This window comes from Arvicanthis niloticus, chromosome 2, assembly GCF_011762505.2.
Source record: "Arvicanthis niloticus isolate mArvNil1 chromosome 2, mArvNil1.pat.X, whole genome shotgun sequence".
In the NCBI taxonomy this organism is placed as follows: Eukaryota; Metazoa; Chordata; class Mammalia; order Rodentia; family Muridae; genus Arvicanthis; species Arvicanthis niloticus.
Window position 1 is genome coordinate 114,449,410 of NC_047659.1, and position 288,358 is coordinate 114,737,767.

General features: G+C 42.7%; 5 protein-coding genes, 1 long non-coding RNA gene and 2 pseudogenes across 9 annotated transcripts; 4 read left to right on the top strand and 4 right to left on the bottom strand.

The window, feature by feature from the left end:
- Positions 1 to 239: 239 nt before the first annotated feature.
- Positions 240 to 8,966, bottom strand: Rbbp9 (RB binding protein 9, serine hydrolase). Its single transcript, XM_034494265.2, has 5 exons — positions 8,789 to 8,966; positions 7,425 to 7,467; positions 6,122 to 6,227; positions 2,186 to 2,271; positions 240 to 1,828 (listed from the first exon to the last, which is right to left on the bottom strand). Exons 1-5 carry the CDS (start codon positions 8,885 to 8,887, stop codon positions 1,602 to 1,604), a joined length of 561 nt encoding a protein of 186 aa, XP_034350156.1. The 5' UTR covers positions 8,888 to 8,966; the 3' UTR covers positions 240 to 1,601.
- A 4,499-nt stretch (positions 8,967 to 13,465) lies between these two features.
- On the top strand, positions 13,466 to 52,000 carry Sec23b (SEC23 homolog B, COPII component). The gene is made up of 20 exons (XM_034494628.2): positions 13,466 to 13,609; positions 16,379 to 16,613; positions 18,602 to 18,659; positions 20,741 to 20,827; positions 24,408 to 24,644; positions 24,746 to 24,831; positions 25,572 to 25,716; positions 26,129 to 26,287; positions 26,615 to 26,730; positions 29,393 to 29,516; positions 31,345 to 31,425; positions 34,709 to 34,798; positions 35,664 to 35,770; positions 38,433 to 38,586; positions 41,440 to 41,517; positions 45,882 to 46,043; positions 47,485 to 47,571; positions 47,989 to 48,144; positions 48,631 to 48,696; positions 51,543 to 52,000. Exons 2-20 carry the CDS (start codon positions 16,393 to 16,395, stop codon positions 51,630 to 51,632), a joined length of 2,304 nt encoding a protein of 767 aa, XP_034350519.1. The 5' UTR covers positions 13,466 to 13,609; positions 16,379 to 16,392; the 3' UTR covers positions 51,633 to 52,000.
- A 3,011-nt stretch (positions 52,001 to 55,011) lies between these two features.
- On the top strand, positions 55,012 to 56,322 carry Smim26 (small integral membrane protein 26). The gene is made up of 2 exons (XM_034495376.2): positions 55,012 to 55,185; positions 55,991 to 56,322. Exons 1-2 carry the CDS (start codon positions 55,071 to 55,073, stop codon positions 56,191 to 56,193), a joined length of 318 nt encoding a protein of 105 aa, XP_034351267.1. The 5' UTR covers positions 55,012 to 55,070; the 3' UTR covers positions 56,194 to 56,322.
- Positions 56,323 to 59,934: 3,612 nt separating this feature from the next.
- Positions 59,935 to 223,967, top strand: Dtd1 (D-aminoacyl-tRNA deacylase 1). 4 transcript variants are annotated; one of them, XM_076929898.1, is made up of 6 exons: positions 59,935 to 60,090; positions 64,030 to 64,120; positions 72,663 to 72,898; positions 87,299 to 87,444; positions 202,384 to 202,556; positions 222,314 to 222,451. In XM_076929898.1, the coding sequence occupies exons 1-5, from the start codon at positions 60,048 to 60,050 to the stop codon at positions 202,534 to 202,536; spliced, it is 669 nt and encodes a 222-aa protein (XP_076786013.1). In that variant the 5' UTR covers positions 59,935 to 60,047; the 3' UTR covers positions 202,537 to 202,556; positions 222,314 to 222,451. The 4 variants fall into 4 exon arrangements, with proteins under 4 accessions (XP_076786013.1, XP_034352678.1, XP_076786012.1 ...); XM_034496787.2 differs by lacking the exon at positions 222,314 to 222,451 and adding an exon at positions 223,451 to 223,967 and having other exon boundaries at positions 59,936 to 60,090; positions 87,299 to 87,405; XM_076929897.1 differs by lacking the exon at positions 222,314 to 222,451 and adding an exon at positions 223,451 to 223,606 and having other exon boundaries at positions 59,936 to 60,090.
- LOC117704584 (U1 small nuclear ribonucleoprotein C pseudogene) lies at positions 122,759 to 123,236 on the bottom strand (annotated as a pseudogene).
- On the bottom strand, positions 219,304 to 223,903 carry LOC117703222 (H/ACA ribonucleoprotein complex subunit DKC1 pseudogene; annotated as a pseudogene).
- LOC143441455 (uncharacterized) lies at positions 223,956 to 240,632 on the bottom strand. The gene is made up of 3 exons (XR_013108857.1): positions 240,383 to 240,632; positions 238,356 to 238,492; positions 223,956 to 224,310 (listed from the first exon to the last, which is right to left on the bottom strand). It is a non-coding gene; the product is annotated as an uncharacterized LOC143441455 (long non-coding RNA).
- A 32,748-nt stretch (positions 240,633 to 273,380) lies between these two features.
- On the top strand, positions 273,381 to 274,079 carry Scp2d1 (SCP2 sterol binding domain containing 1). Its single transcript, XM_034496933.2, has one exon. It carries the CDS (start codon positions 273,444 to 273,446, stop codon positions 273,912 to 273,914), a length of 471 nt encoding a protein of 156 aa, XP_034352824.1. The 5' UTR covers positions 273,381 to 273,443; the 3' UTR covers positions 273,915 to 274,079.
- The last annotated feature ends 14,279 nt before the right edge of the window (positions 274,080 to 288,358 follow it).

A 288,358-nucleotide genomic window follows, 5' to 3' on the forward strand; every position in this document is an offset into this window, starting at 1 on the left:
ATCAGGTGTAAGTGCACTAGAGATCTTTGGCACCACAACATTCAGAAGATACTGGGAAATAAACATTTTATTTTACTATGGTCAAAGTACTTTATAAACCAGCAAAAATGTAATTCTGAAACAATTTTATACATCAAATATATACAATATAAAAATAGTTTTAAAAAGTGGTTATTTTTGAGTGAGTGTAAGAAAAATTGGCAGTTTGCATGCTCTGTACGAGAACTCTATAAAATTCATTGCATTGTGGAAAAGGTTTTTTGTTTTTGTTTTTTTTTTTTAAATAAATATTTATTTATTTTATATATGTGAGTACACTGTCTCTTCAGACACACCAGAAGAGGGCATTGGAACCCATTACAGATAGTTGTGAGCCGCCATGTGGTTTCTGGGAATTGAACTCCAGACTTCTGGAAAAAGTCACTGCTCTTAATTGCTGAGCCATCTCTCGAGCCCCAGAAAAGTTCTTTTGAAGATACTTAAAACTTAATAACAAAGTACAGATTGTTCCCATGTTTTCCACCCTTTAGTATTATGTTCATTTTGGTTATCTTAGGCTTTTCTTCAACTTCAGAGAGAATCTAAAAATGTTTACAACCAACCTGGTCGTTGTCTTATAGCATTTGCAAATCTTTTAATTACAGTGCTGTTGTCAGCTACCATAATTCATGTAGGGATTGCATATACATACATATACCTTTCCCCAGTTTAAAAAAGGACATGAGTACTTGTCATGTTTCTATATTGCAGCACTCCCCACAACCTAATCCAGTCCAATACAGTTAACATCCAGGTGACAGGCTATGCAGGTATCTGTCCCCTGCAGCTCCCTTACTCAGCATCCATCTATGTTAGTCTCTCTCAATTTGTCAGAAGGACCTGGGGATGTGAGGTCAGGAATTTCAGTGATGAAGACCCAAGTTTACTCTCTTGAGCAAATGAGAAAGAGCAGCTAGAGCTTTGAGTTCTAAGATAACATTCTGGGTCTTGAATCATGCTTTCCCCAGGAAGAGAAAAAAGTTGTATCAAAAAGGAATAATCCCTCATATAATTTGAATGAAAACCTGTCTTTTGTTTTGAGACAGGGTTTTACTTCATTAGGCCTAGACAGGCCTCAAACTCAAGATCCACCTTCTTCCCCTTTCTAAGTACTGGGTCTCAGAAGTGGATCACATCTTGCTAAACCTATTGAATTATAATTTGGAATGAGACTCAGGAGACCTGGGTTGTCGTCTTGCTCTTTGTTTTCTGAGACAGGGTCAAGCTAGCCTTCTCCTCTTGATTCCCTGCTTTCTCTGAAGGGCTGTGATTACAGGGATACACCACCATGTCTATGTCAAGTTCTGGATTCTTCTGACTTAACTCTCTTTGCATCAACAGGACAGCTAAACAAACTCTGTGTCCCTTATCAAACAGGAAGCATACTGCTGGAGTTAGTAGCTTTTCAGGAAGATTTAAATTCTTAGTGTGAGTGTTCATGGGTTTGTTGTTCAGGCACTTTTGTAACCTAACTGTACATTTCATGTCTAGTGCTGTGTGAGAATAGTTGCTATTATTATTCTTCCCCATCCTGGCATGTTACAGAGCAGGAGTCATCCTGACTATTCTGGTATTTTCAGCATAGACTTCACCACACTAATCAGTTCATGGAACTCTGTGTTCTGAAAGTGACCACGGTCAGTGAATTTATACAGTTTGGCATCCAGCCTATCTGCCACTTCTTGTTGTTCCTTCCAGGGAAGGAAGGGGTCATCAGTAGAGCCAAACTGTACAATGTGAGGGCAGTTGGCCTTGATCTTCTCCCACTGCCAGGGGCGGCTGAAGTACCCTGTAGAAGGGAAAAGCCTATCAGTGTGCATGACTTGTCAGCCTTGACATCGGAAAATATCACAGAGAGATGCAAAGGACCAGAGACCCGAGTTCAGAGAAGTGCTTTGGTTTTTGTCTCTGTAGGGCTTGATACCATACTGACTTAACAAAGTAAAAGGCTAAAGTAAAGCCAGGTCCTGGGACTCATTCTAGACTTAAGGTTGGAAGGATCTACCTCATATCTAAAGGTAAGTAAAAAATCTCTCATTTGCTATTTACATTTTTAGGGTTGAGAGAGAATAATTATTTTGTATCTTGAACAGTCTGTGCTGTGTTTAGGGAGGGACTTCTCTAGAGGTTCTTCCTAAAGACTTACCACTTGCACGCTCATTTTCATCTCCCAAGTCTGATGTGTATGCAGACACCAATACGAGAGCATATACCTGATGTGTCTCTGCATACCTGGAATGAGAAAGATAGTGTCAATCATACATGGAATTATTAAATCTGAAAAAAAAAAAACAGTAACCCACCTGATGTAAGTTCACAGAAAGGTAGTTAGTGTATGCTACTGAGATTAACACAGAAAAACATTAAGAGAATTTCACAATCACTATCTCTGACGTGCATTTATCCACCTTTATATGTGTCAGCATTACTTGGGTGGTCAACATGCTGATTCTGGGCTCAGCCCCAGAGCATGTAATTGAGAGAAATGGGACTAAGGCCCAGGATCCTGCATTTTACAGCATGCAATCTCTAATTCATTTGATTAATGCAAGTAATCTGTGAACTGTAATTTAAGAAATGCCAGAAAAATACTTGTACTGTGCTTGCATATGCATTCTCATCGGTGCTGTAGTCCGTTTGGCCCCACTCCCAGACAAACTATCATTGCCCCTTAAGGGCAGGAAGAGCGTTTAGAACAGCACCCTACACACAGACCACCAGCTCACTATCTGCAGATGTCCTTGCTCAGCCAAGAGTAGGCTGAGGAACGATGTGAGACCTTTGAAGAAGCTTTTGTGCTATGAAATGTTTAGGACTTGATAAAACTTTTCTGCTGGGGACCGCATACCATGACCGGGGACTGCTTGCAGCAGGCTGGGATGGAGACATTTCAGTAGCCTGTGGCAGCTCTTTGTAAAAAGCAGTTGTTCCCCATTTCTCTTAACCTCAGCCCTGCACAATGGCTGTAGAGATCTCATTTGTGGTGACTGCTTTTCAGTTGGCCTCGGTGTGCACAATTATTCTATTATATCTGATTTTCCTATTTCTCCTTCTGCCCTGGTGAATTCTGTGAAACTAGATGTTCCTTGATATAAGGATTCTTAAACAGTTAAAACCCGAGGCCTAGTAGTAACTGCACAATGGTAGTTCCAGATTAATGCTTGACTTACAAAGAAAGTTTGAAGAAATGATTAGAAAATGAAATAGTAAGGAACTATTGAAGTTACGAAGTAAGTTTTATACATTTGAGTGGTTCCTGGATAAGCAAGTATAGAATACATAAAATTATATACGAGTAAAATTAAGTCAAAACACTGGCACTCCTAGGAGAGTCATTGTGTGCAATGTAAAGAAGCAGGAAGCTAGCGGAACTACTGAGTTAAGGGTTAAGTTGATTCTTTCTAGCCACTGCCCAGCAGTTTTGCCCATGCCATTAGCTTTACAGGAAAGTGCAAGTAGTTGACCTCGGAGTTCTGATCTCTGAAGTATAATAAGTCAAAAGTTAAAGTTTAAACAATGATAAGTTTGTAATTATTATTTTGGCAACAGGCCTGGAAATAGGGGAAGCTTGAAACTTTGGGGAATAATTGGAATTCTTAATTCTTTGTGGGATGTGGTTATTCTTTTGAATTTGACTTGGCAATGATTATAAATGTCTTTTTTTCCTACCTGCTTTTGGAATAACAATAAAAAAAGACTGGGGCAAGAGAATGGCGAGAGAGTGAGTGGATAGTGAGTGGGGTGTGCATGAGGTATGCTTGATGTAAGTGAGTGGAGAGTGGGTGGAGAGAATGTGAGAGTGTGAGTAGAAGAGTGTGTGTGTGTGAGAGAGAGAGAGAGAGAAAGAGAGAGAGAGAGTGTGTGTGTGTGAAGAGTGAGTTAAGAGAGAATGAGAGGTATGTGTGGAGTGAGTAGAGAGAGCATGGGGAGAATGTATGGAGTGTGTGTGAGTGAAAGGAAAGTGCATGTGGTGTGTGTGAGGTGTGTGTGAAGAGTGTGAGTGAGAGTGAAAGGGGAATGCAGAGGTGTGTAAGAGTGGGAGTTTGAGAAAAGAAAAGCGCACAGGAAAAAAAGCAGATTGCACAAGAGAATATAGTGTGTGTAGCCTCAAGCTACAAGAAAGAGAGAGAGAGAAAGAGAGAGAGAGAGAGAGAGAGAGAGAGAGAGAGAGAGAGAGAGATGTCAAGCACAATACCTTGAAAAATGCCTGTCAGTTTTACCTGAAAAGTTGTCTGTGTCTATTTATTATGCGCCTTCCAGATATCCCTGCTTCCAGCTGAGAACTCCAATCCTGTGTCGAGGCTGGACCCCAACACCTTTCCCCACAGCTGGTTACTCAGAAATAGCAAACCCACAGAAGATATGAAAAGCACCCAGATTCATTGTGGTAAAGGCTACCACACTTTACACTTAGTGTGTATCTCCCATGAATAACCTTAGTGGCATTATCACACCCAATACATTTAGCGCTGCCTCTATTCTCATACAGGAGTTTAGGTCAGTTCCCTAAACTGAACTAGTTTTATCACAATAAGACTGAGATTAAACATTTTCCCCAAGATAGTCTTGCGGTCACTTTGGGGACACATGAACTATCAGTGATACTAAGTTTGATTGCTTGTTAAGGTGTTTCTAGCACTTTCTATTGAAAAGGCTCAACTCAATATCCCTTAATAATAAGTCAGTTAGCTGGCCCCCATCAATTTCCTCTTTCTTCATACCCTTACACTGACAGTTCAGGTCTTTTCTTTTCTTTCTTTCTTTTTTTTTTTTTCCTCTCTTAACTTTAGGAGTCCATTCTTAGAAGGTTGTTGACAGTCCTAATGAATTCAGAAGACTTACACAAAAATATTACAGCTTCACCAATAGCTGGTAAACAAGGAAGAAATGGACAGATCATGTTTCCACTTTTGAGGTCAGCATCGTTCCCCCTGCACACTTGTAAACATCCCTTTTGCTATTACTGCACCATTATTTTCTGGATCTGTACTCAAACATATTATCCCCATTTCCTTGACCTGTGTAGCTACAAGGTTATAAAATCTGGCAAGATTCCATGACATACAATTCATATGGTATCTTGAGTGAGTGCTCGGAACAGCCTTTGTTACCAGGGTAGGAACTATGGAAAAAGCTCAACCTTAAACAGCAGGCAGCAAACTCCTTACTCAATAGGCTAATGGGGAAGACAAGAGATTTTGATAGAAGCATTATTTATGGGTGTACATGTGAACCCCAAGGATTAGAGGGCTGTGGGTCGGTAGGGAAAGCAGTGTTTCTAGCACTTTCTATTGAAAAGGCTCAACTCAATATCCCTTAATAATAAGTCAGTTAGCTGGCCCTCATCAATTTCCTCTTTCTTCATACCCTTACACTGACAGTTCAGGTTTTTTCTTTTCTTTTCTTTCTTTCTTTTTTTTTTTCTCTCTCTCTCTCTTAACTTTAGGAGTTATTTGTCCAAGAGGTATTTGTTGAGCATGTTGGGCTTTTTCCTAGGCACTGTGATGCCTTGTCACTAAACAAAGTCCCACCTTCATGGAGCTTCCCTTCTATTAATAGGGACAGAGAAGAAATCAATGTGTGTCGGATGATAAAATGATGTAGGTAAACAAATAAAAACCACAAAAAAACCCTGTAGGTAATAAAAGATAAAGGAGATTGGAGCCAGTAGGGCAAGGCTGCTCTTTTATATGGACAAATTATAGATCTCATCCAAAAAGGACATTCATGCAGAGAAAGCCAGGCAGCTTGTAAGATGATGTCCCTACTAGAAGGCTGAGCAGGATATTCCAGGAACTACAATGCCATCACTGTGCCTGGTTAGGAGGAGAGAAGAGGTGAGAGCTGAGAAACGGGAAGCTTCTTTGGGGCCACAGGAGCTTTTAAAGGATCACTGCACCTGGTAAAAGCAACCAGCTTCTTTCAATCCCTTAACAAACAAGGAAGAAATTAGGACAGATTATGTTACCACTTTTGAGGTCAGGACTGTTTCCTTCCACTGCAATGGAAACTTAAGAAACAACTATTTCCCAGGCAAGCATGCGGACAACCCACACAGGGCAGCAGTTCAACAGGATCATACCTCATGGCTGCGATGGCCCCGGAACTGTGGCCTATGATGACAGTCTTCTCATCACAGTGCAGCTCTGTCTCCATGAAGGGCAGCCAGATGCTCTCTCGAGCTGTAACTGTGGTCAGGGTAAAATAGTCTGGTACCTGGGGCAGTCTGTAAATCTGATGCTGTCCCACCTCTCTAAGTAAATAGCAGCTCACAGCTTTTAAATGGAGGCTGAAGTAAATGATGCTGAGTTAGCAGATTTGTCCTGTGAGTTAGTAGAGTTTCACTCTCCGCCCCTCCCTTCTATACCTACTATGTTCTTAAAAAAAGTTACATTACAACTGAAGTGAAGTCTCCCTCTCACCCATTTTTCTTTTGTGAGATAGAGCCTCCTCACTGTGCAGCATAAGCTAGTGTGGGATTTGCTGTGTAGCCCACACCAGAACCCTCTTGCCTTGAGCTCCCAAGTGTCAGGATTAAAGGCATCATCACTGGCCTCAACTCTGATATTTTAATGTGAAAATGTAAACTTGGCAAATACCCAGCTGGAGGTACAGCTCAGGGGCAGAGCACTTGTCTAGGATGTGTGAGATCCTGGGTTCAGTCCCAGCACCGAGAAAAACAAAATGCACAAAAGAAACTCGACAACAGGGGTGGAGAAATGGCTCAGTGGTTAAGAGCACTGACTGCTCTTCTAGATGGTCCTTAGTTCAATTCCCAGCAACCACATGGTGGCTCACAACCATCTGCAATGGGGTCTGACGCCTTCTTCTGGTGTGTCTAAAGACAGCAATGGTGTACTCATACATAAAATAAATAAATCTTAAAAAAAAAAGAAACTCAACAACATTCCAAAACCCATATATGATTTATATTACTTCTTTCCTGAACCAAGTCACAGATGGACCCCTCCCCACAAAACGGGCAATCTTATAATTTGAAATACATAAGAACTCAACTAGATACTGTAAAGCTTTATTTTGCCTGTTTCAAATAGAACACCTAAATTTTGCCTAAAAATGTCTATGGATACTTACACATAGAAAATACAGTTGCTAGCTTACAAAGTTAAAAGTTAAATTTTATCATTTCCCAGGTGTTTTTCTTGTTATTGAAGTTCTCCCTGTATGTGTGTGTGTGTGTGTTTGTGTGTGTGTTTGTGTGTGTGTAGGGACCCACCACCTCGAGCTCCTTGCTTTATTTGTTCTTATTGAATATGTATTTTTGTCCTTTTTTTTATGATATTCCTGCTCCCAAGCCCCACCCTACAAATCGTGAGCTCAAAATCTAACAGGTAAGGCTTTTCAAAAACAAATTCCAAACTTACTTGGGTCAGGCATGTTTTTAGCCAAACACTGGAAACCAGGAATCTGTGATATAAGGGAGAAGAAAAAGCTATGATAAAGAGCTTAAAAAATGTGACACCTGATATGACCTCACTTAGTTCAGTAAAATATTTGCTAGTATTCTGATGTGAAATAGATTAAGTAGTGTTACAGGGCTTCAGATGAATACATGGTCATATACAGTTCTCTATCCAGCTTTGTAGAACTCTGTGGAGACTGGTTTCTGCACTTGGAATCTATGCTCATCTCCAAGTAATGTATCTATAGAGAATACCTAAGTCAATATGCTAGAGACAGAATGTCCTGAGCCGAGCGCTGTGTCCCAGAAAGACAGTCAAAAGTTACAGAGACACCACTGAGAAAGCTGGGCATCCCGTCCCACTGGCCATTTCTAGCTTGCCCCGGGAGTTGGTAGGTAGCTTTGCCCATAGTTCTCAGCCACAACCCTGAAGTTTTATTTCAAGCAGATTTTTATTTTCTCCTGAAATTCTATTCTAGAGGCCAAAGTAGGAAACTAACTGCTGGGCTATGGAAGAGGGATTTTTTTTTTCTTTTATTAAAAGTTAAACACAAGACGACCTAGGGTGCAATGATGTTTCTATAAAGTTCACAAAGAAGCCAAAATAAACAATATGTTGTTTAGAGATTATACACGTGGTTGTAAAAAAAATACTTTTAAAGTTTTAAAAGGTGTAGCAAAAAGGCCTGAAAAGCAGCCCAGCTGGCAAAGGCACTTGCAGTACAAGTCCGGTGACCGGACTTCGATTCCCAGAGCCCATGTAAAGGTAGAAAGATCTGATTCCAAAAATGTCTTCTGATCTCCAGAGGACCCCTGCACAAAATAATTTAAAGAGAAGCAAAATAAACTTCAGAATGTCATACAGATGGGACAGGGGGCAGACTATTCAGAAGTCACTGGCAAGGTTCTAGAGTCTAGTTTGTGCAGCGAGTGTAGCTCAATTGTACAGGACACATAATCAAAGACACCTAGGGTTTAGACAGCACAGAAAAAAATCCAAGTTTGATAGTTTATTGTATGTTATACAATTCTTTGTATATATCAAATATCAATCAGTGAATTAAAAAAATTAAAGTAACGAGTATAAACAAAATATCTGGAAAGTCTGGAATCTGAACTGGCAGCAGGTGGGGGTGGGAAGAAGGCATTCTCTCCAGTTGTACAACAGGTTTTCCTTTTAGTCTCAAAAACTGAGCCCTCAGCTTTTTTAGCTGCTTCGCCAGGAAGGATACTGACCACATCTGCGGGGCTCGAGCCTCGCCCTTCATTCTTTCTCCCTTCACTCCGAGCTAAGCTGATCGAAGAGCACGGGCTACCATTCCTTACCTGCTCCAGCCCCTTTCTCACCCAACCGTACCAGCCGTGGGTGGCCACATCCCCGCCTCCGTTCCCGGGAACAATCACTGCCTTGTTAGGGGACGCCATGAATGTAGACGTGGGAGACCCTTGCCCAGCTTGGCCAAGCAAGTCTCAAACCAAGACTACATCCGGCCCAGAGCCCGCACTGAAGCCTTCTGGGAATTGTAGTTCTTGGATACTCGCAGGCCTACGCCTTCTCTGGCTAGAGCACAGGGAGCCAACACTCAAATCCTATGAGTTACTGTCAAATATTAATAACTTTTGATTTACCCTTTTCCAGTGTTCTTATACTCCACATCCTTTGTGAAGGACTTGCAACAGCGTGCTCAGAATGCGTTATCTTTTTATTAGTTGTACCAATAGTTCTTTAAGGAAGGACTATTATTTCAAATGAACTTTCATTAATTTGTTTATGACAATTTTATAATGCAGCCCTTACTGGCCTGGAGCTGTCTATGTAAACCAGACTATGTAAACCTAGAACTCACAAAGATCTGCTTGCCTTGTCTCCTGAGTGCTGCCATTAAAGGAGTGTCACCATATTCTGCAAGAATTATTTATGTGTATATTTGTAACATATGCGGGAGTCCCTGAGGAATCCAGAGGAGGGTGTTGCGTCTCCTGGAACTGGAGTTACAGGCGTTGGGCCAAATGCGAATGTTAGGAATTGAACTCCAGTCTTCTGAAAGAGCAGTCCCTATGTTTAATGGCTGAGCCATCGCTCCAGCTCCATTATTGCTTTAAATTTTCATGTGTGTGTACACATGATGTGTGTATATTTGATCATAGATGAGTGTATATGATATTGTATATCATGTGTGTGTACACATGATGCGTGTATATTTGATCATAGATGAGTGTATATGCAAAGGTCCCTGACATTGAACTCAGGTTGTCCAATCTGATTGTGGCTGGTTTCCTTCACTCTTATACACTTCAGGGCCTGCCTAGTTTCAGTGTCAAAGGCATGCAGAAGCCATGACGTCTGTGGCTCACTAGGATCTGCCTGCATCTGAGTGGCAGCAGAAGTTGGTGTTAATTGTTCATGTTGTGTTGGGGACCAATAGATGGCCTCTATTGAATTTTGTTCAGTTGAGTTTTCAGGACATAGTGAAAACACAGTCATAGCCTTTGCCAGACTGCCACACCAATGGTTCATTTCTCAGCAGTCTTTGCTCCCATCTGAAACGTCATGAGCAGACCTTTTGGTGTTCGTGTTTCTATTGGCATTCCAATCTTCCAAAATCTCATCGGGTGGTCCATTCATCTCTGCTTACAGCTCTCTAAATCTCCAGCCTACAGCTTCCCATCCGACAACATTGTTCTGTAAACACAGTTTAGAAAGGCCCAGGACATACACTGATCACGTTCCTCACAGAACCAGCTCAGTTCTCAGTACAGTACTGTTCTGTATAGACTTTTATTGTTGTTGTGACGAAACATCTGACAAAAAGCAACTTAGGGGAGAAAGGATATATTTTAGCTCTCAGTTTAGAGAAGCACAGTCTATTGTAGTGGGAAGGCATAAGGGCTCACAGTTCTGAATCTATTATGCTGGAAAGACATGGAGGCAGGATGGCTTAGACTATAGTGTCAATCACAGAGAAAGGGAAAACCAATACTCACCTGGCCATTTCCTTTTCCCACTTTATTCTGTCTGGGCCCCCACCATAGGAGATGGTGCCAGCTATTTTAGGGTGGATCTTCCTTCTTCAGTTAATCCTGTCTGGAAATGCTCTTTTACATACATCCAGAGTGATGTTTCCTAGGTGGTTCTAAAATCCAGTTAAGTTGAGAATATTAGCCATTACAATATGCTGGGAGTCTTGTAAAACATTTTGAAATAGACAAAGGAAATTACATTTCATGGACTAGCTGGCATTTTATGGGATGTACTGGTGTCATCTGAGAGATGTGTACTTTTATATCTTGACTGCATTACTATACAAGTTGATAGAGACAGAGATTAACTATAGAAAGTTGATAGGTACACACACACACACACACACACACACACACAAAACTGATGCCCATAACAATGCATATAATACTGTCTGGTAGAGAATATACATTTTTATAAATGAGATTTTCTTAAAAACCAATTTCAACATCCCTATTGGTCTCCTCATTAATAGGTGAGTTAAGTAAATTATTTGGAATATCTTGTTTGTATAATATTATTTATTTAAAAAACGTTATTGTATTATTATTATTATTTTATTATTATTATTAATTGTGTGGAGGGTGCATGGGTGTTGGGATCAGAGGACAACTTTGTGGAAATGGTTCTCTTCTTCAATAGTTATGTCGGTTCCAGGGATGGTCCTCAGGTCCACAGGCTTATAGGCAAGCATCTTCATCTGCTGAGCCTTTTAGCCACAGTCTACACTTAACATTTTCACTAAGATTCCAGATAGGACCTGGATTCACATCACTGAAGAGCTCATTGCAGGCTGTTGAAGCTACACCGTTTCTTTCTCCCCTGGGTCCTAGAAGGCAAATGCTAAGTAGAGGGGCTGCTCTTCTAGCTTTCTAATCATTTTCAGTTCTTCTTTCTGATTGACTCATGGCTGGTTAGTTTACTCTTCTCCCACTGATTGTAACAACAACCAGAAATTTCATTTTACCAGCCATTCGGTACTCCCTTTAAGGGAACTAAGGTTTACAGAGGTACTCTCCTAGGTAAGAGATGGCAGCAAATCTAGTTTATAGTGCTCTCTGACTCTGTCATTCTATAAGACTGCCACCAATGGGAAAGAACAGTGTCATCGCCTCTTGTGTGCCAAACTTTTATCTTTCTGAATTTCTTTTTGACCTGGGGCTGAGACTGTAGAACTAAAGCTGTATGTTCTTTATATGTTAATATGTCTGCCTGGGGTAGAATGAAAAAAAAAAAAAAGACATCCATTCCTGTGAGAGAACACGCCATCTTGCCACCCTTGTTGAGCCACATTAAGTTGTTATATTTCTCCAATTAAAAGACCTGTGTTACAGAAACAAGTACCTTTGTTTGTTTTGCTTTTCATGACAAGGTTTCTCTGTGTAACCCTGGCTGTGCTGGAACTAACTCTGTAGACCATACTGGCCTTGAACTCACAGACATCTCCTTGACTCTGCCTCCTGAGTGTTGTCATTAAAGGCATGCACTGCTACTGCCCTGCAAATATACTCTTATATAAATAAAATACTTCAAACATTCCAAGTAAGGACATTCAATCTTTTATACTTTGAACATTCAATTAAAAAAATTCTCTCTACAGAAATTACTAGTGCAGAAATAACCCAGGTTCAAAAATTGAAAGGGAAATCCTTGACAAATAAAATCACATTAATACTTGTTATTTAAAAAACTACTTCTTTTTCTCAGTGTTAGATATAACAAACATGTATATTTTATTTTACTTGGACATTTTTCCTTAGGAAGAGATAACTGCCTTTCCCAAACATATTTAAGGTTTTAAATATGCCATTAATGACATAACATTTAAATGATGAAAAATGTATTTATTTAAAAAAATGTTTTAATGCAAATAGTAATATTTCATCTATTCAAATTAAGTGTAACATCTATTCAAATTAAGTGCTATTACTTGTAGACTTCAAAAAGTTTAATTTATCTGGGTGTGATGGCCTGTGCTTTTAATCCCAGCATTCAGGAAGCATAGTAAGACAGAGGAAAGCACAACTCTGTGAGTTCCAGGCCAGCCAAACCTACAGAGTTAGGCTCTGTTTTAAAGAAAAGTTTGCATTAATAATAAATTGGGTTATTTAATGGATACCTTTTGAATGTCTAAACATGTCTTAGCATAAATGTAAGATTTTAGAGTTTGGGGGATGAAGAGTTGGTTGAGTGGTTGAACGTATACTACTAGAGCTCAGTCCCCAGCACCCACGTTAGGGGTTACACAACAGAGGGTAACTCTAGCTCCATGGGATCTCATGTCTTCTGGCTTCCGCAAGCACCACACACACGCTGAATTTGCTTATTTGTTTATTTGTTTGTTTTTGCCTCTTGTAAGAAAGTATAAAATGACTGCGGCGGTCACAAAAGTTGTGTTACCCATCAAAACGGACTCTGTTAGTTTCCTTAAATGCTTGACTAAGATCGTTCCCAATTACTCATTTCCTTGCTGGTGAATGGCAGGAGGATGCTCACCAGAAACAGTTTCTATTGAGCGCAAAAACCATAGCAGCAATGAGAAAGGAAAAGTTTTGTAACGCGAAGAGAGTAACTGCACCTGCTGAGCTCAAAAAGAACACCAACTAGCTGCAGAGACTCTGTCACCACCTAACCCCCTCCCGCAGGCTGAGGGCCTCTTCCGGACAACTTCGGGTTCCTCTGGGGCTACGCGTCACTCTTCTCGCTTCCCGGTAGCTAGGTGATGAGAGGGACTTCCATCTGAGGCAAACAGACACCGTGTTGTGTCGGGGTGGTCCCCTGAGGAGTTCTGGATGCGTTTGGATGACGGTTCCGTAGGAGCCGAGGTTCTGCGTAGGAGGAAATTTTAAGGATATATTCGAGAAAGTATGTATCCTAAGGAACTCCACATTCTAAAGTTTTTAAGGTGAGAAAGTACAGCCTTGCCCTATTCAAAGATGGAGGCGCAGCTTTCCTGACTGTTTCACTTTCTCATGTCAGCCAGAGTAGCGCTCTCTGATTGGCTAGAGCATGGCGCTGAGAAATGACGTTTTGGAGCACTGACCAATTGACTGTGAGCTGAGGTGGACTTGGCGGTGGAAGCTGGAGCCGAGCTCTGGTGTCCGTGGGGCGCGGAAGGCTCTGTCTAGGTGAGTGGCTCCGGACAGGTGAGCGGCTGGCTCTGCCGTGGTGAATGGGCGCTTAGGAGGAGGGCTGAAGCCGGAGATGCCAGGGCAAGGTGGGCTTGCTTGTGGGAGGAATCAGAGGGAATTTGATGACCCAGAAGCCGGCTGAGAGTGACTGGTCCGCGTCATGCCTGATAGCAGACAGCCGGTTTCTGACTCTTTAGCCCTCGGAATTGGAGTGTTGGTGGTGGCTTGAACATCCGGAAGGACTGAATCTTCTAGAAAATCTTGAGTTTTATTTTGTGATAAGTGAAACCAGAAACCAGATCTTCAGTACAGGATTAGATATTTAACTGTGCCTACAGATGGTTACTAAGTCCTGGAAAGTTATGTCCTGGAGAGATTATAATGGCTAAGTTATTTTACTGGATGGATGCCTTTCTAGGCCTTTTATTTATCCACTCATTCACTCACCCTCTCATCATTCTCTCATTTATTCATCCATTCGGCTATTTACCTTTTCAGATACCCTTACTCGTTGAGAATTTGATGGGAGCTGTGGAAAATGCACATTTTTCTCAGCACATAGAATTTAATAAAAATACATAGAACTTTAGAGGATTCATGAATTCACTGAAATCCTCTGTGGATTACGTGTCCAGCATTAAGAAACTGGTTTAGAAAGTCGAGGGAAGGAGGCAATGGGAAATAGGGAGTGGATGTTAATATGTAGATACTTGGGGACTTGTACATTTAAGTAAAGAACTTTATAGAGGGATACCGTTATAGAATGGGGTTTGCTGAAGTAACTGCTGTAGATGCTGATGTTAGAATGTGCTGTGATTTATTTACTAGTCCCCCACCCAGGTGCCTAAGTGCTTTCTGTGTAGTCAGGGTTTCATCTTCCTGTGATTGCCAGAACTAACTAGTACATGTGTTAAAGTTTCAGTAGGAACAGACATTTGGGACTTTGTTGTATAGATTCTGTATGGTAGAATAATTAATTTGCTTTTCTGGGTATGTAAAATTGCCCAATTGCCCTCATCCAAATTATTTGTAGGATATCTATCTATCTATCTATCTATCTATCTCTCTCCAAATATATATATATAAATTATTTTTGATAGGATCTCCCTATGTAACCCAGGAGGCTTTGAACTCTGTTGGTTCTTCTGCCTCAGCCTCCCAAATATGGAAATTACAAGACTATGCTTCCATTCTTATTTCATAGGTTCTGGGGTTTTTTTTGTTTTTTGTTTTTTGTTTTTTGTTTACTTGCTTGAACATGTGCTTTGTGTGTGTGTGCACCTGTCAAGCCACTCATCTTGGGGTCAGAGGCAACTTTTGTGATATTGGGCCCTTCCTTCCATCTTTTCATGGGATCTGAGGATCTCACTCAGGTTTCAGACTTACCTGGCAAGCACTTTACTCACTGGGCCATCTTGCTAGTTCTTTTTGTTTTCCTGATTGGCTTGTTCAGTTGACCTTTAGTCACTTGTGTATCAATGTATTTTAGATCACAAATAGGATGCATTTGCTTAACAACATTGGGTTATCTGAGTCTGAAAGCTTAGTCTGAAAGACTAACTGTTAAAGAGTCAGAGTCTTTCAAGGATGAGCATAAGCCGACATGGTAAGGAAGGAGAACACATTGCCACTTAATACAAAAGCAAACTTCCTTCCATAGTTTTGGTATGCCCATTAGAAATGCTTCAGTGCCAAGCTGCTTCCTGTTAATAACCAGATTCTCAGATCAGCATACAGTTCTCTTCTTCTCAGTAAGCGAAGTGGTGGGGGTGGCGGGGGGACGCAACACGATGACGGACATACAAAAATCAAGGTTACTTGGAATGTGACATTTCATACAATATTTACTTTGATTGATAAAGAAAGGGAATTAGGAAAATTGTTGGATCATGAAACAGAATTTGAGACTTACCTTTGGATACATGGTTAAAACTGGCTTGTCTGAGAAATTTAGCTCAGTGTTTGAGTGCTTGCCTAGCACAAGGTCCTGGATTTGACCCTTAGCATCACAAATAAATAATTACTAGTAATGTCCAACTACACACAGTTAACAAATGTTCAACCTCTAACCTTTTTGATTAATTTTTTTCAAGTACTACAGAGATGGTTTGAGAAAAGTAGCCTGATTATTTTATTTTTTGCCAACTTGACACAAGCCATGGTCATTTGAGAAGAGGGAACCTCAGGTGAGAAAATGTCCCTATCAGACAGGCCTGAGGGGCATTTTCTTGATTGATATATGAGGGTCCAGCCCACTTTGGGCAGTGCTACCCCAAGGCAGGTGGTCCTGAATTGTATAAGAGAGCAGGCTGAGCATGTCTTGAGGAATGAGCCAGTACACAGTGTTCTTCCATGGCCCCTGTGTTAGTTCCTGCTCTGCCTTTCCTGGAAGATGATGCACACTACACAGAAGCACTTGGGCACCATGGGGGTGGTGTGGTGTAAGTTAAAATAAACCCTTTTCTCCTCACGTTGCTCTTGGTCACGGTCTTTATCATATCGGTAGAAAACTAAGGCAGGAAGGAAGAGTAATCAACTTTGGGGGTCTGAGAGAAGGTAGCTACCTTTATCCTGTAGTGACAGGCTTTTCTAGACTGGGTATTTGTGAAGTAGCATGTTATAATACCATCTCTTTAGGACTGAGCACTGGGATTTCTGGTGTGAACCACTGCGCCTGGCTTGGAACCAACTTTTTTTTTTTTTTTTTTTTTTTTTTTTTTGAAGATGAGCTGAGAATTTTGCACATAATTAAAACTTTATCTTTAGTTTCCTTTTAGACCATGGCAACGTATCTGGAATTCATTCAGCAGAATGAAGAAAGAGATGGTGTGCGTTTCAGTTGGAACGTGTGGCCTTCTAGCCGCCTCGAAGCCACAAGAATGGTTGTTCCCTTGGCTTGTCTCCTCACTCCTTTAAAAGAGCGCCCAGACTTACCTCCTGTACAGTATGAGCCTGTGCTTTGCAGTAGGCCCACCTGCAAAGCTATTCTCAATCCACTTTGGTATGAATTCTTTTTAAAAACTGGTAAAAATGATGAATATAGTAAATTGTTGTCTTTATGCAAGTCTTATGAAAGTCACTTGAGGTTTGTTTTTTTTTTTTCCTTTTTTGTGTTTTGTTTTTTGAGACAGGTTTTGTGTGTGTGTGTGTGTGTGTGTGTGTGTGTGTAGCCCTGGCTGTTCTGGGACTCACCCTGTAGACCTCTTGAACTCATAGAGATCTGCCTACCTCTGTATCCCAAGTGCTGGGATTAAAGGCATGCGCCATTCCCTCCACCTCCATACCATCCCTTCCTGGTGAAAGTCACTTGCTTCCTACAGGAGAGTTTCCAGTTTGAGATGAGAAGTAAATGGTGAGATTCTTAGAGGATGAAACTTCCTTTGCAGATGCCCTGGTCAAAATTGGAATCTCTCTCTCTCTCTCTCTTTTTTTTTTTTTTTTTTTTTTTTTTTTTTTAATGAGGCATGTAGCCCTGTGTAGCCCTGGCTGTCCTGGAACTTACTATGGTGACCCAGCTGGTCCTTTTCTTTTCTCCTTCCTTTCTCCCCCCGTCTCAGACTATCAGTTTGCTTCTGGATTGATTGTAGACTTAAAGGGGTGTCCTTTGAAGCATTAAAAAGAATCTAAAAACTTTGCTATTTTTGTATGTACATTAATGCTGATATAGTATGTCTAGAAGAAGTACTAGGCAGAAGAATTTTTTTTTTTTTTTGGTAAAGATTATTTGTGTGTGTGTGTGTGTGTGTGTATACGTGTACATACGTGCTTGCACAAGTGCACATGCATATGTGCATATCATTTATTGTGGGTGCCTGTGGAGGCAGAAGAAAGAGAAGAACTTCTTGGCGCTAAAGTTACAGGTGCTGTGGGCTGCCTGGCATAGATGCCAGGAACTAAACTCTGTCCCTCTGGAAGAACTGCAAGTGCTGTTAGCCATGGAGGCATCTTTTTAGCCTTGGCAGAAGAAATTTTAACTTTTAACAGTTTTATTGTTGAGTGTAATTTTTTTTTATCTGAGACTCTATTAGTATATTTGGACACTATTAGAAATTACTTTTATCCATCGTTTTTGAGATAGAGTGTCTGTGCTGTGTAATTGGGTCTCACATTCCAGTTCTGTGTGACCCTCCAGCATCGTGGGGAGGATATAAGACGGCACCACCGTGCGTGGCTGAAGGAATTTTGAAACAAGTTGGAAGTGTTGAGATTTTAGTATGTTGGAGCACTTTCCTTTATTTCCCTTTTTTTTTTATTTATCAAGCCCATGTTAGGAATGTCTCAGCTCTGCTTGTAAAATGATAGCTGTTGGCTATTAATATCCTAGGTACAGAAAGGGAGAGGCAGCAATAGATGCTTTATCTTGGACCATTTCTTCCATGTTTACCAATGGCCCAAGTGTGAAATGTGCTTTCATTATTGAAATTAAGAGGTTTGACATAGGGGCTGGAAATTGGTGGTTCAGTGGTTAAGAGTACTTGTTGCTCCAGCTGAGACCCAGGGTCATGGTCCCAGCACCTAGGTGTTAGCTCAACTCCGGAACTAGAGGATTCTTTGCCCCCTTCTGACCTCTGTTAGGCATGTGTGTACATACTGGCAAAATTCACATGCACAGAAATAAAACTAAACATCTTTTAAAAAAAGTTTTACATTGTTGAACAATAAAAATGTTGGAGAAATCATTACAACCAGATTAAAATAGAAGGCAAAAGGAAAGAACTTAAGTTTATATGAGTGAAGAAATTTTAAAACAGGAACTTGGAATCGGAGAAGACAAAACAGAGTTTACTAAGTGCAAATATTTGTGGGAACCTCTTGATGTACTTGATAGCCAGTTTTCCCTGCAGTGCAGTTCCACGAATCCTTCTGTATGTGCACACTCAGAAACATACGACTGTTTAATTTATGGAACTTTAAGTCCACATTTGCTTGCTTTCTAGTTTGACAATACGTATGATATCTGTTTGTAATATTTATTTATCTATCTTGCAGTCAAGTGGATTACCGAGCAAAACTTTGGGCCTGCAATTTCTGTTTTCAAAGAAATCAGGTATGTAATTTAAAGTTATATTTGTTTTTGTTGACTGCTCTGGGAAGGATTACATGAATTTAAATTTCTATCTGTACTTGCAGTTAGCAGTCTTTGGTGCTCTCATGTCAATAGCTTTTGTGAGGCACGTTAGTGTTGAATAGTAGAGGATGCAGCATTGTCCTTTCTTCAGGTTTCGATAGGAAGTGAATATGTTACCTAAAGAAAATAGATCTGTTCTTATTTTACTGGACGACATTAAATTTTCATTTTCCAGTGTCAGTATTGAGCTTCTTCTGCTGTAAAAGTTTGTTGTTTTCTTTTGTGTCTCTCTGTGTAGCCCTGGCTGTCCTGGAACTCAGAGATCTGCCTGCCTCTGCCTTCCAAGTACTGGGATTAAAGGTGTGCGCTGCTATGCCCAACAGCTGAAGTGTTAACTACTAAACTAAAAGAAAGTTGAATGCCAATGGAGTGTTCTCTTTCTTTCTTTCTTTCTTTCTTTTCTTTTTTTTTTTTTTTTTTTTTTTTTTTTTTTTTTTTTTTTTTTTTTGGTGTTTAGATCAAATGTCTTACCTGTGCATACTAACTGAACAATACCCACAGCTAAGACCTCCTTTTAAAAGTAACTGCCGTAGGGTAAAATTGTTCTAAAACTGGATTGTAGTAATTACTGCATGACTTCTTAAAACTCATGGAACTATGCACTTAAAATGGGTGACTTTTATGATATATAAACTATGCATACCTAAATAAAGTTGATAACACTAATTATATTCAACAAGGTATAAAGAATTCAGACAGTTCCTAAGGTATTAAGAACACGTATTTACTAATCATAACTATGATTAATTTCATTTTCAGATATAGCACATACTAGGTCTAAGGATGACAGGCACAGTATAAACAATATACAGTCAGTAACTGTTTTCACTTTCCTGAGCTTGTGAGTTTTTCTTCATAGAGCATGTATATCTTAGTTAGGGTTCTACTGCTGTGAAGAGATACTAGGACCGTGCAACTCTTATAAAGGCAAGCATTTAATTGAAGCTGGCTTACAATTTTAGAGGTTTTGTCCACTATCATCATGGAAGGAAGCATGGCAGCCCACAGGCAGATGGTGTCGGAAGAGCCTAGAGTTGTATATCTCCATCTGAAGGTAGCCAGGAGGAGATTAGCATATATATAAGATCTCAAAGCACCCCCCATAGTGACACACTTCCTCTAACAAGAGCACACCTACTCTAACAAGGCCAGAGCTCCTAATAGTGCCACTCCCTATGGGCCAAGCATGCAGACATATGAGTCTATAGGGCTATAACTATTCAAACCACCACACTGTATTATTCTATTGATAACAAACCTAAATAAAGGCTTTATATCTATATATGCTTTTTTCCCCTCCTAGAGCTAAGAGCCTTGTGTGTGCTGGGGAAGTCCTGTACCACTGAAGTATGTCTTCAGCTTTTTACAGACTATTGAAGACACTTCACAATATAATTTGCAGGGCAAAGCTTAAGCAGTGTATCTTTCTTTTTTTTTTTTAATGATTTATTTATTTTTATTTCATGTGCATTGATGTTTTGCCTGCATGTCCCTATGAGGGTGTCAGATGCCCTAGAACTGGAGTTACAGACAATTGTAAGCTGCCATGTGGGTACTGGGAATTGAACCCAGGTCCTCTGGAAAAGCAGCCAGTGCTCTTAATCACTGAGCTATCTCTCCCGATTTTTTGAGTAGTATATTTTAAAGCATATGAACTTGCCTGTATGGATGGGTGAACAGGCCTTTTCTAAATACTAAATATTTTTTAAGGTTTTAAAATCATAGACATGTAAGAGAGAAGCTTTAAGTGCTTATATTTATGTTTTAGCAACATGTTTTATATTTTGTGCTTTCAAAATTAACACGGTCATGAACCAGTTTTATAAATGGAAAATAAGTGTACCATACGTGTCCACGTATAGCTGGAGCTGGAGCTCAGAGGTGGTGTACTTTCCTAACAAGGATATATATGCCTAGGCTTAATCCCCAGTCAGAGGAAACCGTAGAACTCCAGTCACTTTTAGCCCTAAGTAAATGTTGTTCTTCTTTCTTCTTGTCAGTTCCCCCCAGCATATACAGGCATATCTGAGGTGAATCAGCCTGCTGAATTGATGCCCCAGTTTTCCACAATTGAATATATGGTCCAGGTAATTTTGTCATGTATTTAATGAATATTGTTAAATTGAGTGTCCTTTGAAATACTTGGAGTTCTGAGTCTCTCACCTGCCCTCAAGAGGTAAAACTGGTGTCCATGGGAGCAGGATTCTAGATGGTATATTCTAGAATATTTGTGTTACTGACATTGTTTTCAGGTCTTGACCCAGGCTTCAAAAAGGATGGACCTGATCAGATTTAAAGCCTATCCTCCACAGCCTTCCACATCTCACCTGAAGATGCTTCATATTCTAGGTGGTCAGCTTAAAAAGTAGTGTCTCCCTCCCTTCCTGCCACTGGTCTGTGTATGCTAGAAGGAGAGATAGGTTTGCAATTAAATCCTGCAGTCTGTTTCCTTTCCTACCTACCTGCTCTTAGCTGCTACCTCTGTTTCTCCCTAAGCATTCTGGGATGTAGGTCCCTCACCCACCCTTCCTGTTGATCTTCCTTTCTTGAACATGATTTCAGTGAAATCAACAACTAAATGCAGCTGAAGAGATGAACAGTGGTGGGGACTAGCCTGGACTAGAAAGGTCAGACCCACCCCTTTCTCTTAAGAGTGACCTCTTTCTTCTATATCCCCTGTCTCACTTGGATAGAACATTCTTTGACATACTATTCAGAACATACCTAGTCTCCACCCACCACTCCTCTCCCAACCCTAGCCATCCTGGGCCATGAGCCTCCTCTCATGAGATACATTGATAGTCTTTTAGTTGATCTCCCTCAATTTTCTTTGTTTATGTTTTATTCTTAACCCAACAGCCAGTGTAACTCTGTAGAGACATATGTCCAGTCACTGATGGACTAAATTGGCCTCTCTCTACCCAAAGCAAAACATAGTCTTCAAGGCCCCGTGTCTTATCTCCCACTAGTGTCCTTGTTTAGTTCCATAGGCCTTCTTGACCCCTCAGGTGTCACACCTGCAGGAGGGTGTTTGATTTATCTTTCTCTCAGGTTGGGGCTCTTTTTGCTGTGCATTGCTCCGCATCCCTCCCTCCTCCCCACAACCATGATTTGTTTATGTGTTTGTGTGTATGTATGCATGCGTGTTTGCATACATGTATGTGCGCATGTGTATGTGAGTGTGCTTATGTGTTTTGTGCATGTATGTGAGCATGTGTATTTGTGTGTGTGTGCATGCATGCTCATGTGTGCATGTGCATGTATGTGTGTTTGAGTATCTATATGTGTTTGTGCATGGGTGCATGGGTGCATGCATGCATATACTTGTGTAAGAGTGTGTGTATGTGTGTGTGAGGTCAGAGGACAGTTTGTGGAGCCAATACTTATTTTTTGGGTCCTGGGGATTGAGTGTAGGTCATCAGGCTTGGTTTGGCCTTTATCTGCCGAGATATCTTGTCACCACAGCTTTTACCTTCTTAAGGAAGCTACCTTCATCTCTCTCTATTTTTTATTTATTGACTTTTTTGTTTGCTTGTTTTTTTTTTTTTTGCTTTTTGTTTTATGTTTTTTGTTTTTTGTTTTTTTTTTTCCCCGAGACAAAGTTCTCTGTATAGCCCTGGCTGTCCTGGAACTAACTCTATAGACCAGGCTAGCCTCGAACTCAGAGATCCGCCTGCCTTTGCCTCTCAAGTGCTGGGATTAAAGGCGTGTGTCACAACCACCTGGCATTTAATGACTTTCTGAGACATGGTCTCACTATATAGCTCTAGCTGTCCTAGGACTCAGTATATAGACCAGGCTGACCTCAAACTCACACAGATCCATCTGCCTCTTCCTCCAAAGTCATGGGCCAGCATCCCCAGCCATGATCTCTGTTTAACAAAGGGACCTGGCACCGTCCTCCATCTTAACTATTGCTGCTCCCTGGCTTCCTCCCCAGGTTTGTTCCTTTTGTTTGTTTGTTTATTTATTTATTTATTTTTGAATATTTTATTTACATTTCAGATGCCATCCCCTTTTTTCATTTCCTCTCCCTAGAAACCCCCTATCCCATCCCCCTCCTCTTTTTTGCTTTTATACAATTTTTTAAAATGTTGATAAAAGGCTTTGTAAGTTTGGTAATGCTCAATAACAAGATGCCCATACAATCAGAAGTGTGACCCAATACCAAACCTAGATATATTAACTATCTTTGACTGGTGGAGACAGAAGAACATCCCGCTCCATGCCCACCCCCCCTCTCTCATCTCCTAGCTCCTCCTCTCCTTCTCCTCCTCCTGTTCTTCCTCTTCTTCTTCCTCTCCTTAGCTCCTCCCACCTTAGCTCCTCCTACATATCACTCTTCCTGTTAAAATAAAACTTTTCTCTCAAAATACAATTAGAGCATAACTGTACCAATTTGTGTCAGTAAGGTACAAGATAGACCTAATACCCAGTCCATCATTTTGTTGACTAACCAGAACCTCTGTCATTTCTTCTAACTAAAATACTTAGTTCTGAACCTGGCTTTTTTCTTGGCTTTAGAATGAATGTCAGCTGAAAACCATCCTCTCAAATCTTTTCTCTCAAAGTAAATAGCCAGGATTGGCTATGAGACTATAAGTCTTCAACCCTGTCAGAAATCCAGAATGACTGAGTTAACTGAAATTATGGGAAGCACAAAGCATAGCTTCTAAAACTTAGCCAATTTATAGAGACTGCTGAACCCCTGGACAGTCCCTATACTACAAAACGTTGGAGCATCTGATCTTCAGTCTTCTGGCCCAGGATCATCTGACAGACCTAGTGATGCAGAATTAAGAGCTGATTACTCTGTCTTGGCCAATATAATCAGTCGACTATTCTGCAAGTGTGTCCTTTTCTGGACAGTAATTTGTCTGTAGATGGAAAGAGGCAATTCTTGCCTAGTGGCTGTCTCACCACAACTGGAGTAACTCCAAAGATGCTCAATTTCTTGAGATATTAGAAGAGGGATATTAGATATTATTGAGATATTAGAAGAGGGACTGGGGGAAGAGTAAATTGATAATCCTCTGATGCTGTGTCTTCACTGCATCCAGCTGGAATTCCAGGACATCAGAGGTTCGAGCAGGTCTGCTCAGCTTGCTTGATGAGTAGATACACCAAGGCTGTATATTCTGCAATATACAGTTCTCAAAACAAAATTTTAGTATCAAGATAATTTTTTGTTTGAATTCTGGAATCTAGTCTTCTGGCGGCCTGCCTCTGTCATGTCTAATTCCATGTAATTTGACTGGCAGGAATCTTTGTTCCTTCTGTTCAGTGATGCATCCCAGGGTTTTCAGTAACGTCTGGCACATAGTAGGTATTTAATATTGGATACATTTTTAGATTACTGTTTGTTTTGATAGACTTTGGGTCCTCATCATTTGATGATGTGATGATCAGTCAGTTGATGAGGTCACGCTGATGTAGATTCTTACATACATAGCCCTTATTCCCCTAGATATTTACAGGCATAGCGACTTAGTGTATTGTACCTGATTTGTCCTGTGGAATGCAGGCTTGTCCCTTGTGAAGATGTTTATTATTTACTTTTTGTGCTAATGAAAATTATGGAAATTGGATCTTTCTGTGCTCCCTGGTTATGTCTATGTGTATACTGATCATCACACTTTTTTTTTTTTTTTTTTTTTTATCTCAAAGAGAGGTGCTAGGTCCCCTCTGATCTTTCTCTATGTGGTTGACACATGTTTGGAGGAAGATGACCTTCAAGCCCTCAAAGAGTCCCTGCAGATGTCTCTGAGTCTCCTTCCTCCAGATGCCCTGGTTGGTCTTATCACTTTTGGGAGGATGGTGCAGGTTCACGAACTAAGCTGTGAAGGAATCTCCAAGAGCTATGTCTTCCGAGGGACCAAGGATTTAACTGCAAAGCAGATTCAGGTTAGTGCCTTATAAAGAAGCAGGAGCAAGGGTGGCTCTGCAATGCTATTATTTACTTTTAGTGTTAATGAAAATTGAATCTTTCTGTTTTTCCCTTTCAGGAGATGCTGGGCCTGACCAAGTCAGCTATGCCTGTGCAGCAAACCAGACCTGTTCAACCTCAGGAGCAGCCCTTTGTTTCCAGCAGGTGAGACACCAGTATACAGTGTCACGTGCTCTTCGGTGGCCATGTCTAACAGCCCAGACTAGGAAGAGCAAGCTTAGGGCTTCTGGGTCCATAGTTCTAAGAGAAAAAAAATTACAGACTAAGCCAGTAGATATTCAGTGTCTCAGAGAAACGTTTTGACACGATTTATCCCGTCTCCTCCTCATTGGCTGTTATCTTTGATCTTTAAGTAAAACTGACAAAACATAAAACACTTCTTTAGTTATTTTTAAATAAGCCTGTGAGGAGGCATTCACTTCCTTCAGTGTATTGAAAGCTTCTGGTGCTGGAGACAGCCTCTGCTGTCTTCAGAAACCAGAGTGTTGCTTTCTACGTAGCTTCTAAGTCTCAAGGGGCATGCAGGCAGAAACTTCAGCCTGACGAAGACTGTTCACATAAACGAGCCTCAAACAAACCGGAACCACACTAGGCTTATCATTAGGGTTTCCTTGCTGCTTAAAAGTTAATTAAACTTACTTTTTTTTTTCCCTTTTCAATTTTTTTTATGATACATGCTTAATGTATGAGTATTAGATTTTATGGCATATTTCACAGTAAAATTGCTTGGAATTGATTCTGTATTTATAGAGATAATTTTGAAGGAAAAAGTTTTGAGTTTTTCCTATTGGATAATTGTTTTAAAGAGTGGTTAATTGTGTGACCTAGGGCTGAAAGTATACTTTATTAAATCACAGCTGATATTCCCTTTTGAAATCATACAGATTTCTACAGCCCATTCACAAGATTGACATGAACCTCACAGATCTTCTTGGGGAGCTGCAGAGGGACCCATGGCCAGTAACTCAGGGGAAGAGACCACTGCGATCCACTGGTGTTGCTTTGTCCATTGCTGTTGGCTTGTTGGAGGTAATTCACATTTTTATAGAGACCTGTCCAGCCATACAAGCTGTTCTTGTTAGCTTTGTTGGAAAATTTCTTGTGCCTTAATTCAGCCCTTTGTTTATGTATCAGAAAATGTCTTGGTTATTATTATTTACATTGAGGAGGACCTCAGTATTTTACAAATACCAAGAAGTTTTTATGAAAAACTAAGGGAATTGGAGCAGTGGCGAGTGCTTTCACTGATGTAATACAAGTCCAAACCGTCTGGTTGGGAGAGGGTAAGAGCTGCTCCTCTCCCGTTATGTGTGTTACTCTGCAGCAGCACTAGGGTCAAGAAGCTGTGAAGCGGCCAGGACTTGGACTTGAATATAGAAACCGCAACCTGCTCAGAGGTGGAACTGTATGTTTCTGCCACAGTCTTTAACTCTAATTTTAGGGTACTTTCCCAAATACTGGAGCCAGGATCATGCTGTTCACTGGTGGGCCCCCGACCCAAGGACCTGGCATGGTGGTTGGAGATGAATTGAAGACTCCCATTCGTTCCTGGCACGATATTGAGAAAGATAATGCTCGGTTTATGAAAAAGGCAACCAAGGTAGGTGCCCTGGGATTCCAGCTTAATAAGTCAGACACCACATGTGGCCTGCGCCGGGTCAATGATGGCCACCTGCTGATGTCAGCTTGTGTAGTGACACTCTTCCAGACCTTGCCTCCTTTGAGCTTTCGGAGCCCACCTGGCTAGTTAGAGTGAATGGCTTTAGATTGTTTAAGGAGTTTTGACTCTAAAGCTGCATTTTGATTTTACACGGCTGTATTATAGGCAGTGAACTCCATGCTTCTGTTGTTGATTACATCCTTAGGTGTGGTAAGACGTGCCTTGGAAGCTATGCTTGTGTCTCCTAATAGTTTTCTTTCTTTACAGCATTATGAGATGCTTGCTAATCGAACTGCTACTAATGGTCACTGCATTGATATTTATGCTTGTGCCCTTGATCAAACTGGACTTCTGGAGATGAGGTGTTGTCCAAATCTTACAGGGTATGTTGACATTGAACACCTGGGAAATAAGAGAAGGAATGAATGATGGAGTTACAGGGGTGAGTGAGGCCAGCTTTGGAGTTTTCAGGTCGCTCCAAGGTTTGGATTCGTTGGCTGGAAAGGGACTGTAGGCCCTGTGGAGGAAGAAGCAGTACTTAGAAATGGTCTCAGGATTTCACTGGGAACAAGTGGCATCCGAGTAACTTTGTTTCTTCTTTGGAGTTGTTAGACTTGTCTGCAGACTGGGCCATCGAGCTAGTGTGGAGTACCTGGCCTTCAGTAGTAGACATTCTTGTGATAGTGAGTAAATGCCATCTGAGTGTCAGTGTCAAGTAATTAGAAGAAACTTGACCAGGCTAATGATTCTGCGACTAATGCCAGTCACACTGTCACCTTATGGGGTACACTTGCTACTAAGTCATGTTGTCCTCAAGTGAAAATGTAGACTGGATTCTCAGCTTGCAGTGATGGTTGGACCAGGAACCTTAGGGGGTTATGGGAACCGATTAGGAATGTTCTTTGGCTTTCCTCAGACCTTGTGCAACAGAAGCTCTTGGGGAGCAGCGGTCATGAAAGTGCAAGGGGCACTGAGGTGGAGCACTGAATCTGAAGCTCAGATGCACATCAGTGTCGCTTAGGGAACTTTAAAGACTCTAGTCAAAGGACAACAAAACAAGCTGCTTTGTCACCTTCCCCATCCCTAGTCCCCAACAGCCTAATATAAAGAACACAGGGCATGGCTTAGGTATCAGCATTCTTCAGGTTCCTTCCTGTGATTCTAAAATAGAACAAAGTTTGAGCACACACTGCCTTGGTTTCTCTGGGAGCTCATTAGAAGTGCAGCCTCAGACCTCATTCCCACTTGCTGCTGTGTCAGAACCTACCTATATTTGCCCGAGATCCCATTGAACACATGGCACATTCTGAGGAGCAGCATCTACAGAGAGCTGTGTGTGGGGCTGGAGGTCTGCATCTCTTTTCTCTTTAACTTAACATTTATTTATTTGTTTGTTTATTTGTTGGTATGTGTGTGTGCGTGTGCGTGTGCGTGTGCGTGTGCGCGTGCACGTGCGCGTGCGCGTTTCAGATGTTATCCCCTTTCCCCCATTTCCCTCCCCACCAAAACCCACTATCCATTCCCCCTCCTCCTGCTTCTATGAGGGTGTGTCCCCACCCATTCACCCACTCTCATTCCTCGAATTCCCCATACACTGGGGCATCCAGCCTTCATGGAACCAAGGACCTCCTTTACCACTTCCCACTGATGCCGGACAAGGCCATCCTTCCCTACATATAGAGCTGGAGCCATGGGTCTCTTCCTGTGTGCTCCCAGGCTGGCGGTTTAGACCCTGAGAGCTCTGGTTGGTTGGTATTGTTGCTCTCCTCATGAGGCAGCAAACCTCTTCAGCTTCTTCAGTCTTCTCTCTAACTTCTCCATTGGGAACCCAGTAATCAGTTCAATGGTTAGCTGTGAGCATCCACCTCTGAATATATCAGGCTGTGGCAGAGCCTCTCAGGAGACAGCTATATCAGGCTCCTGTCAGCATGCACTTTCTGACATCTACAACTGTGTCTGCCTTTGGTGACTGCACATGGGATGGATCCCCAGGTGGGGCAGTCTCTGCTCCACACTCCATATTTGCTCCTGTGAGTACTTTGTTACTCCTTCTAAGAAGGACTGAAGCACCCACACTTTGGTCTTTCTTCTTCATGAGCTTTATGTGGTCTCTGAGTTGTATCTTGGGTATTGCGAGCTTTTGGGCTAATATCCAGTTATCAGTGAGTGCATCCCATGTGTGTTCTTCTGTGATTGGGTTACCTCACTCAGGATATTTTCTAGTTCCATCCATTTGCCTAAGAATGTCATGATTTCATTGTTTGTAATAGCTGATAATACTCCATTGTGTAAATGTACCACATTTTCTGTATCCATTCCTCTGTAGAAGGACATCTGGGTTCTTTCCAGTTTCTGGCTATTATAAATAAGGCTGCTACAAATGTAGTGAAGTATATGTCCTTGTTATATGTTGGAGCATCTTTTGGGTGTATGCCCAGGAGTGGTATAGCTGAGTCCTCAGGTAATACTATGTCCAATTTTTTGAGGAACTGCCAGACTGATTTCCAGATTGGTTGTATCAGCTTGCAATCCCACCAACAATGGAGAAGTGTTCCTCTTTCTCCAAGAACACATCAAAACAACTGTCCATCATGATCAAGTAGTCTTTATCCCAGAAATGCAGGGATGGTTCAATATATAAAAACCCATCAATGTAATTCACTATATAAACAAACTAAAAGAAAAAACCCATATGATCATCTCACTAGATGCCGAGAAAGCATTTGACAAAATTCAACACCCCTTCATGGTAAAAGTCCTGGGAAGATCAGGAATTCAAGGCCCATAACTAAACATAGTAAAAGCAATATACAGCAAACCAGGAACCAACATCAAACTAAATGGAGAGAAACTTGAAGCAACCCACTAAAATCAGGGACTAGACAAGGCTGCCCACTCTCTCCCTACCTATTCAGTATAGTACTCGAAGTCCAAGCCAGAGCGATTAGACAACAAAAGGAGGTGTAAATTGTTTGTGAATCTTAAGGGAACAACCAAATGGCTTCCAATCTTTTTAAATGTATGCTTTCCTTCTTTCTTATCTAGAGGCCACATGGTGATGGGAGATTCTTTCAACACTTCTCTTTTCAAGCAGACATTCCAAAGAATTTTTAGTAAAGACTTCAATGGAGATTTCAGAATGGCGTTTGGTGCTACATTGGAAGTAAAGGTGCAGTAGGCTTTTAGAAAAGTTTTATTTTAAATTATCTTATATAATTAGCTTATAGAATTTTCATATGTACATGATAAATATTTAATTATTTATTATTTATCTGAGGCAGGGTCTCACTGTGTGTATCCCCAGCTGTCTTGGAACTCACTATATAGACCAGGCTTGCCTCTCCCTCCTGTGTGCGGCACTGTACTCAGCCATATTACAGACTTTTGAAACTTTACTGGGATTAGTGTGTTTCAGTTTAGACACTGCAGCCTCCGCCACTAGACATAAGCTTTAATGACCAGTTAAAAGGATCCAACAAGATGGTTATCACAAAGTATTTGCCCACCGTATTCCTTTGCTTCTTGAGGATTACCCATGTGTTTATTAGAGTTCTAAATGGGAAGTTTCTCTTTCCTCTCAGGCCCTGCTCTGTTGCACCCTGGTTTAGCATAGGCAGAGTCAGTGGGGTTTGGGGTGGGTGTTGGTTGCTATACTGAGGCTTGATAACAGGCAAGTCACACATGGTCAGTATCCATCCATCGATGTGAGTCACTGCTCAAAGTGGGGTTTATATTTAAGAAGAATCCAGGTGTTCTAATACTGTGTAGGAAATCAGAGTCCTAGACAGCTAACTCTTAAGTCATTTAGAAATCATTAAAAGGGGCTGTTAGAAACATCATTAGAGAATTAGAGAAAAGCATTAAATTATCTAGGATAGCTTTGAATAGCATTTTTACATGTTTACGGAGTTTGCTTGATTGCTTATTTAGCAGAGTTGGAGGTTGTTATAAAAGGGATAGGAAGCTGGCTCAGTGGATGTAGTGCCTGTGTGTAAGCATGCAGGCCTTGAGTTAGTACCCCAGCATTTGTGTAAAGCGGAAGAGGAATGGACTGAGCACACACCTTTAATCCTAGCACTATGGAGGCAGAGGCAGGTGGATATCTGAGTTTGAGATCAGCCTGATCTACACAGCAAGTTCTAGGACAGTTCGGGCTACACAAAGAAACCCTGTCTCAAACTACACCCGCCCCAAAAGAAAAAGAGGTATGGATTGAATTTATTCTATTGAAATGAACTCAGATTTCAAAATATTCATCTGTTTTTAAAAAAAAAAAAAAAAAAAAATCCAGAGGCAGAAGAATCTGTGAGTTCAAGGCCAGCCTGGTCTATGTAGGGAGTTCCAGAACAGCCAGGACTACATAGAGATAGATACCCTGCCTCAAAAGAAAAGGAAAAAAAAGAGAAAAGAAAAAAGATCTCCATTGATCTTATCATTATGTTACAGTTTGTGAGAGTTGTTGCCTTTCATATATATAATAGTTTCAGAGGTTGAAAATGAATAGAATTGAAAATGCCATCTGGCCAGGTATGGTGGTGCCAATCTGTATCCCAGCATTTAAGCAGAGGTAGGAGGATCGTGAGCACAAGTTCACTTGGGCTATCTATGGATTTCCAGGTTAGTCTCAGCTTCTTCTTGGGGATCCTGCTTCAAATCAAACAAATGAATTTTGTCTTTTTTGTTTTAATTTTGAGACAGTCTCATGAACTCGAGGTGGCCACAAATACGGTGAGGCTGGCTTGAACTCTTCAGCTTTTGCCTCAGCCTGCTAAGTATTACCGTTGTACCATTATACCTGGTCTTCTTGATGTATTTTCTAAGGTGGATTTTGTTGAAACTTTAATCAGCAACTAGTGTTCTTGGAAAAGCCTGAGAGGGTGTGTAGATAGTGCAATCCATTAGCGATTTTCTCTGTGGGAATTTTCCTCTGAGCTTTTATTGTCATTGTGGTGGCAGCAGGCTGGCTCCACTTTAACTTATTGTGTGATTTGTTTTAGACTTCTCGGGAGCTGAAGATCGCAGGAGCCATCGGTCCATGTGTGTCTCTGAATGTGAAAGGACCATGCGTGTCGGAGAATGTAAGGAAAAGCCACCTCCTCACTTGCCCTGAGTAAACTCATTAGCTAAGACAAACCCTGGTGATCTTGCTTTGTGTTCTCTGGGAGGTGCACTTGGATGAGAGGAGCTCTGACCCTCACTGATGACAACTCCAAGAGGTAGTATCATCTGTCCTTCTGCCCATTGATCTGTCTTTGTCCAGAGAAGGAAATGTGGAGTCAGGAAGGTAAAGTTAACCCTTGCTCAGGGTTGAAGCTGATCCAGAGGACCCAGATCTGATCCACCCACTACATCTGATACGTGGATGCTATCTCGCTGAGAGCAAAAAGCAATTCCGTACAGCAAAGGCAGACATTCAGGATTCTTCCAGAGTAACCTGTGTACTTCATAACTTAGAGTTGGTACCGTGTCTCACTCAGCTGATAATGAGCTTAGGACAAGGGACCACTTAGTTGGTCAGACAGTGGATGATACAGATACATATGTATTGTTAGTATATGAGAGCAAAGTGCAGGCATCCCTTTGGCATACTGGCTTTGCTGATGGCCCATATGCTGTGAGTATACTTTAGCTGCCAACAGACACAGCATCTGATTTATGAGGTCTCTTTTGCATTGGTTACACGCACTAAGTATAACAGAGTATGAAAAGTGAGTGTTGCATCAAGGGATGAAATCACAGACTTCCTCTTTGATTAATTTGACCCAGAGCCAACTAAAGTTTGAGTTCTTCACTTCTCTCTCTGTCTTCTGTCTGTCCATAGTTACTGGCCTATCTGTAATCTCCATGTCTGTGTCTGCCTGTCTGAATGCTATCTAGTGTCTCACTTTCCCTTTGTCTGTCTCTGTTCTGTATTTATTGAACAACACAGAAAGGATCCTGTGGAAAAGGAATGGGGTTTCTTTACAGAAATCACTAACAGTTTTACCAGGGGGAGAGATCATTTTACTGACCCCAAGTAACACAGAAGCACTCAGTACTGCAGACAAGCTATGTCTATATGTTGTTTCTAAGATGTATGGTGAATATTTGTTGTATAAAGTTGTTTCCAACATGCTGGCTGTTGTTAGCAACATGTATACATATGTATATATACACACACACACATACATACACACACACACATATATATATACATAGTAATACATATACATATATATATATACACACACACATATATAAATTACTCTGGGCCAGGGCATGGAAGAGTAGAGTATATAACTTAAGATTAAATCTATGCACTAACTAAAATGTTATCAGTTCTAAAAGCTGATTCATGGGCTAGCCAAGGCAAGTAAGGTTAATTGTTATATTGTTATTTTAAGGTTGTACTTCAACAGACTGATTACACAGTAGGATAGCCTGTGATCAAGAGGTTTATTTGGCTGTGAGGTCCAGTAAAAGTTCAGTCCTTTTACTGTAAGAGCTTTATTTTCCCCCATAAAATTGTATCAAGTGCAGCCTCTGAGGTATCCTGGGATGTAGTTACACAGTCATGCCCCTGCCTTCTTATCGTCCGGAAGGGTGGACATAGCTATTGTGGATTTAGGGTGCATAGCCACCACTTGCTAACTGAGTGGCCTGGGTACAATTCTTTTTGTTTTTGTTTTTGTTTTTGTTTTTGTTTTTGTTTTTCGAGACAGGGTTTCTCTGTATAGCTCTGGCTGTCCTGGAACTCGCTCTGTAGACCAGGCTGGCCTTGAACTCAAAAACCCACCTGCCTCTGCCTCCCAAGTGCTGGGATTAAAGGCGTGCGCCACCACCGCCCGACTCTGGGTACAATTCTTAATGTTCTGTAATTCAGTGCTTTTAGAAAATGGGAAAATAGCAGTACTTACTTCATAATATTAGGATTAAATGAGGTTGGTTAGGTGACACACTTAGGACAAGGACACACTGGAGCCCTATACAAGTTGTTCATTATCTCTTGTATGTCAGAGCAGACATTGACAGGGACTATATAAATAAAAGTTTTGCCTAGCTTGGCAGGGGGTTACTATTTGTATACATGCCTCTGTAGTCCTTGGATGGGGCAGTTTCTGCCCCAAAGCCCATCTGACAGTTAGCGGTCTCACTGTGCAGTGACTTGCACCACTACTCCTGTTTGCATGGGAGGGCTTTGGAAGGCTGCCCCATGTAGGATACTTTCTGTGAGCTTGAGAGTCTCTCTGACGAAGCTTCCTGCAGTAGTTTTACAAAGATACTTTAAAAAATTACACCACACTGATTAGTCTTCCATTTGAATTTAGCATTGAAAGTTTTGGTTGGAGGGTGAGGATGCTTTCAGGGTTAAGGAAAGCACAGTTTCAAACATACAATGGTCTTAGGAAGAGGACAGTGTGTTCCTGTGTACCCACCCTCTAGCACCACTGGGTGGAACTTGCAGCATTCCACAGCTGTAGTTAAGATCTCCTAGCATGTTTGCTTTACCAACATTATTTACAGAAACCTTTAGAAATAATTTTCAGATGTCATGACATTCGGCTCTTAAGTAATATAGTGTGTGTGTCCTAAAAATAAGGATGTTATACCATTTCCTCATTGTGAAACCTGAGAAAATATTACACTTAGCCTGCGTTTTCTCCCCAGTTGGTTCCTAACTGCTCTCTGTGGCTGTTGCCAATCCCACCAGCATCGCTTTGAGTTCCACAGCCTTCATTTCTCAAACCCTAGCCTTGCCCTCACCTTTTGGTCTCTTCTTTCTGTTTCTTTGCTTTTATGTTTCCAGACACTGATGTTGAAGGCAGTGCTGAATATCTTCTCTAGAGGAATCCACGGTCTTGGGGCATCTGCTTCTGCACAGTGGTATTTAAGCTGTTACTCTCCTCCCTGTGCTTGGTTGAATGGAAGTTAGGTTTAAAGATAAAACCAGAATCTGCTTAAAGCTTCGGTCTGTCCATATGGTTTCCAGTTGATCTGCGGCTCTCTGTTTTTTATTCTAATAGTGATGGAGAAAGCAAATGCAGCTTTCAAACCAATTCTTTCCCAGTATTCTTTCCCAACATTGACATAATTTTTTATTGATTTCAGTATTATATGCTGATATATGTTATATGTATGATGTATTAAAATGACTTAGAGTGTCAGTGTAAAAAGGTTAATTTTAAAAGTACTGTAAATGTAAACATTCAGATTCCTTCTGGTAATTACACATTTTTCTAGATGTTTTTATTAGAATTTAAAGTTTTAGCTTGGACCAAATGTTCAAATGTGACCTACCCTGCTTATTGGTGCTTTGAAATCCTGGTTTCCCTCAGGGTTTATTTTTATATGTGTCTTTTTAAAATCCCCGTCTCATCCTAGGAGCTTGGTGTTGGTGGCACAAGTCAGTGGAAGATCTGTGGCCTGGATCCCTCATCTACTCTTGGCATCTATTTTGAAGTTGTCAATCAGGTCCGTAGCAATTGTCTTCATGTTAGAATCTCTTCTGGTTTGTTAGGAGGTACTTTCTCCCCGTCCTGGTACACCTTTGCTGTCCTGTTAGGTGTTGTGTTCATTTGGTATGTATGCTCTTTTAAAATTCCCTCCAGCATTTAGTTAGAATCAAGCAGCAAATTACTGTGTTTCTTTATTGTTGATGTGACCAGGTCCTGAGATGACTACTGGCTTTTCTTAGCCATCATAACTCATGAATTTTTGAGGGAATCAGTCTTTTCCCAATATTTTGTTATGAAAAATTACAAATATACAGAATAGTTGATAGACTTGTACACTTAACACCTGTATAACTACTATTTAGATTCTATAATCTATTTTTCTATAGTCATGTTATTAAATATCTCCATTTTATTTTGTATGCTTTTGTGGGTGCAGGGGAGATGAGACAGGGTGTCTTGTAGACCAGGGTGGCTTTGAGCTTCTGATAGGATCACAGGTGTGCTTATTTTTGATGTTTTAGAGAAACTTGCAATCATCTGTAGTTTTCACCTCTAAATAGTTCAGCAGTTCAACTGGAGTATACTATTATTCCTTCTGATACTGGGACTGAACCCAAGGCCTCATATATTATATGCACATGATCTATCCCCGAGCTACATACCCAGCTCCATTTCATTTGAATGTGCTAATATTCCTTCTCCTCCCCCTCCCCTCTGCCTTTTAGATAAGAATTATTATATACAATGATACCATAGGACATTCAGGTCCTAAGTGTACCTTTGAAAATGTACCGAGAACCTTACCTCAGTGCTTTAGAAGGTAGACCATGTTTAAGTCATGCCTCAGACAGTAATCAGATGTGTGGCCTCTCACCCTGCAGCACAATGCCCCGATTCCCCAGGGAGGCAGAGGTGCCATCCAGTTTGTCACACAGTATCAGCATTCCAGCACTCAGAAGCGCATCCGGGTGACCACCATTGCCCGCAAGTGAGTATCTTGTCTCTTTCTTCTTGACCAAGGCTGATGGGTTTCTTGTGAGCATTTTGACTACTTTGAGGTTATCGGGTTCCTTAGATGGTTCTTCCAGTACCTCATTCACTCATTGATCAGCCATTCTTAGTTAACCCAAGTGAACCTTTACACACTTATCAAGAAGAATCAGCTTTCAGTAGGAATATAGTTCATTAAATATTATTTTTTATTTTATTTGCTATATAAATAAATCATGCATCTTGTTAAAGATGTAAACAGAACATAAGTGCAGTTGCCCCTCTGTGTCCATCTGTTTAGCCAAACTGGAATGGAAAATACTGTTTGACATTACATCTGTATTGAAAATGTAGGGACTTTTTAAAAAATTCCATAAACAATATGGTATAATAGCTATTTATAAAGCATTTACATTGTCAGTGGTAATGTAGAGATGAGTGAGTGTATGTAGGACAGTCTATTGAGATGTTTACAAATACCATGACATTATATCTATATTTATTTAATTTTGGAGATAGGATCTCACTATGTAACCCTGGCTGGCCTGGAACTTACTATGTAGACCAAGCTAGCCTTGAAATTACAGAAATCTGCCTGTCTCTGCCTCCTGAGTGGTGGGACTAAAGACATGCTCTACGATGCCCAGGTGAACTATGCCATTTTATATCAGTGACATTATATCTGAGGAAGGGTGGTCCTGGAATCTGTCCCCAGTAGATAGTGGGAAATAACTACTTACTTATGTGTGTCTTTACTTACTCTTCCCAGAGTTAAATTTATGTAAATTTAACTACACAACCCCATGTCTGTGTTGCTTCTACCATATATGTATGGCAGCTTATTTCTTATGTCTATGTACTTATATCTGTGTGTGTTTATCTCTGGTGTGTGTGCTTTATCTTGTTTATTTTAGGGGTCACATACTATTGCACAGTTTACAGGAGCTGCTGCTGTTGTTAAAGGGACTGCAGGTGCTTCTCCAGTAGTGCTGCTTTTTGTATGTTATTTTTAGGTATTTGTACATGCAAATCTACCCAGCCCCTTCTCTGGTGATATTATCTTCCACATTACTAGAGACTGAACCAGGGCCCATCTCTCATGCTCTCTCACTTTACCACAGAGCTATAGCTTCAGCCTCAAACATATTTCTTGTCAGTTGTTATATAGAGTTGAAATTTTAGATACTGCAAAACTGTTCTCCTAAGAGATTTGTTTTCTTCTCAGTATGGTAAGGAGAATACCTGCTACCTCATTAATAGTGGATGATATTAATATTTAAATACAAATAATAATATCTAATTTTCATTTAAATTTCCTCATTTATCAATGAGTTGATATTCCATGCTGTCACAGGATTGAGCCTGTTCTGGTTTATTTCTTGGACTGTGATAAAGTACCCCTACTAAAAGCAGTGTAGGGGAGAAAGGGTTTATTTTAGCTTACAAGTCCAGGTTATAGTTCATTATAGAGGGGCAGTCTTGGTGTTAGAAGCTTGAGAGAGCTGATCACATCTGCAGTCAATCCTAGAGTGAGAATAAATATGTGCCTACTATTCAACCATGTCTTTCACTCTTCCACAGTCTGGGACCAAAACCCAAGGAATGATATCACCCACAGTGGCCTGGGCCTTTCCACCCAGTGAAGACAAAAAAATGTAGCTTAGAGAGATGAGATAGCTGAGAGATACTCTGTAGTTTATCCCACTTGCCTCTTGCAGAGGGCGGGAGTTGGGTTCCTAACACCCATGCTGCATGCTTCACAACTGCCTGTTACAGTTTCAGACACCCAATTCCCTTTTCTGAATCTGAAAGGACACTTGCACACACACACATAAACATAATAAATCTTTAAGAAAAGAAAAAGGAGGAAAGATATTTTTAAAAATCCCTTATAGCATGGATGCCTTCAGCATGCCAGCCTGCTGTAAGCAGTTTCTGGATGATACTTTCTTCCTAGCTGATTCTAGTGTGTCAGGTTGACGGGGCTGATCTCAGAGTCTTTGCTGTTGTTTATAAAAACCCTTTCTTTCTTTTTCCTCCCTCCCTCCCTCCCTCCCTCCCTCTCTCTTCACCCTCTTCCCCTAAACCTCTCCTTAGGCTGACCTTGAACTCACTGTGTAGCTGGGTATGACCTGGAACTCCTTATCTTTCTGCCTCTACCTGGAAAGTTCTGGGTTTACATGCATGTGCCTCCATGTCTAGATATATAAAGTGACAGCACTTTTCTTCAATGGCTTGCAGAATAATTACATAGTTTGAATCTGCTTTTCTTCCCTGATGATCTTTTAGTTCTTTCCATTTTTATTCACCTGAAAAACTTCTATACATGGTCTTAATTCATTTTTTCCAAGGAGATGGATATTAGGAAGTAATTTTGTAAAGTTGTAAATGCTTAGCTTTTCATAAGGATTGGCCTGGAAGAAGGCTGTCTGATTTAAGACTTACCCTTTGGGTGTCTACTGTTGCATCTGGTGGATTATGGGAAAGTTCTTCTGTTGTGCTTTTAGCTTTCAGCCAGCACCTGTGGGTGAAATGACTTTCAGACTTCCTTAACAAAAATGCAGGGCAACCTTGTCCTGGACAGTGGAATGGGATCTCTGAGCGGAAGTCTCGCCTTGGTAGTTCCCAGTCAGAAGTGTGGTGCTAACTCTGGTTGTCAGTTGGGCAGATGCACAGAGTCAGCTGAGGCACATAGAAGCAGCATTTGACCAGGAGGCTGCAGCAGTCTTGATGGCACGGCTTGGAGTGTTTCGCGCAGAGTCAGAGGAGGGACCTGATGTGCTCCGGTGGCTGGACCGACAGCTCATCAGACTGGTAAGATGGGAACGATGCATTGAGTTTAGTCTGCATCTCTTCTACCTTTGAAAAGAAGACTCGCACTTAAACCTATTACAGTTTACATTTTACAAGTATTTATTTACTTACTTGTGTGTGTGCATGACAGAGTGTATGTGTGAGCGCCAAGTGTGTGTATGGACCTGTGGAAGTAAGAAGAGGGTTGGATCCCCTTGGAACTGAAGTTTTGGGAGGTTGTGACCTCTGTGTTGGTGCTGGGAAATGCACTCAGGCTTCTGCAAGTGCTCTTAACCACTGAGACCTCTTTCTAGTCCAAACCCTATTACTTTATGGAGCCAAACAGCAAGAATGTAACAATTGCTCACTTTAGGCCAAACAGTAGTTATGAAAGATGTGTGAGAGTATATTTTTATTTGAGGGCTGACTACAGCGTGTAAGAAACAATGTGGACGTTTGGGGAGTGACACAAATCTGTGTGCTAACAGCTAATAGAGGTTGCTGCTGGTTGCTATGTCCCTGTATTCTAGGAGATCGAGTCCAGGCACACGGAGGTCAGGGAAATACTTTATGTATTTGTCCAGGTCTGATTTGGAAAGAGAAAACAGACAGAAGAAGCCAGGTGTGGTTGTGTAGGGCTACAATCTCTGAACTGGGGAGGTAGAGGCAGGAACGGCTACTAGCTTGAGACCAGTATGAGCTACATATTGAGACCTTGTTGAGTCTGAAAAACAAAACAATAACCCAAGTAAGCACAAATAATAATTTAAAAGGGAAAACTTTATATTAAAACCCACAGGACTTGAGGGTCCAGATCAGTGGTGTGGGGCTTGTCTAGCAAATGTAAAGCCCTGGGTTCCAGGAAAGGCAGGCAGGCTGTTGGCTGAAGAAGGATTGATTGTCAAGTGAGGAGTACTGGCTGTGGTAGCGCATGCTGTTAGTCCCACCACTCAGGAGGCAGAGGCAGCCAGAGCTCTGTGAGTTCGAGGCTAGCCTGGTCTACAAAGCAAGTTCCAGGACAGCCAGAGCTACATAGATAACTAGCAAATAGAAGACATGGCTTCTACTTCTAGGGCTGAGACAGAGAACAAAAGGAAGAGGCCGTCTCCCACAGGGCTGATCAATCCTAGGTAGAAGAACATAGCTATAGCTCAGTGAGTCTTTGACAAATTGTAATGGTGTTGTACCCAAGGAACGTGCTAGAAACTCATTAGAATTAGATGAAATTTACCATCTTGGGAGTTCGGAAAGGCTGCTCCCAAGGAAAATTTTCACCTGAAGCATACAAGGGCTGGGATCTCAATAGCCTGGGTGTGCTCTAGCACCTCAGCCCCATGGAAGCCATGAGCACACTAGGACCCTGCAGCTCACCTTAACTCCATTGTCCTCTGTTGACAAAGCTTCGTATCACAGTAGCTGGCCAAGCAGTTTAAGGGCTATATCCATGTCATAGACAAAGGGCGAGTTAGAGCCATATGGGCAATAAATAGCTAACTGACACACCATGTAACCTTACCTTCTTGCATAGTCTCAGCCTGTGTTTGTTATCCAAAGCCTGGGAAGGAGGTGTGTGAAGTGTCTCAGTTCCACATTTGCCCTTATCTGCATCTTACAAACTTACTAATCTGGGAGTGTCAGTGTTTCAAACAGTGTATTCTCAGATGACCAGAGTTTTAAGGGCTGGCAAAGGCTTCATGTGGGAAGTTGGTCTTGAATCAGATCCTTTTATAAATGCTGTAATAGGAGAGAAGGCAGTCTGGTCAGTAGGGCCCAGCATGAGGCAGCTTGTGGAGGTGGCAGCAGCTCTGCCCTTCAGCCATGGTTGAGAGGAAGGTGCCATCACAGGAGAGCAGGCTGGGGGCTGGGAGCAGAGGCAGGGAGGAGAACCTTGATTATTTCTCCCTTAACTTTAAGGAGAGAGACTTATATGTAATTCTCTTTTCTTAAACCTTTTTCTTTTAGATTTGTATGTATGACTATTTCCACCACATGTGTGCCTGTGCCTGTGGACATCAGAAGGGTTGGATTTCACGAAACTAGATTTAGTGAATGATTGTCAGCCACCTTGTGCATACTAGGAACTGAACCCTGGTCGTCTGCAAGAGCAATGGGTGCCCTTAACTCCTGCACTGTCTCTTGAGCTCCTTGCATGTAATCCTTAAGAAGGGAATAAGATAGGCATGGCGCTTGAGTTTGCAAGTAGCATCACTGTGTAAGGAGAATTACAGGGGAAAGGTTTCTAGCATGATTGCAGTAGCTGAGACAGGGCAGTGCCAATAGGAATGGAGTGACCATTTTGGAAGAAGGAAAGAAAGAGCTGAAAGAACTGCTGAAACCCTATGAAACAAATATATAAAATCAAAATCAAAAAGTCTGATGGGAGAGATTGTGCAGTAGCTAGGAGTGTGTATTGGTCTTCCTGGGGACCTGAGTTCAGTTCCAGGTGGAATCCAGTGGATCCAGGTGGTAGGCACACCCAGAGAAGCACTTCCCCTTCATACTCTGGGGATAAGACCAGGGCCTTGAGCATGCAAAATCTGTTTTAACAAGACCTGGTGAGATGTCTACTCTGTGCTTGAGAGCTAGTCTAGAATTCATGAGACGTAGCATACTACATAACTCCTTTGTCTGGGACTTTTCTTTTCTTATAGTTTATTTATTTTATTTGCATCTGTGTTTTACCTGCATGTATGTTTGTGTGATGTTAGATCCCTTGGAACTGAAGTTACAGACAGTTGTGAGCTGCCATGTGGGTGCTGGGAATTGAACCTAGGTCTGCTGGAAGAGCAGTCAGTGCTCTTAACCTCTGAGCCATTTCTCCAGCCCTGGTCTGGGACTTTTCTAGGTGACTCTTTCTCTCTTTTCTTTCAACAGTGTCAGAAGTTTGGGCAGTATAACAAAGAAGACCCCACATCTTTCAGATTGTCAGACTCCTTTTCTCTGTATCCTCAGGTAAGAAATATGCTTTTAAAGATAATTACAGAAGAATGAAACATTGAAACTTAACTTTTCATGTTAGGTAGAAAAGGAAGACTTATGGTTTGAGGCTGAGTATAGAAACAGGCTATCCCATCTCTCTGAACCTCTGTTGATGCCAGCCAAGTGTAAGGCACTTGAATAATGCTTTGTATGTATAACCAGCCAATATCTGGATCCCGGGACTTTCAGATGCCTGTATCTGGGCAGTTGGTGATTAGTGTGGGAGAGCTCTGGAGAGTCAGGGTGGAGAGTCAGCATGGGCTTTGCTGCTTTGCTGCTGCTGCTGCTGCTCTTAGGTGACGTCTGAGACCTCTGTGAGTCTTTGTTACCTCATCTTTAGAAGGGAAGAGTTGGTCTAGAGTAGTGATTTGAAATTTCTTTAAAGCTGTGAAATCCTTTCCTTCTGTGGACTACTCTCCCTCAAAAGCCAATCTGAAAAGCAGGCAGATCTATCTGAAGCTTCTCTGGGTATTTCTACCACCTGGATCCACTGGATTCAACCAGAGCCTCCACCCTCCAGGGTCCTAGTGTTGGAAAGGTCCTGTACTCTCCAGGGACTTACTCAAGAGAAAGAATATCTGTTCCCAAAGAAAATAGGTCTGGGGAAAAAAAAAAGCACAGTTGAGGCTTTGAGGTTTGAGCCACAGCGTAAGGGAGTCCCACTGTGTTTGGGGAGGACAATGAAACTGTGAGGTTTGAGAGACAAGAGGACCACAGGAGAAGGAGAACAGGAGCAGCAGGCCTGTCTGTGAGAGAGCTCAGGATACAGCTTGCAGGGTAGAATAAGGGTCAGATCTGCAGAGAGGACAGCAGTGATGACCCTGATGGCAGGGCAGACAACTCTAAAATGTCTCTAGAAATAGACGCATCCTAAGATTCCAAATATTAAATTAAGGTTCTTAATAATAACTGTGACAGCCATTCCCATTTGCAGAATAAGCACTTGAGAATAAACCTAACTCTATAGTTTACAGGTAATGAAACTGAAGCACCAAAAAGTAGGTAGCTTCTCCAAAGTCATCTCCACTGCTGACTGACTGACCTAGGCTCTCTGGCTCCTGACTGCTACCTTAGACGAAGTTGTAAAAGCCTTCACAGCCAGCGTCTTCCAGACTGTGCTCCTTCGTGTGGGAGCTCTTTTAAAACCAAACCAAACACAAACAAAAGAATTTTAGCTGGGGTTGGGCAAATGGCTCAGACATAGAGTGGTTGCTGCTCTTTCAAGGACCTAAATTGGGTTCCCAGCACCTATATTTAGTGGCTCAAAACCACTTGTAGCTTTAGCTCTAAGACCCAACATCTTGCCGGGCGGTGGTGGTGCACACCTTTAATCCCAGCACTTGGGAGGCAGAGGCAGGTGGATTTCTGAGTTCAAGGCCAGCCAGCCTGGTCTACAGAGTGAGTTCCAGGACAGCCAGGAGTACACAGAGAAACCCTGTCTCGAAAAACCAAAAAAAAAAAGAAAAAAAAAAAAGAAAGAAAAAAAAAGAGAGACCCAACATCTTATTGTGGCCTAATTGTGTGCCCACATGTGACATACAATCACACAGGCACACACACATAAAATAAAATAAATAAATCTTAAAAATTCTATCTGGGCCAGGGGTTGGTGGTACGACTTTGATCCTTCTTGTTTCTGCTTTGGGAAGAAGAGGCAGGCAGATCTCTGTGAATTTGAAGCCAGCCTGGTCTATAGAGCTAGTTCTAGAACAGCCAAGACTACACACACAAAAAACTGTCTTAAAAAACAAAACAAAGAAAAAAACCCTTACCTGGAAGGGCTAGGGAGCTGGCTCAGCTGTTAAGAGTATATACTGTTATACTATTCTTTGCAGAGGATCTGAGTTCAGTTCTCAGGACTGTGCCAGGTTGCTCACAATTACAGGTAACTCCAGCTTCAGGAGACATGACACCTGGCCTCTGAGTGCACCTGTATTCTCATGATCATTCCCCTGCTCTCCTAGTCAAATCCATATCTTCAAGGGGTTGAAGAGATGGCTGAGCAGTTAAAAGTACTGACTGCTCTTTCAGAGGACCCAGATTCAGTTCCTAGCATCGACATGACACCCTGTCTGTATCTCCAGTTCCAGGAGATCTGACTCCCTGACAACAAACATGCAGGCAAAATACCAACCAGTGCACATGAAATAAAAAAAAAAAAAAAAAAAAAAAAAAAAAAATTAAAAACAAAAAGAAATCTCAGTGCTCCAGAGTCAGAGACAGGATCTCCAGGACAAGCTGGCTAACTAGGGTAGCCTGTTGGTAAGTTCTTGGTTCAAATGAGAGACCCTGCCTCAGTAAGTAAAAGCAGAGAGTGCCAACAGAGAAATACACAGGACATAACTTGAGATCTCCATATCTATATAACACAGGTACACATACACAATTGTTTGGCCATGAAAGAAAATTTTAAAATAGGCCCAAACTAGTAAAATAGCAGAGCCCTGTGATTCCTTTTCCTAACCTAAATAGTTAAAAATGCCTGTCAGCAGGTTTGGGCCCAGTTAATTAGCCACAGAAAGTGTGAAGTTACAAGACAGAGACCTATTAAATCATCCAAAGAAACTGACTGACCATGAAAGATAAAAAATATACAAGGACATTCTTAGAAGAACAGAGATATGTCCAAATGAGTAATGGGCCATCTGGTGTTCCTCCAAACCCTTTCCCCCTTCCCTTGAGGTCTTTTCAAGGTCCAAGAAACTGCAATTTAAGTTTAACTAGATACTATGCTAACTTAGACCAGTACAGTCTGCTGATGTAAAACAACCAATCATGTCTACCCACGTAAAAATCTCCCAATTCCCCCACCCCTTGGCTATAAAAGTCCTAATTTTTAGAGCCTCTGGGTCAGTCCCTCTATCCCCTATGTGAGATATGGAGATATGGACTGGCCCAGAGCTCTGATGTTACACTGCCTCATGTGTTTACAGCAAGCTGGTTTCTCGTGAGTTTTTTGGGTGGGCGCCATCCTGAGACTTGAATGAGAATCTCCCTCTGAGTTTTTTTAGCCACACATATGGGTATATATACCACCTGCAGGCCAAAACTTACTTAAAAAAAAAAAAAAAAAAAAGATTTAGGGACTGGAGAGTTGGCTCAGTAGTTAAGAGCACTGGCTTCTTTGCCAGAGGTCCTGGGTTCAATTCCTAGTAACCATGTGATGGTTCACAACCATCTATAATGGGACCTGATGCCCTCTTCTGGTGTGTCTGAAGACAGCTACAGTGTACTAATATATATAAAATTAAATAACAAATAACTAAAAATAAAGATTTAACTTGTGTGTGGAACTGTATGTGTAGTTATGGACATAAGAGTGCAGTGCTTTCAGGGAGGGCAGTGAATCTCCTGGAGCTGGAATTATGGGTAGTTATAAGCCCCCTGATTTGGGTGCTGGGAGCAGAATTTACATTCTTTGCAGGAGCAGCAACTCTGTAGCCTCAAATTTGTCATCTTAACCCATTTGAAAGATATAATTGTGTGGTATTAAGTACATCCACATTCTTGTGCACCAGATTTCTATAATTTTTTTTATCTAACTGACCTATAATGAGACTTTGTTGGGACTGTCAGCTCCCAAATGACATGGAGACTTATATTTATTTATGCATGTCTAGGCCTTGTAGCGAGGCTGGTTCCCAGCTAGCTCACATAACTTAGCCCCTCTATTCTAGTTTAAGGTCTGCCATGTGGCTCCTTAGTTAGCTCTCCTTAAGTCCAGGCCCACTTCTTCCTTATGTCTGCCTTGAATCCTCCCTTCCCAAGCCAGACTCTCCCAGAGTTCCTCTCTTACCTGAAGTCCCACCTTCTACTTCCTGCCTTTGTTATGGGCCATCAGCTTTTTATTAAATCAATCAGAAGGTGAGAGAGGGAGTGTTTACAAAATATGATCTAGCCATATGAATAACAGTAACAGAGTCCACTCTGTACTCAACTCTCTAAGGCACATAAGTCAGCATTTGGATAATACAAAGATAGTCTTTACACAGTGCACAGTATTATTATCCCAACACTGGGCCCAATGTGGTGACACACACTTTTAATTCCAACACTTGGACGGCTGAGGCAGGCGGGTCTCAGGTTTGAGGCCAGACACACAAGATCATTATGTCACAAAACAAGCAAAACCCACCTTGTATTGTGTGTCCAGTAAAAGGCACTCTCTATTTTCCTCTTCTGCCAGCTCTGCTGCACCTTCTTTGTGTCTCTGTGAAGCCACAGATTTTTTTCTGAGTTCAGGCTCATGTTTTAGAATTCCAGAATAGAATTGGTTCTGAGTGTCCAGCATCATAGATGTATTCATTTGACTCTTTCTTTTGTTTTTGCAAATGCAGTTCATGTTCCATCTGAGAAGATCTCCATTTCTTCAAGTGTTTAACAACAGTCCTGATGAGTCGTCCTATTATAGACACCATTTTGCCCGGCAGGATCTGACTCAGTCCCTTATCATGATCCAGCCCATTCTCTATTCTTACTCCTTCCATGGACCACCAGAGGTAAGGCCAGACATACATACTTTTCTCAGAATGTCATGACCTAATCATGAGGGGTTTTGGTTTTGTATTTTTCCTTTATCAAATATAGTCTTAGGGCAGAACGGTAAACAAAATGTTGAGTTTATAGTAACTTTATATTGTTTATGAAGATTTAAAAAAATAGGAAAGTCAAAAGATAAAGCTTTTTGTGTGGATGTGTGGAAAGTAAGAATAAACTCAAATAAACTCAAAACCAAACTCAATCAAAACAAAAAAAACCCTTAAAAACCACAGTTATGAATTTGCATACTTTGCCCAGTAATTCTAACCCATGTGAAGTATCTGAGAGAAATATGACTATGAATACAAAAAAAGTTTTATGGGAAGAAACAGAAAATGAACTACTACAAGAGAACTCAGGGTCGGCAGAGACCCGGCCTTGAATGCATGAGGCCCAGGTTCTAGCACTGGGAGAAAAAAAGAATCGGTGTCAATCCACGTCCTCAGTAGAAGGAACATAGTTAAGTATTCTAAGAAATAGTCACATAACTTAGATAAAACAGTAAAATGTTAAAATGTTACATGGTAAAAAAAATAAAAGAAACTTTAGTATAGTAAAGAATACTCTCTGACAAACAGTCACAGAGACAACAGCCTTAAAACCTAACAGAGCAGTGTTTGTGCAGAAGTAAAACCATGGGAGACATGTAGAGTGGAGTTCAATAACAGAGGAGGAGGTGAAAAGGTGCCTGAGGGGTGAGTGGCTGGCACACGGTGAGATGGACTGCTCGGGCTCTAGTGGGCTCCACTCGGAGCTGTGGGTGAGGCAGGTGGGCCACAGAAACACCTTAAACCTTATGGACTGCAATGTTGCCCAACTTGCAAATAAAGCCAATAAAGGTTTTAAACTGAAAAAGGGTAACATCAGTAAATTCTAAGCTATATATCCTAGAAGCCTATTAAAGTAAAGAATATGGAAATGAACCAAAAGATGACCATTTCTTGGTTTCAGCTACAGAATTTCTGAAATGAGTGCAAGTTACTTTTCATTATTGAAATAAAAATCATAATGAAATATGTTCTGTGGTAAACTTTAAAAAGTTGCATTAAATTCTGTGTTTCAAATAGGCATCTCTGTAGCTGCATGAAACTTGAGAGATGGTTAAGAGTAGTTCTTGCACAAAACAGAGAAAGCTCAGAATGATGTTCTAGTTTTTGGGCCACAGATAGCATCAGTTTCTATCCTCAGTTGATGGAGTGTAGGGCTTGTTTCTTTTACAAAACTGAGATTTAGAGCTACCAGTTACCAGTTTGGGGAGTGGAAGGTAGCAGTGTGTGAAGAGGGGAAACCTGTGCTGGACCATTTGCAAATGGCTTCCTAGCTGTTTGTAGGCTTGTGCACATGGGGTTGGAGGAACAGCTGTGTAGAGGGAAGACCAGTGCTGTTTGTCTTTTTCCATAGCCTGTACTCCTGGACAGCAGTAGTATTCTAGCTGACAGAATTCTGCTGATGGATACTTTCTTCCAAATTGTCATTTACCTTGGTGAGGTAAGATGATGTCATCAGTTTATTATTTTTTTCCTGTTATTTACTTCATTTTATTGTGTGTGTATGTTTGCGAATCTATATGACTATGGTACAACTTGGGGGAGTCATTTCTGTCTTTCCACAATCTTGGTCCTGGAGCAGTTACATTCCAATGTGAGTGTGGTCAGAGGACACCTTGTAGCAGGCCGTTTTCTTCATCCACCACTGAGTCCTGGGGTCCAACTTCAGTCATCAGGCTTGATGCCTAGAGGCCAGTCTTTAGACGATCCTAGAATTAGTCAGGTGGACAGTTAGCACCAGCTGTCATAGACTTTTTCACCTGCTTTGGATGGTGCTAGTGGAAAAAATGTCTCAAGTGTTAGTGAAGTCTGTTCTCAGTGCCTCAACAGCAATTTTGGTTGGTTTGTTTTGATGTAGACCATAGCCCAGTGGCGAAAAGCTGGCTACCAGGACATGCCTGAGTATGAAAACTTCAAGCACCTTCTGCAGGCACCACTGGATGATGCCCAGGAAATCCTGCAAGCTCGCTTCCCAATGCCACGTTATATCAACACAGAGCATGGTGGCAGTCAGGTGGGTGAGGCCTGTTCTAGTTCTAATGGATTTTTTTGTTGTTTCATGACCTATTTTATAGCTATTAATGTAAATAGGCTGGTTACAGTTTCATGTGTTGAGATATATTTTGATACAGGTTGTCTTTCAGCTATGAGTTTTGTTTTGTTTCAGCTGTTTATTTCACTTCCAGGCTGGCCCGAGGCTCCCTGTGAAGTACAGGCTGGTCTCAAACCCGCGATCCTCATACCTCTGCCTCTGACATGTGCCTTTCCATGCCTAGTGATGACTTGTTAAATTAATGTCCTAATAAAAAAGTTTAAGATTATCAATATCTCTGGATCATTTGTAGGTGGGGAGCCTGGGCTTAAGATAGAAGCAATAGATTTCTAAAAAGAAAAAAAAAAAAACCATAACAGCCAGACTTTAAATAAAGAAATGTTATAAAATCTTGACTTTTTTGAACACTAATATTATTTTTAATTAAAAAAAAATTTTTTTTTAAAGGCTCGATTCCTGTTGTCTAAAGTTAACCCATCTCAGACACACAATAACCTGTATGCTTGGGGACAGGTAAGACTTGTTGGGTATTTGGGGAGAGGGCCCATCTACTTTTCTTTAAGGCCTGTTTGAGTCTATAAATTGGACCTGTTTTGGTTCAGGGACAGAATGACTTGGGATTTTGTAGGGATTTGGGCTGCAAGTAACATACTTGTGTTGTGACTGGGGTACTACCAATGTGGGTATAAGCAGCTTACTGTGCCAGGGGTGGAATGCACCGCCATGGCCTCTGTGCAGCCCTCCTTGTGCACATGGAGCATGGCCTCACGTTCTATCTCCTGTCTGTGCGGCATCGCCTACTCCCTATGATCTATCTTCTGTTCACAGTCAGCCTGACTCCATTCCTTAATTACTCCCCAAATTTCTTTCGTTTTCAATGATCTTTAAAATGTTTTAAAATTAAACTTGGCTTTTGAGATAACTATAATTTTATCTGCAGTTACAAGAAATAATACAAAAACTTGAACATGGTTGGCACATGCTTTTAATCCCAGCACTCTGCAGGCAGGGGCAAGTAGATCTCTGAGTTCTAGGCCAGCCAAGGCTACAAACTGAGACTCTGTCTCAAAAAAAAAAAAAAAAAAAAAAAAAAAAAAAAAAAAAAAAAAAAAAAAAATCAAATCATAATTATACATAGAGACCCCCTGAAACTAATTTTTAAACTAATAGCTACATTCTGAAAAATAAGAATTCAATATCATGGTCAGGATATCATCAATGATGTAGACATTTTCGTCACTTTGGTGATCTCTCATATTGTCTTTCATAACCATTGCTACCTGCCACATCTTAACATTTGCCGCTGAGTAATCTGCTCAGTGTTCCTGTGGTTAAAGTCATGTGCCATCGTGCTAGGGCTAACTCCTGAGAAATCTACTAGAATTCTGCAGTAAAACCATCAAAACTTAGAGACGTCTTTTAGATTCCTAATTCACTTTCTGTAATAGTGACAGGGCCTTCAAATTATCTTGTCCATATTGAGTAATTTGGCAGTTGTGTGCTTTGAGGAATCATTCTTGTTAGTCTGTCAAACACACACACACACACACACACACACACACACACACACACTATTCTTTCGTTGTTCATAGACTCTGTGGTCACATCCAGCTTCATTCCTTATATTGGTCACTTTCGCCTCCTTCCCCTGGCCGGCTAGTGTTTGGAAGTTTGCTTTTCTTTAAAGGTACCAGTGCGTCATTTCCCTGACTTTCTCCGTCATCCCTGTTTTCGGCCTAGCTGACTTCTGTTCTGCTGCTTTCTTCTGTTTCCTTTAGAGTTCTTTCCCTCTGGTGATAGAGCTTAAATGGTTGGTGTGTGGGCCTGGAGAGACGGCTCAGTGGTGAAGAGCACTCACTGGCTGCTCTTCAGGAGAATCCCAGTTGGTTCCCAGCACCCATATGATGGTCACAACCATCCTTAACTCCAGTCCTATGGGATCCAGTGCCCTCTTCTGGCCTCCAAAGGCACTGCATGCACAAGGCACACAGACATGCATGCCGGTAAAACACCTATACACGGAAAATAAACAAACTAAGTAGGTGATTCGTGAATGAATAAATAGGCGGCTGTCAGTGTGCCGCTCTTCTCCCTTCTCGTTTCTGCTGCTCCCTGTCAGCACTGCGGCTGCTGTGTCTCGCTTACCGTGTTGCTTACTTTCCAACTATGCAGAATTTTTCCTTGTTGCTTGTTATTGATTTCTATGTAGATTCCATTTTGGTTGGAAACATACTTTGTTTGATTTAAGTTCTTTTAAGTTTGTTGAAGTTTGTTTTATGATCTGGGGACATGATCCATTTTGCTTTACATTCCAGAGTTACTTGAAAAGAATGTGTATTGTGCAGCTATTTAGCATGTTCTGTCAATGGTAATTCAGTCTGGTCACAGTTGGTGGCATCGCTGCATTCTCATATATCCTTTCCAGCTATTTGTCATTCTGCTAGTGTGTGGATGGGTTTTCCAGCCCCAGCTCTTCGTTTATGTCCTCCTCCGTTCTTTCATTAGTTCCTTCCTCACATGCCTTGCAGCCCTGTTTGCTGTATACATACTTAGAATTATATTTTCTTAGTGGGTTGTCCTTCTGTGTATCTAATAGTTTTCTCTGTAATAACATCTACCTTATCTGACATTAATAAAGCCATTGCTTTTTAGAAATATGTTCTGTGGCTCTTCTGTTCTGGGACTTTGGCTCTGTAATTGGTTTGGACCTTTGGAATTGTCCTATTTCTGTCACCATACTTTTGTGCTCATGATCACTGAATTTTAGGAACAAGATAAATTACCTGTACCACTACTTCTACTACCTTCTAGGTGGCACAAGCTAAATAGTTTAGGCATGTACATTTGTTAGTTCTTTACAAATTTGATATCTTGCTACAAACTGTGATTTCTCCCAGTCTTTTCCCTTGGAACATTAATTAATTCATAAACATGTTCTGATATTACAAATAACATCTGATGGTGTATCATTCAGTTGCCTGTGACACCTTTCTGTTAGAGCACTTCAGAGATAGGTGTGGTGCTGGCCTTGGTGTGCCCCATGAGGGGCTGGTGTACAGGCTTAGGGGGTTCACAACTGGAGAGGAGCTTCAGCTGATTTCAGACAGGTCTGTAGGACTCAGAGAAGGGATGAAATAGAGGGCTATATACTTAACCCTGTCAGCAGTGGCCAGGTCTCAGGAAAGGGTTTAAAGGAAAGCATGCTTCTGATGAATAGCGTTAGCTAGGCATAGCACAGGGTGGTGAAAGACAAAGGTGATACCTATGAGTGTTTCTGGGCAGAAGGCACTAAGCAGCTTTGGGAATCGTTAAGTGGCTGTTGAGTTCTTTGTCAGTAAGCCTTTCTGGTTATATTTTAGGAAACCGGAGCGCCCATCCTGACAGACGATGTCAGCCTGCAGGTGTTCATGGATCACTTGAAGAAGCTGGCTGTGACCAGTGCCTCTTAAGCTGGTAATACAGCCTGGAAGTGGAAGACAGTGCTGTCAGATTGTGCTCACATTGTTGATAACGTCCTAGCAACATTCACCTTTCTGGGAGATTCTAATAAATAACCCAAGGAATTTTTTTATATGTATGTCTTCAGGTTATACTATGTCTTCAGGTTATAATTTATTTGTATTTCTCTCTGCCTGTTTTCCTATACATGAAATTATATGTCATACATGTTCTGCTAATTGTAGATGTTTACTTACTTTTTGTACCTTAATGTTTTAGAGTCTATAAAATCAGAGTTTATGTAATTTTGGCTGCTTGTTTAAGTCTTAAAGATCATAAAGGAAATAAATCTGGGTGAGGATGCCATTGGCCAAAACAACACTCGTGCAGGCTTTGTCTCTGTGTGTGTGTGTGAGTGAGTGAGGTGGAGGGAGAAGGAGAGAGCATGCACATTCATGTCATGGAGGTCAGGGACAACATGCTGACGATTGTCCTCTCCTTCCATGTTGTGGGTCCCAGGAGTAAAACTCAGGTCATGAACACTTGGCATGTGTCTTCACCTACTGAGCAGTCTCACCAGCCCCAAGGGGAAGAAAAGGAGTTCTGAGTTAAGCCTGAAAGAGAATTATGAATTGGATGTCAGGCCGCCTGAACTGATGATAGTTGTCCACCTTTTGAGTTCATATTTGTTCTCCTGTAGAAACATTTACTGTGCAACAGTTAAATTTTAGATGTCAAGAATTTATAGAATATTTCCCTTTTCTGGAGGATTTTTTTAAATGTAATTTACAATTGGGAGACACACCTTATCGAGGAGTACATGAAACTGTAAATAGATTGGAACTAAAGTTTCCTCATTTGACCTATCTATCTGTTACAAATTAACAGAAGAAAGCATATGGTGTTCTCTCTTGTCTTGTCCAGGCATTCTCTCAGTAAAATGAGGTGAGAGCGCCTTCAAGTGACTGGTACAGCAGACAGTGGCCATACAGTCCCACTTCTGGGTTCCTGTGGGGGTGCAGAGTTAAATGCTTGCTAAGTGGGTGCCTTTGAGCCCAGTGTACCTCATGAAGACTCTGAGCTCTGTTTGAAATGAAGGCACGCTTCTCACTTACCTCAGGCAGGGTTTAAACTATCAGTTCTGGAGGGAAAAACTAGGACTTGAGTGGCGGGAAGGATGGGAGAGAAAAGTGAGTCTTAAACCAGAGCAGGGTGTTCAGAGGTGGTACGGAAATGACAAGTGAGGATGGGTCAGTATTTTGGGGGGTGGGGGGGGTAGTTTTGCAATCATTGTCTTAATTAGGGAACAGGAAGAGAAAGTTTTCTTGAGTGTAGCATTTATAAGTTCAATACTGTACGTTTTAAGGAACTTGGGTGATGCAAACACACTAAAAGTACTGAGCAAGCTGACAGTGGATTTGTATACAGCAGAGACTCCAGAGAGACTAAAAGGTTGTTAAAGGTAACGAGCAGTTGATGAGAGTAGAAGAGAGGCAAGTGTGAAATAATACAATTATTCTGCTCCTTACAGCTTCATTGAGATAGATTTTTACATGCAGTATCTTCGCCCAGTTAAGCATATAATCCAATCAGTTTTGCTAGACGAAACCTGTGTTGGCTGTAGACTACTGACCAGCTTTTTCCATATATATAATATATTCATTTATTTTTAGGGTTTTTGTCTTGTTTGTTTTTCATTCACCCTAATCCATCTGAGATTCATACATACTGCCAAGTGGTATGCTACTTTTAAATCTACTTTTTACTCAAATATTTGAGTGGTTTCTCCTTTTGTTACTGTGAATAAAATGTATCTGAACACTGTACACAGGTCTCCTGGATGCAGCTTTTCCTTTTTCTTGAGGAAGTAACTAGGAGTGGAGGAGAATGGAATAGATTGTAAGATTGTTCTATGTTCAACCTTAGGGGCTGGAGGAAGAGCTTAGAGGTTAAGAGTGCTTGCTGTTCTTCCAGAACCTGGGGTTCAGATCCCAGTACCCATGTCAGAATACTCATAGCCACCTGTAAGTCCAGCTCCAGGGGATCTGATGCCCTTTTCTGGTCTCCACATGCACCCACATATATGTGGCATACAGTCTCACACACCTATATACATAAAAAGAAAAATCTTGAAAAAAAAACCAAACAAAAAACCCTGCCACCTTTTAAAGAGGCTAGAACATATGATCTCAGCAGTAAGAATTCCAGCCGCAGCTGAGCTGCGGAGATGGCTCAGTAGATAAAGTGCTTGATGTACAAATAGGAGGCCCTGAGCTCTGATCCCCAGCACCCATGAAAACCAGGCACAGAGGTGAGTGCCTGTAATCCCAGTACTTGGGGGTGGAGACACGAGGACCCCTGGGGCTTGCTTGCTGGTCAGCGGGTCTCACTGAGTCAGTGAGACACAGGTGAGAGATCCTGTCATAAGATTAGGTGGCCTGTGAGGAAGGAGGACAACTGATGTCAACCTCTGACTTCAAACATTTTCATTTTCCTTAACTGTGACTCTTAGGTCCAGTTAATCAGCTTTCATTACATGGTTCATGCTTCTTGTATCCTAAGAAATCTTTGTCCATTCCAAGATGGTAAAGATTTTTATGAGTGTGTGTGTGGTTGCTTTTAGGTTTATAATTTTTGCTTTTATATTTAAACACATAGTCCCTTTTGAGTTATAGGGTAAATATAGATAATAGAGAATACACACACACAAACATATACATACATATATATATTTCTATAGGGTAAATATAGATAACAGAAAATGTTTTGAAGCCAGCAGAGAAGTATGCAGGGTCAGTAGTGTCAGTTGCTTTAGAAGTCAAGTTTGAGGAAGGCTGAAATAGTCAAAGTAGGTTACCCAGCCCGCTCCTAAAAAACACCTCAGGCTTGCTCTCAGATTGTTTAGTTTACTGATGTGTAGACAAATTATTCTTTGAGGAGTGTATGAATAAGACAAGCAGTCGATGGAATCTAAGGCTTTTAGTTTTTTAAAGATGCGTGCACCTTTGTATGAGGGATAATAAAAGCCAATGGAGTGATAAGCCGGAATGGTGGGCTACGAGGTGTAATTGGGAAAGGACCAAGGAAGCCTCAAAGAATTGGACCTAGAGTTCCAGATAGGTATACAGGAAAGAAGCGAGTTGTAAACACCATTTCAAATACTGTTTGACATTTGGAGGTCAGGCATTACAACTTCGCAAGTGAGGAAGTTTCAAGTCACCATCTGCCCTCCATCACACAGTACACAGTGCAGTTGCCAGCTGCTTGCTGAGAGCCTAACCTATGGTATCCTTGATTAAAATCTCCGCCCTAGCCAGGATTAACCGTGGACTACGAGTCCCAAAATGCATCGCGGCCCGAGCAGGAAGTGGTTTAGGACCAATTGGTGGCCGCTGCGGGCACCTGGAAAGACTTCCTCCTCGTGAACCCTGGGGCTTTCCTATGGAGCCATGCCTGCTGACCACGCTACGGTCTGGTATCGGCGGATGTCCATTCTCTACGCACTCGGCGCCTGGTCGACGCTGGGCTCGTTGTTTATCTTTACACGGAAACAGACGCTATCAGGTAGGGTTCTCGGGCAAGATCGGCCTCGTAGCCGAAGCTTCCCACCGGTTGCCCCAGTCACCGAAGCGACCTTCTGTACTTGAACCCCGGAGTACTAAACAAAACTGCTACAAGCGGGTACTTAGATAATTTGCGGTGATGGAATCTGCAAAGAACAAAACTCCAGGAGCTAATAATAAGTATTATCATCTGGACCTTATTTATTGATTAAGACTATCCCCGTGTGAATTCACCTGTGTAGTGCCAGGTGGATTCCAGAGGCTCGGACAATAGTCCGGGTGCTGCTCATTTCCTTGAGACTCTGTTGCATGCGGCGAGGAAGCAGTTTCAGGCCGTAACAGCAACCAAGGAGTATTGAAACCATCCCAGTTGTGTGAAGCTCCCTGATCCTTCAGATAACTTGGTGGAAATCGAAGGAACCGGAAAGTCAGTTGGTGTAATCGCTTGAGACCGGAGTGGTAGAGAGGACGGAAGGTAACTCCGAGTGGCTGAAAGTCCTCTTAAATCCGATGCGGTGCTAGTTGCCCAAACCAAATAGACTAAACACCATTGAATTGTGCCTTGTAATAGGAGTTTGAATGGTATGTTAGATGTATCTCAATAAAGCCATTGTGTAACAACTGCTGGAAATTCTTGATCATGAAGGTGGTTTGTGATTCGCACGGTTATCATGGTTGCCCTTTTTGTCTCTGCCTTTTCTTTTTGGAGACATATAATGACAATAGACATCTGATGGCAGAATCATACAAGGCTTTAATGACTGATGTCTAAGTTAATAATTTGAGGTTCCTTTCTTTTCTTTAAGACTTTGAAGACCATAATGGCTCAAGGAATGAAACACCTCTTTCTACAAGTGAAGACTCTGATTTAGCAACGGAAAGGGCCGAGCCTGCTAAAAGGTTTTATATGGAAACAGTTGTAAAGTATTCAGAAGGTCCTGTTTCAGTCACTCAAATGATCCTGGCCTATCTGAAGTCATGGACTGGTGGGCCTGGCCGTCAAGGATGAACAGCTGCTGAATTCTGGAAACAAGGATTTGGCTCAGTATTTGGAGAGGGGCCTTGATTTCCATTTGATGTTTGTGGAAAGATTGTATTTAATTTAATTTTATAAAATATAAGCATTAATAATGTGCAACAGTGTTTTCTTGAAGGTACTGAACACATAATTCAAGAGTAATACTCTATGTTTCCATGGCTGAAAGGTTGATCTAAAGCCATTAAATTTTTTTTAAAAAGTGTGTGAGCACACTCGTGTGCATGTCTATGCATGTTGTGTGTGCACGTGGAGGTCAGAGGACGATTTGCAGGAGTTGACTGTCTCCTTCCACTGTGTGGATCAAATTCAAGTCATCGGGCACCTGCTGAATCGTCTCACTGCCTCTGAAATTTCAGTTTTTAAAAATCTACTTATGGGGCTGGAAAAATAGCTCAGCAGTTCAGAGTACTTGCTGCTCTTCCAGAGGACCAGAGTTCAGCTCTCGGCACCCTCATCTAGCACATTCCTAGACTCTAGTTCCAGGGGATCTGATGCCATTGGCCCTGGTGGGCACCTGCACTCAAGTGCACGTTTCTGCTTGAAGATGTCTACACCTGAATATAATTTAAAACAATAAAAACAAATCTTAAAAAAAAAAATTACTATGGGCACATGTTTGTACCTGAGGGTAGGCACATGCCATGCTTGGGTGTTGAGGTCAGAGGACAACTTTAAATGTTAGTCCTGGTCTTAACCTTCCACCTTGTTTGAAAGAGGATCTCTCTTTGTTGCTGTCCTGTGTACCCCAGGCTAGTTGTACTGCAAGCTTTCAGGAGATTCCCTTTGTCTCTGCTGTAGGAATGCTGGGATTAATACATGCCTCTGCATCAGACTCTTTATGTGGGATCCAAACTCATGTTGTCAAACATCAAACACAGTGACTTACTGAATGATCTCTCTGGCCCTGATAGTGAAAATTATATTCAGCTTCTATAAGTTATATTTTTGGCAAATAGTTTATGTGACTTATTTTTCATGCTACTATTAGACAGTACTTATTTGTCCCACTAAGGTTAGATTGAGTACAGTCTCATGTGGCATTCAAATCCAAAGTAGCCCTCTACCGGACACCAGTAGGTACTGGATAACTTATAAATTAGAATACAACTTATAAGTTAGATAGACTTCACCTGTTCTTTGGGACTTTGGCCTGAACAAGTATGTATGTGCTCTCCATGATTGACTGGTGTCCAAAGAGGTCAGAAGTGGCTGTCAAATCCTCTGGAACTGGAATCAGACAGCTGTGAGCTGCCCTGTGAGTGCTGGGAATTGAACCTTTGAACCTCTGAACCACTGAACCATCTCTCTACCCTTGTGTAATGTTTTTGCTAGTTTGTTTTTTGTTATGTTTTGTTTTTTGGTGTCTTTGAGATAGAGTCTTCCCTATGTAGCCCTGGCTATCCTGGAACTTTATATGTATGTAAATCAGGCTGGCTTCAAATAGCTATGCTTGCCTCTCTTCTAAATGCTGGGATTAAAGGCATGTGCCACCACACCCGGGCTCCTGGGTAGTGGTTTTTACTCATAGCTATTTGAGACCCTGCAAGGCATAGGGGTGGATGGTAGGATAAGAATCACTGTTTTTCCCTGAATGTGAAATTCTGACTACTTGATAGAATGTTCCTAATTTAGATTTTTAAAAAAAAACAATTAGGCTGGGCAATGGTGGCACACGCCTTTAATCCCAGCACTTGGGAGGCAGAGGCAGACGGATTTCTGAGTTCGAGGCCAGCCTGGTCTGCAGAGTGAGTTCCAGGACAGCCAGGGCTACATAGAAAAACTCTGTCTCGAAAAACCAAAAAAAAAAAAAAAAAAAAAAAAAAAAAAAACAAAAAACCCAAAAAAACCAAAATCCCAAAAAACCAAAAACACCACCACCACCAAACAAACAAAACAAAAACAAAAACAGTTAGACACAGAGAGTCTCATGCAGTTCAGCCCGCATTTCAATTGTATAGTTCCAATGTTGAATTGATCCTCCTGCCTCTCTACCTCCTGAGTGCTGGGATTCCAGGTAAGCATTGCCATCCCTGGTTTATATGATACTGAGGATTGAACCTAGGGCTTCCTACATAGTAGGTAAGTACTATATCTACTGAACTATACTTCAGGTTAAGTTTTGTTGTTGCAGAATTACCACTGTGTCCTTCAATGACTGGAGGCATGTGAAGTCCATTAATTTTATTGCTGCTGCTGCTGCTGCTGGTATCTTGGACAATTTAACTCATGCAATTTTGCCATCACTATTTAAAGCTAATGTAAGAGGCTCCCAGACCTTAACCCAACTGACTCCATGGTAGAAGTACCATTCAGGCCATAAAACTCAACATGTAGATAGAACTGCTTGCCAAAATGAAAAGGAAGACCCAATCCATCAAATTCCATAGTTCTAGAAAAGTCCTTAAATGTACTAACCTTGGTTTTTGACTTCTGTAATTCTGGTATTGCCTAACTGCTAGATAACTGAAATATGTCAACTGAGGATGTGGTGGGTTGTTTTTTTTTTTTTTTTTTTTTTTTTTTTTTTTTTTTTTTTTTTTTTGCTTAAATGCTCACTCTGAAGAAGCATGGGTTATAATGGCATCCTGAACACCCAGTGTAGTTGCCAGCTGGCTAATAAAGACTTTGTACTGGCTTAAACGCCTCTCTGAGTAGTCTGCTGTGGTGGATACCCCACAACAACACACATTTCTAGCCCCCCCCTTTTTTTTTGAGATAAATGTCTTACTCTATCTCATGCTGGCCTTGAACTTCGGAGTGATCCTCATCCTGCAGCCTCCAGAATGCTTGGATCACAGATGTGAGACCACCATTCCTTGGAGTAGTCGGACCAAATAACAGCTCTGTCAAATTGTTTTCTATCAAATGCTTTTCTGAGTCTGCTAATCCTGGAACAGGCTTTCAAAGCAAAGACATTCTGTAATGGGTGAACTTTTTCTGATACTCTTTTTTTTTTTTTTTTTTTTTTTTTTAAAGGGAAAGTTTCATTACATTGCCCGAATTGGTGGTCTTGAACTCATGGACTTAAAACATCTTCCTGCTTCATCTCAAGTAGCTGGGTCAGTCTCCCCCACTCCCTCCTTCCTTTTCTTTATTGTTTTAATTATAAACACATGCACTACGCTACGAAGATGTTATTTTTTAGTGGTGAAAACTGGCTACAGTAGTAGCTATACAGTTCTTTGTAACCTTCTAAGCATTCTTGCAGCCCATTCAAAGTTCCCAACAACCCTATAATGGGGCTAAGTATCAGATTTGTATTAGGAAGGAATTAGAATCCTAGACTGATATACCTATTTACTATCGTGATATGTCTAAGGTAAATCAATAGTTATGTATTTCAAAGGCTATTTCAGCAGCAGGCCCTTTTGTGTTTAGCAACAGGCTTGCTGCTGATGCTATAGAACAAGGGACGATTTTGGAAAATCTGTGTCGGAGGATTGGAAAAGAGGGAGAAAAGCAGGAAAAAGACTAGGGGTAAAACTGAAAGAGAAAGAAACTGGAGCAGAAATTTATGTGTATCTGCACATAGTGGAGTCTAGGCTGGCAGTTTCAGACTATAGTGCTTAAGGAGGAGCTCGGGTGGATAGGGCAGGGCCTACCACGGATGGGCTAGGTTATGGATAGGTGACAGGTGAGCGTGATTGACATGGGCGGGGCCAATTGGTGGATAGGTGTGGCCGACGTGGGCGGGACGCAGCTCTGTGGAATGGGTCCTCGAGGAGCATTTCCGGTGTTGCCGGTAGAGGGCGCCGGCCGAGGAGCCACTGGCGGAGTCGCAAGGTCTGACCACACGGCGAGTCCCAGTCGCTACAGCCGCCGCCATGAAGGCCGTGGTGCAGCGCGTCACCCGGGCTAGCGTCACAGGTCAGTCGGGCGGGCCTGGGAGGAGCAGCCTCTGACCCCCGCGACCCGCTGTTCCATGTGAGGGTTCTCCGCAGCCCCGAGTTGGCCGGGGCAGCGCTGTGGCCGAGAAGATCCGGCACGTGCCTGGCCGCTCACGGGTTCAGGCTCCGCGCTTTCGTTGCTACATAAAACCTCATCTCCGTCGTCATCACCATTATAATCATCATCATCTTTGTGTGTGTGTGTGTGTGTGTGTGTGTGTGTGTGTGTGTGTGTGTGTGTTCTCTCCCCACAGACAAGGTGCCCGAACCTGTGAGCATCCCCAGGGCCCGTTGTTGAATGCACTGTTGCACAAACAACACATAGGGAGCATTTCCGGAGCGGACCCCCTCGTATTCCACCGCTCTGTCTGAAATGTTGCATTTTAACACCTTCCTTTTGCATATCTTTTCTTTTTTAAATGGAACTTGGCTCCTGATAGAATGCACAGATGAATGATTGCTAATTGTTTGAGTGCTGACAGCTGTGAGCAAATATGTGCAGGCATCCTAACTAGGTGCAGAACATCCCTTGCATCTGAATGTCGGTCTCTGAACCTTCTGCCACGGGTCAGAACCACGGGATTCAAGATGACATGTTTCTCTTTCCCATTAATTAAGACGAACCAGGATGTTCAGCCATTAGCCATCAGTTGAATGTGGGAGTCTAGCTGAAATATTCAGGATCCAGCTACTGTAATTATTTGAAAAGTGTTAAAAAATAGAAACAACGGGTGCCATTCTTTTATTTTTTTAAGTTAAAAAAATAAATACATTTATTTATTTGGTGTATGTGTGTGTGTTTCTGTGTGTAACAAGACACTGGTGTCCAGGCCAGAGACCAATTTAGATGTGTCACCAATTCAGATGGGTCCTTGGGATTCAACTCAGGGCATTAGGCCTGGCAGCAAGTGCCTTCACCTCCTGAGCCATCACCCATCTAGTCCATCTAGTGGATTTTTTGTTTTGTTTTGTTTCTTTGAGACAGGGTTTCTCTGTGTAGCCTTGTCTGGCCTGGAATTTACTCTGTAGACCAGGCTGGCCTTGGATTTACAGATCCACCTGCTTCTGCCTCCCAAGTGCTGGGATTAAGGTGTCTGCTACCACTGCCCAGCTGTGTTTTAAGTTTATATTGGGAGACCTGCATTTTTAGGTCAGATGCCATTGTGAGAACATGTGGTCATAGCCACTTTGGGGCCTGGGGAAAAAGATCTGTTGAGCCTAGGAATTCAAAGCAGATTGAACAACAAAAGAAGACCCTATGACACCCTCCCTGTCAAAGTTTCAGTTCAAGTAATATGGATATCTTTTTCTTCAAGCCATTTTAGACCAAATACATGTTTTTAAGTCTAGACCCAAGACGACTCCCCAACTTAGTAGCCAATTTAGACCCAAGAGTCCACCTTCTAATCCTGCTTAGTGATTTGCAAGCTGTTCAGTTAACTTTGGTTTTAGAAATCATCCTGGATTAATAAGGAGCAGAATTGGACTGGAGTTTATGGGACTCTAATCACATTTCAGTAAATATTGAGCACATGAAATCTGGGAAAACTCACTGATGAAAGATGGATTTGCTTTTTGTGGGGAGAATCTTGATGTGGTTATCACCAACAGAGTTAACTTTTGAGCTTCGGTTCTTTAAGCCCTGTATCCTGCTGATCTGGAGTTTGGAAAATGCACCTTTGGTTGTAGATGGTGGCCTATTCCTTTCATCCCAGCACCCTGGGGGCAGAAGTAGGAGTTCTCTAGTTTGAGTCCAGCATTGGGTACCTGGTGAGTTGAAGGGCAGACTGAAGCCACATAGTAAAACCCTGTCCTGCCAAACCAAGGCTTGGCATGTGCGCGGCCCTGGGCTGGTGCTTCCATGAAGTGTCTAACAGTCTTGGGATTTCCCTAGGGAGCCCTTTGATCATACTTGAGCTTAAGCTTATGGGGCAGATCAGGGTAAGAGTGAGGGAGTGACCTGAGTGACGGTCAAGTGTCTAGAGTGGATGGGCCATTGCCTGCAGTTTCCAGATGTGTGCCAGGATGTGTTTGAGTAATAGTGGGGCATTATCAAGAAGTTGCCAAGGGGAACAACTTATTTCCATTGATTGAAGCAATTATACAGGGCCTATGTGATGGCTTAGCCGGTTAAAAGCATTTGCCACCAAGCCTGAGGACCTGAAGAGAGAACCAGCTCCTACAAGTTGTCCTCTGACCTCCACATGTGGTGGCACAAGTATATGCACACATCCACGTCACATGAGTAGATGAACGGACATAAAAATTCAGTCAAGTGTGATAATGTAAATAAATAACCCTAATTAATGTAATGGCAAAGAATGTAAATGAGACCCAGGTGTACATGCAGTGTATGCAGGTGGGGCCCTAGGCTGCTAATGTAAATGAGAATGTAAATGAGACCCAGGTGTACATGCAGTGTATGCAGGTGGGGCCCTAGGCTGCTAGGAGGTTGCTAGGTCAACTCTCAATGCTCAGAGAAGAATGCAAAGTCCAAACCAAGTGGAGTCCCAGTTTGCTAAACTGTTCCCTATGCTTGCCTGCCTCATTACGTTGATACTTATGTGCTGAAGAATAATAGTAGGAAATATTAAAAGCCATTTTTTTTTATAAGCCATGATGTTTCTGAGCATAAAGAGCGTAAAACTTGGTGTGCGCTATGAAAACATTGCAATTGAGACATGGGAGAGTGTCAGATCTGAGTCGAGTTATTTCGGGCAGTGTTTGTTGGTGTTGTGTGGCATGTGTGTATGTTCTGTGTTCAGAACCAAGGCTACACTGAAGTGGCATTGTGAAGCATCCTGAGTGAGCACTGCCAGAGCACCTTGGACACATTATGTGTTTGGGTTTGCCTTAAGTTTTGGTGTTTGCATACTCAGACACCTTTTATTTTTGCCAATTTTTTTTTCTTGCAACCCTTGTCTTTGGTCATGTGATTCCATATATAATTACAATAGAAAGTTGAGGAAGCTGGGGCTTAGTGTGTGCTCCCTTGGTAGGAGTATTTGCAGATATCAGTGCACAGCAGAAGCACCCCCCCCCCCCAACACACACTCAATGACAGACCTTATTCTTTGGTTCCTGCCTGGAACATTAGGTCAATACAAAATGAAATAAAAAAAGAAAAACAACACTAGTAATATAATGAGACTGGGCAAAAGGGAGAAATTACCAAGGTTGCCACTTAAAATATGAGTTTAACTTCACCACCATAATGATGAATTTTAGTCTAAATACTGTGCCAAAAATTTGAGATACTGGCTAAAAGAAGAAGGGAGTACATTTGACTATAAATACATACACAGATATTAGCATGATGTTCTTAGAGATTTTTTGTTTTTTTATGGACACACTGCACGATTCAAAAAGATTTAGACGCTGTTGGCTTAGAATGTCACTTTAGAAATACGCTGGGAGATGCCAGCAGTTTCTGAGGTGAGGCTTATTACATAAGTCATAGTGTTTGTGGGTAATGAATTTGCCTTTGTAGTAAGCAGGAAAAACATATTTGTTTTTATGCCATCAACATTTTCCATTCTATGCCGTCTATGTTTTCAGTTACTAGATTTGCTGATTTACAAGAAAAGCAGGGATCTCCTTTCTGAGAATTAATCTTGCTGAGCTGGAGTCTCTGGTATTCAGATGCATATATGGGACTGTGGAAAGATCCAGGCAATGTACCCAAAGTTGCAAATAAGTTCTGGTGCTAATGTCCAGCTTAGTGACTATTCACCTTATAGCACCCATGGGTTTCACATAGGAAACCAGTGTGGATGGGTGTTATTGGCTCACACACTCACCAACTGTAGCCAAACCAGTGGTAAGAAGGAATGTGATGCTAAGGATGGTCATAGAGTGACTGAAAAGATACCTCATGATGCCTGATTCTAAGTCTTTCCTCTACTTTGGTTCCTTGTAGTTGGTGGAGAGCAGATAAGCGCCATCGGACGGGGCATCTGTGTCTTGCTGGGTATTTCCATGGAAGACTCACAGAAGGAACTGGAGCACATGTAAGATCTGGATTCTAAAGTCGCTGCTAAGTCATGGGCTATGTGCTGGCCGTTCTGTCAGCTTCTGTAATATTTTGTGCTTATAAACTGAGCCTGTGTCACCTTCAAGCGTTGTTCATGCAGATAAGACAAAACAAGAGCAATGTGCCCAGCCTCAGTTCCTGTCAGCAGTGGAGTAGGACCCCAGTTTACCTTATGCCCATGTGCCATCAGCTCTGTAAACAGTGTTGGGCATCTTCTGTCTGATTTCTCTTTAAAATGGGGCATTGTGACTTGAGTACTGTTTAAGCAAAATGCCAAGTTGTTCATCAGTCATGTGAGGATCTGGAGCTCAGAGAGGCCCATTTCCTTGCTCCAGGCTATGGATGTGCTCACTCAGTGAAAACCTGACCCTGAATTAGAATCTAGCAGGGTACCCTGGGCTGCTGCTTTTTTCCAGGCAGGCTGTCTTAATGGAATGAATCTTCACCTGCCCCTGCTTCTCCCGTAGTACTTGCTATATTCAGTTCAGACGTTGCCCCTTGATGCCCAGAGCCCCAGTATAGTTATTACATTCAAAGTCAAACCCAGAATCTAATTCTTGCTAAGGTGCTGATGACTAATCAAGGCAGTTTGATACCACTTTAGGGATGCTGGTATTGATGGAGTGAGTCCCTTAGGAGCTCAAATGGAGTCAAGTGGGAAAGTAGGTAGTACTTGGTTCTGGGTCTGGATCTCTTTAGTGCTGTGATGACTAATCTTGATCATCTATTTATTTGGATTGAGATGTTCATAGGAGATTAATAAGGCTCACTTCTGGGTATGTGTGTGAGGTCTTTTCCAGAGATGACTAAGTAAGGGAAAGGCCTCTTAGTAAATACAGATAGCAGCATCCCATAGGCTGGGGTGCAGATGGAATAAGAGAACACTCTAGCCATGTTAGGACCTACCATGCTCTGCCATGCTCTCCATGACATAGGAGACTGAAATGCCCGAAACTCTGAGCCTTCGGAAACTTTTCCTCTGTGCAGGTTTGTTCTGTTAGGCATTTGGTTGCAGCGGTGATCAAATTGACAATTTGACTGTGACCTACTGCTGATGATTAAGGGATAGAACTCATCATAAAACAAACCTTGTTCTTGAAGCAGGGGTAATGACCAGCATCCTTCACCGAAGACACCCATGTAATTAGTCACCGGATGACATTGTTTTTGCCTTCAGCATCAAAGGGTGACTCTTAGAATTGGAAATTTGAGTTTTCATACAGGTGGTTCTTTTGTGGCTCTTAAGTTGGGCTTACAACCATTACCTGGTCCACTTCCTTGCCAAAGTGTTGCCTTCTGTCATCTGTAAGTATGTAAGAACCTCTCTCTCTCTCTCTCTCTCTCTCTCTCTCTCTCTCTCTATATATATATATATATATATATATATATGTGCATGTGCGCATGTGTGTGTGTGCACATGCATGTGTGTGAATATGCCTATTTTGTATTGCCAACTACTTCCTGGAATGTAGTTGATATACCCAATTAGAGAAGATAAGATTTTTCCTTTCCCAGCAGATATCAATTGGAAATAGCCTCTTGAATAGGGGCGGGACCACTTGTTCACTTTCCCTTCTCCATGCTGGGACTTTGTTGTGTTTGAACCCATGCAGGCCCTGTGCATGCTGTCACAGTCTCTGAGTTCATATGTACATCAGTCCTGCTGTGTTTCTTGGAGGTAACTCTTAAAACCTTTCTGCCTTCTCTTCTGTAGCCTTGAGGGGAAGGGTTTGATAAAGACATCCATTTTAGGACTGAGTCCTGTAAAGTCTCTCACTTTCTGTACGTTGTCTAGGTGTGGGTCTGTACCTTGATAGATAGCTCTTTCTTTAGATGGGGGAAATTTCCTTCTATGATTAAAAAATTATTTTCTGTGATTTTGACCTATATTTCTTCTTTTTTCTCTATAAGTAGGTATAACATTAATAATGCCTCAGATTTCCTGGATGTTTTTTGCCTGGGTTATTTTAAGATTTAACATTTTCTTTGACTGAACTATCCATATCTTCTACCTTGTCTTCGAGATTTGAAATTCTTTTTTCTGTGTCTTTTAATCTGCTGGTGAGGCTTACCTCTGAGGCTTTTGTTTGATGTACTGAATCTTTCCTTTCCAGGTTTATTTCAGATTGTGTTTTCTTTAGTGATTTAATTTCTTTGTTGTCTTGAATTTTTTTCGGTATTTCCTGCAACTGTTTCTTTAGATCTGCACAGTCTTCATTAAGGCATTTATTCATAGCCCCCACGGTGTCTGAACATAGTCATCATTGCTATCTTGAGTCCTTGTGTTATGCCTCAACTAAAGTGCTTTCCTAATCGCTTGTTATAACAGGGTACTAGGTTTTGGCCTGGCTATTTGTGTCTTGGGATCGGGACAACTAGAGTTGACATTTGAAGAGTTAGAGTTATGAACTGCCTGATGTGGGTGCTTGGAACTGAACTCAGATTTTCTGGAAGAACAGCAAATACTCTTAACTGCTTGACCATCTCTCCAGCCCCTTAATTATATTTTTACTTGGCTTATAAAGTAATAGGCTTCCATAAGGCTTTTTCAGTTATCTTTAGTTTTGTTAATCAACTTCCCCTTGTCCTTCTCCTCTGCCCCCTTCACTTAACCTTTAACCTGTAGTATTTTCATCCTTTTTCTTTCACATCAAATGTGTTCTATTCCTTGCCCCATTAAGATCTTTTCCCTGTCACCTCTCATGGGCCATTTCTAGCTTCCTGACCTCTATAGACATGATGGAATTTTATTCAGCTATTAAGAAAAAGTGCAGAAAATGGATGGAACTGGGAAATACTAAGTGAGATGACCTAGGCTCGGAAATACAAATGTTGAATGTTGTTTCCTAATACTTGAATACTAGTTTCAAGTTTGTAGATCTGTATTTTAACTTTGGGTTGTCTGAAAGCGGCTGTGGAGCAGGGTTGGTTTGCGTAGGATTTCTTTGGCTGTCTGGGAATTTTGTTTTTTGTTTTCTTTGCTTCCACATGAATTTTAATGTATTTTATTTCTATTTCAGTGAAAAATATCTCTGCATTTTTGATTGAGATCGTATTGGTTCTGTAGATTGTTTTTGATATGATGGCCATTTTTACAACATTACTCCTACTAATCCATGAACCTAAGACACCTTTTCATCTTCTACCATCTTCATGAATTCTTCAGTGTTTTAAGTTTCATCACGGAGGTGTTCCATGTGCTTGGTATCTTAGTCAGTGTTCTGTTGCTGAGAAGAGATGCTATGACTATCTATCTATCTATCTATCTATCTATCATCTATCTATCTTTCAGGCTATTATGAATGAGATTATTTTGCTGATTTCTTTTTCAATATGCTTGTATAGGAAAGGCTGCTGATTTTTATATGCCAATTTTGTATCTTGTCACTTTGTTGAAAGTATCTATTCTAAATGTTTTCTGGTGAAATATTTAATGTCTCTTTTGTACAGAGTCATATCATCTGCAAGTAGATTCTTTGACATTGTTCTTTCCTACTTGTAAGCCTTCATTTCCTTCACTTGTCTTACTGCTCTAGACAAACCTTCCAGTGTTGTATTGACTAGGAGTGGAGACAGAGATGGTTGACTCCTTTGTCCTCTTTATGGTTTCAGTGGAAAGTTTTTCCTCACTTAATATAATGTTGACTGTAGCCTTTATGTTGACGTATGGTTCTTCTGAGTTACTTCAGGATTTTTTTTTTTTTTTTTTTTTTTCGAGACAAGGTTTCTCTACAGCTCTGGCTGTCCTGGAACTCACTCTGTAGACCAGACTGTCCTCAAACTCAGAGATTCTCCAGTATCTGCCTTCCAAGTGCTGGGATTAAAGGCGAGTGCCACATTGCCTGGCTTTTTTGGTTTTTTTTTTTTTTTTTTGGTTTTTTTTTTTTTTTTTTTGTAATTTTTATTGGTTCTTTGTGAGTTTCACATCATGCACCCCAATCCCTCTCATTTCCCTGTCTCTTTGTATCTGCCCTCTGCCCTGCAACCTCCCCACCAAAAACAACCAACCAACCAACCAACCAACCAACCAAAAATGAACAAAACAAAACAAAACAAACCAGAAAGCATTTGTGGAAGCTGTAGCATGTCGCAGTGTGTCCACAGCACACCCTTTTCCTCCACATGTTTACTTGCAAGTGTTCGTTGCAGTGAGTCACTGGTCTGGCTCGAGGCCTCCGGCTTCTGCTACACTGTCTACTGGATCCTCACCAGGACTCCTGTTGGATATTCTACTGTTGCCCTGTGTCATGGAGATCCTGCAGTTTTGGATTCTCAGGACCTGCGCCTTCGCACGCTTCAGAAGCTCATAGATGAGGTAGAGGTTGGGGTGGGCCAAATCAAACCCCAGGATCTGGTCCTGGTGATAGCTGAGTTGGTCAGCCTGCCAGCTCTCCTGCACTCCCCAGCTAACTCATCCAAGGCTGCAGCCAGCAAGGGTCAGGGCCAGCTGTCCTGCATTTACTCCTTCTGGGCCCAGGTGAAGTGCAGGTTTTGCTCTCTGGAGTGCTGCAGCCAGTGAGGGCAGGTTCAGCTCTCCTGTTCTCATGACCCCAGGGCTCTTCCACCAGCCTCAGGTGTAGGCTCCCTCATGGCGGATGAGTCAAAAGTCTTTTTAGTCTACCAAGAGGACCATGTGATTTCTGTTCTTGAGACGATTTATTTATAACATTTATTGATTTACATATATTGAACTATCCCTGCATATCTGAAATAAAGACACTTGATCAAGATGAATAATCTTTTTGATGTATTCTTGAATTTGTTTACAAATATTTTGTTGAGGATTTTTGAATCTGTGTTCACCAGGGAGTTTGGTCTATAATATTCTTTTTATGTGATATTCTTTTATGTTTTTATATAATATTTTTTATTTGATTTTGGTATCAGGTTAATACTAGCTTCATAGAAGGAGTTTGGTGATTATATTAGTTCTCTGTGACTATGATAAGATATCATGACCAAAAGTAACTTAAGGAAGAGAGGGTTTACCGGCTCACAGTCATAATGGTGGAACAGGCATAGTGGATGGAGAAGGAAGCTTGACCCAGGACGCAGAGAGACTGTACAGAGTGTGGGAAGACTGCAGGCTCTCAAACCCTGCTTCCTCCAGGGACACACTTCCTTCAGCAAGGCTCCTCCTCTTTGAGCTTCTGCCCTATACAACACTATCAACTGGAGACCAAGTGTTCTAATATATGTCCCGCATAGAGGGACAGTTCTCATTGAAATCACAACAGAAGTATTTCTTCCCTTATCTATTTTACAGAATAATTCGAGAAACATCGGTGTTAGTTCTTCTTTGATGGTCCTATAAATTCGTCACTGAATCTGTCTGGATGTGGATATTTTTTGGGATTTAAAATTTTCTGTTTCAACTTCACTGCTTATAGATCTGTTTAAATTGCTTATCTTATTTTAGTTTAATTTGGCAGGCCATATGCATCTATAAATTTATCCCCCCTTTTTTAGATTTTAAAATTTTATTACAGTACATGATTTTTAGGTAAGACCTAATGATTTTCTTTTCTTTTCTTTTCTTTTCTTTCTTTCTTTCTTTCTTTCTTTTGGTTTTTTTGAGACAGGGTTTCTCTGTGTAGCCCTGGCTGTCCTGGAACTCACTTTGTAGACCAGGCTGGCCTCGAACTCAGAAATCCTCCTGCCTCTGCCTCCCAAGCGCTGGAATTAAAGGTGTGCGCCACCACGGCCCGGCCCTAATGATTTTCTTAATTTTATTAGTATCTGTTGTAATGATGCCCTTTTATCTCTAAAATCATTAAGTTGTATCTTCTCTTTCTTTTGATTAGTTTAGATAAGCTTTGGTCTATTTTGTTTATTTTCTGGAAGAACTAACTCTTAGTTTTATTGATTCTATTTTCTTGTCATTATTTTAATTTTCATCCTGATCTTAATGATTTCCTCCACCTACATATTTAGAGTTTGATTTGTTTTTCTTTCCCCAGAGCTTTGTATACCATTAAGTTATGTATTCTTGTTTCTCAACTTTAAATGCAGGTGCTTAGAGCAACAAACACCCCTCTTAAGGCTGCTTTTACTGTATCCCATAGATTTTAGTATGTTCTATTTTAATTTTCATTAGATTTTAGTAATGTTTTTTTATTTCCTTCTTGATTCCTTCTTGGACACATTCATTGATCAAATAGAGTTCTGTTTGATCGCCATGAGCCTGTGTTCTAGAGCTTTTCTTGTCATTTTTAGCTGTACTTCATTGTGATCAGATAGGATACAAAGACTTTCTGAAATTTTCAGATTTTAATTGTATTTTTTGAGTCTAGCTTTGTTTCCTAATATATGATATGTTTTGGAGAAAATTCCATGGGCTGCTAAGAAAAAGAATGTGTGTTTTACAGTGCTTGATTGGCATATTCTGTAGAAGATGGCTGTCCATTTGAGCTATGATGCTGTTTGGTTCAGATTTTTTTTTTTTTATAATTTATCTATTTTTATTTTATGTGCATTGGTGTTTTGACTGCATGCATAGTTGTGTGAGGGTGTCAGATATCCTGGAACTGGAGTTACCAACAGTTGTGAGCTTCCATGTAGGTTCTGGGAATCAAACCAGGGTCCTCTAGAAGAGCAGCCAGTGCTCTTAACTGCTGAGCCATCTCTCCAGCCCCTAGTTAGATATTTTTGCTGTTGTTGAGATGGACTGTAATGTGGTACCTTGTTGTTATTTTTTTGTTGATTGTTCTAGTTCCCCTATCTAATCTTCAAACTCATGTTCTAGTCTCTCCTTGGGTCACTGGATTGCTGAGACTTCCCACAGAGTCTTTATTTCCAGAATTTCAGAGTGGCTTTTCTTCAGTATTTCTTTTTTTTTTTTCCTTTTTTTTTTTTTTTTTTTTTTTTTTTTATTTTGTTTTGTTTTGTTTTCGAGACAGGGTTTCTCTGTATAGCCTACTCACTCTGTAGACCAGGCTGGCCTTGAACTCAGAAATTAGCCTGCCTCTGCCTCCCAAGTGCTGGGATTAAAGGCGTGTGCCACCACCGCCTGGCTCTTCTTCAGTATTTCTGCCTTTCTGCTGACTCCCTCATTCGTGCCACCTTCCTTGTCTAGCTGTTTGGTCCCTGCACATACTCATCATCGTTACTTTGAGTTTGCCGTCTCAAATCTCATTTTACCAACTCACTAGATGGCATTATTGGAGAGTTAGTAATTTTTAGAGAGTTATGTTGTCTTGGCTCTTTGTCTTTCTTGTTATTGTATTGAGGTTTATGCATTTGGTCTTATTTCTTTGCTTTAAAAAACCAGCTATATTCTTTCAGTTGAAGTACTTGCAGTGTTCGGGTGGGACGTGGTTGGACAGGGCAGGGTTAAATGTAACTTAGGAGACAGTTCCTCAATCGAGGTGTTCAGGATGCTTGGTCCACAGTCTGTATCATTCCACCAGTAGAGCAGTAACTGTGAGAACAACCGCAGCTGCTGGGTATTACCACTGTGCTACTTGTACTAGCCAGTTAACAAGAGTGGCTCTTCTGAGTCCAGTAACTGTTGGAGGATAAACGACCAAGGACAGTCCAGAGTGCACTGGGGTTTAGTAAGCTTAGGGAAGCAGAGTAGGTAAGGATGGGGTGAGTATTAGACTGATTTTGAAATAAGAGAGAAATCAAGGCGCGCCAGGAGCTAAGAGAGGATTTAATTGGAGTGCTGTTGAAGCCCACAGGTTCTAGCGATCAGCCGTTAGAGTGGTGGAAGGTTGTAATTAAGGAATAGAGGAGAAGGAATAAGGATGAGGGAGAGAAGAGGCAGGAATCAGAGGGAAGAGAGTACATGAGGTGAGGGTGGAACGTATAGAAGACACTGCCATGCAGTCAGTGGGGTGGAGAAACATGCACACGACCCTAAAACCAGACCGAGCAATGTATAGAAACAAGCAAAGCCATCATGAGCCGTAAATGTAAGAGTGAAGACTAAATCCTAGAAAGTAAGGAATAAAAGATGCCTATAGAGTGAGTTGCTGGCATAGCTGTGTTGAGCTGTGTTGAAGGTGAAATTCTCAGATCTCTCTGGCTATATAGTAGGGTGTACCGTGTCAGGGAGGGATAAAGAAGAATGTTGTTGTCCGTAGTTTCTGTGTTCCATGTGCTTATGCGGTGTGTGTGTGTGTGTGTGTGTGTACATGGACACCTGTGTGTACCTCCTTTCCTGAGCCACATACTCTACCTTGACCTCTTCTGAGCCTGAAGGTCCAGTGTGTTCGAGGAGCAACACCTCTCTTGCAATTTCTACTGGTTCCTTAACAAGTTTGGTGGCTATAATCTTAAGTCCACCGATGATGGCTATGAATTAGAGGACTCAAAAGAGAATCACAGAACAGCTCTTTTGAGCAGGGCTGTAACGACCAAGAAGGTAAGGAAGTGAGGCATAGCTCACTGACGTGCCTGTGTCACAGCTTCTTTGAGTGCTGGAGCCAGCTGTGTGTCTGCCTTTGGAAATATGGCGTGTGTTGGGTGGGGCCCTTGTGATTCTTCAGGTAGCTCTTACTGCTCTTTCCCCACAGGGTTCGAAAGATTTTGAATCTGCGTGTGTTTGAGGACGAGAGTGGGAAGCACTGGTCCAAGAGCGTGATGGATAAGGAGTACGAGGTGCTGTGTGTCAGCCAGTTCACTCTCCAGTGCGCCCTCAAGGGGAACAAGCCTGACTTCCACCTGGCCATGCCCACAGAGCAGGCTGAGAGCTTCTACAACAGCTTCCTGGAGCAGCTTCGCAAGAGCTACAGGCCAGAGCTTATCAGAGGTAGGCGGGGCTCAGTCGGCCCAGTGGCAGGATACCTAATAAGCTATGTGAGGCCCAGGGCTCCCTGAAAGAAAGACAAGAGTAAACAAGGTCCTGGGTTCAGTGCTCCAGAACCAAACAGTACCCCCTCTTCAAATAAAAGAAACAAGCAAAATTAGTTATAAAAATGTTTTTAAAGGTTTGTTTTAAAATTATGCATGTTTGTGTGTGTCTATGTAGGTGTGTGCATGTGTGCACAGTTGTGCACACAGGTCAGAAGTGCGCCAGATCCCTTGAAGCAGGAGTTACAGCCAGTTGTGAGTTGCCTAACATGGATGCTGGGAGCTGAACTCCAGTTCTTTGCAAGAGCAGCGAGAGCTCTTAAGCACTGAGCTATTTCTCTACTCCTGTAGATATAATTTTTATTTGGTTTACTATATGTAAAATATTATTAGGAAGGTAATCAGTACAAAGAGTTTTGAGATAGGATCTAGTTACACACACACACACACACACACACACACACACACACACATGCGTGCACGAGCACGCACGTGCGTGTATATATATTTAATCTGTGTGTTTTGAGGAGGTGAGTGGGAAATACTGGTCCAAGAACATAACAGATACGTAGTACATGATGAAGAAAGTGAAAGTGTTGTGTGAGCCAGTTTACCCTCCAACATATATATAGGTTTTACATGTGTGTGTGCCCATGCACATGTATGTAAAAAGGCTTTTTTTTTTTTTTTTTTTTTTTAAGAGTAGCAGAATCCTGAGGCTTGGAGAAAGCTCAGTGGGTGAGAGTGCCTGCTGACATGAGAGCTGGGGGATCTAAGCTTTGTCTCAGCACCCACATAAAGAAGGTGAATATGGTCACGATACAGTCAGTTTAGGGCTCTTGATTCCGTTCATTTTCTCTGCCAATAAAAGAAGTAAAAGGCAGGAAAATCTGAAGTGCAACAGATAGCAACAGGGAAACCTTAAGCACCACAGACGGACTCAGCAGCTGGAGAAAGGTGTTTATTGGGGTGAGGAACCATGCACATTCAGCCGGCACATGGCGAAGAAGACCCTTTGCTCTGGGGTAGTGCTGATATTAAAGACTCTGAGGACTTTCCTCCCCTAATTTAGGGGTGGTCAATTGAAGAAAGCTAGGATAGATGATAGGCCTGGAACTGTTGCGTGTCATGTCCTGAGCGGGCCTTGAACTTGTCCCTCCAGTCCATCAGTAAGGGCTGCTGGTGGTAGTCAAAGCCTTCAAGCTGTTGTTTCGATCTGCCAGGCTTACGGCTCAGATCCGTCTCTCCTGAGTGCTGGGCCCCCTCTCTAGCCCTAGACCTTTATTTCTTTATCAACATGTCTGTGGATGTTTCTTTTAATTCTCTTCCTTATAAAATGTGTCTGTTTGCCATGAAGATGCCATGTGGCATCTTTCTGCTGTAAATTAAATACTAGCCTTTGCTTGGGTTCTGATAGAGGAACACAGCTCTGTCTCTTCTGGAAATGGCCTCATTTAGAACTCTGTTTTTTAGTTGGTTCATGGATACATCTCTCAGGACCTCTCACCCATCTTCGCTGGAAATACACTTCTTCATAGAGTGAGTGATTAAGTCAGGTCCTCTGAGCAATTGCTTCTTTGCAGAGCCAAGGATTGAGAACTGTCAGCATTATTGTCCCTGCTGCTGGATGTTCATGGAGTCATTCTATTTCCGAGAGATCTCTGATGTACTTCAGGGGGCATGCTCAACGGGGGAGCATTGACTCTTATCTATGAAATGCTTGACTGAATGTAGCACAGCTTTCATCCGAGTCCTCAGACAGGAGGGCTTCACATATTATTAGATGCTTTTAGTTTTGAAGCGGTATGCATTTTATCCCAAACGTTATATGAAGGGCCTGAAGTAGTGTCCTGTAAACAATATCATCTTATAATGGATTAGAATTTAAACTCAAGGGATATGATCCATCTAATTACTTTAATGAAACATGACATGAAGTCTTAACCAAAAACTACAGTGTTTTTACTGAAATCTATCTCTGCAACTTTTGGACTTTTTGTGAACAGAGCTGCACTCTCTTCTGGACTCAGTTCTTCTCCAGCCTTCGGGGGGAACAGAGTGCATGCACTGTGTCTTCCATGTTTACTGCCTTTAATTATTTTTGAGAATTTGGCTTCCAGCTTGTGGGAAGCCCTTGAGCTGAAGAGATGTGGGGATGCAGACGAACTGCCGAACCCATCCTCTGTGTCAGCGTTCCTCGTTCCTCGGGGCCGTTTCAGCAACTCTAAAATGGAAAGTAGTTCAGCTAGTTTTGACATTTCTTTAGCTTCTTTTCCCATGGTTTAATATTTATTTTACGTTTCTAATTAATTCCCAACAAGCGTCCTTTGAACCCCATACATTTTCTTGACAGTCGGTAGCCCCTCCCACTCAGACCAGCAGTGGTTCCCGTGCTAGGCAGTTGTCTGTTGTTTCATTTCCCATTGTTTGTGACCTTTTGGTGATGTGACCTCAAGCTCTTTTCCTGGATCTACTTAGAACAGGGCAACCACCCCTCCCACCCCCCACTGGCAAGCTAGTTGTTGCCTCTACTTTATTATTGTCAGTACATAGCATGCCCAAACCACATCTCTTATTAGGGGCTTTCGATCCTGTGTGGAATAAGAGCTTCCCGTTGATTATCTGCTTTTATTTCCACAGTGACCTTCTCAGGCAAGACATCACCTTCATTTTACAGATGAGGAAGCTGAGGTGTATCAGGGTAACCTATGAATGACAGAGCCTGGGATCAAGTGAGCCTCCATCCCTAGAGGCTGATGTCACTGATGTGATCAGTTCACTATGAAATGGACACCTGGCCTCCCTGGTCCTCTCTCCTATCCTTCTGCCTTCATTTATGGGGACCATTCTTCCCTCTGCTCAGGGAATTCAGTGACAGGTTTTGAACCCCATGAAGGTTTTGTAAGAGAGCAATGTGCCAGTTTAACTGACAGTGATGTTTACCCAGAGTTTTAAGTTTTTATGCTGCTTCCACTCAGGTAGCTGTGGTGATTTCTCTCTCAGTGAGGTGTGGTCCAGTGGGCCTGCTACTGGGCTGGCTGCAGAGCACAGCAGGAAGGAGACTGTGTTGCTAAAGGAGCTTATAGCCTGTGTGGAAGAGAGATGCCGAGTGACTGGGGCTAGTCCTCACCGTGGTACCTGTTCTAGAAGCCTCATGTTCTGCTGAGTTGCTGAAACTCCCAGTGCTCATGGGAAAAATGGGGTAAGAAGTAAACTCCTGAGGACCCATGACTCCTCTGGCATACAGGGGTTACTTTCTTGTCATTTTCATAAAATACACTGAGAACTTCTGTTGGAGCTGAGGGCTTTCTCCTTTCTGTTGGAGGTGTTATTTTGTTCTTGCTCTGTTGCCTCCTTGTCTAAGAAACTCACCTGCTCTGATGTAGCTGGTGTGGTAAACGTGTGTGTGTATGTGTGTGTGTGTGTGTGTGTGTGTATGTGTGTGTGTGTATGTATGTACTTATTTATAGATGTGGTTTTGCAGTGTAGCTTAGGCTGGCCTCAAACTTAAGATCTTACTTTCTCAGCCTCCTTTTCCCAAGTTCTGGAATTCTAGATGGGTGCCTCCACATCTGGCTTCTGTACTCTTATTATTTATCATTAAGTGTGAGGAAATTCTCACTCTAGAAACCATTGTCATGGGAGCCTCCTGTAATGACCAGTGCTCATGCCTTAATCACGTGTAGGTGTTAAAGAGGTCTGGCCATGTTCTTGTGGTTGATTCCTGATGCTCTCTGTGTTCAGCTCATTTGTTAGGCCTTCTTGACTCAGTGCGCTACATTACATGTTTGAACATGGGCATTCTGGGCTACTAGCTCACCATGTGCATAAATTGGAACTATATTCCCTGTCTCTTCTCCAAACTCGGTGGGTCTCTTCATGTGCTGTAATGATTCAGGGCACTGGACAGGTCAGCCTCAGAGCAGACTTAGGTTTTTCCAGGGCTCTCCAGGTCCCACATTTCTGGAATCACTAGGCTAACTGGGATGGTTGGTGACCCCTTGCTTGGTGGACCCTGGGCCAGGTGATACCCTTAGGGCAGCATGGGCGTATGCACTCACTCCTCTTGGAACTGAGGTAAGGGTTAGGAATGTAGAGCAGAGCAGGAAGAATGGTGGTGTAGCTCTGCTGAAGGAACCACAGAGCTCATGTTCATGTCTCCAGGAACAGTACAGGCAAGTCATGCTGGCACTTGTGTGACTGGCCTAAAGGGTAAAGAGGTTCAGAGACAGCTGTAGATAGAAGAGCAGAAGAGACTGCAGCGCTGAAACATGCTGTTGGGAATATGGCAACTTAGCTTCTGTATGTGTTAGCAGCCAGGACATTTAAGCTCAGACCAGAGGGTAAGGGAAAACGCAAACTATGCTCTCAGAGTGTGTGTTTGTGTGACCTGTTGAGAGGTTTCTGGTGTGTCTTTCTGTATGCATGCTTTTCTCCTCCCTCCCTGCTCCCTGCCAGACTTCTTGCTAAGATGGCATTGTGTACAGTTGTCTACTGTCTCTTCTCCTGTGGTCATGCTTGCCTCATTTCCTCCTCCTGGACATCCCTGACCCCATCCTCTTGGGATGTCCTGTATTACCAGAGCATCTCAGAAGCAGGTACTGCCAGTGGACTTGGGGTTCTAATGTGGTGCTGGTTTCCTTTGGAGCAAGGATTCTGAGATCAGGTGCCCTAAGACAGGAAAAAGAAATGGCAGGCCTGCAAAGTGGTACAGTCTCACTTTTGCCATGGACACTTGGTCCTGGCAGTCTCCCACTGGGGAGGGACATCTGAAGCGAAGCTAGACCTTGCTGCAGGAAGTAATGCCAGTATGTTTAGGACCACCTCTTTCCTTTCACAACTTATGACCCTTTATCACTGCTTGCCTCTTCTTTGGATGACTGCTTTAAGGGAGAATCCTAGTATACAAATTTGATGATCTTCCTCCTCTGTTTTAGAATGAGCTAGCATTGATGGTATTTTCCTGAAGCTCTAGACAAGTGGTTCTCAATCTGTGGCTCATGACCTCTTTGGAGGACGAATGACCCTTTCACAGATGTCACCAAAGACCATCAGAAAACATGCACTTTATATTTATAATTCATAACAGTAGCAAAATTACAGTTATGAAATAGCAACAAAGATAATGCTATGGCTGGGAGTCATCACAACATGAGGAGCTGTGTTAAGCATTAGAAGGTTGAGAACCACAGCTCCAGACTGACTGAGTGGCTCCTGGAACCAGAGACAGTGGTGGCTTCTGCTGTCAGCCAGGGACCTCCAGCTTGGGATGAATGTCGAAAGCACATTTGGCAGGGAGCATGGAACACTTTCAATGTTAAGAGTGCTAAACAGACATTGCTTTTACAGTCATGGAAAAATAAATGTTATACTAACATGAAGTGTTGAGAGGGTATCCACCCTTTCAAGCTTCTAGTTCCAGCACTGAGCTGTGTATAACAGGACCTAAGAAGGCTTACAGGCAGATCAGAGTTACTGTAGTATTAAGGAGAACTCCCTATGCATCCTCTGTAGGGTCTCATCTGTTGTGGGCAAAGAACTAGAGAAATGTGGACAAGCACCCAGGCAGGTTGCAGCTTATGATTGCCCAGCTCTGTGCCCTGCATGGAACGTCCCTTATGTCCAGTCTCCTGCAGCTTCATCAGGCCAGGAGACGTGCTGGGATCTGGAGGACCACATCTAGTTTTTGCTTTGTGGTTGATGCCTATGGATTCATTTAATTTCCTACTCTTTTTACTACTTAAATCATTTTTGTAGCATGAGTGAACATTTAGCAGATGCTGACTTCGGCAAGGACTGTGAGACGAAGTCATTGTTCTCAATATAAATTTAGGAAATTACAGTGTGGATCTGGCCTTTAATGTTCAGGTGTTCACACAAAACAAGACCAAGTTCTCAGCACAAAGGAGATTTATTTGCCTCAGAAGGACAAAGGGCAGTGAATATGAGACAAAGACAGGAAATAGAGGATGAGGGAGAAGAGAAAAGGATCAAGGGAGTGGGGAAGGGATGTTTGCTCCGAGGGACAAATGACTGCCTCTAGAATGGAGACAGATGTGGCCCATAGCAAATGATGGTTTATAAAGGAAAAGGGGGAGCCAGGCAGTGGTGACACACAACTTTAATCCCAGTAGTCAGGAGGCAGAGGCAGGTCAATTTCTGAGCTCGAGGCCAGCCTGCTCTACAGAACTAGTTCCAAAACCAGCCAACCAACCAGCCAGCCAGCCAACCAACCAAAAAACCCCAACAAAACAAAACTAAAAAAAAAAAAAAAAAAAAAAACAACAACAACAAAAAAAAAAAACCCAAAACAAAAAACAACCCCCAAAGCAAAACAAAAACAAAAACAAAAAACAAAAAAAAAAGAAAGAAAAGAAAAAAAAGGAAAAGGGGGTGAGCCTGTGTTAGGATGAGTTGGCTAATTTTGATTGGGTGGGTTAATTAGGTGAGCCAAAGCGGGGTTTTGATTGCTGGACTTCAATACTTTGATAAATGGACCTTTATAGTCAGCCTCAGGAGGAGAAAGTCGGCAAATAAGGGAATGGACCATGGGGACTAACTTTAGGGATGTAATCTAATGGTTTAATGAGGTAGAGGGAATGGCGGAGAAGGGTAAAAGGCAAACTTGTCAGCGTCATGTTTTCCCTGCTTGGGCCTGCTAGAGCTCTGCAATGCCTTTGAAGGGGATTCTGGAACTTAAGCTCTCTCCACCCTGTCTTCTGTTTCTCTCTTTTTAAAGAATATTTTATTTTAGGGGTGTGTGTGTGTGTGTGTGTGTGTGTGTGTGTGTGTGATTTGTATGTATGAGTGCCCTTGGAGGCCAAGAGAGGTGTTGGAGCCCCTGGAGCTGGGGTTACAGGTGATTTGATATTGGAAACCAAGCTCAAGTCCTCTGGGGAAAAAAACAAAAAAAACAAAAATGGGAAGTGCTACCATCTTTGCTTCCCTATGTCTCCCATCCCACGGCTTCCTGTTCTCTGTGGGGATAAACAGCTTTATTCTAGCATGTGCTCTCTATCCTGATGCTTTGTCTTGCCACAGGCTCAGAGTGATAGGAATTAGAGACCATGGGCGGGGAAAACTGAATCTAAGACTCAGAACAAACTGTTCTCCTTAGAAGGCGAATATCTCAGGTGTTTTGTTCCAGTAACAGATGCCCGAGGAACACACTGCCTCTCTTGGCTTCACTACCTGCCTGCCCTTATTTTCCTTCATTTTTTTCTTTTTCTTTTCTTTTGTATTTTTTAAAGTCTCATATCCTGAGCTCCCTCCACACTTCTGATCATGAATGGCTGGCCCAGCTTTTTCTTTGAAGAAGTAAGGACAGATTTTAAAAGATAAAGCATTCATAGGTGGGAAGAAACTCCTGTTTATCATTGCACTGTCCAACCAAGTACTGCATGGACTTGGGGTGAGAAAGAAGTCCCACTCTCTCAGCAGCAGTCAAAACCAGGGATCCAGGGCCCGGGAGTACAGAAATATTGATGAATTGGTTGACTTTGTATCTTCTTCACACCTATGCCTTACTGAGGAAATGAAGTACACTTTTTTTTTTTATCATCCTTCCCTTTGCTGTGTCTGAGGGAATACTTCCATTTATGGATCCCGTTGCCCATCCTCTGAGTTAAATGTCACATCATTTATTTCTATCTCAGTATGCCCACAAACAGCCTACTGAGTCTGTTCAGTGTTGCTTGTGTGTACATGTGTCTGGGGCTGACCGCTTGAGACTGGATAACCTGTAGGAGGCCTGTCTCTGGGCTAAACAGACTCCTGTCCTGTCAGTTGCCAATAGATTGTATCTAGGGGTGGGACCTTGTGTAATTTCCCTTTCCACACTGCCATGTCACCTGATGTTATCATTATGCAGGTCCTGTTTAGGTAGCTATAGTGTTGAGATTTCATGTGTAGAAGATACCATCTCACAAAATACATTATTTTTAAAGGTCATTACTTGTAGGCAATGATGTTAAGAACATTGTTTCCATTAAAATCAGTAACAATGAAAAATGGTTGTTTTGTGATAAAATGTTAACAATCCATTTAATCTTCAGTGAAGCAGCTCATTCAGACAAACAGTTCTTTTTACAATGGGTCTATGGAAAAGACACTGCTCACTGTTTCCTGGGGCTGAAGTGGGTAGAGTTTGGAGACTTTTTTAGGGTGCTGTCGGTTATTGAGAGCCCAGTCTCTGCATGAATAACAGAGAAGTAGAGATAAGGAATTGTAAAGTATTTACAAATGTAGTGAGTAGGCTTAAGTACCTCTTTTGCTTGAAGGGGCAATGCTCTCAGTTTTTGGTGGCAGTTAATTTGATATTATATAATCATTTTCAATTCTAGAATCTTGTCGATTGTTCTTTCTGAAGAAATAAAAGTCTTGGCACATTGTATTATGTAATAACTTTTTTTTTATTTGGTGCCCAATATTTCTGTCTCACAGTAGGCACCCTGGTCCTCTGGTGCTTACAATCTTCTGTGATTTTCCTGAGTCTGAGGTGTAGGGCTACATTATACATGTGTCAATTAGGAGTGGGCGCCCCACAGTCAATTATTTTCTGCATGTTGACAAATTTTGGCTTTCTCTAGTGGTCTTTATCTACTGCAAAAAGAACATACTTAACTTTAAACTTACACATAGGGGTTTTGTATTTGTTTTTGGCTTGGGCATTCATTTCTGGACTGCTAGTTTTATTTCACTGATGTGTCTTTAAGCCACTACCACACCATATTTCTTTTTTAGAATTTTAAAATTTATTTTATGTGCATTGGTATTTGCCTGCACTTATGTCTGTGTGAGGATGTTGGATGCTCTGGAACTGGAGTTACAGACAGTTGTGAACTGCCCTGTGGGTGCTGGGAATTGAACTTGGGTCCTCTGCAAGAGCAGCCAGTGCTCTTAACTGCTGAGCCATCTCTCCAGCCCCCAAGTTCCACACCATTTTGATTTGTAGTAAGATTTGAAATTAGGACATCTGAGTCCTCTTTGTTCTTTTTGTTTTTGTTATTTTTAAGACAGGGTTTCTCTGTGTATCCTGGCTGACCTGGAGTTCACTCTGTAGACCAGGCTGGCCTCAAGCTCAGAGAAACGTCCGTCAGTGCTGGGAATGCCATCACTGCCCAGCCTCTTTGGTTCCTCTGATTAGTGCTTGAATAGGTAGTTTGATGCTGAAGTTCAAACGTGCACAGTCCCATGATGCAACCTTTACTCCTCTTATCCCTGTCCAACCTTGTGTCCCCAGCTTTCTACATATAACTAACTTTTATTACTTTTTCTGTTTATCTCTTGTATATGTAAATGCAAGCAAATGTGAATGTTTGGCTTTTAGTGTACAAGGCATGATAAGGCATTTTCGTCCCCCATGTTGATGTGTCCTGGAGAGTCTTCCCACACAGGTTTAGCTGATGTCATCACATCTCTTAGGTGGCAGCCAGGTAGTGTTTATGGCTGGAATGTGGTGGGGCTCAGTGGTGCTTCTGCTGTTGGATCATTGGATTTTTAAAGTTTTGGGTCTTTCCCCCTTTATTCTTTGGCAGTGTCACATATGTATGCCACGTATCTTAATCACATCCATCCTCACCTTATAACAACTCCTCCCAGGGCCACACCCATCACACCACCTCCCAATTTTATGTCCTCACTCTCAAGTTACTTATCTTTACTTACCTATTAACCCCTGAATCCCTAGTGCTGCTCATGCTCATGGGGCCATCCACTGGGGCGCAAGCAACCCTCAGTGGCCACACTCCTAAAGAAGAGAGATTCTCCTCTCCGCAGCAGCCATCACTGCCAAAAGCTGATCAGCTAGGGCTAGGGTCTCAGGATCCTCTTCTCCCTCCTTGCCAGAACTTTGAACTGGCTTGATCTTGTACAGGTCTTGTGTAGATAGCCACTGCTGCTGTGGACTCCTGTGTCAGTGGGTGCCAGTGTTCTCTCCTGGTGACTTGAGTTTGATCCCCAGAACTCAACATGGTGAAAGAAAGAACTGACTCCTGAAAATTGTTCTTTGACCTCCATGCCATGCACTCATGCACCCCCCCCCCCCAGAATACAACCCACAGAGTGAAGCAAAGAATACATTTGTACATATACTACTCTTTGTAAAAGGCATAGACATGGGACAGGTTCTCAGAAATGGGATTGACAGACATGCCAGAAGGATGCTGTTCCCCCCTGTTGGTGACACCATCCTTTTGTCATTGCTTTGTCAACAGAGTATAATTTTAATTTCTAGAAAATTTTCTGTGTGGTAATCATTGTGGTTTTAATGTTCAGAGAGTAGTTGAACAGTTTTTAGATTATTTTTAGTCTTTTCTTTTTTTTAGAGAACTACCTCTTAATTGACCTAGTTCATTTTTATTTCATTGTTTTACATTAATCTTCAGTCTTTTAATTTCCTCTTTACTTTTTGTTGTGCGGTCTATTGTCTATTTTCTTGCTTCCTTATTTCATTTTTTTTTTTAGTTTTCCTAAATAATAAATTTATGGTCTAAAAATGTCAGAATTTGGTATGCTTCTTCTTTTACCACAGCTGATCCCTTAGGAAAATTTCCAAGCTACTCTGTTGACATTTGCATGAAACAGGATGCCACTTCTTGCACCAGCTACTCTATGTCCAAGACATCAGAGTCTACCATCTTAACATGGTAACCCTGACAACTTCTCCCTCTTGCCTCCAGCTGGGTCTCCTTTAGGTAGTATTTATGACAGTTTTAGCCTTTTCTTGTAGATGTTTAGGTTGGGAAAGCTTTTAAGGATCATGCTGACTTCTCAGCAATAATTACAAGTTTGTTTGTATGTGTGTCTGTGTGTTTGAGTTCATGTGCAGAGGCTAGGGGAGGAAAGAGCATTAGGCCTTCTTGAGGACTATTTTTCTCTTCTGGAGGGACAAGAACCAATGGAAGGTAATTTTGAGCAGAGATACTCTCTGATCATGGTGGCTCCCTGCTTGGCAGATGGTCATAGCTCTAGTCCTTTGGGTCCACCTTTGAGCCTCTGAGGCTCATCCTGTGGTGCATCCTTTGTCCCCTAAAGTTCTACCTGGATGAGAACCTTGCTGTGAAGCCCCTCTGAGGCCACCATGTTCCCAAGGGGAAAGATTTGTTCACGTTGTTTCGTATACTGCAGCCAACCATCTTCACCAGTCTGGCAGAAGTTCTGCTATGAGGTTAAAGGACTGTCTGACTAGAGTACATATCTATCATGTATTTAAGAATCAAGTGGGAATCAACGTCACTTTTAGCAATGTGGACATGCCCAGAATTTTAATGTAACCTCCTACCTTTCTCATAGCTCAGGAGAGACAAAGATTAAAAATATATCATATTCAAGTTCAAAGAAATAGAAGTCTAAGCTCAGAAGACCCTGGCTGGTTTCCTAGGCAGTTGCTCTCAGTAGAGGGGTGTCTTTGGCCAGTCTGACATCGGTCCACTTAGCAGCCATGTCCAACATATTTGCATACCTGTGTTACAAAGTTGTCCCTGTGGGTCCATCAGGGCCTAAAACATTGCAATCTTCTCACATAGGCTCCTGTGTGCCTCCTTTAGGAGATGAGGTGGATTTCTACTTCCTATAAAGTTATCTAGGCAGAATGTTTCTAGGTACTGCAGAACACAAAGATGTCTGAGCAAAGCCCTATGGTCTGAGACATTGCTTAGAATTTCTGTGTTAGACAAGATGAGCTTCCCTAATTGCTGTGAATCCATGATCCTAGCACCTAAGCTCAGTTAGAATATCTGCCGGCTGAGGTGAATTTTGGTTCTACATATTTACTATTACTAGTCAAATGGTTGTTTACTGTCAAGCCATGTTTTTGGCTCTATGATTTGTTTTTGAGGGTGGCCCCTTCCTATAACTAGACATTTTTGATCTTGGGCCATAGGTATATTGCCTTTTTTTAGTAACCCTTGTCTTGAAATCCTGGGTCTGGGCTACCTCAGTGCACAGACGTATTTTACTCAGAGAACACTTTCAGAAGAGGATTCTGGGCCTGGGAGAATCTCCAGTGGTCTAGGGCTTGCCCCTCTTGATCCCTTCATGGCTTCCAGTATAGAATAGCGTTCTATACTCAGGCTTGACTGTTCGTACTCTGAGAAGCTCAGTTACCCACACTGTCCCCATGTGCTGACAAGCAGCTGTCTTCCCAGGAAAGTCTGTGTAGGTGTCTTTCCTGGAGATCCTGGTTTCTACTGCATGCTCCTAGACCCCTTACCACTGGCAGGCAGTTTGCCTGGATCTAGGCATTCATTGCTATGTTTCAGTCATTGACCCAGTGTGGTGCACTGGTGTGGCCATGTCCTTGGAGGAGGTGGGCATGTTGAGAAACACTGCTGTCTCCATGGAAGCAGGCTCTGCACATGAGGCTAGAGCTGCAACAGATGCCAGTAGCTTGCCAGTGCTACCCCCATGAGCATCCTACACAGTCCTGGGGATTCAGATTAAAGCCCTGTCGCTTGGACAGTGGCCATGGCCTTTTCATGTCTCCGGCCTGTGCACCCAGTATTGGAGTTTCCAGGAGCGACTCCTCCTTCCCTGCCTGGGCTCTGAACCAGTCAAAAGTGGAACAGAAAAGAAGTCTGGGTGGTAAGAACACTTCCTGGGTGGAAGGGAACTGCCTGTAGGAGACGGGCTTGGCTTACGCTTGTCCATGGCGCTTGTCTAGTGCCATGTCCTCCGACAGTCTTCAGAGCGGCCACATCCCAGCGGATTGTGGCTGTGCTCTGGATGGTAGAGCTTTCATTTAACTAGGCCAAGAAACAATAGCACATGCCTCTTGGTCACTCCATTTTTCCTTCAATAACATTTGTTGTTGTGTTTCCTGGTCAACTGTCTGGGCTGTCCCTCAGATTGACCATATGCTATGATGGCCAATGATAGGCATGTTAGTAACAGGGGCCAAGGCCTTTTACACTTCCATTGCCTGCACGATGTCGGTATGTGGTGAGAGTCGGTTGAGCATTATCTAGGGAGGTGTGAACACCAGCCTCAGGTCATTAGTGAATCCTGATGTGTGGTTCACCTTCCAGCCTATTAGGAGGGGCCTCGAGCAGCTGCTGCCAGAGGCCACTGTGTAGATGCTGGGCCCCAGCTGGGAGTTTTCGTGTCTGAAACATGTGGCACAAACATGTTTGACACGTGCTTGTCCTGCAGCCCTGGGTGGAACCCTGAGACTTATATTTAAGAACAACTTGATTCTATCACCACATGAAACCAGATGTAATTCTGTAGATATGTTCTTGTCTTTTATTTTTAAAAGTGTATTTATTTTCCCTGGCCAGTATAATTTTTCTTGGGGACTTCACCCTTTGATCTGGACTGGAAAAAAATGTTACCATTTTAAGACCTCTTAAAACCTGTCTTTGGATTTATTATGTGTACAAATGGAAATTCAGATAATAGTTCTGTTCCCAACTGAAGAAAAACAGGAAAAGAAAAATAATTTCTCACTACTTGGAGTGAGAACCATGGCGAAGCATGTGCCGTATATCCTGCCAACAGAAATTTAAGGTTGAAAATAATTTTCTTCCTCCTGAGTCTGCCTGCAGCTTCCCTGAGGAGCGAAGATGGTGAAATTTGCTACTAATTGTAGCCATAATTTTAGCATGCAATTAAACACATGATTTCCTTCCCAGCTGATGTCTTTTTAGCTAGTATGACACAGATAAAACAAAGGATCTGTTGATTTGAATGGCCACTTTAATCATAAGAGATCACAGAAAGCCACCATTATTTGGGCACACTTGGTTCCCCACTGGGAACCAGATTATCTTGCCTATAAAGATGGTGGACAGCTTGGGTGCTTTTATTATGTCTCCAGTGTTACTGTCTGTGTACTGAGGAAAACTAATGCTAGTGTGTCTGTCTGTCTTTTTAAATCCTCGTGAGATCGAGGAGGAAGTAAACGGAGTGGGAAGAATCAGAGGGGAAAACTGATGTGGTGGAAGCCATGGCTCCTGGAGAAAGGTTCTGTACTGGAGTCACAAGGCTGGCTGCCTTAAGCCCAGAAGGCCAACCAATGGGGATTGATGTGAAGAGCCTTACTGGACATGGGACCAAAATGATGTCGCTCAGTGGCTGGGCTAGTGTGCCTTCCTGCCACCCACAGGGCATTCTATTCATGCTGTGTGCCCTACTTGGTGTTACCAGGTCTTTCTTGCCAGTTCTCTCAGTCAGCCTGTGACCTCTGTGCTGTTTAGTTGCCTCCTCTTCCTAAATCCTTCATGGGGCTGGCCATTTGTTCTGTGTTGGCTGGCAGGCCCCACTGCCCAGGGTGTTTTTCTATTACATTGTTGTCCAGTGGTCTTTGGGCAGGTGAACCTGAGGTCTCCAACTCCTGATTTTGTTTGAATTGTTCTTTCAGATGGCAAGTTTGGTGCCTACATGCAGGTGCACATTCAGAACGATGGGCCTGTGACTATAGAATTGGAGTCCCCTGCTCCTGGAGCTGCTAGCTCTGATCCAAAGCAGGTAAGCCTGGAGCCTGGAGACTGCATCAGTCTTAAGGGTGTAAGTATTGTGCCTTGGTCTAATCCCAGTCTCTGGAGTAGTCCTCATCCTGGGGTGGAGGAAACACTTCATGGCTGCAGCCTCACATTTATTTTACTTTCTCTCTTCTCAAGAATACATGTTTACCCTGTCATTCCTGAGCATGTTGCAGGCTCGACCATGCCCAGAAAGTGTTCTTAGAAGAGTCTGGTTCTTCCTACGAGTTGTTCTTGGACTAGGTGTCATGACACCCAATTGCCACTGGGTGGCAGCAGAGCAGCGGCCCTGGCCAGTGTACCCACTGAGTGGTTTACCTGGATTGGGTTTTGTCCAAGGTGTGGGTGGTAGATGAGCCACTCAGGATTCTTTATAAGTCTTCATTTTTCTAAAGCAACATCTGACCTGGATTTACTGCCAGCTCTACAAGCATTCAGGAAGAATGTAATTAAAATAGAGAAAGGAGATGTGTAATAGTCTTGCAAACTTATGCTGTCCCATTGTGTTTAGCATTTCTAAAAGCTTTAATTAATCCACTTGATAGAGACATGAGGCATGGCAGGCTGTGGAACTAGGTCTGTTCCCGCTCTTCCTTCCTAGCATCTTTCCCTTCCTAGGATGCTGCAAAGTGGGACAGTGAGCTCACATGGGGGATGTAGGATGGAAATGAGGCCAAGTGACTGGTGTGGAGCCATGGTTTTCTTCTGTCATTGACACTTTGCATTGGCTGAGAAGTAGGGCCATGTCTGCCATGGCATTAAGCTTCAAAAGTGGAACTGAGGTGTTGCTATTACCGACACATTTCTTTCATCCATCCATCCATCCATCCACCTATCCATCCATCCATCCCTGTCTGTCTGTCTGTCTGTCTGAGTACTCTGTCTACATGTACATCTGTACACCAGAAGAGGGCTTTGGATCCTACTATAGATGGCCATCATGTGGTTGCTGGGAATTGAACTCAGGATCTTTGGAAGATCAGCCTGTGCTCCAACCTTCTGAGCCACCTCTCCAACCCCTACTGATAACATTTTAAAAATCACAAACAAAAAAAAAATCTACAGGAAACTGTAAGCTTTGAGATAATTTGAGCCTTACAGGAAAGCCCAACAGAACCCTACTACAGTCTTTCCCTGGCTTCCCTAGTTTTGATATGTTAACCCTGATACAACACTATTAGCTACATTACAAGCCTTATTTGAACTCACTGGCACTCCTTCCTTCTTTCCTCCCTTCTTCCTCTCTCCCTTCTTCTATACCCCCTCCTATTTTCCTTTCCTTCCTTTTTCTTTTTTTTCCCAAGTGAAGGAAAACTTTTATTTCTTTTTATTGGATATTATATTTACATTTTAGATTTTATCCCCTTACCCCATTCTCCCCACCACCCAGGAATCTCCTATCCCATCTCCCCTTCTTCATGCTTCTATGAGGATGTGCTCCCCCCACCCCCCCCCACTCCCACCTCCCCAACCTCAAATCCCCCCTCTCCACTCGGTGTTTAGCCTTCATGGGACCAAGGATCTCCTCTCCCACCTATGCCCGACAAGCATGTACATGTACAGATGGAATCATGGGTCTCTTCCTGTGTGCTCCCAGGCTGGTGGTTTAGACCCTGGGAGCTCTGGTTGGTTGGTATTGTTACTATCCTCATGGGGCCACCAACCCTTTCAGCTCCTTCAGTCTTCTAACTTCTCCATTGGGAAACCCTTGATCAGATCAGTGGTTAGCTGTGAGCGTCTGCCTCTGAATATGTCAGACTCTAGCAGACCTCTAAGGAGACAGCTATATCAGGCTCTTGTCAGCATGCACTTCCTGACATCCACATCAGTGTCTACCTTTGGTGACTGTACATGGGATGGATACCCAGGTGGAATGGTCTCCAGACGGCACCTCCTCTGTCCCACACTTTGTCTCCATATTTGCTCCCTTGAGTATTTTGTTACTCCTTCTAAGTAGGACGGAGGCATCCACACTTGGTCTTCCTTCTTCATGAGCTTCATGTGGTCTGTGAGTTGAATCTTGGGTATTTCAAGCTTTTGGGCTAATATCCACTTATCAGTGAATAAATACCATGTGTGTTCTTTTGTGATTGGGTTACCTCACTCAGGATGATATTTTCTAGTTCCATCTATTTTTCGAAGAATTTCTCGAATTCATTATTTTTAATAGCTGAGTAATACTCCATTGTGTAAATGTACCACATTTTTTGTATCCATTCTTCTGTTGAAGGACATCTGGGTTCTTTCCAGCTTCTGGCTATTATAAATAAGGCTGTTATGAACATAGTGGAGCATATGTCCTTGTTATATGTTGAAGTATCTTCTGGGTATATGTCCAGGAGTGGTATAGCTGGATCCTCAGGTAATGCTATGTCCCATTTTTCTAAGGAACTGCCAGACTGATTTCCAGAGTGGTTGTACCAGCTTGCAATCCCACCAACAAAGGAGGAGTGTTCCTCTTTCTCCACATCCTCACCAGCATCTACTATCACCTGAGTTTTTGATCTTAGCCATTCTGACTGGTGTGAGGTACTATCTCAGGGTTGTTTTGATTTGCATTTCCCTGATGACTAAGGATGTTGAGCATTTCTTAAGGTGCTTCTCGGCCATTCGAATTTCCTCAGTTGAGAATGCTTTGTTTAGCTCCGTACCCCATTTTTAATAGGGTTATTTGGTTGTCTGGAATATTATTTCTTGAGTTCTTTGTATATATATTCGACATTAGCCCTCTAAAGGATGTAGGATTGGTAAAGATCTTTTCCCAATCTGTTGGTTGCTGTTTTCTCTTATTGACAGTGTCCTTTGCCTTACAGAAGCTTTGCAATTTTATGAGGTTCCATTTGTCAATTCTTGATCTTAGAACATAAGCTGTTGGTGTTCTGTTCAGGAACTTTCCCCCTGTGCCTAGGTATTCGAGGGTCTTCCCCACCTTCTTTTCTATTAGTTTCAGTGTATCTGGTTTTATGTGAAGGTCCTTTATCCACTTGGACTTGAGCTTTGTACAAGGAGGTAAGAATGGAGTGATTTGCATTCTTCTACATGCTGACCTCCAGTTGAACCAGCACCATTTGTTGAAAATGGTGTTTTTTCCACTGGATGGTTTTAGCTCCTTTGTCAAAGATCAAGTGACCATAGGTGTGTGGGTTCATTTCTGGATCTTTAATTCTATTGCATTGATCATCCTGCCTGTCTCTGTACCAATACCATGCAGTTGTTATCACTATTGCTCTGTAGTACAGTTTGAGGTGGGGATTCCCCCAGAAGTTCTTTTATTGTTGAGAATAGTTCTTGCTATCCTGGGCTTTTTTATTATTCAAAATGAATTTGCAAATTGCTCTTTCTATCTCTATGAAGAATTGATTTGGAATTTTGATGGGGATTGCGTTGAATCTGTAATTAATCCTGCCAATCCAGGAGCATGGGAGATCTTTCCATCTTCTGAGATCTTCTTTGATTTCCTTCTTCAGAGACTTGAAGTTCTTGTCTTACAGATCTTTTACTTGCTTGGTTAGATTCACTCCAAGATATTTTATATTATTTGTGACTATTGTGAAGGGTGTCATTTCCCTAATTTCTTTCTCAGCCTGTTTAGCCTTTGAGTAGAGGAAGGTTACTGATTTGTTTGAGTTGATTTTATATCCAGCCACATTGCTAAAGTTGTTTATCAGGTTTAGGAGTTCTCTGGCGGAAGTTTTAGGGTCACTTAAGTATACTATCATATCATCTGCAAATAGTGAAATTTTGACTTCTTCCTTTCCTATTTCTATCCCCTTGACTTCCTTTTGTTGTCTAATCACTCTGGCTAGGACTTCCAGTACTATACTGAATAGGTAGGGTGAGAGTGGGCAGCTTTGTCTAGTCCCTGATTTTAGTGGATAGCTTCAAGTTTCTCTCCATTTAACATGATGTTGGCTACTGGCTTGCTGCATATTGCTTTTACTATGTTTAGGTATGGGCCTTGAATTCCTGATCTTTCCAAGACTTTTAACATGAAGAGACGTTGAATTTTGTCAAATGCTTTCTCAGCATCTAGTGAGATGATCATGTGGTTTTTTTCCTTGAGTGTGTTTATGTAGTAGATTACATTGATGGATTTCTGAATATTGAACCATCCCTGCATTCCTGGGATAAAGCCTACTAGATCTTGATGGATAATTGTTTTGATGTATTCTTGGATTCAATTTGCGAGAATTTTATTGAGTATTTTTGCATAAATATTCATAAGACAGATTGGTCTGTAGTTCTCTTTTTTTGTTGGGTCTTTGTGAGGTTTAGGTATGAGCGTAATTGTAGCTTCATAAAACGAATTGGGTAGTGTTCCTTCTGTTTCTATTCTGTGGAATAGTTTGAAGAGAATTGGTATTAGGTCTTCCTTGAAGGTCTGGATAGAATTCTGCACTAAAACCATCTGGTCCCGGATTTTATTTTATTTTTTTTTTATTTTTATTTATTTATTTTTTTTTTGGTGGGGAGACTTTTAATGACTGCTTCTATTTTTTTAGGGGTTATGGGACTGTTTCGATGTTTTATCTGCTCCTGATTTAATTTTGGTATCTGATATGTCTAGAAAATTGTCCATTTAATCCAGATTTTCTAATTTGGTTGAGTATAGGCCTTTGTAGTAGGATCTGATGATTTTTTTAATTTCCTCAGTTTCTGTTGTTGTGTCTCCCTTTTCAGTTCTGATTTTATTAATTTGGATACTGTCTCTGTGTCCTTTGGTTAGTCTGGCTAAGGGTTTATCTATCTTGTTGATTTTCTCAAAGATCCAGCTCCTGGTTTTGTTTATATTTTGTATAGTTCTTTCTGTTTCTACTTGGTTGATTTCAGCCCCAAGTTTGATTATTTCCTACTGTCTACTCCTCTTGGGTGTATTTGCTTCTTTTTGCTCTGACGCTTTCAGGTGTGCTGTCAAGTTGTTAGTGTATGCTCTCTCCAGTTTCTTTCTGTAGACACTTAGAGCTATGAGTTTTCCTCTTAGTACTGCTTTCATGGAGTCCCACAAGGTTTGGTATGATGGATCCTCATTTTCATTAAATTCTAAAAAGTCTTTAATTTCTTTCTTTATTTCTTCCTTGACCAAGTCATCATTGAGTAGAGTGTTGTTCAGTTTCCATGTGTATGTGGGCTTTCCATTGTTTTTGTCATTATTAAAGACCAGCCTTAGTCCATGGTGGTCTGATAGGGTACAAGGGATTATGTCAATCTTTTTGTATCTGTTGAGGCCTGTTTTGTGACCTTATATGGTCTATTTTGGAGAAGGTGCCACAAGGTGCTGAGAAAAAGGTATATTCTTTTGTTTTCGGATGAAATATTCTATATATATATCAGTTAAATCCATTTGGTCATAACTTTTGTTAGTTTCATTGTGTCTCTGTTTAGTTTTTGTTTCCATGATTTGTCCATTGCTGAGAGTGGGCTGTTGAAATCCCCCACTATTATTGTGTGAGGTGCAATGTATGCTTTGACCTTTAGTAAAGTTTCTTTTATGTATGTGGGTGCCCTTGCATTTGGGGCATAGATGTTCAGAATTGAGAGTTCATCTTGGTAGATTTTTTTTTTTGATGAGTATGAAGTGTCCTTCCTTATCTTTTTTGAATACTTTTGGTTGAAAATCGATTTAGTTTGATATTAGAATCACTACTCCAACTTGTTTCTTGGGACCATTTGCTTGGAAGATTGTTTTGCATCCTTTTACTCTGAGGTAGTTAGTGTCTGTCTTTGTTACAGAGGTGCATTTCCTGTATGCAGCAAAATTCTGGGTCCTGTTTATGTATCTAGTCTGATAGTCTATGTCTTTTTATTGGAGAATTGAGTCCATTGATATTAAGAGATATTAGGGAAAATGATTGTTGCTTCCTGTTATTTTTGTTATTAGAGGTGGAATTATGTTTGTGTAGCTATCTTCTTTTGGGATTGTTGGAAGACTTCTTTCTTGCTGTTTCTTGGTTGTAGTTTCCCTCCTTGTGTTGGAGTTTTCCATTCACTATCCTTTGAAGTGCTGGATTTGTGGGAAGATATTGTATAAATTTGGTTTTGTCCTGGAATATCTTGGTTTCTCCATCAATAGTGATTGAGAGTTTTGCTGGGTATAGTAGTCTGGGCTGGCATTTGTGTTCTCTTAGGGTCTGTATGATATCAGTCCAGGATCTTCTGGCTTTTATAGTCTCTGGTGAGAAGTCTGGTGTAATTCTTATATGTCTGCCTTTATATGTTAATTTACCTTTTTCCCTTACTGCTTTTAGTACTTTTTCTTTGTTTTGTACATTTGATGTTTTGATTATTATGTGACAGGAGATATTTCTTTTCTGGTCTAGTCTATTTGGAGTTCTGTAGGCTTCTTGTATATTTATGGACATTTCTTTCTGTAGGTTAGGAACGTTTTCCTCTATAATTTTGTTGAATATATTTACTGGCCCTTTAAGTTCAGAGTCTTCACCCTCATCTATACCTATTATCCTTAGGTGTGGCCTTCTCATTGTGTCCTGGATTTCCTGGATGTTTTGGGTTAGGAGCTTTTTGCATTTTGCATTTTCTTTGACAGTTGTGTCAATGTTTTCCATGATATCTTCTGCACCTGAGATTCTCTCTTCTATCGCTTATATTCTGTTGGTGATGCTTACATTTATGACTCCTGATTTCCTTGGTTTTCTATCTCCAGGGTAGTCTCCCTTTGAGATTTCTTTATTGTTTTTACTTTCATTTTTAGATTCTGGACGGTTTTGTTTAATTCCTTCACCTGTTTGGTTGTGTTTTCTTGCAATTCTTTAAAGGATTTTTGTGTTTCCTCTTGAAGGGCTTCTACCTGTTTACCTGTGTTCTCAAATTCTTTGAGAGTGTTGTTTATGTCCTTCTTAAAGTCCTCTATCATCATCATGAGAAGTGATTTTAAATCTGAATCTTGCTTTTCTGGTGTGATGGGGTGTTCAGGGCTTGCTATGGTGGGAGAACTGGGTTCTGATGATGCCAAGTAACTTTGGTTTCTGTTGCTTATGTTCTTGCACTTGCCTTTTGCTATCTGGTTAACTCTAGTGCTACCTACACTCACTGTCTCTGACTGGAGCCTGCCTTTCCAGTTATCTTGCTTGTGTCAGAACTCCTCAGGGTCCAGATGTCTCTGTGATCCTGTGATCCTGTGTTCCAGCTGCTCTGAGTACAGTGGCTCCTCTAGGATGTCTCAGGATATGGTGTCTCCATGGTAGCAGACCAGCTAGGTGTCCGCTGCTCTGAGTGTAGTGGCTCCTCTAGGGTGTCTCAGGATATGGGTGCCTGCTGCTCTGAGTTCAGTGGCTCCTCTAGGATGTCTTGGGCTATAGTGTCTTCACGGGAGCAGACCAGCTGGGTGTCTGCTCCAGCCACAAGGCCCAGGCGATGGGCGTAAGGGGAGTGGTATTCCGTAGGGGCGGGGTTTGGGTGCCTGGTGGGTCCTGAGTGCCCCTTGCTCCCAGTTGTAGTTTTGGGGCATAGGGCAGTGGGCAACTTGTTCTTGCCTGCCTCTCTGAGTTCAGTGGCCTCTCTAGGATTTCTCGGGGATATGGTGTCTACACAGGAGCAGACTAGCTGGGTGTCTGCTCCAGCCATAAGGTCCAGGTGAGGGGCAGAAGGGCTCCTTCCTTTTTCTTACATAAGGTATTACCTTGTAGTCCAGGCTGGTCTTGAACTCTGTCAGTCTCTTTCCCTGGTCTTCTAAAAGCCAGGGTTATAGTTGCTGTGGCTGCTGCCTCTGCTGCTTGGCTACATCTTACAGGAAGGCACCATGCCATATAGTTTTACTTGTTTTTGTTTTAGCTGTGCAACATTCCAAATTCCGTTTAATTACAATTGTCATTTCTCCATTGTTTTGTCCAACCTGAGCAGTTCTTTAGTCTTTCCTGTGTTTCATGACCTTGACACTTTCCTCGTGTTCTGGAGTGCTGTTTTGTAGACCTTTTCTCAGTTTCATTTCTGTGGTTAGAGCAAGGCACTGTGTTGTGGTGGGAACAGCAGCTTGTTCAGAAGCACTCTTGTTCTCTTCTTAGTGCATCATTAGGCAGTATGTGACACCTATTTGTCTCACCATGGTCATGCTAACCTTGCCTCCTGGTTAAGGTAGAGTCTACCAGATTTCTTTATCCTTTGCAAGATCCTTATTCCTCCCCAACCTGTCTTTCTTCTAGACATGGCAGACAGTTCTCTTTTCAGAGAAAGAGGTCAGCAGATGGCATCAACCCTGCTGCTCCCTGCTCCCTACTTCCAGGCAATATGTTCAAAAAAGAAAACAAATTTCCAGGTGGTGACAGAGTAAAGGCTTCTTGAATATAGACCCTTTGTGGTAGTAGAGGTCACATCCTGCCCAGCCACTCTGGCCTGGCTTTGACTGCTCCCTTTCCAGGCTCTAAGCAGCCTTGCTTAGCTCTCCCTGCCACGTTTACTCATCATCTTCCTCTTCCTGGCCTTCCCCTCCTGATGCTAGGAATTGATCCCACCGTCTCATGCATGCTAGGCAAGTGTTGTACACTGAGTCATTCTTGGTCCTCCATGGGCTCCGAGATCTGTGCTCTGAGATCTACAGTGAGGGAATGCCTTAGCATCTTCCTTCTCTCTTCCCTCAGGGGCTCAAGGTCCCCAGTGACCTCTTGGTTGTCCCACTACATGACAGCTTTCATGTCCCCTTCCCTTGTCCTTCTGGCCATTGCTGCCATGGTAGTCTGCTTGGTCCCAGAAGCCACCAGAGCCATAGCTTGCAGGGTGGCAGTCTCTCTGGCTTTTCTTTCTGCTCCTGCTGTTCCCTTTTGTTTTATGTGATTGCTGTCCTGTAGTTTTGTGGAATTATTCTGCTTTAACTGTATTTTGGGAGAATTTTAGGTTGGCTTTTTTGTTCAGTCTAAACTGTTTTAAAATGGCATGTTTTACACCTGTAATATATCCCATAAAACCAAAGAACCCTGGTGAGCCTCAAACAGTGTTCTTTAAACATTGGAGGAAGTTATATATTAGTTTATTAGGTTAAAGAAGACTTTATGGAATCCTAAAGGTCTTTGCTGTTTAAATTCCTATGTTGTCCAGTTTTACATCTGTAGCTTTTCCTGACCCTGATATTCATGCAGGTGTCCATCTGCTGGCTCTCCAGCAGGTGGCAGCCAGTGGGCACAGGAGGGCCAAGGTGACCATGGCGCTTTCCTCTGCTGTGGCCTCTCTTTGCCTTTCGCTTTCAGCTAGAGGGGCTTCTCTTACAGCAGACAGAGTCTTGGCTTGCTTTTGTGTGGATAAGAAGAGCGCAGCCAAATTTGTTTTACTGATAGAAAAACATGTGTTTCTGTCAAGTAAGCTTTTAATTCTAAGTGTTTTATTTCCTTACTATATTCCAAATTCTACAGTTGTATTATGGAAAAACCATTCATTTGGCAAGTTTCTGCGTTACAGAAAAATGGTTCTTTTGGCTAGTTTTTTTTTTTTTTTTTTTTTTTTTTTTTTTTTTAAAGAAATATCAACCCAGCAAGCCATCTGCGCAGACGAACAAGGTGTGTTTGCATGCAAGCCTGTGAGTGCCTGTGTGTGTATGAGGGTGTGAGGAGGGATAGACGTGCTGCCTGCCACCCGATCCTTGCTCTCAGACATGGATCTAGAGCAATAGAAACCAGGAAGGTCAGAGACCAAGAAAGAGGTCCAGTCAGCATAGAACACAGGGAATGTGACAGCCACATGGCTTAGACCCTTTGGGGCCTTTCCAAGGCATGTAAGATTTTCTGTCACTAAGGCTAGAGGGCTATATCTCTATGGCAATCCCATCCACTTTGCACGCTCTTGCGAGATTCCTTGGTGCAGTACTCAGGCATGTTCTCTCTCCAACCCAAGAAGAAGCCAGCCAGACCTTCCTGGTTCTCAGAGGAGGGGCTTTTCTCTACCTTTCAGGGCAGTGGTGCCTTAGGCACTGTCACACTGTGCTATTTGTCACTGTCTTCTTGCTTCTCTGTTTAGCCCCCTTCTTCACCACTCCTAAGATGTACACTCTGTGTCGTCTTCACTGCTCTGCTGCTATAAGAAGTGTGCCCAGAGGTGTGTCATTTGAACAGGATTGGCACCTTGGAGGCTGTGGGCTATGCTGTCTGTGAGAATCATGAAGTCTTTATCTATTTATTTTCTAAATTAATAGAAACATTTATTACATTGAATACATAGCTCAAATATAAAGTTTTTAAAAAAATTCTTTGACAATTTTATATGCTCATATATTGAGTATTGGTTATTTTTTATCCTGTTATCTTCTTTTATCCATTTTCTTCCCCCAGTGAAGCCATTCCTTTTTCCAACAAGCTTCTTGCCTAATTTGATTATTGTTATTTGTCTGTGTACACATGCACGTGTGTGCGTGTGCATATGTATGTGTACTGAAATGTACTGAATTTCCTCAAGGCTGCTTGCACAGGCATGAGTGAGGCATTATTTACTAGAGCATGGACAACTTATTCTGACTAGAAATGACACGCACTCCTTTCTCAGAAATTGTCCACCTGTCCATTTTCCCTCAGTGGGGCATAGGGCCTTATGAACCCCTCCCCACCAGTTGTCCTGGTTCTAAAAAGGCTGCTGTTACTACTGCTGCTGAGCTGAGCCAGTCTCTCAGGGAACAGGAGGGCTCAGCTGATCTCCCTGATGGAGAGAGAAGGGATTCTTGGTTGTTTTCAAACTTGCTCTTCAAGTGCAGGCAGATTCTTGTCTTCAGAGGTTCTAGTGCTTCATTAACAAACATTGAATGGATGGAGACTGAGCTGGTAAAGGTAGCCAGTGGTTGACTTGCCTAAGCCAGAACTCTGCCTACTTCTGGGACTGGGCAGTGCAGCATCTGGGTCTTTCCTACAGTCCCATCAGCAGCTTGCCTGACTATTTCGTAGGCTGCAGTTGGGCACCTGATGCACTGAGACGAGAGAAGAGGCTGGAAGAAGAGCACCCATCCATCTTTCCTTTGTAGGGCATTTGCCAAGGTCTCAGGCTATGCAAGCTGGGTGGGAGCTGCTTCTCTCTTGTGGGAGAACATGCTTTCCTGTGTGTTGTGGCAGAACGGGATTCTGGAGCATCCTGATGGTTACCTGTGCATGATGCCTGTAGACGCCTAGATGATGGGAGAGCAGCACCCTAGCCCAGCATCCCTGAGGTAGAAACTTTTTCTACTTCCCTGACACATGGATGAAGTGACATTATGTAAGAGCAGATGGGCATTTCTCCTAGTGAGGCAAGGCATTGGGTAATTGAAGGGTTCTTCTCTGGGGTTCGGAGCCCCAGAATATGGCTATGAATTACTTATGTTTTCATTTATTTACTGTGATTGAAAGCCTGACTCAGTAGAAACACTAGAAGAAGCTAGAAAAATGAACCTCTAACACACATATTTGCACTAACGCATGTGTTTATTGACAGATCACTGGAAGGAACTGACTAGTGCAGAATGGTGCCTTTAACTTATGAAGCTTTTTAATTCTGTGCTTGAGTACTGCTGTTGCTTTAGCTATAACTTCCTCTCTGTACTCATCAACCAGTGTCTATCACTGTGCCTGGACCGTGGAGTGTGGAAACAGACACATTCATGGAATCAGGAGGATCTGGAGGGAATTTGTAGGGTGCATCAGAGAATGGAAAAGAAGTCCATTATCCTTTAATCAGTGCTATGGAATTCAGGTGATACAGAGGACAGACAGATATACACATATAGCTTCTGCCAGACACCCTGATACAGGTGTCCAGACAGACAGCCTGATGCAAATGCAGGTGTCCAGACAGACAGCCTGATGCAAATGCAGGTGTCCAGACAGACAGCCTGATGCAGGTACAGTTGTCCAGACAGCCTGATGCAGGTGTCCAGACAGACAGCCGGATGCAGGTGTCCAGTTGGCCTGCTATTTGTGGAGCTGCAGATGAGGGACCTATCCAGTGAGAAGCTCTATCAGAAGGAAGAGTCACCGTGGATGCTGTCCTTTTTACGGAAGAAATGCAGACGCTCTCCTTTCCACTACTTTTTATGCTTGGCCTCTAGATTAGAATCCCCTGACACCGGCCAGTTCTAGCAGGCTCTGGTACTTTGCTTGTCTCAGGAGGACATTTGCAGGTCTGGTTGCCAACATGGAACTTGGGTCTTATCACATACTCACACTGTAGTAGTCTGTTCTGTCACATTAATGTGCTGAAGAAATACTGGCTGAGTTTGTTTTATTTCTGCTTCAGTTGCTCCTCCAATACACAGTTTGTGCTGTTGTCATGGTCATTGTTCTGGTGACACTGGTTTCTGGTGACACTGGTCTCTGGGATCCAGCCTGTGTTGAAGGCTTCCCACCAGGTTGAGTCAGGGATTTGTCCAGATCTCTCTCCACATGTGGAATCCTGCCTGGTTTCTGGCTCTTTTTGTTTGGACATCTGCTTTTCTGAGTTATGAAATAATATCAGCCCTGTGGGGAGTGGCTCGAAGAGTGAGTGGGTGGGGCTTCTGACCTTCCTCAGCTCCTCCCATTACTAGCAGCAGTCAGGTGTGTCCCAGGTCTCTTCTGCACCTGGCAGAATGCGTAGCCCATGAATGGAAAGGCTGGAGCCCATTACATGTCTGCAAGCAGGCTCTCCCTTCTAGTGGGGACTTGCCAGGGACCCCTTTTCTTTCAGTCCTTTAAGTTATTTCCATGTGGACAGTTGTCATGAGTCAGTACATTGTAGTCTTAAGAAGTCATATTCTTAAGGCACAGACACATGTGACTGTGCCTCTCTGCTTGAGAACCCATTGATCGATGGTTGGATCAATTGACTTTCATCTTACTGTCTCGAATCTGTAGCCTGCATTAACAAAATTTTAGAAATTGAAGAGTTGTTCCTTGTGATGGGAATTGGGATGGCAGTTTGGAAACCATGATCCACAGTCCTGTTTCTGACACACACCATTTCTAATTGCACCAAGACAAAGCATCTATTTTAATCTAACCCAGTCTACCTGGGCACAAATGGATTAGTGACTTAAACTTGAAGCACTTCATTCATTTCTGACGCCTTTGTGGCGTCAGGAAGATCTGGAGGGAATTTTTACTTTGTACTTGGGCAGAGTTTTCATTATTTTAGCCACTGGTCTCATTTGTGGTGGATGAACAATGACCTCTCACCTTGCTTACATGACCTGTTAAAGATTACATCATCATTTTTGTTTCTAAGGTTTGGTCAAGTCTGTTTTCCCTTGGGCTTTTATTTTGGACATAGCAATAATTTCATCACAGAGGCTCAAGATTTTAGTTGTGAATCCTTAAGTTTTTAAGTGATTTATCAGGAATCCTAGGTAATTACAAAAAACGTTCATTCATTCAGTTGTGTTTTGTGGGAATGGTGTTAAATATCTCAGCATTGGAATGTGAAGAATGCTCTGGAAGTGATAGAAATGCAGTGTTAGCTGTGATTGCTTCAAGGATGTGCTTAATACACAAAACACCTAACTACATGAAGACTTTGCCAAGAGAATATGTTTTAGGGGGGCAGTGTAATGATTGAACAGGCATTTGCTAGTTTACTTTTGCTGTTATCTAACCAGTCTCTAAGAGAAGGTTAAATTGGACGAGTGGGGTCTTAATTGGCTCAGGTGGGCTTTTGCGGGTTCACAAACTGTTTTGAGCTCAGCCTTATGGGGTGTCTGTGTGTGTCTGTGTGTGTTTGTGTCTGTGTCTGTGACCGTGTCTGTGTCTGTGTCTGTGTCGTTTCTGGACTGGGGGCTGCTGTGTGTTTCTCCATTAAAATCATTGTGAGCTGGTGCTAGCATTCCTCCAGGGGTGGCCTTAGGACTCAGGCCATACACGTACTGGGATACTTGCTAAAATGCAGAGCTCTGGGTATGTCTGGGCGAGGGATGCAGAAGACAGGGAGATTTCCATTTCTAATCATGTTCTCCACAAGCACACGGACATTTGAGAGCAGCTGGACCACAGGAAATCTGACATTGCCCTTTCCATCTGGTTCAGGTGTTGGTTTCCTCCAGCCTAACCCCTCCTCCCTCCCAGCTGCATGGTATCTAACAGTACTCTGCAACCTGTGTCTGTGCAGCTGCTGGGGAGCAAGATGGCTGGTCTGGATTATTGAGGTCACACGTGAAGCTGGTTTTATTTATCAATACTCCCTCAGTCTCCTAACCCATTCCTATAGATGCAGTGATACAAATGTCCCCAAGTATGGTGCCTTCTTGACACCACTACAGATGTGTTAGGGAAAAGCCAGTAGAGCGTAGCAACCTAATACATTAGTGTTAGTGACTGATGACTGCCACTCTGCTGAGTGACACTGAGGCATGTTCTGGCAGCATCGCCTGTTCCTTGAAAGGGGTGAGCTCAACATGGGTACTGTTCAATGGCCATACACTTTCTGTTTTTCAAAAAGTGATCCATAGTTCTCTTCTTCCCTCTTTCCCTTCCTCCCTCCCTCCCTCCCTCCCTCCCTCCCTCCCTCTCTTTCTCTTTTGTATACTGCACATGGACAGCCTCACTCTCTGTTGACATATTAATGGGACTCAAATAAAACCCAGGATCATCCACATCTTAATTCTTGCATGGAAATTGCAATTTCTTGAAATCCATGAATGCTGATGTTCCCCTGGGCAGCTGGTGATCATTTACATTTAAACTCACACTAGGCATTGTTAAATGTTCCTGTTTTATAGTGTATTATTACCTATGAAATTCACAATAAAAGCTTCCTTTAGCCAATTGGAAACTGGGTTCCTGCAGTTATTTGATGGTTGACAAATAAGCATTGATTTTTTTTCTCCTGTGTATTTATTTCTATTTATCTATCTGAAATGAACTCCTTTTATGTATGCCTGTTGACATTTTTCTTTTTCTATCATCAGTATGTGTGTGTGAGTGTGTATATATGTGTGAGTGTGCATGTTTGTGTGTCATGTGTATGTGTGTTAGTGTGCATATGTGTTTGAGTGTGCATATGTGAGTGTGCATGTATGTGTAAGTGTGCATATGTGTATTTGCATATGTGTGTGAGTGTGCATATGTATGTGTGTGTATGTTGTTCATATGTGTGTGTGGGAGTGTGGAGCATACCACAGTGCATGTGTGGGGTCAGAGGACAACCTTTGAGAGTTCCCTCCTCCTACTGTGTCATGAGATAGTGTCAGTTGCCTCGATGTGCTTGTGCTCTAGGCACGTTGGCTCCTGAGCTGTGGGACCACTCCCCTCTGCTTCCCACCTTACTGTTGAAGTGCTTGGGTTATAGATGCGTTTGGCTTTTTACATAGGTTTTGGGGATCCAAATCAGGCAGTCCATCTTGCAGGCCCCAGTATTTCTGTCTTTTCGAATCCATTTCAGAGAGTGTTTCATTCATGGCGCTTACCCCAGTTTCTCCAGATGCACCCTTCTTGCTTTGCCTCTCTTGTATGTGGTGTGGACTGTATTCCCTAGTGGAATTGCACTTGGTTAAAAGCCTACCTGTATTCAGTCTTTAGTTTACTTGTTGACTTATCTACTTACTTGTCTGCCCATGTGTCCAACAAGCTGTCTGCTCATGTATCAGTGCATTGACTTATTTATCCACTTACTTAGATAGTCTTCCAACGGCTGAGGTTTGTACTCAGTGCTTGTCCCGAATGTAGGTTCAGCACTGAACCTCAAGCACGTTCTCATGGGACTCATGTACTAGCAGAGAAACATACAAAATAAGGACGACTTGAAACTGTAGCAATAGTAAGGGACAAAAATGGGATTAGATATAGAAAATGGTGCCATCTCAAGCACAGGTGCAGAGGAGGGATATTGAGCTAAGGGTGGGGGAGCTACATGAGAGGAAAAGCTGGGGGAAGGATGTGGAGAAGCAAATGCAGACTATAGGCCAGTGTAGGCAGAGCTTGGCTGTGCCATGGGGGCAGTAGGAAGTGAGGCAGCATGGGCAGTTTTAGTTGTGGTATGAGTGGGCTGGACAGTCACTAGAACAAGGGCTTGCACTTGTCCATGGATGGGTGATCTGTGGATTTAGGATGGATGGGTATATAGACAGGGTGCAGAGGAGAGTGCTGAAAGGTTGCAGTAGCAGGTGGGTGTGTGAATGAGATTCTGGGTGGAGGTGGATAGGTGCTCTGATGTCTACCTCCCACAGCAGAGGTTTGTTTTGTTTGTTTTGTTCTCCTCCAGTGTTTCATGTTAGATTTCTTTCATACTGTGGTCTGAACATCAGGACAAACTGTGAAGTCTAACCTTCCATAGCTCATTATAAGAAAGACCTTATTTTTCATGGCCAGGTTGGTGGAGGGAGTCCATTGTGCATCTATGATAAGCTCATACATTTGGAATCAAGGGTGTAATGTTTGCCCTTGGGCCTGGGCTGGGTACAAAGTCAGAACCCCATTTGATGCAGTGTAGCTGCAAAAAGAGAAGCAAGCAGTTCCTGGGACGTTCTCTTCCTTTAAGTTCAGCAGGAAGCCAGATGTTTCACTGTTGCCCAGCTTCCGCTAGAATGCAAACAAAGCCTTGAATTATACAGAGTATTATAAAGGCCCAAGAAACAACATTTATATTGAATTCGATTTATGTACACCATTTTGGCTGATATTGTCAAAATCTATTTTTTTTCTTTCAGAATATAAGATTTTAGAGCTTGTCAGAGAGGGAGAAAAAGATGTATTTTTGGAAAAGTGTGTTCCCTGGTGTTCATTGATCTTGGAAATTGCAAGAAATGATTGTCAGAGGGAGGTGACAGTTAGAGCTATAGTGCAGACGCCCAGGATGAAGGCGGTCACTCCTGCCGTGGACTCTAAGCCTTCCTGCCGGTGGTGGGTCCAGTGTCTCAGCTCCACAGCCTCTTCACACCCCACTGCCTCCGAGCCTCAGTGATTTTTTTTTTTGTCAGTGTGGAACACAAAAGCATTACACTTCTATGAAGGTTCTTCACATGAAATTTATTCCTTTGACTATTTTCCATAAAATGTGAAGTCAATTTCTTTTTCTATTTTTAATCATGAAAGTGAAGCCCGGAAGCATCAATTTCTGTGTAATGGAAAGATCTAACTTTGTGGCCTTGTTTCCATTTCCCAGCCCTCCTCCTCTGTGAGGAACACGATACCCACATCATATCCCCCGGGCAGTGGCTCCATTCAGAAATGGCATCGCTGTTAGACTGCAGAGGGAAGACAAAGGCTTTTATTAACTGTTGGTGTCATTGTTGGGTCACGAAACCTTCAGGGGATAAATACAATTTCTTTAGAATTTCATTCAAACTCCAGACTGGGTCCCTGTGTGAGTTTTCTGCCCCCCCCCCCCCCCCCCCAGTTTCATGTTGTCCCTTTGTCCCATTCATTTTTCCTGGGATGAGTCTCTTATTATTTTAATTATTATTATTTTAAAATTCGAAATAAGCAAGCATGTAATGAATGGAACATACCAATTTGGAAAAAGTTATTTTTAACAGTGAGCTTTTAATAGTATCCCCGGGTAGAAAGGTATTTTTATAGAAACAATTCTTTCCCTGTCATTTATTTTTCTTATGAGGCCAGAAGACAACATTTTATATCAGTTGTTTTGTTACATATAATACATAAAATCAATATTCTTTGAAAAATTAAGGAGTTTAAGATATACCAGAACCATTGATTCTCATCTTTTATTCTCTGAGGCAGCACTATTGATGAGTGAGTGCCATTGATTTCTTTCCAGTCTTAAGAAAACAGGTTTAGTTTTCTGTTCATGGAGACTAGGCAGCAGTTTTATGTGCTGTGGTGGCACACACATGACACAGAACTTACCATTTACCCATTTTGAGCACACAGTTCAGTGGCAGTAGCACACCCATGTTGTCTGCAGCTGTTATTACAGCTGTCCGTCACAGAGTGCTGGTATCTTCAGAACTGACACTAGACTCATTAACTAATAATTTTATCTCTCCCCTCTGGCCTTAGCCGTGATGATGTCTCTGAATTTGGCTGCTGTGTACATTTTCTAAGTGACAAAGAGTGCACATTATTTTGTATCTGGCTTGGTTTATCATGATGTCTTCAGGGTTCATCCATGTCAAACCTTGCTCATGGCTCAAAATTTAATAGCATCATAACAGTCCACTGTACATATATTTTGTATTTTGTTTAGCCATTATGGCCATTTGAGTTAACGTTCATATGTGTTGTAAGCTATTCATACTTTTCTACTTATAGACAAGAGACAAGTTGACAGAGCATTGCTGAGAGCTTCTTTTTTTTTTTTTTTTTTTTTTTTTTTTTTTTTGTGGAACCATTTAAGAGTAGGTTTGGAGGGCTGGAGAGTTGGCTCAGCAGTTTAAGAATGTTGGCTGCACTTCTGGAGGACCTGGGTTCAATTCCCAACACTCACATGACATCTTACAACCATCTGTAACTCCAATTCCAGGGGACCTGATACCCTCACACAGACATACATGTAGGTAAAACACCAATCAATGTTCATAAAATAAAAATAAACTATACAAAAAAGAATAAGTTATTGATCTGATGCTCCCCTACACTCATTAATATGTTTCTTGAAAATAAGGACATTCTCTCATAGAAACTCCAAACTCCCACAGAAATCAGAACATGACGGTTATTTTACTAGCATCCAACCCTCAGATGCCATTCATATTCTACTACCATTACCAGTAAAGTCTTTTATAGTGATGGGTCCAGTTCAGAACCATGCTTTGAGTTGTCAGGTAGTTTCAGTAGCCTTCATTCTAAGTTAGTGAAATCTTTGGTCCTGACCCTGATTTGGAATAGTACTGGCATTGATTTGAAGACTGTCTTTCAGTTTGGTTTGTATGATGCTCTTCTAGGGTTAGATGTAGTGTAGAAGCCCTTGGCCTAAGTGGCTCAGTACCATAAACAACATTGTTCTGAAACTTGCTCTCACCCATCCTGCAGTATCACGTGGGTTGTTTTCACACATGCTGGTTCACTCATCTTAACTGCAAAACAGGGTTTCATTTTATGAATAGACTGCGCTTTGTTTAGCTATTTTCCTTTTGATGGATTTATGGAGTCATTGGAAAGTTTCTGCTTTTATTAAAGTGATGCAAAAATTATTGTAGATATTTCCTTTCATAGATCTGGATTTTCAAGGTAATAGGAAATTGTTTCTTTGTAATATTTGTTACTTAAAAAATCAAGATATTCAAAACTTTCTAAAAGTACCTAGAATAATATGACAACACCTAGCTGTATAAAACGTTAGTATTGGTTCTGGAATCTTTAAGCTGTTAAATTATCATCCCATTCAATAAAGGATGAACCAAGGAGTTTTTCTGAGGCTTATTTTAAGTTAGTGTCTTACTGAGTGAGAATTGTTATTAGTCATAAGATTGCCTCAAAAGTATATGGCCTTTTCAAAAGAAAGATATTTTGGGGAAGTTAGAGTTTTTTTTTTTTTTTTTTAGCCAGAAATGTGGGCTTACCTCCCAGATATGACCTGTGAATATAATATCAGGTAGGCTCAGCCAACTTTTCTTTTATATTTCTTTCATGTCTATCTTAATAGGATTTAATAAAAAAGAGACAGGAGGAGGAATCATCAAAGGTTAAGAATAATAGGCCTGGGAGAATTGCTTGGAACCTGCCTGGTGTCATTCCACATGATGGACCCTTGCTGGGCTCAGGTGTTGGTGAGGTGAGACACACACAGGAAAGCATTCTGAACAGGCCCAGGACAGACTTGTGGTAAATCAGTGTTGTCACCATGAGTGACAACAGGCAAGCCAGGGGAAGGAGGGCAGGAGCCAGACTGACTTTCAGCTTACTTTGCCAAACCATGGGGAACGGAATCCTCTGGAGATAAGAAAATTAATGAATTGATCTGGGATTTAGAGAAATGGCAGTAGCAGTGTAAGGAGTTTTACTGAGCTGAAGGAAGGTCTTGCTTTCTAATTCACACGCCTGTGGGAAGAAGGGCCTGTGGCCACAGTTTCTGGATTCCTACAGCAAACACATGGCTCCAAGGGCATCATGCTCCCGAAGCTCTGGAAAAGGGTCACCATCATTTAGAGACCGGCTCTAGCCAGCTTTGGAGATGTGATCTCAATATCTAGAACAAAATCTCCATACCTGCTTTAGTAGAGGACTTTAAATTGCTAATTTTGAGATGTGGTGATCATACGTATCTATAAAGTACAATGTGACAGACAGACAGACAGACACACACACTCACAGAGGAATATGAAAGGACAGAGATGTGAGTGAATCCCAGGTTTGCCTTGAACTTGTAAACCTACTGCTTTAACCTCATGAATGCCACATACCCTCTATCCCATACACCGTGACATTTAAATGTATACTATATGTAATGATTAGATCAAGGTAACTGGCATAGCTATCTATTCCCTTCAGCATTTGTCATTTCTTTGTGTTGGGAGCATTCAGAACCCTTCCCACTGGCTGCTTAGGACTCTACAGTTAGCCATTGCCAATCATAGCTGCTGGACTGTGCTGTTGAACATTGAGGTTCTGTTGGCACCTAGCACCTGCTGACCTCTCCCCAGCATGTCTCTGAGACAATGGTAGCCACAGTTCTCTCTTCCTCTTACTGTCTTCTGCATGGAAGGAAGAACATGAAGTGTTTGCCTTCCTGTGCCTGATTCATTTAACTTCGCATAATGCCCTTCAGTTCCTTCCATGTTGCAACAAACCACAGTTCCTTCATTAATAGCTGAATGATATTCCCTTGTGTATATGTATTTATACCACATTTGTTAATCCATTTTCTGTTGAAGGACAGTGATGCTGATTTTTATTGTTATATAAGTAAACACAGGGCTATATTTGCCTCTTCTATGTACTGATTTCCCTTATAAAAGGCTAAAGTGTACTGTAAATAAAAAGTCATTTTGGACTTGAAACAAAGAACCTTTTCCATGCTGTAAAACACACTGGGATGCCCAGACCTTGTTTGTGGTCAGCATGTTGGTGCAGAATCCCTTCTTGTGGGTTGAGTACACCATTTATCCCATTTCCCTCTTTTTTTTTTTTTTTAAGCTGGGGGAATGCACACAGTGCCCAGTGTATCTTCTTCTTTTATCTGCTTTCATAAACATCATTGGGGAGCTGAGAGTAGACAACTAGATCAAAGCAAGGCTGGTGGCTAGCCTCCTGGGAATTTCAGGCCACATGGCCCTGTCATGGACCTGTTGGGTTCCTTGTCTTGGCATCAGGTTAGGAGTTTGCGTTTGTATTGTTTAGAGACCTGCCTGTCTATGGTGTTGATCCTTAGCCTCAGGGAACACGTCTCAGTTACTTAGCTGCCCTCTGTGGCTTTTGGCTGATGCTCTTTCCTTGGGCCTTTGTTCTCAAGAAGAAAACGGACAGCCCAGAATGGCTTGGAAACCTCCACTGGGGACTCTTGCAGCTTTGCAAGCTTTAGTCTCTATACCTTGATGGAAATCAGATGTCAGAAGAGAGGGGCATGCATGTTAACGAGCCATATGGGCCTGATTGCATTTCAGACTCATTAGCCCTGACCTTCGGAGATGAACCACTTACATTTGGCGTTACCTCGAGCTCAACAGAACAAAGTGAAAGTCTGACAGTGGTGTGGGGGGAATGGAATTCCCACTTTCTTTGCTCTTCTAATCAGTCAACCCAAAACTCTCAAAGGCCAAGTATTTCAGAAATAAAAAATGCAAATAACTTCATGTTTGTATTCTGAATACATGTTTTCCAGAATAGATCAGTGTTTTCATTGGCTTTGAGTGGGAGTCTAACTTCTATATTTGACCCACAACCATATATATAAAAATTGGCACAGTTGCCTGCATTTGGTTCCTTTTCATAAATACTTCTTGACAGCTCTTTATATGTCAGATTTGTTATCATGGAAAGAGGAATAAGGCAAAGCTTTTCTTCAAGAGACTCCCCCTTCAGTGGGACAGAAGTCATATTGCAGTGGTTCTTAGAGCATGCTCTTTGGGCTTAGGGAGCAAGTGGGGTATACAGAGCCTGCATCGAGGCATGGTTGTTAGGACAGATGAGCACCCAGTAGACATCTGGGTGAGAAGTAGCCAGGTGTGCTGGCTAGTCTTAGGTCAACTTGACACAAATACTAGAGTTATCTGAAAGGAACCCCAATTGAGAAGATGCCTCTATAAGATACAGCTATGCTGGGCAGTGGTGGTGTATGCCTTTAATCCTAGCACTTGGGAGGCAGAGGCAGGTGGATTTCTGAGTTTGAGGCCAGCCTGCTCTACAGAGTGAGTTCCAGGACAGTCAGGACTACACAGAGAAACCCTGTCTCGAAAAGCAAAAAAAAAAAAAGATACAGCTATAAGACATTTTCTTAATTAGTGGTTGATGTGGGAGAGCTAAGACTATTGTAGGTGTTTCCATCTTTGGCTAATGATCCTGGGTTCTATAAGAAAGCAAGCTGATTAAGCCAGGGGAAGCAAGCCGATAAGCAGCACCCCTCCATGGCCTCTGCATCAGCTTCTGTCTCCAAGTTCCTGACCTGATTTGAGTTTCTTTTTTTGACTAAATGTTGGCACATCACCTTGGGAGAGATAGTAAACAGTCATGCCACTAGGATCTCTATGTGGAAGTAGAACATTAAGGAGATATGGAGAGTGCACACTCACTCATCTGTGGGCCAACACTGGCTTCTCACACTACTTCAGAATTCAGTGTTCTGATTTTAGGAGTGTGGTGAACCAGCACAGGGTGCCAAGTAGGCTGGCCACTACATCATGCTGTATTTCAACTGCACCCTTTCTGTTTGCTTTGATAATTTCCTCCCTGAGGTCTGCTGGATAGAAAATGCCACCCCTCCATATGTTCAAGATTTGCTCCCTCGATACCTGTGGCATAAATGTTAGGTGGAGACCTTTAGGAGATGATGTTTGTTGGAGGGAAGTTGGTGGTATACTATTGCATGGGATATTGGGATTCCAGCCCTTTCCCATCTCTGTTTGCTTTCTGGCCACCAGAAGGTGAGCAAGCCATATACTCCTTGCCATGCTTTGCTGCCTCACAAGCTCAGCTCAAAGCAGTGGGACCAAATTACTTTGGCCTAAAACACCTGAGCCTGTGAGTCAACGTGATCCTTTCCTTCCTGTTAGCTGCCCACTGGGGCTTTGTCTCAGAGATAGAAGGCTGACTCACCGAGTGACCATTGGCCCTGGTTCCTTAGCTTTGTTTTGTTTTCCATTGTTATGATGAACACCATGACAAAAAAAAAAAAAAAAAAAAAAAAAAAAAAAAAAAAAAAAAAAAAAACAACAACTTTGGGAGGAAAGCGTTTGTTTGGTTTACAGCTTACAGTTGCTTATAGTTCATCATGGGCATTCAAGGCAGGGACTGGAGATAGGAACTGAAGCTTAGACCATGGAGGAATGCTTCTTATTGGCTGGCTTGCTAGCTCACATTCAGCTACCTTATACAATCAGGACTACCTGCCCAGGGCTGGCTCTACTCACAGTGGGCTGCTCCCTCCTACAGCAATCATTAAAAAAATGCACCAAAGAGTTACCTACAGTCTAATCTGATGGAGACATTTTCTCAGTTGAGGTTCCCTCTTCCCAGATGACTCCAGTTTGTGTCAAGTTGACAAAAACTAACCAGTACACCTTTGGTATGGTTAAAGGATCAGATTATGGCTGTAGGAAGCTGGTCATTTTCTCCTCTGATTGCTAGAAGGGCCACCTGTGAGCCCATATGCACGGTGCTTGGTGCTTGGTAGCTTCTGTTTAAGCTGCACATTTTAAAACTGAGTGTCTAGTCACCCATTGCCTGGACTGTACCCTAGACCAGTGTCAGCAAATCCTTTGGAGGAAAGGGGCCACAGGTGGTTCCACTCAGAAATAAAGTTGGCGATCACAGAGCTGGACTAGACAAGGAGGGATTGTGAGGACAGGTTGATATTCTAACTCTGTGCCTTGATAGGGTTGGATGGGTCTTTTTTGGGATTCAGTGAAGAATTAAAAAAACCAGATTCCTTGATTAGAAAGCATGGGGTTATGGTGGTAATAGTCCCCATAAGGGCGCTTAAATGCCAATATTTTTCTTCATGAACCCCTCACTATTTGTCATGATGCCTTTCCTATTAATGACATTCTAGCAAAGGAAGAATAAGACATAGATAATATTAGCATGGCTTTTACCATTTAGAGTATGCAGTGCCAGTTTCAAACACACTTGACTTGCATGTAAATTACCAAAATGATGCCATTTATATTTTGTAGTTCATGCATGTGGGTCTTATTTGTACAGTTCATCTCGACAAGAATGGTAGGGATTGACTTATCTGATTTTGTTCATTGTTCACACACATTCTGCCAGTACCTCCCTCCATTTACTGAGGACTAATGAAAGAAAAGGAGCCAGCAAAGGGGCTGGCGGCACCCTGTTTTCCTTCTATGTTATGGAGTCCAAGGTGGGTAGTAATTGAGACTGACAGGAGAGTGATGAGGCTTTTTTGGGGTTTGGGTGCCTTAGAGCCCTGTTGCCTTCTCTGTGTTCAAGGCGGTTGTGATTCAGAGGGGAACTGAGGCCCTGGGGCTCCCAGCCTTGCTCTCTCAGTCATGGACTTGACTCTTTTATACTATACTTGCTTTCGGTATCACTGGGCCCCCAGGTGTGTGAGCCCGTGGGAATCCTGTGCTTGTGAAGCACCCTGAGACTGTGTTGACTGGCAGCGGGGAAGACAGAAGATGCCCATACTGTGTATGTCTCCTTTGTGCATGAGCATATGTCATGGCTTCCATGAGACTTCACCAATGAAAAGCAGATTCCTGGGTAAACTTATTAAGAATTTCAGGATGGCAGTGGCAAAGCATTAAATAAATGCAGACCTTTATGAATGTGGGGGCTATGTGTTTGTTCAGTTCACACACCTGTAAACTCAGACCTGCCCCCTCTCTCCTAGCAGTCTCTCTCCCCATCCTCCTGGTCTTCCACTTTCTCGGTTTGTCACTCCATCCTGGGCTGCTTCATCCCCAGGGTCTCCTACTGCTCCCCTATTATTTTGTCAGATTTATTACCTGTAAAATTGTGTTTATTTTACCTTTGAAATTTGTTGTCTAGAATGTCTGTTCCCCGAGAGTGAGGATCTCAACCCATGGGTGTAGACAAGAGGCAGTTCAGAATGAAATGTATGCCCTTCACCACAGAAGTTTGCATTGTGTGACAAAATAGGCATCTTACATTTATGGCAGATGGCAGATTTCTCAGGAAGTGGTAACTGGGCAACTGGTTGGCAATTATGGAAAATTAATCATTTCAGATCCTTAGTTTATGTCACCCCTTAGAATACATTTCAATGGAGTTAAAGAGATAAATGTAATTTAAAAGAATCTCACAGAGGGTCCTGGCCTTCCTAAATATCAAAATGTATTATGCCACTGTAGTAATGAAAGCAGATGGTGCTGCCAGTGTGGAGGAGAAAGCTGTTAGAAACTAGATGAAAGACCTGAAAGAGAATCCCATTCCTTATGGAGATCTGGGCTCTCATAAGGGCAGTGATTCTTTCTGGTCAGTGGCCAGGGCTGGATTTTCAGAAAAGAACATATATTCAACTATTTTTAAAAGTTGAGTGAATAGTAGGGAAATGCAGTAGATATACCATTATATAAAGTAAGCATATCTCTAAAGGATGTATGTAGTGCAATGTTATTTATGTCAAAACTGAAACCATCTGTTGGTACATAATCAGTCTGGCTGTCTCCCACTATTGTGGATCCCTTGTGTCTAACACGTTCTGCTAAAGAGGGTGTTTATTCTACTCTCTTTTTTGAGATACAGTTTTAGTATGTGGCACAGGCTGCCCACAAACTAGGGATTCTACTGCCTATGTGTCTGAGTGCTAGGGTTACAAGTGTGTCGCACAATGCCCAGCAAGGAGAGGGTTCATCGTAAACCCTCATGCTCATCCCCTGAAGAGTTGCTGTACTGAAGTTTATGGCCTTCCTGTAGAGCTCTGTTGCTGTACTCCTGGTCAGTGTTAGAATTCCCAGGTCCTGTAAAGGGAAGCTGAACAGCACCCTGACAGGACAGTGTCATAGACTTTGCAGTGTGTACCTTGTGACTGCGTGCATAGCTAAAGCTGAGAACCATGGCTTTATTCATCTGGCATCTAAACCTCAAGATCTAGATGAAGAAAACCATTTAAGGGGCTTAAGGCATCAAACTACAGCCCCCACCCTTTAAATTTTGTACTGGGCTGCAGAGTGTCTGCCAGTTGTCTTCTAGAGGATTGGAGATGAAGCCTAGCCACTGATTCCTGTCCTCATGGTTTCCATGGCTTCTGAGAAAGTCTTGTGGCAAAAAGATGAGTGACCAGGGAGCATAGACATGGAGCTGTCTGAGGTGGCTGTGATACAGGGGACAGGCTGTAGGCTCCAAAGTACAAACATATCAATATTTACGTGCAATTTGCACCTAATTTTTAAAATTTGGTGCTCTTTTAGGCCCTTTGGAGGGTTCTCAGTAAATATCAACCGGAAAATACTGGTTGTATAAATAAATTTTAAAGTTGTGAGAGAAATGGCCCCTTTCTGTTTTCTGCCTGGTGGAGTAGCTCCTTGGAGCAGTAAGCTGTTAAATCCTTTTCTTTCTGCGTTCTTACCTGCTCCTGCTGAGGAACTATCAGGCTGTTCAGAGAAGCCCCTCTAGGTTTTGGTCCAAGCTGTGTATAGCCCAAGGTCCTCAGGACTGGAGCAGGAGTCCAGGGAAGCAAGCAACAGCTCTCTGGCTCCAGTTTATGAAGCTGGTTGGGCTGCTTTATCCTTTTCTCTTTTAGATAGGGAATCGTGTGTTTACTAGGCTGTCCTTAAAGTCCTAGGCTCAAATGAGCCTTCTGCTTCAGCCCCCGTGAGTAAGTACTGCTGATGTGGACCTCATTCCTCCTGAGTGAAGCTTTGAGGAGCAGGATGTGAGGGATGCTGTGTATTAGTTGTTTCTCAACACTGCCACCAACTACTTGACAAGAATAGCTTAAAGGAAGAAGGGTTTGTTTAGTTCTAGTTTAAGAAGCGATAATTGTCCATGATGGCAGAGAAGACATGGAGTCAAGAAACAGAGAAAGGACATGAGATGGGCAAGCTCAGAAAACTCCATGCTTACTCCAAGGGATCCACTTTTTCCAGATAGGTCCACCACAGGGATCCCCTCAGCTGGGGTTCAGATGTTCAAACCCATGGGCCTATGTGGAACGTTCACATTTCAAACCACAGCATTCTGGTTTCATGGAGTCTTGGTCATCTCCTATAACAAAGTATATTCATTACAAATTTAAAAGTCCTTGTAGTTTTTAAGACTTCTAAGAGAGTGCTTCAAAGTTTCTTTGGATACTCAAGGCAGCTTCTTCCTTGTAAGCCCCTGTTTGTTTGTTGGTTTTAAATAAAAACTTTTAGATGTTTATTTTGTTTTACAGTATATGAATGTTTTGTATGTATGTATGTATGTATGTATGTATGTGCACTGTGTGTGCCTGCTGGAGAGTTGCATGTCACCCTATGGGTGCTGAGAATCTAACTCAGGTCTTTTGCATTTTGTTTTAAACAAGTAGAAACTATACGTTCCAAACATATCATGTATAGGGTGTCAAAGGAGCTGTAGGAGGCAGACACCAAGTCTTGTCGCTCTGTGTCCATCTAGCATCTGGGGCTTGTGATGACACCTTCTGAGCTCCAAAGGGTTTGGGTAACTGCCACCCACCCTATCCCAGATCTGCTGCCTGCAGAACATATAGCATCTCTCTGGGGCTGACTCTGTTCTAAGCTTACAGTTTTTCTTCGTGGATAACTCCTGGTCCTGACATCTCCAGGATCATGGAGTCCTTATAGTGTACACTTTATCATCACAATTTCACGCAATGGCCCTTCTAGGCATCCTGGAAGGAAATTCAATGCTACTACATATTATTTGGCCTCATTGATGCAAGCCTCCTCAACCCACTCACTTACTCTTGGTTATTCCATGCATGTAAAAGTAGAGCTTCGTGAATATTATCAAGTACCACTATTACTGGCTACAATGGTGGTGGCTTTTGTATGCCTTTTGAGCGGCCAACCCCTTTGGCAATATTTCCAGTTTATACTCTTTCCTTTCAAATAGTTTGCATGTTTTACAGGATGGAACCTCAGTCCCAGTCAGAACACTGCTTTTCTATAAAGCCATCATCTTACTTTCTGTATCTACCCTGTAACTTCAAATTCACGCATAGTATTTTCCTCACCAAACCAGACCCTTCTTACATCTTTCTGCTTTGTTTGTTGTCTGTCTTTTTGTAGTTAATGAGCAGAGGCTGTTGATGCAGGTCATTTGCTAGAGTGTTTGACTTTCATACACAAAGCCCTAGGTTTGATTTCCAGTGTCACATAAAACTGGGTGCATAGAATCTCAGTACCTTGGAGGTAGTTGGCAGGAGGATGAGAAGTTCAAAGCCTTCTCTGGATACATAACAAGTTTGAGCAAGCCTGGGCTACATGAAACTTTGTCTTGAAAAAAAAAATTAATAAAAGAAGCAAAACCTAAAAAAAAAAAAAAAAAAAAAAAAAAAAAAAAAAAAAAAAAAAAAAAAACAAACCCAAATCAGTGTGTGGTATTCATGACAAAGTCTGGATGAAATCCTGTCTTGTAATTTCCTCTGGCAAACAGCCTATTACTTAAATTTTTAAAATTTTATTTTACATGTACTGGTGTCTTGGTGCATGCATATGTACCAAGTCTGAGCCTGGTACTTGCGGAAGATGGAAGAAGGCTTTGGGCCCCCTGGAGCTGGAGTTACAGATAGCTATAAGCCACTATGTAGGCTGGGGATTGCATTTGGGTCCACTGTGGATGAGCAGCCAGTGCTCTTTACTGCAGAGCTGTCTCTCCAGCCCTGAAGCCCTTTCTGTTTAGTCCATCTCACTTAACTTCTTAGGATGTAGGTAGAGCAAAGCCAGGTTCTTTGTCAGAATATGCCACGAATGCAAGTGGTCTTTAGCTCAGTTCCCAACAGATTCCTTGTTCCCCTTCAAAACACCACAAACCTTTCTAAAAGGCCTGTAAAGTCCATGCTTATGACAGCTGCAAACCCTCTTCTCGGGGCTGTGACCCAATACCTGCTGAGGAGCAGCTTCAGAAGCAAGGGTTTCTTTTGGTTACAGTTTAAGAAGAGGTGCAGTCTGTGGTGGTGAGGAAAGCCTGTCAGCAGCAGAGTGAGGCAGCTGGTTCCATTGTGTCTGCAAAGAGAGGACAGAGGATGGCCACAGGCAAAGACACTCAAGGCCTGCCCTCAGTGAACAAGTGCCCCAGTTTCTCAAGCAAGCCCTACTGCCAGCCCATCCCCAGCTGTGCAAATGTGTGAATCTATGGGAGATGTTTCACAGCAGACCATAATAGATGCCTACTCTGTTACCAGTGTTCTGTTACTGTGACAAAATTCCTGGGCAAATCACTTTATAAGGAGGAAAGGTTGACTAGGCTCACAGTCATTGTTAGTTGGTTTGTTGCTCTTGGACCTCTAATGAAGTAGCATAGCATGATGGGAGTGTGAGGCAGAGGAAACCAAGAAAGAGGAAGAAGGGGGGCTAGGGTAATATCTCTTTCATGGGCATTCTCCAGTGACCTAACTTCTTCCCATAGGTTCCATATCCTAAAAGCTCCATCAGCTTCAGGTAGCAACACACACTAGAGACCATGCTTTCAACACATGGACATTCATGATCCAAAATGCAACATCCACATAAAAGAGCCAGGCCTGATGTTTCCTGCTCGGTGGAGCCCTGAGCAAGGGGGACTGCACTTAACTTGAATTTGAGGATGTGAGGAGCTTTAGCTTTGGCTGTGAGGAACCACAGCAGAAGAAATGAGGACACAAAAGGAAAAAGCATTTTGTAGACTGCAGAAGTCTGTCACTATGCTGGATATCATTGAAACTGACAAGGGAGATGGTAGGCTTCTTTTCTAGAAGCAAATTATTACTATTGTTATGATAATGATGGTGTGTGCTCACATGCTCTGTGTGTGTGTGTGTGTGTGTGTGTGTGTGTGTGTCTGTGTGTCTGTGTGTGTTTCATGCATGTGGAGATCAGAGGACAACTTTGTGGAGTTGCTTCTTTCCTTTCACCTTCTCATGGTTCAGGGATGGAACTTAGACTTGAGTGGCAAACACCTCTCCCAGCTGAACCAACTCCTAGCCAACTTGGATGAAATTTAGAAAAGAGTTGTGAAGGCTGTCCCATGTGCCTTAGGACTAGCTGACCTCATGGTTTAGAACATGGAGGTGCTTGGGAACACAAATGGACTGGCATTCTTAAAGAAATACTGTGCTAGCATGTCTGAGACTTCTTTAAGCAAGAATGGTGCACCATCTATGTCTGGGGCTCTTACTAAGCAGACTGTAGCTAGAAATCACCCTACTTAATGAGTTGAAGAATAATTAGAAGATTCATAAATTAGCTTTCTTTGAACTTAATTGTTAATTTAAAGCATATTAATATATGAAAATAGTTGTTGAGTTTGACTTCAGAGTATGAAATAGGAATACTTCAAGAATTAAAGCAGCTTTTGAAATTCAAATAATTTTACTTATTAGTGGCTTATAATTACCGTAGGAGGAGCATAAGCTGCAAACAAATGGCTTGCTTTAAAACTGAGGGCTTACTCATAAAATGCTAATTAGCTTTCTCTCTCTGGATAATGGCTCTGGCGTTCCTCCCCAAATTTCCTTTCTGTTTTTAAGTCAAATGTTAGGGAGCTGTTTTGGAGAAATTTATAACTTTAAAATTAAGCTTTTTTTTTTTTTTTTAAATGAAGTAATTATGACCGAAGGAGGAGGGCATTGTTAAAGAGCATGGCTATTAATGAGTGGGATTGGAGAACTAACAACTTAAAGGATTCATAGCTTCATAGCCACACAGCAGACCTGCACAGGCACCATGAAAGGGAGGCTTTTGATTATCCTGGTCAATGACTAAGTCTAGGTCACACGGCATAGCTATTAGGTAAGAGAGATGGTCTGTAATGGAAGACATTGTTCATGCCGCATTGGCTCAGATTTCTTCAGCTTGTCCCTTTCACAGTTTGAAGCTGGTCTGTTTAAACACTAGCATCTTGTCATTGCTCAGGCCAGCAAGTGGCACTTGAACCCCCAGGGGTCAGCTGCTCCATGGTGTTTCCATGTGCTTGCTGTTTGGTTATGTGAATAGTTGACTTCCCTGCAAGGTGCAGAAGGTGGCCAGGACTCTGTGTGGCCTTTTTCTGCAAAGGCTGGGTGAAGCTAAGAGAGTCCCTCAGCATCTGCCTGCAGAACCGTCTTTAGCACTCACATCTTTGCTGTGGTCCTCTGGGCCAGAGTCCCAAGAGTCACACTGGCTGGCCCCTAGCACCCATACACCACACTGCTGACGATACTGCCTGCATTTGACAGGTTGGAGAAATGGTTAAGGGAAAGGTTAAATAAATTAAAGCCTTCAGCTTTATACATGTACAAACAAAAGCTTTTCCTGGTATTAAAAGAACCCCTTTTTTGAGCATTAATCAGTATTAACGTGATTCTTTTGGTGAGGTTACAGTATTATTTAAAAAAGTAACCATGACTTAAAAAATGAGTGTTTATGGCTGATATTTCTGCCTTTCATTTTAATGTGTAATTTAAAATAGCAACTTATTTTTAAGGGTGCTTTGGTTATAAGAATGTTTGCTATGCTATGATAAGCCTCTTTCAGCATAATTTCTGTAATGATAAAACAAGAATCCAGAATTTTAGGGTCGATAATAGTCCAAGGAATAAGCATCTAATGTGAATGTTTCCAATTTGGTGTGCCTGTTTTTCAAACAAGGTCATGAACTCTGGTAAATTAATCTAGATACAAATAGCTTGGATTACCACAGAGTTTATGTGAGTGGTGATAGTAGACTAATGAGCTAATCCATTAGCAGACTACTCCAACCTCTGATGCTTTAGCCCCATTGCTTTCTCTGTCTGAATTAGTTTTCTTGCTTCTTGTAGTGAGCGCAATAATTTCTGTTTATCACAGGGTTAGTCTGTTTTAATTATAGCAATTTTTCTGAGTACTTATCTTTCTAACTTTGTACTATAGAAGCCATGAAACGCACATAAGTAGAGAGAATAATGTAACAGATTGTCATCCTTGATTCAGTGATTATCAGTTGATCAAAAATGCACATTTTAGATGTTCTGTTTTCTGTGTGTGGCAGGGTTATAAACATTATGACTGAAGCCCAGTTAGAAGAAGCATGGTCAGAATCCATGGTAGGGGAGTGGGAGGGACCTTGAGATAGAATTTCAGTGACTATTTCCCATATTTGATGGCATTTAGTTTATCTCAGTGGATATTCTTGTCCGTAAATATTACTTATTTGTATGTTCTAGTCTAGAAAAGGAAACATCTACAAATTAGGGAGGCCTGGATACTTTCAGTCTCCCAGGAAGATTTTATTATAGTCTGGTAACTTGCCAAATAGAACTTTGTCTTAGAAGTTCAAAATTAATGGTTTGCTGAATGGATATACTTTTATTGGGATTATGTTAGAAATGTTAGCTGTTACAGCTGATAAACCTGGAGATCTCACTGATGTAACACAATGAAAGTTCATCTCACCAAGATACCACTTGCCTTACATTTTTACAAATTACTTTTATTTTTATTTATTTATTTTTTTTTACAGTTCAACTGTTGTTCCTCTTTTGGTCTGCCCTTCCACAGTTCCTCATTCTGTTCCTCCTGCCCCTGTCTCCAAGAGGAGGTTCCCCCCTTCCCCCCAGGTTTCCCCACTCCCTGAGGCCTCAAATCTCTAGAGGGTTAGGCACATCTCCCATTGAGACCAGACCAGGCAGAACCCCTCTGTGTGGTGAGGGGGCACTGGGAGGGGGTGGCTTGGACCAGCTCCTGTATGCTGCCTGGTTGGTGGCTCAGTGTCTGAGAGATCTCTGGGGTCAGATTAGTTGAGACTGCTGGTCCTCCTATAGGGTCGCTCTCCTTCTCAGCTTCTTCCAGCCTCTCCCTGATTCAACCACAGGGGTCAGCAGCTTCTGTCTCAGTCAGCTGCTTGTTGGGCCTCTCAGAGGACAGCCTGGCTAGGCTTCTGTCTGTAAACACAACATAGCATCAGTAATAGTGTCAGACATTGAAGCCTCCCCTTGAGATGGATCCCAAGTTGGGCTGGTCACTGGACAGCATTTCCCTCAGGCCCTTCTCTATTTTTGTTCCTGCAGTTCTTTTAAACAGGAACAATTCTGGGTCAGAATTTTTGACTGTGGGATTGCAATCCCATCCCTCCACTTGATGCCCCGTCTCCCTACTGGAGGTGGACTGTACAAGTTCTCTCTCCCCACTTTTGGGCATTTCGTCTAAGGGTCCCTCCATTTGAGTCCTGAGAGTCTATCGCACAACAGAAGAATGGATACAGAAAATGTGGTTCATTTACAGAATGGAATAATATTCAGCTATTAAGGACTAAGACATCATGAGTTTTGGAGGCAAATGGATGGAATGAGAAAATATCGTCCTGAGTGAGGTAACTCAGACCCAAAAGGGTCACTGATAAGTGGATATTAGCCAAACAAACAAACAAACAAACAAACAAAAAAACCCAGAATATCCAGGACATAATCCACAGAACTCAAGGTTAAGAAGCAGAAGAGCCAAAGTGAGGATGCTTCAGTCCCACCCGGGAGAGAGAAGAAAACAATCCTGAGAAGCAGAGGGAGGGGAGAGAGAGGGGAAAAGGGGAACATGATCAAGTATGGGGGATGGGGAGATAGGAGAGAAGAAGCCCTGAGGGCCAGCAGAATGAATGGAAATATGCAACCTCAGGGTGGGGGGATGGGAGGTAGGTGACCCTCTGGAAAGTACCAGGGACCTGCCTTACATTAAAAAAAAAAAAACTTGATTCTTTTGAGACTTTCATACATGAGTACTGTATTTCTAATTTAATTTGTGATTGGTTAATCTGTCAGGGGACTTGGAGAAAACAGATTCTTCCTCTCTTCTACAGCTGTGACTGCCTTTAGTTCTTAAGTTAAGGGTGGAACTTTGTGAAATTTCTCCCATTCATGTTGACATATGGTGGTGTTGTGATGCAGGTCTTACGTAGGCAGTCATGTTCTTGAGATTCCATGGGTGCAGCTTCCTTGCTATGTATAGAAGACACTATCTTGCAGCAGGTACCCTGGTCCTCTGGCTCTTCCAATTTCTCCTGCTCCGTCTGATGTGTTTATAAAAAGATAAAGAGAAAGTATGTTCTATGGAGGTGTGTGTGTGATAAGGTATGGGGGAAGGGGATGTCTCCGTGGGCCCATGCGGAGGCATCCTTCACCCCCCCCCCAGGGACCAGTCACACAACACACGGTATAGTATAGAATAGAGTTTATTCAGGGCGTGGGGAGGGGAGTTAAGAGGACAGTAGAGGCAGAGAGAGGCAGAGAGAGGGGGTGGAGGGGAGGAGACGGGAAGGGAAGGGGAGGAAAGTAGAGAAGAGAAGGGAAGGGAAGTAGAGACTGGCCATGGGGGGGGGGAGGGAGAAGGGGGGAGAGGACAGAGGGATCAAGAGAGTAAGAGCAAGAGAGGAGGGGGCAGGCAGCCCCTTTTATAGTGGGTCAGGCCTGCCTGGCTATTGCCAGGTAACTGTGGGGGTGGAGTTTAGACAGAATGCTAACACCATCTTCTGTGATTTTCCTGAGCCCTAGGTGTAGGGGCTGCGTTACAGCTGTGTCATCTGGGGTGAGTACCCCATGCTCACGTATTCTCTGCATTTTGACCAGTTGTAGATTTCTGTAATACTCTGCATCTGCTGCAGAAAGAAGCTTCTTTGACACTATCTGTGGGAATAAGGATAACTATTTATAGTGGTTAGACATTATATTGATTTAGGGAAGTAGAAGTAGTTGGTTCTCTTGGAGCAGTGACCTCTTCAGACCCAGATAGTTGGCAAACTTGCTAGTGCTAGGGACGATCTTTCCTGTTGAGTCAGTTTAATTAGATGGCTGATTGTTACCCCCAAGCTTAAAGTGCCACTGCTGCACCACTGGGCTGTGCCGTGCTGGTCATTGTGCTGCGTAGTCTTTAGGGCTGGGTAGGACCACTGATTGCTTTGCTCCCTTGGCAGCATGAACAGCTCCTTAGACACGGTGAGGGTTAGTCATCAGGAAGGAGGTTTCCAGGTCATTTATTTCCAGTTCAATTCCTCTAACTCTTTTTTTTTTTTTTTTTAAACTAAAACAGCTGACCATTTTATTTTCACATTTCACAATGTAGGTGAAAACGGCCCCTTTTGTATCACTTCTTCCTCCAAAAGTATTCTCTCTGTTAGAAAGGAAGTTCCTTGCCATGCATCTAGTAAACACTCAGGCTCAGCACCAAGATCTCCTGGTGAAACAGAACAAGAAATACAAAACAATAAAGAGTGCTTCTGCTCTTATCTGTCTGGCTGGCTCATGCCAGGCCAAGTGGGCACCATCGTAGGGCAGGTGGGAGGTCTCATCATTGGAGGCCCGGGCATCATGGGCATGTGGCCTCGCATGGGTGGTCTCATCCCAGGAGCTGGTCCCACAGGTATCATCCCAGGAGGAGGGGGGCCCATCATTGGCATCATGGGCCTCCCATGTGGGGTGCAGGCATCATGCCAGACAGAAGAGGACCTTGGAGACTTGGGGGGAGGTGGGATCATGGCCCCTGCAGGCAGAGGAGCAGAGAATGGAGCCTGAGGTATCTTTTCTTGTTGAAATGCAGCCACTGTTTTGTCAATCAGGCTCCGGGCCTGCTCTTCCATCCATTTCTGGTAATAGTCTTTCACATTCTCTTTGTGTTTCCGACAGACCGCAGTGTGTCTTCCTTACAGACGGAGAATTGTGGGTAAGATATGTATCACAATAGTCACAAAAAAACTTAGGCATGATGCTCACAGGACCTGGCTACCCAGGTCCAATTCCTCCAACTCTTGTGTCTCAAGTGCATGGTGTCTTCAGCAATAGGGTCTTACCTTCAAGTTCTGTGAGGCAATGACAATAAGCCATATTGTTTCAGGAATCTCTTGGTCTCCCATGACCCAACAACTGGAAGGGGAGTTGTTAAAACTCCCATGCTAGTTTTAATTTAAATGGCATTAATGCTGCTCTTGCAGGGCTCTGGTAGCAGTTTTCCAGGATGTACTTGTGGGAGTCTCCTTCATCTTCTCACTCAGGAATCCATCTTCCTTCTGAGTGCATTGCCAAGCTTTCCTGCCAGGGCACCAGGAGATTGGAAGCACCTCACCAGCTTTTATTGACATCTCTGCTCATGCCCCCCTGTGACTCTTTACTGAGTGAGAAGAGGTACTTGGCTGTTGGGTGGGGCTCTGTATCTGCTTTCTGCTCCAGTTGTCAGTGTTCTGAGCTGTGCAACTCCCATATATGACACAACACACACCTGGCCAGCAGAGATTGGGAGGTTTGAAATCAAGCCGAACCCCCACATCTCAGCACCTTCTTTAACTGTGGCTGTGTCAGAAAGGCCTTCCCAAGTACATTCTGGAAAACTGATACCACAGTCCTTCAAGGAAGAGTTTAGTGTCATTTAAATTTATGGCATTATTTTTGTTATTATTGCTTTAAGATGAATTTTGTTTTTAAAACTTTTCAGTTTCAAAATAACTAGTTATAAGCTGGGTGTGATGGCATACTCCTATAGTCCCAGCACTCAGGAGACAGAGGCAGGTGGTTCTATGTGAGTTCAAGGCTAGTCTGGTCTACCAAGTGATTTACAAGACAGCCAGGGCTAAACAGGGAAACCCTGTCTTAACAAACAAACAAAACAAAAAACCCAACCCTCCAAAATAAAAAACAAACAAAAAACCAAATAACTAGTACAAAAAATTATAAAACTAGCACATAGACTATTCACACACTGCAGTTTCTGCTGCTTGTCCGACAGTTGTAGTATAATGATCCAAAGTAGGGAATTAGCATGGCTCTGATAACCACAGAACTTTCAGAAATGTTGTCACAGCTAATCCTTTCATAACTAAGGTCATGGTTAGGTTCCTGTTTGTGTTCTGCATTACTCTTGAGTAAACGCACAGGCCACACTGAGATTCCCTCAGAGCATTGCCCTCTGGGACCTGTGCACCTTATAACTGCAGCCTAGTACTGAGCCTCTGTATAGGAGGCTACAGCAAAGCATGGCTGTTGGCAGAAACCACACCAAACAAAGTGAATGCAAAGTGGGAAGGAGGGGGACCAAAACCAGCCTTTCTTATTTGCTAGGAAATAGACATAGACTCCCCAGTAGATTTACAATTCTACTTTGACTTTTATTTATCCAAAATATTCTCAAAATGTATATGTCCACAGACAATACCTCTAACCTTACTGAGTTACATATATAGTGTCTTTGTCACAAAAAATAGATTAGAGTATCTAGATGAGTCAGAAGTTATTTTGCTATTGCCTCATTCAGATTAACAAGCACTGATTATCCACAGAGCTCTGGAAGACCTAGAAAGATAAGGGTATGCTTTGCCATCATTACTGTGTAACAAATTCTAAGTGTATTGACTTAGAACAATAAATATGTACTATCTCATACAGATTCTGTATGGAGAAATTCAGGAGAGGCTCTACTTGGGCTTTCTAGGACTGGGCCGCACAGGGTAGGTTTTGTGAGGATGCAGTGAAGCTCTCTGCTCTTAATGAGGCCACCATTCTCTGATGGTTTGATGGGGCTGGAGGCTTCATCTCTCAGGTACCTTGTTCCTGTGCTTCACAGTTTGTGGCTGGTCATTGACAGAAAGCTTCATGTCTCTGCACAGAGAGGCTTCACATGGCTCAAGAGACAAGGTGGAAGCCACAGTGCCTTCAGGCTGTACCTCACAAGTCACATATGTGTCTTATTGGTTGCATAGGTCAAGGTCATTCAGTATTGGATGGGACTACACAGGCCTGAATGTTAGAAAGTGATGGCACTTGGGAGCCATTTTGGAGGGAGGCTAGAGCAGTTGGGAGAAGGCCCTGGACACTGAACCTTCCATTTGTTGAAAAGATTAAAGGGATGGGGATGTTGCTTAGCAGTAGAGTGCTTGCCTAGGATGTGCAAAGTCCTGGCTTCCATGTCTGATGCTGTAAGGCGGAAAAGAAAAGAAACCACAGCATTAATTAAAATTCTATAGCAGAGGAGGTGTGTTTCTTGTGGGCATTGAGGTGGTTTGAGGCCTAGTAGGAAAACCAAACCAAGAACCATCAAAAGATGGTAGGATGGAGACAGTTTAGGAATAAGAAGGGACCTGTGGATGAGACATGGGGGACTGGAGAGGGTGATGGGGTGGTAATCAAAGCACACTCTATACACACATGCAAATGTCATGGAGTAACTCATTATCTAATGCAATTCAAATATACTAATAAAAATAAGTTGTCACCACTGTAGAGCCAGTGGGACTTGGGAGAATGGAGCCGGTAAATGAGGGGGACTGAAGTGTCATACAATAGCCAGCTTTATTCAGAGCCGCAGACACTTTATACTCTGAGGGTTAAGAAAAGTCACATGAGTGAAATTCTTATGAGTTCAAGCTGTATACAATCAGAAGGACAAACTGCATTCGACAAAGACATGTTTTTCCATAAAGCATATAAGCATAATTTAAATATTTAATTGAAGAACAGCAGCATGCACTAAGGAGTAATCTGGAGTAGACTCACCCCTATCCATTACACCTGTGAGGAGCATAAAACCACTCCAAGAACAATTCTGTGTTTTGAAGAAATGGAGGCAACAAGGCTCTTGTCTTCTTTTTTTGGCATGTTCTCACAAGCACTCAGAATTTTCCTCATGATTCCATTCCTGAGCCATGTCCCAACAACAACATGAAAATGTGATTCTTCTGTAGTGCAGTTGAGTTAGGGCTTGGTTCCAGTATCAACCTCTGCTTTTTACAGGTGAACATAAGGTGAACATAAAGGATCCTAAGGCTTCCTCTGTCTAGCTGGGGTGGTGATGCTGGCCGTGCAACCCTCACAGATGGATGGGAAGGAAAGGGTTTTTTTTTTTTTTTTTTTTTTTTTTTTTTTTTTTTTTTTTTTATCTTTTATAAGGTTATGGTTAGTTTAAAAGAATGGTAAAAGGATTTTTAAGACAGGGTGCTATTATTAATCACATGAACATAAGGCACATAAAAGTGAAAATAAATTTAAGTATATAAAAAATAAGCTCAGCTTTGTCATTAAAGAAACTTAGAGGAGAACAACTAGACTAATAGAAAATATTTTTAAAAATTGGATATTTAGAAATTTGAGACAGGGTCTTGTTGTGTAACTTTGTTCTCTAAGTTGAAACCTTCCATCTTGGAGGAGTGCTTAAGACTCAGGAAGTAAACAATTCACAAATCTCAGGAAGTCTCTGAGACTTTACCAGATGCACAGGGCCTTCCTCCTCTCCCAATATATAAGAAGTACAGGCTGCTGAGAAACCCTTTGACCTGCAAGTTGTGTAGAAACCTCCAGGACCCAGTTTTCAAGAGTCATCACCTGTGCTGGGTTGAGCTTTTGGTGATGCAGCTGCCTTTGAGTTGCCCAGCTTCTGTAAATAATGCCTGACCTACACTCTCTACATAGTCTTAGTAAACTCATTGCTTCACTGAGTTGGACGTTGGTGGCATCATTATTTTCATCTATTGTTGGTTTCCCATCCAGGGATAGTAGACTTTCTTTATGTTTCCCCAGGAACAGTGTCATACAACAGGTCTCATAGCCCAGGCTGACCTAGAACTCAGTGCATAGTTAAGGATGACCTTGAATTTCTGATCCTCTTGCCTCTGCAGTTCAGGTTTTAGGATTACAGATGTCTTCCACCATGATCAGCATTGCGATATTTTTAGTTTTTTTTTTTTTTTTTTATTGAAATAAGTATAGGGTTGTGTAAATTTTTATGAAACACTATGCTGAGGGCTGCGGTTTGACTCAGTGGTATAGCACTTGTCTTGCCTAGCATTCATGGACTGCTGGCTTCCATCTCCAACACTACATTAAAAAATGAAGAACTTTGTCCGTTTTCCCTTAATGGAAGCATCTTGCAAGCTGTAATACAGATAGTACTACAGTAAAGATCTTGGCATGGATCCATCCTTTAACCAGAACTCTGATATCCCCCTCCTTCCAGCCCTGCAGCATGTTAGACTTTCCAACTTCAGCCTCCGTGTTAGTGGACAGCATCATTGTCTTCTGATTGGGTTATATTCATTCTGTGATTGTGTCTTTTTTTTTTTTTCTGTGTATACCTGAAAAGGTTTTCCATGGTGTCTCAAAGTTAAAGGTTTTTTTTTTTTTTTTTTTTTTTTTTTTTTTTTTTTTGGTCGTTTGTTTTTTGAGACAAAGTTTCACTATGCAACCAACTCTGGCTGTCCTGGAACTCACTATGTAGATCAGGCTGGCCTTGAACTCACAGAGATCCATCTGCCTCTGCCTCCCAAATTCTAGGATTAAAGGCATATGGCACTATGCTTGACTCAAAGTAAAAGCTTTAAGGAAAAAAAAGATTTGAAAAGATGCTCAATTTTATTTAAGACCCAGAAAATGCTAGTTAGAAGTTCCCATAGTTTTGCTTGTTTATATTGGTGAAAACTGAGAACTATTAATATTCGTAAGATGCTTGGTTTAGAGGGATGGCTCAGTGGTTATGAGTACTTGCTGCTCAATTTGGTTCTAAACATTCATTTTAGGTGGCTCACAACTGTGTGTAACTCCAGCAACAGGGGGTCCTTGGGCATTGTACTTATGTGCACATACTCACATACAGACACACATATGTAATTTAAAATTAATTTAAAAATATTATTGACAAACATGCAAGGAAGTAGACTGTTTGGGATATTCTTGGTGAGGACAAGCAGTGAAGCCTTCTTTGGAAAGTAGTTGTTAATACTGGCTAATGTGATAAAGAGCACACTAGCTGATCTGTTTTATGTTTGCAAATCCCTCTAGAAGTATGTGCTATTGATATAAGGGTGCCCAGCCCAGCATTCCTGAAATAACCAGTAGAGGAGACATTAGACACCTCCTTTCTTTCTCTTCAGAAAGTGAGAGGCCTCCCATAGATATCCACAGGCCTTGGCATTCCAAGTTGCAGTAGACTAGACACATCTATTGAGCGAGGCAGCCCAGTTAGGGGAAAGGGTCCCAAAGGCAGGGAGCTGAGACGGAGATAGCTCTTGCTTCTTGCTGTTAGGAGTCCTACATGAAGACCAAGCTGCACAACTGCCACGTATGCCCGGCTTATGCATGCTCTCTAGTTGGTGGTTCAGTTTCTGTGGGCCCCGTTGGGCCCAGATTAGTTGATTCCATAGGTTTTCTTGAGGTGTCATTTGACCCCTCTGTCTCCTACAGTCCCTCCTTCCCCTCTTCTGCGGGATTCCCCAAGCTCTGCCTAAGTTTGGCCGTGGGACTCTGAGTCTGTTTTTATCAGTTGCTAGGTGAAGTCTCTCAGATGACAGTTATGCTAGGCACCTATCTGCAAGTATAGCAGAGTGTCAGGGCTGGGCTCCCTTTCATGGCATGAGTCTTAAGATAGACCAGTCATCGGTTGGCTAGTCCCCTAATTTCTGCTTCATCTTTGCCCTGCATGTCTTCTAGGCAGGAAGAATTGTAGGATGAAGGTTTTGTGGCTGGGTTGGTGTCCCATTCCCTCCACTGGGAATCTTTCCTGGTTACAGGAGATAGCCATCTCAGGCTCCATGTCCCCCATTGCTAGGAGTCTCAGCTAGAGTCACCCTTATAGATTCCTGATTGACAGAGATGCCCACCTCCTGATTCCAGTTGTCTCTCCCAATACTTTCTCCTCTCCTGCCCCTACCTAGTCCCTCCTATCCCCCACCCCATTCCTTCTCCTCTCCCATCTACCCATGATATCTTTTATTTCCCCTTTTCAGTGAAATTCAAACATCTTCCCTTGAACCTTCCTAGGTAATCCAGAAAGACAAATATGGCATGTACTTACTTATAAGTGGATATTAGCCATAAAGTAAAGGATAACCATGCTACACTCTACAGACCCTCTAGCTTGTTTTAAGCGTTCTCTCCCTCTCCCCCTCTCTCTCTCTCTCTCCTTCCCCCTCCCCCTCCCCCTCCCCCTATCCCTACCCCTCCCTGTGTGTTTGTTAGTAGTCTCCCATTTCTATGAGAGGGACATTCTAACATTCCTAGTAGATGCTTGAAAACAGACATAGCACTGAGCCCTAGCTGGGCAGAGTGCTACATGCCTGTAATCCTTGCACTTGGTAGGCAGAAGGAAGAGACAAAGGGCAGGAGAATTTGATTTCAAGCCAGCCTGAGCTACATAGCAAAATCCTATTCCCTAAAATAAAAAACCCTATGAGATCAAGCTCTATGTAGTGCATACTTTTCTTATATACAGTGTAATGTGAATATGATAGCTAGCAAAAGAATAATTCACACTCTGGGAAGTCTGGGATTTATTTCATCATATAACACTAGAATATCACACAATTTCAAACTTATGAACTGTTTACTTCTGGAATTTTCCATTTGCTATTTTTGGACTGCCGCTGACCATGAGTAACCAAATCAAGGGAACCAGAGCCATGGATAAGGAACTACTATGTGTGCATGTCTGTGTGTATAAACAAAGATATTCATATACACTGGGGAGAAGGAGGGAACATGTGTGTGTGTGGCCAAGGTGAGAACTTACTGTGCAACTAAAAAGGGCAACTACATTTTCTTCTCTACTGCTAGGCAACAAAATACCCCTAAGCTTATTGACTGCAGAGTGTGAAGAGCAAACTGGTGGGCATTTGTGGATCTGTGTCTCGGTGTGGCTACCATTAAGGTGTCAGTCAGGGCCCCAGTCACTGGAAGTCATAATTAGGGCTGCTGTGTCCTCTTCCATTCACTTGACTGACAGATGGACACTGTTAGCAGAAGCCTTCCCATGGCTGCCTGAGCATCCCAGGACAAACTTCCAGGACTTCCCCATGGCGAGAATGAGGAGAAAGCTGCACTGCCTCTTGTGATGTAGCCTCAGAAGTGACTAGGCTGTCATTTCTGTAGTGTCTTGTGACTGTCTAGGCCATTACTGTGAATAGTGGTCAGGCAGGGTGACTGTGCGAACACACAGATACTAGGAGTAAAAGGCCCACTCAGAAGCCACTATATAGAGTGGTCCTGAGTCTGCAAGCAGATCTGGATGACTGGGGCATTGATCTGGCTGATGACCCTGGGACAGGCAACATATAACCTGTTCCTCTTTATAGTCTTGGGGAGCCCTGGAAGGATTTTAAACAGGAAAATGGCACACTCACTTTGCATTTTCAACACAAAAAAGTGGGAGGCAGGTGTGTGACTACAAGGTTGTGGGTAGGGTCTGTTTAGAAGCTTGCAGCCCCACTTAGCCTGAGCAACTGGAGTGAGCTAGAGTCTCCTAGTGCTTCAAATACCCCCTTACCACCCTTCATTTCCCTCAAAGGAAACCCAAGGTACAGTGAATGGTGCTAAGGACTTAATAAGCTAGCAGTCATGGGACTGGGCTTTGGTGGGAAAAAGCCATCAGAGTATGGGGAGTAGATAGCTCTCCTTAGATGTTGTTTACTTCCTAAAAAGTCTATGTTTTAGATATACTTGCTAACATCATTAAGTGTAAATGCCATAGAAGACATGTTGTTTATAAGTAAGTGTATCACTGGAACCATGAACACCTCTTCTTACCAATAAACTGGGGCACCACTCAGTTTATACAGTGCTGAGAATGCTTGGGGTAGGGGCATTTGGCAGCTGTGCTCAGTGTCTGCTTCTGTAACTGGCCAGCTCATCCCTGGAGGACCCAAGCACTAGCCAGCTTGCCATCACTGTGACAAAATACTTGGGATATCCAGGTTATAAGGAGGAAAGGTTTATTTTGGCTCACAGTTTCAGAAGTTTCAGCTCATGGTGAGTTGTCTCTGGCATATCATGATGGAGCATGTGGCAGAGAAGCTTTGTACTTTATGGTAGTCAGGAAGTGAAAAAAAAAAAAAAAAAGAAAGAAAGAAAAGAAAAGAAAACAAAACCAGAAAGGGGCCAGGCTCCCAATGTTTCCTTCAAGGACATAGTCCCATCAACTCAACTTTGTTCTACTAGGCTCCATCTCCTGAAGGTTCCACCACCTCCTATTTGTACAATGGGCTGGGGACCAAGCATTCAAATGGTCCTCTGGGGGATATCCCAGATCCAAACTGTAATACCATGACATCTCTAGCAGCCATCTTTTGGTTACAAGCCTCTGATTCTGCCTGTTTTGTGGGTTATATAATAGGGTTGTACATACAAGGGAGAGGGCTAACTCCCTGATGTACCCAAGGCAGGAACTTCAGGGGCTGGGGAGGTACCTGCTGTTGCCTTTACTACCATGTTCTTACTAGATCATCAAGCCCTGGTAACAGGCTGAGTTCTAGGAAGAACCTGGCCTACCCACCCCAGTTACATTTCTATCAAATGCTGGGCTGAGCTAAAACCTCGACAAGTAGCTGGGATAATAGTGTGACATGTCCTTGGCATTTGGGACAGCCGCTTCTGTCATGTTTGATGAAGCACTCATCCTTTATGGCCTCATTTGCAAGGATTACTTTGAGTCTGAGATTTTACAAAATGAGGTATGTCAGTTTTCATAACCTTCACAGTAACTGTGAGATGTCTTTGTACAAAGATTCCTGTGGTCTGTTGGTGTGGTTTTAGAATCTTTTGCATGCTACTTGCAAAGTGAATCTTTTAAAAAAAATTTATTTTGAAATAATAATTTTAGACATAGGAATGTTGCAAAACCAGTAATAGGAATTTTCCATGTGAGCAAAGATCATTTCTTTCCTGAGCATAGCTGAATTATCAAAAGTAAGAAATTAGTTATTTGGTTTTGGTTTGTTTTTTTGAGACAAGGTTTCTCTGTATAGCCCTGGCTGTTCTGGGACTTGCTGTACATCAGGCTGCCTCTGCCTCCTGAGTGCTAGGATTAGCATGTGCCACCATGTCCAAACAGCCCTAGTTTTTAACCCTTCTTCAAATCACCCCAGTTGTCTTGCTAATACCCCCTTTCTGCTGCAGGATTCAAACCAGGCTTTTGTCATGTCTCTTTGGGATTTTCCTTTTTTGGACCTTGTGTGGTATTTTTCAAAATGTATAAATCTGAGTTTGTAGAAATCCTCTGTAAATATGTTTCTTTCCTTCCTCTGTAAGGGGATGCTATACGCATGGCCAATAAATCTTTCGAAGCCCATGCTCACTTCTGATGTTCCACTGACACCTGAGGTATGGACATTGGTGTGCTACAGCATCTGCCCTTTCCCACAGAGGAATTCAACACGGATGTCTTACATGGTATCTGTGGGTAAAGGCTTTGTTTGCTTAAGTTCAGGCTTCCCAGTGCAGGTGTGCAGAGGGATAAGCCCCTCTGACTACATCCAGGGAGCACCTGTTTTCAGGTTAGGATGCTCAGCAGCAGGGGCTGGGCGCTTTCATGCACATTTTTTCAGATGTCTGTTGAGCTTGTAAGAACCCAGATCCCAAACTGTCCAAGTTTGTGCACAGTAACATATGCTGCTTCGCCTGGCCTCACTGCTTCCGGACAGCTGTTTTTGTAGGTCCTTGCAATGGTCTAGAAATATATTTCAGGCTAGGTACAAAGATGGCATTTGTGTTTTCATAGACAGTGGCAAAGAGTTCCTGTCCTTTTGGAACAACAGTGAGTATAAATATGCAGTGGTGGTGGCTGTGACACAGAGTGTGCAGTCACTACTCCCCACGACTGAACTGGCTTGATGCTTTCTTTGTAGCCCAGGCTGCTGCTCTAGAGTTTCTGTAAACACAATTACTTTCCTGGACTCTGGAACTGGATCTGGCTTTTGAGTATTCCCTTCCATATTCACAGTATGTATTTATATGTGTGGACGTCCTCCTGTCCTAACACAAATACACACAACACACACACACACACACACACACACAGAGAGAGAGAGAGAGAGAGAGAGAGAGAGAGAGAGAGAGAGAGAGAAGAATATGAATGAGGTTTTCCTAGGTGAGAGATTTTTTTTTTCTGGGATGTGAAGCTTTCAGTGCTAAAACCCACTGTGGTAGTTTGGATGAAAATGACCCCACAGGGAGTGGCATTTTTTGGAGGTGTGGCCTTGGTGGAGGAAGTAAGTCACTAGGGGATGTGTTTTGAGGTGTCAGAGGCTCAAGCCAGGCCTAGTGGCTCACTGTCTCTTCCTGTTGCCTGTATATCCAGATGTAGAACGCTCAGCTACCCCTCCTGCACCATGTCTGCCTGCATTCAGTCGTGCTTGCTGCCATGATGATAATGGACTAAACCTTTGAACTGTAAGCCAGCCCCAGTTAAATATTTTCCTTTATAAGATTTGCTATGGTCACGGTGGTGTCTCTTCATAGCAATAGAAATCCTAACTAAGATACCCAGATAGTTTCAGACAAACTGAGATGGTTGGTTACCCTGGAGAAGACCTACTTGGGTCAGAAGGCGAAGGCAGTTGGCCAGGCCTGAAAGAGTCCCTGTGCAGTTTCTAGTCATGGTCCTCTGCCATTGCTCATGTCCTTTTTAAAGAAGTGCTCCTTAGTCAGACACACCACCCTTCTTTTTCATCAGCCTTCCTCCTGCATTTTGCTAGGGAAGTTTGAAGCAATTCCCCCAATTATTATTATTGTTATTATTATTAAATTTTAATTGTTACCAACTACACATTTAATTATACTTAATTATTTGATTAGTATTAAGTTACCTTAATTATATTGTTGTTATTCTTTGTGTTGATGCATGTATGCATACGTGTGCATACATGATCTGTGTGTAGAAGCATCCCATGATGCATGTATGGAGGCCAGAGGACAACTTGTGGAATCATTTTCCTCCCTTTTACTTAAAAGAAAAAAAAGGTTCTATTATTTTGTGTGTATGAATATTTTGCCTGCTTGTATGTCTGTGTACCACATGCATATAGTGCTCCCAGAAGCCAGAAGAAGGCTTCAGATCCTCTGGGACTAGAGTTACAGATGTTGTGAGCTGCCACTTGGATGGTGGGGATTGAACCTTTGTCCTCTGGAGGAGCAGGCAGTGTTCTTAACCACTGAGCCACCACTCTGGCCCCACTTCCACTCTTACACAAGTTGCTAGTCTTGTGCAGCAGGCTCCTTTAAGTGCTGAGCCATCTTGCTTGCCCTCCTCTGCTCTCTTTACATTTGATTTGACTACTTAGGCAGGTGTTTATTTGGGGACAAACCCACAGCACCTCTGTAAGAACCAGAACTCACAGTCCACTTGTAACCTGTGGCAGTTGTAGGGCAGAAGGAAGGGAGGTTGTGAGGTTTCCTTTTTTGACTGAGATTAGCTTATGCCAGAAGTGAATGAAAGAATGTCAGGTGGGTGGGTCCATTTGACTTTTTTAAAGATAAGCTTTGTTTTGAGTAATTGAGATTTATGGGGATGTTACTAACAGTGCAAAGGGTTCCTACACACCCATCGTCATTCTGTGTAATTGTTACCGTCTTATACGTCTACAGCATAGAGCTCAGCAGTGGACAGTGGCCGTATCACTAGCCATTAAAAACCAGTTGTAGCTCACTAGTTTTCCCATCATGTCCCCTCTCTGCTCTGGGGCCCATTTGGCCAGCACAGAACATTTCATTGTCTGTGGCAGTGCCCCAGTCTAGAGGGGAGTAGTGGCCAGACACCCTGGGCAGTGTCTGAGGGTTTTTTCTTTTTCTTCTTTTTATGAGTAGACAAGGTTCTAGGCTTTGGAGAGGGACTCCAAGATGAAGTGCCCTTCATTTCTTCTTGATAGCTCTGCGTGTTATTCAGCTGGAACCCTTTCCCTATTCTGGTCTTTGAGACCACGTTACTAACTACAGTCTACTCTCAGAGAGATTCAGAGGACATGCCTACCTCTCGGAGAAGTACCCATATATATTATCTGTTGGGTTACAGGATACCTGATAAGTTTGATTTTCAGATCAACAAGGATTAATCCCTTTCAGGGGAGAGGTCCTAGGAAACAACGCCAGACCCTCTCATCAGCTAGGTAGCTGCTCTCACTGAATCATATAGTCCCTAGCCCAACAGTGAACAATTTTAAAGTGTATATTCCTTGTAATATTACAATTTAGATTTAACCGGGCATCCTGTATTCTGTTATGTCTGGCCATCCCGATTGTTTGAAATGTGTCGGTAAGAAAGATGCTTCTTTTCCCCATGACCATTGAGTTCATCATCTCCCTGGTAGTGTCTCCTTCCCACTTACTGTCTTCCTTTATCAGAGTTTGGTATGCTTCCGTGATGGTACTTTGTCTACTTAATTTTCTTTTAAAGCAACATGGAAAATAATTTTGTTTGCTTGAAAAGGGAATTAGTTTGTGTGTGTTTTAACAAAAAGATTTTTCTCATTACATGAGCCAAAAATCACATTAGTTTCCAGCCTCATAAATGAAACCCAGAGTTGAAGGAAACAAGAGATTTGTGCTGAATTTCTGGGCACTGGTTATGGGCGGGGCAATGAGGAGACACCGAGTTCTCTTCAAGCAGCACCAGAGGCTCCAGTGGCAGCTAGCAGATGGATTCCCTCAAACTTGGCAGTGCAAGGCACTTGCGATTGCTTACGATCCCGGACTGCTAGCAGGTGTGAGAGAATTCTAAGTGGATATAGAAATGAAGAAGGCTTGTGGGAGTGGGTGGAATGCTGAAGGGATCCATGTAGTTTGCTTTTAAAAGGAAAGCGACCTCTGGTTTCCTGGAAGTGCACCTAGCCCATCAAATAGTATTGCTTTTCATTAAACAGCAATTTTGCAGTCATGATTACCTTGGGTGCTTTGTTCTCAGCAGCTGGTACCCATCAAATCAGACAAATCTGCTTTTCATCACCAGCAGGTGTTCAGGCAGCAGAAGTGACTGCCGAGCTCCAAAGATGGCTCACAAAGATGGCTCAATTCCTCCTACAGGGTTCCTGGTGAATGGCTTGAGGACCTGCTCAGCGGGCCAGGCAGAGATGGATGCTGTGTTCTTCTCAGTTCAAGTGAGGGAAGGGCAGCACTGGAAAGGATACATGCTGAAGGCGGTGAAGCTGGCACGCCACTGCATGCAGTAGGCATTTTATTAGTTTGTTGCTCCAGTGTGGGCATTCATTTTTTCTCCTGTCATGTGACATGTTCAGGCAATCCTTAGAGTCTGTCAGCTGGATCTGGCCACCTCACTCACACCAACCTTCTGTGTTAAGGGCATCAGTCACTTGTCCTTTTTAACTTATGCCAGTTTTTCTGAGCTCTGGGGCCTGGGGCCTGACTATGCTTGGTCTCCACAGACACACTCAGTATGCCCCTCCCCCATGCCTGGCACCTTTTAATCCTAGAGCTGTCCTTTCTGCCCAGGCTTCTGCCTCTGTTTTGCCCTCTTTTTGCTACCAAATCTTCAGTAGCCAACACAGCACTTGATATGCAGGTGGCCTTTGTCAGATATGTGGGGAATTAACATATATCTACCTCAGGTTGGAATGCTTGCCTATCCCAAATGAGAAGCACTCATAGGCCTGAGATGACCAGGACAGTGCATTCCGGTAGCTGCACCTACTACGATTGGTTAATCAGTGAAGCATGGCGTTGCCAGTTCTTGTCCATAAGAAACAAGAAGAACTGATTGTAGCACATCTTCCCGAGGTGTCATACATGTCTGTGTTTGGGTCTTGTAATGCTCTTGAACAGAATAACATGTTTGTCCGTGTGTTTAGACTTTTAAGATGCCAGATGTCCATAGTACCAGTTTTTATTCTCTGCTTTTGAATTATGTTTTGAAGCTTAACACATCTTGGGATACTGCTGTAGAAATGAGTGCTGAGTGCTACCTGGTTATAGGCTATAGTTTGGCAAGCATTTTGAATTTTCCTGAATTTCTGTTTGTGGGACAGTGGTATGTCAAGTATGCTACTGTAAACTGTGAGGCTACTTCCTGACAGCTCTAGAAAAGTGCAGGCAGTTGTGTTTTGTGGGAGGACTTTGAGTTTAAATGTGACTGTGACGAATGGCAGCTGAATTCTGCCGTTGCTTTTGTGGGGTGGGGGGCGTCACATATAGTCTCCTGTTGCCATTATGTCAGCAGGCCACACCTGTGGGAAAGCTTAATCCTGAGTGTCCAATCAGGTGGGCTTGTAGCAGGCATCACTGTCAGTGGTCAGGGGTAGAAGTTGAGGCCTCCAGAGATTATGGTGAGGTCCATCCTCTGGGTGGTCACCCTTCCCTTTGGAGTTTGCAGAGGACACCCAGACCACAGTCTGAGCAGAGTTACTTACTCTCTTATGAGGAGACTTAGCTACACCTGCCCTTTCCAGAAGGTTCTCCTTCTCCATCTTTATGCCTGCATATGGGGTCATTAGGAGGTTTTCTTTGTAGCTTTAATGCCATCGAATTGAACACTTTTGCAGCTGTGGCCTCTTTGTTTTTCAGGTATCTGCTTCCCCTTGTTCTGGCTAACAAGCTCTCTGAGGTGCTGCCTCCCCCTGGTGCATCTGTGGGAAGCTTAGCTTCCAGTCAAGGAAGGGGACTCCACAGAGCACTTACTCTAAACTGTATCAGCAGGGGACCCTCAGTAGACATCTAATTATATCTGGATGCCAGTGAGCAGCAGTCACTCTTTGATGTGGAGATTGGGGACAGTGGTGCTGGGGCTCAGAGCAATGCCTCTGGGAATGTGCAGAAGACGGCTTCTCCAGAGAGACCCCTGAGAAACCCTTGGTCACAATGTGACCAAATGGCCTTGTCTCTGGCATCAGGAATCCATAGGCATGTTGGTCAAGGGGTGTCCTCAGTGCTGCCTCATACTGCTGGATTTCACTACCCCCTCCTCCTAGCCAGTGGCTCCCTGCCCCCGCCCCCGCCCCCCCCCCCCAGTCCTCCCTCTGGGCTTGCTTTAAATTACAGTTCAGCTGTCTCTGCTTAGAATTAAGGTGCTCTTGCTGTCCCTCAACTGGGTTTCTCTTTCCTTATCCTCAGAGTTGCCATTGGCTCAGGCTTCTGAGGCCTGCTCTGCTTCCTTGGCTCCCTTCACATTCCTCAAAGGCCCGTTTGCCTAGATTTTAGTAATTATAAATACAGCGTTAGAAGTAAATGCTGGTTGAGCCCTTGCTCCACTTTAGTGCTGTGCTCACCCCTCACTGAGCCTCTAAATGGCATGTGAACATGACCCACATTCTCCGTCTTTGGTGTTACTGTTCAGGGTGAGCCGGTGATACTTCAAAAACAGTTATTCTAATTGCCTCCATGGCTCCTCATGCAAGGACTCCTGCACTGCATACGGCAGGCTCCTTGATGAGCTTCAGTTCCTTTCATCACAGTAGTCTCCTCTGCACGTCCTTGCTGGATCGGTTTCCTGTGGGGTAAATATCAAATGTAAGCCCGCCGGGGCTGTGTCTCCAGTGCATCCTCCGCTGCTTCCCCAAGGGCATCATCAGCACATACATGCTTGTCCTTGTCGTGAGGCTGTGCCTTCAGCTTTTCGCCTGCCTGCCTGCCCGGTTGTGTGGCTTCCTCTGCCCTCCCTTTGCAGGCATGAGTATGTTGCAGCCTTGGATGGGAATGGCAGCTGTGGCCACATGTGTCAACTGCTGACAAACAGCTGTTTGCTACCACTCTCCTGTCTTGAGAGGTAGTCATTTCTATTTGCATTCTCAGGGGGTACATCTCTTGTTATGAAATTAAATGATGGACTCCTTAAGACCAGAGCCAGCCAGAACATAAACATCCCAAGGCACAGAGCAGGCACTGACAAATATTTGCATTCCATTTCAGTTGTAAAGAAAGTCATTAGGAGAGAGAAAGAAGCATCCTTGTTGGCATGAGACTATGGTATGGCTAATTCACATGCTCTGCTCTAACCTCGTGCTTCATGGCTCCACAAGAGCCTCACTGGGAACTAAGGAAGCAGGACAGAGAAGCTAGTGGAGCAAAGCCTCTTCTGGCTTCTGTCTATTGGGCCACTGACTCTCCACCAGTGTTGTGTCTAATGGGAAAGGTGTCTGCAGTGCTATGCTTTCTTGGTAATTCCACATCATGTCTTTTATAGTCATGTGGATTGTTTTGTAGGTTTGTGGGTGTGCTGGCCATGGAACTGTGGGTCACAGCCTTGTTGGGGTGGGAAGTGATAGGGTCTTTGTTACTCCTCAGCCAACACTCCAGCCAGTCTGTCCTGTGTAAATGCACTTGAAACTGTCAGGCAGAGGGGCTTGTGTTGCTCAGTAAGGGATTGGGGCTGGGGGAGGGGGTGGGGCTGGGTGGGGTGAAGTGGGGCAAGAGAGTCAACTGTTTCCTATGACAGTTTTAGTCTAGGGCTCCCTTTCCCTCTTGCATTTATTCTCATCTGAGACCATGGCTCATTACTGATTTAAAACTTGTTCTCCCACTATAGCAGCTTGTTTAATTGAAAGCATCTCAATGAGAGAATGTTGAAAACATAGCGGTTGTAAATGATGTGGGGTCACACGGAGGTTTTAATTGATCCCTATCATGAGCAGTATATTCCCCAACAAAGGCCTCTTTTTCATTATTTCTCAAGGCCCTTACCCCAGCCACAAGCACAGAGCAGCTTGATGTTCCTGGCTGGTTGTGCTCTGAATTATGCTTCGCTTCTTTTCTTTTCTTTTCTTTTCTTTTCTTTTCTTTTCTTTTCTTTTCTTTTCTTTTCTTTTCTTTCTTTCTTTCTTTCTTTCTTTCTTTCTTTCTTTCTTTCTTTCTTTCTTTCAGCATTGACTTTGTAACCTAGAGTTGAAGCCAGAATAAGCTGGATAACTTATTCCTGTGCTTTTTATTGCACAAGGCATTAAAACAGCACCAGTTTGGTCATCTGTTTTGCTTCTCATAGTCACTGTCATTACTTTATTTGGCTGTTGTTAGAAAGATGTTTTAAAGGGACTATTTGGCCTGTCTTTATTTCTATATTTACTTACTTTTTGATGACTGGGAAGGAGGGAGAGAGGAAGAGAGAGGGAGAGGGGGAGGAAGAGAGGGAGAGGGAGGGAGGGAGGGAGGGAGAGAGAGAGACAGAGAGACAGAGACAGAGACAGAGACAGAAAGGCAGACACACACACACAGATAGAGAGAGAGAGAGAGAGAGAGAGAGAGAGAGAGAGAGAGAGCTTTAATAGAGAGTTGAACACTGTAGAAGCAGAGTAGTCCTCAGGCCTTTACATTGTCCTGGAAAGAGGCAATGAGGTTGCTGGGGAGGAGGTTTGGGCACAGTATCCTGAACTTGAAAAGCTAAGCTTAGCTTATAGCCAATAAAATGTTCAACATCAACTAAAATATCAAACTGCCTTGAAAGACTGCTCTTAAGAAGTTTATGTCAAAGTCAAGTTACAATTGTTTTAAAGTAAGGAAAATCCAAAAGAAAAACTGTGAATCTGTTTAGAGAGAGCATATGAACCAATTAAGGTCCTTTACTATCTACCTTTGTAAAGCCAAGAATTGATTTCAGACTTGGATGCTCCTTTCACATGCCACACCTCGTGTCCTAGTGAGTTTAAATGATCAGCTTTAGTCTGAGTTTAGGCATTCACAGCAAAGCTTATCAGTGCCATTCTAATACCACTTCTGTTGCTGTGCTAAGATCATGACCAAAAGCAACTGAGGAGAGGAAAGGTTTTAGCTCACAACTCTGATTTACAGCTCATCACTAATCGGAGGTCAAGGAAGTAACTCAAGTAGCTAGTCATGTGATATCCATAGTCAAGAGCAAAGAGAAATTAATGTATCCAGGCTATGTTCAGTTAGCTTTCTTCACTCATCCAGTTCAAGGCCTGTGTAGGAAATAGGGCTGCCCACAATGGGCTAGGTCAATTACCATCAAGACAGTCTCCCACAGAAGTGCCCACAGTCCAACCTGTTCTAGACACTTCCTCAATTGAGAGTCCTTTCAATGGTGATTCTGGTTAAGGCAAGTTGACAAAAACTAACCATTACACATAATAATTAAGAAACATAGGTTTGCTTCAATGTAAAAATTCCCCAAATTGCTATCTTATAACAATACTTGCAAAATAATATTGTAACAACCAGAAGAGTTAGATTCAGAGGAAGTCACTAAGGATGAGAGGATTATTTTTAAGGGGTCTTTCCTCTGATATTATTTGAACAATTTTCTATCTCCTTTTGGAAAACTGAATAGAGATTGGATTCTTGATTAAAACAAAGCAGCTACCTCCTACATTGATAAAACATCACCACTTAGAAAAGATCATGCTGAATCCCGAGAAGTCCAAAAGGTTACTATAAAAGTTGCTATAGGAGCTGCTTTGGGGGATGTCCTAGTATGATTGTATAGCAAATTCTTGTTATAATCAGTTATGAGTCGGACAGATACTATTAAATTTATAGTGAGATTTGTTGCTGCTGCTGCCTTGAGTACTGGGCAGGAGGGCCATTTGAGGGTATAACAAACACTCAGTAACTGTCTATCAAACTGAGTTTTGGAAAGAGTTAACTGGCCAGATGTCATTTATACATAGGGAGCTGCTTATTGATGAAGTGCCATCTGGTTTCCTTGGTCTCATTGTTATCTGTAAATGTTAATTGATAGCCTAGTTCTTCAGTCTGTTCAGGATCTTCAAGTCCCAACCTAAAGATTTAAGGTTTGCTTGGCTATTAGTGTGATTTGTTTTTCTCTGATAGCCTGAACCATTTGTGGTCCATTTATCAATCTTTAATTTTCTCTTGTTTTGTACTTAGCTGACACCGTACAGTTAATAAGATACTTAACCTTTTCTGGTATGAAAAATGCTACAAATCAAACCACATGGCAGAATGTTTCTCTGAATCATATCTCTTTTGTGTCTGTTATGCATTTTTACATTTCACTGAAGGAGTGGGTGGGAGGGACTTAATTCTTACCAGGCGTTTGCTCTTCTATAACATGAAAGAAACAGTCTAGAGTGATGGAGAGTTTTTCTGTCAAGCTTATGGTTTTGGACCTTTGTAGTTATTTCAGTTGATTATGGAAATAAAAGTATGACTTTGGAACTGGCCTAGAGTCTTTTCAGCATAGCATCCTACTAAGTCACTGTCAGTAGACTTTGATTAGATTTGCCCATGTTTATATACTGGGCTGGTGATATGGCTTAGTCAGTAGAATTTGAACCTCAGCACTCTATACAACTCAGGAAGAGAGATACATATCCTTAATCCCAGAGATGGGGGCAGGAGGATCAGAAGTTCAAGGTTATTCTCAGATTTATAGCAAGATCTAGGCCAGACTAAGTTACAGGAGACAGAGTCTCAGAACAAACAATAACAAGTTTGTATGTAAAACGATATAAAATTCTACACTAAGATTTTTTTTTTCCACTTAGACTCCACAGTTTAAAAGCTCTATCATGTTTATTCTGCTTTCATGGAAACTGTCTCAGGGTCACCTTTTCAAAATGTTGGTGATAAAGGGGAGAAGATGCTTAATTTTTCTTCTTAAATTACCTAATTAAATTTCTCAGGTTTACATTTCTTCCTTGTGATTGCATTTTTAAATTTACTTACTCCATGTAGATTTATATCTAAGATGCTTGGGTAACTTTTCCCAGTTCTCTAACTTGATGTGAGGATATAAATATACCCAGGAGCCATTGCGACTCTAAGCGGTAATAGTTTTATTGACTTGGAAACCCAGCTGTCTTAATTTCCAGTGGTGGCTTGCCGTGTTTAAAGTAACTGACAACCCTGCAATCATTACCAAAAGTTTATGATTTGGAAAAAAAAAAAAAGTAACAAAGGAATGGAGAGAGCAGGGAGTGGAAAAATGCTGTTTGACTTACAAACTGCTTCAAACAGCTCCAGAGGGAAGGCCGTTAACCCAGGTCATTTAAAATATGGCCATAATAGTGAGAGTTAAAAATAATTACATCTGGAGAAGACCTTAAGAACAATCTCAAAAAAAAAAAAAAAAAAAAAAAATCCAAAGGAGCTCAAAAAATGCACCGAAGGGCTCAGAGGCAGAACGCCTGGGTTTAAGAGTTGTTTTGTGGAAGGTAATTTGTCCTGTGGGGTTGTTTCATTTTGGGGACATATGATCTTGTGACCCTAATTATCCTCCAGTGCCTCCACTGACCAGTCCTGAGCTGGAAAGACTTGGTGTCTCCTTTGCCTTGTCCCTGTCCTAGGAGTCACCAAGGAGCCTTACACTTTGGTGATAGAAACCTGCTGCCTCTTCTCCCAGACGCTCCAGTCATCTTCTTATGCAGACTCTTGCCCCTTCTCTGTGGCCATTACTCCTGGGCATTGTGTTCCTTCATTTGAAAGCAGACCAACTGAACTGCTACATAGCAAGTTACCCCCAAACTTAAGCCAAAGTTCAACTCCACAGTTAGTGTTTTTCACACAGTTTCTGTGGGTTAGTAATTTGTTTTAAGGAGGCAAAGATCAGAAGAGCACCAGAAACCACACTGTGGCTGACAGGGCCACTAAGTGTGGAGAAGCAGAAGGTAATAGAAAAAATGGAGAAGCAGCACATGGTTCCAGGACACAGCAAATGTCTTATCCAAGGACAGGCAGCCACGATAAAAAGAGGCTGTGGTACTAGATTACAGGTCTGGAAAGTCTTGGATTCTGGTGAGGATGCCTAACTCCATTTATGGTCACTCTGTTCCTGAGGGTTGTGGTTGTAAGTCATCTTGGGAGATAAGTTACTGGTTAAGACTAAGCCCCTCTGGGATCTGACAACAGTGAGCAATCTAGAGTCTAGAGTGCACTTGCACAAACCCAGGGGAAACAATCTTGGGAGGCAGTTCTAGAGAGTAGGAGATCAAGAATTCAGGTAGGAGGAGACTCAGTCTGGGCAGAGAAGAGTGTGGTGGGGGATGGCCCTAGCTTAGGTGGCTAGGAGCAGAGTCTTCTACCTGAGAATATTCTACGTGGAATCTCTGCCATAAACCTGAGCTCATCAGAGTCCATTCTCTGGAGCCTCTCATTTGCTGTGATTCACTACTTGTGGGACTGAGAACTCTGGAGTTTTCACAGAACAGTTGACTTCTGTAGCCCCATCCCTCCAGCAGATCTGTATCGAGACTGGTTGGCTTGGACAACCAGTCCAGATGCCAGTGCTGTCTGCCTCCCCACTCCTGTTGTACTAAGAGATACCTCCAGATGAAAACATCTGCCTTCCAGCTCAGCACAGCTGTGCCAGCAGTTCACTTCATAAGTATCTTTTTACTTTCTGGTATTTTCTCCACTCTTGTGTTTTTGGCTCATGATGGCTTTGCTTGTCTCTATACATTGCTCAGTCAGGTTTTAGGGTCATGAGTGTGTTTCTCCACCCAGCTGACTCCATGGCACTGTTTTCTACACTTTCCATCTCCACCTTATGGACTCTCTTCACTCTGATCCCTGCCTCTTCTCTCTCCTCCATATCTCCTCCTCTTTTACTTCTTGTAACTTCCAGAGCTTTAATAGTGTCTAAAACCTGTGTACTCCAATAGCATCCCGTGGACCTCTTCAACAAAGAGACAGAAATTCTGAAGCAAACCAATGAATCAAGGAGAGGACAGAGTATCTGAGCTAGAGCAATCTGAAAAGGACAAAGATAAAGCAGTAGGGCACGAATGGAATTCCAGGATACATTTGATACTATGAAAGGACCAAATCTATGGGTTCTGTGCATAGAAGGAGAGCTATTCTGTGCCTTTCATCCTAAAGGCATAGAAAACATTTCCAAAAGAAGTCATAACAGGAAATTTCCCAGAGTTGGGAAAAGAGATGCTAATCCAGACATAGAAAGCATATAGAACACCAAGCAGAAAATAATTCCCTCATCGTATTAAAATGAAAACACCAAATATACAAAACAATCAAAGTGTATTAAGGGTGGCAAAAGAGAAACATCAAATGGTATATAAAGGCAGGTCCATTCCCCCAAACAAAAGCAAAAACATCAGACTGTTGGACTAGGCCTGGAAAGATGTATTTCAAGTCCTGAAAAACTACAACTGCCAACCCAGGCTACAATATACATGACGCTGTTTGTTACAATTGAAGGAGAAATAAAAACTTTCTACGGTAAAAACTGGCTAAAAGCATTTATGACCATTAAGCCAACTCTGCAGAAGATGATTGATAGAATATTTCAGACTGAAGGAAAAAAGCCCCTATACAAGGCCACAGGAAGAAATAGAACACATATGAAACTCAAAGGGCGTGAAAGGCTTAGTTATGGGGCAAGGGTGAAGGGGGAGGGAGAGGAAGAACTGAGAAATGGGTCAATCAAAACTAAGGCTGTGTGGAAGTAGACTCAAACGCATTCAGAATCCAACATAGACATGACCAGAGAAAACATCTTCACAACAACTTAAGTTGCCCCAAATACAGAACAAAGGAACAATATGAAAATTTGTAAAGAATTTGTGGAAAGGTACTGTGTAAATTTGGTTTTCTAACGCTTTCAGGTGTGCTGTCAAGTTGTTAGTGTCTGCTCTCTCCAGTTTCTTTCTGTAGACACTTAGAGCTATGAGTTTTCCTCTTAGTACTGCTTTCATGGAGTCCCACAAGGTTTGGTATAATGTGTCCTCATTTTCATTAAATTCTAAAAAGTCTTTAATTTCTTTCTTTATTTCTTCCTTGACCAAGTCATCATTGAATAGAGTGTTGTTCACTCTATTCAATGTTGTTGCAGATGATATGATAGTATGATAGTATACTTAAGTGACCCCAAAACTTCCACCAGAGAACTCCTAAATCTGATAAACAACTTTAGCAAAGTGGCTGGATATAAAATCAACTCAAAGCAAATCAGTAACTTTCCTCTACTCAAAGGATAAACAGACTGAGAAAGAAATTAGGGAAATGACACCCTTCACAATAGTCACAAATAATATAAAATGCCTTGGTGTGAACCTTAACAAACAAGTGAAAGATCTGTATGACAAGAACTTCAAGTCTCTGCAGAAAGAAATTGAAGAAGATCTCAGAAGATGGAAAAGTCTCCCATGCTTGTGGATTGGCAAAATTAATATAGTAAAAATGGCTGTCCTGTCGAAAGCTATCTATAGTTTCAATGCAATCCCCATCAAAATTCCAACTCAATTCTTTATAGAGATAGAAAGAGCAATTTGCAAATTCATTTGGAATAACAAAAAACCCAGGATAGCTAAAACTATTCTTAACAATAAAAGAACTTCTGGGGGAATCCCCACCTCAAACTGTACTACAGAGCAATAGTGATAAAAACTGCATGATATTGGTACAGAGACAGGCAGGAAGATCAATAGAATAGAATTGAAGACCCAGAAATGAACCCACACAACTATGGTCTCTTGATCTTTGACAAAGGAGCTAAAACTGTCCGATGGAAAAAGAACAGCATTTTCAAAAAATGGTGCTGGTTTTACTGGAGGTCAGCATGTAGAAGAATGCAAATCAATCCATTCTTATCCCCTTGTACAAAGCTCAAGTCCAAGTGGATAAAGGACCTTCACATAAAACCAGATACACTGAAACTAATAGAAGAGAAGGTGGGGAAGAGCCTCAAATACTTGGGCACAGGGAAAAAGTTCCTGAACAGAACACCAATGGCTTATGCTCTAAGATCAAGAATTGACAAATAGGACTTCATAAAATTGCAAAGCTTCTATAAGGCAAAGGACATTGTCAATAGAACAAAACAGCAACCAACAGATTGGGAAAAGATCTTTACCAATCCTACATCCTTTAGAGGGCTAATATCCAATATATACAAAGAACTCAAGAAATAATATTCCAGACAACCAAATAACCCTATTAAAAATGGGGTACAGAGCTAAACAAAGAATTCTCAACTGAGGAAACTTGAATGGCCAAGAATCACCTTAAGAAATGCTCAACATCCTTAGTCATCAGGGAAATGCAAATCAAAACAACCCTGAGATACCACCTCACACCAGTCAGAATTGAAAAACATTTTCTGTAAAATCAAGAATAAGGACCCCCCCCTTTTTTTTTTACTTTTTTCAATATAGTGCTTGAAATGTTAACTAGGACAATAAGATGGGAAAGAAATAAAAGGTATACACTTAGAAAAGGAAAAAGACAAACGAATTACCTGTATCTGTAGATGGTATATAAGATTGTACATAAACCTGAAAGACCCCACCAGAGAACTCTCCAGTCTAATAAACAGTTTGAGCTTAATTGTTGAAAGAGAAGTCAGGTAGGGGTGTAATCCCATTCACCATAGCTTAAAAGATGTCGAGGAGTAAACCTAACCAAGGAAATGAAAGAACTGTATAATTATGACTTTAAAACACTGATGAAGGAAATTGCAAGAAGATAATCGAAGATGGGAATACTTGCGTGCTCACGGATTGACTGAATTAATACTGTGAAAATGCCTAAACTACTAAAATCAGTCTTCTCATCCAATGCAGTCCTCATCAAAATGCCAATCTCACTCTTCACAGAACTAAGAAAAATAGTCCTAAGCATTCATATGGATAAGCAAGTGACTTCAAGTAAGCAACATAGTCCTGAGAAGAATGAGCAGTGTGGGAGGCCTCACAATACCATATTTAAAATCATATCTTTAGACACAGTGCTGACACAGAGACGCTCATGTAGACCAGTGAGATAGGATAGAAGACCCAGAAACGGACCTGTGCCACAATAGCCACCCAGTTTTTGACAGAGATATCAAAACATATATTGCAGAAAAGACAGGCTCTTCAGGTGTTGCTAAGAAAATTAGATAGCCATATAGGAGACATGGAAGCCCTTGTGCTCATAGATAAGCCCTAGATAATGCATTATGGGAACCAAGAATGTCAAACGTATAGGGTTGTCTCTGCAAAGGGAGAGGTGTCTGCCAGAGTCCAGCTTCAGCAGGACAGGAAGACTGAGGAAGAGGTGTGGAGTTGGCAGCCAGCAGACTCTCTCTGAGGGAGCAAACTCAATTCTGTGTGCCTAGTGAAAAGGACACACACACACACACACACACACACACACACACACAAATTGCAATGGTTTCATCCTGTTTTTCTTCTAGTGAATGATTACAAAGAGTTCAAGTGAAAACATCATGTTCCCCCAATACCCTTACACGATTAAACGTTTTACAGATTACAGGTGAAAACCAAATTATTCCCAAGGACTCACATGCATTCATGTCTAAGCAGTTTGTTATAAATTAACAAAAGTATAAGCAAGCAAGCTATTCTCAGCCAGTTCTCTGACTGGCAGGCTACATTTTGTTGTTACAGAGAAAGAATCAATCATTTTATTATTTATCTCAAAAAGTAATCTTACAAAAAAACTTAAAAGCATCACAAATCTACTTTTATATATAAAAAATGAGTCATTTTTACTTTAAGTCCTCAGAGTGCACATCTAGTCACCAACAATTTTTACCTAAATCATACCAGGAAGGCGAGGGCAAAGATGTGTATAAGAAATTAGTCATCACCTTTGAGCACCAAGACATCTTTAGCAAGAAAGGCACATCAGCTAGTAATAACCAGGCTGTTTCTGTTCTTGTTCCCTGACCTCAATCAACTATCTATGGAAAGTGTGCCTTTCTAAACTTCAGTTGTTCCCCAAGATTTTCTTTGTCAAAGCCATTAACAAAAACTTCTTAACCTAACTTTACTAACAATCTACATCTCTGCATTCTTTCTAAGGGTGGTAGTTGAATCATTAATCTGCTCCAGCAGCTTGGAAAAGATCAACCACTATTATTTTAAGTGCCAGTGACATTGTCCAGAGAGGGGCTGGAAACCCCTTTAGAGTTTTCATACAGCTCATAGATTATGAGGGATTTGGTGACCATGAGGGCAACAAACAGATCGATGCTCCATAGCAACACAAAGTCCTCAGGACATGTAGTCCTTGGGGCCTTGCTTCTTTGAGGCCCATCCGTTATGGTTATGGTAACCGGTGGGCCATCCTCCATGAGTTCCAAAGCTGCTTGCTGTTCCTCTCAAATGGCCCCCAACAGAAGTACATCTTGTTTTCCACCCAGAAGGCTGGGAGCAGATATGGTTAATAGCATGGTGACCTTCAAACTATCCGTGACCTTCAAACTATCCGTGACCTTCAAACTATCCGTGACCTTCAAACTATCCGTGTGGCTGAGACCATACCAGATCCTCCATGTGTAGAAAAATAAAACTAAATCTACCTCTCTCACTGCATAGAAAAATCAATTCACGATGGACTGACTTGTCTCATGCCTTATGCATATTAATATAGTTATTTATAAATCATATATTCATAAATTATAAATAAATTAATAAATTATGTTATATAATTATAAATGATAGTGCAGTATAAAATGTTTTAAGACATAACTTATACATATATAATACACCAAAAATATATAATATACATGACACACAAATGGGAGTACTATGAGGGGAAAAGGGGTATAAGTGGAAGGACAAGAGAGAGGTTAGTTTTCCGCAGCTGAGGTAGAGGACACCCAGAGATCTGCCTACTGCCACTTGAGTGGGCAGGTGGGTAGAAGTTACCTAGAGGCCCAACAGCTGCAGGGGCCTGTAGGAGGAGCTACTACAATGTGCAAGTTGGTGGTAGACACTTGGGGGAGAAAGAGAAGCAGAGCAGTTTGAGCATTATGAAGAGAGGTGGAACTGGAGATAGCCTGCCCTATCACCTGAGGCCTTGGTGAAATCCCAGCCCATGCTGCTTCTGAGGGCCATGTCTGGGTAAGTAGCCATATAGCAGCAGGGGTCTGTCGATGTCCAATGTTTATGGCTCATGTTATCACTAAAGACCATGTGGACATCCCTGATCTGGGCTCTGCCAAAGACCACATTAATGTTCAAGGGTTGTGCAGAGATGGCCCTGCCTCTCACAGTTTATGGCATTCTGGAGGGCTGGCCCCACCTCTTCTGGCCCCTGCACTTCATCTGGGTGGCACAGTAGAGCTGGCGTGGCTGGGGTAGATGTGTGTGAGCTGGCCCTGAGATGAGCGTGGGAGAGCTGGCCCTGCCCCTTGGTGGCTTCAGCATTGGGTGAGCTAGCCAGGGCAGTGCTGGAGAACTTGCCCTGGTTGTTTGGAAAACCTGTCAGGCTGAGTAGTACAACTACTTCCCAGGCCCAGATCCAGGGCTTTGAGTTGGCCCACCCCAACACCTACCCAACACCCAGCACCTATCTATGAACTGCTGGAGTGTGTGAAAGGGCCAGTCTTGCAGATCCAAAGCTGCAACTTACATGACGAGACATTTTCTATGCTTTGTTTTTTGTTTTTGAAAAAAATTTAAAAATTTTTTATTTTATAGATACGGCCTTTTGAAGTTGCTCCCACTGTGCTCAGACACTTGATGATCTCTCCACCTTGGCTTCTATCATATATAATGACTTTTTATATGGTGTGGCAGTGCCTATTTCCTGCTTATCTCTGTGTTGTCACAATACAAAGTTAAAAAGGGGGTTAGTGGTGTATAGAAAGACAAATATTGTTTGTTTTCTCTTGTATGCCAAATCCATATGCACCTAGATGGATCTTCATGGCACATTCCACACCTAAGGCTCAGGGAACATTGTGGAAGAAAAGGTGGAAAGATTATAAGATCTAGAGGACCAGGAAGTTTGCTGTGAGACTTTGTTTTCTAGTAACATCAGAAGCTACATTCATAAAGTTTCACCAACATAGCTACCCAAACATGAGATGATTGAGATGAATGAGGAATGCACCATGGACATTCCAAAGTGGGTGGCCCATGAGGTCTCAACCCTACATAAAGAAGTAGAGGCAACTGGGGAAAGCTGAGAGTAGGGGGAGTGGTCTTTCCTAGGGCAGGTTATCTAATACCAGATGGTCAGCCCTGAAAACATACATGCATATATCATTATACAGACCGAGCAGGATGTATCTAGGAATATATATGTATACATACACATGAATATGCTTATATGTATATTATATACATATAATAAGCATACAGTAACAATGGAAGAAGCAGCCATAAATTTGAAGGACAGTGGGAGGAGTACATGGGAGGGCTTTGAGAAAATAAATGTAATTCTATCATAATCTCAAAAATTAAAAGAAAATATAATAAAAAATTAAAACAAAAAAACTAATGGGGCCCGAGGGATGGCATAGTGGTTAAGAGCACCAGCTGCTTTTCCAGAGGACCCAGATTCAATTCTCAGCAACTACATGACAGTGTCTGTAACTCTAGTTCTAGAGGATCTGACACCTTCACAGACATACATGCAGGCAAAACACCAACACACATGAAAATCAAAAACAAAAAATTCAACTAACTCCCAATCACTTAGAGATTAAGTGGGAGTGGTTTGTGTAGGGTGGGGCTTAACACTCTAGACAAAATTGCTGCCACCTAACAATTTAGTCAGAAACCCAGTCGCTTCCCCTTCAAGACGCTGTGCTGTGTGTTATTTTTCTGTGCATTGTTTTACTAAAACTTCCTCTTATGTATGAACCTTATGAGTAACTCATTATTTTCTCATCTGGGTTTTTGTTTTCTTGGCCTGGATTAAGACCTTTACAACCATTCATAGCTCTTCACAGCCGTGAGCGTATTAAATGGTCTGACCTTTTGTTACACTGTTTCTGTGTTTCACAGAACACACACACACACACACACACACACACACACACACACACACACACACGCTTTCTCCGTGAGTAATTGATAATGTGTGTGTATGTGTGCATGCCTGTGTGCATGCATGTGTGTATGTGATGATGGTGTGTGTGTGTGTGTGCATGTTCTAGAACCTTATCTGTTAAACTTGGTGCTTTGGAACCCATATGGTTTATTGTGTGGTTGTAGTTATTTAGGGACCATTTCCAGGAAGAGCCATTCCTGGTTTAGCTTTTCTCCTCCTAGAAGGTTTTTTTGTTTTTTTGTTTGTTTGTTTGTTTGTTTGTTTGTTTTGGGTTTTTTTTTGTCTGTCTTGTTTTGTCTTGTCATTTAAGAGTGTTAGGCACAGGATTTGGGGTGGGCAGGAAACTGGCCACCATATTGGAATGCTAGCTAGCCTGTGTCATAGCTGCATGCTGTACAAAGTCCTTACCTCATGCTCTAGTGTTCAGCAGACAGTGCTTAATGAGGCCTCCTGCTTTCCGGTGTCCAGGCTTTATAAATTTCTAGCTCTGTTGAACTCTCCTCAAGCCTCAGAGGTGACCTGTTTACTTTTGCTGATGGGGAGGTTGGAGGGCATTGAGGCTGAGGAATGTGAGAACTGGGCCCAAATTCTGCTTTTCTTTCTTTTTTTTCTTTTTCTCTGTCTGGGACATGACCAAATTGTTACTAAAATGCATCTACAAAGACAAAAAACTCAAGTGCACCCACTCTACTTGTTTCATGTAGTAACATGAGAGAAGCAGTTGCTTACAAAAAAAAAAAAAAAAAAAAAAAAAAAAAAAAAAATTAAGCCTCGAGTGTCGTTAAAGGGAACATCAGAAAATGCAAGCGAGATGCTTCTAAAGCGCGAGCCGTGGTCCTCTGCTAGCACAGAATGAAGTGCAAATGCAGCTTTTCCTGAGGCTTTCTGGGCATGCTCACATGCCCACTTAGGAGTGGAGACATGAAAGGACAACCTGGAAAACAATTTGAAGTTAATTCAAAGCCAGTGGGGGTAGGTGGGACTGTGTGGCAGCTGAGGGACCGGATGAGGACAGCCTGAGTTAACATTCAGCACCTTCGTAGGGCTTGGGGCCATCTCTCGACTGTCTCCTGATGCAGGAGATCATTACCTGGTAGCAGCTGGAGCGGTTTCCCAGCTTCCGATGGGCAGTTTGCAGCATTGCAATTCCTCTTTGTCCACAAGTTGGATCTTTTTTTGAATCATGCAACTCTACATGAACCCAGTGTTTCATTTTCCCTGCACCCTGCAGGGGATGTCCATCTTCTGAGATGCCACATTTGCCCATCTGATAGAAATTCATTCTAGACTCTTGTAAGAAGTTAGGATTTAGAAAGTTGATTGCAGTGAGATCATATTATAACTATTTTTTTTTTTAAAAATCAGAATTGTATTTCAGAAATAAGCTTTTAGGATTTGAAATGGATATTATCCACATGTTCAGGGGTGAATGAAATTGTCTTGGTTCCCTGTTTATCCCCCAGAAAGGTAGGGTTTTCCCTTTGTGGTCTCCCCATTTCAGTTTCCCTCCACTTCCCTGTGTCTGTCCAGGCCCATCTTTTGCCCCACCCTTTGCCCTGCCTTCTTTGGCACTGCCAGTGTCTCCCAAATTCTAGATAGAGAATTTATCTTTTCAGTCTGTTTGGGGCTTGTGATTTTCCGTCTTTTTCTTGTTACCCTATAGTGCTTTCATGCAGTGTGTATGTGTCTTGGCATGGCATGCGGTGGGTGTAGGTGGGCTGCTGCTTTTCCTGCTTGTTTGTCTATCAGCTTAGGAGGAATAGCAGGAAAAGCTAGTGGGACCAGAGGCTTTATGTCAGTGAGTACTCTGTGATGGTGAGTTTTTTCGTTTCCTTGGTATTCAGACTTAAACCCACAGTGAACCATCTTCTTATCTAGGGCTTTGAATGAGCCATGGGCTTATTTTTGGTTTTCCAAGATCATTCTTTTGAGTTGTAAAAGCATTTCTTGATTTACATTTTCTTTGATTGGATCAGAAAAGATCTGTTGGCCTGGTAACTGTTGCTATGGGAATGATGCTCGTGGTTAGTGTTGGGCATCAGTATTAACAAAAGCATCAGGTACCTGTTTGTTCAGTATGGCCAAAGGTTCTGTTGGAAAGTACTTGTCTAGTCCATCTCTTTAGTCTGAGGACCTATGGAACAACTGCACACTATGCTAGTGATTTTAATTCACCACTCATGTCTTTCATATTCTAGTAGTCTAGAACTTGAGTACTTTTTTGAGGGGTATAGTTTGTTCTCATTAAAAAGATTAGTTTTTAATTATGTGTGTGTGTAGGCATGGGTATGTCCATGTGTGAGTGTTGGTCCCCTCAGAGGCCAGAAGGCATCAGATTCTCTACAGTTAGAGTTATAGGTAGTTGTGAGCCACATGACATGCTAGGAACCAAACTCAGATGAGGGTCTTTTGCTTGCATGTATATGTCTTAGCTCCATGTGGATGCCCTGGGAAGCCAGAAGAGGACATCAGATACCCTGGAGCTGGAGCTACAGATGGTCGTGAGCTGCCATGTGGTTGCTGGGAATCAAACTGAGGTCCTCTGGAAAAGCAGCTAGTGGTTTTAATTGCTGAGCCAGCTCTCCAGCTTGCAGCTGGTTTTAATTAAGGTTCCTGAGGAAGTTGCCAGTGACAATTTACAAAATGAGACACTTTCACTATGACTGAGAGTGAGGTTTTTTTTTTTTTTTTTAAATTGGTTTATGTCTTATATCTTGTTTGTTTGTTTTTTTAAAATTGGTTTAAGTTTTATATCTTGGGTTTTTGGTTTTTTTGTTTGTTTGTTTGTTTTTTGTTTTTTTCCCAGGGGTTTCTGTGTAGCCCTTAGCTGTCCAGAACTAGCTCTGTAGACCAGGTAGGCTGACCTCAAAAAGAGATTTGCCTGCCTCTGTCTTCCAAATGCTGGGAATTAGACTAAAGGCATGCACTACCACTACCTGGTTCATTCTCTCTCTCTCTCTCTCTCTCTCTCTCTGTCTCTGTCTCTGTCTCTTGCTGTCTCTGTCTCTTTCTCTCTCAGCATGTCATGGCTTTATTCCTACCAGAGCCACATTAGAGGCTAGTGTCTTTGGGCTGAGATCTCATTAGGAACTGTGCTGTCACCATGCTGACTCAGTCTTCATACAGCTCTTCAGCAGTTACTTTCTGCCAGGCACTTTCTTGACACTTGGATTCAGAAGTGAACACACAATTCTCCCTGTGGAGCTCCTCCTCATGGTGTTGGGGACTGAGTGGAGCTGTGGGAAATGATACAGAGACAGAATGTCAGTTGGTAGTGAAATGATGGAGAGAACTGGGCAAGAGGACAGTGGCTGCATTTCTCAGGACTCATTAGAGCTGAGGGAGAGGAGGTCAAGCCAGGTAGTGCTTGTGAAGAGCGCTACAGATGGAAGGGTCCGGGTGGGGCCTTCAGGGAGATTTCTAGGTGAGTCTGAGGAACTGTGAGTGGCATGCAGGACACAGGGGTGGCAGCATTGGTATAGAAGGGTTGGGAGGGATGCTAGGGCCAGAGCACATAGCTTCAAGTCCTAACTGCTTTGGAGATAACAGTTTAGGAGCAATGAGCACTTGCTCACAAATGGTGATTGCAGCACAATCTTCTGATGAAGGGGCAAGCACTTCCAACTGCAGGCTATGTCAGTGAGATAGAAAGAGGGCAATGGCTACATAGCATTGTGCTTCTCATCCATGGCTGGAAGGTTGTTGTCTGTTCCCATGTGTGTGTGATGGAGATTAAACTGAGGGCCTTGTGCCTGCTGAGTATGTGCTGTGTCCCTGAGCCGCCAGTCCAACTGAAAGTCTGCCTGCCTGCCTGCCTGCCTGCCTGCCTGCCTGCCTGCCTGCCTGCCTGCCTGCCTTCCTGCCTTCCTGCCTTCCTGCCTTCCTGCCTTCCTGCCTTCCTGCCTTCCTGCCTTCCTGCCTTCCTGCCTTCTTCCTGCCTTCCTGCCTTCCTGCCTTCTTCCTGCCTTCCTGCCTTCTTCCTGCCTTCTTCTTCCTGCCTTCCTGCCTTCCTGCCTTCTTCCTGCCTTCCTGCCTTCCTGCCTTCTTCCTGCCTTCCTGCCTTCTTCCTGCCTTCCTGCCTCCTTCCTGCCTTCCTGCCTTCTTCCTGCCTTCCTGCCTTCTTCCTGCCTTCCTGCCTCCTTCCTGCCTTCCTGCCTTCCTGCCTTCCTGCCTTCCTGCCTTCCTGCCTTCCTTCCTGCCTTCCTGCCTTCCTGCCTTCCTGCCTTCCTGCCTTCCTGCCTTCCTGCCTTCCTGCCTTCCTGCCTTCCTGCCTTCCTGCCTTCCTGCCTTCCTGCCTTCCTGCCTTCCTGCCTTCCTGCCTTCCTGCCTTCCTGCCTTCCTGCCTTCCTGCCTTCCTGCCTTCCTGCCTTCCTGCCTTCCTGCCTTCCTGCCTTCCTGCCTTCCTGCCTTCCTGCCTTCCTGCCTTCCTGCCTTCCTGCCTTCCTGCCTTCCTGCCTTCCTGCCTTCCTGCCTTCCTGCCTTCCTGCCTGCCTGCCTGCCTGCCTGCCTGCCTGCCTGCCTGCCTGCCTGTCTTTCTTTCTTTCTTTCTTTCTTTCTTTCTTTCTTTCTTTCTTTCTTTCTTTCTTTCTGTTTTCTTGTTTTGTTAATAGCGGGGTACATGGTCTTTTCACAGTAATGGAGCAAATGGACCCCTGCAATTTGAGAAAGCTTTTTTGCAGAAGACAGGCTGAACATCTGTCTCAGGCTTTAAGTGAGGTGTTCAGTTAGTGTTTTCTGCCTTCACCATTTATCAGAAGGGCAGTCTGACAGAGGGCTGGTTTCAAAGAAAAGAAACCCAAGATGGCCCATATCTCTGAATTAGTCAAATCTCTGCTCTGGTTGTTTACTCTGAGCTAAAGTTTATATACATGTTCTCTGTTCAGGAACATTTTCATTCAGGAATTCATCTCTCCACCCATTGGATAGTATGAATTCTTACTTGCTGTACCTAATACGGTGATGATCAGATTGACATAGACCCCTCCCTACTGTGCCTGTACACCTGAGGCTGGGTCACACTCTGCAAATGATTCTTCAAAAAGTGTTCTAGTGTGTGATACATGGTGTGAAGTGTAAAGTGGTCAGTGAGGGGAGGAATCTCAGGACCTTCTTGGGGGAAAAGGAACAATAGAGGTTCTGATAGTAGACCAGGATCATTCCAGGGCAGTTTTACAGAATGTCAGAATAAATGATGATCTTAAGACACAGTTAGGTACACTTTAGGATATGAACAGTGACCCTTTGTGTGTTCCCCTACCTGGAACCCTCTACTCTGTTATTCTAGATACCACAATGTTCTTTTCATTGTCTGCTCTCATTTTATCGTTTAGTGCTTGTTCTTTTAGCTAGGAAGCATTCATGGAGATGATCTGAGCAGGGGTTTCCTTCTTAGTGATAGTGCCTTTTCTGGGAGGAGATGTCACAAAGCAAGGATCCAGTGGAGACAGTAAGGCCTTACCCTTCTTTGCTGTTGACTGGGGGTAGAGCTCTGGGATCGGTGGGGGTGGGGAAGCGTAATGTGTAGCAGGTGGAGCCAAGAGACACTAGGACAGGATGACGGAATGAGAAATCAAAAATTCAGAACCCTCTGAAAACATTACAGACCATTATGGGAATTGAAATTAGAAACATTGTATGCATTTTTAATATTTCTGGTAGGAAAAGGACTGTAGCCATGTTAATGTTTAATGTATGGACTGTAATTGAGGGCCGAGCAGCTCTCCATGGTCCCATTTTCCCAGTCTTCTTTAGATGAAGTTGGGTTCTATTTTAGGCTTGTCTTTGGGAAGTGGGTGTTACTGGGAGTGAGAGCCCTAAAGTCAGAGATGCCTTCCCATTCTTTGTGAAGTGCATCAGGAGAATGTGAGGTGCCAGAGGTATGGCTTGCTGGAAGAGCACTTGCCTAGCATGTCTGTGTCACAGTCCATTGCTAGCACTGGGGGAGAATGTTCATTCACTGTCACTGGGCCTACTCTTTTGTATGTTGTGTTAAATACCCAGTGATTGCTTGCAGTTCAGCATTTGGAGATGCTGCTGCTGCTTCATCATCATCATCTTCCTCTTCCTCCTTTTCCTCTTCCTTCTCCTTTTCCTCCTCCTCCTCCTCCTCTTACTCCTCACTCTTCTTCTCCCTCCTCCTCTCTTTCTTCTCCTCCTCCTTCTCCTCCTCCTTCTCCTCCTTCTTCTCCTCCTTCTTCTCCTTCTTCTTCTCCTCCTCCTCCTTCTCTTCCTCCTCCTCCTCCTCCTCCTCCTCCTCCTCCTCTTCCTCCTCCTCCTCCTCCTCCTCCTCCTCCTCCTCCTCCTCTTCCTTCTCTTCCTCCTCTTCCTCCTCCTCTTCCTTCTCTTCCTCCTCCTCCTCCTCCTCTTCCTTCTCTTCCTCCTCCTCCTTCTTCTTCTCCTCTTCCTCCTCCTCCCCCAAATTTTCAAAGAATGAACTCTGTTAGATACAACTGGGATGTGAATATGCACCTGCAGAAATGGTATCCTGTGTCTCTAGGCAGATTTTTTTGGACAGACAGGGCATGTACAAAGGAAAAGCTGCACAGAGAAGAGTCATTGGTCACTAATATTGCCTAGAATTACCAATACATATTGACAGTACAAACCAGAATGTTTTTGAGTCAATTTCTTTATTGTTTTTAAACTATCAAAACCATTGCTATCCAGTGTAATTTCCACAGTGTTGAATATACTTTAAGCCATCATGATCCAGTGTCTTAGTCACTAGCCTCTTGTGACTAGTGGGCTGTTATATGCATTTAACAATACTGGGGTCTTAGAATTGAATTTCACTGTTTGAATTTAAGTAGTCACCGTGGCCTAGTGGCTACCATCTTGGCCAGTGTTGAGCTGGATAAGCAGCCTGTTCTTGCTGCCTGTGGACTGTAATTGTCCACTGCTCACTATGTAAGGCAAAGTGGTAAATGTATAGAAGTGCCATGTGTTATTTGCCAAAGGTATATGAGAAATCCCCAAACTGTCTTCTCCTGTATTTTATTATGCTGTCTGCCTGCTCCTTAGCTAAGACAAGGAGTAGCTCAAGGTTTTCCTTGGTTTTGTATAAATCAAAAAACAACATGGTACTTAAGACAAGGAGTTTTTTTTCCTCCTCTCTTTCCTTCCTTCTTAAAATGAGATAGGGTTTTACTATGAAGCCCAGATTAGCTTGGAACTCAAAATTCTTTCTCTAACACCCGAGTGCTGGGTTTATGTGCATGTACCACTATGTTCATCAAGGCTGGGGGCTGTAGGTTTGATGCTTTGTGAGTGACAGAAGTAATATGTTTTTTTCACTGTAAGGGAAAAGCCTCTGGCATACAGATGTGATGATTTATATCAGTTGCAAATGGCCTCATTGCCTTCTTTGGTACTTTACTAAGGACTGCTTTTCATCAGTGGCATTGGGGCAAACTATGGGAGAAGTAGTCATCTTCTCAGCCTGACTTGCTCAAAGCTGACCATTAGCTGACATTAGGACGAGTGTTCTGCCCCACTGTTAATTTCATTTCTGTAGTAAGCAGCTCAGTGGTACCTGCTATCAGTGGCTTAAGCAGGACCAGCTGTGTTGTCAGCCATCAGTGCCAGGAGATGGTTTGCTGGACACTGGGAAGAGCATTGTGTTCTTAACCATCAACACCACTGCCTTGAACTTGAGTTTACTTATATAAACTCACCCAACAGTCTTCCTGACAAGCTATCCATGAATTATTAATCAACATTATTCCTTCTTAAGATATGTCATATGTTGAAATCAATCAAATATGTACATATGTGTATACATACATTTGTATATTTTCTAGAAACGGGGTTAATTCCCCTTTCTAGTTTGAATTAACATCTGAGTAACCAAGACTCATATTAAAATATTTTTGTTTTTATGTAAATGTAAATAGGTAAACACTTATGTATGTGTTTTATGTAAATGAGTTTTTGCCTGCATATTTGATGTACAATGTCCATGGATGCCAATAGAGGGTGTTAGAATTCCTGGAACTGTAGTTACAGATGCTATGAGCTACCATGATAGGTACTGGGAATGTAACCTAGGTCTTCTGCAAGAGCAGCCAGCATTCTTACCTGCTGAGCCATCTTTTCAGCCTCGACTCAAGTTTTTGATAAGTTATCAATAATGGTTGTCAAATTGGCATATATGTATAAAGGAGTTTGTAGATTGAATTAATGAAGTGGGAAGTCTCACCCTGAATGTAGGCAGCACTATACCATGGGCTGGGACATCCACTGAATGAAAAGGGGAAAGTGAGTTAGCATCCTTCACTGTGGGTTTCCTAATTATGTGTTTGGTGTGACCAGCTGCTTCATATTCCTGATGCATAACTTTCCCACTGTGATGGAAAAGTAATTTCCTTCCCTCCTTCCTTCCCTTCCTTCTTTTCCTTCCCCCTCCCTCCCTCCTCCTCTCCCTCCTTTTCTTCCCCCTCCTTCCTTTCCTTTCTCTCTTCCTCCTTCCCTCCCTCCTTTACTTCCTCCTTCCCTCTGTCCTTCCCTCCCTCCCGAGAAAGAGATTCCCTGTGTAGCCCCAGCTGTCCTGGGAACTTGCTTCCTAGACCAGGCTAGCCTCTAACTGAGAGATCTGCTGTCCCAGCTTCCTGAGTGCTGGGATTAAAAGCATGCTCCACCACTACTCAGCCTAGTTTTCTCTTTTTTAACTTGCTTTTATCAGTTATTTTGTCACCTCAAGCTGAAAACTAGCTGACATACTGGTATACTTTTTTGATTTTTTTTTCTGACTTTTTATTATTCTTTATCGTGGGGTTGGAGGAAAACAGGAAGAGCATGGGGGTGGGATGGAGAGGCTGACTGTCATGAGTCATTGCACTGAAGAATCATGTCATTGATAGTTTATTTTGCATAGCTCTGTTATAATAAAAATTGTGCCTTCCCATGGATCATGCTCAACAGACATTCATTTGGCTTCTCCTTCTGCTTAACTGATCACCTTGGGAGCAGCACCTCTGACCCCCACAGTGTGTCCAAAGCTAGTGTAATTACAGAAGTGAACACATGCCAGAATAAAGGCTGGAGTCCTGGCAATTGAAAGTAGGGTCATGCTGACCAAAATGGTCATCCCCAGTACCATGAAGGCAGGGAAATTTAAATTTATAAGCATTAAAAAGACTTAAAATTCTGCTTAGTAACAGTAGCTATGTTTCAAGTGCTCCATCACTACATGTATCTAGTGTCTGTCATGTGTCACATGTGTCTAGTGGCTATCATGTGCTACATGTGTCTAGTGGCTGTTGTATGCTACATGTGTCTAGTGGCTATCATATGCTACATGTGTCTAGTGTCTATCATGTACTACATGTGTCTAGTGGCTATCATATGCTACATGTGTCTAGTGTCTATCATGTGCTACATGTACCTAGTGGCTATCATGTGCTACATGTGTCTAGTGGCTATCATATGCTACATGTACCTAGTGTGTCTATCATGTGCTACATGTACCTAGTGGCTATCATGCTCTACATGTGTCTATTGGCTATCATATGCTACATGTACCTAGTGTGTCTATCATGTGCTACATGTACCTAGTGGCTATCATGCTCTACATGTGTCTATTGGCTATCATGTACTATGTATGTCTAGTGGCTATAGTGCTAGGTAGCAGAGACTAAGCAGAATATGAATTCTTTCAAAGTGAACGTTAGTTATTTGGTCCTGTTGAGATCTTGTTGGAATCTGTTGTGATCACAAGGACAATGAGGAACCTGAAAGGCATGGCAGGCACTCTTGGAGCTACTATCCCTTGAGGAATGCTGTAAGAAGCTAATGTACAAATCCTCAAGCAGGAACAACTTTCTGTGCATGCTGATCCCTGGGACATTCCTTTTTCTCAGCAGAGAAGAAAGCAAATTCAGCAATCCATTTTCCAAAGGACAGACTAAATAGTGTGACATATGACTAATGCATGCCCTGTGTTCCATCCCTTGACCTCTCTGAGCCTCCTGTCCTGACACTCTTGTGGCTGGGCTTTTAGTGTCTGCTTACACAGAAGTTGCAAGGTTTAAAAGAAAAATACTTCAAATCCCTGCTCCTCACTCAGCATTAAATAACATGAGGCTATTATTACCCCAGCCTTTGAATTATAAAATGGTTTGGAAGCTAAAGAGCAGCTTCAGCTGGAGGCAGTGGATGGTAGTCCTTCCTAGGGATGGAGCAACCAGGTAGGTCCCTGAGCAGCTGATCTAGCCTGTCTGAGAAATGATAGTATTTCCCATCATTTTGTACTCAGGAGGATCTTTATTGTAGATGATACACATTGCCCACTGGCCCTATTCTCATGGCTGTAGTGCTATGTACCAAGGCCCCACTGTCCTCCAAGGACAGGGCACATCTCTTTCTGAACATTCTTCAGGAAGGAAAAGTGTGTGGGATGCTTGCTCATCCCCTGCCTGAACATGTATATCCCCTACCTCTTGGAAGGTAAGTCTTGAGCAAATCAAGTCACATGACTCGTTCCATTTTCTATAGGTTAAAACAGATGAGCACAGTCTTGTCAAGACAACAAAAGATGTCAAGCTTTCCACGTCTCTCATGGGTTCTTGGGTTCCCCTCCCTATCCAGGTCATCCTGATTGGAAGTCCCCACAACCCTGACTTGAGATACTGGTGTGTGTCATGAAAACAAAGCCACGGGATTAGCCAGCATGTCCAGCAGAGTCTATGAAAGAGTTACTGTGCTTGGCTTGTGGCAAACTGTAATTTTTTTTCTTTTCATGAAAAAAAAAAAAACCCTGAAAAACTAGAGAAGAATCTTATATTCTAGGTTGTGTAAATCTCTTAAAAGTGATTAGAATATTATTCACTAAAGCACTGAATCCAAGCTTAGTTTTGTAGCTCAGTGGTAGAGTACTTGCCTATCATAATCAAGACCCTGAGAGTGCACTCACAAAGGAAAAAATACACTTAAACAATTATTTCACTCATCTTTAATACAACTATTTTAATTTCTTGTTTATAGTATTTTATAAACACCCATATATTTGTCCTAACTTTTTGACTTAAAACTTTTTAAAAGACATTTTCTCTTAGGGTGAACTTAATTTGTATATAGTTATATGTATATATGCATGCAATGAATTCTGTCTACCATGACTTCTTGTTGTGGCCCAAGCTGCCCCACCTTTGGTGCCAAAAATGTCGAGGACCTCACTAGCCCACGTTTGGGGGCCAAAATGTCGGGGATCGTTCTATCAGTGTTGGAACCCCCACTGCCAAAAGACTTGGGGGCTAAATTATTAGAACCCGCACTGCCCCAAGCTGCTCCGGTCTGTGGGTCGGGGTTCAGCAAGAGAGAGAGTGAGGATGAACGTGAAGAATGGAGACTAGACAGAGTGTGATTCAATCCTGTTTATTCTTCAGTCTCTCTTCTTCTCTCCAAGTCCCAAGTCTTGAGTTCCTAGTCCCTAGTTCCTAGTCCCTAGTGCCTCCAAGTTCCAAGTTTCAAGTTCCAAGTTCTAGTCTGAGTCTCAAGTGCCTACTCCAAGTACCTAATACTTAATAATAATTTCTTTTTTTCCCCAAAACACTTTATTTGTCAGTATTTGTATATACATACATACTTATACATGTATACATATATACATACATATATGAACAATAATTAAATAAGATGTATTTGAACAGTATTTGGGGTTGGAAAGAGTGGGAGGAAGGAGAGAAAGAAAAAAATTATGTAAATCCAGTGCTCATATATGAAATTCTCAAAAAGGAATCCATTTTTAAAAAAATGTTCAACAGATTAACTTGCATTTTACAATATGAAAATAAATATGACCTATAATTATGTTGAAGGACATTTTAACTCACTACAAACTTTGAAATTTAAAATGAAATCAATAAAAATTATTTCTTTTGTCTGCCTCTCACCTTTTATATGTCTCACCTCTAAGCCACGCCTTTAAGTCATGCCCTTAGGTCTTGTCTCTAAATCTGATCTCTAAGTCATGCCCTTAAGTCACACACCTTTAAGTCTCACACACCCAAGGGAAAATCCTGGGTATCTACAACAAGATGTTACCAGAGTGTGCTCAGCTATTATAGGCTATTGTAATCAAGTCTCTTGTCAGGGAATATGGCTCAAGATGGCTGCAAGGATGATAGCCGCCTTCTGTTGGCTCCCCACAACTTGTGATCTTTTCTTTAATTGTTGGACATCTAGATCAATATTAGCTTTTCATAATTGTAATACCTAATGGGGTATGTATATTCTGATAAAGTTTAATGTTTGACTAAAGAGAAATTCTATGAAATAGGCATGAATACCTTTATGTAAAAGCAAACCAGTACAATTATAACAAAATTTATATAGAATTTTACAAGTTGTAAGCTTTTCAAATATGTTTTATTTTGAGAATTTTATACACTAGTACAATTCATTTTCATTGTAAACCTCTCTCTTCCCCTTCCTCTCCTTTCCTCCCATAGGTCCACAGGCTTGGGGATACAGAATGCTTATTCCACACATTCCACACAGCCCCTGGGCTGGGTGCTGGGCTGTAGGGGGAGTATCGAGACACTGCTGGTGGGTGGGGTGAGAAAGCTTGTGAGGCGGGGGGGTGGGGGGGAGAGCTTGTCCCAGTGGGGATGATTGTCCTTAGCTTGGCTGTGGTTGGCTTGGTGGTGGTTGTGGCTGGGGGCACTGAGAGGCCTTCTATGGGAGATTAGGCTTCAGTTCTGTAGGCAAAGGCCTTCCTCATGGTTCCCCACGGTGGACTTCAGTGAAAAGAGCCAGTCCATGGTTCCAAACAGTTTATTGTCATGAGGGAAAATGGATGCGAAAAACCATACCCCACTTCTCAGGGTGGGCCTGAGATTAAATACCTTTTGTAGGGAGGAATGTCTGGGAAGGGAAGCTTATTGGCAACACCCTCTGGGCCTCTAGGTACCTCATTAACATGGAGAACTCTGTCTTGAGCCTACATGACCATGGATTATGTCTCTTTTATGTGAGAAGCATGGCATGTGTTCCAAGTCAGGAGTCTGGCAGGGAGCTGGGAGTCACTTAAGACTCAGGTGTGTGCCCACCAAGTCTCCGGGTCTTGACCTGCTCTACCTTACCAAACTTCCTGACATGGCAGTTGTTGAAGCGTGATGAACCAAGCTCTAGTGGTAGATGTCTCTGAAACACACCAGCTCCCTTAGCTACATGTCCTGTACAGACCAGGACTCAGGCTTAGTGACTCCTTTCAAGCCAGGCTAGTTCTTCCTAGGAAAGTCTCCCCAAACATCAGAACATTGTTTTTTCTCTCCGTGGATGAGTGGCCTTTGCCATAAACATGATACAAACACACACATGTGCACACACATGTACCTTCATTCTGCCTTCTTTCTTTCTCACGTTGGCTGAGGAGCAGAGTAGAAGGGGCCTGACAGAGATGGAGAGAAAGGTATGGCTTCACAGAGCCCTGCCTGGCTCCTCCTCCTGCATCTGCTTGTCTCAGAAAGCTGGGGTCCTGCCAGTGCTGAGACAGAACTGCTACAGTCTGTTTGTATTTATCCCATTGATCCATGGGCCTTGCAGGTCAGAGGCCTCCCTTCTGAGTGACTTGGACTTCTGTACAGGGGCGCCATTGTAGGCCTAGCCAGTGTGCCTCACGTTGAGTGTGCATGAGCAGGGCTTGGAGTTGTGTGCTCCATGGACCTGGGACAGTAGGGCTATTTCTCTACCTTTTTTTTTTTTTTTTTTAAATGTTTCTAAGTGTAATAGAATTATTTTACTTTTTCCCTTCCTCCTTTCAGCCCCTCCCAGCTAGCCTCCCCTGAACCCCTCTGATGTCCCTCCTCAAGTTGATAGACTCTTTTTCTTTATTATTTTACATATGCACACATATGAGTATGCATGTGCACAAACAATACCATGTGCTGAGTCCATCCTCATTGGCGGTGTGGAGAAGGAGATTGTTCTCTCTCAGGAATGAGTCCCCTCTTCGGTTGTTCACTGTAGAGTCGTCAGCCTTGAAACCATGCACACATCTCTCTACCTCATCAGGGAAAGTAGCTTATTGTTAATTTTCATATAACGTTTGTAACATTTCACCTTTTTGGTTTCTCTCAGTGTGCTACTGGCAGACTTAAGACTCCGTTTGTAGTTTGTCTTCTATGTCCATTGAGCTGTTGGTCTAAGGTCGACTGCCGTCTGGGACAGGCTAGTGAACAAAATACTTTTTGAGACAAAGCTAGATATGCTAGCCTCTAGTCCTCAATAAAAGGGAAATTTTCTCCAGGCACCCTTACAAAGGAGGTTACAATAAAATCAAGGAAGCGGTGAGAGCAAGCACATGTGCCTTCGTGTAAATATGTGCTCATGTAGGCACAGGAATGTGGACCTTACCTGGTATTTGAAATGACAATGACTAAAATTTTAAACTGTAGACTTTACTCTTTCTGTTTCTCTTTATCTCATTAGAGTGTATTATGAGAAAACTGTGAGAATTAATAGCTGTAATAAAATGTCTTGATCTCAGGAGAGAAAGTGCATTTATTGTTGAAATAAAAATCCTGTTTAAATAAACATTTTTTTTTTATATACAGGAAGTAATATCACTGATGACTAGCTTATTATTCAGTTTAAAGAGAGCAGTTTGCTGTGGGATTCTCCCAAATGATGCTCTTCATATCTGTGGGAAGTGACTGTAGTCTCTGTTCCAATAGTTCTGTGCCACTGCTGGGGTCAGTGGTGTAGGTTGCTACCCAGAGTGGAGCAGTCAGTAAGGAGAGCAGTGTTTCATATTAATGGCCAAATTTCACTTTTGAGAAAGATAAAACCTAACTGCCATGCAAAAGAGTAGTGAGAAGACACTGATGATTGATTGCTCAAATGTGAGCAGGTCAGAGAGGCTGGGATGGAGTGTGAGCCTCATCACGGGTGAGTGTGTGCACCAAGAATGCTTTCCAAAGCTGCACACACCAACACAGTTGGTTAATTGCACTTAGCCTGCAGACTTTAGGATTTTTCTGTTTCCAGAGGAGTCATTTGCTCATTCCCAGTCTTTCAACATCCAATCTGACAGGGCCTAATCAGCAGTAATAGTCACAAAGGGATCTCTTCAGACCAGGTTGGCTTGCCTGACCATGCTCCCTTTGGCTTCCCTAGGACCTCATTTCTGTTTCCTGGCTGCTATTCCTTGTAGAAGAGGCCCATCTTCCTGTGTGTGCATGTGTGCATGAGTGAGTGCTTGTGTGTGCATGCATATGTACGTGTGTGTGTGTGTGTGTGTGTGAGTGTGTGTGCATGTGTGCATGCGTGCACACGTGCAGGTGAGTATTTCCAGGAGTTTCCCTTCTCTCGTACTCTCTGGGGCCTTTAAAGCAGCACCTGAGGCTGCTGTTATTTCCCATCTTCCGTGCTCCATCCTCCCACTCCTTTCAGACCAGAGTAGACCGGCCCACTAACCTAGCCTGCCTGACAGAGCTAAGTGGACCAGATGGGACACTCGGTGTGCTGCTTGCCAGACTCTTCATGGGGAAGGCCTGCTTTCTCAAACTTGTTTAGTTGCTGGGTTTCCTTGGTCAATGGTTAAAATACACAGCAATCAAATTGGTGGGACCAACTTTAAATGTTTCTCTCTTGGCACTTTTTAAAAATTCATTCTATTTATTTATTCATCCATTTAAAACATTTGTGTCCACTTCTACCAGGTTTTGAGTTAGGAACTGTATGCACAGATCTCAAATAAGATATATGGACAGACTTCAAACAACAAACAATGTTTTTCAAGCAAGGATTGGTGGTTCATGCCTACAATCCTATCAATGGGGAAGCTTAAGTGGGAGGATTTCAGTAAGTCTGAGGCTAGCCTGGCCTTAAAGAAAGTTCTCGGGTAGCCTAGGCTACAAAGCAAGACTCTACCTCAAGATAAAACGAAAGGAAATTGTTTCTATCAATTGCTAGAGAATGGCACATAATTTACCCAGTAAAACTCTATATTTGATGTCTAGTTACCCTCACTTAGAATAAACTCATGTACCAAATGCAGCAATAATAAGTATATAAAACATTTCACTCAAGGGAGCTGGCAGGCTCTACTTGGTCTGCTCCCTAAGTACCTTAGGAATCAGTTAGTTACTCCTGAGATCTTTAAATGCATTTCCTTATACCATACAGAGTCTTTGGGTAACAAGTAGAGATTAATTTTTTTTTCTTAAAAGGCTATAATTCTCTTGATGATAGAATAAAAGTATGACTCATAGATTTTTGTCTCTCTTGACACTCACTGTTTACAGAGCTGCAGCTGCAGTTTGGGACCTAGAGGGCTGTCTTTTCTTGGCCCTCCTGCCTGCCCTTGAGGTGGCATCAGGAGTAGTTATGATAGTAGCCTTCCACTCTCTGCATGTGGTATACCTAAACAAAAGGGATATGTTTGCATGGCAAGTGCAGCTCCATGCTAGCTGCCCTGCACCCTAACTCCACCCCTAACTAACGGGACAGTGACACCTCCGGGTCACTCATTTATAGTGCTTCTGGAGCCATCCCTGCCCACCTGCCTCTAGGCTTTGGTCTTCACATGTTTTGCAAGGAACACTAATGTGCAGAGTAGGCTATTTCTCAGCCTCCATTATAGAATAACTCTTTGAAGAATTTATTCACAGTAAATACAATGCCCATTTGCCCAAGGATATTTCTGGTCTCTGAAAGAAGCTAGCCTTCCTTTAAAAGGGCACCCCAAACCTTCTTCAGCCATCATGTGAAAATGGACTTACTTAAGCTACTTTAAGAACAAATCAACAACCCCCCTGCTGTCCAGTAAGTTTGAAAAAGAAAACATTTTCCTTCTAGCCAGTTTCCATCTCTGTTTACCTCATGTACCCGATCCAATTTATAATACTGGTGTGCATTTGCTATAAAAGTTTCCCTGGGGAACCTGACTGTTGACAAAGGGGCTGAAGCAGCTGGAGAGGATTTAACAAGCTGCCTTCACACCAGGACCCAGGGCAGGGAGGGCAGTGCTTTCATGTGCATGTGTGAATATGTGTTCTTAATGCTGGGGAACAGTATAGGAAGTGGACAGTTGAGAATTCTTCAGCCTTGATAGGAGTTTTGATTCTAGGTTGTTTTAGGCTGATTACTCATTTTGAAGATTTGATGATCATTTTTTTTCTGGTTAAACTTTTTTTAAAAAAAATTATTTTATTTATTTACATGACAAATGTTGCCTCCCTCCCTGTTCCCCTCCTATACCTCCTCATCCCATTTCTCCTCCCCCTTGCCTCCAAGAGGATGTTTCCCCTCCACCAGGTCTCCCCCCTTCCCTGGGACCTCAAGTCTCTTAAAGATTAAGTTCATCTTTTCCCACTGAGGCCGACCTCTGCTATCTATGCGCCAGGGGCCTTGGGCTGGCCTGTGTATGCTCCTGGTTGGTGGCTTAGTTTCTGAGAGCTCCCTGGGGTTTGGGTTAATTTGGATTGCTGGTCTTCCTATGGGGTCATCCTCCCTTTCAGCTTCTTCAATCCTTCCCCTAATTCAACCATAGGGGTCCTTGACTTCAGACCAATGGTTGGGTATAAGTATCTGCTTGGTCTCAGTCAGCTGCTGGTAGGGCCTCTCAGAGGACAGCCATACTAGACTCTTGTCTGTAAGCACACCATAGCATCAGTAATAGTGTCAGGCCTTGGTGCCCCCTGCCACCATGAGATGAATCCCAAGTTGGCCTGATCATTGGATGCCTTTCCTTCAGTCTCGTCTCTATTTTTGGTCCCTGTAGTTTTTTTTAGACAGGAACAATTCTCGGTCAGAAATTTTGACTGTGGGTTAGTAACCCAGTCCCTCCATTTGAGCCCATGTCTATCTACTAGAGGTGGGCTCTTCAAGTACCCTTTCCCTAGTGTCGGGCATTTTGGCTAAGGTCATTGAGTATTGAGAATCTTTCACCTTCTGAGTTTCTGGTACTTTCTAGAGAGTCTTCTTACCTCCTATCCCCAGAGGCTGTATATTTCCATTCATTCTCCTGGCCTTCTGGGTTTCTCTCCTGTCCTTCCACCCCATACCTGATCCTGTTCCCCTTTTCCCCTCCCTCTCTCCTCTCCTACCCAGATTCCTCACTCCCTGTGCCTCCTGTGATTATTCTCTTCCCCCTTGTAGGTGGAATTGAAGCATCCTTTCTTGGACATTTCTGCCTGTTACACTTCTTATGGTTTGTGAGTTGTATCTTAGGTATTCTGTACTTTTTGGCTAATAACTGCTTACCAGTGAGTACACACCATGCATGTCCATTTGTGTCTGAGCTATCTCACTCAGGATATTTTAGAGTTCCATCCATTTGCCTGCAAACTTCATGATGTCCTTATTTTTAATAGCTGAATAGTATTCCATTGTGAAAATGAACCACATTTTCTGTATCCATTCATCAGTTGAGTGGCACCTGAATTGTTTCCAGCTTCTGGCTATTACAAATCAGATTGCTATGAACATAGTGGGGCATGTGTCTTTGTAATATTGTGGCATATCTTTTGGTTATATGCCCAAGAATGGTATATCTGGGTCTTCATGTAGAACTATTTCCAATTTTATGAGGAAGTGCCAGATTGATTTCCAGAGTGGTTGTACCAGTTTGCACTCCCACTAGCAATGGAGGAGTGTTCCTCTTTTCTCCACATCCTCACCAGCATCTGCTGTCAACTGAGTTTTTGATCTTAGCCATTCTGACTGGTGTGAGGTAGAATCTCAGGGTCATTTTGATTTGTATTTCACTGATGACTAAAGACTTTGATCATTTCTTTAAGTGCTTCTCAGCCATTCAAGAGTCCTCTGTTGTGAATTCTCTGTTTAGCTTTGTGTCCTATTTTTTAATTGGGTTATTTGGTTTTTGGATGTTAACTTCTTGAGTTCTTTATATATTTTGGATATTAGCCCTCTGTTGGATGTAGTATCTTCTGTAGGGATGGATTAGTTTGCCTGTGTTTTCCTGTATTTCTTTAAGGGAGTTATTTATATCCTCCATATAGGCCTCTATCATCTTCATGAGATGGGATTTTAGGTCATTATCTTGCTTTTCAGGCATGTTAGGGCATCCAGGGCTTTCTGTGGTGGGAGAACTGTGTTCTGATGGTGCCGAAGTGCACTGGGTTCTGTTGCTTATGATCTAGCACTTGCCTATCACCATCTGGTTATCTCTGGTGTTAACTGGCCTGGGTGTCTCTGACTGGACCTGGCCTCCTTGGAGGCAGGTAGAGCTCAGTGACCTGGGTTAGAGTCGTCTCCTTGGAGTCAGGCAGTGCTGTCTCTGGTTAGGGTGGTCCTCCTGTGTCTCTGGTTAGAGCAGGCTTCCTGTGTCCCTGGTTAGTGCAGACACCCTGGGAGGCAGACAGGCTCTAGGGTGTGGGAGGGTATCCAGCCAGATCATCTGGGTGGGGAAGCAGACTGGAAGAAAGGTAGAGCTCAGGAGAGAGGGTAGGTCCTAGCTGTTGGTATCAGGATCAGCTCCAAACCCAGTGACATCACATCTAGGTGACCCCCACATCGTTGCCAAGGCAACTGCCACACATTCCCAGAATCCACTCGGCTCACCTCCCACCTTTACCTGGGAGAGGCTACATCACTATCCATATAAATAGACAGACCCCTGACTTCTCTCCCTCCCCCCCCCACCTTCTTGCCACCACCTTTGCCCTTATCTCCTAAAATAAACCTCATATAGAACTGTTTGGCCTGGTGTGGTCTGTCATGAGCCACACATCGAACAACACCAGTTGGTGTGGGTATTTGGGTATTTGGATGAGATTCTCACCTGTGTCTTTGTTTACTGCAAACCTCCTGGGAGGGCATGCAGGCTGTTGGGTATAAGCGGGTATCATGGACCTAATTTGATCACTTTTATGGGTATAATATTTCACTTTCATTATGAAAGGGGCAGTTCTATAGTGTCCAACTTGAGACACTTTGAGTATGAAAAGGACGATAAATGTAAATGTTGTCCTGCACACACAAGAGCATATAGTTACCCTAATTTTGAGGATCACTTTGGGTTATTCATCTTCAAATCATTACCTTTGATGGAACTGAGAGAGTGAATACTGTATCATATAGTGAGGAACTTTTCTATCAAAATTGGCAAGTTCAGACTTGTGAAGGAAGTCTTTATGAAGGTCACTTCATAAAATAATACAATTTTGATAGAACACAGAAAAAATATATTGAGAATCTGTTAGATATCAGACTTTTTTTTCTGTATGGACAGCATTTGAAGATTTGGCCCTTGCTGATTTTGCTGTGAATTTATGTAAAAAAATAAGCCACTTGTTTGAAATTATCCCAGAAATTGACAAATGCCACCCGAATCTTTAATAATTGATTTATCATTATAAGAATGATATTTCTCATAAAACTGTGTCACAGGAAAGAGAATTTTGGTAAAAAAAAAATAAGCTTTATAAGATGTAAAAGGAAGATACTTTAATTTTGCTTAATTGCAGCAGCCTTAGCAACTGCTGCATTGCTAAGATTTGTCAGTAGCCTGGGTGCTACAAGAAAAGCACCACTGTCCCACTTCTCATATGTAATCCTTCAGCATAGTTGGATAAAAGTGGCAACTATTTATTTGGTGTGACTGTGACATGACTTCTGTCTCTGGATGGTAGTACCACCAAAGTCATGTGAACTCCTGTGTGGTGGCTGAAAGGAATCCCATGATTTGAAAGTCATGAGCCTGCTTTCACTGCATCCTTTGGTCATTTGAGGGTTAAAAATGCTAATCATGGAATCCATATCTACCCCCCACCCCACCCCCGGCCTTCAGCTGTGGTATAGTTTTGCTGGGTACAATAGTGTAGGCTTGCAGTCTTTGTCTGTGAGGACTTGGAGTGCATTGCTCTAGGGGATTCTGGTGAAATAAGCTGTTATTCTGAAGGGTTTTCCTTTATATGTGACTTGTATTTTTTTCTCTTGCAGTTTTCAATACACTTTTTTTTTGTTCTGCTTATTTTATGTTTTAACCATGGTATGCCATGGGGATTTTTTTTCCTGGTATTGTCTATTTGTTCGGTGAGCTTTTTGTATCTGTATGGACATATCTTTCCTCTGTTTGGGGAACTTTTGTTGTATGATCTTGTTAAAGATCTGGTCTGTGCTGTTGACCTGGGGTTATTCTCCCTCTTCTATGCTTATAATTCAAAGGTTTAGTCTTTTGATGGTGTCCTGCATTCCTTGCATTTTCCTTTCTTGTGCTTTACATTTTTTTTTCATATTCTTGCTTATTTGGTATGGACCTACTTTATCTTTGAGTCTTATATTTTATCTTTTATTTAATTCACTGTACTTGTAAGGCTTTCCCTGAGTTTTCTCATTGGGATATTGAGGTTTTCAGTTCCACCTTCATTTCAACTCCTGTTCTTTTCAGTTTTTCTACCTCCATATTGAATTCAGCTTTCAAGTCCTGACATTTCAAATTATTGTCATCATATCATTCAGATGTGTGTTTGTATTTTTTTTTTTTTTTTTTTTTTTGGTTATCAGTCAGGCATTTATTACTGTCTTCTTGGAGTTCACTGAAGTATTTGTGTCTTTAAATTCCTTGGATTCTTTGATGATGTTTATGATTATTCTTGAAAATTCTATATTGTGGGGTTCTTCTAGGTAGTTCTCACTAATGAACACTTTTTTGGGACTAACGAGTAGCTCAGCTTCTCCATCTATGGCTCACAGAATTTCACAGAAGAGGAAGAAAGATGGTAAGAGCCAGAATACCAGGAAGTCTCTTTGAGACTGTCTCTCCTGGAAATGGCTGTGATGTGCACAGATGGGGGGAAATCTCATGGGATCTACCCTTAGACAAAGAACTATAGGCAACCAATGATTAGAGAGAGAGGGGAAAATATATGAATGAATTAGCCCTTTCTGGGAATGAGCCCCCCAATTGATTACCCAGTATAATTGGTCACCCTGAAATCCTGAAATCATACATACAGAGCATAAATGGACTCAGCAGGTTGTATTTATGATTTTGCGCACATAGACACACACACAGGAGAGAGAGAGAGAGAGAGAGAGAGAGAGAGATAATTGGAGGGAGAGGACATGGGAGGAGTGATGAGGGGGGAAGGGAAAGGGGAAGTGTGTTTTAGTTTAAGATGTATTAAAATGTTGAGATATTCACTTCGTTGGATATTAAATATTTTTTTATTCCTATTCACGTTGAGGGTCAGGTACATTACAGGGAATTCATTTAGTTCTTTTAGTTTTTGAAATTTATATTTTATGTGATGTGTGAATGCCTGCATTTATTTTTAGGCACTGTGTGTGTGTGTATGTGTGTGTGTGTGTCTAGTGACTTCACAGGTGAGAAGAGACCATCAGATCCCCTGGAACTAGAGTTATAGGTGGTTTTGAGTCACCCAATATAGATACTGGGAGCTGCTTTGGGTCTTTTGTTAGAGCAGCATGCATTCTTAACTGCTGAGCCATTCTTCTAAGATCTTCTTAATGAATTATTAGCTGAGTTCAGAACAGGCTCAGTAGGATTGTTTTCTGTTATTAAGACAGGCCCCTATTGAGTCCTGTATACCCAGAGATGTGGGGCATGGTTCTCCACTGTGGCTCAAGGAATGGACACTATCCCCATCACTATGAAAGCATTGGACACTAATCCCTATGGGTGGTTTGTCCCATGGCTGGGGTAGCTTTCTTATCCAGCTACTTTGATCAGTACTTGGTCACTGCCCTCAGTCCTTCTGCATGTTTCCAGGGGTTTCCATTGTAGCTTTTTCTGTCTAATACCTGCTCCTCAATTTGCTAGCTGCAGTGGTCTCCAAGACTCAGCTTTGTCTCTACTTAGCTCTGCAGTTTTCACCTCAGACCTCTCTGTGGTGGGATAATAGTGGCTGTAAGTTCTCCATTGGCTGTCAGCTGCAGTGGCCATCAAGCTTTCCTGGCTGTTTCCTGTCCTAATTCTCTGATGTCCAGTGTCTGAAAAATGGTTGCTTCTTATATATTTTTCCTTTCTCTTTAAAAATTTTTATGTATAAAAGTGAATTTGTTTGTTGTCCTATCTTGGATAAAAACACAAGTCTCAAGACAGTGTTTTTGTTGTTACTGTTGTCTTAATCGTGACTTTTTTTCTTGCAGGCTGTCTTCAGCTTGCTCTCAGTGTACCTTCTAGGTCAAGGACCTACAGAGTCCTGTTGGTTTCTAATTGATTTGAAGTTCTTCTACCCTTCATGGTATTTCTTTAGGACAACACCTTCTTTAACAAAGTAGTTTCTGGGTATGGTGATACATGCCTTTTATGCCAACAGAGGCAGGTTGATTTCTATGAGTTCAAGGCCAGCCTGGTCTACATAGCAAGTTCCAGGGTAGCCAAGGCTACTTAGTGAGACCCTATCTCAAAATAACAACAACAAAAACCAGTAACACAATAACTACAACTAAACAAGGCAGTCAAAATAGAATTCCTTGTGCAACTTGCCATCAGCTCATTAGAAACTTCAGCAGTCACTGGTGCATTGCCTGGTAGTCATTCATCTCTGTTTCACAGAGTTGAGTTTTGATTTCAAAAACTTCCCGAATCAGGGCTGATGTTTGTATTTTGTGTGGTATTCATTAAGATTAGTAGAGGGATAGTAATAATAATCCCTAAAGCATTGCAAGTACATTTTGCCTTCATGGTTACAGGATGAGAGGAAGTCATTTTGATAAGCACTGCCTTAGTCTATTTTGTATTATGTAACAAAATTACTGTGGCTGGATGCTCAACATTGGAGGAAGGAAGTCCTGTTTAGCTTCTGCCATGGGCCCTCTGGCTGTGTTCCAGCATGATTGTTAGCTCTGCACAGTGCAGCAACTACAGGAGCCACTATTGGGTGTGGAAGGAAGAGGTGCCAAAGTAAGAGTGCAAGCAAAAGAAAGAACAGAGAAAGTGGAGTTTGTCTAACAATGGTCCATCCTCACACTAAGCCACCCATTGTTGTGAAACCTAACCCATCATCTCTTGGTGCGTATTGATCCTTTCTGAGGGTGGTACCCACCTTGCCCCAATCAATGCTCCCCCCGTTTCCACCCAGGGACCACTACTCTTAAAGATTCTGCTGTCTTTCAGTACTATCCTGCAGTGCACAAACCTCTGGGGATAAAGCATACTCACATGCTTCAGGATTGTTCTCTAGTGTATCTGCGTGCACATGTATATGTAGTATACATTCACATGCAAGGATAAAGCAGCAGCAATTTCCTCCAGGGTCAGATGGCAAACGATAGCTCCCTCAGTTGGCGCACTTTCACTTAGGCAGACTTTCACTTATGGTAATGTCACAAGTAAGCATTGAACTTGACATGAAGTTAACATGTGGTAAAGACAGATGCCATAATGTCAGGTCATTTCCCTTGCACGGTATTAAAAGGCAGATTTATTGGATTTTAATCAGGGGCTGAAGAGATGGGTCAGTGGCTAAGAGTATGTACTGTTCTTACAAAGGACCTGAATTTCCAGCACCCATGTCAAGTGGTTCACAGTTGCCTGTAACCCCAGCTAGGGGATTTGACTCCCTCTTCTGGTCTCTATAGGGACCTGTACACATGTGGTAAACACTCACATGGTTACACACATAGAGTTAAATTAAAAAAAAAACAAACAAACAGGCTTATTTTATGTGCAATGATGTGTATGTATATTTTTATATGTGTTTTGGGGGTATGTAAACATGTGGGTATGTACACATAGGGGCCAGAAGGAAGTGTTGGGTCCTTTGGAGATGAAGTCAGAGGCTTCCCAATGAGCTACCCAATGTGGGTACTGGGAACCCAGTTTGGGTCTTCTGCATCACTATGCATCTTTTAACAGATGAGCCATCTCTACAGCCCGTCCCACAGCCTTCTTACTAAAGAGGCAGTGGCCTCACTGTGTCCACACAGGTATCTGATGGCAATAATAATAATAAAAAAAAAACCCTCAAGTACACACATTTAAGACCCACAAGCTTGGTAGACAGTTATCTACTATAGCTCTAGCTTAACATGAGGCAGACATGAAACCTTCATTTCCTTATATGGGAGAGCCTGTCTTAGCAGTAGCTAGACTGATGCTGTATATCCCCTACCACCTCCACTTTCTTCAGTCCACTCAAATCCACAGGAGACCACCCTCCTTCTTTGCCAGTGAAGATATGGACATGACCTATGCCAAGGCTTCTCCAACTCCTCAGCACTAGAGATACAGTCCTTACCCCCTCTCTCTCTAGACCCCTAATATTGGGCCCTTTACCCAAACACTCAGGCATTCACAGACACACACACACACACACACACACACACACACACACACACACACACACACACCTAAAGGAAATGTGACATGCTCCAGGTCTAGCTCATCCAATCATCCAGTCAGACAGCAGAGTCAGGTCCTCAGCCAGACACAGGAGCCCTGAGATTTAACAAGGAAGAGCAAAAAGATTTAGGGAAGGAAGTAGCTGCCTGAGAATAAACTTTTCTTAGCATCGTGGGGTCCATACCTACAAATCCAGACACTACACAAAACAGTTCCTGAAATGCCAAGCTCATGGGCACCAGGGAGAGGGCAGCTGCCAAAGGTGCACAAAAGAGGCATTTTTCAGAGTGGCCTCTGCAAAGGAAGCCCTGCTGGCCTGCCTCAGTGGGAGGCCTGAGGATCAGCAGAGGCAGCAAATCTGAACCTGAGAACAGCTTTCTAGCAGCTTCTTCAAGCCAAGGCCTAAAGAGCAGCAGCAGTATTTGGGGAAATGGGAACTATGGGGCAGGAAAGAAAGCAGGTTGAAATGCTAGTCCCATTAATGACATTAATGAGATTTAATGACAGGTAAACCAGGAGTCTTACCAGCTCCCTTGGCTGACACTGCTAGCTAAGCTGGCATGGCAGCCTAACAGATTTCTCCAGAATGGCTGGGGAGGTCACTTAGTGGCTAGAGTACTTACTTAGCAAGAACAAGGATCTGATCCCCAGATCCCATGTCAAGTTTCCATTCCTATTCCCGGTGCTGGAGAAGCTGAGGCAGGGACATCCTTGCAGCTCATTGGCCAGCCAGTCTAGTTGAATCACTGATCTCTGGGTTTAATAAGAAATCCTGTTTTTCTTAAGTGTCAACAATTAAGGAAAGTACTTTAGCCTCTGCATGTATGCATACACACATGTGCACATGCACACACATCTGTGTGTACCATATATACACCACAGATACATGTACACACAAATACATCTCTCTCTCTCTCTCTGTCTCTCTCTGTCTCTCTCTCTCTCACACACACACACACATATACACACCTTTTTTTCAGAGCAAAACACATTGTTTGTTTTAGGTGGAAATTTTATTAAAATAGGGGAACCTTCATCACCTCAAAGAGGGACTGTCAACATACCTGCCCCTCAAACCTGTGAAGCAATTACTAAAAGGTCTGTGTCCAGCCCTCAGGCTCAGGGACATCCTGAAAACTAGGGAAGACCATCTGGACTGGACCAGCTCTGAGCTCTGGGTGCTTACCAGAATCCTGTGTCAGCCCTGCCTTTCCCAACTCCTCTGCCCTTACTTAGGTCCTGACACAGCAAGTCCTATGGCTGGACTTCTTCAGGGGACCCTGTGGTCAAAGACTGCCTGTTCTTTCAAACTGCTCCCTGTGTGGACGCCAGCTTGTTTCTGAGGTGTCACAGGCTGCACAACTTCCCACCCCTTATAATTATGGGGCTCCTCTGCACCTCTGCCTTGCCTGTGGATGTGGCTCTCCATAAGTGCCTACCCAGCCCATTGTACGACAGCAGTTGCTACAGCATGGCCTGATCCGGGCTTTGATGGGAAAAGAAGCATTAGAGGAGGCTAGAGTCAAACCAAGATGTGGCAAAGTAGTTTGATGGTTCTATTTTGATGCCACCATAATTTAAAACTTGAAACTCTGGAATTTTCTGTGGATCCAGTCTATAAAATGACAACTAATGAAAGCTGCTAAAACCAGCATTAAAATTCCTTGAACTCTGAAATTGAAAATTTTCCCACCAGCTCTGAAGACTGCCATGTCAGGTTGTCGTTTGCAGGCTTTCTGCTCTCGACAGGCAGGAGGCCTCTACTTCCTTCCTGCTCTTTCTTGGGGGACTCTGCTCTGGTCTCTAGTGTACAGATATTTCTGCATGTGTCTGCCATCTGTTGTTAGCACTGACTTGTCTAGTTTGGATTCATATCATGTTCAGAACATATTATGTGTAACTTGGGGCTGGGCCTCTTTCCTGAACCTCAGGTTTGTGCTAAGGAAAGGCTACATGCTTGTCGCTTACTGGATGGACCCCTCAAACCGATTGCTTGGGCTTTGGCATCCACAGAACTCCAGCATCCATCAATGGCACCTTCTCTGTTGATCTTCAAAACCACGTATCTTTTCAAAGGGACTCATGTGTTGGTTTGGCAGCTGAACTCTATAACACAGGAGCATTTGGACTGTCTTTCAAAACAAAGGCTGCCTAGTGCTCCCTGTGCCCCACAATGGGAACCCTATGTTTTAAGAGTGAGAAAGGAGTCACCTCTCAGATCTGTCCAGAATCTGGTCTATGGCCTGTATTGCTGCTGGGATTATTTAAGGCAGTGTGTCACACCTTTCCTCCAGGGGTCACATGTAACTCTTCTCCTTGGGCACCTGTGTGGGTGGCTAGCTGTCATTGCTGCCGAGGCCTGTGTGCACACCCTTCCAGGCTGCTTCTTGACTTCTGAAAAGAGCAGGTCTGATCTCTTGGGTCACCATTCGTACTCTGAAAGGCTTTTAGCAAGGAACCATCACAGTCTCCTAAAAGTAATCCAACTGGCCAGCATGGGATTCTGTAACTGCCAGGTTAGGGGAAGGAGCGATTCATCTTCTGTGTTGAAAGTGGTTTAGCAGTTGTCAGAATTTCCTATTGCTTAATCATCTGCACTCTTCCCTCTGAAAATGCAAAGCTGGGCTAAATGTAAACCATCTAAAACCTTTAAACAATTGCCCATGCATGTTCATTCAAAATCCAGTGTGGGGAGCCACTGGAAGCAGGGATATCAGCGTGGCTTTCTTTAAACTGGGAGGAAATATGTTTGATAATCAGGATTAGTGATGTGGAAAGTAAAGGAGCTGGGAGGATATAAACAAAAGGCGACATCTGTTTGCAGTCAGTGGGTCATCTTTGTAAGCCTCACAAGACACAGCCAAGGAACGGAATGGAAAGAACAACCAGGGACTCAGTTTAAGCCTTGAACTAGACTTTTCTTCTATAAAGATTTTGTACATTATTTTGTGCACAGAAGCATGCATGTGTGTGTGTGCGCGCGCGCGTGTGTGTGTGCGTGCTAGTTCTTATAATTATGTGGGATCCAAGAACTAAACTTGGGTCATAAGTCTTAGCAGCAAGTGCCTTTACTGCTGAGCCATCTTGCTGGCCTTGAGTTAGACACAGTTTATTATGTTCTATCTTGTGTTTATTGAAAAATATTCAGAGAGGAGCCACATACACATTTAAAAAGAGGGATGAGCTTAGAAAACTTGAGTAATAATCTATTACTGTAGGTAGTTATATGATAGGAAAAGCTGGAAATTCATAGCTTTAATTAGTGGGGTGAAGGGTACTGGAGAACTTCATATTCTTTAGCAAAATGTGCTGGGGATCTACAATTATAGAGTGGTGGTATCTCCTGGTGACACAGACCTTCAGTGGCTGGTGTGGCATCTAGAGGCCGTTGTCCCTGAAGGGTGCTGTCATGGGGTAGACCTGATTCATCTTTTAAGGCAGTCATATGGTCCTTGTCCTTCTTAGTCTGTTAATGGAACATACTTTGTTTGTTTGTTTGTTGTGTTGGGGACTGAACCCCAAGCCTGTGTATACTAGGCAAGCTCTCATTTTGGAATATGATCTTATTATGTATCCCAGAATAGCCTAGCACTTAAGATCCTTCTGCTTCTACCTCCAGAGTGCTGGACTTCCAGGGAGAACCACCTCACCCTCCTTTAAGAATACCAATTTTCTTTTGCGTGTGTGGTGTGCACACATGGCTTTATGCATGTTTACGTAAGGGAGAGGATGATTGGGGAATCTTCTTCCACTAAATGCCATCATATTCCTCCTCTTCTTTTTAAAATTTATGTCCTGAGCACACCTTCCCCTCCTCCCTCTCTTCCCAGTTCCTCCCTCTCACCTCCCCCATACCCACTCCTCCTTGCCTTCTCCTCAGAAAAGGGGAGGCCTCTCATAGATATCAACCAGCCTCAGCATATCAAGTTGCAGTAAGACTAGGCACATCTTCTATTGAGGCTAGACGAGGCATCCAAGTTAGGGGAAAGACAGGCAGTGTAGTCAGAGACAGCCCTTGCTCCCACTTTAGGAGTCCTATGTTGCTGAGGACAGAGGAGGAGGAGGAAGAAGAGGGGGAGGAGGAAGAGGTAGAGAAGGAGGAAGAGGAAGAAGAGAAGGAGGAAGAAGAGGAGGAGAAAGAAGAGGAGGAAGCCAAGATGGAGCAGAACCACGTGGCCAGGAAAAACTGCAAATAGCAAGGGTCTTGAAGCTGGGGAATAAGTAGTATAGTGCTAGATCTGCCCAACCTAGACACATAGCTTATAAATATAATAACTGGACTGTGTGTTTTTTTATATGGGCATATTGAGGTTGAAAATTCATACAACAGTCCCGTATGAAGAACTGGCTGCACAGCTTTTACGTATATGCAGAGGTCCTAGGTCCATCCCATTCATGCTCCTTTCCACCTTATTCTTGAGGAAAGGTTTCTCAGTTCAACCCATTTCTCTGATATGGGTAGTCCCACTGGCCACCATATTTTAGCGGTCCCCATCTCTGCCTTCTGAGCTAGAATTACCATACTCACCTGACATTAATATGGCTTCTGAGGCTCTGAACTCTGGTTCTCTTGCTGAGTCATCACCCCAGCCCCAAGGATACTAATTTTCCTTGTAATTTTTTTTTGTCAAGTTTGATTATGATATGGCATCTTTTGACAGAATTTATATGTTAAATTTTATTGAGGATTTTTGTGCGTATTTTTATCTTACTGTCCCCTCCCCCATCACTATCTGACTGAGTTTATATCTTCCTACAATTAATGAGTTGGGAGTATTTTTTCTTTGGAAGATAACATTTGTATAGCATGAGGATTCCTTGAGCCCTGGCACACTATGCCCCTAAAACCATCTGGTTTGCTGGTCTTTATGTGGGAAGGTTTCCATCTTTTACTTTCAAAGCCATGTTTGTTTGCTAATTTTATCTTCCTAATTTAGTTTTTAAAACATTCTTTGGACTGTAAAGATGTTTGAAAGCAGTGATAGGAACATAAATGAGAAACTCTGGAGGCTGGGCTGAGCATGTAGCAAGCTGCTCACCCATGCTGTGAAAGGGCCACAGGTTGCTGTGCCTGAGAATCAAGGGTGCGAGGAGATGCCAGTCTTCTTAGGTGGCTCCCTACAACAGACTTAGAATACTTGTTGGGCTCCATGAGGATCCTGGCATTATTTTTACCATCCCATGTGTGCTAACTGGAGATGCTAACAAGCCTGTTCTGGCTCTTCATAAGGAATGTCTCAAACTCAGGACCATTACTTTTCTTTCTTTTCACATGCACTTGTTGCCTGGGCTTAGACTTTATCTCCTGTGTTTGTAAGTTCCAGCAATACACTGGTAGAGGCAAATTATTATTTTTATTTAAAAATGTATTTATCTTTATTTCATGTGTTTTTTGCTTACATACATGTTTGTATACCACATGTATGCAGAGCCTGTGGAGGTCAGAAGAGGATGTCAGATCTTCTGGAACTGGAGCCACAGACAGTTGTTAGCTGTAATGTGGGTGCTGGGAACTGAACTCAGGTCTTTTGCAAGTATAGCAAGTGCTCTTAACCATGAAGCTATTAGTTCAGCTCTAGGTTTTTATTTTATTTCATTTTATTTTTGAGATAAGACTTCACTATATGATGATATTGAGCTCACTATGTAGCAAAGGTTGGCTTGAAAGTCATGATATTTTTGTACTATTACAGGTGTACTCAACTACATTTAGTACTGTAAGAACATTTGTTTCTCATAAAATTATATTCAAAGGTTGGGCTTCATCTCTAAAGTCTTGTGATATTCTCAGGACTCCAGAATCCTTCTGATTCTGGCTTACTTCTAAGTGTGCTGGCTTCTTTCATGGTTCTGGTATATTGCCACATTTGCAAGTATTGTTTGAAGACAGACATCAGCGTCCAAAGGCAGAAAGAAAGAGAAAGTCCCCATCTCCAGTCCCTCTTAAAAACTTCCTCAGAGTCCCTTGCCAATTTCCTTTTGGGTCTGTTGGCTAGAACTTGATCTCATCAGGTCTTTTGGCTCACCCGTTATGTGGCAGGCTGACTGAGAGTGAGCACTTGATGGTTGACTGTGACCCTGAGAAGGCCTGCCTGGTTAGGGTGATGTGTTGGGTGTTAAAGTGAAGAGAGAGTTGGGGATAGCCATGCACATGGGTCCCCACCATGGTATCAATAGTGTTTAGAGTTTAAGGAATTAAGCATGCTGGACTCCTGTTCTAAGTAAGAGTAGTGGTCAACTTTGCCTGAATATCTGAGCTTCTAGCATTTTCCATTTTTGTAAGAGATGTTGATTATAATTAAGAAGCCCACAAACAAAGACTGGCAGCATCAGGGGGTATGATGGGAAGTGATTGCACAGCGGCTGCACTACAGTTATGAATACTCCTTGTTGGCACGTGTTACAATAGCTAACATGCCTGAACATCAGGCCTTCAGGGTTCAGAGCTCCCACATGATCCTAGCCGTTCGTGTTGATGACGAAAAGACAACTACAAGCAAGCCACCCAAGCATGTGGCAAAAGGAAGCCTGAAGCAGAGAAACAGCGGTTGGCCATATGGCTGGATGGCTTTTTAACACCTAGTGAAACCTTTGGTTGATAGTAAACCAGGTCCAGGAATCACCTAGAATCTTGCCAACCATGATACTTCTTCTTAAGAAGAAGTACAAGGAAAAGGGAGCAGAGACTTGCAGATGAGTGCAGCTCTCGTTGTCAGCACACACGGTCAGTCCTGGCCAGAGGCATCTCACATGTCCAGCTTTACGCTTCTTGACTTCATTCAGAGGGTTCCACCCAACAGATGTGAGGCCCACACTTAGTGGGAAGGGGAACATCACTCCCCCTGCCCAGGAGGCCTGCAGATTTGAGTATTTGTGGAGAATATGTGGGGTATGTTTTAGAAATGACTGGTGTTTGGCATGAGATGTTCTTTTTCTTTAAGGAGCCTGGACACCCCCACCACTTACTTCTTGCCTGTTCTAGGCCTTCAGTTGCAGAGACATGTGCAAAGGCTGGTTTTCATGGAGGAGGTAAAACATCAAGTTTCTGGTAGGAAACCCATTTCAGCACCAATGCAGACCATAGTCATCAGAAAAGAAACAGAGGTTGGGGCGAAGGATGCAAAATCTGTATTTAGATTTTTGCATTTTTCTTTTATGTTTTGAGAGAGAGAGAGAGAGGGGGGGGGAGGATATGTCTTTTGTCAGCTGTCTTAAGTTCCTTGGTCAAAGACTTCAGTGTTACCATAATACTAGTTAGTTTGATTTTTATTTTATGAATTGTTTCATACTGAGTGATATTAGATTTTGTTTTATTTATTTATTTTTTCTGGAGCTGAGGACCGAACCCAGGGCCCTGGGCTTGCTAGGCAAGTGCTCTACCACTAAGCTAAATCCCCAACCCTAGATTTTGTTTTAAATTTAGCTTTTTGTTTTCTAATAATGCAGAGGTCAAGATTGCATTGGAAAATCTCAAGTTTGTATAAATATACTGCATAGTGTGTGAATATCATCTTACAACTCAGCAACAGTGGATGTGTCATGTCAACACAGAATGTGATCCAGGGCCTGCATGGACACTGTTCCATATTCTTTCATCTGTCTTCAGATAACACCCTCCCCAACCCCAGCAAAAGCAGGATTAATTCCTTAGTCTGAATTTAAACATTTGAAAATGTTTCAGTTCAAATTATCCCTGTGTATCCAAGGAGTCCATTGGCTATTGCCATCTCCAACAAGAGCAAGCCAGGCCTTAACTGAGAGACCCAGTAGGAGGCACTTTTAAGGATACTTGTTCTCTAAGATGCCACTGTAGTCTCACTTTGGTCATCTCTTCAAGATGCTCTCTGGCTTGGCTTACCTATAGAGCCCAACTTTAAGCCACCTGTTTACAGTTGACTGATATCTCTATATGGGACATTGTCAGTATTTATCTGACTCTAGCTGAATTACCATTGATTTTGTTCTAATTGTGTTCAATGTCATAAAAGCTGTCACCAGCATTTCCTCTTTCCTACATCTCAGCCTATGGCATTTTGTCCCTTAGAATTCAGACAGTCCTCCCTGGGTGGTCAGAGAGAGATACCCAGCAGTACTGGGCATCTCCCTCTTCTTACCAGTCCTGGTCTTTTCAGGAAGATAGCACAATGGTCAGTTCTAGACAACTGGTACCTTGGATGTGTGGCTCTTTCTGTCTGGATTGTTTTGCAGTGAGAGAGGAGGTTACTTTATGAAGAGTTGGTGGGCTGTCTGCAGGCTCTCTTGTTCAAGGTCCCCATAGGTTCCTGGGGAGTATTAGATAGAATTTATAGGTGTAGAGTGGGAAGGCATCTGGCTTAGGCAATCTGTGTATAACTGATTGAACCTGAAATTTAAACATTTATCTTGATGGCCTGACCTTCGTAGTGACAGCAGAGCCATTTTCTTTTCATGCTTTGTCAAGCTCATTTTTCATCTATCTGTCCAGAAATGGTCCTGATCTTGATTTAGTGACAGAGAATCATGTAATTTATTTGTTGACCTCTGAGCCCCATACTGACATTAATTCTCATCACGGACTCACAATGCACATGTAATATCACATCATAAATTTAGCCAAGATGGAGGTGGGTGCTTGGTTTTAGTGAAGTTTTTTTTTTTTTTTTTTTTTTTTTAAAACCAGGTTTTCCATATAATTTAGTCAGTTTCTCATCAATGTGAACGTCAGATGTTGTCACAAAAATTTCATTGTCTTGTGATAGACATGAAGAGTCCGAAACTCTCAGGGATGTTTCTGAGGGGAACTCTGAGGGGAATTCTCCTTGTCATGAAGTCAGACTCAGCAGGAAGAGTCAATCTTTTGGCCAATGAGGCGTAGCCTAACCGGCACCCTCTCTTTCTGCTTTCTAGGGGGGCAAATGCCTGCTACATTGTCCCTTCCATCTTGTGCTAATCTATGCCATCTGTTGTCTTTTGTTCATTGCCCAGAGAAGGGAGTTGGGGACGAAGTGTCCTCAGATATTAATTACTTTCAGAAACTACGATTGTGACTGACTTCATCTTTCCCTGAGAAGATTGAAGAATACCTTTGTATTCAAAAGACTGGGCTCTGGCTGTTTGGGAGCCTGTGAGGAATGTATACCCCTTCCTGGGCCATGAGATCCAAAGGTTTGAGCAGGGATGGTGTTACTTTTACAGGCACATTGTGATCAGATAGTAGATATAACCTGGGACTCAACCACTGTGCCTGAGAGCCTGTTCAGTTTGAGAGTGGACAGCAAGAGTCATAACTGTAAGCTTCAGAGTTGTATATTAGACTGTGGCGTGACAGCAGTGGATTCCAGGAGGAAGCCCATCTCTGAGATGGGGCTGGGGTATGAGGCCGAGGTTTCAATAATGGTGTTCCAGTTAGAAAGGAGGACCACATGGTTGGGAGGGTGAGAGTCTGGAATTCTAGCATATGAAATAGGATGAAAGGAATTCACAAGGAAGCTGGTAAGGTATTTGGGGCCAGATCATGGAAAATATTTTGTGACTCTGAGGAGTCATAGCTTGGTCCAAGGCTCTAAATGAGAAATGACATCATTTTGAAAGCAACTTTGCTGAGATACCTGGAATGTACGGCTCACTGGCCCATAGTCTTCAGAGCTGTGCAATCATTACAACATCCCTATCTCCACAAAACAAACCTTCTTCTTCCTCCATCTTCCTCAGCCCTAAGCAATCAATAACCCACCTTCTGTCTTTAGATGCCCCATTCTGATGATTTCATATGAATAGAATCATACATTATGTGGCCTTTAGTGACTGGCTTCTTTAGCTCACAGCGTAATGTTTTCAGTGCCCATCCATGTAGTATCATGAGTCAGTGATTTGGTACTTTTTATTTCCAAATAATATTCCATTGTGTGGATAGACCATACTTCATTTATCCATTCATTGCTAATGGACACTTGTGCAATTTCCCTTTTTTCGTTGTTGTGAATTACGCTGTTAGGTGGTAACATTTACAGTCATGGATTAACATTATGACTGCATCTCTACAGGGTTGAGTACAAGGGCAGATTTGAAAGAAGTAGATGTTTCTGTGAATGTTTTTGAAACTATTCAGGTGTGAAATCTTGGGTTTTATCTAAAATCTCATGCAAAATCCAATTGTAAAGAACACAACAACAACAACAGCAGCAGCAGTGAAAAGAAGGCCTGGAATCTCACCCCATGGGATCCGTTTCCTAAGGGTTGGTAGAGTGTTTTACCTCCTGAAAATGGCCAGTATTGGCTGTATAGGTCAGTTCCAGGAGTTTCCCATGGGCAGGATAGCTAGCCAGGGAAGGAGGCCAGGAGCTGAGAAGAGATGGAGTATGAGGAGACCAGAACCCAGTAGCTTATTGAAGGAGGGAGTGAAAGAGCCGAGTGCTGAGATTGCGGATGGACCTCGACTGAAATTGGGTCACTGAGGAGACAATAAGACCCAGGCCAGAGACCAGGGACAAGGAGTCCTGTGGAAGTCAGTGAAAGAGTAGAGGGAGATGTGGTTTCTCCCTGTGAATTCCAGAGAAGACTGTCCTGGGATGGGACAGGAAAGGAGTTGGCAAGCCTTCTTTTGGGGTGGGGTACAGGAAATCAGAATAGAGTAAATATACAGCCTGTCGGAGTGTGTGAGAAGGACTATGATAATTTACAGGGACTGTCAACTTGACAGAGCCTAGAATCATCTTGAAGAAAAATCTCTAGGCACATCCATGAGGGGTTTTCTAGATTTAAAAAGTGTGAATGGTACTAATCCTTGGGCCACAGTACAGGCCACAGTGCAGAGGAGGGGTTTGCTAAGCATCATCGTTTGTCTCTGCTTTCTGACGGGGCAGTGTGGCCAGCTGCCTCCTGCTCCAGCCACTACACTTCCTGCCATGCTGGACTATATGCTGACACTGTGAGCCAAAACCAACCTGCCTGCCTGCCTCCCTCCCTTCTTCCCTCCCTCCCTTCCTTCCCTTCCCTCTTCCCTCCCCTTCCCTTCCCTTCCACTCCTATTTCTCTTCCCTTCCCACCTTCTCTCCCATCCCCTCTCCTCTCTTTTCCTTCCCTCCCTTCCTGTCTCCTTCTTTTCCTTCCCTCCATCTCCTTCCCTTCCCTCCCCTCCCCCCTTCTCTTCCCTTCTCTTCCCTTTGTCAGGTATTTTGTTGCAGAGCTGAGAGAATATATAAAGACTAATATAAAGACCCACTGGACTGTGAGGAGATGGAAGGTAGTCATAAGGTGTACTGGCTGAGTTTGTGTCAACTTGACACAAGCTAGAATCATCAGAGAGGAAGGAGCCTCAGTTGAGGAAATGACTCCCTGAGATCTAGCTGTAAGGCATTTTCTCAATTAGTGATCAAGGGGGCAGGACCCCTTGTGGGTGGTACCATCCCTGGGCTGGTGGTCTTGGGTTCTATAAGAAAGCAAGCTGAGCAAGCCACGGGAAGCAAGCCAGTAAGTAACATCCCTCCATGGCCTCTGCATCAGCTCCTGCTTCCTGACCTGCTTGAGTTCCAGTTCTGACTTCCTTCTGTGATGAACATCAATGTGGAAGTATAAGCCAAATAAACCCTTTCATCCCAACTTTCTTTTTGGTCATGGTGTTTTGTCACAGTAATAGACACCCTAGCTAAGGCATAAGTGTTGACTTCTCATCAACAGTAGCGCCAAGATCTAGCTGGAGAGAAGGACTTAGTTTCTTTCCCATTATCTTCTATTAGCCCTACTCCAAAGCCCCTGGATACAGTCTCATTTAATACAATGCTCCTTGTGCAGCTTCTCTTTACACCAGTCCTCAGTGAGCTCACAGTTCCAAGTGCACGAATTCTATGAGAATCTGACCGTGGGTCTGGGTAGACAGAGCTCAAGGGTGTTGTTGGCTGATAGGCACTCAGACCAACCCTACCTCCAAGAGAGCTAATCTTAATATCCCTGCTTCACATGTGTTTGGATGTGGGAGGCTGTTAAGTAGAGAGAAATGGTGTAACCAAGGTGATGTGGGTACACTGATCATGTGTACCCTAGCGGGTTCTGAGAAACAGCAGCTATGACAGTGCTAGTATGTTAGGAAACCCCTGTAGCCTCTCCTGGGTGTGTCTAGCAAGGCAAGTGTTCCAAGACTGGAGAATCGAAGTAGCACAATGGTTTGAACATTACGTTTCTGCTCTAATTCCATAATGGGTAGATTTCTTTTTGGGAGGTGCTTCTTCCTAACCACCTCCCATCACTCCAGTTGTGGCATTATCTTGGCACAGGAATTGGCAGCTTCTGTTTCTACCAAAACCATGGCTGCTGCCTTTATGAATATGTGTTCTCCCACAGTAGAGGAATTCGTGAGAGGCCTGTGGTATCCTGTTAACATTTCCTTTGAAGAAGTGGCTGGTGAGAGCCAACATTATTAGCTTGCTGGAGATTTTGGCTGCTACACCTCTGGTTTTTGTTGAGCTGTCTGGGTGGAAACCAAACAGGCTCTGAATGACATGGGGACATTCAGAGCTGGGCACACAAGAATATATGTAGAAGTGGATCATACTTCTGAACAGCATGTTGTTTTGTCTGAGAGCTTGTGAATGGTGATGGATGTAGATTTCTCTCATTACCTGCAGAATGGCAGGTTGAGGTGCTTGAGCTGTTGGGCAAAAAATGCTTATGAGGTGACCTCATCCCTGTGTTCTTGCTGCCCAGCTCACATGTGTAAACAGTGTGAATGTCAAGTGGAGCTGGGGCTCTTTCTCCATCTAACAGCTGGCGTATCGTCTTTATTCGGGGCCCTTACTCCTTCCTCCCTTCACTGGTCTTTCATGTCTCACCTGCTCTGCCCTTCAGCATTCTGATTCCCTCTTCTGCTTCAGAGTGGTCCCTGGAACACAGAGCACCCCAGCAAGGTTGTACTGTTTTCCTGTTTAGGCACCGGTTCCCTGCTGGTGCTCTCATCTTCTGTTTCTATGCTCAGCTCTGTGCTCTCAGGTTTGGCATGTGATGTGTGCACTCAGGTTCCACACCTTCTACCACCAGGCCGTTGGCTGTTTATAATAATAATTTTTATGCTGTTTCCAAAAATATACTTTTAAAAAAAAGGTGAAGAGGAGAGGCCTCGTTTTGATTTTTCTAACCACTGTTGTCCATAGCAACACCTCAAATGGTACTTGCCCAGGTACAGAATAACTCATAATTTGTAAAAGAATTCCCCCTTTATAGATGTTTAGATCACTCTAAAGTTTTTTTCTGTCATAAAATAGGAAAACTGAGTGAACATCCTTTTAAATGTGTCTTCGCACTTAGTAGTCAGATGTTTCCACAAGATAAATCCTGGGGGATGAAATTGTTGAGTTTTGATGTCTTGATGTGCGTATGTGTAGATGTGTGTATACTTATTTCTACATGCATTTAGATGTTGATGTACTTAGCTGTGATATGCTTATGTGTACACATGCTTAGATGTGCATATGCTCACACACATGTTTACTTAGATGTGCTTAGGGCTTTGAAGTACATTGCCAGACTCTTCTTTAGTTTTACAATCCTCATCATCATCCTCAAATCCTCACAAAGGCTCAAGGGTGTAATTGTTAGCGCTTGTCCGTTGGATGAATCATAAATTATAGCTATTTCTATTTGCATCATTAGTTGCTAGTGAACTTGAACTATTTTGTTTTCTGGAGGAGCTTATTAGACATGTGAATTTTCCCATATTTTAAAAATTGCTTTGGAACTGGATCTTTAGGTTCAGAGAAACTTGATTGTGTTTTTGTTTGAATTATGTATTTTCTCATTTAAGAATTAATTTTATAATTTGCATAACTCATTTTGCTGGTTACATTACTTAGCATAATTTTCCTTAGAGGCTGGAATTCTTTTATGGGTAATTTATTCCTTTGCTTTTTAACTGCAGAGGTGGGCATAATAGTTTCTGAGTGCTTGTATGTTTTGGAATTGTCACAGTTGACACAGAGTGTTTGGGTCATCATCTTTTATGTGTAGACCCTAGAGACATTGTTGTGGTGGTGGTTGGTTTTGTTCCATGCTTCTTTTCATTTAGCCACATGTCTGCCCCATGGGTCAGTCTGTCATCTCTTCCACGGGGTTTACCAAGACAGGACGGGTGGCTGTCGCTGGCTGGTGTGGAAGGGAAGGGACTTCCCTCACTGCGTCTGTTAGCTTCTCTGATCCCTCTCCCTACAATTCCCGTCCTACAGTTAACTGGACTTCCTGTGTTGCACTTCCTTGTTTCTGTTCTTTTTATTTAGTCTTTCCTTTGACTCTCAGAAGAATCCTATTAACTGGTTTTCCTCAGTTATGAATGTTGTTTTCTGTATTGCTTGATTTTTTTTGTCTGTATCTGCTTTATGTATTTTCTGCATTAAATCAGTTTTCAAGTGTTTACTAATTATGCACACATTAAAATAATATAATATCTGTAGATGTTTAATGAAAAATAACCTATGCTGGTTCCTCCCTGTCCCTTCCCAAGCAGCAATCTTTAGCATATTTCGAGGTATTTCTTTCAGAACTTTCTTCTTATTCTGCACTATCGGCCCTTCACTGTTTTTGATTTTCTGAACTTTGACATGTTTTCAGACTATTACAGAGGAGGACTGGGCCCTGTGTCTTCTTTTCACAGTAGCAGTCAGTAGCATCCATACTGTGGCTGGGAGACTGGAAGCCACTACAAGCCAGGCTGCCCTCTGGTTTTAAGCCCTTGGCATTTCCACATGTGTTTGCTTTCCTTTCTCCTTGTAGTCCTGTTGAAGGTATTCCTCTTGACCCTCTCTGAGGCCCTGGCCTTCTCTCAGATTGCCCATCCCCATGGGAGCTGACATTCTGTATCCTTTTCCAGCTCCCTGGAGACAGGTTAGGCTTTGGCTGCTGAGGGCTCACCTTGTCTGCCCTTGTCTTCAACTTCTTTCTCAGGTCATGCCCACTGCCTTTCTGGATCCCATGTCTTCCCCCTTGTGTTTATAGTTATTCTGTGTAAGAGTTCTTCATTGTTCCAGATCTGTTCTCTTGGCATTTGTCCAACATATAGAACAAGTGGGACAGAGGACCCCTTCCCCCCCCCCCATTTTCCTTAGGATTGTTGCAATTAAAGAAACATTTTGAATCACTTAAAGAACATTATTTGCTTAAAATGCCTATGAAAAGTTTTCTGTTACCAATTACGCATTGGAAAACCATGCTGAAATTGTTCAAGTGTCTCTTTAAACTTAACTGATGGTCATGATTTTTAACTAGGCATGTGCCAAGTAGACCATAGATATTACCTCAAGTCAAAAGTACACATTGACTATAGTTATTTATTGTTATATAGTTGTTTATATTAGTTTGTGTTCAACTGTCGCTATCCTGAAAAATGATAGGTCCATAGAAGGAGCAGTGGATGAAAGTGGTCTCTGCCTGCCCTCATCCATAAGTGGAGAGGAAGTGGCTACTTCTGTCCTCAGAACTCTTGGAATTTTATGATCATCCTTCACTGAAGGAAAACTCCAAGCCACAGGTGTGGGGGGAAGGCAGCTTCAACACTAGCAGGTGGGAAATGCCATCAACACCGTGTTTTTGGTAGGGTGGAGGAATAGATACAGAGTAATAAAGTCATCACTACTAGTGGATATAGTTTGCCATTTATGTGAATAACTGATTTGCAGAGAAGTTGCATATGTAGTATATCTGTCACAGGGTTATACCTGAAATCAATCACTCAATAATCCCTTCAGTTTGTAGCCTTTCTGAGTGCCTTGTAAGAGAAAGACAGTGAACTTAAATATCCACATGGTTCTCCAGTGTTGAGACATGTGAAAAAGTAAGTGTTGGATTCTGGTTGGTAGATGGCCAGCTGACAAACAGGTTATACCTAATGAATGGTCACATTAAGATGTGGTTTATTACAAAGCATTTACAATATCTGTGGTTAGGTTCTCCAGAGTGAAAGTACTTAGGACCAGGTAGTTTATATTTAAGAAGTTGCCTCAGGAAGCATGTGAGGAATAGAAAGGAAGCCAGGAGGAGGAGAGCCCGAGAAGGTACACACCAGGGGAACCAGCAGATTACATTTCAGAGTTGGTCCTTTTAAGAATGTTAATGACCTGACCCTCTGTGTCTAGCCAGAAGTCATCTTCATCTAAGAGGGGCAGGTACTGGTTTGAGAGAGTAGCTGTTCACAGGAGTGGCAGGTGTCCTCTGGGCTGGGGACATGGGGACTCTGACAGCATCTGCTGCAGGGGGTTCACTTAGGACCCAGGGCTGACTCAACTATCCACATCCCACTGTGGTCTAAAACAAGTGGCCACTGAGATGGGAAGACGAGTGGATCCAGCACTAGCCTGTGACGACAAGGCCTAACCCAGGGGACTTAGCTCAGCAAGAACAAGAGGAAGGCACCACACCCTTCTAGTTTTGCATGCTGAAACAACAGGGAATTAGAAAATAAAATTAGCTTGCACGATTTCAGATGGGGACAGATGCCTTTTTACTTGATTTTTTTTTTTTTTTTTTTGATTACCACAAAAACCTCAAGCAGAGTTAATAATGTATGAAAATTAGGTACCATGTGTGCTCTTTGCTTCGTAATGTTTTTATTAAGCAGCTAGTTGATTTAAAAATAACAGAACACGACAGTTGACACAATGGCAGACTCTGGTGTGTATGGAAACATCTCCTTAAATGTTCTGTCAGGTTTTCCATTACATAGGAATATTTTTAAAAATGCCTTCCGAATTATCACATAAGATAAAATTATATCAAGCTGCAGTTTGATAAAAACAAATTGTTCAACTATAAATTCCAGTTGCGTTTTAAAAAAAATGGGGTAGTCAATTACAGGTTACACGTGGGACTGAGTATGTTTCTGCAGATCTCCTCAATGTGTGGGAGATACGAAAGTGCATCTTTTCTGTTGTGCTGGTCATTTCCTGGTTAGATCCTCCTGCCCTCCTTTCCTCTCCCTACCCTTTGTCACCTGGACTTTGAGTAGTGGGATAAGACAAGTCAAAGAGGACAGGTTTTAGACCACAGGCTTCCCAACCAGTCAAGAGATGCCTCAGTTCTGAAAGCGGAAATGAGTATGTATGAAGTTGGCCCATAGCCATCAGGCTAGCTGGTAAGCATTCTCCCTCAGAGTTTGAGTGCAAGTTTCTTTTTATTTTTTATTCTTTGAGAATTTCATACACATTTCATACACACTCCTCTGGAGCACTGGGAACATACCAGTGGCCTTCTCCTTAAGACAGCAATCCCTCCACCTCACCCTGGCAGCTATCAATTGTATTAACTCTTGAGTGCAGGGTCCTGTTGTTCCCTCATTAGTCTCTTCCTGAGGACATCCTGTACTACCTCAGAGGACAGTGGACTCCCTTGGTGTTATCCCAGCATTGTTTGGGTCGTATGTACCTGCATGGCACTGGTAGAAAGGCTCTTTCCAAACTTACATGGCAGGGGAGATACCATGAAGACTTCCAGAAGTCTCGTGGTTTAACAGAGCAAACTAAGGCAGAGTGAAGTTTAGCTAATTAGACAATAAAGTACATGATTGCAATTTGCTTTTCTTATAGATTGCCTTGGGATAGTTAAGTATTCAATAAAACAAACAAGGACAGTACCTTATGATCTCTAGGGTGAGAAGGATCATGTGTAGCTGAGACGACTTGAAAAATCATGGTTTATTCACCAGCATTCTTTGTTCATGGACACTTGGGACAGATGGCGTTGTGGAGAGAAAATTCTAAAGCTATTGAGATGAGTTAGTAGGCTGTGTTGAGCATTTGGTTGCCTTTAACTCGTACCTGTCTCAGGAGACCTGGCTGGACATGTCCTTCCTTGTACATCCTGTGACTGCCCATGTTGACATCAGCTGAGTCACAGGTGTGGGCAAGCAACCTGGAGGAGTAATGCCTTCTAGTACTTAAAAGGTAATTGCAGGGGGCATTCGAGCTGTATGATTTGCACTACAAGACATTCTTGGAATCTCTGTAAGGGGTTGGTTGGAACAGAACTTCCCCATCTACACCAGATTCTATAAAAACCACAGAACTGACTTCATGGGGCTTAAGTTTTTCTTTTGTTATTTTCTTCCCCCTCTAATTAGATTTTGCTCATATGCAGGACAGAACAGTCTGGCATGAAGTAACTGGCATTAAAATAACTCAAAGACCCGACTGTACCTCACATTATCCTAGCAAGAGTGGGAATGGGATTTGCTGTTCTAGGCCCCAGCAGTCTCAGTAAACTCCAGCAGAGGTGAACATTTGCTCCAAAGAGAAGTCAGGTCAACTGGAGGCTTGGCTGGCATTCCTGAGACCTGGCTCCTGCCCAGCCTGACCGGCCTGGACTTGGCTTTGGGCAAGCTCTCTCTTGACTGACCTCATTGTGCTCAGAAACAATCTGGGAGTAATAATGTCTGCTCTTGAGTTCTCAGAATCCCAAAGGGAGCAGTTGGCTATTAGGATCTAAGGAGTCGTTTGTTTCCTCAGTGTGAGGACGGAGGTTAGAGGACTGAAATAGAGTTCTCACCTTACATATATGGGTCTTTTGAGGATGCAGGCTCTCTCTTTTTAAGTTATAGATTTCAATGAGAGAAAGGATATGACCAGATGGGGTTTTTTTTGGACTTATCCCAAAAACAATCAAAAATATCCCATCCATAGCTGCTATGATTTTCCACTGTTGTCCCTAGTCATGTTGAAAGTGAGTGTACCCTTATCATCTCACTCCAACTGTGACCCTTCCATCAAGCTTTAGAGAATACCTCATGTGCTCTGAAAGAAACCACAAAGAAGCCAGTTCTGGGGAATCCCTGCAAAACTGAATGCAGTGCTTTAGTTTGGTAAGTTAAGGTGTACCTCAGGAGGTAGGTGGGGGTAGGTAGGCAACATCTATAACCTTTCCTGCTGGCTCCACTTGAACCCTTTAAATCCTTGTATGGAATAGCTAGCTACAGGTTAGAAGACTGTACTGATTCTCTAGAGATAGTAGAATCTTCAAGGTTGCAGGGTCTGACTGAGCGTGAAGCACCAGGACTCAAATGCTCTGATTATTAATGGAGACATCTTCATCATTAGTGCCACTGACATAGGAGTCGTCTTTCACTTCCTAGTTTCTGTCATCATGGCACTCTGTGTCCTCAGCATGAAGAGATCAATATCAAAAGATGCCCCAGTAATGGGATGGTGTGAGCGAATAGGATAGTGATAACAATTCCTTATGTCATTTATGGTAAAGCAGGCGGAGGAGTGGGCACTGAAGGCCCGCCTAGCTCTGTCTTCCTCTTTCCAGTGAACTGCTACCATCATCAGAGACAGATATCCCTCATCTGAGCAGTGCCACTCACATTCCTGCAGCTGACTGAATTCTTCCTCATCACGCACTGTAGGTGAGAGGGCTCTTAAACCACTCTGCCGAGCACTGGGAGCCTGAGCCTCCCTTCCCTCCAAGGCAGTTGCCCCATCTGCTCTTGCAAACCAAACTGGTCTGTTAATTCATGTTTTGGAAGGTCTATGTGGCATTTTTATGAGCCACAGAGCACTACCCATGTCCCTCCTGTTGTATTAATGAATAGGGCACCCAGGCTACCAGTCTGTCTTGATGCCTTCTGCATGTGCCACGTTACCATTAGGAGCTTTGGGATGAGTCCACCAGCACAGCAGTTTTTGCACCCTCCACTCCTGGAAGATGTTCAGTTATGGCTTGAGGGGCAGTGCAGCCCAAACTTGTCCCTCTCTGGTCCCCTTTGTTGGCTTGCCTCACCTTCCCTGCAACTCACTGGGCCTCTGGGTTTCAGGCTTTCCTTCTGTGACTCTCTACTCCTTTGGCTTCTGTCTTCCTGCATGCAATTTTCTACTTACCCTGAGCTGACTTATGCTGTCTACATTACAGGCCTAACAGTGAGCCAGATGTTCTAGGCAAATAGGAAGGGTCTGGGGAAGTCCCGGGCCCTTTGCATTTAGGTGGCTTATGACAAATCCATCATACATATATTTCAAGTGTTTAGAACAGAGACTGGCTTCTGGCAGATAAGTGGGGTTACCAGCTATTCTTCTGGCGGACAAAGAGGCAGGTGTTGTGCAATGCTCTCTGCTGTGACCCTGACTATTCTCAGGGATTATCTGTTAAATGAAGTTAATATGTTGAGGGAGAGAGGTTACATGATTTCCTGGACAGAAGGTGGGGGTTTCATGCCCAGAGGCCTCAGGCCTGGTCCATCTCAGTTGTTTACATGCTACCAAACTAAAAGAAAGCTCATAGCTGGTGTTCTCTTCTCATGGAGTTCTGTGGGTGTTTTGTGAAAAGTTTGCCCTCAGTTGCAAGTATCCTAAATCTCAGTGGGTTTCTAACAGTGGACACCATGAGTGCTATCTCTAACAGGGAAGCCCTGCTAGCACTCTCCAGAGGCTTTTATACCCCAGAAGCCCTTCCTCATCCCAAGAGTTGTGATGTGGCCAAGGTCACCTCACACACATGTGGATCAGTGTGGGAAACCTTTCATTGATACCCCTGCAGCTCCCATGCACCACAAAACACATGGCATAAGGTCAGGTGTTGTTATTCTTGAAGCAGGAATCTGCTTGTGCACTAGGGAGGGAGGAAGGGAGGGGCTGGAAGGTGACTAGCTGTGGGGGTGACATTGGCTTCTCATGGATTGGTCATGATGATGATGGGGACAAATTGTTTTGGTACCTGAAAAGTTAGCAAATCCTATGGAGGATGAGCACAGTGGCATCACCATAGGTAAAAGTAGCAGTGTATGTGTTCAGACATATGTATAAAAATGTGAACACCCTTGGGTAGGGCTTGCTCTCTGCATGATAGCCCAGTTCCCACTCCATCCTTTATATTTAGTTCTGTGTTCCTTATATACCTGTTTGATCCTTTAGGGTGTTTCTGTTTGCGTGGTTTGCTGCAGAGCACTGCAAAACCTATGTTCAGATAGTTTATGCTTAAGAGTATGCAATTAGAATTTGGGGATATTAATGAAAAGAAAATCCTTTATTTAGATTCCCTAGAGGGGTCTTTGTGTCCAGAGCTGCCATTGGAAGGTTGGATTTGACTCTAAGATATGAAAGCCAGACCTTGGGACAAGATCCACCTCACAGTGTAGACATTCTCATCAGTGCACTAAACTTAACAAAAAGAAAAAGAAAAAAGAAAAAGCTCCAGAAGTACTCAGCATCAGCACCCATAGCTGCCATGTTCACAGAAGCACTCAGCATCAGCACCCGTAGCTGCCATGTTCACAGACCACAGCGTTTTGTTTTCTCTTAGACATGGATCTCCTGTTAATTTGAAAGCCAGTCTTCCCATATGAGCTCATGCACAATATCATGTTTTTCTTTCTCTCATTTTTTCTTATTAGTTCCAAGGAGGGAAGGGAATGGAGGGAGGGTAATGAAGAGGAAAAGAGAAAAGGGAAGATCTATCTGCTTGAAAGAAGAAAGGGAGGGGGAAAGAGAGAGGTAAAGAAGGGAAGAAAGGAAGGAAAATAGTCCATCTGCTTCTTTGCCCTGAGATATAAATTCCACCTCCTGGATGCATTGGACCCAGTTTTCCAAGAAAAGGCTTAAATTTATTAATTTGGTTCACAGTGTTCTCACAGAGAACTTTATTTGGTGGCCTGGAGCCATGTGGGATTGGGTTATTTTAAGATAAGTAATGTAAGAGAATCAGCATTGCATGGTTGGCAGAAACATGGCTGTGCCTGTTGCTTAAAGAATTATCACATGTGATTTACAAGCTTGGCTCATGGTGGTGGGTGGGGGTCAGGGTTAAGGTGAAGTTCAAACCCACATCTCCACATGTGTGCACCGTGGGACAATGCTATTGCATCTGGTGGATGCTGCTTGGAGCTGCTGCTTGGATGCCCCTGAGAAGCCCCTGTTGCCTGGGATCATGTCCCATCATTCCCTGTGTCAGGACCTGGTATCAGGAGCCATAGACCAGGCCTCGGGTGAGATGTGGCAGTCCTGGTATCAGGAGCAGTAGACCAGGCCTCAGGTGAGATGTGGCAGTCCAGCTGGCATTCATTTTGGAACCTGTAATATTCACATTTCCTGTGCGTTACCTCCAAGATGGAAAAAGAAATCTGAGAGGGCCAATTACTTTCTGAAACAAATATATTTTCAACACCTGTCTTAGATCGCATCTGTGATTATCCACATATATGTTTGTGTGTATGTGGGTATCTCCCTATCCCTAGTGCATGCAAAAGTAAATATATACCAACAAGCAGCTTGACACAGTGCACTGTAGAATACCGACTCCAAAATTTTGGTTTTATGAACTAGAAATACAGAAAATAGAAGAAATTGAAGAACTCAGCACATATTGTCAACTTATATTTACCAAAATTATTATTGTTGTTGTTGTTGTTATTTGTTTGTTGTTGTTTTGGGTTTTTTGAGACAAGATTTCTCTGTGTTACCCTGGCTATCCTGGAACTCACTCCATAGACCAGGCTGGTGTTGAACTCAGAGCTCTGCCTGCCTCTGTCTCCTGAGTGCTGGGATTAAAGCCATAAATCCCCACCTCCTGGCTTACCAAAGTTATTTCTAACTAAACATTATTTTATGGGTATGGGTGTTTTGTGTAAAGATATCTTTGTATGACCGTTGCCCACAGAGACCAGAAGAGGATGCTGGGCTTCTGGAACTGGAGCGTCCATGTGGGTGCTGAGGATGGAGCAGGGTCCTCTGTAAGAGCAATAAGTGTTCTAATGTACTGAGCCATTTTTATAGCCCCTGAAATTATTTGAAAATTTTAGCAAAATACACATATAATATGCCATCCTAGCCATTTTTAGTATACATTTCTGTACCACTATGTGTATTTATGAGCTAAGATGATTTTAAAAAAGAATAATACAGAGACTCTTCTCTATCTTCATAGTTTCAAAAAAGAAAGAGGTTTTCAATGCCAAGAGAGAAATAAAAAGCATTCTTCGGTAGAAAACCCTTCCTCATCTGTGGCAGAATATATAAAGGAAATATTTGTTCCTAGAAAATAATGTTGCAGAGAAATGAAACAAAAGTTTGTGTTTTTATTTCCTAGATTCCTAGAATTTAAAAAATACTAAAAATGCTATTACCTTTCCTTTTGACCATTATTACTTTAAGGACTGGAATGTGAGCTGTTTGTTACCAGGCCATGGCTCGACAACGAGCCTCAGCTACACTGAGATCATAGCACAGTGGGTTTCACTGGGTGGGTGACTGTCAATGAAGGAAGCTCTGTGCTGACATAAACCCTGCCATGAGCATCCTCGCGTCTGTGGTCCAACTGTCCTGTGCAAATAGCTCATGGCCTGCCCTACTCAGGGCCAAACTCCAGATCTGGTTTGTTCTTAAAGAAGTGAAAGCTGGCAGTTATAGAAGAAGCCTGTGTGTATACAGTCCCCATTTTTCCCTCTCTCCTCAAGATAGCCAGTATACTGGAGCTAGTGTCTGTCTTCCTGCCCCTTTGCCTGGGCTTATCATAGTATATTGTGAGTAAATTCATCACGGTGTGTAGTGTGAGCTCATCATGACCATGTCGTGCAGTGTGTGAGCTCATTCTGGTATGTAGTGTGAGCTCATCACAGAGTGCAGTGAATGAACTAATCCTCTTGGTGTGTAGTGTGTAAGTTCATCATGCTATGTAGTGCTGTTTCTGAAACTTTGTTTTTGCACAAACAAACAAACAAACAAACAAAAACCAAACCACTGATAGATCCAGTTTGTCTACTCAAATACTCTTGGGTGTGGTTCTGCCCTGGAGAGTGGTTGACCTAATAGGGGTCACACCCTTAAACAAATCAGACTCTTCCTCTTTTAGAAGCTATCAATAACCAATTGCTCCTCAGAAAGGGGTGAGACTCCATGTGCCCCTCCCACTGTTCCATGCTGGGATTTTATCTTAGATGACACAGGCTTGTGCATGCTGTCAATCATGTAGTTCATATGTCCAGCTGGCCTGTTGTGCCTGGAAAACATCATTTCCTCCTAGTTATCCACCATCTCTGGCTCTTAGAATCTCTCAGGGGTGGGATCTTGTAAGGGAACACACCTGGAGAGTCTCTGGATCGCTGGGCCAATTCAGCACGTGCATCTGATTAGCACACCAACCACCTGCTTATTTGATATAACTTCAGGGTAATGGAAATCGGGAATGATAATACTGTAAGCCAATCATTAATACATTTGATTTCTCGGACCAAATTGAAAGTTTTTGATTGTTCATCAATAAAAGGTTGACTTCAAAGTCTGTCTACAAAAGAATCAGCACTGTGGAAGGCTGCGTGAAGTGATTGTCTCTGTGGACGTGGGGCAGAGGCCAGCTGGGAGAGGCTAGCCCTTCATTGAATTTCTTTCCATGTGATGGAGAAAATGCCTTGGTCTGGGAAGCAGATGGAGCTGGGTGTTGCTGTCTCTCAGGCTTTGGTACAGATGCCTTTCTTGGTCCAAGAAAATCTCGTGAACCAAAAATTGGCTAGTATTCTCAGCAGGCCTTGGAGTGGCTGTACTGTGGCTCACAGTGTGAGATGACCTAAGTTTCTTCTGTCTAGTCTGTGGTTACTTTGAAACTGTTGGGGAGATAGCAAGGGAAGAATTGGGTCACTTCAGAGCATGTGCTGCCAACCCCTCCCCTCCCCCCACCCCCCAGCTGGATGCTCCAGTGGCTGGTGGCCCATCTGTGACTACCATTAGCATAGTAGGAGAGCATGACTTGGGTGAGTCAGGCTTTAGGCTCGGGAATGAATGTAACTGAGACAATGCTCAGTATATTTTATTTCACAGTCTTCTCTGTTACCTTCTGCAAACAGTGGAATGCTTTGAATACTCTTTAAAACATACTAAGTGGGAAGACAAGGTGAGAAAAGCTACAGCACCATCAAAGAAAATGGTAATGAGCGAAAAAGCCTTTGCCATCTAAGGAAGTCTTCTGAGGCTGAGGAAGAAGGCTGCTGCATAGCTGTCTTCCCATCCCCCATGCTGGGTGAGGAAAAGTCAGAGTGGCATTACAGGTAGCAGGTAGCAATTTTGTGCTAAAGATTCAGGTGCTGTTTGGTCAGTGTTGTCCATAGAGCTGTGAGCTCTTGTGATAAACCAGGTACCAGGCAGAGGATTTCCCTGTGGTTTCCACCTGGGAAGTTCTGAGGCTTTGGCTACTTAGTCATGACTTCACAGCTTTAAACTATCTTCTTTTTTTAATCAGCTGTCAAAGCTGGAGAAACAGCAGCAGAGAAAAGAAAAGATCAGAGCTAAGGGGCCTTCTGAGTCAAGCAAAGAACGAAATGCACCCCGAAAAGAAGACCGCAGCGCCAGCAGCGGGGCAGAGGGCGATGTGTCTTCGGAGCGGGAACCATAGATGCAGAAGCACGAGCTCAGGTAGGAGGTTCCCACCTGCACGGCGTGGTCTCCACACACTTTAGGAGGACACAAGTGAATCAAGGGGAGATGGCTGCAAAGGGCAGTGCTCATGTTTGAACGTTTGTTCATAGCATCCTTAAGTATGCTACTTTCCAACACAATGAAGGTCATTGCTGTAAGACTGTGTTGTAGTCATTGAAATGTGTACAGGTAGGATACATGCAAGCTGAGAGGTCCAGCCAGTGGATGGTTGTGTGTCCTGCCTACATTGCCTGTGTCAGACACACTGCCTGGGCCTGAGTAACATCTGTGTGCCCTCCTGCCGCTAGGCCCTTCAATGTCTTACTCTACCACTCTGTCCACCATTGCCACTCTTAACTAAACCTCTCCAGTAGAGGCCGGTGTGCTCTGAAGTCATCATCTCTCACCGTTGCCTGGTTTGTGTTTTACACCTTTTTCTTCATCCTTCGTGACACCGCCATTTATCTGTATATTATATGGAGGGGAAGCCTGTGTAGACTAGGCTGTCTTCATGCTCCCAGCAGTATTTCTTCCTCTGCCTTGTGAGCACTGAGACTACAGACATGGGCCACCATGCCCAGCCAGCATTACCCATGATGCTTTGTTCTTCATCATTTCCATGCCCAGGACTGTGTTGAGGTCACTGTAGCATTAAGTTCATCTCCCAGAGTCCTCAGTGGCCCTCTGTTTCAGTTTTTCTCATTTCATGTATTATGGAAGCTCCTTGTTTGGTGGACACTGGACCAAATACTGTGGTGCACATGTGAAGGATTCATGGCCTGATCTTATCAAGTTCACACATTCAAGAAGAATAGAAACAGTTGTGTCACAGCCAAGTGCATGTGGTAGGGAGGACTCTTGAAGTTGACCTTGAAGGACACATGGATCTTGGGAGGTGAAGGACAGGAGCAGGGAACTGCTTCCAAGGCAGGAGTGAGCAGTGTGTGTTAGTTGTGGTCACTGTAATGAGATATCTGAGAGAAGGCTTCTTTTGGCTTATGGTTTTGGACATTTTAGGCAATGATTTATTGACCCTGATGGCTTTGAACCTTTGGCAAGGTCATATATCATGGTAAGAGCATATGGTGATACAAGCTGTTTACCTCATAGCTAGGAAACACAAAGAGGAGAAAGGGGAAGAAGAGACTGATGGGATTCTACAGTCTCTTTTTAGGAGCACACCTGAAATAGCATTAATTCCTCCTACCAGGCCTTATCTCTCAAAACTTCCACTGCATCCCAGTAGAGTCACGATGGAGACTAAGTCTCAACTATGTGAACACTTAGAAGACATTCTAGATCTAATTTACAGGAGGGTGCCAACATTATTTTGTTGGAGGACTGGAAGTGATGAAGATAGATAGTTTTAGAAAAGAGGAAGTGTAGATTAGCTGAAGGTTGGGTACCAATGCAGAAAGAACAGAGCTTCTTGTGAAGTTGAGGGAACCTGGTTTATAACTGCCAGGAATGTGGACTTCATCCTGGGATAATGAAGTACCTTTGAAAACAAAAGAGCACGGTCAAGCATAACATGTGAAGATCATCCTCCAGCTCCAGGGAATGAGGCTGGAAGTAGATGGGCCGGTTTGGAGGAACTACAGAAGTCCAAAGAAATAACGGGGCTAGAGGAGAGAGATTGAGCTGGAAGATATAAAGGATCAGTGTGGAGATTAATCAGTGTGAGTGTTGGGGTGTCCAGAAGGATGCAGGGACAGGGAACTCATAGACAAAAAGGGAGGGGTTACTAACAATAGCTATTTTGGTGACAGTCTTGTGGCTTTGGGGCTGGGACTGAAGAGAGGTCTTAGGCATACATTTTCAAACCTTCACCTAAACTGATTAAACCAAGTCTGAAGACAGGGTCATTCTGAAGATACCAAACTTCAGGAGGAGCATGGCTGGCAAGGCCTTCTCTTCCCTTCTATAAGGGCAAGAGAAGATGTCTATGGCTTTGAGGATGTTCATGTACAGATATTGAGATATGTTAGTAATAGTTGGGTACCGTAGAACCTACTCCCAGCAGAAAAAGAAATGAATAAAGATCCAGGAAAGGCTGGGCAACTGGCTCACTGATAGTTTGAGGGGCTGTGAAAATCCTCCTGCTTTTAACTTGTCTTGATTGACTTACCATACACATTCATGTATGCATGCGTCAGAGAAAGGTCACATCACACTGGACCTAGTTGGTCACAGCCACCAACTCAGTTTCTCATTGTGATGCTCAGGTCTAAAGCCACTGCTTTTTGTTTATGAACTGAAAAACGTGATATGGGTTAGATGTATACAAAATGTGATATTTGGTTTCTAATTAATGTTAAGTATTCATGAGTATGTGTTAACATTTTATATGACTCACATAAAATATAAAATATCCTTCTGAATGTCCTTCTAAAACAGGATATTTTTTCTGTCAGTAGTCAGTTTTGCCATACAAACACTACTGATGCTCCTGGTTAATAATCTGTCTAGAGGAGGGACTTGTGACACATGCAGACAGGGCACAGAGGACAGAGATGAAGATGGATGATGGAGAGGAGGCTTCTGCCTGGCTGAGAGCAGAATAGCCTTCAGGATGTTGGGTAGACAGTGGAAAGATTTTGAGAGCCAGAGGATGAGGGAGTTTGTGGTGAGATGGTGTCTCCTAGTAACATCAGAAGCTACATACATAAAGTCTCACCAACATGGCTACCCAAACATGAGCTGAACAAGGACACCACCAATGGACACATCAAACCGGACAGCAGGGGTTGAGAGGAAGTCCACAAGGCTGCAGCCCTACACAGAGAATTATAGGCAAGTGAGGAAAGCTGCGAGTTGGAGGGGTCTTTCTCAGGGAAGAGCACACTATGGGTTATTCAGGGCAAACAGTCAGCCCTGAAAATACACATACAAATAACCTCTTATAACTGAAGAGAGTTATATTTAGAAATATGTATGCATATATGTATATGAATATGCATACAATAACAAGTAGTGAAAAATCTGAAGGAAAAAGGGGAGGGATATGTGGAAGGGTTTGCAGGGAGGAAAGGGAAGAGAGAAATGTAATTGTATTATAATCTCAAACAAATGGACAAGAAAGAAGGCATGGTTAGGCCTCGGGTCTGTCTACTTAAGAGATAGGTACTAACTCAGGGGCCCCTCCAGGTCTTCCTCTCATCGTGCTGGTTTCTTCTTAAGCCTTTATGTGACTTCTGCCTCCTTGTTGTTCCTTCTCTTAAAATAATTAGATCAACTTCCTGCAGCTGTTGCAGAACGTAGGTGGAAGTCACGGTGTCCGAATGCATGTGGCAGTCTGTGCAGGAAGGAGACACTGACCTAAACTCCAGTGTCCCTATATAGTGCTTTTAGGCTTCCACAGTGGGGAGCATTGGCAAGATGGGCTCCTCTGTGCCCACCCACTGAGGAAGGTCAGAAGGACCCAATGTCAGGCTGTTGTGCTGGGGAAGCTCTTAACTTGGTTCAGAAGTGGACACTAGCCTGGACCTCCAGCTGTGGATCCTAGGGCTGAGGACGGCCACCCAGATTTCAGGCCTTTATTCTCTTGACACTTGTAGACGCTTTGTCTTTTCTCTTGGTTTTTGTTAGACATTAAACAATAGCCTTTTCCTGGCGAATTAGGGCTTCAGCTACAAGCTTAACATAAATTAAATGTTTAAACTCCATGGCAGAAACGATGGGAGAGGGATAAGAGCATGAGCACTCATCACCTAAATACAGATGCTATACACACAAACATGTATGCACATGCCTGTGCACACAAACATGTATGCACATGCCTGTGCACACAAACATGTATACACATGCCTGTGCACACAAACATGTATGCACATGCCTGTGCACACAAACATGTGTATATATGCCTGTGCACACAAACATGTATACATATGCGGCACATACAAACATGTAGACACATGCTGTGCACATGCTAGAATATGCTTTGTGTTTTCAAACATCTTGAACAATTATAATTCCACCTAACTGATGACTCTGGACTATATTAATGACCCACCAGCAAATTTTACAAATGTAATGTCTTGAGTTTTGCTTTAACTGATATATCTGAAAATCTTTGCTTTAATTATTGAAGGATAAAAATTTTTGTTACTTTTAAAATCAGCACAAATCAGAACCGTTTGGCACCTTCTATTTGCTTTGGATTTGGCTTCAAAATGATTCTAAAACATAATTTTTGGAGAACTTTCTATATGAGCACGGCGTCTATGTCAACTCCACCCTCCTTTCCTATCTCCAGCTCAGCATCCCCCCACTTCCCAAACTCATGGTCTCATCTCTAATTATCATTGCTCCATGTTTATATATCATAGGTCACTGAATCCGTTTAGTGTTGCTTGTATGTACATGTCCAGGGCTAAGCATGTGAGACTGGGTAACCTATGTTGTCCCTGGGGGAAACTAATTCTCCCTTTTTCAGCAGCATTGGCCACCTGTAGCTCTTCATCTAGGGGTGGGAAGATGTGGAACTTCCCTTGTTCACACTGTATGTCAACTAGCAACGCCATTTTACCATTCTTTTTTAGGCAAACATACTATTGCTATTTTACGGTGCATTTTCTTTGTCTTGTCTAGCGGATACTGTCTAGCTACAAGTGTCTTGGGTCTCTGGCTTTTATAATCTTTCCACCCCCTCTTCCATGATTTTCCCTGAGTTTTAGGAATAGAGGTTGCCATAGAGTTGGGGCCGGACACTCCACAGTCACTCACTCATTCTCTGGATTTTGATGAGCTGTGGATCTCTGTCATAGACTCCATCTATTGTAAAAAGCAGCTTCTTTGATGAGGGATGCGAGCTACACTTGTCTGTGGGTATAAGAATATTTAGAATATAGTTAGAATTATATCGGTTTAGAAAAGTGGCAGTAGTAAGTAGGTCCTTTTCTAAGGTTTATGATGATCTCTTCAGCCATGGATAGATGGCTAGGTTTAAGTACCAGGGATAAATTCTGTCCATAAGTCCAACTAGACAGCTGCTGGTGACCGCCAAGATAAAATGACACTACTGCCTGTCCAGTCACTGTTGATTTTCCTAGGCTTTACAGTAAGCTAGGACTGCTGATTGCTTCCCTTGGTAGTGTCTACAGCACCTTCCAATGCTGTGAGAACTCCCCAGGATGGAGGTTTCCAGATCATTTCCAGTTCTATTCCTCCAGGTTTGCATCTGAAGTGTGGTGTCTTTAGTAATAAGATCTTACTTTCAGATTCTGAAAGGTAACTAAGGGCAATGGTAGTAGCCCATATTGTTTGGGGAGACTCTTGTCTTCCAGTTGTAATTCAGATCTGAGGCAGCTGCAACAGTGCCTTCTAGGGAGAGTCCCTCAGCCTGTGCAGAAGGTGTCTGTCACCATTTAGCCAAGGACCAGTGAGGGGCTGGGATGTACCCACTTCCAAGAATTTAGCCATGTCTCTGGATTTGAAGACTTACAAAGGGGCCAGAAGAAAGGACGGGGGCTACTACAATAACACATTTAGGTTTAGTGTTGTCTCTTTGAAGAAGTTGTCATCCCAACAGGCCACAAAATCACCCTCGGATATTTAGACGTTTGTGAGAGCTGAAGGAAGAATGGCAGACAGTGACCTTATGTTTGCTTTGCTGAGTGGAGCAGACAGGGAGCTGTAGTTCTCTCCTGCTTTTCTTACAAAAGAGAAAGAGCCCTGGGGAGCCTGTGCAGCCAGGGGAGCTGCTTTGAGTTTCCAGGGCTCAAGAGGGAAAAGGGAAAGGCAGAGAAAATAGAATGAGAAGCTCACACTAGTGGCTCTATTTTTCTTTGAAAATGATTAAACTCTTTGTGCTTGGGAGGATATTCCCAGGGTGGGGCGCTTCTCTGTCACATTGCAAATGTTCCGTTCTATTTCATCAAACAGACGTAAAAATGCTAAACTTAACAGTGGTCTGTGTTTGCTCCTATTTCTTCAGGTTCCTCTCCTCGCTCCTCCTCGGGATGAGGGGATTTTCAGTGAGGCTGTGGCTCCAGGCTGTTGTTACCAGGCTGGTGTTAGGGCAGCCTGGGCTGGCAGACCTTTGCTTCTGTGTCACCTGTCACTTCATTTGAGTATTCACTTAGCTACTATAAATCTGTAAATCGGGTGTGAGCTGACCAGCCCCCACATTTCCCTTTCAAGTGTCAACACACTCAGACAAACAAGGGAATTGTGGAAGCTGCCATCTGTTTGCCTTTCCAACTCGACTTGTTGGAATAGTAAGATGCTGATATTTTGGAGGAGTGTTCTTCCTAATAAGCTGAGTCAAGCAGTGTGTGCGTGAGTGCGTGCACATGTGTGTGTTTGCGCTAGAGTTTACAATATGCATTTTAAACATCTCTAATTCCACTTTTAAACAGCACCACACTAAGTAACCCACACAATACTGTACCTTACAGCTCTTTCCTGTGGGGTTGCTGCTGTTGCCCCCACCTACCACATGGTGCGATCAGTGGTGTGTTGCTTTTTTTTTTTTTTTTTTTTTTTTTTTTTATTGTTTCCTGAGTGGTTATTTTAAAGATAAATTAAGGTTAAAAAAAGCTTGTTTGCCTTCATTTCTCTGATTGTGGCTTTTCCTTCCGTGCTGTGAACACAGCTTTCTGAACTATTTCATGTTCCTTCTCTTTGAAGAGCTACTTTCCATATTCCTTGAAGCACATATTTCAGGAAATCTTTAGTTTTCTCTTTTGCTTTTGAAGGGTAATTTTACTGCTCTGGAATTCTAACTGGTACTTTTTATGCTTTCAGTATTTAAATGTTTTATTTCTCTCCTTTTAAATTTTTTTCTAATGTATCTTCAGTTTTAAAGGGCATATAATAGTTTTGCATGTTTATAGTTTGTAGTGTGGCCTTTCAGTACATGTAAACATGTGTGGGATATACTGGCCACCAAAGACACATTGTTTATTGTTGTTAGGAACATTAAAAATCTTCTACACCAGCTATCAGGAAGCTTTCTCTTGTTTGTTGTCAACTGTGGGCATCCTGCCACACATGTGATAGAGCAGTAGCAGTTCTAACTCAGCATGTTCTTAGCCAACTGTACCCCTGTGCTCGTTTACCAGCAATTAGTTTAGGGGAGGGAGAGGGAAGGGGGCTCTAGAGAAAGGCACCTAATAGAATTGTCCTTCAGGCAGGAGACTTAAGGTAAGGGTCTGAAATCAGAAGCTCAGTTCCTCAGACACAGTGTCATACCTGTTCATAAAGGTTTCTGAGGGAGGCGTGGTCTTGGACTACAAGGAAGAAGGCTTAGTTAATATGTAGCCTGTGTTACCTGACCACAGACAGCTGTCTCTGGATTCCTGACAGTGTGAGAGTTAGCTCTTGTGAGAACTCTTTGCCTGTTAGCTCTTTGCTCCAGATGTGAGGAGAGTGAGGCCAGCCTGGGAGGCTCTTCACACCTGGGAGGTTCTTCATCTGGGCAGGGGGAGGCTGGTTCTAATACCCTTTGCTGCCTCTTCCCAACACCCTTCCCAGACTTCAGTCACATTAAATCTGTTGTCTATCTTTCTGAGGTCAACTTTGTCGTCTCCATATAAGTAAAAAATGCAACATTCACCTTTTTATATATGACTTATTTCTCTTACATAATGTCTGTTGCTTCCATCCACGTTATTGGAAATGAAAGCAATTCATTCTTTATTGAATGGGTATATAATATTCATTGTATATGTAAAACACACTTTAAAAATCTATCTATTGATAGTCACCTAAGTCGATTTCATTTCTTGGCTGTTGTGAGTAGTGCATTGATAAACAGGTGAATGCAGCTGTACTTTTTGAGTGCTGATCACAGCGCTTGCAGATATGTTCCTGGTAGTTGGAGGGCTGTATCATATGGTGATTTTATTTGTAGGTTTTTGAGAAACTTTCTACTGTTTTTCATATGGCTGTTCTAATGTACACCCCGATCAAAAGCATGTCTGATTTCTGACTCTCTAGGTCTTTACTAGCATTACTTACACTTCACTTTACAACAGTCACTCTAACTGAGATAGAATGATCTCATTGTGTGAGTTTTTTGTATGTATCACGATTTGGATGTCGACTGGGAAATGTCTATTCAGGTCATTTGCACATTTAAAATCACTTTGTTAGTTTTTTAGATTGGTTTGTTTGAATTTCTTATATGTTCTAAAAATCATTTTTTCTTACAGTTTACAAATATTTCCCCCCAATTTTCTAGGTTGTCTATTCACTCTGTAGAATGCTTTCCTCTACAGAAAGCTTATAGCTTGATGTAAACTCATTTGCCAGTTTTTTGCTTTCGTTGACTATGCTTTGCAATCATATCCAAATGTTTACCCTATGATGTCTTAGAGTGTTTTCTCTTTATAATTTTATAGTTTCAAGACTCACATTTAAGTCTTCGGTTCATTTTGAGTTGATTTTTATATATGGTGAGAGATGGGGTGTTGTTTTTAAAACAAAATCTCAAATATTCAATTTACCAAAAGAAGACTCAGGAGCTAGAAACTGGTGAAAGCCTGCTAGCTCAGAGAGGCAGAGAAAGTACCCAGCTGACCTTTCTGTTCCACTGAAATCCCAGAAGGAAACAAACTCCTTCTTTTCTCCTTCTCCTTCTCCTTCTCCTTCTCCTTCTCCTTCTCCTTCTCCTTCTCCTTCTCCTTCTCCTTCTCCTTCTCCTTCTCCTTCTCCTTCCTTCTCCTTCTCCTTCTCCTTCTCCTTCTCCTTCTCCTTCTCCTTCTCCTTCTCCTTCTCCTTCTCCTTCTCCTTCTCCTTCCTTCTCCTTCTCCTTCTCCTTCTCCTTCTCCTTCTCCTTCTCCTTCTCCTTCTCCTTCTCCTCCTTCCTCCTTCTCCTTCCTCCTTCTCCTTCTCCTTCTCCTTCTCCTTCTCCTTCTCCTTCTCCTTCTTTCTCCTTCTCCTTCTCCTTCTCCTTCTCCTTCTCCTTCTCCTTCTCCTTCCTTCTCCTTCTCCTCCTCCTCCTCCTCCTCCTCCTCCTCCTCCTTCTCCTTTTCTCCTTCTCCTTCTCCTTCTCCTCCTCCTTTTCGCCTTCTCCTTTTCTCCTCCTCCTCCTTCTTCTCCTTCTTCTCCTTCTTCTCCTCCTCCTCCTCCTCCTCCTCCTCCTCCTCCTCCTCCTCCTCCTCCTCCTCCTCCTCCTCCTCTTCCTCCTCCTCCTCCTCCTCCTCCTCTTCTTCCTCCTCCTTCTCCTTCTCTATACTTTCTTAAATGCCTGCCTTTGGATCCCTTCCCCTGGCTGAGATGCCTTGTCTGGCCTCAGTGGGAGAGGATATACCTAGTTTTTCTGTGACTTTAAGCACCAGGGTTGGTTGGTACCCATGGTGGGGCCTCTCCTTTACTGAGGAAAAGAGGGTGGGGGATGGGTGTGTGTGTGTGAGGGTGGGACTTGGGGGGGGGCTGTGATCAAGCTGTAAAGTGAATGAATAAACTAATGAGAAAAGAAAAGTTTTATGATAACAACATGGAATCACCAAGGAAAACATGAAGGAGAAAGATCTAGATCAGAAGAGGTCTCTATTTCCTGGAAGAAGCACAGCAACTGCAGTAACTGAAACTCACTGAGTATGAATCTACTAGAAAGGAGGAAAGAGAAACTGGATCGTCTCCTTACTCATACTGGGGCACTGGATATTCCTCCCTTAAAGCACAGGATAAAGCAGGAACAGATTCTAGGTGACATCAGCTCAGTGTCACCAGACAACGAGCAGTGAGGCCCTAAGGAAGATGCACAATGCTGAGACCACCAACAAAACCAACATCTCCAGGATGTTTCATTATCTGCAAGCTTCATCAAGAAAACAGTTAAGGAAGGGGACTGTTGTCCACATATGGTTTGTAAGCAAAAACTGCTTCTTGACTTGTCACCCGTGCTTATGCAACTTTAGTGGCAATTACCAACTCAAAAGTCCCACAAATTGGCAAATAAATCTATATGAGACTAATTTTTAATTTTTAGAAAGAGTATTAAAGAAATGACAAGTGAATTTGTCTGAGTACTTCAAACTTTGTTGCATATCTTATTAATAAGAAAGATGTGGTGCATGAAATTCTATACATAGAGATGCTCACTTTGCTCCTGGAAAGACCAGCAGGTGATAATGTCGAAGGAGATGTTGGCTTGCTCAAAGAAAGCAGCCTCAAATTAACACAGTGGAATTCCAGGAGGAATCAGTGCCACTTTTGAGTTTCTTTGAAACATTCTGTATGAGTCTGAAATTGGCAAAGGAGTTCGCCATATGACTGAAGTTATGTTTCCTCTACAGAAAGATGGATTTGAGAACTACATGTTATCCTAGAAAGACCTGACTCAGTTTACCCACATGCTCACTTTGGAGGATGACTGTTAATCTAGTAGATACTCTTAATGTTTTCAAGATGGATTCAATCTTGTAGAGAATAAGGAGAAGTACAAGCTATTAAAAAGGAAAAAATTATTAGAATATTTTATTTTAGGAGATCACTCAAAAAAGACCCTCCACATGGGCAAGTCACCCCAATAATACCCTTGACCTTTTTGTGGTCTTTTCTCTTATTTTCTTTTAATAGACAATATGATACTTAAAAGATAAGAAATATTTCCAAATCAGACTTTAGGCAATAGATGTGTGTGTATATATATGTGTGTGTGTGTGTGTGTGTGTATATATATACATATATATATATATATGTATATTATCTATAGAGGATGAGAAAAAAAGCACCTAAATGATCAATGCTGAAACATCAACAAAGTTGACATCTCCAATGGCAGTTTTATTATCCAATATATGCATTTATATATAGTACATGTAATATATACTAAATATATGATTGATATATATATATATATATATATATATATATATATATACACACACACACACACACATACATTTTAACATGTTAATACATAGTTCTAATCAGGGAGAAGGGAGGTTGTGGTAGTGCTGTCTGTAGTTCAGAAAATATTTGGGTTTTCTGTTTTCAGTGAGGAGGCTCTCTGGGAAATTCTTAATAAAGGAGACAGTGACTGCTCATGACAAAACGGAAGCTCATCTAGTCTCATTTTGTCGTATGACTTGCTACTCCAGTCAAGTTTTGAGTTTGAAGAAGACACACACAGAGTGGACAAAAGGAGTTCCCTGAAAGTCCAAACAAAAGGACACTGTGCTGTGGTGCTTGATTGCTATGCCAACAGAGGGTTTGTGAGAGGCTTTGAGGCTCAGTAGCTGGACGAGTTCACATGCTGGAAAAGGAACGCGTGGAATCATTCAGTGAACAATATGATACTGCACATCCTGAAGAAACGAATAAGGAGTATGGCCAAGGTGTTCACTCACCTTCTATACACTGTCTGTTTCTGTGGAGTGTTCTAGAATGTACAAATGTGAAGAAGCCACTATGTCACCTTGTAGAATTTTTGTCAAAATATTTTTCAGGAACTGTGTTAGCTTCATGCAAGATTAAACATTCTTTGAAAGACTATTACCTCAGGACAATTGCTTTGACGACAACTTTTATACTTCTATAGGTTAATGGATGGATTGTGTGAGCATCTCAGAAATTCACCTAATGTCATTATAGCACAGAAACAAGATGCTGAGCAGAAGAAACCTTCCCTGGCCTCTTGTCTTCAGTGTTGGCCACTTTGGAGTCTGATTCCTCTGTCTTCAATTCTGACAACAGTGAGAAGAACCTGCGTGGGGATGGGAATGTCAGTTGCACCTGAGCTTGGCTTCCCCATGGTTTATGCTGGCCTCGAGTGTGTTTTGGACAAGTGTCCAGTGTTTATTGGACCTGTTTTCACTTTGACAGCTTCCTTTCTTTGTCCACACTTAGCTTTGTGTTCTATGATTCTCTAAACTGGGGACTTCTCAAATGGTGTCCCTAGGCTGTTCCAACTGAGGGGACAGGGTATCCTAATGTGTTGGGAGTTATGAGAAGCACCCACAGCACTGAGATTTGTGCAGGCAAAAACCTGACTTAGTTCTTTCAGGACCTCCAGACTATTAATCACTATACTGGAAGGATGCAGCTGTGGGCATCAGGTACACTGTTGGAACTTCAGTGTTCTCTATGACAGGTGATTCCAGGAGTTGAACTCACCCACTGGCTGTAGGCTCATGGCTACCAAAGTCTGCATCTCAGTTGATGAGTCTTCTATTGATGGGGGTGTTGTATGCTTTACAGCTTCAGTCAAGCCTCCCAAAGCCTCTACTATTGAGCGTCTCATTGTTAGGCTTACTTGCTGTCCACATCTGTCTCCCAGAGCTATCTTTTGCTCTGGGGCTGGAGCTGGTTTAAATTCAGATTGTCTATCTTATGGATTATTCTCAGGGCCCCAGAGTGGGTTAGTTTTGAACAGTAGGTACCTTCTCAAGATGGTGGTTAGCCCTTTCTTGCTCCCTGAGTCATACAGGCTGACAAAATGGTTATTCTGATTATTCTTGACCCATGAGTGAAAGGAATCTGTCTCACCCAAACCCACTGCTACATTTAAGGCTTCTGAGGAGTGTGGAATTGTTTTGATGGTAGGAATGCCCCCTTTTTTTTCTATGTGGGACCCGTAGATTAGCTCTGGGATGAGGGCTGTGCATCTGAACAGTGTTCACCCTGGCTTTGGGGAATGGGCACTGCCCAACTCTGAGTCATTCCCTAACTGCCTTTGTGATTTCCAAACAGCTTCCATTTTCTCTCTTTGCAATAGACAATTCTTTCTTCTAAGGCCATTTCACCTTACGTGGGTCACAAGAAGAGGTACCTTCTAATCTGCCATCTTACCTGGAAGTCAGGCATTGGGTCTTAGCCCAAGGTTTTTGGAACAGGGTTTTACTATGTAGGGCAGGCTGTCCTTGAACTCTTTAAGTAACCCAGGCTGGTCTTGAGTTCTCAAAGTGTCGCCAAAGGGCTGAGATTGTTGTAGTGTGGCATTGCCACTCCTTGTCAAATTTCTACTGTTTGTTTGAGATCTTGCTTTGTGGGTCTAGCTGGTAAAAGACCCAAGTCCCCTTGGTGGTTCATTAGAGGTGCTCAGTGGAATCTTAATAGTGCTAACAGTTTCAGAAATTCACTGATAATGTTGACTTTTTCAGAAAGTCTTAAGTTCTTGACAAAATACTCTTGTAGGTAAATGAATGCCAGTTGGATTCCCAGCTGTGACATGAAATTAGTAAATAAACCAAAGCTTGGTTTTTGTTTTGTTTTGCTTTGAACAGTGAGTTGGAGAACACACTGTAGTATCCTGTATGTTCTGAGTCTAGAACTTGTGCCTTGTAGTTATACAAATGACCTAAAACTAGAAAGTGATTAGTTAAAAGTCAACAAATAGTGATGTGTTTTCATTCATTCATTCTTCATCATCATCATCATCATCATCATCATCATCATCATCATCATCATTATTTAAGACAAAGTATTTATTCTTTAGTCTAGGCTAGTGTGAAACTTACTATGTAGCCCATACTGGCCCCAAATTCAGGCCAGTCTTCCATCTTCAGCCTCCCAGGTACTAGAAGTACAGATACGAGCCACAATATCTGTATTTGAACAGGCTATTGAAGGATCCCTAGCTTTGGGTCCTGCACTGGCCTCCTCGAAGATGTTCCTCACTCCTTGGTGTTTGAAGGCAATAAAAAAAGCCACTAGCACATCTGGAGGAAGCTGGTAGTCCAGCACATCTGGAGGAAACTGGTAGTCCAGAAGGCTGTCCGCTGTGGTGGTTTTACAGTTCTTAACATGTAACGTCATAGTCTACAGGTACTCCTAGGTGATGGCCAGCATCCGATGCCTAAGTTTTTCTATAGCTGTGGAGGAAATGAGGAGGGAAATGGCAACAAACAGGTTAGAGAGAGCAGCATCCATCCAACAGGTGGTGAGCAGAGGATTACAGCCAGGACAGTGTCTGCTGCTTGTCAGAGGCTCTAGGGTTTGTTGAGAGCATGTCACTAGTGGTATTAATGTGACACATGATTAGGCCCGTTGGAATGCTTATCATAGTAATGTCAAATCTGAAGGCACACTTAGCTTTTAGCCATTCAAGACAGGTGTTGTGTGTGGTCCTTCTGCCTTGATGCATACCTAAAAGCTCGGAGAACTTTTAGACTAAAATCTCTGAGAGTCCTTCTTGTTCCATTTCTTTTAGCAGGGAATCACAAATTGAGTGGGAAATTCACAAATAAGCTTTCTCTTTTAAAACCTATTTTGAAATATAATTTTATTACAAAAATTTTTACTTAAGCACATTTCAGAAATGCCACATTGCTCAAAGAAGGAAAACAAACAAACAAACAAACAAAATAAAAAACCCTGCCAGCTCATCATGGCCGAGACAGCTGTCACCGGCCTGACTCCTTTGTGTGTTCCCATTGGATCACTCTGTGCCCTTTTCTTCCCATTTCAAGAGCTCAGACTGCTCGGTGCACAGTGACAGCTGCTTCACTTCACTTGAAGGAGTGTCATGAAGTCATTTATTCTTCCAGAGTAAACTTTATATTTTCCATTTGTATGTCATACATTTGAATCATAAAATTATCTCTCCAAATTTAGAATATTATAGAGTACTTAAAGTTAATCTAGAAAGGAAAGGAAAATTTATTCAAGCAAATTTTAAAACTCAAGTTAAAAAACAAAAGTGCAGTTTCAGTCTGTGCCAGGAGGATGGAGGGACTTCTCTGAAGGTCAGGGTGGGAAACAATTCCGGAGTGTCATTTATTGGAGTTGCAGTTGAAGAAAGAGCCATTCAGAGACTCAGGTTCATGGGTTTGGATTATTGTACTATACTTTTGGATTATCACCTCAGTATAGTACAGAAGCAAACCTGTTCTCTTATTATTCTTTGGCTAAAACCTGTTCTCTTATTATTCTTTGGCTAAAACCTGGAAACAGTGAGGTCCTGAGAATGGCATTGTGTGGCTCCACCTGCCGCACCTTCGGATGCTTGTTCAGAAGGAGTACCGGACTGGTAGAAGGGGGCTTCAGAGTATGAGTGGGCCTGGGCTGGGAGAAGTGAATTCCTGACAGGTTTGCAAACAAAACCAAAGGTCATGGACTAGCTGTGTTTCTAGCTTGCTTTTCTTATATGCATGGAGGGGCCTCCATAGCAAACTTAACTCCCCAAGGCATCTGCTTGTGGTGGCACTGAAGTTATTAGAAAGCACACTCACAGAGAGGTGTTGCTGTTAGGATCTTAGGCTTCCCTAAAATCCATCCAGGTAACATTGAGATGTGGGGAAATAGAAAGGACCCTGTTAAGCTTTGGAATTTAGTTCCACTTTTAGATGAGAAATCATGAAGCTTAGTAATTTGTCAGCTGTGTTTTATTGTGCCCTCAGCATTACAAAGGGAAACATCACACATACAGACACACACACACAGACACACACAGACACACACACACACACACACACACACACACACACACACACACGCAGCCAGGGCTGGCCTCTAGAAATGCACACAATAATCCCCCTTTTATTTCTCTCTCTGACTTTGCATGCTGGGGTTACAGACATGAGCCATCAGAACTACTTTAGGATTAACTAAGAATGACATACATAATTAAAATTTTTTTCTCACATAATTCACATTATTGTCGTATTGTTTAAAGCTCACTTGGAAATTTTATATTAAAAAACAACTCTTTTGAGTGGTATTAAAGTTATCCCATACACAGGTACTCAGGTTACTCCTTCCTTGTTCTTGCTTTAGGTCCCCAGCTCCCCAATTCCTATTCCATTAAAAGGGTTTACATCTATTTTTCAAAGAGTTTATCCCATATGTCTATGTGAGTATGATATTGCGATATATAGGTTTTATTTTATTTGTATTTAACTTAATTATTTTCTTTCAGACAAAATGTAAAAAAAATAAAAATAAAAATAAAGGATCAAGCTGCCTGCAAGCCTTTAAGGCATTTTCTTTTTTCTTTCTTCTTTTCTTTTCTTTTCTTTTCTTTTCTTTCCTTCCTTCCTTCCTTCCTTCCTTCCTTCCTTCCTTCCTTCCTTCCTTTCTTTCCAAATAAGACACAAACCCCAGATTTTTAATAAAAATATTCTCATTTTTGTTCTGCCAGAAAAAGGTTATTATCAATTAGTAAATCTAATAGGAATACTTTCTAAAACTACAAATTACATTCTCCCAGCAATGAACAATTTCATTCTTCAAAAGAAAATGAACAGGAAGGTTTAGGAATGCTTTGGCTTCCATAACAACAGAAGTAGCCATATTGAGTTGGAGAAATCCTGTTGCACACAACAGTGCACAGAGTACCAGCCTAAACACCATAGACACCACCCAGGCCAGCAAGGTCAATACCTGAATAGAGCAGTCCTCACAGGACACCAGAGATAAGACTTCTCCAGTGAACATAGTTCAATTACTTTTTCTTTTCTACTCACAGAAGGTTCCATACCATTTTATTTAGCAGATTTTTTATAAACTTTAAAAAAAGCAAAGTAGGAGAGGACTGTCACTGTTGAAAATGGGCATTAGTAAACAGCTGCAGATAGTTCCTAGGCTGTGCCATGTCTAAAGGCGGGCTTTCCTCAAGCAAGCAGAGGGGTTGGTGCAAAGGCCTGATTTTATCTCTCATACCCTTAAAACAGAACAGGACAGGATGAGATGGCCATACCAGCTAACCACTGAGGTCACAAGTGGCAGCTAAACGTGTACCAGAACTTTCTACTCTGTTTGGGACCTCTGTTCTACTCCCTCTACAAAAAGTCTTTTCAATAAGGCTTTTCTTTCTCCTCCCAGCTGGACATAATGCTCCCAGAAGTGGCTTATACTATTTAGACATCTTTTCCACCACTTTTACTTTCTTCATCTTTTTCTTTTTGGTGGTGTCACTGCCCCCATCTCCAGCCTCATCTCCACTTTCTCCATAGATTTGGACCTTTTATCCTCCTCCTCCTCTTCCTCCTCCTCCTATTCTTCCTCCTTTTCCTCCTTCTTCCTCTTCCTCCTCCTCCTTTTCCTTTTCCTTCTTCAACTGGGGAACTCACTGTTGGAGGGGTTTCATCACTTTCACTCTCACTATCCCCCCTACCCCCCCCCCCGCTTCCTTTTTATGATGTTTACTGCTTGTACTGCTTCAGCAGCTAATGGAGGAGCTTGTACTGCTTCATCAGCCAGTACTTTCTTGCCAGAATCACTGTAGTCAATGTAATCCTGGTTCCATGTGGCAGGGGCATTGTCTGTGGGTTTGCCATGCTTGTCCAGAAGGCCCTGCTCCATCATCTTCTTCTTCTTCTGAGTTGCCTTTGGACCAACCCCACTTGTGAGGGTAAGTGTCTCTTTCCATGACCACCCTCTTTAGCTTGGCTACTGTACCATGGTGACAGGTAGAAATCACTGCTGTAGTCATCAGTGCAATCACCACGCAGATAGCTTTTCCCTTAGTGGCAATGACCACAATCTCCTGGTTGCCCTCAATGCCATCCTCATATTGAAGACCACCAGGAAGCATGATCTTTGCCCCGTAGCAGATTGAATTAACTGCACTCTTTCATAACTAGACATTTATGAGATGTCAACAGCATTTTGAAAAGGTAAACAACATGCCTCAAGTAACTCTTCATCCTTATGGTTATCATATAGCCACTGAGCATTGAGGACATCATGCATTGTCACCATGTGGTCCTTTTCACTCATGACTCCAGAACGCACCCTCTGAAGTTCCTGCATCTGACCACCAACTCCCAGTAACAAGCTAAGGTTTACGCATAGTGTCCGAATGTAGGTGCCAGCTTCACAGCTCACCCAAAAGATTCCTAATCTTCTTTCAGGATCATATCCTATCATTTTGCTCTCATAGATAGTCCTTATTCAAAGCTGCCTCTACTGCAGCAATAAGTGGGGGTCGCTGGAACAGGGCACCTGTCAGAGTTTCTAGGGCCTGCACTCTGTGATTTCATCAAACGAGTGGCTTGTTCGATGCACACAGTTAAACAACCAGTCACTTTGGGATACAATGTGCCACTGTGGGCAGTCTTCTCTACCTTAAGTATTCCTTGGATCCAGGATACCACATTAGAGGGCTTGTCAAGATTAATGAAACCTGATATAGTCCCCAATCTCCCTCTTCAGGGGATTTGAACCATAAGGAATAGGTGTATGCTGTGTTGTCCTTACATTTAGCTTATCAAAATTCTTTAGTAACAAGGGCCACTGAGAAGTGTCTAATTGAGCCACTTTGGATTCTGGTTTGATAAATTCTTCAGCATGTTGTATTTTGGCTACATCTTCTTTTTGTAATGGCTTCTGGTCTTTTTTTCTTCTTATGCTTCTTTGGGAAGCATCTCCCATCTTGAACTGCACTACATGTAGGGCATCTTCTTAGTGATTGATGTGGAAAACATCAGAGGAACGACTACCCCTAGGCTGGTGGTTCTGGGTTCTGTTAGAAAGGAGGCTGAGTAAGCCAGGAGAGCAAGCCAGTAAAGAGCACTTCCTCATGACCTCTGCATCAGCTTCTGCCTCCTTCCCTGCTTGAGTTCCTGTCCAGACTTCCTTTAATGATGGGCTATGATGTGGAAGAGTAAGCCAAATAAACTCTTTCCTCTGCAACATGCTTTTGGTCATGGTGTTTATCACAGCAGTAGTAACTCTGACTAACACATTTTGCCATCAGATTTTTAAATATAATATCAACCTCAACTCCTCCTCCAAATGCCCCCCAGAACTGCCTCCACAACTCCTCCCAACTTTTAGTGTTCTCTCTCTCTCTCTCTCTCTCTCTCTCTCTCTCTCTCTCTCTCTCTCTCTCTCTCTCCCTCCCTCCCTCCCTCTCTCCCTCTCTCCCTCTCTCCCTCTCTCCCTCTCTCCCTCTCTCCCTCTCCCCCTCCCCTCTCTCTCTTCCTCCCTCAATTAACCCACTGAGTCATATCCAACCTACTAAGGGCCATATCCTTACAATTTTGACTCTTCCTCCTTCAGAAGCCACCAACTGTCTATAGTTCCTCTGTTGGGGTGGGCCTCACAAGCCTCCTCCTCTTCCTCTTGCTGGAATAAAGACTGGCTGGATCATGTATAGGAAACCACAGTTGCTGTGATTTCATGAGTTCAGTGGTCCTGTCATGTTCAGAAGACAGGTTTCACTCTGGTCTTTCTGAACCTGACTCTTACAATCTTCCACAATGGTCCCTGAGCCTTGTGGGGAGAGGGTATGACATAGATGCTCCTGTGGTGAGTACTCCCTGGATACTCATTCTCTATGTTTCAGCTAGTTGTATGTTTCTGCACTAACTGCCAGTCACTGCACAAAGCAAATGTCCTCATAGATCTGCAAGCTGTACTTGTCTATGGGTAGAGAGAAGAGAGATATGAATTTAGAGAACAGCTTGAAACTATGCCCGTCTAGCAAAATAATAATAGTAAGTTCACTCTTGGGGCTTATAAGTTCTTCAACCATAGCCTGTTGGATGGATTTATATTACTAGGTATGTGTTTCATCATATGTATGGAGCCTGCCTTAAAACTAAGCAAAATGGTTGGTTATTCCCATAACATTCATGCCACTGTTGCACACATGGGCATATTTTGCTATACTTGTGGCTTTTGTAGATCACAGGATAGGATAAGACTACTGGTGACTTAACCCCCAGCAACCTGCATAATTCCCTTTCAGTTCTATGAAAGCTAGCCATTAGAGGACGCTTGCTAGTCAGGACTAACTTGATTTCTCTGTGCGCTCTGACCAAACTGTATGGCGTCTTCAGCAAGGAGGGCTTATACTCAAGTTCTGGTGGGCAACCAAAAATAACAGCTTGTATTATTTTGTATTGTATTGTTTTTAGGTTTCTGAGACACCCCTGACTTGAGGGAAAATATTCTACACCTAACACACACATGGGAAGGTGACAGAGAAGTGGATTAGGAAGAGATAAGTAACACTAAGTTTGTTTGAAAATCCATATGGAAAACTATTTTATAATATTCAAATACACATAAATATGTTACATACATACACATATGCGGTTTTTGTTTCTCTTGTTTAGATTTGTTTTGAAGATTTTTCTGCCTTTCCTTAAAGTAGAGATTCAGATTATGGATTTGCCAGTTTTCCCCCTTGTATAATACTAAATGCTATGAATTTTCTCCTAGTGAATGGTGAACATTACAACTTTGGTATGTTGTATTTTTCTTTTCATTTACTTCAAAATGCAAAAAGCCATTTAGAAGTATGTTCAGATTTTGCATGGCGGTTCAAAACTGTAATCCTAGGAAGTTAAAATTAATGCAAGCTCAGGGCCAGCCTCAGACTACATAGTGAGCTTTAGGTCAACCTGAGCTATAGGATGAAACGCTGCCTCAAAAACTAAAGACAAAGGGGAGCTGGAGAGATGGCTCAGCAGTTAACATCACTGGCTGCTCTTCCAGAAGTCCTGAGTTCAATTCCCAGCAACCACATGTTGGCTCACAACCATCTGTAATGGGATCTGATGCCCTTTACCGGTGTGTCTGAAGATAGCAACAATGTACTCACATACATAAAATAAATAAATAAACAAATAAATATTTACTATGTTTTTAAACTCAAACACTAAGGTTGTTGTGGAGATACTTGCGTGGGAAGATATTTGGGTTTACATATCAGAAGTTGCTAGATGTTTTTTGCACAGTTGAGTGAGGCAACATGATGCTGTGGTTTTGTGTGAATTTGAAGTGATTCCTTCAGCTAACTTTTTTTTTTTTTTTGGCTTTTTGGACACAGGGCTTCTCTGTATAGCCTGGGCTGTCCTGGAACTCACTCTGTAGACCAGGCTGGCCTCGAATTCAGAAATCCACCTGCTTCTGTCTCCCAAGTGCTGGGATTAAAGGCATGTGCCACCACTGCCCGGCCTCTTTAGCTAACTCTTAATGTTTGTAGTGGTAGGTTTTAAAAGCAGCTTTTGCAGTCTATCTTAGCAATATTTTCTTTTTGTTCCTTTTAGCAAATTACCATTGGGCAGAACCGGATCCTGAAAAATTCAAGATGCTAAGCCCCTACACTGCTTTAAGAATTCTGGACTAAAATATGAAAAAAGAAAATCAGAAATAAGACACTGGGAACCTGAATATCCCTTCAGAAAAACACCAAAGGACCATTCCATTTTGTGTATTGCTGTGGTCTGATGCGGAAGTGGGTGCTGTGGGATGGGGGAATGCTTGTGGGTTCACACCCATGTCTTCCCCATGGAGAGAGGTCCATTGGTTTTCTTGCTTTTATACCATGTCTTGGCTTGCTTTTGGAACAGGCTGGCCCAACATCATCTGTCCTCATCTGTGGTGTAGTATTGTGTGTCCGTGATCAGCACATCCCTGCTGTCCACCACCTCCATCACTGAGTCACAAGACAGGGCTGGTGTTAGGCAACTGACAATAACATACTGTATGAGACTTTGCATCTTGTACATTCTCTCTTCTTTTCTAAAAATAAATAATAATAAAACCATAAATCTCAACAAACTACTTTATTGTTAGATTCTGCTGTGTCTGTTTAATGATGTTTTCTGTAGAAATGTGGTATGTCTTAACTCACTGGATGTATTATACTTCATTTCAGATAAGGCCTTGCCAGAGGCCTTCCACAAGTGGCTCCCACCGGCCTCTGGCTGCAGAGTGAGAGGCCGTCTGGTAACTTATGACTAATAGCATTCTACTTGGAAAAGTGGTGGCAGGGAAGGAAATGCAGATGGGCCAGGGGTCTTTCTTCAGAATGGCCAGAGCATCTGAATTGCAAATAGATGCAGCTACACATAAGGCCTTCTAACATCTGCTCTTTGTGGATACATCCAAGCCAGTATACAGCGTCCTGTGAAGAAAACCACATTCTGTCAAAGGAGTTAATTGGTCAGTCAAACATTTATAGCGGTCATTTTAAAATACTATATAATGTTGAGAAATATAAATATAACTATATAAATGTTGGTTGCTTATGGGAAGCAATGTTATTCTTTCTTAAAATATCCCTTGTCTCATTATAAAAGAAACACCCTTATTTGGCCATGTTGTGCTGTCTACTCATGACCTTTGTAATCACTGAGTCCCCTTCAAATGAAAACATATTAGGAACAGTGTGTGTGTGTGTGTGTGTGTATGAAACCCTCAAATGTCACTTATAACACACCTTCAACTACTTGGGTTAGGAAAGGATTTTTACCTAGTAAGATCTGTCTTTGTTCTGAATCAGTACAGACATAGAGCAAAATGTGTAATATTTAGTATCCACATTTGAGGTTAAAAACATTGCACCCTGTGCAGATCCAGGTCAGTTTTCCCAGCCCATGGGCAGTAAGGTCCAAGAAGCTGCCAACCCTACTCCATCTGAATGACCAAAGTAGGGTTTGACATGAATAAATCTACTGAAACCCCTTTTTTTTTTACATGCACCAGTGAGCAGATTTGTCATATATTTTCCTGACACTTCAGTTTATCAGCACCAATTAATGCTCACTGAACAGCTGCAGCCTGTCCTTGGAGTCAGGGAAGATGAGGACTGGGTAGTAAGAACTGACAGCTAGATGTTTGGACAGAGTTAAAATGACACACACTCACTGTCCACAGCTCTGTTTCTGGACCCTGTTTTAAAGGGACATAGGCCAACTGGAATATAAGCAGCAGAATGACCAAGAGGCCAAAGTGTCTGACACCAGGAGGAAGAAAGCCGAAAGAGCTGAGGCCCAGCAGCCTGGGGGAAACCGTTGGTGAGGATATGAAAGATATAGAAGAGACCCTGGGTCAGAAATAAGGAGAGACCAGTGGGTGTAAGTTGCATTAGCATGGAGGCTGGCTTTCTAACAAGAAACAGTTTCCAAAGTGGATCGTAATGTTGGGAGCTTTTGTTGTCTGAACAGAGAACCTGGCTTACTTATGTGAAGGGGGAGACCTTCTGTTTCAAGTAAGTGGCTTCAAAATCTCTCTTTGCAAAATGCAGGGACATGATAAATGTTAGAAAAACGTAGCATCCGATTGAAGAGAGCATTTCCACCATCATGAAGATCACTTTCAGCTTCTGGGATCAGAGAAGCAGTGAATACATTCCTGACTGGCTTGGGAAGGTCAAATCCTAACAGGCCGACATGATAGACAAGGTGAGGTCAAGAAGAAACCCCAAACAGCCATAGACACATCAAAAACCAAGTGTCAGTTTCCAGCTTGTTAACCCTCCTTTGACAGAAAGGTTGTTTCTAAGTGTGTCTGTAGGAGTAAAGGCTAAAATTAGATTTTGGATGCAGTTCTGCCTGCGTAGGATAAACCCCTCTGTCTTTACATCCCTTTTAGCTTCCCTGCCTTTTGCTTACTTATAAAGCTTGCTGTTTACTGTCTGCTCAAACATGTTTTGCATGGGGATGGGAGAGGAGATTCGTACCATGTATGGTAGGGTGCTGTTTTTTTTTTTTTTTTTTTTTTTTTTTTTTTGAGGAGCCTTGGCAGATCTTAGGCCCAGTACTTTAAACAGAACAGCGTGCCGAGGATGCTGGGAACTAAGACCCGTTTAATCTTGCCTTTTGTGGTTTACTTTACAGCAGAACAAGCACTTGTGGCTACACAAAACATAGACCAAATAAAGGCATCCTCTCAGGCTGCATGCTCCACAAGCTCTCCTCACGGTTGGTGGTCCATGGGAGAGAGGGAGGGAGGGAGGGAGGGAGGGAGGGAAGGAAGAAAGGCAGTTCCTCTACCATGCTGCCTTGAGATGATGATGGGTAGAGCTGTGCTGATGGGCGTAGGCAAAACTTGGCATCCATTGATTTGACCCTATGGAGCAAACGTACATACCCACCAGCGCTCACTCTTTTGGACCTACTGTCATTTTAGTGTCGAGAACCAGAGAGATGGCCTTTGCTATTACTAATTTGTCATTGTCTATCCTGTTCAGCCAGGTGCTTCCAGAATCTTTGTAAATTCATTGCTGATACAAATACGTTTAAAACAGAGAAGAAGAACCACGTATCAGAAACTGGGCAAACTTTACAAGTTGGATCCCTCTCGAAGGCTGTAGGGAAGATAAGGGAGACTAACTGTATAAGGGGAGTCAGCCTTCTAAAGTGCTGCCGTGTTTTCATTCTCTCCTTGGATGAATTCTGGAGTTCCTAAACGGCAGCTTTATAAATGCCCGTTAAAAAATTACCTGTTAGTGTGGCATTTTAGACTATAAATTTAAGCTAATAGATTACTTTGGGATAATGGATTTGATATTTACAGGGGTTTCTCAGTACGCTGTTTTGGTTCTTTATCAGGGATGAGTGAGCTTCAAGGCTCCATCCTTGAACAGAAAGTACATTGTGGGGACTCTTGAAGGGACTGCAGCTGACAGGCCCTCTGTAGGAAGGAGATGGCTCAGGCTTAGATAAAAGAACAACTCTTCCTTGGGGGACAGGGAGTAAGATCTGTGGGAAGAGGTAGTAGTATTGGCCAGACAGCCACAGTGGGTGATGGAGGCATGGCAAATCTGATGGCCTCGAGGTGACAGGAAGAATGTTCAGACAACAGCCAGCAGGTTGGTAGAACTGGGTGTGGGAGGAGAGGGGACACAGGGATAAGGACAGAAGCCAGACCTAGAGCAAAGGAATCCGATCCGATCATTCATAGTTATGACTGTCAATGTCCACATGTGTTGGGAGCCGATTCCTAGCAGAAAGTGGCTATCATCTTTGCAGCCATCTCAGACCATATACCCTAACAAGAGACTTGTTTTCAACAGCCTACAACAGCTGAGCACACTCTGACAAACATCTTGTCTTTTCCACATATCTTGTTTTGTTTGTTTCATGCCTCCAGCTGCAAGGTGCACGTGGTAAAGTGTCTTCAGCTGTGTTCCCCTGCGTGAGCTTATAAATACCCAGGATTTCCTTTCAATAAAATGAGACTAGAGACTTGACTACACTCCCTGTCTTGTCTCTATTCTTTGCGTCTTTTGCCCCTCCATCCCCTCTCTCTCTCTTGCTAGACCCTGACCTTCGGACCGGAGCAGCAGCACGGGACAGGACACAGTGGCCCCCAAGCCGGGCAGCGTGGGCCTCAACACACATGTCTACATGTCAATGTCTACAATGTCTGCAGGTCTTCCCCAGACTGATGTGTTCTGGTTCTTCAGCATTTTTCCTGTAACTGTGACCACTGAAAACCAGTTACAGCTCTGCCATTGTATGCCCAAGGCACCTTGATGTGAGCATGTGCATAGACCTGGCTACCAGAGAAAAGGTATTGCTCCAGACTGTTTGAGACTGCCCTCCCTCCTCTGTCAAGAGGACCAATACATCCCCTTGCAGCATGGCTGTAAGATTAAACAGGAGGATACTCAGACTCAGAGCAGCACCCTGGACAGATGCAGCTCCTGGATGGACAGGGGCTGTGGCTGCATCCTATTCTTGGCTCACGTGGAGCCTACAGGTAAGTGAAATCCACCACCACCACCACCAAAAATCGCTGCAGTCTTGCTGGGGCAGGCTATGGTCTGTTGGACTGTTTCTATAGTCATGCTGGTCCTTCCTCCTGGCTTCATGTCATCTTCAGACCTGTCCTAGTTTTAATTCTTGGCTAAACCCAACACATAAGAAGGAGCTGGTTCTCCACAAAAAAGTCTTGCTTCATAACAGTCCGTGTAGTACTTAGCTTCTCATTTAACACACATTCCTCCTGCCCGTCTTTCCCGTTCCTGCTGAAACCAAGCTTTATTCTGTTTTACAGCATTTTGGTGATTAATCCAGTGAGCTTGTCAAACAACATAGTGTAGCACAAGGTGTTACTCTGTGAACTCATCCTGCCCCCCCACGTTACCAAGTTCTTTCTCACAGTGCCCCAAACCATCTGTGTAATTATCTATTCTAGAATATTCTAGGAGCTCACATTCAACTGGGATGTTTGTGGTATCTGTCACTCATTCTACAAAACTGATTTTTGACGTTTGATTTTCTGTCTCCTCATTTTAGCATGACTCTTTTAAAGTCACCCCATGGTAACTCCAGTCTGTGGTCACATCTTTTTGAAACTTCATTTCATTCAGATAAATTCATAATTGTCTCCTCACCTACCTTGGGCTCGAAGGCCACTTTTATGATGTTTATTTGATCTTTTCTGAGTTTCAGATGTTTGTTTATAAGAGTAGATAGAGTTATTAATTAGGGCACTTACCCATGACCAAAAGCTTGCCTCAGCCCTTTGCAAGCATCAGCTGATGGCCACGGCCCATCTGTTTTTCCCATGTTAAGTGGAGAAAGACTTAGAGGCATGAGCATCCAGAACTGTGAAGAGTATGACATTTTACTTGCTTGACCATCAGCCAGTTAGCCTGCTGCAGGGCTTGGGGAACTAGCAGAACACAGGGGACCCTGAGCCAGGATAGGACTGAGTGTTACCACAGCAACTGCATTTCTACAAACCAGGTGACACTGAGGGCCTGGTTGTCTATACTGCCTGGTCTTTGAGGAGACACTTTCCAGTGCTATAGGAACAACCTTGGAGATGAGGTCTCAGTTGAAGAAACACCAGGGAGAATGGCCTTTCAACAACTCTACTTGTTACTTTTATCATTACTATGAGCAGATCCTTGGCAGAAATGGTTCAGTAAATGATCTCTTGACCCTGTGTGCTTGGGAAGAATGTCACAGTAGCAGGAACATGTGGCAGAAACACACACATGTAGAAGTGCATGTATGTACACACACATACACACATACACACACACACGTGGAATGAAGGAAGGAAGGAAGGAAGGAAGGAAAGAAGGAAGAAAGGAAGGAGCGAATACCTATCAGAGAAGGGACAAGATAACTTCAATGTCCTATTTCTAGTGACCTACTTCTTCCAGCCAAGTCCTACTTTCTAAAATGCTACCACCAGCTGGAGACCAGCATTCATAACATAGATCCTATGAGGGCCTCCCATATTCAGGCCATAACACACACCTCCATTCAGAGGTGATAGAGCCAGAATTTGAAGCTAGACTGGGGACTCCACTCTTCTGACCCACATGACCACCAAGTGCATGAAGATAGCATCGAGCTCTGGTGCCACATCTCACTGATCATCTGTTTCTTCTATATGACTCTCACCTGCAGTCATGATCTGGACACCATTCTTGTAATTACCACTTTTACACGTTGTCCTTCCAGCTGATGGATTCTTGTAGGTGTGCAGTGGCAGCTCTGGCTTGTCTTGCCTGGCATTGCTGGTGGGCAGGAACAGTACAGATTGAGGGAGTGGGTCAAGGTAGCTATGTCTTACACAAAGGCAGGAGCTGCTGGCAGCTCTCCCTCTCCTGAAGAATTTTCCAAGATTCACCCACTTCAGGTGTAGGGGTGCCGACATCCTGTGTGGCTACCAGCTCTACGTTGTACTGTTTCTCTGGCCTCATGGACTTCTGTTAGTCATTCTGTCATCAGCTTTGCTGTCACCTACACTGCTGGCTCTTCACAATTCTTGTGTGTGCCTGGCTGTCTTATTCCAGTGATTTCTTTCCTCCTGAAATGTACCGTCTTTTTACTGCATTATTCTTTGGGCTTAAAGTCATGCACACTGATACCATTGATCTCTGTACATTTCTTTTGGAATATTATAGGGGCTTTCCTGCTTTATTGTTCTCTCCTGTAGAATGTTCTGCAGGAGTCATGTAAGCTGCCCCTGTGGCTAACTGAAAATGCTTTCAAGTATCCAGCCCTTAGCATTTTAAAGCCTGCTTTGAGGGTCTGAATCTTAGGTGAGTGCCCTGTGGGTACACATTGTCTTATGCCACAGGCCAGGCAAGGGCATACATATTTTCCTTTACTTGAAAGAAGGGATGAAAATACCTCATGGGTCTGAGAGTCTCTGGATTTCTCTCACACCCTGTGATATAGTAGCCACATATGCCTAAACTCATTAAACAAAATTGAAAGATACCAGCAGGCCTGAGTTGGAACTTGGTGAAAAAACCCCACGGTGTTTTGAACCCAGTAGTTCTCAGAGCAGAAAAGCAAAATCTCTTGGGGACATCTGAGAAACATGATCTGGATTGTTCCTTAGAGCTGCCGAGTCATACACTTGAGCACAGTCCCCAGCTCTGGTTTAACAACCCTCCAGCTGATGTTGATTCAATTAAGCTTCGAGAATTCCAAGTGGAAGACTCAAGTGCTAGCCACCAAGGTGAAGGCATCATGGCCCAGGATCAGCCAGCATTCTCAGTCTAAGCTGCACATCAGAGTCCTGTATTAAAGCCGGTGAAATTTCCCAGGCAACCTCAATGAGTAGCTGAGGCAGAGAAGTCTAGGTAAGTTAGAGCTCCGAATAAGTCTTCCCCCTACAGCCGAGGTTCTCAACCTGTGGGGATGTGGAACAGCTCTTCCCCAGGGGTGAAATATCAGATAGTCTGCATCTCAGATAATTACATTGTGATTCATAACAGTTAATGAAGTTGCAATGAAATAATTTATGGTCAGGAGGGGGGTCACCACAGCATGAGGAACTGTAATAAAGGGCCTATGAATTAGGAAGGTTGAGACCTTCTGGTCCACAAAGTTTCTTGGCTGTCTCTTTCCTCCGTTACGCCATAATGTACATGGGAATTGTTGGTCTGGAACAGTTAGTTCTATGCTAGAGAAGATTTATCACCATTGTATCGGTGAAGCCACCAAGAAAGTAACTTGACTTGTGTGAAAGAAACAATGACTGAGCCAGGGCTTGAAACAGATTATACTGATTCTTGGGAACCATTCATTCATTTGCCTATGTTACTTAGAGTGATAGATTCTGTGTACATAAGCATAAATGCCACCGAGGTTTGGAGCTGGATACACAGCCTACTAAAACAGACAGGCAGCCACAGCAGTGGAGGGGGCTTCAGCAAACAGCAAACAGTGTGTTTCTGACATAGCCAAGCAAGCATTATAAAGCCTTGTGGGGAAAGGATGCCTGGGGGAATTTTCAAGAAAGCTTGATTGGCAGCCTTGGGCAGGTAACTGTTTAGGTAGTGGCAGATAGCTTGTCCAAGGGCATATCCAGAGAACACACCTGGAGAAGTAGAGCATGCTGGGAACCTCAAGGAAGGTTCAGTGCCTAGATGTAGTGCAAGTCTTTTATTTATTAGAGTCCATTGTTAGGGTATTCAGAAAAATCAGAGCCTTTGCATCAGAGCAATGCCTGCATAACCAGATCCTGTGCCATCTTTGGTGGCATCTTAGAGAAAATGAACTTGGGTCTCAGGATCATGGCTGGCTGTCCATCAAGCAGAGTCAAGATCGTCTTCACCATGTTATGGTGTGTGAAATGGCATTGCTGAGGAAATGGCTGGAGATAATCAGTGCACAGAGTGGGAAGAGACAAGGTTGCTCCAGAACAAAGCATGAGCAGGAGCAACTGGTTATCTGGTTGGAAGCCTCAGCTCCTGATTCTCATCTGAAGCCTATGAAATGTATGCTGTGCATCAGGCCACCTGACTTCTAAGCCTTTCCTATCTGTGGCAATGCTTCTGCATTGCATAGGAGCCCCGTGGGACTTCCAGGTAATGGTTCTGAGGACCACATACGGCTTAAAAGCCTGAAGCTTTCTTTTTTCATTCCACTCCACTACAGTGAAAGGAGAACAGAGGCAGAGAGTAGAGGATTATAATTACTATGCAGCTTTTCCTGCAAACTCTTGGCTTAGGCTTGAGTGCCAAAGCTCTGGGCTCAGGTTAGGTCAGGATCAAGGAGTGGAGAGAGGTTTGGTGGTCTCCGTAGGCACACTACTCTTTTCAGTGTCCCCCGCCTTTTTTTTCCTGGCACAAGTAGATATGAATGTTGCTGGTCCATAGGAAAATCCAAGTACCAGTCATGAGAAACCTTCTTTCAAGTTGTTGGTCAGGGGAGTCTAAGAGACCACGTCCAACAATGTAGGCAATTGCTCTTGCCTTTGGCTGCTTCCCAGAATTAGAAGGTAAGTCCCCTTTGCTGAAAATATTGGACAACTTGGACACAGGACTTGGAGGAATCGAGCTGGAACCGACCTGGAAGCCTCCTCTTTGAGGACAGGCACTCAGTACCAGAAGGTGCTGTGCAAGCTTCCATTGGGAGCAAAGCAATCAATAGTCTACCACGCTGTGGTGCCTCTGAACCACAACAGTGACCAAGCACTGTAAGCTATACCTAAAGGTGAAGGAGTCTATCACTGTCTAATGGGACTTAAGTTGGCTCAGTAGGAGAGAATTCATCCCTACAACTGTAAACCTAGCCAACTCCCCATGCTTGGTAAAGCCATGGACTCAGAGGAAAACCTAAAGTTATCACTTTCCTGAACCAGTATAATTTCTAACTGTATTCTAAGTGCTTAGCCTTATACCCACAACTAAATGTAGTCCTCATCCCTCATCAAAGATGCTTCTTTTTGCAGCAGTCAGAGATAGCTACAGAAAGCCACATGGGTCAAAATGGAGAGAGTAATTGAATGCGAGTGTCCAACGTGACTGATACATTTACAACACAAGCCTTACACTTACTGCTCAGGAAACATCGTGGAAGAGGGGACAGAAAGACTGTAAGAGCCAGAGTACTAGATCACCTGCTGTGAGATTGTGTCTTCAATGCAGAACAGAGAAGCTATACCCATGAAATCTCAACAATATGGTAGACTAAACAAGAAAGACCTAAACTATGACAACACCAGTGGACATGTCAACACAGAGAGACTGCACATGACCCCACCTCCAGATGAAGAGTTATAGACAATTAATGATTGCTGAGAAGGAGATCAGTCTTCCCCAGGGATGGACCCCTAGTTGATTATTTAATTCTAAGAGGTCAGCCTAAAAAAGGCATACGTGCAAACAACACTAAATGGACCCAGTAAGTTGTATTTGTAGATTTATATGTATAAATGTAACAACAACAACAGCAATACTACTACTACTAAGAGGTGTGGAGAGTGACAGGGATATGGAAGGAGTTGAGCAAAGAGTGAGGTAGGAAACAAATATTAAAAATACATTGCATGAATTTTCAAAGCATTAATTAAAATACTACATGAAAAAGGAAGATGGAAATGGAACATGGATGACATAGACACCAGGGAGTAGTCCCCCATGTTGCTCACTATTTCCTTCTCCAGGTGCAATCCCAGAGGCTGTGGTCTGATGGAAGGGCCAAGGCCATGGGCCTAGTAATAGCCTGTCACCTCCAGCTACGATCAGTTACCCAAGCAGGCTTGCCTCACACCAGTCCTTCCCCAAGACAACAATCAACTATTTCAGAAAAACCACCCCGGAAGGCATTGTTATCAGCAAAACCAAATTATGTCTTGGCAGTTTTAGTGCAGTGATATGGAGAATACTGAAAACATGGAGGGAAATCTCCAGACTTCCAGGCATGTAGGGTTATATTAACCTGTTACATTAAAACAGGTCATCTGCCTTGTCATTTCTCCCTGCCCCCTTTTCTAAATTGTTTGAGGCTAACCTTTGTATTTGAGGGGAACGTTACATGGAAACCCCGTCTTTCATGGCAATAGTTTGTACTCCAATGACTTTAATGCTCTGTTCTTGGCCTTATTGTCCATGTTCTAATGTTGTCTGCCAGTTTATTTGATATTGTCTTTTGTATTAGTCCTTGCAGGATCCTGGTAAAGGATCTGGCTGAGTTTCTGTCCTTCTGTCTCTTCTGATTAGCCCGCGAGCAGACACTTGAGTCATCATTTTCAAGTCTCTAAGCCGCAGAGGCCCGAGCCACTGTGTGTGAGTTCTGTAATCATGATATCCTTCAGGATTCAGTAGACTACTTTATATGATAGGGCTCTTTCAGTGTTTAATGGGACCCCCCTTCTCCAGAGGGGACTGGGAATCACTGCCTATTTAGAGAAGTTAGAAGTCTTGTCTGTCTTCAAACAGGCCTTTTGGAATCAGAAGCAAAGCCTAAAGCTCTGCCCTTGTAGCTAAAACAGTTGAACACAACCATCTAAAGCAGTTATAGTACCAGTGTATTTGACAGCATATGGATAAGTGGGACAGATGACAGCAATGTCACACAGCACACAAGGTGGGGATCGAGAGTGGCTTTTACAGGATTCCTGCACTCTGGGCGATGTGGGAGGGAGTTATTTGAGGAAGGCTTAGATTAGTTTAAAATGTGTCTCCTAAGCTCTATAGCTTTCTATAAGATGTCTATTTGTGTATTTTGTGGTGCTGGGGATCATACCCAGGGCCTTTTACATGCTAGGCGAGTTCTTTAGCACTAAGTTGCATCTTAGGCTCCCCCCACCCCAGCCTACTTAAAATATGAAGACTGAAAGCTTGAATGTAAAAAGATGGGAAAATATATACTGTGGTAACACTAACTGAGAGAGAGCTGAAGCACCGATGTTAGTAGCAGACATCAAACAAATATAATTATCATGTAAAAAGAAGGGGCTGTGAAATGGCAGACCCATCCGTGCTCTGAGAGGACATGGCTGTGCACATGCCTGAGAGGACATGGCCATGCATGTGCCTGAGAAGACATGGTTGCGCATGTGCCTAACCACATAGTATCAAAATGTGGAATGCAGAACTCCGGCAAACTGAAAGGAGAAGTGGACAAATCCATTTGCGTAGTTGGGAGACTTCAACATCTTCCTGGCAGTAATTCATAGATGCAGAAGTCAGAAAAGAAATAAAGACAGAGTTGGCCTGAACAGCACTATTAATCAGCATGATCTAATTGACTTTTATAGAATATTCTCCTTTCACGAAGAGCAGGGTACACAGTTTTGTTCAAGCTTGCACAGAGCCTTCACCAAGAGAGATCATATTCTAAATCATTAAATATGCTTTAAATATTTTAAATAATAGCAGCTGTTCAAAGTCAGTTCTCAGATCACAATGGGATTAAAATAAAAATTAATGAAGGGCTTGGTGTGGTGGTGTGAACCTTTAATTGCAGAACTTGGGAGGCAGAGGAGGCAGAGAGGAGGCAGAGGAGGCAGAGAGGAGGCAGAGGAGGCAGAGGAGGCAGAGGAGGCAGAGAGGAGGCAGAGGAGGCAGAGGAGGCAGAGGAGGCAGAGGAGGCAGAGGAGGCAGAGGAGGCAGAGGAGGCAGAGGAGGCAGAGGAGGCAGAGGAGGCAGAGGAGGCAGAGGCAGAGGCAGAGGCAGAGGCAGAGGCAGAGGCAGAGGCAGAGGCAGAGGCAGAGGCAGAGGCAGAGGCAGAGGCAGAGGCAGAGGCAGAGGCAGGCAGATCTCTGAGTTTGAGGCTAGCCTGGTCTGTATAGTGAGTTTCAGGACAGCCAGAGCTATGCAGAGAGAACCCATTTTAAACAATAACAACAACAACAACCACAGCAACAGCAACCCCAAACGAACAACAACAAATGATATTAATGAAGGCTCTTTTAGAGAAATTTTCAAATATCTGAGGATTCAATGACATACTTATTTTTTTATTTTAATTTTTTTTCATGCAGTGTATCTTGATCATGTTTTCCCCTCCCCTAACTCTACAGGTTAAAAAAAAAAGAGTTCTTGACAGAATTGTAACATATTTGGGAAGAAATGAAAATGAAAACAACTTATTAAGATGTGCAGAATAGAATGAGTGGTACTTAGGGGAAAACTCCAGCAGTAAAGTAGGCAGAAAAAAGGTGAAGAGAAGATCAGAGACGAAACTGAAGATGGAAACAAATGTCTTTAATTTTTTTTAAGTTAAAAAAAATTAAAGACGTTTGTAGTCTCCTCCCCTAAAAGCTACAAGGAAGAGATACCCAACCTGGGGCAGATGCCTGTGGGAATCATGGGAGCAGGAGTGACAGGGAGGACAGTGATGGCAGTGGGCGTGTCTTTTTCCTGTGGGTGCAGCTCTGAGGAATCTCACACATTCACATTAATGCTTACAATAACACTGTGAGGAAAGCTGCCTGTCCTCCTTCCACAGGTGAGACAGGGAGACACAAGAGTCATTAAGCAACTCGCCTAGGGGCACACAGCTGTTAAGGGAAGCAGCCAGTGTTGAATGTCTGGCCAAATTCTGGCTCCAGAAGAAGCAGAAGCATTCAGTTCTCTTTATTTCCCTTTTCCCCAGGAGAATGTTGGGTTGGACCTTAGAATGATTTGTGAAAACAAGGGGAAAAAAAATAGCAGGAGGAGGCCTGAGATGCCATCACAGACTGCGCTAGAAATAAGGATGCTCTTATGACCTGAGAGCAGCTGTGATTGATGTTGGGAAAATCGTAGAGATAGGGACGCTGCCAGGATATTTGCGGCAGATGAATTCCTCACAGGAATTCGCTGGGGGAATGCCATGGGGCTCTTCTCCAGACAGAACATTTATCAACAGCTTGGATGAAATCAAGCCCATGAAATGTCCTAGTTGATCCTGCTGGGCGGAGAGAAGGGCCTGAGTGACCACAGACTGCAGCCTGGGTCTTTCCGTATGATGCAATGAAGTGAAGCGATTCAAATTAAATGAAAATTGCCAAGTGCAGGCTAAGGACGTAGGTAAGGAGTCCTGCATAATGAACTTGTGGTGTAAGAAATGAGTTACAAATGGGAGGTGGCTGTCAGGACATCTAGTCCTGTCTCCAGCCACAATGAAAGGGGTCTTCATGGGGGAAGAGCTTGAGCTGTTTCAAAAGACATAGAGATGGAAAACCGAGGGTCTGTCTCATGGGCAGTTGTCCCAGGAAGGAAGGCAAGCTGGTTTTACACAGTAAAGTGGAGGGAGCACAGAGCTCATCCTCTCAGGGTCAGCCTGGTGCGTAACAGAGGCCAGAAGCCAAGTGAGCATTAGCTGTTCTGTTCAAAGATATCTCTTTGAGTTGTTCTCACTCTACTCTTGGACCTGCAAGTTCTCCCAGCCCTGGCTAACTCCACATGCCGCAGGGACCCTCTGTAGAGGGAGTCTCCCCAGCTGTCATTAGAAAATACAGTGAATAATAGTGGTAGATAGACAACTCTAGTGACTGTCACATCCTAGATCCCTCTCTTTAGAGCTGGCCTTTATCTTGATGTCCGGGTATATGGCATGTACTGTAGTTTCAGATGTCTCTTAATGCCCAAGCCCCCCTCGTACTGTGGCTCTTACAAGCTTTTATTTCATTGAATTGGAGTTGATCTTTATTATTGAAGGAACACAGCAAAGTGAAAAGCCACCCCCCCCCCAAAAAAAAAAAAAAAAAAAAAAAAAAGCATTGCTTCAACTCTGTTTTCTTGAACAGCTCGTTCTGGGAGAACCCAGCCTCCATGTTGTGGGGACACTCAAACAGCCATAACAAGGAAAGCAACTGACTCTTGTTTCACTTGTCAATCATGAGAATGGGCCACCCAGGAAATGGATCCTCCTGCTTTACTTGAGCCTTCAGATGGTGGCAGCACCAGATAGCATCTGGCTAAACTGTCACAGCTGCCTGCTTCAGGTCTCCTTTATGACATGAGGAAGAAAACAAATCACTACTTGTCTAAAGCAGGGGTCGGCAAACTGTGACCCATGGACTGGCTTCCTGGTTTGGAAATAAAGTTTTATGAAAATCGATCATTTACTTACATGTTGTCCACAGTTCTTATTTAGCCCTTTGAGAAGCTTTATCAACGCTTTGCCTAAGTGCTTCCCTTTTCCTTTAAATGATAAATGGCAAAGCCAAGGGACCTTAATTCTTTCCCCTTTCCTCGTTTCTTCTCCCTATTCCCTCTCTTTCTCCCCTCCTCTCCCTCCTCCCTCTCTTCCGTTCTGTCATCAAATCCAGAGCCTCACCCATACTGTGAAGACTTTTTATCATGGGACAATTATTTTTAATTTTATCATGGCATTTATTGTTAAAGAACGAGACTGTCAGTCACATGGTAGTATTTGAGGAGCCTATCAGAATACCCATTGCTGTTCTAAATTCTGTCCTGTCCAAAGGTTTGATTTGCCAATAACAGAAGAGAGGAAATAGAGTCAACCTTACCTGAATTAAGATGACTTCTGACTGAGATGAGGGATCAAGCCTTGAATCACAGGAGCAGTGGGAAGCCATACTCACTGGCCCAGGAGGGAAGGGGTGGGGCTACCAGAGCTCACTGGGTGCTTCTGATCTGGCTCAGCCTTAATTAGGATCAATTAATAATTATAATTTGTACAAGCTACAGTAACAAATGTATATCAAGTTTGAGCCAGTCATATCAGAGCAAAATTTGGAACATGGACCATTACTCAGAAGAGGTAGACTTTAGAATTCTCCTTGCCACAAGTCTACCATCCAATGCTAAAGTAACTTGTGGTCCATCTTGTATGTCTGTTCTGCCTCAAAGAAGATCTTTTCTCATATTGAAATCCTCAAGCAGTGCCTTAGTTGTCATTTTACTAGATTACTTGTTTAGCTATGAGTCTGTAATTAAAAAAAAGAAACTGTCCAAGTTCTTACTTCTTTTCTTAAATCCCAAGAGACATCCAGAATGCTTCAGTTCTCTACAGAGTTCAAAATATTCCCTTCTCTAGAGACTTTCTATGTGTTGGGTCAGAGCAAGGGGGACCCTGAAATATAAGCCCAAGCAGGGGCTCCATCGTTCGCCCTCCTATGTCTTGGGACCACAGCCAGATCCCGGGTATTTGCGAATGCTGCCAAGCTGGCCATTGTGTTGGGAATGTCAATGCTCTTATTTGGCAATTCTTACCAGAACCATCATCTTTTTTTAAGGCACTGTTTAGTTACTTTTCTATTGCTGTGATTAAAAACATCATGACTCCACTTATAAAAGGGAGTCTTGAATTTGGCTTAAGGTTTCAATGGGCTAGTGTCCATGATGGTAGAGTAGAGGGAGGGCTGAGAGCTCACATCTCGAGCTACAACAAGTTAGAGAAAATTAACTGGTAATCTAATGAGCTTTTTGAATCTCAATGCTCACTCCCAAAGACAACACCTCTTAATCCTTTGTAAACAGTTCCACCAATTAGGGACCAAATATGCAAATACATGATTTTATGGGGGACACTCCTAATCAAACCCATAGACAGTTAAGACTCATACTCTGCCTTAAGCATAATCCAGATGTTTCAAAAAAAAAAAAAAAAGGGACCAAGTTTCCTAGCCACAAACTGCCTCTGAGGACCCTGCCTAGAGTACCAGAGCTTCTGCAGGATGCCTGGCCCATCCCTCATTCATTCTGCAATTTGCCTTTCTAGTTACCCATGCTGTTTCAGAAACTACCTCCAAAGCACTACCACTGAAGCAACCGTTTTATTATTAATTTATTATTAATCAATGCAGTAGGTCAGTTTGGACCAAGCACAGGAATGATGTGTGTTTGATCCCCACTTTCTAAGATTTGACCTGGGAAGACTTAAAGGATAGGATGACTCAACAATCTTGTCTAATGCCTGGGGTAGAATGGGTTGAAGAAGTACAGAACATCCAGATGTGGCCTCTTTATACATCTGGACTTCCTCACAATGTGGGCACTACTGCATACTGGGCTTTCTTTTTAAAGTTTATTATTTTTAAAGATTTACTTTTATGTGTAATGGTGTTTTGTCTGTACACATCATACCTGCCTGGTATCCCAAGGAGATCTGAGGAGGTGGGTAGACCCCTTGAAATTGGCACAGTGCAACCATGTTAGGATTGGATCCAATTTCTTATTAGAGGTGCTGATTTACTTAACAACATCCTTGTATCTCTTAAGGCTATAGGATTGCTGAGTAGGATTAATTTTCTTGTTTAACATCCAGTACATAAGCTAGTAGGCATGGCCTCAGGTTTGCTTCCAATTTGTCACCACCAACAGTCATCAAGATAGCATAGTCTGAGGATGTGCCTGTAATCATGTTTTTCCATAAAGTCTCTGTGTTCAGGCTTACCAGTGATGGTCACCATAGTACTTAGTCTCTAATGTCATAAGGGTAACACTATGTTTGGTCATTGGCAATGTCACATTCATACTATCAACATATCATCCAAGACATGGCAATACATGAAGGAGATCTTTCCCAGCTCACCAGCATGCTTCTCCAATTTTCTGATGGTCCTCTTGTCAATCTCCTTACACCAGAGTGGATCCTAGTGTCTGTAATTAAGCACACGACTTAATATAAATATTCCCTTGCCACCGACCCTCTATAAATGTTTAACTATAGTGTGTATGTGTGTGTGTATCTTGTTCTATTTTGCATCTCTACCAGATCCATCAGCTACAAGAGCAAGAGTTCAAACTACTCTGTACTCTTACTGTTTAAACTCCACCTCCCCAGTTACCTGGCAACAGCCAGGTATGCTCCTTCCCACAGTTACCTGGCAACCGCCAGGTAGGCCGATCCACTATAAAAGGGGCTGCTTGCCCCCTCCTCGCTCTCTTGCTCTCTTACTCTCTTACTCTCTCTCTTACCCTCTGCCTTTCTGTCCCCTCCCCCCTTCCTCTCTCTCCACGTGGTCATGGCCGGCCTCTACTCCTCTTCTCTCTTCTCTTTAACCTCTTACCTCTCCCCACCTTTGCCCCATCTCCTGAATCACCCCCCCCCTTTGGAACCGCGTGGTCTGGAGTGGTCTATTCTCAACGGTGGTCAGATATTTCTTACACTTACCACTGTGTGCTTTATCTTCACTTTACAGACATTAGTAAAGGGAACAACATAAGTTGAAAAGGTGTCATAGTAACATAGTAACACACACATGCACTCACACATACACATGCACTCACACACATGCACACACAGCACCTTTCCAGTAGAAAAGCCTGCTTTAATTCAACTCCCCACTTTTTTTATGACCTACATAGTCATAGACAAAGGATTTAGGGAGGCCTTTCTTTTGAGGTATTGTGTGATATCAACGAGGAAAACCTCTCTGAATGTGTAGCCTTAAGATCCCAAGATAACTCCTTTCTTCCCTTAGCGGAAGGTGGATGGAGGGTGACTCTCCACACATTTCCAGATTGCTATGAATGGGGGGAAAGAAAGGAGTGAAGCGATCCAGGAGTATCTGCTCGGCTGCAGGACTCCCCTATAATGGGGTTGTCATTTTCACGTTGAATTAAGAAACACATTAAATGACAAGCGGCATATAGTTAATAGCTGATTAGTGACCTTGGTAGAATTCTTGTCGATTTGGGGAACTGTCCTACTTGGAAACAGTGGCCAGTTCCTTCTGTGAGTATGCTGCACTCTGTCTTCTCTGATGCCCAAAGTACTGTAGAGACAGATGAAGACTTCAGCTTGGACAACAGCCAAGAGACACACCTGGCAGGGACTGGAACCCCAACCCAGGGCCCTGCTTTTACCCTTTCATCTACAGGGAATCTTCTGGTTAACCTTCTCAGTGCACCATCCCAGACCTTAAGCGGACTCTGGTCTTCAATGGCAGCCCTCCCCATAAAAGGGGAGGTCTAATGGATGTCTTGCAGGTCACATTGGAAGGGAAGGTAGACAATGGGACAGGGGCAGGGGCAGGGGCAGGGGCAGGGGCAGGGGCAGGGGCAGGGGCAGGGGCAGGGACAGGGGCTTGGAGAGGGTGATGATCTCATTTTGTATTTTCCTTCCTGGCACTGATGGCTAAGGCTGTATTGGGTCAGGTGACTGGAGCAGGATATGTGTAAGCTGAATGGCTCCAGTTCACGCTGAGAGCCTCCTACCTTTTTTAAAAAACTAAACATTCTCTCTCTCTTTTTTTCTCTCTCTCCTTTCTTTCTTTCTCTTTCTTTTATCTGTCTGCCATTGCCTTCTCTAGGGTAGGTAGGGATTTCTGTACATCTTAGGAAAAGTAGCTAACACCATGTAACATGGTCACTCCAAACCTAGTGTCTTATAGTAACAGAGATTTTAGGATGCACTTACATTTCTAGGGAAGTTTTAGGTTCACAGGAAGCAAAGAGCATCCCCATTTGAACCTTGCCCCGTCTGCTCCTGTATTGCCTCCTGAGGATCAATACTATGCACCAGAGTGGTGTGTCTGTTAGAACCAATAAGCACACTCTGACATATTATCACCCAAAGTTCATAGTTTACATTAAGGTCCACTTCTTGTGTTGTACAGACTTTGGGTGTTGATAATGGCACACATCCATTAGAAAAGTACTATCTAGGACATTTATTTCCCCAAGACACTCTGTGTTTTGCCTATTTGTCTTTTCCTAGCCTTTGGACATCACCAATTTTTTTCTTTAATCAACTCCATGTTTTTCCTTTTCTAGAACTCCTTGTGGTCAGATGGTCTAGAGTGCCTTGAGCATGCTGTATGGCCTCTCACGCTAGCTCCCTTCACTTGGAAATGTGCTGTCAAGGTTTCCCGGTAGCTGTGTAGTGCATTGGATTTTGATACTGGACAATAGTTCATTATCTGGATTCCCCACACTCTATTTGTCTATTTGTCTGTACCTACCCAAAGGCATCCTTGTTGTTTTAAAGTTTCATCAGATAAGAATAAAGCTGCCATAAAATAGTGTGCAATAATTTTAACATGTCTTGGCAAATGCCAGTAAGCATGATGGATTTATATGTGGTAAAACTGTGATTGATATTTACACACACACACACACACACACACACACACACTCACACTCACACTCAAAATGGAAGCTTAAGGGTTCTTTGGAAAGTCAATTGTGTTGGATTGTGTTTTGCTGGGGCAAACATGTGAAGGAATGAACATTTCACTGAAGCAGATATAGGAGAAGGAATGTTCTGCTAAAGCAAGCATGTGAAAGGACATGTGATGAAGGATTCTTTGCTGACAACACACATGTATTGGTCCGCTTTACATTGCAAAGTTGAGCTCCATTTGTTGGGACTCCATACACACCAACAAACAACCAAATCAAACCAAACCAAACCAAACCAAACCAAACCAAACCAAACCAAACCAAAAACCTTCTGGTGGTGTGCTGCAGTTTCTTGCCACTTTTTCAGACTCGGGCTAATTGGTAGAGTGATGTTGGCTGAGACAAGACCCGTGGAGGACATGCGATGTCTGGAGGGAGTATAAATAGACAGAGGCTGAGAATGGCTTGCGTATAGAGCTAGCTGTGCAACACTTGTTGGTCTTACATCTTTGCTAATCTTCACTTTGCTGAGAGAGGCACAGCTGAGAACTTTTCCTGACATTTCTGTTGGCCTTGGTTCCTCCTGCTGACTTGTGTTGAGGCTGAGGCCTTGTTGTCTGCTAGGTAGTGCTACAGATGCTGATTCATGTTTGCTCTCCTGACTCTACAGAACTAAACTGCTGCAAGTGGATCGAGCTGCCACTGCTGACCTGTGAACTGAACTGCAGATTTCCAGACAACTCAGATGGGAGTTGCTCCAAAGAACTATTTCTAAACAAGTTCAGTCCCTCCCCCCATCCTTTCTTTTCCACTATCTCTGGTGGGTGGTGGGCTAAAAAGAAGGTTAAATCCTTTAAAAACCAACATTAAAAATAGGGTTTGAAAAAATTAAAGTTACACACACACACACACACACACACACACACACACACACACTGTTGCTTTGTTTTTGAGACAGAATCTTGCTATACAATTCTCCTGCTTTAATCTCTTAAGGACTAGAATTACAGACAAGTGCCATCCCACTTAGCCTCATTTAATTTAGGGATTGAACCCAGGACATTGTGCATGCTAGGCAAGTAAACCACTGGGCAAGCTACAGCTCCACCTCTTGGTTTAATAGGAGGAACTTCTAACCTGTCTTCAATAAGACTGTGCTATTTTATATCCCACACAAAATGAATGAATTGTTCACACTGAGGCCAGCCAGCATTTGATGTCATCAGATTTTTGCTGTTCTAAGATCTGCATAGTAGTTACATGCTTTTGTTCTTATGATTCTGTGGGATTCGTAGGTAGCCCATTTCCTCTATGTTGATCAGCTGGGCACAGTGGCCTTGAATGATGTTAATTCTGTCTGGGGTGTTGGCTAGAATAGCTGGGGGCTTGTTCATCTTCAATATGGCTAGCCTAGACTTCTTCACATAGTGATGGAAGTTTGCAATATCAAGAACCAACATATCTGAGTACACAGCTCTCACCAAGCCTCTACTCAGTCTTATGTTTACTACATGAAGAGAACAAGTCATAAATATAGGCCTGCATTGAAGAGAGAAGGATACAGAACATTCTAGTCATGTTTCCTAATCTACAGCAATTGACTATGGTACCTAATTGCTATGGCTCTAACATGACATTCAGACATTGAAAACCCTCACCCCAGGGGCAGACATGAAAGCACTAAAAAATAGTAAAGGAGAAGATGAACTCATCTCACCTTTTTCTTTTCCAATTATCCAGTTGGTTTTGTTCCAAGGGGATTATTATCGTCTCCCTGCATTAGGTACATAGGGACCCCTGGCCTTAATGTTCCCCAAGAAGAAGACAATGCATCTGGTCTTGTCTTTCATTTCCTAGCTGCTGAGAAAGACTTTGAGGTTTAAGGGATAGGAATCAACCATACCTCCTCCCCTTCCATCTTTTTTCCCCCATTTTTATTGGATATTTTATTTACACTTCAGATGCCATCCCCTTCCCCCATTCCCCCCCCCCTTAGAAAACCCATATCCCATGCCCCCTTTTCCTTTTTGCACTTATACATTTTTTAAAAATGTTAATCAAAGGCTTTATAAGTTTGGTATTGCTCAATTAGAGGTGTAACCCACTACCCAACCTAGATATAGCAACTATCTTTGACTGGTGGAGATACATGAACATCTGCTTCCCTGTCTCCCCCCTCTTTCTCTCTCTCATCACCTAGCTTCTCCTCTCCTTCTCCTCCTCCTCTTCTTACTCCTTCTCTTCCTCTCAGTACTCCTCCCACCTTAGTTCCTCCTACATATAGCCCTTCCTGTTAAAATGAAAATTTTTTCTCAAAATACAATTAGAGCATAATTATGCCATTTTGTATCACTGAGGTACAAGATAGTCTTAATACCCAGTCCATCATTTTGTTGACTAACCAGAACCTCTGTCATCTATCCTAACTAAAACACTTAATTCTGAACCTGGCTTTTTCCTTGGCTTTAGGATGAATGTCAGCTGAAAACCATCCACTCAAATCTTTTCTCTCAAGGTAAATAGCTAGGATTGGCTATGAGGCTATAAGTTTTCAACCCTGTCAGAAATCCAGAATGACTGAGTTAACTATAATTGTGGGAAGAACAAAGCATAGCTTCTAAAACTTAGCCAATTTATAGAGACCTCTGAACACCTGGACACTCCCTCTACTACAAAACGTTGGAGCATCTGTTCTTCTGCCTTCTGGCCCAGGATCATCTGACAGACCTTAGTGCTGCAGAATTATTAAGGGCTGATTACTCTGTTTAGGCAGATATAATCAGTCGACTATTCTGAAAGTGTGTCCTTTTCTGGACAGTAATTTGTCTGTAGAAGGAAAGAGGCAATTCTTGTCTAGTGGCTGTCTCACCACAACTGGAGTAACTCAAAAGATGCTCAATTTCTTCTTAGAATTCAATATAGGAAGCCGTCAGGAGCAGACAGGTCTCTAACCAAAATGAACATTAATACAGAAATGTTTGTCATGTCAATTCTGTGGATTTCTGATGTTTTGAAAACCAACTATCCATGTAAGGTAATCTGGACTGTTGTCTGTTAACTCCACTCAGCTATTTCTAAATAAAACATAGAAAACACCCTAACAATAAACTCCAAGCCATGAATTTGCTTTAGTCCCTTAACTCACAGGCTGACCATCTCAAATCAGTTTAAAAAGTTAAAGAAGGACTGGGTCTAAGCCTTGTATTCCTAAATGTGTTATACTGGTACAATGCCTATGAGAGTAACAATATTCATCTTACTTTTATATCAATAAGAAGCTCGTACCAATGAAAACCTTAACATTTGTAATCGAAGTAAATTGGTGCCATTTAAGAATTTATATCTTCATCTTGGTAATAATTGTACAGAACCTCTTAAAAAACTATCTTGATACTAAAATTTGTTTTGAGAATTGTATATTGCAGAATGATCAGCCTTGGTGCATCTACTCATCAAGCAATCTGGGCAGACCTGCTCAAACCTCTGAGGTCCGGGAATACCATCTGGATGCAGTGAAGACACAGCATCAGAGGCTTATCAATTTGCTCTTCCCCCCACTCCTCTTTTAATATCTCAACACCCATAATCAGCTTGAAGAAGCTAATGAGGAGTCAGCACCCCTATTCCCTGGGCTTGGGGACTAAGGTGGTAAATGTTGGGCTGTCTTTCTAGGGAAAAGTAGTGGTTTTGTGGGAATAGAGAGGATTAGCTAGGATTTATAGCATAGCCATAACCTATTAGTAGAAATCTGTACAATTATTACCAAGATGAAGATATAAATTCTTAAAACCCTTCCATCTTTAAAAGCAGCTGAGAACCGGATGAGTATGCCTCCTTCCTCCTGTGGGGGTTGGGGTGGGGAATAGGGAAGCTTTCCAGCAACACTTTTTAGAGAGGATGGGAAGTCAGAGGAAGTTTTCCTCACTACACTTTATAGTCTAACCTTTTGCATTTTTCACATGCATTTTTAAAAAGCCTCTTGTTGAAGCCTGCAACAGTTGGGCCTCTGTGTGGATTCCACACCCATGTATTCAATCAAACAGGCATGCAAAATACATGTGAAAAAGAAGGTACATGTGTGCTGTTTGGAGGCATTTTCTTGCCATTGTTTCCAGTATTCCTGTTACATTGGTTGTTTATAGGATTCACACTCTATTGGCATTATAAATAATCTAGAGAGGATTTAATGTTTGCCACTCCAGCAGAAGATGCAGAAGCCTGTCCCTACAGAATATGCAGGGAAGGATGCTGCCATCTTAGGGGAAAAATCATACTGAGATTCTAAAGACTTGAATAACTTCTCAACAAACTATCTCAGCTCAAAATAAAGTCTCGTCACACTGGAAGAGACAGAGATAAGACCAAACCCTCAGGCCGAGGCTTCAGAAGTGGACAGTGGCAGTGTCACTGGTAAAGCCACAAGGATAACGGATAACAATGATAGGCGGTCCACAAAACCTTCTTCCTGCATTTAATGTTGGGGTAGCAGTGTGTGTGTGTGTGTGTGTGTGTGTGTGTGTGTGTGTGTGAAGTAGCCTGTGCATCCCTTGCTGTAAATGTTTAGGTCTATTTTGTTCAACAGCTCCCCAAAGAAGCACTTATGCTTTAGAATTCTATAGTCAGTGAACAGGCATGACTCAAGATGAACATTTTGCCACAAGAGAATAAGAAAGATTTAGAAGGCAGCAGGTTTAGTTTCCATCATTTAAAAATAACAAAATTATTAAAGTAAGGAACATGTACTAGATTTATTTTTGTTTATTGAGACAAGATCACACTCATTAAGTTTGGGTGTTTTTCCTACTGAGCCACCTCGTCAGCCCAACAAATACTTTTAGGTATAATTATATATGGTAATAGACTTAGACAATTGGGGTCAAAGGTGCTCTTATACTGGCTTGGAAAGACTTTTTTATTTCACAGTATTAGATGATGATTATGAAAATTCAGACACTGAAAATATTCCTAATCCAGTGAGGAACTCTTCTTTATTATAGAAAAGACTTTCTTTGAGATGTTGGCATTAATATTCAGTTTTACAGGGCGGTCTTCAATCTTTACATCCCAGTTGTGGCCCTCCCCTCATCCCTACCCTTCACCAATTTCAAATCCCTCTTGATAGTAAGGGCCCCAGGATAACATCTTGTACACTAACCACTTTGAATTCTTTCTAGGATTACAGTTGATTGCACTTTTGTCTGAAAAACATGTCCGTAGAGGCAGAAAATAAGTTTTTTTTTCTTTTGGTGATTGAAAAGAAGTAATTTTTGGGGTAATTTTCAAGGCACTGGTGAGATAGCTCACCCATAAAGTGATTGCAATGCAAGCATGAGGACCTGAACTTGACCCCAGAACTCCATAAAAAGTTAGCCATGTCCTGTGTGTTTGTAATACCAGCTCATAGGAGATGAAGACAGGGGCATCCTTGGTGCTTACTGGCCAACCAGTCTGTTCAAACTGATGAGTTCCGGGTCCATTAGAGATCCTGTATTAAGACAAAGTAAAAAAGGAAAACTCCTTATATCTGCCTCTGGCACACACACACACACACACACACACACACACACACACACACACACCATAGAAGACAGACACATACAGACAGACAGACACACACACAAAGAAGACAGATACATACACAGGCAGACAGACACACATACTCTGTGTGTGTGTGTGTGTGTGTGTGTGTGTGTGTGTGTGTCTGAGAGAGAGAGAGAAAGAAAGAGAGAGAGAGAGAGAGAGAGAGAGAGAGAGAGAGAGGCACATATAGGAGAAAGACATACAAACACACATACACAGAGATCAGAGACATATAGCCACACTCAAACACATAGACCCACACAAATAGACACAGACACATACATAGGCACATACACATATGTACACACACACACACACACACACACACACACACACACACACACAGAGTTATAGTTTGGTGTCTTGTTGCTATGATAACTACTATGACCAAAAGCAGCTTGGGAAGGAAAGGGAAGAGAAGGATAAGGGAAACCAGGTGAGTAACAAGGCAGGAGCTTGAAGCAAAATCCATAGAAGAATACTGTCTCTGCTCTGCTCTTCATGTTCATCCCACATCTCATACAACCTAGGACCATCTATCCAGGGATGGCACTGCCCATGGTGACCTGGGCCCTCCTACTTCAATCAGAAAAAACAAAACAAAACAAAACAAAACAAAAAAAACAACAACCCCCCCCAAAAAACAAAAACAAACAAACAAACAAACAAACAAACAAACAAAACGTTTCTCAGACATGACCACAAGCCAATCTGAGGGAAGCAACTCCTCAATTGAGACCTCCTCTTCCAGATGTGTCAATTTGACAACCAAGATTACCTATTATACACAAACATGTACACAGAGGCACAGACACAGACACAGACACAGACACACAGACACACAGACACACAGGCACAGGCACACACACACACACAGGCACACACACACACACACACAGAGAGAGAGAGAGAGAGAGAGAGAGAGAGAGAGAGAGAGAGATACACACCACACCCAATTTTAAGAAGTATCAGTTTGATGATTTTACTGTATTTGTTAGGTACAAGCAAGAGAGTGATTTAGAATCTCACTGTAGAAACTGGAGATAAGCCCCGAATCTCACTTAGTTCTGTTGGGGAGGGGGCAGTTTCTGCAGACAAGACATTCCCTTCACAGAAACAGTGATAAAGCACCAATTAGTGACTGCAGCAATGCAGTGGGAGTGTTTAACCTTTCCGGTGTGCCAACAAAGTGCTCCTTAATTTGAAAATAGGGTACACAGCGTTTATGAGAGGAGAGCAGCAATGGTTCATCGCTCAACTTGACATGCCTCCTTTGCCGCAGACGCGAGGGAAGGGATCCTCTCTGCTCCATTTGTTCTGCCTTTGCCTAAATTCTCAGAGAAAGCAGCAGATGCTCTAATTAAGGGTACCAGACACTGAAAATACCTGGCACCCGGGGAGAGCATGCTGACAGGTTCCTCTTAAGAAGCCAGCCTTTCTCTGGAGCACCTTGGAGCACCTTTCGTGCACCACCAGCAGCAAGCCTTATTATCCCCTTTTTTGCAAATGGTAGAAAAGTGCAGCAAGGAGATTCAAAAGGCTCACTTGAGGCTTCAGGGTAGCCAAATGCTCTGCTCAAAATAGAAATGGAGAGCGCTGGGAAGCTTAGACAGCTGGAAAGGGCCCTTTAATCTCCGGACCCTTCTGTGTCGTTTTAGACACTTCTTTACCTCATGAAAGGGCTGCCAACTCTTCCTCCAGGATGTCATACAAAGGTGACATTTAGAGAAGGAAATTGAAACTCTAATTGACTTCTACTAAAGCAGGAAAATATGTATTCCTTCTCTTGGCCAGATGTTTGTAATTTTTCTCTTGGGGATTCTACCCTGAGGGGAGCTGAAGAGACAAAACAGAATAGGCCATGGGAGTTGGTCTGCTTATATAGTTAAGATTTGATTATTATTATTATTTTTACTTAATCATGAGAGCCATGGACATTCTATCCAAGTAGACGGACAGAGGAAAAGAGTTCTATCTCACTTCCTGGACCTTGGGAAAGAAGAGCCCCTGAGTACCTTACAATGATAAATAAGGAGTTTGAGGTGAACACACCATTTCCAGGTCTGGGTCTAAAGGTACCTGTGATTACTTACATACATTTTGTTATTTTGCTTTGGATGATATATCTTTACCACAGATGATGGAGCGGTTTGTGCAGAATGTCTTGTATTTCTTTGCAGTCAGCACCACAAGGTGTATGACCTGGGGTGCCTGCTGATCTGAGGAAGAGGAGAGATACATGAAGCCTGAACCAGAGATCAGCTTAGCTCAAGCACTTGAGCTGGTCCCCAGCCACACTGTCCAAGCATATGCAGGTCAACATTGTTTACTATTGTGGGTGACTGGGTTTTGTAATGGTTTATAATTCAGCACACCATGTTATAGCTGACTGATGCAGAGCCATTGGAAAAATAGACGGTGGAAAATTCTTAATGGGCTGTGGACAATGCTTGCAAAAATGCTGTCAACTTAAGGTAATGGCATAGAACTTAGCATGTGCAAGAACTCATTGACCAACATCTGGCCAAGAGAAGGAATACATATGTTTGTATTTGATGTATTTCAATAGAGCAATTATATCTAATATTCAGAATATCTGGCCTTCTCATTGATATCTTCCTCTTAGCTGACCTTTTTACAGCTCTTTCTAACAAAGTTTTACCCTTTATTGCCCTGTCAGGATTTGACATTTACCAAGATTTAGTTCTAGGCTGAACTATAAGACTATCTAGATTCTACAATGAACATTTTGATGCATTTCTATACATTTCTACCTATGCACCCCACAACTCGTTTTAATTGTAAAATTTATAGTTATTGTCATGCATGTATGAAATGTATGTAGACATATTCATGACACAACACACATGTATAGGACAGAGCAAACCCCTGTGGAGTTGGATCTCTTTTTCTACCCTCTCTTGGATTCTTGTTAAACTTACAGAGTAAGTACCTTTACCTGATGAAGCTTCCCATTGGTGCCTCCCTCCATTTTATTGTATTTTTTTTTTTTTTACATAGTTAAAAATTAGTTGCAGGCGCTAGTGCATGTCACCAACCAATGGGCTCACTCATCACTCCGCAAAGTTTCCTCAGGTCCCTTCCAGTTCATTTTACCCCTCTGCCTAAAGGAACACACTCTTCTGATTTCTTTTCAGAGTTTGTTAGTTTGGCCTGTTTTTTAAACTTCATCTAATAGAACTATGCACTGTGTGGCCATCATGTGACCAGCTTCTTCCTCCTCGATTCACACTTTTTTTGTTCAGGAGTAGAGCATCTTTGTCAGGATCTACGCATTGAATTTTCCCATGGAAACTGAACATGGTGATGTAAAAGACCCGAGGGATATTCTGATGAGCCTTGGGTAATTACCTGTTTTCTCCTCCCACCCAGAGCCACTAAGAAGACAAAGATTAGTATTTCAAACTACTTAGGGAGAGATTTAAAATGATAAACAATTAACACTGTCTGCTTGAAATGCTCTCATGTTGTCCTTGGTCTCAAATGAACAATTGAGACAAGATTGTTGAAGACCACTCTTAACCTTAAAACTTGGGGCTTCCATGATGTGTACCCAGTTACACTAATCAACTTTAAATAGCACACTTGAACTAAATGCCCCCCGCCCCCCCCGCAAAGCAGGCAACCCTATTTCTTCTTTTATGTTGTTGCTTTTTCAGCTCCGACTCTCCATTTAGGGTTAACAAGTCTTTCAAAACTGCAGAGGGGAGTTATTGATATCTGTCTCTTGGGCACAGGGCTTTTGACTTAGAGACTTCAGGAAGATGGACAGCCTGACCAAGCTCTTAGGATTAATTGAACTTTCCCCTGGGGAGGTTGCCTGCAGTATGAGGCCCCACCACAGTTGGGCAAGCTGAGTTAGTGGGAGCAGTTGAAGAACTTGGTAGGTTGTCTTCCTCACTCTTCTCTGGTGGGCGATCAGCATATAGGGTGGGACAGGGAATGAAGTATAAGTTAAGTGTGACAGATTTCAGAAGGGCTAAGTTCCAGGCTAAGTTTATTTAACTGTTTTAGTTCTTAGACTCAATTTGAGGTTTTAAAATTAGCCCAAGTGTAAAAATAAAAGCCACTCTCTAGATCCCACTGTCTTCATTTCCCAGAATCCTTCTGTTTGGGAACTTCCGGTGTCATTGGAGACCAGGTGACTTGTTTTAATGGGCACAGAGCTGTTTTGTGTCTATGCTTAAAGGTAAGGACAAGGGCCAGACCCCATGACCCATGACAGAGCTGCCAGTCTGCTTGGTCATCTTGTGGGATGGAGATTTTCCTTCATTTGTTCTATCTATTGATTCCTGTCTGCAGATCCTGTGTGGCTGCCCGCCTACACCAGCATCACATAGCTAGACCTCCGCCTTCAGCTTCCTGTAGTTCTGGGCTAGGCAGCCTTACCTGCCAACCTGAGCCCAGAACATAGACATGGTGCTGGATTCAGGGATCCCATCTTCCAGGTCCTGAAGTGAGGTGAAGCTTTAAGTAGAGGGCTTATCTAAGCAGCCTTGGTTAAGGTGTGGTCCTGCTCATCACTGTTCTGTCAGGTTGTCTGACAAGTTGAAAATCTCTCTGGGGAAGAAAGCTTCCTTTCTGGCTGAGCCAGCCTACAGGCTTTCTCTTCTTTCCCAAATGAGATTCCTGGAGAACATAATCCCAATTTATTGGTTCCATTGTTTCAGTAATATAAGAGTCGATGTGAAAGACACAGGTCTCCTTAGAACAGTTTTTCTCAACCTTCCCAATGCTGGGGACCCTTTAGAATGTGATGACCTCCAATTATAAAATTATCTTCTCTGCTCCTTCATAACTAATTTTGCTACTGTTGTGGATCATAGTGTAAAAATCTAATATGCAAGGTATCTGATATGTCACCCCCAAAGGGGTCATGACTCATAGGTTGAGAACCACTGCCTTAGATGATCTTCATCCCTGCCAGGCCGTTACAGAAGTGACTGCCCACAAACTCTCACTCATCTCATCTTCTCTCTGGTACTCTAGTTTGGTTCTGAGGCACACATTTATTGGAGTGTACTCAGGGTTTCCAGGATAGCTGGCAAGTCCTACTTCAAAGGCAGCTGTTGGTGAACACAAGCCACTATGGGAGGACGAAAGTCACATGTCCCAGTCATACCTATTCCAGTAGTTAACAGGAAATTACCATACATGTACATGCACTCCAGAGGAGACCAGGATGACCACCATGCAGACCACAGCCCAAATCGCTGACTTATTCACACATGAGATAATAAATGCGTATTGTTTTGAGTCTGTGAGTTTGGGCATGGTTTGTTACATGGCATTGTTGAGGTAACTGAAAAGTAAGACATGTTTTAGCTACCCACCAAAGACAAGGTCTGGGTAGTTAAAAGAAGTTGAATGTGTTGCCTCACAATTATAGTTAATAAAATTATAATATATTTATTATATAATTATAATTAAATCATACTTTCTATAATTTTCTCACTTGCTACTCAGGAATCACACAGTTGGGCATACATATATCCTATTGAGAGCTAAATGCTTTATGTTTTAGCCGGTAGCTATGACCCCTAATGAGCATGTCCTTACCTCTGTTGGAAGCTGGACTCTATTCTGCACGTATACTAATCTCAAATGAGTTACTGGGAGTCTTAAAAATAGATTTTTATATGAGTGTTGTGTAATTCAGTGACTTAGAAGTAGACTTTCATCAAGCAGACACTAAGGTGACTTCCCTGCCAGGACTGTTTCCTAGGATGCTGCTGAGAAATCCCGTACAGTAACATTTAAATTAATTGTAATAAAATCTCCATACATCACATCCATACATACTCCACACATCCTTGATGTATGGAGTCACAATCTCCATACATCAAGTGCTCAGCAACTATGTATGGCCAGTAGCCAGTGCTCTGGAGAGTCTGGCATAGAACTGAATGAAAAAGAAAAAGAAATAAAGGAAGAACATGACTTCCTAGGAATGGTGGAGGAGAAGTTTATTATAGATAAAGGGAAGAGCATAGCCAGAGACAGAGATATTTGGGAGAGTACAAAGTGAACATGACCAGACTGAGCTGGGCTATGTGAGGAGAGAGGAAAGGGGACAGGGGAGGGAAATGGCTGGCAAGAGGGATGGCCTGGGCCAAGAAATGAGCTAAAAGAATAAAGACCCAAAGGGCCAGGTGACCAAAATTGATTATGTAGGGCAGCTGGGAGAAGGGCAGCTGGGGGAAGGGCAGCCCTGCCCTGAGCTGGACAAGTTTAGGGTAGGGGGTGGGGTGTGGCAATCAGAAGGACCCTGTAACAGGTAGGGACTGAGGCATGCTGGGAGAACTGTTCCACTTTGATACGTGAAATCAGGCCATTTGTTCAGGGTTTGAGACCTAATAAATACATTATCAGAATCTCAGTAAATGCTACCGGGCAATGTTAGCCTCAACGCTCGTGGTGTACATTTTTAGAAGTTTCTTCTCTGACCATCTGACTTTTGTGATTCTAACAGCATCTCACTCTGTACCCAAGGGGAAAATGAGTTATTATTTCCTAGAATATATATTTTTGAACTTATGTTAGCCTGGTTTGGCATCTGTAGTATTGACTGTTCTCTTAGATTACAGGTCACAAAGCTAGCAATTAAAACAGAGTGTTTTATTCTAATACACCTGCAGAGGGAGTGTGGCTCTTTCAGGCTGTGGGAGAGAGATTGAGGGCCTCAGGAAAAAGCTCTACTTTGAGTTGTAAAGTCCCTGGCCAAACCTGAGGGGAAGTAGGAGAAGAAAATGAGACACAAAACATACATATGGAGCAAAATCAGGAAATGTCCATGTTCTCCTGGGCAAGATTCCCCTGGGTTTACCCTGCACCCAGATCAGCTTGAACTCAGATTCAGTAATGGGAAGGCCTATGGGCATTCTCTGGTTTCCTCGAGTGAAATTCTCTCAGAGAAATTCCCTAGACTGCCCTTGGTCTCTCTTCTCCCATCCACTCACTTAATTCACCTCTTTAAAATGAATAAACTGTGAATATAAACCAAGCTCCTGCAGGTCCATAATGTCCCCTGGTGTTCCATTTCTAGCCTTTTTGTAGAAGTCTCCAAGTGATGAGAACAGAAAGGGCAGCAGTTCTAAGAATGTCCCTGTTGACGGCTAGGAATACAGCAAGAGAGTTCCGCCTCCTGGTTCCTAGTCACCTCTTACCTCTGTGTGGAAGCTATCCATGATCACATAGCTAAAACCAAGAGAAGGCATCTGGATGCCTCCTGGTTGGCTCCCCTGGGGTTGACCAGTTTCTCCCTTCTCATGCCTCACTCAGTTTCTACTAAGTCCTATACAGTCCCCAGGCTATCAGCTTGTTGGTGCCATATTTCTTGGGAGCCACTTCTGTTGTTCAGGAACTCTGCCCCCATCTCTTGCTCTCACTTAAGACCCCAACTATGAACTTATTTATTTTTAAGATTTATTTTATTTTATGTATATGAGTACACTGTCACTGTCTTCAGACACACCAGAAGAGAACATGGGATCCCATTACAGATGGTTGTGAGCCACCATGTGGTTCCTGAGATTTGAACTCAGGATCTCTGGAAGAGCAGTCAAGTGTTCTTAACCTCTCCTCTGAACCAGCTCTCCAGCCCCCAACTATGAACTTATAACACACTTCCTGAAACACATTTGTAGGCTGTGAAATTCACTCTGAATTCATGAGCAAAGGCCCTTCTCCCATTGCTAGTTTTATGTCAAGGTGACACAAGCTATAGATGGTCATCTGAGAGTAGGAAACCACAAATGAGAAATTTTCTCCACAAGGTTGGGCTGTAGGCAAGCCTATAGGGAATTTCCCTTTTTCTCCCCCCCCCCCTTAATTTATTTATTCACTTTATATCCTTATAAAGTGACTAGTGGTTCAGTCAGTCTCTGTGAGCCCCCATGGACCCAGGTTAGCTGACTCTGTAGATCTTCTTGTGATTTCCTTGACCCCTCTGGCTCCCTTAATCCTTCCTCCCACTCTTCCACAAGACTCCCTGAGTTCTGTCTAATGTTTGACTGTGGGTTTCTGCACCTGTTTCCATCAGCTGCTGGGTGAAGCCTCTCAGAGGACAGTTATGCTAGGCTCCTGTAATCACTTAATCTTAGTGATGCCAGAGGGCCCCCAGCTCATTCTTGGTGGGTCTACCACACCTGGGCTTATGGTCCACAGGTCAAGCAAGCCATGAGGAGCAAGCCAGTAAGCAGCATTCCTCTATGGCCTCTGCATTGGATCCCGCCTCCAGGTTCATTCCCTGCTTGAGTTTCTGCCCTGACTTCTTCCTTCGATGATGAACCATGATATGGAAGGGTGAGTGAAATAAATCTTTTCTTTCCCAGCTTGTGTTTAGTCATGGCGTTCATTACAGCAATAGAATTTATAAATAAGAAAGAACCCTCAATGCCACTGGCTCGAGGGGCAGCTTTGGCAGCCATCAAATTTTTGAGGCCCTAGTCCCTGAGCTAAGTTCACCAAGAGCTAAGAAAAGCTCTATCACTCTAAGACACTCCCCAAATTTCCTATACATGTGGACATGGCTGTCTTGGAACTCACTCTGTAGACCAGGCTGGCCTTGAACTCAGAAATCCGCCTGCCTCTGTCTCCCAAGTGCTGGGATTAAAGGCGTGCACCACCACCGCCCGGCTTCATATTAAGTCTTTTCCTTCATCTATGCTTCTTTTGGCCACAAAGGCCAGTTATTATCTTCCTTCTGCTGTTTCTTATTTTTCTTAATCTCTTTAGAATCAGTGTGCAAAGGAGACAGCGTTACTAGATGTTTCTACAGACTGTGGACTCACTGCAGTTCTTTTCTGAGATTGGCTGTGCTTGGCATGTGGACCTCTCTCTGGTTTAGTATGTGTCTGATTATCAGATGCTTAAGCATGTCCGGATAGCTGCTTGAGTGGATTCTACTGGCTGCTGCTGGTGGGGGGAGGAAGGAGATGCGTGACAGAAGTCAACTCAGCTGAAGATGCGGCTTGAGGGAAGAGTAGCTTGGATAGAAATAGAAGCTAGGAGGCAAAAAAAAAAAAAATGTTCTAGCAATGGAAGTCTCAAAAAACAGGAAGGTTGTATAAAATCAGTCTGTCTGAGATGAAGGGTTCCTTCAAGGGCAAGGTGAAAAAAAATTAGAGGACCTAGACAGGTCTGGCGGCGGCTATTAACTCATTACCTTGCCCACTGTCAGGACTGTTCCCGGTTCTTTTATTTTCTGTTCTAAAGAATGCTCTGAGTGGCCTTTGAACTGAAGTACTCAAGATGGTCATAGAAATTTTAAGTGCTTTTTTTTTTTGTTGTTACCGATTTTGCAAATATCACTCACACTTCTAATAGCCCTCTCGAAGTCATGGAGCCTTCTTGCTGAACAGGATTGATGGTTGTCTGTACCTCCTTAGGGCATGCCACCGCACTCCTTCCCACTTCCTCTAGATCCATTATCTCTGGCATTCTATGTTGAGAGGCACTGACCATACTATGTTGGGTGGGTACTTGATAGGTATAACTCTTGCTCTGTTCACAGCACCAATCTGTGATATGACATGGGCAATGGTTTTATTCTCACTCTGAGGATGGATGAAGAGGAGCCAGGTAGTTGGCTGTTCAAATGGGATTTGATTTATAATTTATAATAGATTTGGTTTATAATTAATTTATATTAATTATATACAATGGGCCTTGCTATAACATTTCTATTTATGTATATACTGTACTTTGCTTTTTATCCACAAATATACTGTATTATCCCCATTATCTGCCTTCCACTCTGGCTAATCCTCTTTTTTTCAAGAGGTCCCATTAAGACTTTTTTTGGTTTCTTTTGTTTTATTCTGTTTTTGTTTGTTTGTTTGTTTTTGATGACCCAGTGTCAGGAGCCATCATAGGACAAGCTAATAACTAGCAGGTGATCTTCCTGAGATGGGTTCTCCTTGGATTATTAATACACAGTGGCTTTTCTCTGCTAGACAAGGTGTAGGAGAAATTCATTTTAGGAAAAATTCCACTTTAGGAAAGCTATTAATATTCTTTCCCTATTATTATTAAACATATAACAATTATTAGGCATTAGCCCACTTTTTTGAGCAGATCTCTGCAGAACAATGAAGATGTGCTGTCTTGAAGTGATGCTCTATAGACAAGTAGATGATTTTGTAATCCTTAATGATGATCTTATAAGAATTCCTAAATTTATAGTAATTTGTCCAGGCCCCCGGGATGGTGAACGGGGACTGGGGGACCACCTGGAAGAGAATGGGGGGACAAGAGATGCCAAGAACGGACAGCAAGTTAAGAGGTTTTTGATCAAGCTGACAAATTTTTATTTTTCCCACACAGGTTATATACTTGTAGAAGCAGGATATGGGGTAAGGGGGTGGAGTAGGGTTGCTTTGTCTCTGGGGAGTGTAGGTGTTCTCAAGAACAGGATTATTGGCTGGGTAAAAAGTTCAGAAGAAGGAACAGGACAGAATGGGTTGGTAGGCACCTGTCCACAAGATCTATAGCTATTTGTTCTCAACTGGGCTAGTACTTTTCCAGAGAGGCCAAGATTTTGTGCCAATAAGCACTTATGGCTGACATGACAGTTAATGTTTAAGCAAGGTCACTCCCAACAGTAATTATTAAGCTTTTTAAAATAACACTGCTATTAAATCTTTTCTGATAGTCAAAACTGCAGCGAGAACTCTGCCAGTCTTTAGTATCACTTCTGATAGTAAGCAGGCATTCTGCAACTCAGAGCATATTCCAAGAGGCTGTAAAAACCATTAACCAAAGGTCATAAAAGGGGAGCTAACGATTTATTATAGATGCCAGGACAGAAGATAAAATATTGACTGGGTTTATCTATACAAAAGTTCACTAATAACTTAGTTATGTTTTTTAACTCTCCACGAACCTGTGGAGTTGTGTCAGTTGATGAATGTTTAGCCAGATAATTACTCCTAATGTATATGAGTGTAAACATTCTTTTTTGTAAACTTATTTGATTTATGATTTGAATTCATGTTTAAACTTGTGATGAGCTTTTTACCATGTGATTGTGTATTCTGAAAGATGTATAAGAGCTGAGGACGAGAGGAGAGCCTCATTATTCTCCTTATCCCCCTCTTCTTAGCACTCCTTACCCTGCTTTCCTTAGATCCCACTTATCCTCTGTTTCTTAGACCCTTTATTTCCCATTTCTTACAAGCATTTCCTCCCTTTTTTCTTAAAGAGCTTTCATAGGAAACATTTTACAACTTAGAAATAAACACTAAAATCACTTTTCAAAGTGTCCCTTTTTCTTCCTGGAACTTCAACTAACAGGCTGAAAGTTAGAGCCATGATTCCTGCAGAGATAGAACAAAGGCTACTTACTTAATCTCCTGTTGTTTTAGGATGAGATGCTAACAGGTTTTTGCCTCAAAGGGATTGAGGCAGGTCAACCACAGTAGCAGAGTAACTTAGATAGGTAAATGTTTTATTATTATTACACAGCAACCCTAAATATCTCCTAAGACCAAGTCTTACCTGGCCTCCCTTCACTTTCCCCACTCTGCGGACTGAAGAAGAACCAAACAAGAAAGAAGACCTGCTGGGGACAGTCCCCCAGCTACCCAGTGAATTACATTAGGGTTGCTTATAAGAGCATGAGTGAGGGATAGTTCATAGGAACATGGGCACCTTACCAGTGGCCCCTCCCTCCTCCACCAACCATTAATTGCATATAAATTCTTAGGGAGGGGCAAGGTGAGAATTCCTTTTCTCATTCATGATAGGCTGTCCTGCAGGTAACCAAAGCTTTAGTGAGTTCAAAAGCACAATGACTATGTCATTGTTAGAAGCTGAGATTCTCCATCACCCTGCCACTTCCCCTTGCAGGTTTCCAGTACCAGGCATGGATTATCTCTTGTTGAATGTGTCCTATGTCCAACTAGAGAGCTGTTGGTTACAAGGTATGCATGCCACTACTGCACTCTTAGGGGTATCATGCTATGATGGCCATTGTTCATAGGCTTCATAGGCTTCATAGCTGGGTAGGATTGTTGGTTTCTTTCTTCCTTTGGACACTTGCTAGGGATGTCAGAAAGTCATACCAGCATGACTGCCTAAACATGAGGTGAACAAGGACAACTACAATAGACACACTAACATGGACAGGGAAAGCTAACAAGGCTTTAACCCTACACAAAGAGCTACAGGCAAGGAAGGAATGCTGATAGTGGGAGAAATACACTTCCTCATAGAAGAGCATGCATGTAGGTCCCTTGTTCTGGAGGGTGTCCCACGATGGTCTCCCGGCTGGGGACAGGGTGAGAGCAGGGAGGGCTCGATACTGTCTCTGTGCTGCCTCTGGCCTGTGTCTCCACTGTCTGTAGGTTTCCGGCCGGCCTGATGCCGGAGGGAGGTCAAGGACACAGAGTGCTGGCAGGAGGGGAGATTGCCTGCCCCCACTGCCGCCTCTGCTCGCTCGCTGTCACAGGTGCTGCACCTGTCTCTCAGAGCTGAGCCGGTCCAGGTCCAGGCTGGGCTCATAGGAGGCAGCTTTGTGTCCCAGGCAGGTGCCGGAAGAGCAGAGCTCTCCCCAAGTGTTACAGCTCTTGTGACAGAAATTCTCGGACACCAGGGTGATTCTTGAGCACACTTTACTTCCCCCAAATAGAGCCCTTATATACAGTTTTGGGGTGGGTCAGGGTCTGGCAGCAGATAATGCCTATTGGCTTGGCCTGAGAGCTTGGAGATACCTCATCTGCATGTGGGAGAGCATGAGGGACTGTTCCTCATGACTGATGGTCATAAACCTCTGTGGGAGGGGTTGTTGGAGGACTGAAGCTAAATGAAAAGAACCAGGGCTTGGGAGCAGAGGGAACTCCTGCCGTCCAATAATGGTCCGGGTTCCAAGCTCGTTCTCAACCAAGCACCCAGCTGCTTCTCACAGCCCACCGCCCTACACATGCAATTAGTTATTCAATACCAAATGGTCAGCCCTGAAAACATACATTCAAGTAACATCATACAGACTGAATAGGTTGTATTTATGTATTTAGATATGGAAGGATTTGAAGGGAGGAAAGGGAAGTGAGAAATGATGTTATTTTAATTATAATATAAAAAATAAAAGAAATTGAATAAAAGCACTTACAAAAAATACCCATGCCTTTAAAAAGCTGAATGGTTTTATATTACCTAACACCTTTGTTTACCCATTTATTAATTGATGGAATATTAGTTGTTTTTTGGCTACCATGAAAAATACTACTGTGAACCTAGGTGCTCAGTTTGAGATCTTAATTTCAAGTCTTTTAAAACTGGGGTATAGAACTAAACCAAGAATTCACAACAGAGCAATCTTGAGTGGCTGAGAAGCACCTAAAGAAATGTTCAAAGTCCTTAGTGATCAGAGAAATGCAAATCAAAACGACCCTGAGATTCCATCTTACACCAGTCAGAATGGCTAAGATCCAAACCTCAGGCACATGTTGGCGAGGATGTGGAGAAAGAGGAACACTCCTTCATTGCTGGTGGGATTGCAAGCTGGTACAAGCACTCTGGAAATCAATCTGGAGGTTCTTCAGAAAACTGGAAATAGATCTACCTGAAGACCCAGCAATACTACTTTTGGGAATATACCCAAAAGATGCCCTACCATGCCACAAGGGCACGTGTTCCACTATGTTAGTAGAGGCCTTGTTTGTGATAACCAGAAGCTGGAAACAACCCAGATGTTCCATGACAGAAGAATGGATACAGAAAATGTGGTTCATTTACATAATGGATGAGGAGATCCTGAGTTTTGCAGGCAAATGAATGGAACTAGAAATATTATCCTGAGTGAGGTAACTCAAACCCAAAAGGATATGCTTGGTATGTACTCACTAAATAAGTGGATATTAGACCAAAAAAAAAAAAAAAAAAAAAAAAAGAGTAAAGAATAATCAAGAAACAGTCCACAGAACTCAAAAAGGTCAACAAGTCGAAGGGACCAAGTGAGGATGCCTCAATCCCACTTGGGGGGTGAGAAAAAAAGCAATCACAAGGGGAGATGGAGGGAGGGACTTGGAAGGGAAAGGGGATGGGGTGGGGGTGGGGAAGAGGGTAACATGATCTGGTATTGGGTGGGGGAAAAGGGCTAAAGCCCTGAGGGCCAGCAGAAAGAATGGAAACAGACAACCTTGGGAGGTAGGAGGTTGGGGGGACCCTGCAGAATGTACCAAAGACCTGGGAGGGAAAAGACTCTCAGGACTCAAAGGGAGGGACCTTAAATGAAATGCCCTACAGTGGGGAGAGGGAACTTGTAGAGCCTACCTCCAGCAGGAAGACAGGGCATCAAATGAGGGAAGGAGTTGCCATCCCACAGCCAAAACTCTGACCCACAACTGTTTCTGTCTGAAAGAATTGCAGGGATGGAAATGAAGAGGACCCTGTGGAAAAGAAGATCCAGCAACAGGCTCAAAATGGGATCCAGCTTAAGGGGAGGTCCCAAGGCCTGACGCTATTACTGAGGCTATGGAGCACTCACAAAAAGGGACCTATCATGACTGCTCTCTGGAAGACCCAACAAGCAGCTGAAAGAGTCAGATGTAGATATTTGCACCCAGCCAATGGATATAAGCTCCTGACCCCTGTGGTTGAATTAGGGAAAAGCCAGAAGAAACTGAGGAGGGCAACCCCTGTAGGAGGACCAGCAGTCTCGAGATCAACCTGGACCCTCGAGATCTCTCAGACACTGGACCACCAACGAGGTAGCATACACCAGCCGATATGAGACCCCCCAACACATATAAAGCAGAGGATTGCAGTGTCTGGGTTCAGTCAGAGAAAACACACCTAACCTTCAAGAGACTGGAAGCTCCAGGGAGTTTAGAGGTCTGGTGGGGTGGGTGGTGGATGGTAGGGACATCCTTGTGGAGACAGGGGTGCGGGGAGGAGGTATGGAGTGGGGGAACAGTCAGAGGGTGGACTGGGAGGGGAATAAAATCTGGAGTGTAAAAAAAAAGATTAAAATTTTTAAAAAAGTAAGAATAATGGTGCTCATATGATTATTGTGCATGTGAATGTCTCTCTCTGTGTGTCTCTCTGTCTCTCTGTCTCTGTCTCTGTCTGTGGGGAAGAAATCTCGCGGGTGGGGGGAGAGAGTCCTGCGACAGAGTCTCAAGGCGGTCTGGCACCAGGGCTTCCCGCACCGCCAGCGGAAGATCCCACATTCACGCAGCTGTCGGTGGGCGGGCCGGCGGCTGCATCGGCAAGGTTCCAGGGTTCCAAAGGCTGGGAATCAGGCAGAGAGACCATGGACACGTGGAGTCCGGTTTTCCAAAGCTTTTATTGTTCATGGCATAGTGAATGGACGCAGGTGGTATACGCTTCCCCAGCCAAAAGCCAGGGAAGGCCAATCTTATAGGGAAGGGAGAAAGGGGAGGGAATAACTTAATTAGCTACGCCCCTGGCCTTTTGATAATTCATTAATATTTAAATCTCTGGAGGTGGAGACTTGTTAGTCACACCCTCTACCTGTCCTACGTGACTGAAGGTAACAGGTTAAATGGAGTTACCTCGTCCAAGGCCCAACATCTACATCTGTCTCTGTCTCTGTCTCTGTCTCTGTCTCTGTCTCTGTCTCTCTCTCTCTCTCTCTCTCTCTCTCTCTGTGTGTGTGTGTGTGTGTGTATGTGTGTGTGTGTATCGGCAGGCATGCATTATGGTATACTGAAAAGGTGGAGGTCAGATATCCTTTGTCTGTAGAGCCTCTCCTTTCCATTTTGTTTAAAGCAGGGTTTCTTCATCTCTAGAAACCAGGCTAGCTGGACCACAAGCTCCTGGAGAGCCTCCTGTCCTCACCTTTCATTTCCCTGTAGGCATGTAGGGTTTCAAGACACTTGTACTGTAATATGGCTCCTCACTCGGGTTGTCCGGCTTGTGTGGCGAGTGCTTTTACCCACTGAGCCATCACTATAGCTCACAGTGTGTACATTTCAAGAATCCTGCTGTACTGTTTTCCAACAGATTTTACATTCCCACCAACAATGAACAAGGGCTCCACTTTGTCCACACCCTCTCAGACACTTGTATGTTTAGTTGTGCTTGTCCACAGGCTGCTGGGCAGTGCTTCCACACAGAGGTGCTCAATAAATATTTATTGAATGGTTGGCTATAATGGGGTCTTTGTAATTCACATTGTCCAAATACAGAATTCATGATGAAACTAGAGGAAAAGAGCTCAGGGATTCTGGAACATTTCTTTAGAGCCCTTGACTCTTTGAAAAGGTCATGAGGACCAGGCAGATGGTAACGGTAAGCCACGGAAGTGAGAAAGAACCCCACCTGCCTGAAGTGAGCAGCCTTTCATTTTCAGTGCTGGTTAATTATTGTCATCTGGGGATGCAGGTTGGAAGTAATGAGTTTTTCAGTTCAAAAAGACAAAACAGAAATTTTAACAAGTGACATTTTCCTCTCCTTGGAACTCTGTAGCAGTGGGAGACAGTATCAGGGTCCCCATTTTTCTTTCTTCCTCATCTCTTGCTCTTTTGACTGTGGTTGGAGTGTATTTATACAGCCTTTGATTTTTGTCTTGGCTCTGGGCATTGGTTTTCCACTTGGCCATGGGTGGGAGCAACTTGTTCTGCTAGCATTACAGGAAGGAAATGCCTGGTTGGTCTTCTAGCCCCACTTAGAAATGGCTAGCTGCTCTCAGCCCAGTCAGCTGACCACAGCTACCAGACAAACCTTTGGGAAATAATACATCTAGTGGTATAGCTACTGCAATTTCATGGTCATTGTTTCAGTGCACATGGTAGCAGAAGTGAACTGATGTGCAAAGCAATTATAAAGTTACAACCGTGCATCTCAGTGCCATGAGAATCATCCATATTGATATAAAAACTAATTAAGAAAATTCCAGTATGCCAGACCTGGCTTGTCACCTCTGCTTTAGAAGCTCACATCTCACATCTGTAGCAATGCAAATAATGGCCCCACACCTGTGTGTCTTAAAAGTCAGACATGGGTCCTGAGGAGATAGCTTTGTTGATAAAGTACTTGTGTAAGCATGAGGATCTGAGTTCTGCACCCCAGCACCCATGGGAAGTGCTGGGCATGGTAGCTGGTTTAGTTCCAGGAAGATGGAGACAGGAGGATCCAGGGTCAGTCAGCTTCAAGTACAGCCAAGACCTTGTCCCCAGAAATAAGGGTTGAGAATGATTGTGAAAGGCAAGTGATGCCAACCTATTACCTCCATGAATACACATATGCTTATATACCTGCATACATGCATGTGTACATAGACACATAGACATACTTAAGACCCATCATCCCACCTACCCTTCCACCTTTTTGAAAGCTCCTCTATGTTTTTTTTTTTTCCTGCTTGTAGATAAACCCACTTTCTACTCCTAACTTCTGCAAACTCCTGATTAGGTACATTTGTTTGTGTAGTTTATTATATTGGCAGCCATATAAATGTAGTCACATAGTATGCTCGCCTTTGAGTGTGGCTTTTCTTCACTCAGCCCTTGTAGCTAAGGTTCTTTTGTGTCACTGAGGGGGGGGTGTCAAAGCTCATGGCTTTTAACTGCCATGTAGTATTCCATTCTACAGTATTATCCAATTCTTGTTGATGAACAAGACAATGAAAAACAGATTAAGAAGATGTCTCCTCCAGGGCTTTGCTTGGGTTGGTACTGCTGGGAATATTTGGGACGTGTTGTTTTGAACACATACATTTTACCTTGCAGAAATATCCGAGAGAAGACAATGGATTGCATAGTAATTGTAGGTTTGGCTTTCTGTGATACAGCCAGGCAGTCTGCCAGAGCAGCGGTAAGATTGCTAGGATTCCAGTCAGACCATATCCTAACCCCTGCCATTGACAGCCTTCAAGTCTAGCTATTCTTATATGGGAAAGATGTACCTCACTGGACAGTCATCCATCAGTGTCCTTGATGGATTGGTTTTAGGACCTCAGTAGATATACAACTTTGCATATGTTTAAGTCCCTTATATAAAATGTTATAGTTGTAATAAACTATGCAGTTCTTCCATATATTTAAAAATATCTATATTACTTACAATGCCCAAGACAATGTTACCTAAATAATTATTACTCTGTATTATGCTGTATTGTTTAATTACAAGAAAAATGTTCAATATAAATGCAATTAAAAATATTTCTGTCTCTCTATCCACCACACACATTCTTTTTATAACTCAGCCTTGTCTATAACTTGTGGCAATATTTTTTAGCCTCCTGAATGCTAGCATCATGGACACATGCCACCAGTTTCAACTAAAAGAGTAGTTTTGTTCCTAAGTTGAATTGTGGAATATGAGATCTCCAGATGTGGAAGGTTGGCTGGAATTCTAATTCATACTTCCTCTGTGATTAAAGATTTTAAATACTTTCCAGTGTGTTTGATGGCAATTTGTATTGGGATCCCACTAGTGGTGGAGATACCCACTTAGTAAAGATAGAAATTTATGAAGGGAACAAAAAATCATGTTTCTATAACTTATTATGTTTATTTAGTGTTTTGTTCATTTTCTCTCTCTCTTAATGTATGTTTGTGTACATGCATGTGTTATGGTGATCATGTAGAGGTCAAAATACAATTGAAGTAGTCACTTCTCCCTCCTTCCATCATTTGGTTCCAAGAATTGAACTCAAGTGTTGGCAGCAATCACCCTTTACCAACTGAGCTATTTCACTGGTCCCTGTTACTTTAGAGAGATATAAATTTTAGATATTAATCTATAATGACAGTTCTTCAAGAAACATCATTGTAAAAGGACCAGGCAACATAAAACCCACAAATTTGAGATTTCTAAATACCTAAATCTCTAAATCCAAAGTTATCAGTTATGGGACTTTGGACAAATTACCCAGCCTCCCAGTTTCCACACTTATTAAATGGAAACAGGTTTATGACTATCTTAGAATATCACAAGGATTGACTGTGGAGGTTGGAGCATTATGGCTGTTCAATGAACAACAATGACAGCTAGAAAGGGGCATAAGCTTCTGTCCATACAGAATCTTGTACACAGATGTCATCAATAGCACCTTTATTCATAACTGAGACAATCTTGGAATCATTAAAATATCCTTATATCCTTCAGGGTGAAGTAGGCAAGCACAGGGAATGGCTGAGCAGGCTGAGACACCCCTTGGCTTGGGCCGCACACATACCCCTCTCCAAACCTAGGACCTATTCTTGAATAAAGCAATGCAAACAACCCATTGAAATAAATTATTCCATATAGGAACTGTTGATAGCACTATTTCTTTCTTTAAACAATATTTTTTAAATTCTTTGAGAATTTCATAATGTATTTTGAACATATTTATCTTCCTCCCCCAACTCCTCCCATAGCCACTCTCTTAGCGTCTATGCTTTCTCACTTAACTTTGAAATTTTTTTCTTCCCCCATTAAGCCCAGTTCATATTGTCCAACTAGTCTTGAGAATGGGCCTGCCCTGACATGTGGTCAGCCTCCCAGGGTGACATCATTAAAGAAAACTGACTTTCCCATCCCAGCAGCTATTGAAGGCTAATAGCTCCTCAGCCAGCGTTGGGGTTTTGTACCTACCTTTTATGCTCCCAACCCTGTGTTGGGTTATGTCTAAACAAAGCTTGCACAGAATTTGTACATGTCAAAATCTCTGTGAGCTCATATGTTCAACTGCCCAGTTGTGTCTGAAAAATACTGTTTCCTTGATGTTATGATGTTATCCACCACCTCTGGATCTTATGAAGATCCCTGAGCTTGGGGGGGGGTGTGTGTGATACGTATGTCTCATTTAGGGTTGAGCATTCTCTAGTCTCTCAGCCTTGGCATGCAGACTAGTTGAGGTTCTCTAATAATAATAATAATAATACCCTGTTTGTGTTCAAATATACTCTTTGACACAATCTGAGAACTGGCCTGATGTACTCTAGACTGATGTTAGGTACCAGCAAAATATGATGAACTGGGTGCTTACTATGAACTTCTCGGGAGAGCCCCTGTTTGTTATCTTATGCCTACATATGAGTGGGTGTGCAAGGAGGAAAACTGATGCATTATGGGAAGGGGCATTTGCAGTGACGAAAGGCTTTCATAACCCATACATGTCAGTTAAAATAGAGAACTACACAAACTATGTCTCCTAGTAACCAAACTTATTGTTTTGAACTTTATAAAAGAAAGCACCCCCTCCCCCAAAATCAAGGTCCTTGAGTATTTTCATTCACTTGACCTACTGTCATTCTTGACAGTTCTAACCTGCCCCAGCACTTTGCTTTGAACACAGTTTTCTCATTACTTTTCAATCTGTGTGGACTTTAATTTTGCTCTTGCATAAGAGCCAAGAGCCCTGAAATACCTGACCCAGACCACTGCTGAAAAGGGATGAGTAAGCTGTAGTAGGATGATAGGGCATTATTTAGTCATCACAAATGAGCTATAAAGATGTGAAAAGGGGTGGAAGTATTTTTTTTTAAGTTTTATTATTAAATGATATGTATGATGTGTATGTCTCTGTGTGGGTATATTCATGTGAGTACAGGGAGCAAGTTTAAATTTTGTAGTTTTTAAAAATCACCTCTGTCTCTGTCTCTGTTCTCTCTCTCTCTCTCTCTCTCTCTCTCTCTCTCTCTCTCTCTCTCTCTCTCTCTCTCTCTCTCTCTCTCTCTCTCTCTCTCTCTCTGTGTGTGTGTACCTACAGAGGCCAAAAGAGGACTCCCTAACAGGTGATTATGAGCTCCATGGCATGGGTGCTTGTACCAAACTCTGATCTTCTGAAAGAGACACAAGCTCTCTTAAGTGCTGAGCCATCTCTCCAGCCCAGGGGAAATCCTAAATACATTTTCATAAGGAAAAGGAGGCAATCTGAAAAGTCTGCATATGTATCTTTACAACCATATAAGATTCTAGAAGGGCAAAACTGTCGATAATAGAAAGGTAAGTGATCATCAGAGGTTGGTGGGGAGGGATAGATAGAGAAAGGATTGTGACAGTATTCTGTATGACATTTGGTAAAAAAATCCATGAAATGTTTGAAACCGAGAGAAACCTACTTGGAGCTGTCAACCTTAATTATCAATAATATATGAAAATTGGTTCAGTAGTTATAGCAAATGCACCACAGTAATGCAAGGTGTAAATAGCAGGAACTATTGCTAAGAGGAGGCGATGCTTGAGAACTTTCTCTACGTTCTGAAGCCTAGAACTGTCCTAAAGGGAAAAAAGACAGCCTGAGAAGGCTGAGGCAGGAGGATTGAAAATTCAAGGCCTACCTAGGCTACAGAGTGAGTGCGAGTGTAAAGTCAGAAAGGAAGGCTGGGACATACCTTGTTGGTGGGGCACCTGCCTCGTTTGCGTGAAACCTGGCTGCAATTCCTGGTACACTAAGGGAGGAAATAAATAAAAACCCATTGAAAAATGTTCAGAGTAAATACTTACTCAATTTTTTATTATATTATTCCCCAACTGTGCACTTGTTAATTGTAAACATCAACCCCAGGACACATTATGAAATTGCTTATATTTTCAAACCAGTGGGGTTCTAGCAGGTGTGTGAGTGGGTATATGGATCCTCTTCCTATGCCCAGTTTCATTTCTCCCTATGCCAAGTTTCAACGAGCTGTGGATTCCCTGGGGATCTTGTTAAAGGCAGACATTGCTATAGCAGGTCTTAGATGGGGCCTTAGATTCTGTATTTGTAACTAGTTCCCAGGGCTGCTGCTGCTGCTGGTGGTAGTCAACAAATCCCATTTGCAGGAGCAACTGTATAAACAAAACCAACTAGGTTTGTCGCCTGGCCCAGGTGAGGACCTTTCTAGTGTCTTAGCCAACTTCCAGTACTAATTCCAAGCCTACCTTAATATGTGTATCTCTCATGTGGAAAGATTGCAGGTTGTCATTGCCTAAGACATGGTTTTTAGACTGAAGATTCTGGTCCGAAGGCCTGTTGGCAGCTTCAGATTATATTTTCTGTACACAAGTCAGGTAGACCCACAGTGATGTCAGATAACAACTCTAAAACTCAGAGGCCTCAAATGACTTGAATTTATTCCTATGGTCAAGCAGGGAGATTGCTGTGTGGTGGATCAAAGTCGGGTTCCGTTGGATTTGTGCAAGGCCAGCTCCATGTCTCTTCCCTGTACTCACAACTTCCCAGGGAACAATATTCAAATGGCCATGACAAAAGCACAAGGATGCAAACCCGATTACCTCGACACATTTCAAGCCTCTGCTTTTTTGATGTCACTAACATTGCTCTGCCCACAGCAGGTCTTGTGGCCATGACCCGCTCCAGAGTGGTGAGAGTCATGTCCCCACTCACAGTGAAAGCCATTACAAGGCTTTGTATAAATAACTGTTTCAGCGGCGTGCAAGGTTGAGATCTGTAATTTGTTCTGGCATATTCTTTCAACAGAGTGGGAGAATTCTGCTTAGATAACAGCCCCACCTACTACATGCATCTCTGGTATAGAAAAGCTTTTCACCATACCTTTGAATAAGCTTCCTGTCACAGTTGTCTGTTTTAGAACTAAAAGATATGTGGGCTACATGCCTATTAGAATAGCTAAAAACAAATGAATCAACTTCCCCACACCGAGCCAGAGCCAGAGGTATATGTGTTTGCCTTCTTGGGTTATTATAACAAAATGCAATATCTGGGATAGCCTATGCAGTAGAAATGTGTTTCTTATAAGTCTAAAAGTTGGGAAGCCCGAGGTCAAAGGACCTACATGACAGCAATTCTAAGCTATACCATTGGCGAGATGCTCCCTGGATCTTGAAAGAATGTAAAGAGATAAGAAAGTGAACAATTAAAGACATGAGAAAGAGTTAACTCCTCCCAATGGCAGAAGCCCAATTATCAGGCCTCAAGAAAGTAATAAGAATACGGGACACAGCAAACGACCACTTGGCACCATCATGTAGTTGCAGGTGCGGGCCAAAGGTAAATGCAACGAGGAATGGCAAACCTGACATTTGAAGCATCTCAAATTGCTATTTATAAGTACTATTTACAAAATACCAAACAAACAAACACCCAGGGGGCTGGGAGATGACTCCATCTGTCAAAGCACTTGCTGAGAAAGCAGGAGGATCTGAAGTTTACTCCTTAACACTCACATATGTAAGACATAAGCTTCACATGCTTGTCACCTCATGTCACCCCATGACTACAGAGCAGAGACAGAGAGACCCTGGGCACTCACTGGCCAACCTGTCTAGTTGAAAACATGAGCTTGTGGATCAGTGAGAGAACTTGCCCCAGGACAATAAGGCAGAGAATGATGATAAAGATACCCAGTGTCTCCCTTTTAAGTCCGCATGTCCTCATAGGCACTGCACTGTCATATGATCTCTCTCTCTCTCTCTCTCTCTCTCTCACACACACACACACACACACACACACACACACACGCACAAACATGCACACAAACTCCCAAAACAATAGCAGGAGCAACCACTCAGTAACTCTAATAGCAACACTTTAACCAGTCAAGGTAAATGCCCGCAGAAAAAAGACATAACATCATGTTTGTCTGATATGTTGTATGGGGAGGACACAAAATCACCCATGGATTAAAACTGCACAACCAAGAAGATGTAAAAGCTCAGCCAATGAGACACATTAGACAGATCTCAAACAAAGACACTTTGTGGGATAATTGGCAGGTACTTCTCTAATGTGTCAAAGTCATGATAGATAAGACTGAAGAATTGCTACAGGCTTCAGAGAACTAGAAACACACACAGCCAAAATCAATAGCGAATCCTGGGCCAGCATCTGGGCTCTGGATCATAATAACATATGGTTATTAGTGGGCCAATAGGCAAAACTCATATATTGGTTCTAGCTCAGTTAGCAACATCAAAAAATTCTCAATGTTGATTTCTTAGACTGGATGCCACAGTTATGAGATGCTAACATCATGCCACAGTTATGAGATGCTAACATTTGGGGAAGCTAGATGCAGGATATACAGGCATTTTAAAAAATAGAATTCTAGAATCATTATGCCTCTGTCTAAACCTGGCCATAATATTAACTCTCTTGCCTAGCTTTCTAGTTACTAACTTCCCCAAGGTTTTCTTTTTTTTTTTTTTTTAAATCTATTCAACATCGATAAAGGAGTGCCTCAGAGGTTGTAATGAAAATTAAGTCTGCTGTGCTAATGCATGTAGAATACTTAGAATTATTATAATTATCATCACCATCATCATCATTGTTATATTTTGGTTTTTCAAGTCAGGGTTTCTCTGAGTAACAGCCATGGGTGTCCTGGAACTCACCCTGTAGACTAGGCTGTTCTTGAGCTCACAAGAAATCCACCTGCCTCTGCCTCTCAAGTGCTGGGATTAAAGTGTGGTGGGTACCACCATACTTGGCTTAGAATTCATCACCATGGCTCAGAGCAGGGCTATGATACAATTACCACATGAGATCAGGGGTGTCTTCTGCTTGGGGATACCTTTCCCTCTTTGCTTTTCTCTCTTTTTTCTTCTGTTTTTCCCTCTGCTAGTGAGCTGATAAACCCAAATCTACCACCAGGATTTGTGACTTAGGAAGTATGTACTTTTAAAGAAATCAAAATAACTGTTCCCTCAGACAGTTCTGAAACCTGGGGGAAGCCTGATTTGGAAAGATGGAGTTGTCATGTCACCAATGACATGGAGCCAGGTTCCCTGTGGCCTTGTGGCACCAGGAGTTCTAGTTGGTCTGGTCTGGTAGTGGTAGTGTGTGTGTGCGGGCAGGGTGTGGCATATTTCTGCCTCACAATAGCTTGTCTGAGCCTCCACCCTATGCCATATTTTAGGATTTATTTGGCCAATGAGATGGCAGCACACACACCAACCTCAGCCTGAGGCCTGAGCCTTGCCTTTGATGTCACAATCTGACCCATCACCATTAATGTGGCCACAGCCACTCACAGAACAGATGGCAAGGTCAAGAGGACCACAGTAAGATGTGGAAGAGAACTGATCCTCAAGCCAAGATCAAAGCAGGGGATAGGCCTCAGACTTGCCATTCTCTGGCTCTGGGATCTGCCACAGAGTCGGCATTGCCACAGGCTCTAGAACTGTCCGACTTTCAGAGCTTTTCAGTATTTGAGGACATTAGCCAACACATCAAAGAAGGAGGAGCGCAACTCGTAAAGAAAGTGAATGCCATCTTTCAGCTTGACATCACCAAAGATGGGAAGACCATTCTGCAGTGGACCATTGACCTCAAGAATGGTTCAGGGGACATGTACCTGGGATCGGCCCGGCTTCCTGCAGACACCGTCTTCATCATCCCTGACTCTGTATTCACAGAATTAGTTCTGGGTAAGATGAACCCACAGAAGGCTTTCCTAGCTGGCAAGTTTAAAGTGAGAGGCAAAGTTCTCCTTAGCCAGAAGCTGGAGAGGATCTTCAGAGAATGGGCTAAATTTTAAGCATGTGGGAATAGCCAGGAAAAATCAAGACTTCTGGCTTATTATAATGTTGAGTAGCAATCATGCCTTAACTGAAGATTAAAGGAAAAACTAGCCAATATTTTTACTCAAATTCTTCCTATTCAAGTTCGATTGATTTCCTGCTGATGTGTACGTTTGCTGGGATCTGGGATAGTAAAAAGTGTTGGAGTGCAACACCTACAACCTTTGTCCTTTCATTGTCTTAGCTGGGTTTACACTTTCATATGTCAAGGTGAGGGCCACATGGAGCCGGATGGGTGGTTCTGATGTTTGGACTTGAGTACTGGTAATTGTCTATTCGTATACTTATGTCTATATGTTCTATGCATGGGACCCAGCAATAGAGGGATGGCATTCTTGGCGTAGTGTAGCCTTTGACAGATTCAATGTCAGGGAAGTTGAAGGGCCTGAAAGATAGTCAAGATCAGTAGTTCTTAGGACAGATCATGTAGCAGAACTGTCTGGAAGCTGAATAATTTAAGTCCAGGTGATGGAAACCTCAGTTTCTGCCCAGTGGTTATGGCTTGGGGAAGATGTACATTTCTGCCATGTTTCCAGTTGATGGCGGGTTATCCTTGTAGAACTTCTGCCCTCCTTTGTTTCATAGAAAGCTTTTGGTATTGATCGTCATTGTTCTATGCAAGACCATGGGATGTTGAAAACGGGTTTCAGAGTTCCCTTTGAGACATTTCTAGAGAATTTAATGTTATCAGGAGTTTGTGCATTGAACGTTTTAATAATCAAAGTCCATGCAGGGGTCCTGGTAGCTTTTGTCACACGTTTTCTAGGATTGAGATGAAGCCAGCTGTAGCCCATTCGATCTCCTTGTGAGTATGTGCATCTCATTGATTCACAGATGGTCTGGGCATGCCTTTAAATATGTGCCATATAGGCACTCTGAGACTCACATGAAAGTTATGTCAGAATTTTTATGATCAAATACAAGTTTTGTCTTCTTAGTCTATTTTGTGCTGCTATAATAAAACACCCTAGGTCAAATACTTTATTCAGAAAAGAGGTTTATTTGACTCATGGTTTCAAAGGCTGGGAATTCCAAGAACATTGTGGTGGAATATCATTACCATCTAATAGGGGCTTTTCTGTTGTATTGCAGAGTGGAAAGTGCATGGTGAGATAGTGATTTGCTAGATCAGGTGACTTTTGTCTCCTATAAAGCTACTAGTGACATCACTATGGCCCTATATTTATGACATCACCTCACTCCAATCATCTTCCCTAAGTTCTGTCTCCAAATACCAGTAAAACAGACTTGGGATTCAGTCCAGGGCATGCATTTTTAGACACATTTAAACTATGGTATCTACCCAATGCCATTTCACCTTTAAAGTAATATACCAAGGCAAACAAACACATTATGTACAATTATAAAAACTTGTATGTGGTCCAGTAAGATGGCTCAGTGAATGAGGGAGACTGCCGCCAAGGCTGATTACCATGTTTGGTTTCTATAATTCACATGGTGGAAGGAGAGAACCTGCTCCTAAAAATGATCCTGGGATCTTCAGGCAAGTAAATATAACCATTTTTAACGTTAAAAACACTGTTAGGATGCAGGAAGTGACCATGGGGTGTCTCACCCCAACTGGTGTGTCTATAATACAACCTGTACAGGGAACATCATAGAACGACTGTTCAGGGTCAGAGGCACAGGACTTCTGCCATAAAACGGGTGTCTTCTCTATATGATGCAAAAACTGTACCCATGAAGTCTTGGCTACCCAGTCCTGGACCTGCACAGAGACAATAGTAACATGGCAAAGTGCATGGGGGAGAATTCATAAGACTTCAGCCCTAGATGAAGAGTCACAGGCACCACTGGCTACTGAGAGGAAATTCAGCCCTCTTTTGGGATGAGCCCTCTGATTTGGGTTGTCCAATCCCATGTAGTCAGCCCTAACTAAACACAGGTATATATAAGTAACACAGGTATATATAAGTAACACAGGTATATATAAGTAACACTAAGTGGACTCAGTTATACACAGTTAATGTACACACACACACACACAGACACACACCACAGTAAGAAAAGGTTGTGAATTTGAGAGGGAATAGGGGACATTGAAACAGTTGGAGGGGAAGGGAAGGGTTGAAAGAATATAAATACAGTACTCATATGAAATTCTCCAAAAACTCAAAAAATCTAAAGTAAAATTAAAAAAATCAAAGAAATATAAAAGCTTGAAAACAAGCATTCACTATAGCTATGTTGGCAATTATTTAAAATTGAAAGCAAGTGTCAATCAATAGATGATGGGATGAATAATATATATTATATGTATATATGCATATATACATGAATATATATATATATATATATATATATATATATATATATATATATGAAATATAGTATGCCACACTATGGAATACTAATTAGCAACAAAAAGGAATAAATTATTATTATACATCCAGCAAAGTAGATGGAAATTAAAAACAATTATGTTGATGAAAAGAAGCCAGAGAGAACAGAGTAGATACTATACTACTATAAATACTAGAAAACATGAAAAAAAATTGGAAAATGTAAACTTTGGCGACAGAAGAATAATCAAGAGTTTGCCAGGAGGTGAGAATGGGATGTGGGAAGGGTGGGAAGGAGATGCTATAAATGGGCATGAAGAAACTTGGGGTGATGGATCTTTGAGTGTGGTAATGAATCACAGATAATATATAGACCAGTAAACCAACATGTACAGTTTATATATGTATATAATAATATACACGGACTTAGCTTGTTTTTGTCTTAGTGCAAGCTGGTAAAGCGGGTTTTAGTAAAGCCAGCCTTTAGTCACAGGACATTTCTGAAGAGGACTTATGCCTAACCCTGTCTCTGGAAAATGAGCCCTTTGACCTCCTCACAGGCCTGGTTCCAACCCTTTACAGACTTGGATGGAGCTTAGATCCTCCCTGAGGAGAAGGCAAAGCAATGGCTGCTGCCCACAGAGCATCCCTTTGTGGGAAGGAAAGGGTAGAGTCCACCCCATGGTAGAAAGTTTCGAAGGGTCAAAGTGGTCACCTGGCATGCATCTTGGCTTCTTTTCCTCCTAGGGTCAAGCGATTCATGACCATGTGGTAGTGTGGTTCCTGAGTGCTGCGTCCTGCACTCAGGGCAGCTGTGGAGATCTTAGAGGCTCCACTCTGGGTGTTCTTTGTTCAGTAAGTCCAGGCTTTCTCCAATCAGGCTAGATTAGAGTGGGCAGATGTATGGGATACTGTACACTTAGATCCCCATTTAAGGAAAATGGTCAGCCCAAACTCAGGCTAGAGAGCTGTGCTTGTGATGTGAGTTGACCTCAGCCTCCACTGAGGCTACTTAGAGCCAGGCAGAGAGAGGAGACTCTTGCTTATGCTTGGATCTATAGCATCTGACGAATAGCCCATTCTAACTTAAGAAAAGCAAGCAAGCAAACAAGCAAGCAAGCAAGCAAACAAACCCAAAACCCAAAACCCCAAACCCCCAAAACCCAAAATTCCAAACCCAAAACCCAAAATACCCCAAACAACACCCAAAACAACACCCCAAACAACACCCAAAACAACACCCAAAACAAACACCCAAAACAAACACACCCAAAACAAACACACCCAAAACACCCAAAACCCCCCAAACACCCCAAACACCCAAAACACCCAAAACACCCAAAACCCAAAACCCAAAACCCAAAACCCAAACCCAAACCCAAACCCAAACCCAAACCCAAACCAAACCAGCCAAACAACAAACATGACTACATTAGATTCCTTCCTTGAGAATCTGGAATTGAGAAAATGAGACCGACCTACAAGCAAACTGTGAGATTGGATCTGAGAGGCTCAAATGTCAGAGGAGCCAGCGAGCCAGTGGGAGACAGATTAACTCTCAGGACAAAAGCTGGAGACAAGAGTCAACCGGGAGCCTTGAGTAAGTAAAGGAAGTTGGTCTGGCCTTGGGAAACATGGCAGGAAACCATTGGAATTAACAAGAAACGGCGCATGTCATATCTGTGTCACCACTGGTTACTGGAGGACAGGAATGCCCTCCTCCAACAAAGGAGACTGTGGACCTTTACTCCTTGCCCCAGACGCCCCATTTGGAAACAGAGCCCATGCACTGCCAGATTGCCAGCGTGCTGCAATCAGAGTATGCTCAAAAGGCCATTCACAAAGCTGTATTTCCCATAAATATAAATTCCCCTTCTCTTCTGAATGAGATGAAAGGTAGGTGAGTGGGGCCCTTTCATGGGCTCTCCTTCCTCTTTAAAATGCCCATGCTTGGGGTTTCTCATGCTGTGCTCCAGGGACCACTCTGCCTTTTGTCTTATACTTCGGTGATGTTCTCAGAAGGTCACATCTGGCTCAAGTACACATCTGTGTTTTGTTTAGTCAGCACAAAGTTGGCCAAGGCAGTGTTTTTAAAGATTGAGTTAAGACATAAAAATAATAAGACTTCTGGATTCTCCTGAAAAATTAGAATTTTGTTCACACTGAGCCATGTTCCTGCCAGGCAGCCCAGCGGTGGTGGTGGGGTGGGGGGTGGGGTGTCCAGAAACACGCAGGCCTCGCTCTTCTCTCTACATCCTTGGCTCTGAAGCTGTATTAGTGGTCGCAAGTTACAATGTTCACATTGTCCGTTTCCCAAGCTGTGCCTGCTCCCTGAGGGTCCTGACAGGGTTTGTTTATGGAATGGAACACAATGGGGTTGTATTTTGGGAAGTGCTAAGCCAAAACAAGCATGGCCAAGATAGAAGAATGAGGATGAATTTGCCACCTGCCCGTGGCAGATCTAGAGCAGCTGGGAATTATTCCAAAGCAATGCCCTCCTCCAATAGTGCAAACTGTGAACCTATTCTTTGGACGGTGAGCATATTCACGAACGGTTGGGGCCCATTCCTGAGTATGCTCAGTTTAAGGTTGTAATTCTTTTTAAAGGTTTATTTTTAAAAATTTATATTTGTGTGTTATGTTTGTATGATGTGTGTATATGGTGTGCAATGTGTGTATTGTTGTGTTGTGTGTGTTCTATTGTGTGTGTAGTATATGTGTGTTTTGTGTGTATGTTGTAGGGTATATGTATTGCGTTGTGTGTTGTAGGGTAATGTGTGTTGTGTATGTAGCATATGTGTGTTGTGGAGTATGTGTGTTGTGTGTGTGTCATGTTTGTGTGTGAGGTGTATGTGTGTGTTGTGATATATGTGTATGTGTATAGTGTAGTCACACAAGTGTGCAAGTATCCATACCCGAGAATGGGCACGCAGAGACCAGAGAAGGACCCTGGATATGGTCCACCTTGTTCCCCACCTTAATGCTTTGAGACAGGGTTTCTCACTGAAACAGAAGTTCATCATTTTGGCTGGCCAGTGAGCTCTCAGGATTCATTTGTCTTTGTCCTCCCGCTTTGGGGTTACTGGTATCCTTCCAAGCATACCTGACTTTCTTTTTGGATGCTGGGGATTCAAGCTCAGGTCCTCATACTTGCTCAGCAAGAGCTTTTACTCACTGAGCATCTCTCCACCATTGTTTTTGAATTTAAAAAATAGGTGCATATGTGTCTGCGTGTGGGTTTATGAACACGAGTGCAATGCTTACAGGACCAAGAGAGCATTAGGTACCTAGAAACTAGAGGCACAGGTGGTTATGTGCTGCCTGGCATGGGTTCTGGGAACTGAACTTGGGTTCACAGGAAGAACAGCAAGCACTCTACCCACTGGGCCACTTCTTCAGGGGCTTAAGGTCATAATTTAAGAGGGAAAAATACCCCTCAGCAGATACATTTTGGGGGATGCTTAACTCAAGGCCTTTGGACATGTTTCAAAGGTTAAGATGACAGACAAGAATGTGTTTGAAAATAAAGGAAATAAGACTTTTCAAAGAGGCAGTGATAGCACAGTCCTCGTAGGTGCCTGCCTTCCTCAGTGACTAACGCAGCTCCCCACAGGAAGTGGCCTTATTTTTCTTCCCTTAACTGAAATACTCTGCTTCACTTTCCCATGGCCATGTAACAAATATTGCAAATTTAATGGCTCAAAACAAAAATCCATGCATTAAGTCACAATTCTTGCTGACCCGAAGTCCAGGTGGGCTCAGCTCCCAAGGATGACATCAGGGATTTGGCCAGGCTGTGCCCTGTGTAAGACTTCATAGAAAAATTAATGCTGCACTCACTCAGGTTCAGACAGGATCAGCATTTTTGGGGGGTGCCGATGGAAACTGCCCACATTTTTGGTCATGTAGCTCATCCATCTGCAGGGGGAGAAGTGATGGGTGGAGTCTTTCTCAGGCTCCAGATCTCTCTAAGTTCTTCCACCTCAGTCTCCTTTGTTGACTTTACAGGACTCATGTGATCCCATTGGGCCACCGTAGTTCCAGGCTACTTTCCCTTGATCTCTACTGAAGGGTTGATTACTGAAGGGAATTCTCAGAATCCCATTGGCCCTGTAAAGTAACATGTACAATGACCCTCTCTAATTTATGGGAAGCATATGATTGGTGGTTACGACCCAAAAGTCGAGGATAGCTAGGCTCTGGGTTAGAGTCATGGCACCATGAAAAAAATTCTCATAAGTCAAAGCACCAACCCTGTTGAGAGGAATTACTGCTGAGGGGTCCCTAGGGCGAGTCGCCCCTATGAGGTGACTGCGCTTGTAAGAAGAGGGGGAGAACAACCTCCAGAACATTGAGAATGAGTTGTCTGTTGTTTAATCCATCCTGTCTACTTATCTTGCTATGGCAGCTTGAGCTAATGTATGCATATAACCTGTGAACCTCATCATGGCTACAGGCCTCAGGACTGAGATGCAGAAGCTTCATGGGGCTACAGTTCTATAGATTCCTCTTTCTCTGTCTCCACCATCTAAATTGCACCGAAACCTTCATGAAATAGCCCCTAACTCATCTGTCCTCTTCTTCCCCAATATGTGTCCCCCCAGCCCCATGTTCTTGTGTTCTGTTTGTGTGAATCTTCTCATCTGTGACAGATATATGTCCTGGCTTTGCCAACACAGTCTGGTTCACATTGTCATCTTGCAATTCAGTCAGCCATTTCTCCCTCCTCAGGCAAGTCTCACCTTGGCAGGGTCTGAGCCACCTCTGCACTTCCTAAGCTGGGAGGTCCAGAGAGCAGGGGGGGGGGGCAATTAGGCCCCCTTTCTGGGTTCACTTTGTCTTATTCTCTGAATGCTTGACATGCACTATAGACTTCACAACTGTTTGCTGAGTGAATGAACGGACCCTCTTAATATTAAAAAAGTACACAAAAGATTCCAAACAGGGGCCTGGCCCAGTGGCTCAGGATACTTGCTGTTCTTCCAGAGAGACTAGCTATGGTTTCCAGCATCCCTGTAGGGTGACTCACAACCAACTGTAACTCCAATTTCTGGGCATCTAATACCTGTGTCCTCTATGGGCATCCTACACACAATTAAAAAATGTATAAAAGGAAAAATCTGAATACTCTAAAAGAACATCTCAGGGAAATTTAGTTCTTCAGAAGTTATCCCTGCCTCTCCCTTCTCAAAGCTTTCTGTTCTTACATCTTGATATGATCCTACTGCAACCAGCACATGGATTGGGTCAGCCCAGCCCTCCTTTTGCTGTTTATTTGTTTTGTTTTCAGCAGAATAAAAGTTGATCATAGATGCTATTCCCTAACTTGTGATCCGACTTATTTCCTAAAATAACCACACAAATCTCTTCCTTCAAACATGTTTCCCTCCAAGGGTCAGGAGTGGGTGACTTGACCATGTGGAGACCCTTTCCCATTTGCTTGAGGTGCTGCTTCCAAATGCCAGAAACTAAATCAGCCTCTTCTCATTGTGTGCAGGGGATATTTTCTCTCACTATGTCCTTTGGGTCACCAGTGTTCTGGGTTACAGGATGGGACAGGATGCCGGCTAAGGGACAGGAAAATAAATGGTATGGTTCCTCCTAGGGTGCCTGGAACATCGCTGCCCTTGATCCTTCTGTCTTGGGGCGGGGGGTCCCCTCTGCCCACAGGTCAACAGAGAATGCAGAAGTATGTTTAAGAATGTTGTGGTCTCTGGAACACAGGCTTCAAAGCAGGAGCCAGCAGGTAGAACTAATCAATTCCATCTGCCCCGTGAGAACCATGTGAGGAGCAGTGGAGCAGGCAGTTGACCCTTTAGTCTATTCATGAAAATCTTGAGTTTTCTCACAACTAGGATATTCTGCTTGTTTGCCCAAAGCAGGAAAGGAAGGGAAGTTTATTCTGATGAAGAATATTTACATCAGTCAAAGGCATAGGCGCTTTGGGGGTCATCTTTTCTCCCATTTGCCCTGTTTGCTATTAATGCGATTTACATTGGCAGGTTTCTATATTTCTGCAAAGGGATGGGAAGAAGGAAGCTTGGATGATTACCCTGTCTTAAATGGAGAGTGCTTAGATCTCTCTCTCTCCTTCCTCTTTGTGTGTGTGTGTGTGTGTGTGTGTGTGTGTATAAATAGATAGATGACCAACAGACAGATAGATGATAGATGACAGATAAACAGATGATAGGTAGATAATAAACCAATGATAGAGTAGATAGATGATATATATATATATATATATATATATATATATATATATATATATTCAAGTGGGACCTTTAGAAAGTGATTGGACCATGAGGTTTTTGCTCATGACTAATGGGGTATCTAAGGAGTAGTGTGTCTAGCTTATTCTGTAAAGTCCTCATCAATAAGAAGAACCTTACTGAAGGTGATCTCCCGACCTCTAATTTCCCAGATTCTAAACTGTGAGTTGACTAAAACTTTGTTATTCTATGGTTGTCAGTTACAGTGGTAAAAGAGTGTTTCAAGACCAGAGGCTGCAAACATAAAATTTTTGCAATCTACTTTTAATAAGGGTTCAACGTCTCTAGTCCACCACCCAGCAGAGGAAGTGGAAGAGAAAAGTTATTAGGATATGGAGAAGTGGACCTGTTCAGCAATAGCTCTTTGGGACTGACCTCGATCAGTCTTGGGCAGCAGTTCAGTCTTATAGAAAACACCAAGTACGACTCATGCAGCTGCAGACCAGTCCTTCGGCAGGCAGACACCAGTCACAAACCAGCAGCTATAGTCCAGTCCTTTCAGCAAACAGACTTCAAGCATGAACCAGCAGCTGTAGTTCAGTCTGAAGTAGCCGCAAAGCTCACCAACTAGCCTGAGACGAGGACACGGAACCTTGAGAGCAGTTCTTGGGCAAGTCTCTCAATAGCAGTGTTACCACAAGTTGAGCTCAGTGACACTATCTAGGGCCAACCAATACATGCTTGTTGTCGGTGAAGAATAGCAAGGCGGAGCAAACCAAACAAAGGCTCAGTGCTTGTCTCCCACTGTCTCTGGGATCATATTTATACTCCTTCATCAAGTGTACTTTCATGTGTTTGCTATTTCAATACATCCTTTCATCTGTGTCTGCTTCAGGAAAACATTTTTTTTTCCTGTGTCTGCTCCAGCAAAACATTTTTTCACCTGTGTTTGCTTCAGGAAAACAGTCTTTCACGTGTCTGCTTTAGCAAGACATCCTTTCAAACCTGTGTGCCCCAGCAAACCATCATTTGACATAACTTTCCAAAGAAACTGGATGTTTCCTCTTCACATCCCCTTTCTGTTTAATGGTCCTTTTTCTCTATCATTAGGAATCTACACACAATAGAAATAATTGTAAGAACCATCACATTTTCAATAAATGGCATATGTACAATACAGTCAAATAATTTAACAAAACAGTTTTAAATTTCTATCAATAGACAATAATTCAAACAAAATGTCTTTAAATTTTTATCAATATATCATCATAACCAATAATAACCTTCCATCCTAGATGATAACAACTATAACACACTAAATGACCAAACCTATCCACTCCAGTTTAAGGGACTTGGGCAACAGTCTTCATAAAATTGCTTCTTGATGAATTGGGGTGAAGAATTCCTGTACAGACCCCAAGGGAAAATGATTAGTTTGAAAAAAGCTAGCTGTAGCATTTGTTGCCCAGTCTCTGTGTTTATCCAGTCTCTGTATTGACTGTCTAGTCTCTGTATTGTCCAGTCTCTGTGTGATCAATTAGTAGAGCTAGCCCTTTTGAAATTGATTTACGTGAATATTTTGGAGAGATCAGTAACTGAGACAGTCTGTGAATCACTTGGGCTATTTGCTCTGTGAAGAGATTCATGTCTCAGATGATAAGAGGTTTTCCCTGGTCAGATCTTATCTTTATAAGTTTGTTGGTAACCATATTTTCCCATTCCCTTTAGATACATAAGCATAATCATGTCCCCATTTTGAAATGATTGCAAATTTTCTTTCTAATGTCAATAGATTTTTATAGTATATTGGTTGGGCCAGTTTCTCAGTTTTTTTTCCCAATAACCCAGTATCTTTCAGCTACTGTTGTTGTTGTTGTTCTTCTTTTTTAAAACCAACATTAAGAAAATTTAGAGTCAACTATACATTTTTTAGTCTGTCCCTGGGAGTTTTATTCTCTCTTTCTGTTTAATAAGCATCACTTTTAAGGTACAACTGTCTCTTTCTATAACTGCTTGTCCTGTGGGATTATGTGGCACACCAGTAGCAAGGGAAAGCTCTTTGGATTTGATGCTCCTGAAGTCAGTACCTGGGTTGAGACTTGAGTGTTGAACTGGAAGGTGACTCCAGAAAGCACCTGTTTGGGCAGTGCGATGGGAGTATCTCTTGTTGATACATGGTGTTGTGTGGTATTTGGAGCTGATTCCACTTTGAGGCAATGCTAAACAGTCTTCTTGTAAATGTCATGAACACCTGGGTGATCCGAAGTCTTCTCTCACTGAGTGTGCACTAGCATCTTATCCAAGTCTTTAGTGATGGCATGGCGTCTTACACACAGTTGGTGCTTCATAAATGCTTGAACATAATGGGGGGGGGGGTGTTCAAGAGACAATGCAATTTAAGAGGCACAGAAGCAGCCCATGCAGGGTTATGACATTGTCCATCTGCTCCACCATACTAGCCTTTGGACATGTTTGGTTTCAGAGTGAAGCCTGAAACAAGCATCAATGCAGAGCTGAAGAACCAGGAAGGAGTTCTCTAGAACACAGAGGGCCACATGGCTGAACCATGTCAGGATGTGCCCATAAATGACTGCTGAAGATTCCCATTTACTTTTCTTTGGAAGAGAAAAAAAAATTCTTGCAGACCTGTGACTTGGCTAATCACACGAAACATCTGTGACTGCCTAAAAATATGTTTTGTACCATTTTGTGGAGCACAATATTTATATAGTCTAGCAGTGTAATTAAATTGATGTTTGGTTAACTCTTGAAAACAGCTGGAGGCTCCCAAAGGTCAGATGAGATTTATAGGCAGTCCAGGCAATGGGTTGGAAGGGGGCTCTTGTGAGTCACTCCCACAGGCTCATAGTTGGAACAGCTACAGAGATGTTGCCAAACAGCTGAGGAAAACACCAGGCTGGAGAGCTGCTTGGTTGCCTCCAGGGCAGATGGATGAATGATGCTTATTTCTATGTTTTAGCCTGTAACCTCATTTCCTAAAGAGAAAAGGCCAGAAGCATCTCACCTTTTTTGTTGTTTTGTCTAAGGCTGAAGGGATGGGCATTGGTGATGCTAGAATCTTATAGAGATGGTCACTGGCCTTCAGAAGAGTTATATGTACTGATAGGAGTTTTAACCAGTGGTGTTAGGGCTGGTGCACTGGCCCTTGCCACACACTAGTAAAGAAGTGGTTTTTAAGGTAGAGGGATTACATAGCATCTTAACTGAGTGAGTTTCTCATTTGAGCTACTGGTGTCTGTAAAACAGGATTGGAGTCTGCTGTGGACACACCTAGGATGTGATCTCTGCTGAAGCCTGGGGATCTTTGAAGATGTTGGAGCTCTTGTAGGGCCATCAAACCTGAGCCTGGAAAGGGTGGGATTCAGAGGCTCTTCTAGGAAGATCGAGAAGCCTAGAGTTAGGAGGGAAGTCGGGGACAATCCTGTCCCTTTTGGCTACCTTTTTTCCCCCTTTGGGATCTTACTTTTTGCTTGAGAAAAAGGGACAAGTCATTGATGTCCCCAGTCTTTCACTCTTCAGTCATCTGCTCATACATGTATTCTGTGATAATTATCAAGCACATACTACCTAATGTATCTGTCCTATGCCATGTTTAAAGGTACAGTAGTGGGCAAAAGGGACATCTCCCTCTCTCAGGGAACTATCTGTGTGGCTCCTAGCTACATATTTTGATGAGGGTTCTTAATTAAAAGCCTGGGAGTGGTTAGTCAGTCAACCTTATAATAAGGAATCAGGTCAGATTTCCTGAAGGATAGGGTCCTGGAAAAGAGAGAGAGATAACCCAAGGTGGGGAAAAGATGATAAAATTCCAGGCAGAAGAAACAAAATGCAGAATTGTCTTGTGGCTCAAAAGGTAAGTTCTGGGAACTAAAGAAGAGACCACTGAGGCTTGAAAATGAAGACATGGTGGCTAATCTTCATTGTTAGTTTAATTAGACTGAGATGCCTGGGATATTAGCAAATATTTGAGTCTGTCTGTGATGTCATTTCCAGAGACAACAAGATCACATGAACTAATGAGAAATCAATATCTTTATTGATTCATAATATGACAGCATTATTGGGAAGTGGTGAGAAGTAGGAGGTTGGGGTCACTGGGGGCATTGTCCTTGGGAGTTATATATTGCCGTGTCCCCTTTCTATATCTCCTCTCTGCTTGCATCCTGTTTGCTATAAGATGAAGATGTTCCACCATCACAGTCTTCCCATTGACCCAGGCATGTGGTGTCAAGCTACTGTGGTTTCATAGGAAACCACGGGGCAAAGGAAAGCCTTCTCCCTTAGGATTATGTTGAGTATCTTGCCACAGTAACAGGAAAAAAGGTGGCTGATAATTGGAGGTCACAGACAGACACAACAAGGGGGAGATGCAAGAGCCAGCCATGAACAGGGATGCAGGGAAATGACTGGCAGTTATCCTCATGTAGTCTAGGCTAGGAAGCACCTTCAAAGCTTTGAACGTCTCACAGATTCTGTATTCTGGAGGAGATTGTTGGAGTAGGAGGTGGATTGCTCCAATCAGATCAAAGATCCTTAAAGCTGAAAGTGCTAGAATGGTTTAGGCTTCTTTTTTTTTCTATCTCGACACCTGTGATCCTAGACTTTGCCAAGCCATGGTGATCAGTGTCAGGATGGAAGGGAATCTGTGACTTCACTGAAGGGACAATGTTAAAAGGAGGTGATCTGGAGATTGTGCTCTAGGAAACCAAGGGTTGCATTTGGGTGTCTGTCCAGGCAGAGGCCAGTAGGCTCTAAGTTGGAGAGTTACAAGTCACCACTTGGTAAGAGATAGAGTGTGTGGGTACATGCCAGTCTATTCTTCCCCATCCTTTCTTTTTCTTCAAAACAACAGTATGTAATTATAAAGGCTTCTGTACTCTAGTGAGTATTTAATCCATTTGACTTCCGGAAGGCTTTATCTCTTACCCCTATGGTTACATTAAGTTTCAGCTCTTTTAACAACTCACCAAGTTTTTAAGAAATGAACAAGAGTTTGAAAGGGGATAGATCGTATTCCAACCATACCCCTCGAAGCTCCACCTCTCTTGGGGATTTAGTTAAGATGAATTAGTAAACACTTGAATCATTCTAAACCAGCGTTTCTCAACCTTTCTAATACTGTGACCCTTGGATACAGTTTCTCATGCTGTGGTGGCCTCCAACCATGAAATTGTTTTGTTGTTCCTCTATAACTAATTTTACTACTGTTATGAATCATAATGTAGATATCTAATATGTATAGTGTCTGATAAGAGGCACACAAATGGGTCATAACCCACAGGTTGAGAACTACTGTTCCAGGCTTCAAAGTTCTTTAACTCTATTCCAATCTCTTGGAGTCACTTTTCCTTGTCATTAGGGAAGGAAGCTGGGGTGGTAGCTGGCAATGGCAGGCTGCCTGTAATCTGCTGTAAATGACCAGGAATCCAGAAATATATATGTTTTTCAAGACAAGGTTTCTATGTGTAGCCTTGGATGTCCTGGAACTTGTTCTGTAGACCAGGCTGCCCATGAACTCACCTGCCTCTGCCTCCCAAGTGCTAGTTTTAAAGGCATGTGCTACCACTGCTCAGCATTGAGACTATTTTATAATGGAAAATGTATCAAAAACAAATAATCTTTGCACCCTCTTTTTAAAGGAAATACATGGTAGCAGAGCTTGAGACATTTGGCTAATGTATGATGAATTAATTTTTCACTGCAAAGAATCACTGACAGATGATTTCCCACTTTCATACACACATAACAGGCAAAGCACACATATGCCTGAACAGGGATTCATCAACACCCTCTGGGATTCAGTCATCATAGATAGCTGACATCAGTGAGTTACTGCAATTCCTGCCAGGATTTGACAGTGGAGTTGGT

What these genes read in the sequence shown, in the direction of transcription:
- Rbbp9 (XM_034494265.2), bottom strand. Translation starts at nt 8,887, where the DNA reads ATGGCGTCCCCTAACAAGGCAGTGATTGTTCCCGGGAACGGAGGCGGG. An exon ending in TGAGAAAGGGGCTGGAGCAG is followed by an intron (nt 7,468 to 8,788) that starts GTAAGGAATGGT and finishes CTTATATCACAG; the next exon opens with ATTCCTGGTTTCCAGTGTTT. An exon ending in TGAAAATGAGCGTGCAAGTG is followed by an intron (nt 1,829 to 2,185) that starts GTAAGTCTTTAG and finishes TCCCTTCTACAG; the next exon opens with GGTACTTCAGCCGCCCCTGG.
- Sec23b (XM_034494628.2), top strand. Translation starts at nt 16,393, where the DNA reads ATGGCAACGTATCTGGAATTCATTCAGCAGAATGAAGAAAGAGATGGT. An exon ending in GCTATTCTCAATCCACTTTG is followed by an intron (nt 16,614 to 18,601) that starts GTATGAATTCTT and finishes TCTATCTTGCAG; the next exon opens with TCAAGTGGATTACCGAGCAA. An exon ending in TTGCTGTTGGCTTGTTGGAG is followed by an intron (nt 25,717 to 26,128) that starts GTAATTCACATT and finishes CTCTAATTTTAG; the next exon opens with GGTACTTTCCCAAATACTGG.
- Smim26 (XM_034495376.2), top strand. Translation starts at nt 55,071, where the DNA reads ATGCCTGCTGACCACGCTACGGTCTGGTATCGGCGGATGTCCATTCTC. An exon ending in ACGGAAACAGACGCTATCAG is followed by an intron (nt 55,186 to 55,990) that starts GTAGGGTTCTCG and finishes CTTTTCTTTAAG; the next exon opens with ACTTTGAAGACCATAATGGC.
- Dtd1 (XM_076929898.1), top strand. Translation starts at nt 60,048, where the DNA reads ATGAAGGCCGTGGTGCAGCGCGTCACCCGGGCTAGCGTCACAG. An exon ending in CACCCGGGCTAGCGTCACAG is followed by an intron (nt 60,091 to 64,029) that starts GTCAGTCGGGCG and finishes GGTTCCTTGTAG; the next exon opens with TTGGTGGAGAGCAGATAAGC. An exon ending in ACTGCATCAGTCTTAAGGGT is followed by an intron (nt 87,445 to 202,383) that starts GTAAGTATTGTG and finishes TTTTTTAATCAG; the next exon opens with CTGTCAAAGCTGGAGAAACA.
- Scp2d1 (XM_034496933.2), top strand. Translation starts at nt 273,444, where the DNA reads ATGTGGAAGAGAACTGATCCTCAAGCCAAGATCAAAGCAGGGGATAGG.